This window comes from Leiobunum rupestre, chromosome 2, assembly GCF_980474605.1.
Source record: "Leiobunum rupestre chromosome 2, qqLeiRupe1.1.hap1, whole genome shotgun sequence".
Classification (NCBI taxonomy): Eukaryota; Metazoa; Arthropoda; class Arachnida; order Opiliones; family Sclerosomatidae; genus Leiobunum; species Leiobunum rupestre.
Genome location: NC_143385.1, coordinates 47,258,465 through 47,530,206, shown reverse-complemented (window position 1 = coordinate 47,530,206; position 271,742 = coordinate 47,258,465). Strand labels below are relative to the sequence as shown.

The 271,742-nt window shown below is 36.6% G+C and overlaps 4 protein-coding genes, 2 long non-coding RNA genes and 2 other non-coding genes across 16 annotated transcripts; all 8 read left to right on the top strand.

The window, feature by feature from the left end:
* Positions 1-39,314: 39,314 nt before the first annotated feature.
* Positions 39,315-50,901, top strand: LOC149957676 (monocarboxylate transporter 12-like). 2 transcript variants are annotated; one of them, XM_090165694.1, is made up of 5 exons: positions 39,315-39,398; positions 40,661-40,942; positions 41,736-41,879; positions 47,737-48,699; positions 49,953-50,901. In XM_090165694.1, the coding sequence occupies exons 2-5, from the start codon at positions 40,714-40,716 to the stop codon at positions 50,108-50,110; spliced, it is 1,494 nt and encodes a 497-aa protein (XP_090021820.1). In that variant the 5' UTR covers positions 39,315-39,398; positions 40,661-40,713; the 3' UTR covers positions 50,111-50,901. The 2 variants fall into 2 exon arrangements, with proteins under 2 accessions (XP_090021820.1, XP_090021819.1); XM_090165693.1 differs by lacking the exon at positions 39,315-39,398 and adding an exon at positions 39,884-40,519 and having other exon boundaries at positions 40,610-40,942.
* Positions 50,902-53,499: 2,598 nt separating this feature from the next.
* On the top strand, positions 53,500-54,316 carry LOC149957675 (uncharacterized). 2 transcript variants are annotated; one of them, XR_016478257.1, is made up of 4 exons: positions 53,500-53,709; positions 53,808-53,952; positions 54,018-54,105; positions 54,182-54,316. It is a non-coding gene; the product is annotated as an uncharacterized LOC149957675 (long non-coding RNA). The 2 variants fall into 2 exon arrangements; XR_016478258.1 differs by having other exon boundaries at positions 53,789-53,952.
* A 10,467-nt stretch (positions 54,317-64,783) lies between these two features.
* On the top strand, positions 64,784-65,785 carry LOC149957674 (uncharacterized). Of its 2 annotated transcripts, none has more exons than XR_016478256.1 (5): positions 64,784-64,872; positions 64,953-65,060; positions 65,120-65,237; positions 65,298-65,384; positions 65,442-65,785. It is a non-coding gene; the product is annotated as an uncharacterized LOC149957674 (long non-coding RNA). The 2 variants fall into 2 exon arrangements; XR_016478255.1 differs by having other exon boundaries at positions 64,793-64,872; positions 64,950-65,060; positions 65,442-65,784.
* A 2,318-nt stretch (positions 65,786-68,103) lies between these two features.
* Positions 68,104-68,222, top strand: LOC149957673 (5S ribosomal RNA). The gene has a single exon (XR_016478669.1). It is a non-coding gene; the product is annotated as a 5S ribosomal RNA (ribosomal RNA).
* A 1,143-nt stretch (positions 68,223-69,365) lies between these two features.
* LOC149957672 (5S ribosomal RNA) lies at positions 69,366-69,484 on the top strand. The gene has a single exon (XR_016478658.1). It is a non-coding gene; the product is annotated as a 5S ribosomal RNA (ribosomal RNA).
* A 9,558-nt stretch (positions 69,485-79,042) lies between these two features.
* LOC149957671 (uncharacterized) lies at positions 79,043-227,639 on the top strand. Of its 3 annotated transcripts, none has more exons than XM_090165690.1 (6): positions 79,043-79,510; positions 180,993-181,923; positions 183,155-183,440; positions 215,941-216,065; positions 221,351-221,418; positions 222,738-227,639. In XM_090165690.1, the coding sequence occupies exons 1-6, from the start codon at positions 79,140-79,142 to the stop codon at positions 222,880-222,882; spliced, it is 1,926 nt and encodes a 641-aa protein (XP_090021816.1). In that variant the 5' UTR covers positions 79,043-79,139; the 3' UTR covers positions 222,883-227,639. The 3 variants fall into 3 exon arrangements, with proteins under 3 accessions (XP_090021816.1, XP_090021817.1, XP_090021818.1); XM_090165691.1 differs by lacking the exon at positions 79,043-79,510 and adding an exon at positions 143,579-144,160; XM_090165692.1 differs by lacking the exon at positions 79,043-79,510 and adding an exon at positions 180,410-180,508.
* Positions 227,640-245,129: 17,490 nt separating this feature from the next.
* Positions 245,130-246,244, top strand: Rpi (Ribose-5-phosphate isomerase). The gene has a single exon (XM_090165689.1). It carries the CDS (start codon positions 245,294-245,296, stop codon positions 246,098-246,100), a length of 807 nt encoding a protein of 268 aa, XP_090021815.1. The 5' UTR covers positions 245,130-245,293; the 3' UTR covers positions 246,101-246,244.
* Positions 246,245-246,776: 532 nt separating this feature from the next.
* LOC149957669 (uncharacterized) lies at positions 246,777-270,873 on the top strand. 4 transcript variants are annotated; one of them, XM_090165685.1, is made up of 18 exons: positions 246,777-247,049; positions 247,587-247,718; positions 253,896-253,988; positions 254,592-254,891; positions 256,438-256,593; positions 257,892-258,234; positions 258,839-259,011; positions 260,017-260,152; positions 260,467-260,588; positions 261,137-261,307; positions 261,840-261,969; positions 262,878-268,786; positions 268,851-268,955; positions 269,396-269,484; positions 269,554-269,725; positions 269,800-269,857; positions 269,928-269,982; positions 270,049-270,873. In XM_090165685.1, exons 1-18 carry the CDS (start codon positions 246,984-246,986, stop codon positions 270,149-270,151), a joined length of 8,313 nt encoding a protein of 2,770 aa, XP_090021811.1. In that variant the 5' UTR covers positions 246,777-246,983; the 3' UTR covers positions 270,152-270,873. The 4 variants fall into 4 exon arrangements, with proteins under 4 accessions (XP_090021811.1, XP_090021813.1, XP_090021812.1 ...); XM_090165686.1 differs by having other exon boundaries at positions 246,778-247,049; positions 269,563-269,725; XM_090165687.1 differs by lacking the exon at positions 256,438-256,593.
* The last annotated feature ends 869 nt before the right edge of the window (positions 270,874-271,742 follow it).

Genomic DNA, 271,742 nt, shown 5'->3' with positions numbered 1-271,742 from the left:
TTTCACTTTAAAATTGTTATTTTTAGGTATTTGGGGGATCTATGCGTTTTCTTATCTAGCTAAAATATAAGACACTGCTAGTTATAATTAGAAATCGTTGTTTACGAGGCAAAACTATAGTAATTAATACTACATGAAAGTACACCAGTGGCTTAGACAAGGGGGTTTCCGGGTCCAGACCTCCCTTGGGTCTACCTTGGACTGTAATAAATTTCCACCCCCTTTTCGACCCCCTCTTATCATTCACATAGTTCGGCCCCCCCTTGACGAATTTCTGGCTTCGCCACTGAAGAAAACTGTTTTAGAAGAATTCAAGTGCATCGCATCATGTGCGTTTTACGCAGAAACATTCTTTTGTATTATACGTAGGTAAAAAATAAAGTATGTTTAATAGTATCATTATTTTTAAGGCCCTAGGTAATTGCGTAGTTTGCATTTGCATAAAAGCCGCCACTGGATATTTCTTTGTGTTTTCTTGAACATTGAAATGTTAGATAGCTATACCATGAAATGCATTTAATAAGAATGACTGTGTCTAGTTCCCTCAGGCACACAGGGACGGGGGAAGGAAATACGTCATTGGAGTGTGCTTCAATCGCGTATAATTATTATTATTATAATTATAATTATTATAATAATATAATATATAATATTTATGTAATTATAATATTAATATACTAATATATTAATATAATAATTCTTAATTAACATAGGTAGATGAACACTTCTCTCGTAATAGATTTATTATATACTTCTGGTTATACGTATTGACATAAGTGTGCAGGGGCGGCTACAGAAAAAAACTCAAGGGGGCTCTAAATACAAAATATTAAATTTTCCCATTGAAAATAACATGGGATTTTGACCTCAAATTGATCAAAAGTTGATCCCCTCATATGTAAGAGTGTAATAAAATTATCTCTGCGATGAAATACGAATGGCCGGTTTTCGACTTTCTCGATCAGTTAATACAATCACAAAGGCATACGCCAGGAGGATCTACTTTTCGAATGCCAAATAGATAATTACACTTGAAATGAAGCTATCGCGAACAGATTTTGTTTACTCATTAGCGTAAAATGGATGACACACGTTTTTAGCGGAGTGGTTAATCACTTGTTATTTTTCTGTACACCGATTATATTACGTAAGTGATAACGCGTTTTTTTGGGGACCGATACCAGCAATTAGATTATTCAAGTTTTCAATTTAACTAACAATGTAAGTGGAACGTAGCTTATAAAGTGCTCGATTTTCGTCTGCTTTGTGATTTAGCGTATGCTTAGCAGACGAAACTCCAGCAGTTTACGAATTTCTGCTGTTCACTCCCTCTAGCGGTTGAAATATGTATAAAAATTAAATAAAAAAAAATAATTTAAAAGGTTTGAAAAATTCAGTCTGAATTTCGATATACAGGGTGTCCACTAAAAATGAACCAGGGCGAATATCTCAAAATCTGTTTTAGGTACGGTTTTGAAATTTTCAAGTCATATAAAAGATGTAGGGGGAAACCTACTGCGAAAATGTCGATGACCTTGAACCATGTCTTCAAGGTCATCCAAAAACTAACTCGATAAACGTAAGTGTTAGAAAGTTGGTTCCAATTAAAAAAGTGTTCCACGTGACTTTTTAAGTACAAATAGCTTTGACCTGATCGGATTTGACCAATAGGAAGCCGATAAATGCTAGATTATAAACAAGAAGGTCGTTAAGTTGATAACGTGTCGAAAGCGAGGTTCGGGAGCTGATAACTCTAAAGATACTCGTGTTAGAGTACTAAAATTTGCTACACATCCTCATCAGGATTGAGGGTCTTTAGTTTAAAAATTTCAATGACCTTGAACTATGTCTTTGAGGTCATCCAAAAACTAACGCGAGAACCGTAAGTGTTAGAAAGTTGGTTCCATTTAGAAAAGTGTTCCACGTCACATTGTAGGTCTAATTAGCTTCGATTCGATCGAATTTGACCAATGGGAAGTCGAGGAACTGTTTTACAAAATCACAAAGGTCGTTAAAATGAAAATTGGAAGAAAACGCACATAACTCGAAACCAATTCGTGTTACTTCGAAATTTGCTAGACAAACTCATTATGGTGGGAGTTTTTCAAGTTTGAAAAATTGGATGACCTTGAAGACGTGGTTTAAGGTGTGAAAACATTATCTCGCGATCCATTGGGTTTAGAAACTAGGTGTCAATAGGAAATTTGCGAATCACCACTTTCTCGTCAAAGTTGTTTTGAACCATGTCTTCAAAGACATTCAAAAATGACCTTGAGAAATAACTTGAAACTGAATCAGTTTCAGAACGAAAATACTTTAATCGTTTTTAAATGAAGAAAATAATTGATATTATTTACACGAACTCTTTACAAGAAATGTTCGGGAAATCGAAAAGCGCGCGTCGGTGACACAGAAAAGGAACGTAAAAGCGCGCGCTGCTGAAGACGCAAAAAATTCGTTTTGCACGCTCGGCGCGTTCCAGTTATAAGTGACTTAAGCCTAAATTGCGCGATTTTAAAAGTTAGGATAGTTCGCAAATCGCTCATATGGGGTTAGGGGCGCTGGCGGCAGCCCCTAAAATGGCGGCGAAAATTCAAACCCAAACACCTGGCGTTATTTTTCGTTTCAACGTTTTGGGCCAATAGCTATTTTTTCAAGACAAAAAAAGGTACGTGTTAGTATATCGAACGTCTTGTTAATCTTTTGATACGGAAATAAGGCCATATTTGGAAAAGCTTGGCCGTTCCCCTTTAACGACCTTCTTGTTTTTCATCTAGCATTTACCGGCTTCCTATTGGTCAAATCCGATCAGTTCAAAGCTATTTGTACTTAAAAAGTCACGTGGAACACTTTTCTAATTGGAACCAACTTTCTATCGAGTTAGTTTTTGGATAACCGTGAAGACAAGGTTCAAGGTCATTGACATTTTCGCAGTAGGTTTCCCCCTACATCTTGTATACGACTTGAAAAATTTCAAAATCGTACCTAAAACAGATTTAGAGATATTCGCCCTGGTTAATTTTTTAGTATATAGTATGTAGTTTATTATAATATAAATCATTTTTAGAAATTTTGTTTAATTCAGAGAAAACGGCATGGTATTAGAAGATAAAACTTATTAAAACTAACGAACGACTGAAGAAGAGCCTCGGCTCGAAACGTCTTGTATAAAATAAGTTTTATCTTCTAATACCATGCCGTTTTCTCTGAATTAAACATAATTTCTACTAATATTCACCATGGTAAATAATAAGTTTAATATATAAATCATTTTCTCCTAGAGACTAGAAAAATAAAAAGGTGCCTTAAAAAGTAACTTAAGAAGGCCGTATAACAAAATTGCGCCTATGGCCTCTAAGGAGTATAAACTGCCACTGATTTTTTAACTGAATGACAGTGTAAGTAACATAATAATAATAAGTATGACACTTCATATCGTTTTAATTTACTGACTGAACCTTTTTTCGACACTGACATTCTCGCCCAGCTCCGATTTTGACTTGCAGTTGAGTGGCATAAGTGTATAATATGTTTTCATAAGTGTGATACTTCCTATTCTTCACATGCAAAAGTTTTACTGAGAGCTATTCACGAGACAGACTACATTACTGGCTTCGGCGCCGTTTTGCGTCCGCTTGCTAACGCGTCACCCGTAGCCTTTGACAGCGCCTCGCTAGGGGGATAATTTCTTCTTGTGATGGCTCACTCCGTTATACTAGTTCTCAGTCAAATATTCCCCAAAGTAACAAACTTATGGAAAAATATTATAGTAGGTTATTTCCCATAAGGCATATTTCGATACTAGGGGGCTGTGTTGAGAACAAAAACCTTGATTGCGCAATAGATCTGAAAATCAGTTCGGTTATAATTTTCATTGCGAAACTAAAACAGCACCTCTCTCTTATTGCGCTCATTGAAAACACTAATACAGCGCTCTACTATTTCCACGATCATTGCGAAACGAAAACGGCACCTCTCTCTTATTTCGCTCATTGTAAACACTAGTACAGTGCTCAAATATTTCCACGATCATTGCGAAACGAAAACGGTTCCCCTCTCTTATTATCCTCATTTAAACACTAGTACAGCGCCCAACTATTTCAAAGATCCTTGCGAAACGAAAACGGCACCTCTCTCTTATTGCGCTCATTGTAAACACTAATACAGCGCTCTACTATTTCCAAGATCCTTGCGAAACGAAAACGGCGTCTATCTGTTATTGCGCTCATTGTAAACACTAGTACAGCGCTCTACTATTTCCACGATAATTGCGAAACTAAAACAGCACCTCTCTCTTACTGCGCTCATTGTAAACACTAATACAGCGCTCTACTATTTCCACGATCATTGCGAATGAAGACAGCGCCTCTCTCTTACTGCGCTCATTGTAAGCACTAGTACAGCGCTCTACCATTTCCAAGATCCTTGCGAAACGAAAACGGTGTCTATCTGTTATTGCGCTCATTGTAAACAATAGTACATCGCTCTACTTTTTCCACGATCATTGCGAAACTAAAACAGCACCTCTCTCTTATTGCGCTCATTGTAAACACTAATACAGCGCTCTACTATTTCCACGATCATTGCGAATGAAGACAGCGCCTCTCTCTTATTGCGCTCATTGTAAACACTAATACAGCGCTCTACTATTTCCACGATCATTGCGAAACGAAAACGGTTCCCCTCTCTTATTATCCTCATTTAAACACTAGTACAGCGCTCAACTATTTCAAAGATCCTTGCGAAACGAAAACGGTGTCTATCTTTTATTGCGCTCATTGTAAACACTAGTACAGCACTCTACTATTTCCACGATCATTGCGAAACTAAAACAGCACCTCTCTCTTATTGCGCTCATTGAAAACACTAATACAGCGCTCTACTATTTCCACGATCATTGCGAAACTAAAACGGCGCCTCTCTCTTATTGCGCTCATTGTAAACACTAGTATAGCGCTCTACTATTTCCACGATCATTGCGAAACTAAAACAGCACCTCTCTCTTATTGCGCTCATTGTAAACACTAATACAGCGCTCTACTATTTCCACGATGATTGCGAATGAAGACAGCGCCTCTCTCTTACTGCGCTCATTGTAAGCACTAGTACAGCGCTCTACCATTTCCAAGATCCTTGCGAAACGAAAACGGTGTCTATCTGTTATTGCGCTCATTGTAAACAATAGTACAGCGCTCTACGTTTTCCACGATCATTGCGAAACTAAAACAGCACCTCTCTCTTATTGCGCTCATTGTAAACACTAATACAGCGCTCTACTATTTCCACGATCATTGCGAATGAAGACAGCGCCTCTCTCTTATTGCGCTCATTGTAAACACTAATACAGCGCTCTACTATTTCCACGATCATTGCGAACCTTAGAGAGCGCCTCTCTCTTACTGCGCTCATTGTAAGCACTAGTACAGCGCTCTACTATTTCCAAGATCCTTGCGAAACTAAAACGGCACCTCTCTCTTATTGCGCTCATTGTAAACACTAGTACAGTGCTCAAATATTTCCACGATCATTGCGAAACGAAAACGGTTCCCCTCTCTTATTATCCTCATTTAAACACTAGTACAGCGCCCAACTATTTCAAAGATCCTTGCGAAACGAAAACGGTGTCTATCTTTTATTGCGCTCATTGTAAACACTAATACAGCGCTCTACTATTTCCACGATCATTGCGAAATGGTGTCCCTCTTTTTGAAAAATTCGTACAGGGCTATTTTGCTATCGCGTTTACTGAAGAAATGGAAAAGGTGTTTTCTTTGGCACCTATTGAAAACTCTTGTGCAGATATCTTCGGTTTTCGCGTTCATTGGGAAAACGAAACCGAATCCCTCTATTTTTGCGCTCATTGAAAAAATTACTACAGCTCTATTTTAATTTCGCGTTTATTGGTGAAATGAAATCGGTGTCCCTTACACTTTAAGCTCATTGAAAATCTCGTAAGTGTTAGAAAGTTGGTTCCAATTAAAAAAGTGTTCCACGTGACTTTTTAAGTACAAATAGCTTTGACCTGATCGGATTTGACCAATAGGAAGCCGATAAATGCTAGATTATAAACAAGAAGGTCGTTAAGTTGATAACGTGTCGAAAGCGAGGTTCGGGAGCTGATAACTCTAAAGATACTCGTGTTAGAGTACTAAAATTTGCTACACATCCTCATCAGGATTGAGGGTCTTTAGTTTAAAAATTTCAATGACCTTGAACTATGTCTTTGAGGTCATCCAAAAACTAACGCGAGAACCGTAAGTGTTAGAAAGTTGGTTCCATTTAGAAAAGTGTTCCACGTCACATTGTAGGTCTAATTAGCTTCGATTCGATCGAATTTGACCAATGGGAAGTCGAGGAACTGTTTTACAAAATCACAAAGGTCGTTAAAATGAAAATTGGAAGAAAACGCACATAACTCGAAACCAATTCGTGTTACTTCGAAATTTGCTAGACAAACTCATTATGGTGGGAGTTTTTCAAGTTTGAAAAATTGGATGACCTTGAAGACGTGGTTTAAGGTGTGAAAACATTATCTCGCGATCCATTGGGTTTAGAAACTAGGTGTCAATAGGAAATTTGCGAATCACCACTTTCTCGTCAAAGTTGTTTTGAACCATGTCTTCAAAGACATTCAAAAATGACCTTGAGAAATAACTTGAAACTGAATCAGTTTCAGAACGAAAATACTTTAATCGTTTTTAAATGAAGAAAATAATTGATATTATTTACACGAACTCTTTACAAGAAATGTTCGGGAAATCGAAAAGCGCGCGTCGGTGACACAGAAAAGGAACGTAAAAGCGCGCGCTGCTGAAGACGCAAAAAATTCGTTTTGCACGCTCGGCGCGTTCCAGTTATAAGTGACTTAAGCCTAAATTGCGCGATTTTAAAAGTTAGGATAGTTCGCAAATCGCTCATATGGGGTTAGGGGCGCTGGCGGCAGCCCCTAAAATGGCGGCGAAAATTCAAACCCAAACACCTGGCGTTATTTTTCGTTTCAACGTTTTGGGCCAATAGCTATTTTTTCAAGACAAAAAAAGGTACGTGTTAGTATATCGAACGTCTTGTTAATCTTTTGATACGGAAATAAGGCCATATTTGGAAAAGCTTGGCCGTTCCCCTTTAACGACCTTCTTGTTTTTCATCTAGCATTTACCGGCTTCCTATTGGTCAAATCCGATCAGTTCAAAGCTATTTGTACTTAAAAAGTCACGTGGAACACTTTTCTAATTGGAACCAACTTTCTATCGAGTTAGTTTTTGGATAACCGTGAAGACAAGGTTCAAGGTCATTGACATTTTCGCAGTAGGTTTCCCCCTACATCTTGTATACGACTTGAAAAATTTCAAAATCGTACCTAAAACAGATTTAGAGATATTCGCCCTGGTTAATTTTTTAGTATATAGTATGTAGTTTATTATAATATAAATCATTTTTAGAAATTATGTTTAATTCAGAGAAAACGGCATGGTATTAGAAGATAAAACTTATTAAAACTAACGAACGACTGAAGAAGAGCCTCGGCTCGAAACGTCTTGTATAAAATAAGTTTTATCTTCTAATACCATGCCGTTTTCTCTGAATTAAACATAATTTCTACTAATATTCACCATGGTAAATAATAAGTTTAATATATAAATCATTTTCTCCTAGAGACTAGAAAAATAAAAAGGTGCCTTAAAAAGTAACTTAAGAAGGCCGTATAACAAAATTGCGCCTATGGCCTCTAAGGAGTATAAACTGCCACTGATTTTTTAACTGAATGACAGTGTAAGTAACATAATAATAATAAGTATGACACTTCATATCGTTTTAATTTACTGACTGAACCTTTTTTCGACACTGACATTCTCGCCCAGCTCCGATTTTGACTTGCAGTTGAGTGGCATAAGTGTATAATATGTTTTCATAAGTGTGATACTTCCTATTCTTCACATGCAAAAGTTTTACTGAGAGCTATTCACGAGACAGACTACATTACTGGCTTCGGCGCCGTTTTGCGTCCGCTTGCTAACGCGTCACCCGTAGCCTTTGACAGCGCCTCGCTAGGGGGATAATTTCTTCTTGTGATGGCTCACTCCGTTATACTAGTTCTCAGTCAAATATTCCCCAAAGTAACAAACTTATGGAAAAATATTATAGTAGGTTATTTCCCATAAGGCATATTTCGATACTAGGGGGCTGTGTTGAGAACAAAAACCTTGATTGCGCAATAGATCTGAAAATCAGTTCGGTTATAATTTTTCTTAATTGACATACTTATTGTTATAATGTTACTTATAATGGCAGTAAACAAAAATGATTGCAAAGTGATTACCTTATTTCAGCCACATTACGTCGAGTGGTCGGACTCTTGTTTGTAACAATAGGCTGTTTCTTTTTGCCTGTACTCTTTTTACTTTAAAACGTTTTATTCGCCTGTTCCGGGGATGGAAATTACTCCGTCCCATAAAATATTCGCTTGTTCCGGAGTATTAGGGCTACTCTTTTTACTCCTTCTGAAAAGGGGGTGTAAAGGAGTAAATCGGATTTTGTCGTCTGCTAGACACAATGTATCCGCTAAAAAGACCACAGGCAGTCATTATGAAAAAACGTTTTTACTCCAACTCAAACTATTCGCCACAGAAATTACAGAATCGGAGTAAAATGACGTCATAGCCTTACTATTCTTACCCTACTCCGAAATCCCGGAACAAGCGATAAGAAACCACATATAGTCGAAACAGGCAGTTTGATACTTCAAAGGGTTTTAATAGAAGTTTATGGTAAAACTCAAAACGGCCAAAAGTAACATTTTTGAGTTACGATATTTTGTCTTCGGGGAAGCGATCCGTTGTTTGCAGCAACGGTTCGAACGAGACACACGCTGTTGACCCAGAAATCCAGATTTGTAAGGTATGCAATCGTGCCTCACCTGACGCGAAAACGTAAAAGCCAGCAGTGAGGTACCTGAAAGGATTGCCCTAGTTACATTTCGCATGCCGGATAAATGCTCGAGGTAACCTCGCTCTACGCTTGATTGATTGAGGGATATTTAAGGGCGTAGATCCTTTTTTAAGGCATTGTGAGAAAACAAATAATTTCCACGCTGCAACCAGAAGTTTATTTAGACAGATAGAAAACGTGGTAGAGATTAAATTGTACACAATAAAGGTACCATAGCATATGTAACAAAATGTGTGGTTATAATAGAGTAGTAGCAGTCCGTAGCTTTGGCCATGGCCGCCATTGTGGGCGCGAATTTTTTATGAATAGGAAAGAGCATGGGTGACGTTGTGTGACGTAGCACTGCCATTACTCTATACCCAAGGGGCAGTTCACTTCGAGGATTAAGTTTGTACCCTTGATCGATTAAATCATTATTAAGATAATTAAATGGATTAAATCACGATTACATCAGGATTAAATCATGATTGAGATGATTAAATCACGATTAAGCTGATTAAATAGCGATTACAAAATAAATATATTAGAAAACTTTGTTCGTGAATAAACAAATTAATTTGTTAATAAATCAAGATTAAAAAATTAAATCCGGCTTAAAAAGATTAAGTCAAGATTAAAAAGATTAAAACAGGATTAAAAAGATTAAATCCGGCTTAAAAAGATTAAGTCAAGATTAAAAAGATTAAAACAGGATTAAAAAGATTAAATCAAGATTAAAAATATTAAATCAAGATTAAAAAGATTAAATGAAGATGATTTAAAAGATTAAATGAAGATGATTAAAAAGATTAAATCAAGATTAAAAAGATTAAATCAAGATTAAAAAGATTAAATCAATTTTAAAAAGATTACATCAAGATTAAAAAGATTAAATCAAGATTACAGAGATAAAATCAAGATTAAAAAGATTAAATCAAGATAAAAAGATTAAATCAAGATTAAAAAGATAAAATCAAGATTAAAAAGATTAAATCAAGATTAAAAAGATTAAATCAAGATTAAAAAGATTAAATCAAGATTAAAAAGATTAAATCAAGATTAAAAAGATTAAATTAAGATTAAAAAGATTAAATCAAGATTAAAAAGATTAAATCAAGATTAAAAAGATTAAATCAAGATTAAAAAGATTAAATCAAAATTAAACAGATTAAATGAAGATGATTTAAAAGATTAAATGAAGATGATTAAAAAGATTAAATCAAGATTAAAAAGATTAAATCAATTTTAAAAAGATTACATCAAGATTAAAAAGATTAAATCAAGATTACAGAGATAAAATCAAGATTAAAAAGATTAAATCAAGATAAAAAGATTAAATCAAGATTAAAAAGATTTAATCAAGATTAAAAAGATTAAATCAAGATTAAAAAGATTAAATCAAGATTAAAAAGATTAAATTAAGATTAAAAAGATTAAATCAAGATTAAAAAGATTAAATCAAGATTAAAAAGATTAAATCAAAATTAAACAGATTAAATTAAAATTAAACAGATTACATTAAGATTAAACAGATTAAATCAAGATTAAAAAGATTAAATCAAAATTAAACAGAAGAAATCAAGATTAAAAAGATTAAATCAAGATTAAAAAGATTAAATCAAGATGAAAATTATTAAATCAAGATTAATAAGATAAAAATATCACTTTAAAAAGCAGCTAGGCTAATACCCTTGGCACCACCCTGGGGCCAAGTCATCTAGCGACTTCTACTGTCCTTAATTCAGGTCAACAGCTCCCTATACTCACTATTACCGTTAACCTCTACATCCCCTTTAGATTTAGAACAGAAAGATGTTGGCGTCGATGGTGATGTTGATGAATACACCGCGGCGCTAGCTCCGAATGTGTGCCCGAGAAAAGTTGATTTATACTCAACGGCACTCGATAAAAACTGAATTGAAGTGTCGTTCGCAGGGCCGTCGCGATGTACATTTGGTTGCCTGGAGCGCCAAATTCAAAGGGGCGGCAAAATGATTCTTTATTTTTCAATTTCATATTTTATAATTTTTTAAACGATTTAATTTCAAATCCTATTATACTATTAGCACTCATTATGAACGCGAAGCTCATTAGAAACAGGGAAAAAAAGCGCCTCGCTTTTATGGACAAAAAGTGGCTCAACTCTCTTTCCACGAAGACCACGATCATTGCGAAATGGAAACTGCGCCTCTCTCTTATTGCGCTCATTGTAAACACTAGTATAGCGCTCTACTATTTCCACGATCATTGCGAAACTAAAACAGCACCTCTCTCTTATTGCGCTCATTGTAAACACTAATACAGCGCTCTACTATTTCCACGATCATTGCGAACGAAGACAGCGCCTCTCTCTTACTGCGCTCATTGTAAGCACTAGTACAGCGCTCTACTATTTCCAAGATCCTTGCGAAACGAAAACGGTGTCTATCTGTTATTGCGCTCATTGTAAACACTAGTACAGCACTCTACTATTTCCACGATCATTGCGAAACTAAAACAGCACCTCTCTCTTATTGCGCTCATTGAAAACACTAATACAGCGCTCTACTATTTCCACGATCATTGCGAAACGAAAACGGCACCTCTCTCTTATTTCGCTCATTGTAAACACTAGTACAGTGCTCAAATATTTCCACGATCATTGCGAAACGAAAACGGTTCCCCTCTCTTATTATCCTCATTTAAACACTAGTACAGCGCCCAACTATTTCAAAGATCCTTGCGAAACGAAAACGGCACCTCTCTCTTATTGCGCTCATTGTAAACACTAATACAGCGCTCTACTATTTCCAAGATCCTTGCGAAACGAAAACGGCGTCTATCTGTTATTGCGCTCATTGTAAACACTAGTACAGCGCTCTACTATTTCCACGATAATTGCGAAACTAAAACAGCACCTCTCTCTTACTGCGCTCATTGTAAACACTAATACAGCGCTCTACTATTTCCACGATCATTGCGAATGAAGACAGCGCCTCTCTCTTACTGCGCTCATTGTAAGCACTAGTACAGCGCTCTACCATTTCCAAGATCCTTGCGAAACGAAAACGGTGTCTATCTGTTATTGCGCTCATTGTAAACAATAGTACATCGCTCTACTTTTTCCACGATCATTGCGAAACTAAAACAGCACCTCTCTCTTATTGCGCTCATTGTAAACACTAATACAGCGCTCTACTATTTCCACGATCATTGCGAATGAAGACAGCGCCTCTCTCTTATTGCGCTCATTGTAAACACTAATACAGCGCTCTACTATTTCCACGATCATTGCGAAACGAAAACGGTTCCCCTCTCTTATTATCCTCATTTAAACACTAGTACAGCGCTCAACTATTTCAAAGATCCTTGCGAAACGAAAACGGTGTCTATCTTTTATTGCGCTCATTGTAAACACTAGTACAGCACTCTACTATTTCCACGATCATTGCGAAACTAAAACAGCACCTCTCTCTTATTGCGCTCATTGAAAACACTAATACAGCGCTCTACTATTTCCACGATCATTGCGAAACTAAAACGGCGCCTCTCTCTTATTGCGCTCATTGTAAACACTAGTATAGCGCTCTACTATTTCCACGATCATTGCGAAACTAAAACAGCACCTCTCTCTTATTGCGCTCATTGTAAACACTAATACAGCGCTCTACTATTTCCACGATGATTGCGAATGAAGACAGCGCCTCTCTCTTACTGCGCTCATTGTAAACACTAGTACAGTGCTCAAATATTTCCACGATCATTGCGAAACGAAAACGGTTCCCCTCTCTTATTATCCTCATTTAAACACTAGTACAGCGCCCAACTATTTCAAAGATCCTTGCGAAACGAAAACGGCACCTCTCTCTTATTGCGCTCATTGTAAACACTAATACAGCGCTCTACTATTTCCAAGATCCTTGCGAAACGAAAACGGCGTCTATCTGTTATTGCGCTCATTGTAAACACTAGTACAGCGCTCTACTATTTCCACGATAATTGCGAAACTAAAACAGCACCTCTCTCTTACTGCGCTCATTGTAAACACTAATACAGCGCTCTACTATTTCCACGATCATTGCGAATGAAGACAGCGCCTCTCTCTTACTGCGCTCATTGTAAGCACTAGTACAGCGCTCTACCATTTCCAAGATCCTTGCGAAACGAAAACGGTGTCTATCTGTTATTGCGCTCATTGTAAACAATAGTACATCGCTCTACTTTTTCCACGATCATTGCGAAACTAAAACAGCACCTCTCTCTTATTGCGCTCATTGTAAACACTAATACAGCGCTCTACTATTTCCACGATCATTGCGAATGAAGACAGCGCCTCTCTCTTATTGCGCTCATTGTAAACACTAATACAGCGCTCTACTATTTCCACGATCATTGCGAAACGAAAACGGTTCCCCTCTCTTATTATCCTCATTTAAACACTAGTACAGCGCTCAACTATTTCAAAGATCCTTGCGAAACGAAAACGGTGTCTATCTTTTATTGCGCTCATTGTAAACACTAGTACAGCACTCTACTATTTCCACGATCATTGCGAAACTAAAACAGCACCTCTCTCTTATTGCGCTCATTGAAAACACTAATACAGCGCTCTACTATTTCCACGATCATTGCGAAACTAAAACGGCGCCTCTCTCTTATTGCGCTCATTGTAAACACTAGTATAGCGCTCTACTATTTCCACGATCATTGCGAAACTAAAACAGCACCTCTCTCTTATTGCGCTCATTGTAAACACTAATACAGCGCTCTACTATTTCCACGATGATTGCGAATGAAGACAGCGCCTCTCTCTTACTGCGCTCATTGTAAGCACTAGTACAGCGCTCTACCATTTCCAAGATCCTTGCGAAACGAAAACGGTGTCTATCTGTTATTGCGCTCATTGTAAACAATAGTACAGCGCTCTACGTTTTCCACGATCATTGCGAAACTAAAACAGCACCTCTCTCTTATTGCGCTCATTGTAAACACTAATACAGCGCTCTACTATTTCCACGATCATTGCGAATGAAGACAGCGCCTCTCTCTTATTGCGCTCATTGTAAACACTAATACAGCGCTCTACTATTTCCACGATCATTGCGAACCTTAGAGAGCGCCTCTCTCTTACTGCGCTCATTGTAAGCACTAGTACAGCGCTCTACTATTTCCAAGATCCTTGCGAAACTAAAACGGCACCTCTCTCTTATTGCGCTCATTGTAAACACTAGTACAGTGCTCAAATATTTCCACGATCATTGCGAAACGAAAACGGTTCCCCTCTCTTATTATCCTCATTTAAACACTAGTACAGCGCCCAACTATTTCAAAGATCCTTGCGAAACGAAAACGGTGTCTATCTTTTATTGCGCTCATTGTAAACACTAATACAGCGCTCTACTATTTCCACGATCATTGCGAAATGGTGTCCCTCTTTTTGAAAAATTCGTACAGGGCTATTTTGCTATCGCGTTTACTGAAGAAATGGAAAAGGTGTTTTCTTTGGCACCTATTGAAAACTCTTGTGCAGATATCTTCGGTTTTCGCGTTCATTGGGAAAACGAAACCGAATCCCTCTATTTTTGCGCTCATTGAAAAAATTACTACAGCTCTATTTTAATTTCGCGTTTATTGGTGAAATGAAATCGGTGTCCCTTACACTTTAAGCTCATTGAAAATCTCGTACAGCGCTATTCGGTTTTCACTATCATTAAAGAAGCAAAAGTGTTGTTTCTCGCTTTTCGCTTAATGATAATTTTATCGTTATTTGGCTTAACATTGATTTTTTATTCTAAAGGGGGGACATAGACTAATAGATTTGTATACCCCCGTACCGTAGGTTAATACATACCGGGGGAAAGAGGGGGGCGCAAAACCCTTAACATGGTTAGTGCATAGTGTGTTCTTCACTGTAGTGACCACGATGCGAAATGAAATAGAAACTAAAAGTGGCCGTAAATAGGGGCGCGAAAATGATTTTGCCTGGGCCGCCAAAACACCTCACGATGGCCCTGGTTATTTCGTCTCCCAAAATGAAAAATCGGCGTATTAGGCTCCTAATTGGTCTCCGCGCAACGTCGATTTCTCTTCAATGCAAATCAGTGGCGTTGACCGAAATTCCTCAAGGGGGGGTCGAAGTATGTGAATGTTAAGAGGGGGGTCGAGAAGGGGGTGGAAATTTAGTACAGTCAAAGGTAGACCCAAGGGGGGGGGGTTTGGACACGGAAACCCCATCCTTGTCTACGCCACTGATGCAATTAGATAAAAATGTAATTAAGAAGTTGTTCGATTGGTTTAAGCTTATTCCAGCTAACCATGTTAGTGTCTTATTTCGATAGCCATATCGATTGGAAAAATCAAGGACAAATAAAAACAGGGCACTCAATTGCTCTGAACCCGTTTCAACAAAATTTATAAATGATACATGAATTAATAGAAAATATAGGAAACCAAATGGTGCATGATCAATTTGAGTCATCGGAGGCCCATAAAATTGGGCACATGATGTTTCTGAAACCGTTTGGACAAAATTTATAAATTAATAGATAGAAACAGGAATCCATACTTCTACTTGGAATGCTTATCGCGGCAGATTTCGTCTCAATGTGGCTGACGGTTTTTTTGACGTCACTATGTTTACTTAACAAACAACAACGTGAGAGGGCAGAGGGGAGCGCGTGCAAAGGGGATTTTATCTCTCATAGGCGGGGCCAAAGCCTTCAGAGTGATCTTACCATACGCGATACGCCGGGATAAGCATTCCAAGTAGAGGTATGCATTCCTGATAGAAAATATAGAAAACTCACTAAAGCATATTCAATTTGGGTCATCGGGGCCCATAAAATTGGGCACTTGATTTCTCTGAAACCGTTTGGACAAAGTTTATAAATTAATAGATAGAAAATATAGAAAACTCGCTGGTGCATAATCAATTTGGGGACCAAAAATTGGGCACTTGATTTCTCTGAAACCGTTAAGTCAAGAATGATAAAAAATTATACAATAGTAAGATTTATTTGGGCAATCCGACGCCCATAAAAATGGGGCGTTCCATTTCTGTGAAACAGTTTGGTTCAAATCTGTAAATGATATATGAATCGATTGGAAATATATAAAACTTAAAGGATCCAAATCAATTTCGGCGCCCATCAAATTTGCCATTTAATTTAGTTGAAACCGTTGGGTCAAATATTGTAAGTGATATATGATATAAGGAAATTTAGAGCCCTAGCCCTTTCTAATTTCCTAAATTGTTGTTCTTGACAGGTCAACACGGGTTTATCAAATGTGGATAAAGGGAGAAGGCCAAGAATTTGACCTAGTTCATTTCAAACCATTTGAATAATACAAATAACTTTCTTATTGGAATTCACAACGCTCTGGTACCTGTTGAGTGTAGAATTGTTCCTACAGATAATGTTGTCTCTAGTCCAGTTGCCACTTCAAGTTCTTCAACTGAAGTTCCATTTCCTAACCCTTAGGCATAAAACAATATTGTAGGTATGTCTTATGTCAAAAAACATCATGACTACAAATTACTTAATACCTTTCTCTAGCTTTCAGTTGGATTTTTTCTCTTATTTTATTCATTTTTACATTTTTCTCATTTTTTAACGTTGTAAATTATTTAAAATAAACTTTTCAATACTGCTAATAACTCTCATCCATGTTCTCAATTCTCATCAGCAGCTGTTTGATGTTGTTCTTGGTTTTTTTTTATGCACAAGACGTCTCCATCTATCCACATTTTTATTTTCTCCAAAATTGGCGCCTTTTTTGAAATTATTTATATATTAGAATAAATTACAATTTTGTTTTAAATGCATTTTTATTTTTTTGGTGAAGAACAACAACGATATTATTGAACCATTCATATTCTTTATAACACGAGAGATTAATTAATAGTTTTAAGCTGATTATGAACTTCCAAAAAGAGTCCTGAACTTGGTAAAAAGACTTGTTTCACCACAAATAGAAACTGTGTATTGTAGTTCATATTTTGCAAGAGTAATCAGAGGGTTTCCACATGTTGGGGCTGCCATAACTTTTCTGGGGCCGAGGGCAATAGTTATAATCAGGGGGCCTTTTCCATTGGAATGTTTGTTTATTTGCCCCCAACTCAAGATCATACAACATTTTTCAAGTTTTGTTGATTGGCAATCCCACCCCCCTAAAGCCCTTACAATGTTTTAAATTGTTTATTGGCATCCTCCCTTTAGACACCTCAATGGACTCCTACAGCTGAGGGCCCCCAACCAGTCCCTCGTGGGCCCAGGGGATTTTAACCAAATGCCTAGAAAACTCTGAGAATTGAATTATAGCAATTATGGCTACCTTAGAATGTTGATTAGTGGATATAGAATTTTGAAAATATAGATAAATTTACATATAACTGCTATACCTACCAAAGGTTCACGTGACAAGTTAAAAAGGAGTTACAAAAAAAGGTTAACTCCCAGGGACCAGGAACCTTCTCCAACTCAGTGGTGTTGCCAGGGGGGCGTGGCATAGATGTTACTTGCACCCCCCCCCCCCAAATGTATGGTTGCATGTACAAATGATTATTTTTGTTTTATTTGTTTCCTTGGTTTCACTAGTGACTCTAACATCCACACACATTTGAAACCAGGCAGCCCAGTTGGTTGCGAATAATCATGAAGGGTATATTTAAACTTTCGGTTTAATACTTTACGAAATGGTAACAAGAGGCCAAATTTCTCATTACATTTTTTTTAGGCATTTGGATACTGCAATTAGAATTCTTATTGGCATTCACTGTGCTCTATTACCTGTTGAAAATCTGATTGTTCCTTTATATCTTATTCCTGGTATCACAGCAGTACCCACTACACACTTTGAACTTCCCATTTCTAACTATGAAACATAAAATAAAATCATTGGTTTTGAAAAATAGCATTAATACAAATTATAAATTACCAGACAAATATTTTCCCATATTTTCATATTTGTAATCTACTTATTTTCCTCATTTGGAAACTATTTAATTGATTACCATGTACCTCTTATCAGCTATTGTGTTTTTAACTCTCAATCAGCTGTTTTTTTTACCTAAAGAAGCCTCCATCTACCCAAGGTTTGTAACACATTAGACAAAACAAACTTAAAAAAACTTGGCGCCTTTTTTGAATTAAGAATATTTTAATATCCATTATTCTATAATTAATTGCAGTTTTTTTGGTTTTAAATTAAAAAAATTTATTAGCGAAGAGCAATTATTTTTCATTGTCAATTGAAATTAATCGAGGAATAACATGTTATTGAACCAGTATTAAAATAACAAAGAATAATATCACAAGAGAACAAAATCATTGGAGTTATTAGATAAACAAGAGTTTTTAGCAAATTCTTAACTTCCAAAAAGAGACTCCTTGACCATGAAACATCAGTCCCATGATTACATCACGGGCAAATTTGCTCTATAAGTATGCCCCAAGGTGAAAGTTAATTATGGGCCAGAGTAGTTTCAATTAAAAAAATTACAGGCCGAAAAAATCAAATCAAATCAATTTGTAGAAAACTGATATTATTCTTGATGTAAATTTCTTTGCCTATCCAAGTTTTCTACCAATTGATTTAAAATTTGATTCGCTCGAACCTGTAATTGGGCATAAGTGGTTTCAGGGGGATCCTGGTCGCTTGGGCCATCTTGCTCTTCTACCATTGGCTCGGGCATATGAACACCCTCGTCAAGGTAGAAATTGTACAAGATGGCACAAGCGAATACAAATTTACAAACCTTATCCGGGGCATACAGCAAATTGCCTCCGTAATCACTCAACGCACGCCAAGTAGACTTAAAGAGGCCATTGCACCTTTCAATGCAGCTTCTAGTCTTACAGAGGCGATGGTTGAACCTCTCTTGAGCTTGACCTTCTGGATGTGGTATGGGTCTCATAAGCCAAGGCTCAAAATAACAATGATTAGGAGTGGCAACATAAATTATGAACATTATAGTGCAACACACGGAGGGAAAATGTTGGAAAGACCAAATTATTTTAGAATGTTTTTCACTCAGTTATTTGCCATATGGAAATTTTTCATTCCGACGGTACATAGAGGATGAAACATCTCCCAAAAACTGACTCTATACAACAAATTTTCTCTGGTTTGGTCTTTCCCCCTAGCTCAGGAAAGGGGTGAGGTTAGGTAAGTGCTTTTCCTAAGTCTTAGGAAAATCACTTCCTTCCCAGATACTTTCTTCGACCAATGGCTTTTTGCGTCACTCAAAAATATGCCTAGATAAAATATCAGTTTTGAGTATGAAAGAGTACGATGTAAAAAATGTATTCCAAAAGGTTGTATAAAAAATTAACTTAAGTTTTTGGCCATATAATCAGTGTTAAAGCGTATAATAGTAGTAAAACACAATTGCATAGTGATAATAAATTATTTTCCTACCTGGGAAGCTGCAGATACTGGCCGGCCTCTCAATGTTTCATGGTCAAGGTCGGGCCTTAGCTCTTCCAAAAGTTTAATGAATACCCTTTTTGGAAGTCGATAATTTGCTAAAAACTCTCTGTCTGATAACTCCAAAGGGTCTGGTCTCTCGTGATAAATTCTCTCATTTTCTACTGGTTCAACAACGTTTATTCCTCGATTAATTTCTTCAGCTCTTCGCATCGCGAGCAAAGCGACGCACTCCGCCATTGTTGTTTTCAATATTTCGCGCCGTTTTCGTCTTTACGACACCTCCAGAGCCCTCGTAACTTTACGAGCGAAAGTCACTCGTAAAGTTATGAGCCAATTGTCTCTGCACACCATTTTCGAGAAAAAAATCGTAAGTTCATTGGCCACGCCCCCTTTTTCGTAATTTTACGAGGATTGTAAAGTTACGAGATTTAAAAAACGTCTCTGCACCGGGCCCTTAATCATGATTTGAATGTGTCGCGATTTACAGCAATTGTCCATTGAGAAAGTATTGTAGGTTTCGTTATAAAAAGATTTTAAATAAGAATGAATATTCATCGAAATAATATGATAATTTAATCCTACTTATGGAATGAAACCTTTTCCGGTATTGTTTTACTTGTTATTGCAATGCGTAAAAACACTAAAATTAACCTTTTTTTACCAAATAAAAACAAGATTTTTAGTAGAAAACATTTTTTCTATAACTTTTTAATAAAAAAAATCACCAAAACGAATTATGAAACATGTTAGCTAACATAAAAGTGCTACCCGTTTATCAAATTCACCCCTAAAGTTTTTGCGTCTGATTTTAAACCGGATAAATATTCCTAAGCGTTAGGTACTACATGGCCTAGGCCAAGCGCTCACTACTCCTCGTAACGTCTCTGTCCTGGCTTCCACGAGCCTTTGCTTCGTAACGGAGACAATTCCTTGTGGAAGGCAGGACGGATACGAAACAGAGAGCCAGTGGGCGCCTAGTCCAAAGCGCCACTTAAGTTTAGTGGCGCTTTATAAGTAGGAATAAACTATCATATTATTTCAATGAATATTCATTCTTATTTAAAAATCTTTTTATAACTATAGGCAGGATCGAACATCATCATTCAGAAAATTATTAATTTATATTGCTAGCTCAGACTCCACAAATTAGCGAAGGACAAAAATCTAGAAATGAAGGGTCAAGCCATCAGACTTAAATTGTCAAAGCTAAATTTTTTTCAAGGACAATAGCTACATACCTTTAGTAGAATCATCCTTTTCATCGAAATTCCATTTACTTTTGTTTACAATTTAGAATCTCAGAATATTCCCATAACAAGCCATAACCACAAGTTCCACAACAAACCGGATAGTTACTTAAGCCTTTGACAAAATATCATTTCGCAAATATAATTTTTTGTTTTTAATTATAAGATCATCTGCTGCTTTTTATTTGGGTTTTGAAAGAATTAATTGACTTATTTAAAAATTATAATAAAAATTTACCTTATTTTAAATTCTCACAGCCAAAATATTAGCGAATCACGTCAGAGTACCTAAAAGATTACAAACACGAACATGTGTGACGTGTCACGTGATGATTTTGTATTTTCTCGCCTAATCGACAGGCGTCGCTTAAACGTGGTACCACAGGAATACGGAACAAATACCGGTTGTCTGCTCGTTATCGCTCCCGTATTTAACCCACGTAGAATCTTGGGTCTATTTCTTTATTATGTCTATGGCTATACATTACAACAGGATATTTGTATAGATTAATTCGCCATCTAGTGACACCACGAAATGCATTATGGGTGTTCGCTTTTTAACAGTATTTTCAAGTGTTTTTCGACCTTTAAATTTTGGATTTTCAAATAGTTTGGTGCCTTCATTAGTAAATCCACAATGCATTTCGGGAACTACGTTATCGTGCAATTAGATCAGGGTCAAGTTTCGCGATTGGATAGGCCTCCGTGGAATAACGCAATCATACAACAACTGCCACTTTAGCAGCAGCATGATTGTAATTTTATTTGCCATTATTTGATTCCCAACGTCCTTAATATAGCTGAGTAATGTTTTCAAGCACTTCCGATCCAAACCATCAAAATACATTACTCTTTAAAAACAAACTGTTTTTAAGGCGTTCTAAAAACGTCGTGTCACTCACCCTTTAAACCCACCCCAGGGCGAGATGAGGGTAGTTCAATTGAACTTAAGTGCGGCACGCGTTCCTTGTCAGCACTAATGTATTTTCAGGTGGCTGGCCACGCGCTTTGGAACTCGCAACGGAGGCAGAGACTAGACTGACGGTGGAAAAGCTATCCATCAATCTTCGCTTCCATCAGAACTGTCCATTCTCGCCACGCTCCGCTAAATATCTTTGGCCACATATTTTTAGCCCTCCACTTCAAAAACAACAAAAGACTGAGTTTTCGTATAGTTTAATAAAGCGCTTAAGCCTTTGTCGAAGCGATATTCCTACGCGTTGGAATATCGCGTCGACAAAGGCCTAGCGCGCCCGCGAACAATTTACGTCTCTCTCAATTAACAGATGTTCCGAATCGAAGAAGAGAGCGATCAAAACCGATAAAAAACATATTTCCAGAAAAAAGAACAACATTGAAAAAAGGGAAGGAATGTTATTTTTAGTGATAGTAAGCGGTTCAGGGTGTTTGAAGAAACTTCAAGTGTTTAGCCGTCTTCCGCCGTCTTCGGGACCGTTCGCATCAGCTTTACAAAAGTCCCTCGGAACAAAAGGTATACAGGGTGAGGCAACTTGCATCTCTGTTACGTGTTTGTATTTGAAACTTTTAATTATCAGACTCGAACTTTAAAATATTCTACTTTAGTTTTTATAATCAGACTAGAAGGTTTTTATAAAATTATCAGCTATAATGTTTTTTCTTCAAATTATCAGACTAGAATGTTATTTTTCTTCAAATTATCAGACTAGAATGTTTTTATGAAATTATCAGACTAGAGTGTTTTTATAAAATTATCAGACTATAATGGTTTTCCCAGGCGTCCGGGAGGCAGAGTTTGTGGAAGGCCGTGTGAGGACGACCACTAATCCCCCAACGGGTGGTTGTCATACTTCCGCCACGGGTGTCCCAACCCTATCCCCAATTATCCCCCCGTTGGCGTGGCCGTAACACATATCTCGCACCTGATTAATCAAGTGGACGAGCGGACTGTATTGTCCCACCCGTCACAATGGCTCATAACGAGCAAAAAAAATAATAATAATGGTTTTTTCTCAAATTATCAAACTATAATGTTTTTTTCTTTCAAATTATCAGATTATAATGTTTTTCTTCAAATTATCAGACTATAATGTTTTTTTAATTCTCAGGCTAGAATGTTTTTTTACATTATCAGACTAGAATGTTTTTTTACATTATCAGACTAGAATGTTTTTTACATTATCAGACTAGAGTGTTTTTATAAAATTATCAGACTAGAATATAGTAATGTAAAAAATATCAGACTAGAATATAGTAATGTAAAAAATATCAGACTATAGTTATGTAAAAAATATCAAACAAAAAAACCAATTCTACTAGTATCAGTCTAAAATAAAATAAATGATTTAACACTAGTATCAATTTAAAATAAAAAAAATTTTTAACACTAGTATCAGTTTAAAATATCTGAAATTATACTCAATAGTTAAAAATGGTATCAGACTAAAATATATCAAATTATCAGATTCAAAAGATTTTAATTATATCAGACTAAAATATCTGAATTTATCAGACCCCAAAAGGTTTGGAAGGTATTAGACTAAACTATGTGAAATTATCAGACTTCAAAAATTTTCACAATACATTATATTATCACACTCTAAAGGTAAAATTTGTGAAATTATTTTTAAAATTGTTTTTAACGATATCAGATCATAACCTATAGGCTAAAATATTTCCCTTAAAGAGCTATACTTATTTATCGTATGGCAACACTGTTTTAATTAGCGATAATGACATAATCGAGATGGGCCTCATCTCCCATAAAAAGAAAGCCAACGGAGAATCCATGACGGATATCTGTTGGCGTCCGACCAGAACCAACTCAAATACATCTTCTTGGCGGCGTTATTTTGGGTGACGAGGTTCTCAGTGAATGGGCAAGTGTGAACTCGTCCCAGGGTTGAAAGCTCTTGAGCGGCAAAATGCATTTTCAATGACTTTCAAAGTTACATTGCGACTGAGATGGGCTAACGTTCAAGAGCATTCAGCCGAGTACTCCAGCAAATACTGCGCGAAAACCGCCGTGTTGAGCTTCCTCTCTGTCATACTAAACAAAACAGGAAATATGAATTTGTCTGAACGATGAAGTAATGCACTAAAAGCAGGTAAGCTACATTCAAAAATATTTCTAATAAGTAGTAATAATGTTAATATTGTTCATGTTTGATTGTTGAAGTGGAAACTACTAAATAGATTTGTCAGAATCAGAATCATTTTTATTATTCAGTGAAAAAATAGTGTTACTATAACTATTCCATAAGTGGCCGAATGTTTTATTCGTTATGCCCTCTTTTGGTTGCCGTCGACAACTATAGATAGGCAGCGTATTAGCAGACGATATTAACGTTTGGCAGACAGTAGCAGAAGGATTTGCTATGTAACGCAATAACATGTATTGTGGGCTATTATGGATTAAATAAATTTAACCTATAAAAGCGTAATATTTGCATTTAGGCATTTTGCCCTAATTTGACAATAGCAGACGATAGATCAAATGAGCTACCTCGGAAGAGCGTAGCCGCAACGCCACCTAGACTCGTTTCGGTTGAGAATACTATTCGATAGATAACCAATGTTCGTTAAGTTACCAATGTTCCATACTATTAGATAACCGATGTTCGTTAAGTTACCAATGTTCCATACTATTCGATAGATAACCGATGTTCGTTAAGTTACCAATGCTCAATACTATTAGATAGATAACCGATGTTCGTTAAGTTACCAATGTTCCATACTATTCGATAGATAACCGATGTTCGTTAAGTTACCAATGTTCAATACTATTAGATAGATAATCGATGTTCGTTAAGTTACAAATGTTCAATACTATTAGATAGATAACCGATGTTCGTTAAGTTACCAATGCTCAATACTATTAGATAGATAACCGATGTTCGTTAAGTTACCAATTTTCCATACTATTCGATAGATAACCGATGTTCGTTAAGTTACCAATGCTCAATACTATTAGATAGATAACCGATGTTCGTTAAGTTACCAATGTTCCATACTATTAGATAGATAACCGATGTTCGTTAAGTTACCAATGTTCCATACTATTAGATAGATAACCGATGTTAAAGGGTCACAGGGGTTCCGAGAATTTGCAGCGTGGCCATCTTTGTTTGTGTCAAGAGTTTAAGATGAGTAAAAAAATGAGTTGGGGTTCCGCCAGAATTAGGTGGAAAATTTAGGGTTCCATAGCAAAATAAAATTGGGAACCGCTGCGATAGATAACCGATGTTCGTTAAGTTACCAATGCTCAATACTATTAGATAGATAACCAAATGATGTAAAAACTATTCGACAAACAACCAAATGGTGTAAAAACTATTCAATAAACAACCAAATGATGTAAAAACTATTCGACAAACAACCAAATGGTGTAAAAACTATTCAATAAACAACCAAATGATGTAAAAACTATTCAATAAACAACCAAATGGTGTAAAAACTATTCGATAAGCAACTAAATGGAGTAAAATCTATTCGATATACAATAAAGTGGTATAAAATCTATTCGATAAACAACCAAATGGAATAAAATCTATTCAATGAACAAATAAATGTTTTAAAACCTTTTCGTTAATCAACCAAATGTTGTAAAAACTATTTGAATAACAATAGAATCCTCTATAAACTATTCGATAAGCAACCAAATGTTGTAAAAACTATTCTTTAAACCATAGAATGTTCTTGAAACTATTCGACAAATAACTGAAAGTTATAATATCAGTTGATATATGGTGCCGCAAAATAAATGTTGAACTGACAATTACTCGATAAATAAATTAAATAACTGACTACTACTCGATAAATAATCGAAAACCAATAGGCGAGACTATAAAGTCCAGGGGGGATGAAAAGATGGTAGTCACATGACTTTGTGGAGAACTGCAGCGCCATCTATCCTACGAAATTCGAACTATTATTCATTTTATTTTGCTAATGGCGGTTTAAATTTTCTAAATTATCTAATTATTATTATTATTTAAAACATTTTGTAATAGAAAAGTGTAAGTTAATTAGCTGTCTGCAGTATCTGGAAGGAATAATTTTTTCTTAGCCCTCGCACGGCCAACTATAACCACGAGTTACCGAATCGAAGTTGGCTGTGAAATGGTAGTCACGTGATTTTGTTTTCCCATTTTAACAAGTTGGCTAAGACCAAATTTATTTTATAGTTTCGCCTATTGAGAAGAGAAAGCAGACCAAATATTGGCTATTTCGAAATAGCTCTCTCTAGAACAACAATTAGTGTAGTAAGTGCCATCAGAAGTTTATAAAATATATCTTACGAGAGAAGTATACATTAAAATGAAGCATGTACCATCGTATTCAATATAGGAGTTAATTTATTACGACTCAACATTTACCGTCGGTAAGACGAAATATTTACATTCCATAGGATTATTTACTTATTTATATACAAAATAAAATCACTACATTATGTATTTAATAACATTTGGCAGGACCACGAATAAAATAATAACCATAAGTAACATAATAACCATAAATATGACACCAAGAATGTATTTATTTATATTTAGGAAGAATGATTATGTTGCGACAATCGCCGGGCACGTTGAACGCCTTTCCCCCGTCTCGCGCTGGGGAAAGACAAAACGTCACCGGCGTTTGATTTCCATCGCGTTAGGTGACGTAAATTTTAAGCAGTCAATGAAATACCGGGACTATTCGTTTTATTTTAAGTGGAGGAGCGTACTGGGGGGACCAACGGGTGGATTGAGAGAAAGGCTAAAAACCGTCTCGACATAGACATTCTCCCTAGGTATAAATAAATACATTCTTGATGACACCTATTAGGTGGTTTTCTTCCGCCTGTTCTGGGTTTTTCGAGCAGGTTAAAAAGTGTAGCCATATGACGTCATTTTACCTCAATACTGTCTTGACGAAAAAAACGATTTGGAGTAAGAAGGGAGTAGTTAAAGGTTAAAGGTTATTTATAAAAAGCTTGCCCGTCATGTTTTCGTGAAACGAATTTTAAGCAGACGACAAAGCTAGATACACCTCCTTTCGAGGAGGAGTAAAAAGTGTAACCGTAGAGCTCTGGAACAAGCGAACAAAATTCGGGACAATGTAAATCTTACCCCGAGAACAGGCGAATAAAACGTCTTGGGGTAAAAAGTTTACACTTTTTGTCCCAGGACAAGCGGAAAAAAAACCACCTATTGTTTCAATTTTAATTTTCTAACCGAACTTTTTTTCAACACTGACACTCGCAGCTAGCTCCAACCTGGACTTGCATTCGAACTCAATAGTAAAGTATCGTCGTTGGCAGTACACTGTTAAAAAAAAATTGTTCTTATTTGAACAAATCGCCGTTCAGAAGGTTGTCCCTGTAACAGAACGCTATTTTGTTCTAATATGAACAAAAAATATTCGTTCGATAAAGAACGATGGTTGATGGTTCAATATTGAACTTAGATGTTCTATATTGAACAAACCTTCTTTGTTCAAATTAGAACGTTTAGTCGTTCGCGGTGGAACACTTGGTCGTTCGCCGAGGATCATTTTCTCGTTCGACCTGGAATGCTTTATCGTTATTGCTTTCTAAATTATAGCTCATGTCTCCTGCCGGCAGTTCATCATGCTAAATTAATAAAATAACCTAACATAACCCATTGCCCACCGAATAGGAAAACCAGGCCTATAACTAGATTATTTGAATTTAGATCTAACCTCAAGTTTCCTCAACGAAAACCATCTTATTAAGCTTAAAATATCTACCACGTCAGTGTTAGGCGTAAAGTAAATAAAACCTTTTTCATAGCGCAAAAGATATTACATTATATATCAGCCTGAGGGCCGAGAACTGATAACAATAGATGTAAGAATTTATTTGTATGCTGAAAACGTCAAACCAAATTGCAGTATATTACGAAATATTTTCTGTAAATTTTAATTCTAGAACTTGGGCAATTACATTTCCGAACGAATGTCGTCTACCTTGCCAATCAAATAAAAATATACTTAAAAAAACGGTGCGTATCCTATAAATTTGGACCTTTCACAACCCTTTTTCGTTTTCCACTTCGTTACGACACGGAGGTTATTTATATCGTTATTTGTGTGAAGTTTCTTTTCAATAGGTGGGGTAGTTTCTGAGAAACAGCGTTACAGACCTAACGCCATTTGAGTCGCTAGTGAAGGAGCTACGCTCTAACAATGAAATTGAATCTTCGGTAAATTTCCAAACACCCTGTACATACAACTACAAAAACAACTTCATTACAACATGTTCTTTTTCACCCTGTAAATAAATAACTACGAGTAATAGTTTAATCAACCAGTACACCAACTTAAAACAACATAATAATGTACGAAAAAACTACCTATAACAAAGCGCACTCAAAACCACTCATATATTACTATATGGATGTTATACTTGTTTGTTACTTTTGGCCATACGAAGTTTTTCGCAAAATAGTGTCACACTTATTTATTACTTTCGGTCATACGTTGAAAGTTTCACGCTTATATGTTAGTACATGTACATCAGTGGCGCCGCCAGGATTTTTTCCCTCGTAGGCACTACAATTTGGGGCCCCCTCTTGCCCACCAATTTTTAGTATATTTACTTAAACCATAAGTATCATAATAACCACAAGTATGACACTACCTATTTACCTAATGCAGTTTTTTAATAATGGTCTGTTTCGCCATTGACAACGTAAATTATTACGCGACTAAAGACTTATAACTCTCGGCGAATTTCTCTTAGTCTTTGGAAATCGCTGAGTGATACAGCCAAGGCCCATTAAAAATTGAAATGCTTTCAAAAATGTAAATAACGCTTACTTTGTGAGAAAATATGTATGCATTATTATATCAGAAGATAAAAATAACAATTATAAACATTAAACATTAGCTAGTTATTTTCGCTGGTATGAATAACCATCTGAAACTATACTACTACTATATAACTAACAAAGTTACTTTTTCAACTTCTATACAGGGTGATTCAATCGTCAGGACAGAAATTTATGGTGGTTGTAGGTGATGAGCTGAGAAGTATACAGGTTTTTGTCGCGTTTCTCTGCGACGAGTTTAAAGAGCGCTAGAGGGCTTCAAAGTTTGACCTAGTACCCCCTGGAAGTAGGCTGCTGTAAGCACGAACCCACGAAGCAGGAAAAAAATATTTCAGGGCTAATATAGTTAAAATATCACGCCCCTGAAATAGTTTTTTTCCTGCTTCGTGGGTGCGTGCTTACGGCAGCTTACTTCCAGGGGGTAGTAGACTGTTAACAAATTTTTTAGAGAAAGTGAGTCACCCTTTTTTTCTTTGAAAAAATACACTACATGTCTACATCTCTGCCAGGGACGGTCATTTCAAAATAGTCGTCAAAATATAGCGAAGAGCAGCGCCGGCCCTGGGGTAGAGGAAGCGGAGCGGTCGCTCTAGGCGCCAGGTGGAAAGGGGCGCCAAAATGCCAATTGCGAAAAACAATTCCGAGCGAAAAATTTATGTGAAAGCGTCGACCAAAAGGCGCCGAAAGACGATCTCGCTCTACCCTGATCAAGGTCTAGGGTCGGTGCTGGCGAAGAGAACCATATACAAGCCTTAAATCTAGTCACAAGATAGCTTGTTGTTTTGTTTATTTTTCTCTGTCGCACCTGTGCGATTTCGTGTTTCGTCTAGCCACGCGCGTAACTCCCCCTCAGCGGGAGGAGAAGTGACGGCCACGTAAGGCACCCGTTGCGTTTTTGCTTACGCCAGGGGCGTAGGAACCGGGAGGGGCAGGGGGGGCAATGCCCCTCCCTAGAATTTTGCTGGGAGGGGCAACTAATGTTATTGCCCCCTCCAACCTTTGGTCAGTTGAAATCTTCAAAAGGCTCAAATTATCATTTTAAAAGCATATACAGTTTATAGAACCTCAACTGTGTTTAAATTTCAGTCTTTTCCCGCCAATTTGCATAGTAGTAAAAAGTAAACATGCATTCGTAGAAGCTACACTCCATTAAAAATTAAAAACCATTCTCCAGACAACTTTTCGTTTATCTTTGCCCCCTCCAACTTCTAGAACGTTCCTACGCCCCTGGCTTACGCGCTTACCCCCTGGTATTATAAATGGTTATTATCCTTTTTAAATGGAGTAAATATAAACCCTTAAAATATGTGCATTAGTTGAAAGTCACAAGTTTGAAATTTTTCAGCAATTTCTCTTTTAATTCGGCTACGGAAAATTTACCAAAATGAAAAAAAGGGCCCCCTTTTTTAATAAATTTGGGGCCCCCTCTAATTTTCCACGTAGGCACGTGCCTACTCGTGCCTATGGCTGGCGGCGCCACTGATGTACATGAAGACAATACAAAGAAATCCATATAGGATTGTGTGTAAAACCTGTTCTAAGGGGAACGATCTCCTAGCTATTGGAACGAATCTATTCTATTGTGTATTTTACAAGCCTTCCTCCAGAGGGCGAAAGAGCATTCGTTCTTATTTGAACGAAATAAAATATCTTGAACACACCGTTCTCTGTTACATACCTTTAGAACACTATCGTTCATTTCTGAACAGACTGTTCTAAGTTGAACGTCTTCTGAACGAATTTTTTTAACAGTGTAGTTTTTCTTTATATGATAACATTTTAGACACCAGGGGTCTCTCTGTTGAAATAAACCTAGAATGCTCTGAAAACCAGGTGATAATTGTTGCGAATTGACATACTTATAGAAATTATGTTACTTATGGCAGGATAGATAGATGAATACTTCTCTCGTAAGGTATATTTTATACGCTTCTGGTGCCATTTATTTCGCAAGATTCTCGCTATTTCGTGGCTTCAAAAGCAAATTGCCGCTACTTGATAAAGTAATTTATCCTTAAATTTGTTAAATAGAATTATTTACAATCGGCGAAGTTCTCATTAATTAAGGGCGGCGTTTTCGCTTCTAATTAACACCTCTGCAGTGTTTTGTCTGTCAAAACTCTTACCCCCGAATTAGGCAAGAGCCCGGGCCGGATTTGGGAGGGCTTTCGCCTCCGAATGGGTGCGTAGGGCTTTCACCACCAATTGTCCCTAATTTAGCAGCGCCCAACATAAAAGGAATTGAAGACAGCCTTGTGTCTGACGCGGTGGCCGAGATCAGCGCTTTGCAATACTTCCACGGGAAACTACGACAAATTAAACAATTTAGATTATATACAAGCGAGGGTCTTAATCGTTGCCTGACAATCAATGGATGCTTGAAAGGAATCGTAAAAACTGCGGGTTATCTTTCCATTGTGAATCGGAATTTCAGAAAAAAAGTTTATTTCTAGCTTCAGAATTAATAATGATGGTCCTTCGGGATGGCAGGCAAGTTGGCAACTGTCTGTATTAATTCGGAAAATCACTTCACGAAAACTGCAAGAAATGATCATCAGTGCCGTCTTTCCCATTGGGCAAAAAGGGCACTGCCCTAAGGCTCCAAGATTCTGGAGGGCCCCATTTTTCAAATAGTGAAACGCAAAAGAAATTTTAATAAAAAAATGTTTTTAACATTGCTCGAAAGACCTAAACTTCGAATTTAGTCGCGTCTATAAACAGTTTAAATCTAAAACGAATAAAGACTTTTGGTTGTTGGTATTTTTAAATTCACAATAAGCTTCTTCTTTACTAACCTTTAGTAAGACAAGTGAAACTATTTGAACCGATAGTTGTAGATTAGAGCGACTATGGACTTCGCACTGGAGGTTAGAAACTTGGATGGAGTTACAGGGGCCTCCAATTAGGCAAAGACGGCCCTGATGATCATTTAAACACGCTAACGTAGTGTTGTGTACAATTTTCATTGGACGAGCTGAATGTTTTACGGAAAAGGGGACTACAATTTCGGAATTTTCCCCTTCCGACGGCAGCAGGCGCCAAAGCGTCTAACCAATGAAATTTGTACGTGAAAAAATGCACGATTTTTAACGGGTTGCGTTCTTCTTGGGTAGAATGCTGTGTTTATTGCTAATAGATGGAATAAAATATAATCGGGGCTTGCTCGTAGCGTCGTAGGCGTACGTCGTAGCAAGGATCCTATATGTTAGAAGGATAGGTAGCCCTCCGGCAGCGCCGTCGATATTAAGAGAGCCTCTAAACGTGGGACGTCTTGTTTCTATTCCCTCAAGGACAAATTTTGGTGGTGCTTCCTCCATGTTTTGTCCTTGACGGAATCTAAAGACGGATTCTCTATCGCGCATGACCCACCGACGGCGCTGCCATTTTTCGTCCCGTCGCCTCATATCCTTCTAACATATAGGATCCTTGGTCGTAGCTAAGCCAAGCCTTAAAACAGCCGTCATGACACTATGATACGTCACAGATCACGAGGCAAAACACCCGCGAGAAATACGAGCGTACACGAGTTTAGGTTTGAAATTCGAAAAAAAAATAACTTCTGAAATGGAGCCAGTGTTAATAATAGTTATTTTTATCTTCCGATTCAATAATTCATCATTATTTTCCAAAAGTAAACGCTATTTACACTTTTGAAAGCATTTTAATTTTTAATAGGCCTTGGCTGGTCCGTCGAAAAGGCTGCCGGCCAGGACCGTCGGTGATTTTACAGGCATCCTTCAAATACTAGAAATGGTTCGCGGAGAATTGTCAGTCCGTCGCGTCGGTACGTAATAATTTACGTTGTTATTGGCAAAACAGATTATCATTAAAAAAATGCATTGCGTGTCATACTTACGTTGATTATCTACTTATGGTTTCACGCAAGTGTGTCAGTGTCCCTACTCTAAATTCTTAATGAGAGCCATTTTTAGAATGTCCATAAATGTTTGGTGAACTTCAGACTAAGTCATTAGGCCTCGCGTGCAGGGAACTTATTTAAATAGTTGTAATTAATATCGGTTTTATTTTCGTCATGAAACCCTGATAGTAGGTCTTGAAGGCACGTGTCTAGGGCACCAGAACCCTAGGCAGATTTTAGGTTGACATTGACCTTAAACTTGGCCTTAACCCAAAGGTCGTGAATGTAAAATGCAAGTTATTCCGGCAATGCTACATAATAGACAAACCTACGGATACATCCAATGCACACTTTCTCGGTAATTTACAAAACTCACTTCTCCAAAATCAACTTAAAACCAACGCCACCATACCAATGTCACAATGACTACTAACAACGCGAGGTAACGTGCCCCAAAAATGCCTTGGAATACGTCTTTTTCACGCTGTCAAGTTGACAGCGCGTCCGTAACCGATAAAAATTATCCACGAAGCCCCTGATACCAGCCAACAATATGAAGAAACGTCGTAACAACCATTGTCATACGGGGAAAGTATCAAACGAACCTAGTAGCAGTCGAAAAGGCGAAATATGTTTAGACGCGGGATAAATAAACGAAACGAATTGCTCTACGAAGAGGCTCTCCAGTACGGAAACAGCCTATTTCCAGTGCTCAAAGGTTATTTTGTACACTGTACGTTATAGCTGGAGGGATTTCAATCGACCGTGGTAGCGCCACTAAGGTTTAATACCACTGCGAACCATCATTCGAGCATCAGTTGAAGTCGGGAAGATCCCAGCGAGCCCTTTATTTCGTAAGGCTCAGTTAGGGCGATATGTTTTTTGCCTTTTGAAGCGAGCACCAGGGAAAATTTTCTTTTGTTAGCAAGTGTTGGGTTTGAATTACAAATGTTCAACAGCAGTGGGGGTTTCTTTTTCCTCTGTGTCCGATTCCGACAGCGTTATTTTTTGTTGCAGTCTTAACTTTGGATATTTGGGGAGTTTTCGTGGCGGTTAGTTCTGGGTCGGACTTGGCCGTGAAGAGATTGAATTTCCAAGTATACCGGCGCGTTTGGTGAACGAGATATGGCGTGCTGTGTTTCTGGAGTTTTAAGGTAAAAAGACATTTTCTTTACTTAGTAACTCTTAATGCCTATTCACACTTGCTAATATTTTCCCCCAACTTTGTTGGTGAACGCAGTTTTCGCGAAACAAGTTCAATTTTCATTTACACGGTCCATGAAAAGTTGACGAGATTTTCCGCGTTAGCCGGCGACGTTATTTACTGGTAATTAAATAAATATCTTTTCGACTACAAAATAGATCCATTTACAATAATAAAGGTATATAATATTACTATTGTCATTTAGTTTTGTGGAATCGACAGGATGTGTACGAAAATTATCAAACTTAAATATTTGGAACTAAACCTCGGCCACAAAAACTGGACATTTTTTTGTCCATTCACACGAGGCAACACGGTGTATTTCGTGTTAGTCAGCAATGTTAATAAGCCTTTAATCTTAATTATGGTTTCTATTCCAACAATGAAGCGTAGGTGTTAGTAGATGTAGTTTTTGTAGGACATTTACGCATCAGTATTTCGATTAGTATGACGTTTAACGCTAATGGTTTACGATAGTCTGTCTAACACGCTATTGCAATATCTCTTGGCAAGAGGAGCCGGGTTCGATCCCAGCTTATGGCACTGGGTGAAAACCTGGATTTACTCCCGCGTTGAGTTTGCATGTTTTATCTCCACTGGTTAAACCATGGACTGTATTATAGCTATAATACAGTCCATGGTCCGAGTTTCGCGTCTTTTAGTTTGCTCGAAGACCAATCGGTACGAGCTATTAGTAAGTTTTTAAATTTCTTCAAATTTGTTTAGGGTTTAGCTTTACTATCCCTTTTCATAATGGACTAATCTACTTATTCGCTAATTTTATCATCCTTTACATTCAGTAAAGAAGCGAATGTTTATAATAGTAAATTTTATGTTTCGATTCAATAGTTTATTAGTGACCGAAAACTATCGCAACGCCCCCTTTGGTTCGCCATTGAAAGCTAGATAGGTAGCGGCTAAAGCAGACGCTATTAGATTTTCCTCATCGTTATTCGAAAATTTGACTTTATAAAAAATGATACTTGCATTTTAATATAATTTTTGCATCGTTTGCTTATATTCTGATAAGTTTTAATTTGTCTGTAGCAGACGCTAAATCATAGGTACAACCTCGGAGAAGCTTGCTCCGATGCGCCACCTAGTCTCGTTTCGGTCGCGAATTCTTTATTTTATCAAAGTAAATGTTATTTTTTACTTTTTAAAAGCGTTTGGATTTGGAAATAAGCCTTATCTGATCCGTCAATAAGCATTGGCTGCGGCAATTTTTCGGACAACATTACAAAGACTAGTAATTTCTAGCTAAGAGTTGTCAGTCCTTAGACACGTAAGAATTTATGTGGTCATTGGTGAAACCGATATTTTCATTAAAACATTGACCTTGAGAAAGTAGAATGTGTAATACCATAAGTCTATAATATTGTTCCATAAGTTTGTCACTTTGGGGAATATTTTATTGAGAGCTAATAACGGAGTGACGTCATCACCAGAAGAAAATCGCCTTCTAGCGAGGCACTGACAAAGGCTACGTGTGACGCGTTAGTCAGCGGACGCAAAACGGCGACGAAGCCCGTAATGCAGTCTGTCTTGCGAATAGCTCTCAGTAAAACCTTTGCATGTGAAGAGTATCAAGTGTCACACTTATGAAAAATATTATACACTTACGGTCATACTTATCTTAGTTGATTGTTTTTATGAAGCTTATACATAAATATACTTCAGCCACGTCACTCAATCCCTTGAGTAATGATAACTAAATCAGGAAATAAACTTAAGCCACGTCACTCAATCCCTTGAATAATGATAACTAAATCAGGAAATAAACTTAAGCCACGTCACTCAATCCCTTGAATAATGATAACTAAATCAGGAAATAAACTTAAGCCACGTCACTCAATCCCTTGAATAATAAAAACTAAATCAGGAAATAAACTTAAGCCACGTCACTCAATCCCTTGAATAATGATAACTAAATCTGGAAATAAACTTAAGCCACGTCACTCAATCCCTTGAATAATGATTACTAAATCTGGAAATAAACTTAAGCCACGTCACTCAATCCCTTGAATAATGATTACTAAATCAGGAAATAAACTTAAACCACGTCACTCAATCCCTTGAATAAGGATAACTAAATCAGGAAATAAACTTAAGCCACGTCACTCAATCCCTTGAATAATGATAACTAAATCAGGAAATAAACTTAAGCCACGTCACTCAATCCCTTGAATAATGATAACTAAATCAGGAAATAAACTTAAGCCACGTCACTCAATCCCTTGAATAATGATAACTAAATCAGGAAATAAACTTAAGCCACGTCACTCAATCCCTTGAATAATGATAACTAAATCAGGAAATAAACTTAAGCCACGTCACTCAATCCCTTGAATAATGATAACTAAATCAGGAAATAAACTTAAGCCACGTCACTCAATCCCTTGAATAATGATAACTAAATCAGGAAATAAACTTAAGCCACGTCACTCAATCCCTTGAATAATGATAACTAAATCAGGAAATAAACTTAACCACGTCACTCAATCCCTTGAATAATGATAACTAAATCACGAAATAAACTTAAGCCACGTCACTCAATTCCTTGAATAACGATAACTAAATCAGGAAATAAACTTAAGCCACGTCACTCAATCCCTTGAATAATGATAACTAAATCAGGAAATAAACTTAAGCCACGTCACTCAATCCCTTGAATAATGATAACTAAATCAGGAAATAAACTTAAGCCACGTCACTCAATCCCTTGAATAATGATAACTAAATCAGGAAATAAACTTAAGCCACGTCACTCAATCCCTTGAATAATGATAACTAAATCAGGAAATAAACTTAAGCCACGTCACTCAATCCCTTGAATAATGATAACTAAATCACGAAATAAACTTAAGCCACGTCACTCAATTCCTTGAATAACGATAACTAAATCAGGAAATAAACTTAAGCCACGTCACTCAATCCCTTGAATAATGATAACTAAATCAGGAAATAAACTTAAGCCACGTCACTCAATCCCTTGAATAATGATAATTAAATCAGGAAATAAACTTAAGCCACGTCACTCAATCCCTTGAATAATGATAACTAAATCAGGAAATAAACTTAAGCCACGTCACTCAATCCCTTGAATAATGATAACTAAATCACGAAATAAACTTAAGCCACGTCACTCAATCCCTTGAATAATGATTACTAAATCAGGAAATAAACTTAAACCACGTCACTCAATCCCTTGAATAAGGATAACTAAATCAGGAAATAAACTTAAGCCACGTCACTCAATCCCTTGAATAATGATAACTAAATCAGGAAATAAACTTAGGCCACGTCACTCAATCCCTTGAATAATGATAACTAAATCAGGAAATAAACTTAAGCCACGTCACTCAATCCCTTGAATAATGATAACTAAATCAGGAAATAAACTTAAGCAACGTCACTCAATCCCTTGAATAATGATAACTAAATCACGAAATAAACTTAAGCCACGTCACTCAATCACTTGAATAATGATAACTAAATCAGGAAATAATCATAAGCCACTTTACACAATCACTTGAATAATGAGAACTAAATCAGGAAATAAAATAAAGTCAGGTCACTCAATCCCTTGAATAATGATAACTAAATCAGGAAATAAATCACTTGGAACCAGTCCTTTTTACAATAATGATAATAGATCCGAAACCATCAGAGAAAGTAATAAGGTTGTGCCAAGGGTATTAGAAAATCTCGCGAAATTTTTGGTTTACGAAAATTAAAGGGGGTGGGTGGGGATTTCACCCCATTGCCCCAACCAAATGACGTTCCCGATTATTGCTACGTGATAGCATGGCAACTCAATATATTTCTTAAAAATAAACCCAAAACTTAAATAAATTATAATATTAACGGTTTGAATTTGTTGAAAAGGCTTGAAGAGTTAAACTTACGAATATTATCACCGAACTGATTTTCAGAGCTATTAATAATCAGCTAGGCTAATACCCAACCTCAGGCCCAAGTCATCGAGCGAATTTTAATGCCTTTAATTCAGGTGGCCGGATTACAATGCGTAGGAGGTTGGTGGCAAGCCCTTTCATGCCACAGCTCCCTACACTCACTATTACAGTTAACCAAACAAATTTTTATGGAAGGGGAAACCGAAGAGCTCGGTTGAAAACCCCTTAAACCAGTGGGGAGAGAACTTGCAAACTATACGTGGAAGGAGTTTTTAGCCAGTGCCACAAGCTGGGATTGAACCCGGCTCCTCTTGCAGCGAGGCGAAAGAGTTAATCACTCCGGGATTTGCTTGAAGCATATTTCAATGACTCTGCAAAAACTATCTGATATAAAAGATTTTTATATCATCTTTATATTATCTTAATATTTTAAAGGCAGCCATAAAGAGTCCGTTGTATCTGCACTAAGTCTATAATCCGTTCGATTTCACCAAAATATTTACCGTGTTACCTTTGCTTGGCAATAAAAATAAAATGTTGAGAGATTACTTAACAAAATATCGTAGGTTCATTCAGCTACAACGCCGATGTAACAAACTGGACAAGCCATCATATTCTTTTGAAATCCAAACATTTATTTATTCATAGCATGAGCTTCTTATTTTTAAAACAATATTTTCAAGCAACATAAACTTTAAAAAAAAGTCTGCGCGAATATCCGAATTTATCAAATAATTCGGTCGAATATCGAGACGAATAACAGTCTTGATATTCGTTTCAAGCCTCTTTTGGTATTTGACGGCTAGGAAGGCGGCGTACAATAAAATTCAAATAAAATTATAAAAGAACGTACGTCATTGGTCAGTTGGCTCTCAGCAGATACTTTTTGTGTGTACAGAAAGTTTTGGTTTTTAATTTACGTCATAGGTCACCTATGACGTCATTAAATAATTCAGTTTAGATAATAAATTTAAAAATATTTCGATTATTAGACCTCGACTAATATTCGGGCTATGTTCAACTAATATTTGGGGCATTATTCGACGAATATTCGATAATGTAGTATTTTCGTTAAGCCTAACTATTCGGTATTTGGTTTGAAAACTATCATTCGTCTCGGTATTTGATTAGAAAAAAATTGGGTATACGATATTCGTCTCGATAGGCTAAGTGCAGAAGTATATAAGACCTTTCTTACAAGATAAGTATTGCTAATTTGCTTAGAATGTGTACCCTTGTTGACCTAAAAGTTATAGGTGGTATTCACGAAACGTAAAGACAAGAGGGCGGCCATTGTTCAACGTTAGAAATTTAGCTGGGAAGGGGGATGACACTAGCCTTCGGCGATGCTGATGATGACGTCACGGGAATACTTCCTGTAGATCGGAAAATATAGTTTGTAAATAAGAAAATATAATTTCATTTTACTCATGGAATCTGCATTGAACCTGCGAAGGTAAGGCCTAACGTCTGATAATATTGTGTTTTAAACTATTATTATTATAACGACGTGTAACAATTGGATAGACCCCTCCCTAAAAAAATTACGTACCAAATACTTGAATCACCTGAATATTATTCAATTTAATTCAAAATTAAGTCTATTTATTTATACTTTTATTTCCAGAAACCTAATAATACTATTATAAAAGAGAAAAACAAGTACTAAATTGATACTATTAATAGAAATAATTGATAATTTAGGTGCTGGTGTAAAATTTAAATATATTACGTAATCTGTGATTTATAAATCCATTTTGGTAACCTAATTCGAGTATGGCATTTCCGCCCAGCCAAATAGTATTACATTATAGCTTGAGATATCAAGCTCTGATTTCAAAGTAAAAAACTGCTTTTAAGTGCTCTTAAGTGTCGTGAGATAAGGCATCAGTTTTATCTAATCATTTTATAATAGCTCAGTTTCTCTTTGGGTGAAGTGTTTTAACACTTTTAAATGATCCATTTGTATTTTCGGGACTGTTGGCGCAAAATTAATTGTCGTTTGGACCTGAAGAGTGACAGGTTGTACTGAATACTTTTATTCTTTTATTAAAATTGTTTTCGATCTTTTGAACAACGTCTTACGAATTAACAACTATAATCTAAATAATTTTATGCATAGAGATACTTGTTATTCGCCAACGAAAACTACCGCTACGCCCCCTTTGGTTCGCCATTGAAACCTAGATAGGTAGCGGCTAAAGCAGACGCTATTAGTTTTTTCTCATCGTCATTCGAAAATTTGTCTTTAAAAATAATGATACATGCATTTTAATATAATTTGTGCATCGTTTGCTTATAATTTGATAAGTTTATTTAACATACTTTTAATTTTTCTGTAGCAGACGCTAGATCTTAGGCGCAACCTCGAAGAAGCTAGTGCCGTTACGCCACCTAGACTCATTTCAGTCGCGAATAGGACTGGTGATAGCATAAATTGCTGATGTCTTGTTCAACTTGTTAAAATGTTCCACGCGCTCTTTAATATTTTAGCGTAAAAGGCTCGCGCATTTTTATTATTTTAATGATCTCGCGCGAAATCGCTCGAGCCCGTTTACACTAAAATATAACGACGCGTGTGGAACTTTTTAACAAGTTGAACAAGACATAAATAGAGTTTATGCTAGCGTCTATTGTTATTATCTAATCGAGGGGGAGGGGTTGTTTCGGTCGTGACACAAAAACTACACGGCATTTCTTAGTACGGTATATATGTGATAATAATAATCAGCTAAGCTGGTACCCAGGGCTCAAGTCATCGAGCGACTTTTAATGCCATTAATTCAGCTGGCCGGATTAAACTGCGATGGAGGGTGGTGACAAGCCTTACACTCACTATTACCATTCTAAATATTCTTGGTCATTCCTTTAATTTTTATATATACTGGGAGTTTTGATAGATTTGGAATTTTAACCGGTTTTTGGATTTATTTATTTATTTAGTAAATTTCCCGGTTTTCTTGTCTGGGTTTTGGGTTTTTTTTCCTTGGATTTCGACTATTCGGATTTTTTTCTTTCATAATTATTTGTAGTGATTTCTTGGAAGTCATAATTTTCTGATATGTTCATAGATTTCGTTATTTTTTCGTGGATTTAGTGATTTTGGAATTCATAGTGGGAGTTTTACTTGTTTCGAAGCTTTGGTAACTTTCTGTCACGTTTGATTCTTCGAATCAAACTATACGATAGTTATCGTACAATGTTCCTAAATTAAATAAATGTCTCCGATATAGGTCAAGCTAAACAAAGGAATGAGAAAAATACGTGAAACGTTTTTGTTCCAGAATTATCGATGAGGCAGACTGAGACATTAAGGTGACACCGCATCAGGGACAAAATGGGATCGTACAAGTTCTCGTCGGAAGTGAAGAAGAAGTGCGTCAATGCCCAGGATTCCGGGATCAGTTGGGTTATGGCCGTGGCCTGCCTCTTCATGACCTTCATCGTCATTGGGATCAACCGGGCCAACGGACTCTTGTTCGTCGCCTACTTGAACTATACGCAAAGCTCCAGGCAAGTGGCGTCTTGGCCTTTCAACGTGTCCGGAGCGGCCGTTATCATCGTCGGTAAGCGAACACATTCAACTCTCTCTCTAATTTAAGATTTTCCGTGCAATTGGGCAATGATGGCCTTTAGCAATTGCGCATCGTAGCCAATAGTTTTATTATTGACTATCAAGGCTAATAGTGTCTTTCGTGCAACTGTCCATCAGTGTCAATAGTGTCTTTCGTGCAACTATCCATCAAAGACAATAGTGTCCTTCGTGCAACTGTCCATCAGTGTCAATAGTGTCTTTCGTGCAACTGTCCATCAAAGACAATAGTTGTCTTTCGTGCAATTGTCTATCAAAGTCAATAGTGTCTTTCGTGCAATTGCCCATCAAGGTTAATAGTGTCTTTCGTGCAATTGTCCATCAAGGTCCATAGCTTCATTCGTACAATTTTGAATCAAGGACCATAGCTTTTTGTGTGAAAATTGACCATCAAGGGCAATAGTTTCGTAATATTTTTCATTATGATCAATAGTTTATTTCGTAAATGAATTGCCCAATAATTAGGTCCATATCTTCTTTCATTCACTTGTCCATAAAGGTCAATAGCTTTTTTATTTAATTTGTCATCAATGGTCACTATAGTTTCTCAGTAAAATATTTTCATCGATGAACCTTGCTTTATTTCGTGTAATATTTTCATCGATGAACCTTGCTTTATTTCGTGTAATATGTTCTATCGATGACCATTAGTCTATCAAGTGCAATTTTTCATTGAGAGCATTTTAATTGGAGCTTAGGGCATAAATTAGATTAGTTCTACCAAATCTAACTCATTAATAAATCAATTTCAATATTTTCCGTTGTAGCTCCGATAATCGGTGTACTGTCTACGAAACTCTCTCCGCGCGCCATCTGTCTGGCAGGAGGAATACTAGTGTCCTTCGGGGCCTCCGCCTGTTTCTTCTCAGTGGATCTTTATTACGTCTCGCTGTTCTACGGACTGACCCGAGGTACGTCTCTGCGTTTCTCTCATCAATCAATATTTAGCCATTTCAGATATTTCAAAAAAAGAAATTTCCTACTCGTGGGTGGATGAAACGTTAAATTCGCTTTAACGGTGGTCCCAATTTTGAATGCCCTAGTATAGAGTGTAAGGCACACTCACGTCAACATTTTCAGGCTTTTACGAGGCATTTTTCTAAGCCTTGTCACTTTATACGTTTTAAGCTGAAAACTTTCTTTTATAAGCGTCAATGATATCCTAGAAGTATTTGACGATAACCTCGAGCTATTGTTAAATTTATTTAATTTCCTGGGATAAGGAAGGCGTCATAGAATCTGCGCTGTCAATGCAACCGAAAATTTGGTCCAATTTGGAGTGGACGGAAGTGCCCCTAATTGGATTTGTGTATTGTATCGTACGGCGTCAGATTTTTCCTAGACTTGGATTTCAACTGATCTCGTAACGCATTCCGGGTTTAATTAGCCTTTACAGTTTACATAAAGCGGCCAAACTCAGAAGATAAAGTGTCTGCTCGTGAAGTAGCTCTTTTTTCTACAGATGTCGCTAGCGTCGAAATCGAAACAAGATGCTTAAGCCACATTTTGACGCGGCGTTGATTGGCTAGTACTAAGGTAAAATGGACAAGAGCTTAATTTTTAACAATATATATTATTATATATTCCTATAAAATATATTTTGTCTAATTATAATAATTATAAATGATTCTCTGACGACGTTAATTCGCTATTTTGAATTTTAGCTTCCTTTGCCATTAATAGATGTCACCACGCTCTCCGGTAAAGTCGTTTGTTCGAAGAATCGGATAATAAGGGCCTTATCATAATACAGGTGGCAATGATAGAGCCGACTTTTGCTTTAATAAACTGCTGCATTTTTATTTGTTAAGCATGTGATAAATCACAGAGCATTTGCTGAGTTTATGAGCTTCTCGCGTTGGCTGCTACGTGGCTCGGTATCCACTGAAAAGGCTAATTACATAACATTAAAGTCTATTCAAAAGGCGAGGATTTTTTCGTTTAATTTGATTACCAGGCGTAAACTAACACGTATACTCAGTTGCAGGTTAAGAAAGTCATTTGGCGGAAAGGTACTGGCACTAATTTTTGGTAAATTGGCGGCGGGAATTTCAGAATTTCGAATTTCAGGCATTTCTGGTGAATTCCTAAAGGTTCCTACGCATGTTATATTAATGTAGATTATTATTTTTAAGCTTCATTATAGCGTATTTTTATTACGCTACTAAACAAACATTAAAACACGCGTTTATGTACGTCAACCTGGTAATCTCGGCATTACCCGTTCTATACTTACCCTGGACTCGCCAAACGGAAGTTTATTAGGTATGCCCATGGACTAATTAACAACAGGGACGGTCCGGCCTGGGAAAAAGGTAAAAAGAACAAGCATCGACGCACTCTAGCGGTACTCGCGGGCATAAAAGGAAATGCTTGTATAGGCTGGTGATTCAAAATAACCGGGGGGGGGGGGGGAGAGAAAATAGGGAAAGAAGCTTCCTTGGAATGCTTGGGCCTTGGAATTTAAAAGTTGAACCATGAGATTACCATGCGGTGCTAATATATTAGTCTTTTAAATTAATCGTCGTAAAAATTTAGAACGTCGAGCTTTTCCGATAGTACATATAGTAAAATATTCTGCTTACCGTCTGAAAGCAATTCCCAAATTTGTTACGGTAATTATTATCATCATAATATAATATTATTCATAAATATAAATGATTGTACCAAGGCTTAATAGTTGTTTACCTTTTTTTGATGATGAATAATTTCCGAGATAATTTCGAATCTATCTTAGAATCGGAGGTGGAAAAATATCATTTAACTATACCAATTATACTAAAATAATAACTATAATTATAGTTATTTAACGTGATAACATGGATGGTTATGAGAGACGTTTGGGGTTTCCTTTGTAAACAACAATCTGAAAATTCAAATCCCAACCGCTAAAACCGTTAAAAATCTGTTTCCTGTTTATGACGTTTGAATCACCAGGATAAAAAATATTTGCCAGGCAACGCTGCTGAACGCGTTAACACTTTTTTTTGGGGTCTTTATAGGGAAATGTTATAGATCTGGACCGTCCCTGTTGTTAATTAGTCCATGGTATGCCTCTCTTGAAGGAATAAAAAAATTATTATAACTATTTTTAAATCTTACCTATGTTAATTTGATTAATTCACACTTTGAAATATAACGCAATAGACGGTATTTTCCAAAATAATATAACGCGTGTGGGTATACTTAGAAATTCAACCGTAAACAGGCCAAATTAGAAATTCCCGACTATAGAAAAAATCTTTTATATCAGATAGCTTTTGCAGAGTCATTGAAATATGCTTAATTTGGTCTCAGGGAAATCGCGGTGATCGTGCTAATTCTTCGCGTAAAATCATTTTTAATGGAAATTAATTGCAGTTGCGGAGTGATTAACACTTTCTCCTCGCTGCACGAGGAGCCGGGTTCCATGCCAGCTTGTGGCACTGGCTGAAATTACGGTAATTTACCGCAACACGGTAAATTACGCGCTAAATTACCGCGTAATTTACTGATTTCCTAAATTACGGTAATTTAAGAACTCTGGGTGTCACAAAACACTGCGCCGCCCCGGGGACCCAGCCTTCTTAAGCCGCCACTGGTTCCATAATAACTTGTTAAGATGAACTGTAATTGTAGGTATAGGGAGGCTTGTCACCACCCTCCTACGCGTTGTAACCCGGCCACCTAAATTAAAGACCTTAAGAGTCTCTAATGGACTTGGGTAACCCGGTCACTTGAATTAATGGCTCTAAAAGTAGCTACATGACTTAGGCCTAAGTTGGTGCATTGAGGATTATTAAAACCACAGAAGCTCCGTTTAAATGAAGCCAGCTCCAATACGTATTTGGAAAACAAACATTTAATTTAGAAATTATTTATCGGAGTGGGTGAAACTACGTGTCAGAACCTGCTCAAACTGCATATACCATAAACCACCGGTACCACCCTCGGGTACTTCACATCAAAAGTCCGTTTTGCCTTTTAATTACATAACGTAAACATAGATGGCGATCGTATCTGTGAAAGAAGAAACGTAAAATACGAAGTATCGTTACCAAGTATGTAGGGATACGAATTTCTGAAAACACTCAAACAGATCGATGCAAATGAGAACAAATAAACCACGGTACACTCTTTTACGAATTTTGTGGGAGGGGCTTAATTGATTAATTTGTCATAATTGCCATCTGTGAGTCCATTCGTGTGTAGTTTAAATTTGGGCAATAAGTACCGCTGCCTACCGACCAAGTTGCAAACTCAACGCAGAAGGAGTAGTTCCGAGTTTTCACCCAGTGCCACAACTTGGGAACGAACCCGGCTCCTCTGGCTGCGAGGCGAAAGCGCTAACCACTCCGCCACCCCACCTTAATTAATTGAAAATTAATGGAAAAGGAAGATAAAATTCAAAATAGCGAAACAATATCGTCTTCAGAAAACCATTGTAGAGTATTATAATTAGACAACTTATACTATACTTACACTTGTTAGTGGACTTTAACCTAAATTATATATCCCATATAAAATATATTGTTAACAAGTTTGCAAGCCAAAATATACCTCTCCTCGGAAGAATGGTCCCTAGTGGTATTAATTTCTCGACACGACCCCCAAAGATATCTCCGCAATTCAGAGTTATTTACGAAAAACGTATTCTCGGTTCAAACCCTGCCCGGTATAAAATTTTAATTTTAATTTAAATAATTGAGACGAAACAATCGAGTTTAATTTATTCAGAATATTATAAATTAAGTAGTTACAACAGTGAGTTAGACTTACTAAAACCATGCACAATTGAATTTAACCCTTTTTACAGTACATGTTTATCAGTTGAATATAATACTAAGCAAATTTTAATGAAAGAAATATCTACAGATGGTATTTGTATTTTTCTCGCTTACGAAATACTTGCCGCATCTTTAACGCTCATTTTATTTCAACGCTCATAGACTTCCAGTTGACGTTGTGACACATACCGCATGAAAAAGACCAATGCCGTCCAATTTCCAATATCATATAATGACTCGCACACCCAGGAAATCATTGACTGCGTTAGAAATCGTAGATATCCAAATATCCACACCAAATATATTTACAAGAAGCAAAAACCTTACCATCAACAAAGCACAGAGAGCCACTTGACTAACCGCCAGCTCCTAAAGCAATTAACGTTAAATTATCTCCTTTGAATTAACACAACTATATATAGGTCGTTAAGAATACCCGTAAATAAATAACAAAAAAAACTAACAAAGTGGACCACCCACAGGGTCTACCCTTTAACCCTCTAATCTCTAATGACTGCGCTAAAACAAGATTTAACCTTTAAAATTAGGCCTTCATAAATTCATTAATAAAAAAAGACTTTATTACCTATTATGCTTACGATGCGTGTCTTAATTTCAGTGAACCTAAGCAGCTATCGGTGATTCTGTGGTAGTGCGCTCGACTGCCAAGCCGAATGGCCTGGGTTCGAAACCTGGGTGGCGCATTTGTTTTTAATCAATAGAGAAACGCTAAATTAGAATTTCTTCGATGCAATAATTTCTATTTCAATTCTATTTCAATTAAACCAAAATTTCGTACTCTATTAAATACGCTTCCGATAAAGCTGAAGGTCTAATTTTCAACGAAGCGTAACAAGTGTCGGTGGTTCTGTGGTAGAACGTCCGCCTGTCAAGCAGGAGGTCTCGGGTTCAAATCCCGCCCGATGCGATCGCAAATTGATACTAAGACGAATACCGTGTACAACTGGTGGAAACCCTGCCATTGGACGTTGAGAGGTAGCATTACACTCAGCACTCTGTCCGTCCCAAAGTCATTAAGAAGAAGTTGGAGAGAAAACGCCCATACAAACACAACAGGCTCAACATGCACAACCATCAGAACACAAACTCAACACTCACAACCTACGCATAAACATTACAAAAACGTAATATACCAAACCGTCACGACGATGAGCGAAAAAACACCATCCAAACCAAACCGCATATGAATGCGTTAACGCTCACCGTCACACGGTGGTTTTGCCAACCCTTCGAGAAACTGCGTACGCAGTGATTACACTTTGCACCGAAAATGCCTGACAGCCAGACCCACAGACCCACAGACAGACACGGTGGTTGTATAACCCCTCCTAGGGGACTTTGTCCCCTCTCAGAGGTAAAAATTACTATAATTTAGGTTATTGCCAAATTTACAAACGAGCCAATCAACGCGAGGGGTCCAAATGTAGCGTAAGCATCTTGTTTTGATTTTGACGCTAGCGACATCTGTTGAAAAAAGAGCTACTTCACGTCAAACCGACACTTGCTTTAATGACGTAGGGATGCATACTATCAAAAGTAGCATAAGACCCAAATGAGAGTTTGTAAAAAAGGGAAACGAAGGGGGGGTCGGAAAATGCGTCAACAAAATCGAGGTACTCCAGCGCCGCCGAGTGATGCGTTTTAGAACGTAAATATAGACTAAATATAAAGTTGCTAGTGCTATTCCAACTAGTAGGTTATGTAGTCTATAGTGTGACTAGGTCTCACTAGAAATTTTAATAGGCGCGAAGGTACAGCTGACACACTTTTGGGTCTTATGCTACTTTTGATACTATGCATTTCATCAAGGCTTCAAGCTCTATATAAACAGTAACTTGCAGGTCCTGTCACTCGAAAATATTACTTCTTGGCGATTTCCTTGAAAATGTTTTATTTAAACGTCTTTTGAGTTTATTTTAATTCGGGTAAATACAATAAAACTTATGACAGACCTATAACGCTACTTATCGTAAAATTGCAGGTGCTGGACTTGTCCTAACAACCAACATGATACCGGCCATAATCAACCAAAACTTCAAAGTGCACAGGGCCACCGCTTTCGGCATCGCCACATCGGGGACGGCGCTGGGCACGTTCATCTTCCCGGCCGTGACGCAATTCTGTTTGGAAGAATACGGACTGAAAGGAACTTTTCTCCTTCTCGGCGGGATGGCGCTGCATTCGTGCATCGGCGCCACTATTCTGGGCCTGCGCAGAGAGGATGGCTCTCTACAGCTGATCAACTACAGCCCCAAAGGGACGGATGAAAAACCCAGCTGCGAGTGCGCGGTATCAGCCGATATCTACGGCTTACCCAGTTCAGGCGTGTCGAGTCCGCGACAGAGCCGGGTGCTGCCATCTGGTATCAATTCGGACAACGATTTGAATAAAATGGCGGATAAAAACGCGAACGGTGACGGGAACGTGAATAAAAACCATAACAACGTGGATAATTTTAAGGAAACCTCAAATCTGACTATTATATGTGATATATTAAAATCACCCCATTTTTACTTGTTGTGTTTAACGCAGATATGTTTGATGAACCTTACCGGCACATTCACGCTAGTCATCGTCGACTACGTCATGGATAAAGGCGTGCCCGAAAACTCGGCCTTCTGGATTTTGACCGCGTTTTCGGTTGGGGAGATCTTGGGGAGGTTGGCGTTGGGGTGGATCACCGACAAGAAGCTCTTGAGCCGTCAGATATATTTGGCCATTCAGATGAGCATTGGCGGAATCAGCTTGATACTATTGACGTTCGCGCCGTCGTTCACGCTGCAGCTGGTCGCGACGGTGGTGCAAGGCGTGACGCAAGGGACGCTCATGTCCATCGCCGTCATCCTACTGACGGATTACTTAAAGTTGGAAGCGGTCACGTGGGCTGTTTCCTTGATGCGCGCTGTCAACGGGGTTTTGGTCTTATCCAGAGCGCCCATTATTGGTATGTACCGAGTAAGGGGTCCACGCATAGATATAGGAAACGTATATAAAGGTCTAGATAAAATATTTCAAAGGGAGTGAATACGGAGGTGACAGCTAGCAGAAACGCGTAATTTCTGCAGGCTATCCTTATAACGCGCTATCTATCGGTAAGAAAGCTCGTGCTATCGTCGCGAGAGCCATTGTCGCATGCTTAAAAATTATACTAAAAGTCACCAACAGATGGTGTCTAAAGACTACGGCATGCGGAAAGGTCAAGCGCTTAGTACTAAAATGCAAAGAGAGCTCGCGCTCTTGGTCACGTGCCTTCCTCGGTGTCTGCTAGGTGTCAATTCCGTATTTTATGTTAGGCTTAGATGCCCCGAAATTTATCTAGACCTTTATATACATTTCTTATATCTATGGGTCCACGTCTATTACGGCGTAATAATAATAATCAGCTAGGCTAATCACCCAAGGCACCACCTTAGGCCTTAGTCATCTAGCGACCTTTAAAGCCATTAATTCAGGTGGTCAGGTTACAATGCGTAGGAGGGTGGTGGCAAGCCCTTCATGCCACGCGAGCCAACAGCTCCCTACACTCACAAGTTTTTATAGAAAAAGGAAACCGATTAAATCGGGGGGAAACCCCTTAAACCAGTGGGGAGAGAACTTGCAAACTCAACGCGGAAGGAGTAGCTCTGAGTTTTCACCCCAGTGCCACAAGCTAGGATCGAACCCGGCTCCTTTCGCTGGGTGGCGAAAGTGCTAAAAATGAAATATTTTCTTGACAATGGAATTAATATTGATTTATATTAATGACTTACGTGTTTGTATCAGAGTTGGGTAAAACTCAGTGTGAATTTGAATGAAAGATTTTGACACCACACTGATCATAAATTCATCATTCATCAATCCCATTTTATTTACAAAAATAACATCCGCTAACTCAAGTGATAATAAACTCCTATTTTAATTCTGACGGGTAAAGCAAAATGTAAACTGACCTTCTTGTTTTTATACTCCCCTTTTGACCCCCACTAGTCAGTGACTATTAAAATAAATTAAGGTAGGAGGCTCACTACTCAGACTGACTACAAAAAATACCCTTATGTCCAACCCTAGTTCATAAACTGCTGAATTTTCGTCAGCTAAGTAGACGATTTTCCAATATAAAACACAAAGCATCTGCAGCAATTTATAAGCTTCTCGCGTTGGCCGTTATGTGGCTTTATGTAAACTGAAAAGGCTAATTATGCTTTCTTTCAATTCCAGGCTACTTTCGAGACGAGCACGGTTCCTACGACCAACTGTTCCAGATTATATCGGGCATTTGCTTCTTCATCAGTTTGATCTGGATTATTGACCGTATAGTGCAACGGATGAAAAGTCGACCGGACAAGACGACGCAGCTGGAAATCGACGCTTCTTAACTTGAAACCATTTCAAGTGAATTATTGGTCGAAGGTCATTACTCCTAGTCACACGCGTATTGTGTAAAGACTATAAGCTATAAACCAAATAGAAAATAATTTGGCCACGAATAAACAGGTGGCGCCATGAGACTTCCTAGTCAAGAACTAAGAAACTAAATTGACTGGTAAATTAAGACATAAACTAATGAAAAATATAGTTCTATAGGCGTTGGGTCTATTTGTACATAAATTTTAAAAGGAGGTCATCAGGATAGGAGTATTCAACTTTGAGTGGCTTCTATCACACGATACGTCATCGATAAAATTTTAAAATATTCGTAGCTTATAACGAATCCATTTAGTTTGGACATTGCACGATAGCTGGCGCCATGGTAAAGGGTAGGTTTTAAATTAAATCTTAGCTTCTCTGGAATTTCAACAGATGGCGCTGAGGAAGCTAAGATTTACATTACAGGTTCTTGAACGAGGATACCGCAGCTGAATACTCCTAGCTTGATAAATTCCTGATTACATAAAAAAATAAATAGTTATATATATAAAATAAAAAATTTCAAATTATTTACATAAATGCCTTAAAAATGCATACTTGTCTCAAACAGAGCATAGCGCCGATTTTTCAGAAATCCACGGCGCAGTTCGGGGCTAGAGAAAATATCAGTGACAACGGTGGTTCTAGTGTCAAATCAGTGGCGTAACAAAGTAGGGGTGCCTTTCGTCTTAAGAATAATTTTTTTGCTACGAAAATTGTACTAATGTTTGATAACCAATAAAAAAAGTTTTTTTATTAAGGGCCCTTTTGATATCCTTCGGGGCCCAAACGTTGTCGTTACGCCACTGTGTCACACCAAGGTTTGTAAAATCGTGCATGCAAACCATTTATTTTCGGATACCATTTCGGATCAAAAATAGCCACTATCTTTTTTCAGAGATATATTCAGCCATGGACGCTAATTTTAGAGGGGAAAGTCAAGCTTTAACCAGTTAGATAGCCATATAGCCCATTAAAAACTAAAATTTATGGCGAAACCCGCATCAAAAAATATTGAGTGGTTAATTTTTAATAAAATAGATAAATTTCGGGAAATCGAAAAGCGCGCGTCTGCCGTGACACCTGGTGAGAAGTCGGTGAGACAGAAAAACAACGTAAAAGCGCGCGCTGCTGAAGACGCAAAAAATTGGTTTTGCGTTCCAGTTATAAGAGACTTAAGCCTAAATTGCGCGATTTTAAAAGTTAGGATAGTTCGCAAATCGCTCATACGGGGTTAGGGGAGCTGGCGCCAGCCCCTAAGATGGCGGCGAAAATTCAAACCCAAACACCTGGCGTTATTTTTCGTTTTAACTTTTTGGGCCAAAAGCTATTTTTTCCAGACAAAAAAAGGTACGTGTTAGTATATTAAACGTCTTGTTAATCTTTTGATACGGAAATAAGGCCATATTTATAAAAGCTTGGCCGTTCCCCTTTAAGATTTAAGCTCATTGTCTTAAATAAAGGTATTCTCCCACTTTTTTCAAAGCTCCCTCCAGCTGCCAGGATAAATTCAAATGGAAACTACAGTAAATAAGAAATCGATATATTCACTATTAACAACAACTAACTTTTATTATAAGAATATTACAAATCTACGGGAATCTAGCTCACTGTGCGTGGTTATCAGGTTCCGTTCTGGCAGCTTCGAGCTTAGGAAATATAGCGTCATCTGGCTTAATATCTTTCAACTAAATATGTGAAGAAATAGCAGTCGACTTTAAATTTGATTTCTATGTTTTTAGTTAGAACTTTCAGCTGTTGTGCAGAGATAATTTTGAACGAGCAGACAGCTTTTATATATTCAATTTAAAACTCAGTCGATAGGCGGCGATACTTATGACCAAAATTTAAATTACGCACCATGAATATAATAGTTTAAAAAAAGGAGTTATTTCGTTTAAAAACTAAAGTTACTTTGGAAAAGCTTGGGGAAATAGAGCAGGCATAAAAGGGAAAAAGGTGGTAAAGTTATGAATATTTTTATGGTAATACGTGTCACAGTGCTACATAAACCTAATATGGAACCACATTGAGGAATTTTTTTTCTTGATGTTTTTTACCATTTTTCATTTTTCTCCATAGGGAAAAATGGTAAATCGCGTATATCTCGGGTGGTAAAGGTGGAAAAGTTATGAAATTTTGTATGGTGATACGTGTCATAGTACTACTTAAAACCTGATATGCCATTTTTCCCTATGGAGAAAAAAGAAAAATCGTTAAAAACGTCAAGTAAAAAAAATATCTCGATGTGGTTCCATATCAGGTTTTAAGTAGTACTGTGATTATTAATAACGCAACTTCAACAGCGATCCACCAACATATTTAATTAAAGGCTGGTTTAAAATTGTGGTAACCATTATTATAAACAATTTCTAATGCAAATAGCTTTTTAAAAGCTTTAACGTATAAAAAATGATATTCCTAAAACCACTTGCCAAGTTGTTCTTGGGATTTTTTTTAAACCGGCCTTTAATTAAATATATTTTCAATGTTGTTGGATCGCTGTCGAAGTTGCGTTATTAATAATCGCTTGATGCATTTTAGGTGTTTCCCAATTTCGACGAAAGTTTGTAAACGCGATAACTTCTCAACCGTTGGTTGTAGAGGGAAAAGTTTTCCACTTTCTAAATATGAATCGACCACTGTGAATTCAAAAACGCGCGAGTCAGTGCCGTAGAACCAATATTTAAAAAGTTGTCAAAAATGAGTTTTGACGGTACCCGCCAAAACTATTAATTTTTGGCGGACGAAACCAATAAATAACGAAAGATTGGAAAATAAATAATAGTTGCAATTGGTTTCATCGATCTATCTATTATAGTTTTCTAGCAGAATTAAAAAGAGGGCAAAAATTTCACCTGTCGAAGCGAGGGGTTGGACATTTACTAAAATCCCGTACACTTTGTCTAAAATCGCAAAATCTTTTAACTCTCTCTATGGTAAATTAACATTGAAATCCCAAAATCACTTCAAAAAATAATGATAAAATCGACAAAATCTCTACGAAATCCCGAAATCCCGTACAAAATAATGGCAAGTGTCCGACCCCTCGTGTCGAAGACTTTTTAAACAGAGTGTATTTGTTCTATGGGAATCGACTTTCTACGGATTTATTTCACATTTATTTATGTTGACTTTCTACGGATTTATTTCACATTTATTTATGTTGACTTTCTACGGATTTATTTCACATTTATTTATGTTGACTTTCTACGGATTTATTTCACATTTATCTATGTTGACTTTCTACGGATTTATTTCACATTTATTTATGTTGACTTTCTACGGATTTATTTCACATTTATTTATGTTGACCATAGACATAGGAACTATACTTATACCTAGACAAACTGCTGGATCTACGAAATTGAGGCCAGTTTTGAGCAATGGCGCTTTCTTATGCGTGATATGGACAAAATTACGTGGCGCCGCCTACGGCGTCTACGCGCGGCTAACTATACCTAGGCTATAGCCTTGACTATACTAAAAAAAGTAAGTCAGCTGTAAGATGTAAACAAAGGAAGTATGGAGGAATGTACCAATAAATTTCCAAATTATATAATGAAATGTGAGTAAATATTAATGATATTTATCTGTTAATGTAATACTTATGAATATATTAGTTTCAATATTAATATAAATAATAGCAGAAATACATGATAATAGGAATAAAAATAAACAGTGTCTGAGTATTTGGCTATTGACATTGCAATCAAAGGATGTAAAAGGGAGGTATAATTGTGGAAGGGATTCTACACACACTGATAAAGGATTAAAGAACTCTTATTGCCCTTGAAAAAGTATTAGCTTGGTGAGTCTTTTTCGAATAGCTTCTTTCTTCATTTGATTGTTTATGTCTCTGCTTATTTTCCTCAGCCTTATGTTAACGTATATTTTGATAATCTTTTTCATCAAAACATTAACGTGGTGTTGTGATCCAAGTTCGTCATCAAACATGTGTTCAGTAAGAGTTGGAAAAATATTGTCCGTTACTAACTGGCGCAGAACCAAACATTCTATTTTTAAGTCAATGTTTTTAGCCACAGTTTGAATTGATCCAAAGTATCTCACTGCCTTCTCGGTCAAGCTACAAATCTTGAGAACACTAGCTGTCGGATGACATAATCCACCATTGTCCTTTAAAAGGAGAAGAAGTTTGGTTGGATCCCCCTTTACATAGCTTTGACTTGATAGTGAAGAATGCCTTTCGTCTAAAGCGTGTAAACATGTTTCGAATTTTAAGGCGGAAGTAAATGATTTTGTAGTTCAAACGTTTGAATGTAGATGGCTCTGAATTTCACTCAGTCGGTGAAGGGGGGACCATATTTTTCCCCTTAGTGACTCCTCCCAAATTTGGTTATTGACCAATGCTCTGTAAGCTTACTTGCTATAGGCTTTCGCACAAATCAAAGAAGAAGAAACTACCTCCAACAATAACCTTCAATGACAAAAGAATGTCTTTTTACTGCTGAAAGCTAATAAAAGAAAAAATATACACGTGGAAACGAAGTAACCTTGCACCTTACAACGTTCGAAAGGTTTGAAAAACACATGAATGTTTCTCAAACATTTTCTGTAAACGTTGGATGAATCAAACACAACCACAAAATATTTTATTATTCAAATTCAAATGGAAAGATTTACCACAATAGTTTTAGAATTTAGAAAATATTCCGGTATGGTAGAACTACAAATTCAAAGTTGATGATTATAACACGATAGAGTTGGATTATAAAAATTTGATTCAAGTCAAGGAGGTAGTTTGAATAAAAATGGTATTTGGTTATTATAATAACTGACACCTGTTGGCATCCGTTCGAAGACAATGTTATTACTAATAAACCGTTCGGGATTACGTAACGAGAGCGGAATTATAAAAAATGCTGGTTTCAAGGCGGCGTCCGTTCGAAGACAATGTTATTACTAATAAACAGTTCGGGATAACGTAACGAGAGAGCGGGATTACGTAACGAGAGCGGAATTATAAAAAATGCTGATTTCAAGGCGGCGTCCGTTCGAAGACAATGTTATTACTAATAAACAGTTCGGGATTACGTAACGAGAGAGCGGGATTACGTAACGATAGCTGGAATACGTAACGAGAGAGCGGGATTACGTAACGAGAGCGGAATTATAAAAAATGCTGATTTCAAGGCGGCTTCCGTTCGAAGACAATGTTATTACTAATAAACAGTTCGGGATTACGTAACGAGAGAGCGGGATTACGTAACGATAGCTGGAATACGTAACGAGAGAGCGGGATTACGTAACGAGAGCGGAATTATAAAAAATGCTGATTTCAAGGCGGCGTTAGTTCGAAGACAATGTTATTACTAATAAACAGTTCGGGATTACGTAACGAGAGAGCGGGATTACGTAACGAGAGTGGAATTATAAAAAATGCTGATTTCAAGGCGGCGTTAGTTCGAAGACAATGTTATTACTAATAAACAGTTCGGGATTACGTAACGAGAGAGCGGGATTACGTAACGAGAGCGGAATTATAAAAAATGCTGATTTAAAGTTCGGGAGTAGATATTGAAAGAGCCTACTTGTAATAGAATAGTTGTTGACCGCTGAAATATTGTAAATAGAGAGCAGATTTGTAATAAAATAGTTGAAATTCATGAACGGTTGTAAATCTTATTATAATTTTATAATTATTGGCCAGATTTGGAATTGGGGAGTTTTCTTTTTTTACTAGTTGGTGGAAGCTCTTTGGTGAAATTTGTGGTTTTTCTTTTCTTGGGGGGGTTTTGGGGGATGGTGATTTCCGTATTTTTTGGTTCTCTTATGGGCATTGATCTTGAGTGTCTTGGATCGGCAAGTTCGGGCAGCATGCAAAGTTCAAAGAAATATTTTAATTTTGGAAAAACCTTTTGCCAAAAAGCAGAATCTTTGAAAATTCTTTGGCATTCAAACCCCAAAGGTGTCCATACGATAAAATCGCAATAATTTCTTTGCGTTATATGCAGCTGCCCTTGAATTTGGTAGTAGTAGTCGTGGGTTTTTTTTAGAACCAGAGAGCCATTTACGAGTTTAGAGCAAAAGTTTTTTAATTTCGCTGGGGATTCTAGAGGGTGAATATACCTGGCGGAGAAGGGACATTTGATTTCCAGGATTCCGTCCGAAGCGACTAACCCATCAGGAGAGGCACCTAGGAATCCGTACTCAGTGTCAATAAATAGCCCCGCTTTTTTCACCACGACTCCTTCGACTTCCTTTTCGGCTTTATATTCTTCGAAAGCTTCTGTCTCTTTTTTTTTGCCGTAGGCGCAAGCTATATTTGAAAATCTTTTGGGGTAAAGGAAGTTTTGGACCAGTTTTGCAAACCCGGTTTGGGGTTTGCGTTTCGCTATAACCCCAAAATTTGAAGCGGTTATTCTTTTGGCTCTCTGTAAATGCCACTCTTCGCAATCGGACTGCTCCACGGTTCTTTTCTGGATAGCTTCTTGCTCTGAGAGATCCACCTTCAGCTCCTTCAATACCTCTTCTTTCCTTCTGTTCATTTCTTCAGGATCCATATCTGGCTTGTTGCAATTTTCCCCATAATTAGCCACGTCCCTCTTGTTTTTTTCACTTTTATTTAATTCGTCGAAACGATTGTTGAGACAGGTTTTTTTATATCTTTTTTGGACGGCTGAGTTCAACGCGTGCTTTTTTATGGCTTGGCTCGGTCCAGTTGAGGAAGCACTTGTGCTCTCTCGTTTTTTCACCAGGCCTGGTCATAGCGCAAATACAGCAGTATTTGTTTCGTATGCCAATAAACAAAAGTTTTTTGGTTTTTGCACCGATAATGCATGCCACGCCACTTTTTGCCGAATATCGGTGGCCGTGGCTTCTATGCGACCATCCACCATCAACAATGACGCTTATGAATGGGATGCCACCCTCCACGTCCCCTCTTTCTTCGGCCAGTTCCTTCTCTATTCGCCCTGCCACAGCCATTTCTTCCGCTAAGGACTTCATCCACAACTAAAAATATAAATATAAATTTATAATTTACCCTTTCTTTGGAATGGAAAATTTCAATAAATTAGATGACTTTTAGTTATCACGTACTCTAAATAACTTTATACCAGTTACGTAATTAGCCCGGGCCCCCCTGACCCATGGGGCCACCCCTAATAATTCGATAATATTCGGTTTTGAAACCTGTGATTTTTCGAGGCCCATTTATATAAAGCGAACATTGTTACCCCGAAGCTATAATGAAACTCGACATACAAGCTCATCATATAAAATTCGATGATGTGTGTCCTAATGAACCATTCGCGAAATAAAATCGATATTTTCTCGATACGAAGTCGATTTTATTATAGGCTTATTTTGATTATCTATTTTCCAAATGCCAGGTCGACCGATTCTAGACGTATAAAGAATCCTAACTTTCACAATACGGGGGTCTAAAATTTTTTCATTGAAAGGAAAGAAAAGTTTGGGAATGTCCATTCCAGGAAATAAGTCGCCACGCTTAGTCGTCCAAACCCGAACAATAGGCCTTTACTGTACTTTTAGGTAAAGGTGTTTGTGACGGTTATTTTCGCGCTCATGGATGGAAATACTAATAACCCTTCCGAAACATTTCCAAGGGCAAGGTCGCGCCACGATTCCCCAGCTAGGTGCTTTCAATGAAAGAGATAGAAATTTTGTAAGCCGTGACCTTGGGGGGGGGGGGGGGGAGAAGACAGCGCGGGTAGAACCCCTTTGAATTTTACTTCAGCAAACAGCCCCCTAAGGGCCCTAAATGCATAAAATACTTCATATTGTCAATTTCACTCCCCATCATTAATTATTATTAATAATAATAATACTAATAATAATTAATTTTGACTCGGGACAATTTTGCGTAAAATTTTTATTTTCATTTACCGCGGCACTAAAAAGCGGTTGAATATTGTAAAAGCTACTTACTTCTCCAATTTCTTGTTCCTTTTTCAAATATGTGAGCTTGCACATATTCGGAATGCCAAGGACTGATAAGGCTTCGTCCATATTGGCGAAGCCGCTCCCGATGGAAACAAAGCCCCATACAGCCAGGTGGTTCAATGCTAAGGGCTTTTCTCCCTCCCTTTCACTTTTCCCGTGAATTCTTGGGCGCCCAGCACACGCGCTTCGTATTGGAGCCGACGACACGGTTTTGTTTTTGTGGCACTGTTTACATTTGAAAACCAGTTCGAATTCCAAGCCATTACGGTTTTCTTTTTTGGTATTCAAATCTTCCATTAGCGGCACATTTATGGTCATCTAGCTGGCGCATTTGCTTGACAAACCACTTTATGTCCACTACGCGATTTCCACTTAGGCTCCCGAAATTATCCGTAAAGGGCCGCTCAATAATCAAAGGTGGAAAATTTATTTCGCGCTCTCCATAATTTTTGGCTAGCTGGTCTTCCAACCAACTGTTTGATGATAACAATTGAGTTGTATCGCTGACCAAACTCGAAGTTTCCGAGGTTTTCACTGAAGATGAACGAGTTGACTTCGGCGTTTGATCAAGCATTACGGCTTCCATCGAAGAACCTCTGGAAAATACGTCAAAGGGTTTTTCCTTGGTGTTGAGACCAGCGGCGTTTCAGACAAATTCTCGACTGGAAATCGACCACCGTTTTCCCTCGTAAGTTCTACTTCGGCTGAAGAAAAACTTCCAGATTCTTCATTTATGGCAGAATTACTATAATATATTTTATAATTAGATTTATATTATTAATATTAAATATACAGCCACTAGCTTACCGTTTTGTTTGTCTTCTCATTCTATAATTTTTTTTTCTAGACGGTCCTTTTTTGGACGCGTAACGTTTGGTAGAGCCCATTTCGGATGTTTATATCACGAAAAGAGCTGAAATCGCTTATTTATAAAATCGCAGATCTATATAGATCGAAAAGAAACTCGGTTTGACAACTTAGCATTAGCGTCGTTGGAAACGGAATGAATCTTTTTGAAGATTGGAATGTAAAAAGGAAAAATTTCGCAACTCTCTCCCAAAAGCTCTTTACAGTGTTGTTGGTAACTAATAGGCCTACCCTTTCATCGCGTGTATTCATTTTGAATTCATACTGCGTGGTATGACACAGCCGAAGGCTTCCACCTTTGATAACTCTCTTATTTCTCCTTGAAACTGTCATCGCTTGTTCTCTCCAGTGGCGATAATTTGGCCCGGGGGTCGGGGGTTCATCACAGTGGGTCACCGAAATAGAAAGCGGGCCGGTAGCGAAGTAAAGACCACACCTCTAAAAGGAGTTTTCGTAGAAAAAAGGAAAACTGAGCCAAGGGCGTGAATGGAGACATCTACCGTTTACTCTTCGAATCACTGACCAAAAATGTTTTTATTTATTTTTAAAACAACGGTTAAAGAAGGATTTACGAATTTAAATCCAGCTGTAGCTATGTATTCAACGCGTCGTTTGCAGTTTAAATTGTGAAAATCGATCCACTAGAATTGAAAAATCGATGGAATTACGTTTTAAAAACTACCCTTCAATAAAGTATTTTTAATTAATTAATGGAAGTATGCTTGACCCTCAAATTAAATCAGGCTGTAGCCAAAATTTTCAAGATATTATGCACCAAATTTTGACTTTCTATCTTTAATAGATTTGAAAAATCTATGGAAGTCCCAAGCGTAATATTTTGATAAAATCACTTACTTCCCCCTTAATTCTTTTTGTAATTTCTTTACAACAAAACCAGCCATATAACGGATTATGTTTTCTCGTAAGATGTTGGATGTTGATGTTTCATCAGTAAGAAACATAATAAAGTATTGGAGTTTTAAATCCAATATTAATCAGCAGAGCTACCCTACACTAACTAACTAATGAAACTAGTAAGAAATCATAACGTAGTGATTTAAAAAGACAAACGTTTATTAAGAATGAATACTTTACAAGATGAACGACATATTAGGAGTGACGGTAATAATAAACGCTGTAAGCGAATATATATACACATAAGGTTAAAAAATAGTAAGATAAGATTAGTGATTAAAAATATATCTTATTTACAATAAACATTTTTTTAACCTATTAAAAAAAACTAAACGAGAAAAGCCGATAACGCTTTTTATCTTCAACACTCGCCCTCGTTGACGACTTTCTCGTACTGTCGTAAACTGAGATTCTGACGGTGGCGGGTGAAGACTTCTTTAGGTAGTGGCTTAGTGAAAATGTCGACCAGCTGTTCTTCACTCGGGACATACATAACGTCGATGACGCCCTCTTCGACCAGTTCACGAATGTAGTACTGGCGAATACCGATATGTTTCGTTCGGCGATGAAACTCAGGATTTCTGATGAGTTTAATGGCCCCTGCATTGTCGACTCGGAGTACGGGTACATCATCGTCTACGTTGAGACCCAGGAAAGACTTGATTCGTTCAATCCAGACGACATCTTTCGCCGCTTCAGTGGCAGCTACCAGTTTAGCCTCCGTGGTTGACAAAGCAACAGATTGCTGCTTTCTGCTCGCCCAAGTAACTGGAGTTGAGCCAATTAGGTACACGATCCCAGACGTTGAACGTCTTGTTTTCTCACAACCACCGTAATCAGCGTCGCAGTAGGGGATGGTTGTCATGGAATTCTCGGGCTTGAATAAGAGACCCAGTGACTTGGTCCCTCTGAGATAACGAAAAATTCGTTTAACTCCATTCCAGTCAGCGACCTTTGGATTCGCCATTGCTTGGGACGCTCGATTGACTGCGTATTCGATGTCAGGTCGTGTTCCTGTCGCTGCGTATCTGAGACTTCCAATGGCCGAGGCATATATGGTCGCTGACTCGAAACTCTCCTGGCTTTGGTTGGTCGTCTCTGGACTGCCGATAGGAGTGCTCACTGGTTTACAGTCTTGCATGTTGAACCTTTCAAGAACCTTCTCGATGTAGGCGCTTTGGTGTAAGAATACGGAGCCGTCGCTTAACTGATCGATTTTCAGTCCAAGATACGTTGACGCTTTTCCGGTTATGATTTCGAATTCATCGCTGAAGTCGTGAAGAAAGTCATCAACTGCTTTGGTGGTACTGCCGGCAACCAATCCATCATCGACGTAGAGGATCAAGACCAAGAAAACGTCATTGGTTGAGTAAATATATAGACAGTGATCTCCATCAGCACTCTTGAAGCGATTTGTCAATTCGTTCATTCCAACATCGTGGAGACTGTTTAAGACCGTAGAGACTTTTCTTTAACTTCCAGACTTGTCCACTACTATTGTCGAAACCTTCAGGTTGACGCAGATAAATTTCTTCGGATAGCTTCCCATGAAGGAATGCGGTCTTTACGTCGAATTGCCTGAGGTTGAGATTTTTCTGGGCAACTAGGTTGAGAAAGATTCGTAGTGTCTCGAATCGGGCAACTGGAGCGAAAGTCTCATTGAAGTCCGATTCCCTCTCGTTGCGTAAAACCTTTTGCGACAAGCCGGGCTTTGTGCTTGACGATCGTCCCATCTTCATCATTCTTTGTACGAAAGACCCAACGATTTCCGATTATCTTGCGACCAGGTGGAGGATCAACCATTTCGTAGACGTCGTGTCTTTTCATTGCAGAAAGTTCATCTACCATCGCTTTCTCCCACTCGGCGGATTCGTTGCTTGAACGTGCTTCTCGTGCCGTTTGTAGTAAGATATCGCAGATGAGGAATGCTTTATTTGCTAGCTGGCAGCTCTGACATGGTTGGACTTTCCTTAGTGTTGAACGATCTCTAAGTATTGGACCGCTCTTCTCAGGTTGATTGTCCCGGACATTGTCAGGAAGAGACACTGTTGCCTCATTAGGTGTGATGACCTTATCTTCGGAAAAACCGGCAGCTGTGATGGGCATGTTGGTTGGTACATCTGTAGCTGTGATGGGCTCGTCTTCTGAGAAACTGGTTGCTCTGGTTGGCATGTCTCTCAGTACGTCTATGCAGACCGTATCTTCGGTTGACTGCACGCCCTGGTTACGAACTTCAGGAGAGTAACCCGGCCACCTGAATTAAGGGCTTCAAAAGTCGCATGATGACTTAGGCCTAAGGTGGTGCCTTGGGTATTAGCCTAGCTGATTATTATTATTATTATTATTATTACATTTTGCTCTGGATCAAACTTGACATCTCTTGATCTGAGTACGTTATCGAGCTCCGGAACGTAAATTCGGTAACCGTCAGCGTCATCTTCATAGCCGACGAGGAGACCCTTGTATGCTTTCTTTCCAAGTTAATTCCGTTTCACCTTTGGAACGTGAACGAAGCAATCAGTGCCGAAAACCCTTAGATGCTTGATTGACGGATTTGGCTTTCCCGTCCAAAGTTCGTATGGCGTCTTCCCAGTAATGCATGTTGGAGCCGATCGATTCAGAATATAGACGGCCGTATTCACCGCTTCTGCCCAGAGCTTGGGTGGTAGCTCTGTCCTGGAATGCAACATGGCACGGACTGACTTCATGATTGTGCGGTTCTCTCGTTCAGCGACTCCGTTCTGTTCGGGCGTGTACGGCATGGACGTGCGATGTTTTAGACCTTCTTGAGAGGACCATTGATGGAACTCTGCGTTGACATATTCTGTTCCGTTGTCGGTGATCAGCTCTTGAACTGGGTAATTCCGGGTTCGGCAAAGAGCAAGAAAATCCTTGAAATAGTCGATGACCTCGGATTTCTTCGTAAGGAAGTAGACGGCTCGTATACTGGAATACTCGTCTTTGAACAGGAGGTAATACCTCTTCCCCTTCATGGACGGTGTCGGTGATGGTCCCCAGAGATCGGAGTGAATCCTTTCACCCGGCTTTGTAGCCTCCTCCAAACGAGTACCGAAGCTGTGCCTCGACATTTTTCCATAGATGCATCCTTCGCAAAGCTTGCTTGAGGTTTGGTTTTGGACTTCATATGCAAGTCTTCGCAACGTAGCTTCAACGTGCCGTTTACCCTGATGACCCAGCCTCTCATGCCAGACTTGAAGATCTGGGACTCTGTCATTTCTAGGATCGGCTGCTATGTGAGCGGAACGTTGTGGTTTCTCGACCTTGGCGTCCAAACGGTAAAGATCCTCAACTTTGCCAGGCAAGCAAAGGATTTTCTTCCCTCCAATGTTTTCATAGACCCCGCAAGAGGTTGCTGTGACTAGGAACTCAAGGTTCTTGTTCCTCTTCATGACGCTTTTCAATGAAAAAACGCTACAGGCGAAATCGTTAATGTGCCAGACGTTGTGCACAATTTCGTAATAGCGTTTCTTTCCAATACGGAAAAGAAATTTGATATCTCCTTCCCCATCGGCGGTCATCAGTGTCTTGTTTCCAATCTGGAGAGTTGCTGGAGTGGTGAACTTGCGGAATGTGAGGAAATTCGTGACGTCGTTCGTAATGTGCTGTGATGCACCCGAATCGAAGTACCAGGCTCCTTCAGAAGAAGAGCTGACAACTAAGCCATTAGCTGCAATCATGCCTCCGGCTCTGTCACATGGATTCTCTTGGTTGCTGCTACTTCTGGATTTCCTTTTCAGAGCTCGACAGTCTTCGATGACATGCCTTTTGTTTTTCCTGTTCTTCTCGGTTGAAGTATGGATGTGATGACCCTTACTATTGCGTTTCACCATCAGACCAGAGGAATCTCTGAAGACGTCTTCCTCTCTGGTAGCTCGACCAATTAACAGACGTTCCAATTCGGCGACGGTCTGTTTTTCTGTGGGCATTGTGTCCCAGAGCATGCCGAATTCTCTGAATCCTTCCTGAGGTAAAGACTCGAAAATACAGGCGATGAGAATGCAGTCATCGAAGGATATGTCCTTTTCTGAATGTGCCGTTGAGAGAATATCTGCCCAAAGAGAGCACATCTGGGCAATGTGGGTAGCCATGTCGACATCAGGCGACTTCGTCGTGCGCATTAGCTGCGCCAGGAGCTTTCGCAGACGATTGGACGATTTCTGCTCGAAGATTTCAAGTAGCTTATCCCACATCTCCCTCTGGGTGTCGCAGTTGGCGATCATGTTTTGGACCTTTTTGGACAAGGCTGACCAGATGATGCCACGGACTGTACTGAAAGCCACTCGGTACTTCTTGTTTGAAGTGTATTCAGATCTCTCTGCTACTGTTAATGGTTCCGTTGGTTCAAGCCATTCGCCAGTAAGGATCTCGTATACGTCTCGTACGGTTAGAATGTCGACGATTTGTCTTTTCCAACTCCTCCAATTCTCCGGACCTGATAGTTTCTCGACGTCTTGACGAAAAAGACTATCCATGGTTACTAACGGGAACTGTTGACAGGATACGGATTACGGTGATGGTAACTGAAACCGGGATACAGCAGACTAGATCATCAGCATAGCAGTGGCGCAGTGGAAGCGTGCTGGGCCCATAACCTATTGGAGTTTTAAATCCAATGTTAATCAGCAGAGCTACCCTACACTAACTAACTAACTAATGAAACTAGTAAGAAATCATAACGTAGTGATTTAAAAAGACAAACGTTTATTAAGAATGAATACTTTACAAGATGAACGACATATTAGGAGTGACGGTAATAATAATCGCTGTAAGCGAATATATATATACACATAAGGTTAAAAAATAGTAATATAAGATTAGTGATTAAAAATATATCTTATTTACAATAAACATTTTTTAACCTATTAAAAAAAACTAAACGAGAAAAGCCGATAACGGTTTTTATCTTCAACATAAAGTCATCCATTTCTTCCTCTAGAGATTCTTCTTTAATAACTCTAAGTTCGTTGGTTGGAACTGGCACCATGCACAAATTTGGAACGTGAGTGTTGTCCAAAGCAATTAAGTGGCCACTTTTTTGATTTTCAATTTTAGTAACCAACGTGTTTATGTATGCAGCAGTGAAGTTTCTACAAGTAGGATTGTTGTTCCAACCTCCTCGCTGACGAATTGTGTTAAAAACTTAAAATATAACTCTAAATGGTCCTGCGAAAGTTTTTAAGTTAAAAGGTACCTTAAAAAATAAACAATTGTTTGCAAAATCTGGTATTTAAAAAAATATACTTCAGTGGTCCATCAGGGGGAACAATGTACTTCTCTCCAATGTCCAAAACACTGTGAATTGTGACACCAAAACCAATAATGGCTGTCTTTCTTTGGCTTTAAAAAAATCAAGTTGCCTTCCAGGTCTGTTAAATTGAATAGAAGTTCTTTAGTCTTCATTATGTAACATTTGGTTATTTCAAGGTTGGAAAGCCGAATTGGTGCCTTGTAACCTTTAGCCCATGGATTTCGAGAGTTCAATACCTCAAACAAACTGCAAGGGACAGTGAGGTAAGATACGGTGTCAAAATTGTGGAGAAAAGTTGCTTAAAAATTGTTTTTTTGTAGATACCGATCAATTTTTGATATAAATTTAGATGTTGGCCCGCTTCCTTGAAACACTGGATCACCAGCCTCTTTCAAAAATTCTATGCTTTTTGCCACAGAACTGCTAACTGTTTGTGCGGCCAAGTTGACTTTCATTTTTTGAGTTTTAAACTGTATATGAAATTTTGATAATTTGTTAACCAACGTTAATCCTTCATATTCTTGATACCTCTGAAGGATGGCAATATATGCCCATTCGAATTTCTAAATATTTACATTAAATGTTGTTCAATTTCCTTGATAACTTTTTAAGGTGAATGTTAGATCACTTTTTCCCCTCGCAAAAACCGAAGGAATTGAGTCTTCCTTAAGAATTTTCCGCGTGACATCTTTCGCGTTTTTGCCAATATGATAATCTGATTCTTTAAAGTGTTTTCCACAAACAAAGTGATACTTTCCGGGTATTAAGTTCAATCGATTTATTGCCTTAAGATATTTTGAGCACAAGTTTAAGTTAGATTGAGGTAATCTTTATTGTGAAAAATGGACAATACAAGGTTTTAAACAAAGACCTGAAATTGTTATGATAAAAACAAGAAATACTTGTGAAATGGTATTTTTTCCTTTGGTGACCGACTTTGACGATTGGAAGCCACACAAGTTTGTACCATTTTCAATTGTTTGAAGTTTAAATTTACGTAAAATATTTTATTTCGCGTTGTCTCGGTAAGCAAATATGTTTTTGCGTCCAGCATTAGAATTTTCCGCTTTTTATAGTTTCTCCATTCTCCACCAAACGATTTGGTGGCGCCACGGAATTTTGTCCATATCACACATGAGACGCGCGTGGGACTGAAAACCGAGCACAAAAAGCTAGTGCCTTCAGAATCTTCAATACTCCGTCTAGGTAAAAGTATAGTTCCTATGTCTATGATGTTGACTTTCTACGGATTTATTTCACATTTATTTATGTTGTTAACCAAAATTGTCCATTGCCAATTTTCCTAACCTCCTAAGTGAGAATAAACTTAGTATAGTCAAAAGCCAATCATAAGATCCCCGTAAGTAAAGGTTTAGCATAGAGCCCCATGTTTACGGCATTGTCCACGCGAGTAGAAAATTAACGTACGACGATAAGCTTCGTGCGTCGATTAAATTTTGGTCACAAGTATCGGCGCCCACCGACCGAGTTATAAATTGAATATATGAAAGCTGTCTGCTTGTTCAAAATTATCTTCAAAACGGCTGATAGTTACATTCACAGAGGCGTAGTGAGGGGGGGCATACGCCCCGGGCGCCGACGGTCAGGGGGCGCCAAAGAGGCGCCTAAAGTATTAAAGCGGATATTGGAAACTTGAATTTTTTTTAATATATCAATTAAATTAATATTTATTTTGTTATTGATAATGATTAGGTTTCGTCTAAAAACAAGGAATTTTATGGCGGAAATTGGGGCCGGCGTAGGTGGGGGGGGGGGGGCGCCAATTTTGGAGTTTGACCAAAGCCGTCTGCTATTTCTTCACATATTTAGTTCGCGGATATTAGGGCAGATGGCACTATATTTTCTGAGCTCGAAGCTTATAGGGCAGTAGCGACATCTTCTTTTTAAAAATTTCTGCATTTAAAATATTATCTTACTTGGTGAAGCAGCCACTGTCGGGTTGAGAAATGCCACACAAAACGCGTCTACAATTCTACATGTCGAATTTGGAAAAAAAATACCTTCAGAAACACCACTCTTATTTCTAATAGCCAGTTATAGGCTCTGAAGAATCCTTTCGCAAAGATAAGTGTTAAAGCGATGAAATTGTGAGTAAGCCTTGGCTACGGTGCTAAGGGCTCGCGGCGGAGATTTATACCGCGTGGTTCTTAGTTTCAAAACGTCCGCGCAAGGCTTATGCGCATTCATAATGCATTTCGCGAAATTTATTTCAGAAATGCATAGTTGAGGACGTAGCCACTAGGAGGTGCAGATTTTGAATACCTACCTCTTAATAACGGGTATGTGATCGTAAAAAAATTGGTATAGACCTTTGCTTATTGGGACCTTATGATAGGTTTATGGTATGAATGGTTCGCGTTGTATTCTCGTTCGTCGTGGATTCAGGTACACTAAATTTAACAAAATGAATACTAAAAGTAAAAAATTTGAAATACAAATTATTATATATTTATTGTATTTAAAGAGTTATTTAAACACATTAATTTGTGATCTATGTCTAGCCCTAGCTCTTCACGACCAAGGAGAAAAAAAATGTGCCAATATTTTACGTGAGTTTCATTTGTTAAAGAATGTTATTAAAATTCTACCGCAATATTCGTTAGAAGTTTTGGCACACCACCCGACGGCAACGGCCATATCATATTTGAATCGTTGCTTATATGTTGTTAAACGTTCTTATCGCTTTTTCATTTGTCTGTAGTAGATGCTAGATCATAGGCGCTACTTCGGACATAGTCGCCTCGGAGAGATAAAAACTCCCGGCAAAGGGCGGTACTTAGCGCCATCTTTCGATATTAAATGTAAATTTTTTTTAATTAAAATGTTGTATTTTAAGAATTATTTAGACACATATTGGATTGTGGTGAATTCTGCTAATATTTTAAGTGTGTTGTAATTGTTAACGAAAGTTATTAAAATTCTACCGCAATATTGATAAGAAGTTACGACACACAGCCTGTTGGCAACGGCCATATCACGCTGAATACACCGGTTCTCGTCCGATCACCGAAGTTAAGCAGCGTCGAGCGCGGTCAGTACTTGGGAGGGAGACCACCTGGGAACACCGCGTGCCGTTGGCTCACTTTTTTTTTCGTGTTTTTCATTTTATTTATGATCATATCTTATTTGAGCAGGGAGGACAGATTTGAGAATATAAATTTGTTCATTCACCACCGAAAACTATCGCCTTCGGATCACCATTGAAAGTTTGAAACCAAGGTAGGTAGCGTCATGGAAGTTAATTAGTAGCGTATAAAGCAGACTGTATTAATTTTTCCTCGTCGTTAGACGTAAATTTGACTTTAGAAATAATAATACTTGCATTTTATTATAATATTTGAATCGTTGCTTATATGTTGTTAAACGTTCTTATCACTTTTTCATTTGTCTGTAGTAGACGCTAGATCATAGGCGTTACTTCGGACATAGTCGCCTCAGAGAGATAAAAACTCCCGGCAAAGGGCGGTATTTAGCGCCATCTTTCGATATTAAATGTAAATCTTTTTAATTAAATTGTTGTATTTTAAGAATTATTTAGACACATATTGGATTGTGGTGAATTCTGCTAATATTTTAAGTGTGTTGTAATTGTTAACGAAAGTTATTAAAATTCTACCGCAATATTGATAAGAATTTACGACACACAGCCTGTTCTTATCACTTTTTCATTTGTCTGTAGTAGACGCTAGATCATAGGCGTTACTTCGGACATAGTCGCCTCAGAGAGATAAAAACTCCCGGCAAAGGGCGGTATTTAGCGCCATCTTTCGATATTAAATGTAAATCTTTTTAATTAAATTGTTGTATTTTAAGAATTATTTAGACACATATTGGATTGTGGTGAATTCTGCTAATATTTTAAGTGTGTTGTAATTGTTAACGAAAGTTATTAAAATTCTACCGCAATATTGATAAGAATTTACGACACACAGCCTGTTCTTATCACTTTTTCATTTGTCTGTAGTAGACGCTAGATCATAGGCGTTACTTCGGACATAGTCGCCTCAGAGAGATAAAAACTCCCGGCAAAGGGCGGTATTTAGCGCCATCTTTCGATATTAAATGTAAATCTTTTTAATTAAATTGTTGTATTTTAAGAATTATTTAGACACATATTGGATTGTGGTGAATTCTGCTAATATTTTAAGTGTGTTGTAATTGTTAACGAAAGTTATTAAAATTCTACCGCAATATTGATAAGAATTTACGACACACAGCCTGTTGGCAACGGCCATATCACGCTGAATACACCGGTTCTCGTCCGATCACCGAAGTTAAGCAGCGTCGAGCGCGGTCAGTACTTGGGAGGGAGACCACCTGGGAACACCGCGTGCCGTTGGCTCACTTTTTGTTTCTAATGTACCAACGAATTGCTTCTTATGTCGTGCGTCAGACACATGGTATTATTGTTCTACCCATGATTGCCGAAATATGTATTAGCTGTCGTTGAATTTGCTTTACACGATTTGTAAAATAAGTATAATTTTCGTTGATCGTCCGTTAGCTTTGCCCATAATTTAAATTAAGTGTTTATAGGAACCATTTTTTGATTTGGAAAAATTAGGATAGAGTTTTCAAAAATTAATACTTCTCTTTCCCTCCCCCAGGCTAATTTTACCTCTTTAGGTACTCCCCTGATTTCGAAATAAATTCGGGCGAATTTTAGGTCACGTGACTCAGACCCGCTTCTGAAAACACATTATTATGTTGCTCCACCCCCAAAACTCAAACGATTCTGTTGCCTTAAGTCACCAACAGGAGCTGAAGTAAGGTACAAGAAGCAATTAACAAGTTGCCTGCAGGCATTTTACCCAAGAGTGGTTGACTCTTCCATACATTTTCGTGACCATTGAAACAGTTTTTTCTCTGTAATCATACTTCCCTCCGTTTCAGATTTGGAAATGGTGCTTATGTCTACTACACTTGTACATTCCGAATTTCGGCACAACACACGATACAGCAATTTATTTAGCTCACTCTCAAAAACAATAAATTAATTTTCCTTGGTAATATTTGCACCTTCTAAAGAATTGACGGATTTTGAAATGACGTTTTAGCGCGTGACACTACAGGTACATGTCTCGGGCACACAACCTTCTTTGCGAGCATTTTTGACCATAACATGTAGAGGTATTTTCACGCGCAAAATGAATTTTTAAAAGCTATTTGACGAATCTAATGCGCTGCATACATCTTCTGGTTCATAACAGTAGCGTAGCCAGGATTTGGTTTCGAGGAGGGCACACAATGAAAAAAAGTAAAACAAAAAATTAAAAAATTGTACATACAACCATACGTTTCGGGGGTCACGTCCCCCTGTGCCCCCCCCCCTTGGCTACGCCACTGGTTCATAAAAGGATCATATTTCTGTCTTCGGTGTTACATTAGTAATACTGCGGAGTGGTGATTCACATCCAGAGATTTGATCAGGACTAGAATGGGTATGAAATTTTAGATGAAGAAAAGGCATCATTTCGGCTAATTCAGTTCTAATTGGATTTCCATCAAGTTGCATTTCTACTGAATTACAACTATTCTCAGTTTGTGTGAAAATTGACCTAGCCAAGTTATAACTATAATAAGTTTGTTTAAGAAATTGATATTATTTGAGAATGGTTATTAATATGGTTGGTTTCTTCTTGAACTGAATGTGTACCTAGATGTAGTGTAAGTAATCTGGTAATGCGTCAGCTTTCAAATAATTGAATCCTAATTGTAAGCCCAACAATACTTAATTTTTTTTAAATATGTTATTAATTTCCGCCGTGTCATTTGGCCTTTTTGAAATAAGGAATTAATCGGCATTGGATAACTTATTATTAATGTACACAGAGAACTCCTTGGTCCTTGAAAAAATTGGAAACGAACTGCATTTACCGAACGATAGATGGCGCCAATGGTTTCGTAAAAGTAACGCTTCGGAGAAGAGGAATTCTTTTGCGTAAAGAAACTTTGAAAGTGACACCATAGGCAAACTACTAGACGACACAATCGAGTTCGAAAAAGCTAAAATTATACAAACACATAGTTTGGTCCACACTTTTAAAAAGGACAGAAATTAAATATGTTTAATTGAAGATATTACGATGTGATATTTAATTTAATCGGCGGCGCCCGATGGCGTTTGCCGGCGTAAGGATTCAAATGAGTTTAAGAATATACAAAAATTATTAACTAACGTGCGCATTCTTTATTCTAAAAGAAGTTACCTGTGCCTCTGTTTGAAACTTAAAATTTTAAAATTATGAACTCACGGGGAAAACAGAACAGCTCGTTAGTAAGATACCCTGTGAAAATAACGTCTGCTTCCCTAATTCAATTCATCAGCTTCCAACAGGAAATAGAAATAAGAAATAACGTACATTTTAACTATTTTTAATTGTTAAGATAGTTAAAAGGTACGTTATTTCTATTTCCTTTTGGAAGCTGATGAATAGAATTAGGGAAGCAGACGATATTTTAACAGGGTTTCCATGCACTTATCGCTTTTTAGTTTAATAATCGACGCGCCGCCGGCGAATTTTTTTATCTCGCCGCTATTTTTTTCAATCGAAGTTAGACAACTTTTGCTCTATTTAGTGGACTTTAACCTAAATAATATATCTCTTATAAAATATATTGTTAAAATGACTATAATTTAGGTTATTGCCAAATTTACAAATGAGCCAATCAACGCGAGGGGTACTTTTATGTCCCGTCTTTTGGGTCAAAACGTAGCTTAAGCATCTTGTTTTGATTTCGACGCTAGTGACATCTGTTGAAAAAAGAGGTACTTCACGTCGAGCCGACACTTCCTTTAAGCGCATATTGCACGGTGTTACCACGAAAGCAACACAAAACAGTGCAAACAATAAATTGCAAATATGAACCTTCCAAAGCTTCAATTTCATCCATCATAACCAACCCTTTAATGGGCTAAAAGCGTCTGCTAATTATCTAGTTTTCGATAGCAACCAAAAGATGTCGCGAATTAACGAAGTTTCAAATGCTCTTTCGAAACACTCCAAAAAGATGTAATTTAAATTTTAGTCGAGTTACTTGTTTTTGGCATTAAAGTAGCGAATTTCTGTCCACTATTTTAGTTTTTTTAGGAACGAATTAGTTATTTTTGGGGAAATTTTATTTGTGCTCTCAATTTCCATTCAAGAACTTTGGAGTTTACTATATTTTCCAAAAAAATTTCGAGGGTTATTGGGTTAACGTCTTCAAGAATTTAGAGGAAAATATTTAGTCTTTCCATTCAGACCACAGTATAGTAACACCTATAGAGGGCTTTCAATTTAAAACTCACGACGTCACCAATGTTATTCGCCTAATGAGAAAAACCAGTAACTGTCATGGCGGCCACGGTGAACACTACATCTGTGACGTCACACGTTTTCAAAAATGTATCAAACGAAAGCGCTCTATTGTAGATTTTTAGTTGAAAAATATTCAAAATATCTTGAATAAACTTCAGATGTGAACAAAAAAATCTTAAAGGGGTACTAGTGAACTGAAATTTTTAAAGGGATAGTGATATGTAAAATATTTAGGAAGTATTTTGAAATAAAAAGTTCTATTATTATTAAATTATTTCCAAACAATTTTTTTTTAAGAACTGACTGGCAATTAAAAATAATAATTTCAACATTTTTATCACACCGCGAAGATGCGTTATTATTTGGTTTGATCGAATAAAATCGTCCAGCGTGTCTGTACCCCACTTTCTCACACAGGCTCTTTTCTTTTTTTTAATCGCTGTTTTAAAAAAAACCTGTTCTGGTGGCAAAAAAAAGAACCCATAATTTATCTTTGGTTTTTTCTCTAATTTTTTTCTCGAAAGAAAAAGTGAAAATGTGCGCTAGATGTTTTCAGGGTCAAGTTCACAGACTTTTTTTTTATATTTTTATGTGGGTAATTTTTTTAGGCTAAGTGACAATCAAACCTAGTCTGAGATTTAAAAAATCTTTATTGTACCAGTATTTATACCTCAAATATTTTAAGGAGGTAATGCACCGGGAAGTTATAGATACGCGGGTTTCTCTTAAGAGAGTGCAAGGTTATTATTTTAAGCAGGGGCGCATTGAGCGGCTTGCAGACCTGGCGGCCGTCAATGGCGCCGAATCTCGAAGGGGCCCCAAGCTGGGAAGATTCATAGTTCAAAACTGCGACAACATAAAAAGCTAAAGATGCAATATTTCATATTATTCACGTATTCTACATTTAAACGCAAAGTGTTTACCCAATATCGGGTTTCTCTTAACAGAATATTTGGTTTCTCTTAACAGAGTATTTGGTTTCTCTTAACAGAGTATTTGGTTTCTCTTAACAGAGTATTTGGTTTCTCTTAACAGAGTATTTGGTTTCTCTTAACAGAATATTTGGTTTCTCTGAACAGAGTATTTGGTTTCTCTTAACAGAATATTTGGTTTCTCTTAACAGAGTATTTGGTTTCTCTTAACAGAGTATTTGGTTTCTCTTAACAGAGTATTTGGTTTCTCTTAACAGAGTATTTGGTTTCTCTTAACAGAATATTTGGTTTATCTTAACAGAGTATTTGGTTTCTCTTAACAGAGTATTTGGTTTCTCTTAACAGAATATTTGGTTTATCTTAACAGAATATTTGGTTTCTCTTAACAGAGTATTTGGTTTCTCTTAACAGAGTATTTGGTTTCTCTTAACAGAGTATTTGGTTTCTCTGAACAGAGTATTTGGTTTCTCTTAACAGAATATTTGGTTTCTCTTAACAGAATATTTGGTTTCTCTTAACAGAATATTTGGTTTCTCTTAACAGAATATTTGGTTTCTCTTAACAGAATATTTGGTTTCTCTAAACAGAATATTTGGTTTCTCTTAACAGAATATTTGGTTTCTCTAAACAGAATATTTGGTTTCTCTAAACAGAATATTTGGTTTCTCTTAACAGAATATTTGGTTTCTCTTAACAGAATATTTGGTTTCTCTAAACAGAATGCAAGGGTTTTCCTTTACAGAGAAATAGGTTTTCATTCAACCGGAAGCACAGTTTTCTCTATGCACAATATGTGTTTTGTAACACAGTGCAAATGTTTATCTTAAAACATAAACATTCGTGGTTTTGGTTCACAGACCAGAGCGCTGGTTGTCAAGCAGCTAGTACGCATATATTTGAAGTAAAAAAGACCAATTTCAGTTTTAATTAATAGCTGGCGCCACCTAATGATGAATTTATTTATTAAAGGCGTCTCGTTGAAATTGCCTTTGCCCTTACCGACTGTATTACATTAAATTTAGTTCGCTAGCAATTTTACCTGTACGCATTTCAAAGGAAAATATAATATTGAAATTAATACTTTAATAAAACCTTGGATCTAAGATCAAACTAGGCTTAACGAAATACAAATGGTAAAGCTAATTTTTTTGTAGGATCGTCGTAGTTAAGCGCACTACCATAAGTCTATAACTATTTTCCTTAAGTGTAGGATCGTCGTACCATAAGTCTATAATTATAATCCTTAAGTGTGTCCGTCAGTAGAAACATATGTAACATAATCACTCATAAGTATGCCCTTAAAAGCATTTTCGTTAATGAAACCTTGTTCACGGGATATGACGTAAATTACGTCACTTACAACTCCGTGACGAAATACGCGTCATCAACTTTACTGATGGGAAACGGAAGTTAGTGAGAATTCCTCGCGCGTTACTGGCTTTGCCCATGTCAAGTTTAGCTCGTGCCTCGCGATCACATGATTTCATTTCCATGGTAGCCTTTTCAATAGCGCAAGGATTATAAGCATTTTTGCATTTTTAGGTCCGCTCAATGTATGTTCCGCGTGAAACAAGGTCTCAATGGAAATATTATACAGAGGCATACTTATGAGTAATTATGTTACATATGGTAGAAATAATTAGTGATAACATAAGTAATTTAATCCCAATAAATATGACAATGATAAAAATTATCATCACATAACTGATTTTCGGAATTTATAACACATTCAAGGTTTAGTTCTCAGAATAGAGCCCCCTAGTGTATAAATATGCCCAAAACGAAATATATTACTCGGTTTGGTTGCAAGTCCAAGTTGGAACCGGGCCAGAGTGTCAGTGTTTGAACTTGAACTTGAACTTGTATGTAAAAAGAGTTTGCCCCGAAAATTATTAACGCAATAGGAAGTGTCATGCTTATCGTGATAATGTTACCTACGGTGATAGCTGTATTGGGTGTGATGTAAATTTTACGTCATACCCATCTTTTAAACAAATTAGAACGCGCGGTTCCTAGGCATAGGCGACAACGAGCTGAAGATCACTTAGTCACTCTGTCTGAAGTTGATCTCTATAATTTATCTTTGTACTACCAAAGATTTTCTCATTAACGATCTGAAAGCACTATTTTATTGAAGTCTATTTATTTATATTTAACACGAATTTAAAAATTACTCTAGTCCGTGGTCTAGGGGTCTAATATACTCTTTGCACTACCCCCCAGTTAAGCGACATCTAGCGCAAATTCAAAATGTCAGAAAAAAACTGTTTTCCTTTCACGTCCAGGCGTAGATTTAAGAAAGCTATGGTTGAACAGAGAATATGTGAGCTGTACCCGGTTCGCCTCTTGATTCCCAGAACGTAAACCACGCCCCTTTTTCCTTCGCAACCTTTCCTCTTTCATTGTACACCAGATTTCCGATATTTCTTAAGCATTTCCAGATTTCCAGGATTTTTCAAAATATTTACAGATTTTCAGGATTTTTATTATTATTATTATATTTCCAGATTTAAAGGTTTTCAAAAATATTTCCAGATTTCCAGAAATATCAAAAATATTTCCATTTATTTCTCTAGATTTACAAATTTTTTTTGTATTTCTCGATTTCCATAAATATCTAAAATATTTCCGTTTATTTCTCTAGATTTCCAATATTTCTTTATTTTCTCGAGATTTCTAATGTTTCTTTGGATTTCTAGATTTCCAGAAATATCGAAAATATTTATAATATTTCTCCTGTATTTCTAGGTTTCCGGAAATCACTATTTCGATTTCTCACTATTTGTACACCAGATTTCCTAAGCGACTACCCCCTCGGCCGTGGAATATATTCAAGGAATCATGAAAACTGAGGTTATACTCGCAATGACATGTTCTCTACGAACCCAAATACGTTCTTGGTGGATGAGCTGGCGATATCGTGAAATCGAAAGGAAGCCCTGAGAATGTCTCCGCCGTAATAAGCGCACGACGCCTTTGCCTGGAGCGACCAATTTCTATGGGCCTCCGAACGTTCGTAGTTAAGCAAAATCCTCCTTGGTCGAAGCCAGTGGCGGATACAGAAAAAACCCAAGGGGGGGGGGGGGGGTCAGAAGAAGTGTCTAGTTTCTCAGAATGAAAAATTTCTGAGCTTCTCTATTAGAATTCTGACAAACTAGACGCACCCTTGGTCACTCTCCAGATTTTTCCCGCAATTTTAGGGGGACTACCCGCTGTTATTCGTGCCCATAGTCAGCTACTTTTATTTCCCGAAATTGATTGATTTCCGTACTATAATTCCAAATAAATCATTATCCGTCTGAATCAACTGTGTTCCGTATTTTTGTCCAAAATCAATTTTTTACGTTTTTTTTTTCTGAAATCAATTGATATTTCGCAATATTGATAAAAATGAATTGATTTTTTTTTCTCGAATTATTGGTACTACTGACCAAAATCAAATGATATTTGGTATTCTTGGCTGGAATTAATAATTTTTTTCGATACTATTTACTTTCCGATACTATTGACCGAAATCATTTGTGGTTTTCGATATTGACCAAAATCAATAGATTTTTTCGATACTATTGACCGAAATCAATAGATTTTTTCGATACTATTGACCGAAATCAATTTTTGTTTTCGATACTATTGACCGAAAACAATTTTTGTTTTCGATACTATTGACCAAAATCAATTTTAGTTTTCGATACTTTTGACCAAAATCTGCTTTTGCTTTTGATACTTTTGACCAAAATCAAGAATGTATTGAAGTGACTAAGAATATTGGACTACAGGATTAAATTCGTCCGCTTTCCCATTCAAGTTTGCTATATGGTATGACCAAGAATGTATTGAAGTTACTAAGAATATTGGACTACAGGATTCTGATTCCCATCCTCGCAGCCTTTGTAGCTTAAATTCGTCCGCTTTCCCATTCAAGTTTGCTATATGGTATGACCAAGAATGTATTGAAGTTACTAAGAATATTGGACTACAGGATTCTGATTCCCATCCTCGCAGCCTTTGTAGCTTAAATTCGTCCGCTTTCCCATTCAAGTTTGCTATATGGTATGACCAAGAATGTATTGAAGTTACTAAGAATATTGGACTACAGGATTCTGATTCCCATCCTCGCAGCCTTTGTAGCTTAAATTCGTCCGCTTTCCCATTCAAGTTTGCTATATGGTATGACCAAGAATGTATTGAAGTGACTAAGAATATTGGACTACAGGATTCTGATTCCCATCCTCGCAGCCTTTGTAGCTTAAATTCGTCCGCTTTCCCATTCAAGTTTGCTATATGGTATGACCAAGAATGTATTGAAGTTACTAAGAATATTGGACTACAGGATTCTGATTCCCATCCTCGCAGCCTTTGTAGCTTAAATTCGTCCGCTTTCCCATTCAAGTTTGCTATATGGTATGACCAAGAATGTATTGAAGTTACTAAGAATATTGGACTACAGGATTCTGATTCCCATCCTCGCAGCCTTTGTAGCTTAAATTCGTCCGCTTTCCCATTCAAGTTTGCTATATGGTATGACCAAGAATGTATTGAAGTTACTAAGAATATTGGACTACAGGATTCTGATTCCCATCCTCGCAGCCTTTGTAGCTTAAATTCGTCTGCTTTCCCATTCAAGTTTGCTATATTGTATAACCTTGATTGCGCCTTAAATGCAGACGAACTTTCTCCACAAAAGCTGTGTGGATGGTACCAGGGGTTAATGCTATGCTCAAATATTCTTAGTAACTTCAATACATTCTTGCCAAAATCAATAGATTTTTTCAATACTATTGACCAAAATCAATTTTTGTTTTCGATACTATTGGCCGAAATCAATTTTTTGTTTTCGATACTATTGACCAAAATAAATTTTTGTTTTCGATACTATTGACCAAAATCAATTTTTGTTTTCGATACTATTGGCCGAAATCAGTATTTGGTTTTCGATACTATTGACCAAAATCAATTTTTGTTTTCGATACTATTGGCCGAAATCAATTGTTGTTTTCGATACTATTGACCAAAATCAATTTTTGGTTTTTCGATACTATTGACCAAAATCAATTTTTTGTTTTCGATACTATTGACCAAAATCAATAGATTTTTTAACATCCCTGTTCTGATGTTACATTTAGGTGGCTTCCAAAATGTTTCTCAATGCAGGACGAAAGTCAACAATTTTTTCTCATTTCTACGCTTAAGTTTTAGCTGAGATCAAAACATCCCTTTAGATCAAAACCGCCTTTATTAATATTCAAATATAAACGATCACGGCGTAGCCAGAAGAAAGGCCAATCAATACACCATCCGAAATATAACTCCAGACTGTAGTAGGGTTGGCGGTAGAAGCTGAATAAAAACATTCGACCCGAAATGGATCAAGCGTTCGTCATTAATAAAGAAAAAAAAAGAATAAGAGACCCACAAACGCGTCACGTGCTGTGGCACGTGCGGCGCGTATCACGTCCGTTTCCCGCGTGCGTTTCGTGCCCTCCCCCTCCTTTCTCTCTCGCCCCCCACCCCCTTTCTCTATTCGCGAATGTTTACACGCGTGACGTCACGGACCTTTGACACGAAAAAAGGGGGTCAGCGCGCTGTCTCCCCCCCCCCGGTCGCAGCCAGGATCTTCGGCCGAGAGTCGCGAAGGGTTCCCGGGCTTTCGAGAGCGGCAGCGCCGGCAGAGAGACGGCCCGAGAGAGCGGCAATTTTCCTCCGGTTTTTAGGCCTAGCGGACCCGCGGCCGTGTGGGCCTCACCGCTGATTTTCGCGTCCCAAAATGGCGGCCAGTGGCAGCGCTAAAGATAGCGATATCGTTACCGGCGCTACGTCGGATTTATCCGCCAAGAAGGGATTCGAATTAATAGGAATGGTATGCAAGAACGGCGTCTTCAATACGGCTTTGATTTACGGCGACGTTTCAAACCTGAGGAGCGCTCCGAACGTTTCCAAGTGCGCGAACAAGACGAACAATGTCAATTCCGCGACGACAACGACCGGGACCCCAAGAAGAAACGCCGGTTTGGACACGATAGTGGATGGTGGCAAAAATGTGGCCGGTGTCTCGGCGACCAGTCTGACCCGAAGCGCCATGAACGGGCTGATTAGCGGACGTACCCTCAGATTTGATCGGGCTGGAAGCACCGACAGGTAGGGGAAATTCTTTGTACATTTCATTTATTGATGGTGACAGTGGTTTTTGATGATAGTCCGTTATTAGCCGTATTTGTGTGGCATCATTTGCATGTGGTTGTTTAGTTAAGAGTTCGTTTATTGACGTTTTTTAATCCCATTTTGTAAAGCAATTATGATTTTGATATAACCGCGATTATAATTTAAAACATTTACATTTCTTGATTTGTTATTTCGGCTTCGAGAAATTAAGATTTTGATAAGTCCATTTTATAAGCCTCGATTATAATTTGAAATCATTATTTTGATCAGTCTATTTTATAAGTCGTTTATAATTTGAAATCATGATTTTGATAATTCCATTTTATAAGTCGTTTATAATTTGAAATCATTTACATTTCTTGATTTATAATTTACTTATTGCATGCATCAACACTATAACTATTTTAAATTTAAACTAATTGTTAAGGGAATAATAAGAGTTAGAGTTCAAATAGATAATTTAAAAAAATATATATACATTTAATTCGATAGGTCTTTGACAGATTACACTCTAAACACTATAATGTTATAATAATTGATTCTAGTTGTACCAAAAACATTGCCACATATTATTAGGTTGATTTGGGTGAAATTTAAGAAACAAATTAGCATAATGACCTGTAATGAAACATTCGGAATAAGTTAATATTTTATTCGCGTCCATAAATGCGTGTCATTATCAATTAGATCATTTCGTAATATTCAATATTTAAATTTTCGTAACGTAAAAATAAGTGTGACAGTTATGAAAAACTATCACTGAACTGATTTTCATAGTTATTCAAGGATTAGTGGTCCTAACTACTTGGGTTGATTGCAAGTCCAAATCTGAGCTGGCTTACAGTACCAATGTCGAAAATAGGTTCGGTAAAAAACTATTTTCGTTAAAACAATAGGGACTTGGCAGTACTACGTCACAGTTTTTTTTCAATAGTTTTTATCGTGGGGAGAAAAATGTTACCACAATGGCGGCCATGGTCAAAGCTACGGAGTGCCAAGTCTCTATAGGAAGTGTGTATATTTTGTTACTTATGATAATATAAATTATCCTTAATTATGCTTAAGTTTCTATAAGGAATTTAGAATTGTAAGTTCTTTAGTTGCCTAAGGTGGTTCCTTGGGTATTAGCCTAGCTAGCTGATATAGCAGACGAAATTCCAGAGTATACAATTTTATTTATTTCGCGGTAAGCTTTGCAAAATTAGTTTTTTCTTTGAATAACTTTGGGCTAATTTCGTCTGTATAAATTTGTATGAGAAATCGTTGGTTCCACTGAACTCGTTTGGCATTTCGGGTTTTTACAATCTGTCGCAATGAAAGGTGCGGTTATAATAGTATATTGTTATTAGATATGTGAAAGACCATCAGGAAAATCGTCAGTGTCGTAGCGAAATGGGGTTGAAACTCTACAGAATATATCATCAAATAGAAATTTACATGTTTTCTATGGCGTAATTAGGTTTACTATGATTTCTCACTATTTTCCTGCTATTGCCAATGATGTATCACAATTTTTCAGTGATTTCTATTGATTTCTCACTACTTTTCTATGATTTACATTGATTTCTCACTATTTTTCTATGATTTACATTGATTTATCACTATTTTTCTATGATTTACATTGACTTCTCACCATTTTTCAGTGATTTCTATTGATTTCTTACCATTTTTTTTGAGATTTCTATGTTTTCTCACTATTTTTCTATGATTTTTATTGATTTCTCACTATTTTTCTATGATTTCCATTGATTCATCACCATTTTTCAGTGATTTTTTATTGATTTATCACTATTTTTCTATGATTTCTCGCCATTTTCAGTGATTTCTATGTTTTCTCACTATTTTTCTATGATTTCCATTGACTTCTCACCATTTTTCAGTGATTTACATTGATTTCTCACTATTTTTCAGTGATCTCTATGTTTTCTCACTATTTCTCTATGATTTCCATTGATTCATCACCATTTTTCAGTGATTTCAATTGATTTATCACTATTTTTCTATGGTTTCTCGCCATTTTCAGTGATTTCTATGTTTTCTCACTATTTTTCTATGATTTACATTGACTTCTCACCATTTTTCAGTGATTTCTATTGATTTATCACTATTTTTCTATGATTTCCATTGATTTATCACTATTTTTCTATGATTTCCATTGATTTATCACTATTTTTCTATGGTTTCTCGCCATTTTCAGTGATTTCTATGTTTTCTCACTATTTTTCTATGATTAACATTGACTTCTCACCATTTTTCAGTGATTTCTATTGATTTATCACTATTTTTCTATGGTTTCTCGCCATTTTCAGTGATTTCTATGTTTTCTCACTATTTTTCTATGATTTACATTGACTTCTCACCATTTTTCAGTGATTTCTATTGATTTATCACTATTTTTCTATGATTTCCATTGATTCATCACCATTTTTCAGAGATATCTATTGATTTATCACTATTGTTCAATGATTTCCATTTATTATCACCCTTTTTCTGCGATTTCCATTCAACATTGTTCAATACTAGTTATTCCTAGTGTTTTTATTATGTGAATTCCAGTGATATCTGTACGATTAGTACACTTCTTTTGGTTGAGTGACTTTCACCTCTATGTTACCATTTAAAGCAAATAAATTCAATTAATTTTCTATCTTGGAAAAACTTCCTGTTTCATTTAGTTAATTTCCTAAAGGCTTTTTAATTAAACTAGGAAATGTGACCAGTTTACGCGACAAACTCCTTTAAGTAACTGGTCAAGACCTGAAATTAACCGCTCATTTACCAAATCCACTTAAATTCTTCAGTGTTTTAAACTTAAACACAATATTAATAATAGATACAGTATAATTTGGTACCTAACTTTTTCCAACACTTCATGATTGCAATAATTTATAGATTTTTTATTAGACTTAATTTAGAAATTTCAGTACATTACTAGACTGTTATTAGAATTATTTCAATCATCACAACCTAATTATAATTATAAATAATTATATGTTATATATTATGTATTGTGTTGTATTAAATATATATTAAATCAGGGCCCCCAGAGGTCCTATAATCCCTATAAAATCCTATATTTTCAAAAATGTCCTATAACATCCTATATTTTTAGCCAAATCCCCAAAAAGTCCTATAAAATCCTATAATTTTGATATTTTGCCCATTTCAAATCCTGCCACTCTGTTAAATTGCTAGATTTAGCTATAGGATAAATTCCTATACAAAGTCATTCTAGTCTATACTCTTGTTATTGTTAACATGGTAAGCTACTATAGTATATTTTTGTGATGAAATGGTTCAATAGTTAAAATTTTTAAGTGAAAATCAAAGACTTATTTCTCTAAATATAGATTTTGTTTTTAAATGCAGAAAGTTAGTAAATTAAATAACATATATAGTCCTATAAAATCCTATAATTTTGTAAAATAGACCTATAAAGTCCTATATTTTTAGAAATATGATCCTATTTTGCCTATAAAAAAATTGAAGATTTGAGTGGGGGCCCTGATATTACATATTATTTTATGTTAAATATTATAATTATTATAACAAAAAATTAGAGGTATAATAATAATTATCTAGGATGATAAAATTGGCTAATATGTAGATTAGTCCATTATGAAAAGGGATAATAAAGCTAAACGAATTTGCGTATATAATAATTATCTTGACAAATTTCTCGTATTGGAAGTAATCCAAAGGCTTTTATCTGACGTGGGAATCACACCTGTATTGATCTGATATCATATTCAAATCGAGGAATTTCCAAAACTTGTTCGATACGTGACTAAGCTTTTATTTTCCGCTATTAGTCTAATCAACAAATTTCTAATCCTTTTAATCGGCTCCTTTTACAAGGTTATCTCAATGCAATCTTTTTTTTTATAAAAGAAATCTAAAACCGATGTGAAATCGTGTCAAGTGTTGATTAACATTAATTTAATCATGATTTTATACTTAAATAAAATCTGAAGCTTTGCCTTTACAGAAGTTAAGTTGTGATTAACATTAAGTTAATCATGATTAAATATCGATTAAAATCAAAGCTGAAGTTTTTTAAGTTAATCATGATTAAATATCGATTAAAATCAAAGCTGAAGTTTTTTAAGTTAATCATGATTAAATATCGAAAAAAATCAAAGCTGAAATTTTGTTAAATTAATCGTAATTAAATATCGATAAAAATCAAAGCTGAAGTTTTTAAGTTAATCATGATTAAATATTGATTAAAATCAAAGCTGAAGTTTTGTTAAGTTAATCATGATTAAATATCGATTAAAATCAAAGCTGAAGTTTTTTAAGTTAATCATGATTAAATATCGATTAAAATCAAAGCTGAAATTTTGTTAAATTAATCGTAATTAAATATCGATAAAAATCAAAGCTGAAGTTTTTAAGTTAATCATGATTAAATATTGATTAAAATCAAAGCTGAAGTTTTGTTAAGTTAATCATGATTAAATATCGATTAAAATCAAAGCTGAAGTTTTTTAAGTTAATCATGATTAAATATCGATTAAAATCAAAGCTGAAGTTTTTTAAGTTAATCATGATTAAATATCGATTAAAATCAAAGCTGAAGTTTTTTAAGTTAATCATGATTAAATATCGAAAAAAATCAAAGCTGAAATTTTGTTAAATTAATCGTAATTAAATATCGATAAAAATCAAAGCTGAAGTTTTTTAAGTAAATCATGATTAAATATTGATTAAAATTAAAGCTGAAGTTTGGTTAAATTAATCATGATTAAATATTTATTAAAATCAAAGCTGAAGTTTTGTTAATTTAATCATGATTAAATATTGATTAAAATCAAAGCTGATGTTTGTCTTTTTAAAAATTAAATCATGAAAATCATTAAAATTAGTTTAATGATGATTAAATATTGATTAAATAAAATCTATAGCTTTGCCTCTATAAATATTAAAAACGCTGTAACGGTTTTCATACAAAATCAATAATTAATTTTCTAATGACTAAATAGAACCAATAATTTAAATAATTTAATAATTTAAAGTAACTTATAATGTAGGGGTATTTTCTTTTGCAAAATACCCGTTTTCAAATTTGAATAGAGATATGTATTAGGAAATCTGTGTAAAAAATGATAATTTCCTCAGCCTTGTACCCGCTGCGATGCCAGTCCTCAGTTTTCGCTATTTGGTCGTTGTTGTTTGCGCTTTCTCATGGCCAAAATGTGCTAACTGGAAAAATTGTAGATTTTGACCGATTTAGACTTGCTGCCTGAGAATTTGCGTAGCCAAGGTTCCGCAGTTGATAAAATCATTATTACTTGAAGTGGTGTAGTGCATAAAAACTTATTTTGAATCCTAAGAATTTAATATACTTTAGCAGCCCAATTTTTGAAAATGTGGTAATTAGCAATATCAATTGTCGAGAAATTGAATATCATTCACGGTTAATTGTACGCGCTTAATCACTAATAAATAATCATTAAAATTAATTGGGCCAATTAAATGACTGAAAATCAGGTAATTCGCACATTTTTTATTTTTTTTAAGTTGCCCTAAGTTATTGGATTAACAAAATTCTTTGCAAATTTTTCAAAGCTTTTTTTTATTTATACCGAACTTTTTTGTATTTTATCGGCTATATAAAATTAATATAATCTTAATTAAATTTTATTACTATTTCATATTTAAGTTTACTTAGATAGGCAATGTATTGGAATTGTTTTAGAAATGTAGTTTAAAATCAATTTGATTTGAAATCCCTTAATTTAAATGAAAACTTACCTCCGTTGATTTACAATCCCTTAATTTAAATGAAAATTTACCTCCTTGATATAAAATCCCTTAATTTAAATGAAAATCGAGCACCCTTGATATCAAATCCCTTAGTTTAAATCAAATTGCCTTAATTTAAATCAATTGATTTTGATTTTGCCCAATTTTCAAAAATATGTAAATTCGGAATCTCCATTGATCATCATCGAGTTACTACATTTTATCCCTTAGCTCAACGAGAATTTCTACCCGAAATTTTGTTGTTGTTTGTTTGTTGTTTAGTTGTTTGCCTTCGCGCGCCCTGTTTATCCAGGACAGAATTCCCCCTTTTCGCCCCCCCCATCTCCCACTTTCGCGAGACTGATCCGGAATATCCGGTTTCGACACCCCCCCCCGCACAGAACTCTTCTATTCAGCTCTTTATATCGCACACGGAAGGGGGAAGGCAATTATGGGGGGAGGGTGTGAGGGGGCGTGGCTATTTTGGGAAATAATTTATTTATGATAAAGTGCAGTGTTCTTTCCACCTGCGGAATGTTAATGTCAGACTGATTTATATCGCCTGCAAATGTAGATAAAGTTGATTTCTAGCCGCCTGTGATTTCGTGCGGTTTCTTGGAGTGTACGATGTCAATCAATTTGCTTAGAATCGGAATTCAGGGCTATGAAATTTCCTATAATATTTTAAAAAAAATCGCTGGGAGCCCTGGGAATTTCAAACGACTAATTTTCTTTTTAAATCGCCCATAGACCTTCCTATAAATTCCTAGCTTAACAGGACAAACACTTTCACATAGACAACATAGCAGGACTTACACATTTATTTATTCTTTGGTTTTAAAAATTTTGCTTACGCTCATTCCAATTGGATTGTTAATTTCACAAGCGTCACCCATAAAGTCGATTTTCAAAATATAGACCTAAGGTAGCCTACGTGAAGATAGTATATTTCAAAATATTGTAATTCCTTAACTGAGCTATTTAGAAAATCAATGTGATATAGTTAATTAACTATTTATAATGGTTTGTATAAATCTATAACCGTTAAATGAGTAGGAGTTGTGTTATAGGTCGGATCGATAAAAAGTTTAAAATATTTAAAACCCTTAAAAAGAAATCTATGTTTAATTTTTTTATTTTTCCGATTTGCGGAAAATATTCCACAATTCGGGAAATTTTATTTTTCCGGAAAATTAACAACACTAAGTAGGAGTTTGATCAAAAACCCACTATTTATCCAAACAACTAGGTTGGCAGGTTTGCTAGATAATCCTTTTTTGAGCTTCCCTGGTTCATGAAAACTCGGGCAAAACCTTCCGCCTCTCTAAACACAAAAGTAAATAACCACATAAGTAGTATTTTATAGAATAGTCTATTGGCGAAACTATAAAGTAAATTTGGTCTTAACCAACCCGTTAAAATGGAACAACAAGATCACGTGACTACCATATCGCAGCCAACTTCGATTCGGTAACTCCGGTTCATAGTTGGCCGTGCGACGGTAATGAAAAAAATTATTCCTTCCAGATACTGCAGGTAGCTAATTAATTTACACTTTTCTACTTACAAGATGTTTTAAATAATAATACTATTTAGATAATTTAGATGAATCGATCAAAATTTAAGCCGCCATTAGTAAAAAAAAAATGAATAATTGTTCGTATTTCTTAGGATAGATGGCGCTGCAGTTCTTCACAAAGTCACGCGACTACCATCTTTTCAGCCCCCCTGGACTTTATAGTTTCGCCTATTTGTATTTTTAAAATTAAACGTGGCCTTCTTGTTTAAATGTAGCTTCTACGTCCAGGGCCGTCTTAAGGCATGGGCTAAATGGGCCCCCAGTCAGTTTCGGGGACAAGGAAAGGCCAGCCATACAACCTCTACTCTAGGGATTAGGGTTTAGTTAGTTAAATATTATTTATGCTCATTTAATATTATGTATCTTTTAGTTACGTCCAAAGTAATTTGACTCATCGCTACATCGCGTATCATACGGTACCAACAATTTCTAAAGCCTAACGTCAGTAAAAATCTAATTTTCAGTGGGCCTATGTTATACTTTTGAAATAAAAAGTTTTGGTTTGATTATTAAGTAGTTGAATTTAGATAACGGACATACAAAGGCTGACCGTTTTGGATCGCAAAGGTCTTAAGAAATAATTTAGCCCAGGGCCCCAAAAGGTCTTAAGACGGGCCTGTCTACGTCACAACTTTAACTTTGGTAATATTAGGAGCGCGCGCGCTTAGGGCGCGAGATACCTCGGGATTTCCACGTGCGCGTGCGAACCGCGCGTGTCAAAACTATTCTTATAAAGCTACGATATCGTGACGTAAGAGTAAACTATAAACAAGTTCCGGCAAGCGTAGCTGAATTTATAAAAATAACTATTATCCATGAACTCAGTGGTTTTAAAAAAATATATAAAAAAGTTAAAAACCCATTTAACAAATTTTTAAACTAGCCTTTTCTACTTCATATTTGTGTTGTTTTGATTAATAACTTGATAATTTTCCATTTTTGGTTATAAATAATTATAATTATTATTATAAATAATTATTTTTTTATTAATAAAAAATCATATTTGAAATGTGAGGGGTTTTAGTTTTTAAAAATTGTTTTTCCAAACGCACCCCGGGATTAATCATCATGACAAAAATTAGTTCCACTAAATATTAATTAATATTTATTATTTTATTTTAATTTGTTTGTATTTTAAATATATGTTTTTGTCATTTTATATTCATCCTTGATTTAAAATATAATATGAGACAACCCTGTAGCGTAAACAGTTTTTAAACCTACACGTCTAACCTACGCGTTTGCCTAGCGTGGTCTTAACCACTCTAATTGCAACAGAGAAATAATAATACAAAAATAAAATACTTTTGATGGAACAAAAAGAAGTTCTAATTAGGGCCGTCGTAGAATAAATCTGGCTTCTCGAGTTCGTCGGCAGGGAGCGCTCCGAGCCTACTTTTTATCCCCGTCTCAGTTATATGACTTTTTGCATATTTTCCCTTAGACTTTACCCGAATATGATTCTAGTTCCGAGGGCTGGCTTACCAATGTGGCTTTTCGTGTCTGTCTGCTATTTGCTAAATACTAAATCCTGGGGGGCTGACCATTATCCGTAATCGGTCACAATTATCGGTGTACAAGTCCGTAGCTTTGACTGTACTAAAGTGATTAGTTGATTACGTAATCGATTACCGATTTAGCTCTATAAAAGGCGGTAATCGGTGTGCACAATATAAGGAATAATATAATCAGCTAGGCTAATGCCCAAAGCCGCAGCATAGGTCTAAGTCATCTAGCGACTTTTGAAGCCTTTAATTCAGGTGGCCGGGTTACAATACGTAGGAGGGTGGTGGTAAGCCCTTCATGCCACGCGAGCCAACAGCTCCCTACACTCACTATTACCGTTAACCTCAACAGGTTTTTATGGAAGGGAAACCGAAGAGCCCTTACAGTGGTTAGCCCCTCGCAAAATCCTTATTAATCTTTGAACCATAGGTGGAAACTATTCGCTTGCTTTATACCCAGCACTACCAACTTTTTACGTAAAGACCGTGTAAAAGTCTTGCTCGAAATTGGCCATAATCTGCTTCGACGAGGGGTTCGGACATTCGTAAAAATCCCGTACATTCTAGAGGAAAATGGTTTTAGAAATCTTGATATCAACCCGAAATTTGGGTGAAAATCAGGCCTGAAAAACCAGAAATCAACATAATCGGTTTCGGATTTCGGAAATCACTTTGAGATTCAAAATATCGTACGCCAAATTTGCACATCTGTCTTTTGGTCGCTTGTACCTGAATTAACGGCTTTAAAAGACGCTTGATGACTTAGGCCTAAGGTGGTGCCTTGGGTGACTAGCCTAGCTGATTATTACTAATACGAATTTAGGCATTAAATTGATTAATTCGAGGTGACGACGAGGTGCGTTCATGAGTCACTCAATAATAACGTCGCAGCGGCTGACAGTCGCGTTTATCGACAATGATTATTCAAGGTACTTCCAGGGCCCCCAGAGGTTCTATAATTCCTATAAAATCCTATATTTTCAAAAATGCCCTATAACATCCTATATTTTTAGCAAAAGTCCTATAAAATCCTATAATGTTGATATTTTACCAATTTCAAATCCAGCCACTCAGTTAAATTGCTAGATTTAGCTATAGGATAAATTCCTGTACAAAGTCATTCTAGTCTATACTTTTTTTATTGTTAACATGGTTAGCTACTTGTATATTTTCGTGATAAAATGGTTAAATAGTTTAAATTTTTAAGCGTAATCCGGTGTACAGACTTTCTAAGAGTGGTTAGCCCCTCGTCAAAGACTTATTTCTATAAATATAGATTTTGTTTTTAAATGCATTAAGTTAGTAAATTAAATAGCATATATAGTCCTATAAAGTCCTATATTTTTAGAAAAATAATCCTATTTTTCCTATAAAAAATTGAAGATTTGAGTGGGGGTACTGTACTTCTTTTTCAATATGTTAGCCGCCTTTTATGTTACTGTGAATCAATGTTACTACTAATCGTCACCCGAAAGCAAAATCCACTTTATACAGAAATCTTAAAAAGAGACGTGGATTTGGCTCTCAGGTGACATTTTTATTATTATTTGCTTATGTATTGGCAAGAATGTATTTATTTATACCTAGGGAGAATGTCTATGTCGAGACGGTTTTTAGCCTTTCTCTCATTCCACCCGTTGGTCCCCCCAGTACGCTCCTCCGCTTAAAATAAAACGAATAGTCCCGGTATTTCATTGGCTGCTTAAAATTTACGTCACCTAACGCGATGGAAATCAAACGCCGGTGACGTTTTGTCTTCCCCCCCGCGCGAGACGGGGGAATGGCGTTCAACGTGCCCGGCTATTGTCGCAAAATAATCATTCTTCCTAAATATAAATAAATACATTCTTGGTATTGGTAATTACATTATCGCCCAACTTATGAACTAATTAATTAATGAAGCGATATCTGTCCAATTTATCATAAATTTAATCTAATATTACTTGTAAAATATTTTGTTTTGTGCGACCTAAATAACTAAAATAAACGCTATGATCAAAGTATAGTTTTTTCGCCTCAACAAAATAGATTATTAAATCATATGATTTTTGTTTCCTAAATTTTGTAATAATCCAAGCAACTTAATTATCGTATCTTTTCCTGATTGATTTCAATGTTTCGTAATCTAGAGGCCTAGCATTCAGAAAAAACTATTTACAGAATTTTCAGATCCAGATATTCAGATTTATTCGTAAATTTCTCAAAAAAAAAAACATTGGTTTGTGGATTTTGGAATTTTTGAAAAATGCAGCTGTGTTTTATAATATTAAGTTTTTGTATTTTTTATCAATCCGCGGGATTTCATAAAATTTCTTAATTTATAAAAAAAAATCCAGTTTGAAATCATTGACCGAAATTTTTAGTCAATTTTCAATTTTCTTTGGATTTTTCGGTGAGTGTACCAAATGTTTCTGAAGGTCTTTGATAGTATAAGTATTATATATTTTTTCCAATGTGTGCCCCCCTTACGAGCCAAAATCATGGCAACGCCACTGACAAGGAGACGACTCGAGGTGTAACACACCGATTTTGTTCAAACTCGGGGGTTTGGTAGACCTTTATGTAACTTGAAACACCCTAAAGGGAAATGTCTCCATAGGCAACCGTTTTGCCATGGCAACCAAAAATATTTTTGACAACACAAAATGGAAATTTTCCCATAGAAAATAACATGGGAATCTGACCAATATTAAGGTAAAAAAATTTTAATTTTTGAAAATGCTAAAAATAGAAAATATAAATAAGAAAATAATGAAAAAGTTCGAAGTTGATTAAAATCTTTACAGTGGTACCCTTACATTTGGTCAGATTCCCATGTTATATTCAATAGGAAAATTTCCATTTTGTATTTTCAAAAACATTTTTGGTTGCCATGGCAAAACGGTGGACTATCGAGACGTTTATTCCCATTCGACCGAAATCCCATTCGACCGAAATAATTTTAAAATGTAGCCCAATTGGCGGGGTGATTTGGTATTTTATTTATAAGGTATGTACTATCGAAGATCCATGTTTAGGTTAGGTTAGGTTAGGTTAGAGTTGGTTAAGTTTACTATTTCAGTTTTGGTTCAGTTACTTTTCTTGACTAGGTGAAGATAATTATTATTGATGTATAAATACCCTCCTTTATTAGCTATCCGCTCCATTGCAAACGACTTCAGTAACTAAATTGAAAACATAGCAAAAGCCAATTTATTTAGCAGCGTTCGGTCGAATGGGACACATAAAAACCGCACGTTTCGGCGGAATTCGGTCGAATGGGACACCTCAAAAACCGCCTTCGGTCGAATGGGACTAAAGCTATGGAGACATTTCCCTTTAGGGTGTTTCAAGTTACATGAAGGTCTACCAAACCCCCGAGTTTGAACAAAATCGGTGAGTTACACCTCGGGTCGTCTCTTTGTGAGTATAGGTATTGAATTTAATTGCATTTATTTCGCTTTAAAATTTCGTGGAAAGTTGGCGCTCAAAACGCGACGCGTTCCAAGAACGCGCCTTGAAAACCCCGCCTTGTATTGTATCCACCGATAGCCATTATAATGCTAATTAGTTTCTCAGTATGACGCGAAGCAGATGTGCCAACTGTCTAACTCGTGTCAAATGTAACTACCGCTTCTAATTCGAAATAGTTAAATACAAACTAACATTATGTTAGCAGGCTTCCACCTCGGGGCAACGTATTGCCAAAAATGCACCAATTTCGTTTTCCAGAAGGCAAATCTGATCTGTACAGGGTGCTGGCTAGTGCACACCTCTGAAAACTCCTTTTTTCGCACAATGCCGTAATTTACCAGGGTAACGGTTAATTACGATTTTTTTGTAAAAAATACGAAAATGGTAATTTACCTAGGTAATTTACGCAGTGATTTACCAGGGTAACGGTTAATTAAGATTTTTTTTTAAATACGAAAATGGTAATTACCAGGGTAACGGTTAATTGCGATTTTTTTTTAAATACGAAAATGGTAATTACCAGGGTAATTTACCCAGATAATTTACCGGAGTAATTTACTGAATACTGATATATTAAATTTTTCCTGTTGTGAAGAAAATGAACTGAAAAAAAAGGCTAAAATATGTCAAAATCTACGTTGAAAACCAGTTGAAATCAATGATTTAATTTAAAAAAAGATAAAAATAAGTGTATTTTTTGTATTTCTTTTGGTTTCCTAATAAAATTATCAGCTTCATTATCTTTTTTTTATGTTTTGAATTATTTAGACCATGCCACAAAAGTTTGTGACAAAACGAGATTAATAAACATTTGGGAATTAATTTAGTAAAAGACGGTTCAGTGCACTGTCATACCATTTTATTCTAATTTTTCATGAAAAAAGTTTGAAAAAGCATATCCGAATGTTTCTTTTCATTTTACGCGATACATATTTTCTATCACAAATCGAATATCGTTGTTTTTTATTTGTTTACACTCGTAACCCCCTGCCTAAAGAAAAGGGTATGATCTAGCTTCTGAAGTCTGGCGTACGTGGCGCGGCCAATCAAATTAAATATCATCATTAGTTAATCGAGAACTTTCTAATTTTTAAATGTTGATTTTAAATATTTTTCTATTATCGGTATCGGCCAATATCGGCTTCGTTTATGCCGATATTGTCCGATACCGATATTATAAAAATAGGCCGATATAAAGGTGCATCCCTATCATAAATATAGTTCCCACTCCCTTTAAACCTATCCCTATCATATCAAATGGTGAGATTGTCAATTTGATTAATCAAATAACGAATAATGAAAAGTAAAGATAGCCCTAGGCGAGAGTTCTTCAGCTGGTTCATCGAGAATTTTCTTATTTTTAAATGTTTTTCTGAAAATATTTTTCTAATATCGGCTTTGCTTACCGATATATAATTGCATCCCCTACTGGAAATCAACTTGAAAATCCCGAAAACTGGAAGATAATCACTTCCAAAACCTCGAAATCAGCCTAGGTAACAAAAAATCAAGACGAAAGTCGCGCTTTGAAATCTCAAAATCAATTTCTGATTTCTAAAGTCACTTTGAGGTTGAAAGTCCCGCTCCCAAAATGAACACGCTGTACTTGAATTCACGGAATAAGATTTAGAAAGATCCACACGGCGTTGTTTCGATTCGTTGAGTTTCGTCGTAAGGCGTGTAAAATGTCCGTTCGCGGGAACAACGGAAGTGAGCCACCCTAGGATTATAGTGTTTTTCGTGCTCGTCACACTCGGTTTATCCACCAAGAAGAAACCTGGTTTACTTCGCAGGCCTCCTCTTCATACTTTGTCGCATCTTTCTTACTTCCAATTTTATTATTTTTCTTTGCTTAAAAGAGAAAATTGAAACCCAACTTCGTTGACCGGTCACAGTCAGGGCAAAAAATACCACCTTAAAGCGATTTTCCGAAAAACCAAATTTTAAATTGAACCCGAAATCATTTTTTTGGCAAAATAATTTGAAATAGGAAATTAAATTAGGTTTGGGCAAAAGATTTTGAAGTAGAAATCTATTTTGGGCAAAAGATTTTGAAGTAGAAATCTATTTTGGGCAAAAGATTTTGAAGTAGAAATCTATTTTGGGCAAAAGATTTTGAAGTAGAAATCTATTTTGGGCAAAAGATTTTGAAATAGGAAATAAAATCTATTTTGGGCAAAAGATTTTGTTATAGAAAATGAAATCTAATTTGGGCAAAAGATTTTGTTATAGAAAATGAAATCTAATTTGGGCAAAAGATTTTGTTATAGAAAATGAAATCTAATTTGGGCAAAAAATTTTGTTATAGAAAATGAAATCTAATTTGGGCAAAAGATTTTGTTATAGAAAATGAAATCTATTTTGGGCAAAGGATTTTGTTATAGAAAATGAAATCTAATTTGGGCAAAAGATTTTGTTATAGAAAATGAAATCTATTTTGGGCAAAGGATTTTGTTATAAAAAATGAAATCTATTTTGGGCAAAAGATTTTGTTATAGAAAATGAAATCTAATTTGGGCATAAGATTTTGTTATAGAAAATGAAATCTATTTTGGGCAAAAGATTTTGTTATAGAAAATGAAATCTATTTTGGGCAAAAGATTTTCTTATAGAAAATAAAATCTAATTTGGGCAAAAGATTTTGTTATAGAAAATGAAATCTAATTTGGGCAAAACATTTTGTTATAGAAAATGAAATCTAATTTGGGCAAAAGATTTTGTTATAGAAAATGAAATCTATTTTGGGCAAAAGATTTTGAAATAGGAAATAAAATCTATTTTGGCCAAAAAAAATTTGAAATAGAAAATGGAATTGACATTATACGTTAGTAATAATGATGTAAATTAAATTTTAATTTCGTCAATTTCCAAATACCATTCTGAATGCTTTTTGGACAGGTCAACACATTTAAAAAAAACCATAAACACAGCATAGTTTTTCTGTGGTATATGAAAATGCTAGGCTTAGTTGTCGCTGTGTTTTGTTGGGCTTAGGTTCAATTCAGGGCCGGCGTTAGGGGGGGGGTGGGGGTAAGCGGGGCAAAAGTGCCCCGGGCCCGGGCCTCCGAAAGGGGCACGCCGGAACGGGTGCCTAGCTAAAATTTTCTGACTATTTCCAAAAAACCAAATTTTGGAGTAAAAATTACCTGGGGCCCGAAAATCCTAGCACCGGCCCTGGTTCAATTAAATAATTGTACCGCAATTCTTAAGGCCACACTACGTTTAGTTACACGTGAATACCACTGTAAATAGTTATCAAGAAGAATTCGCAAATTGAAACCCTGTATATATTTTTCCATTTTCAAACACTTCTCGATTCTTTTTATTCGAATTTATTTTATTATTTTTTTATGAAGGTGAAAAGAGGGACATCTTGTTTTTGTATATTTCTTTTATTTGTCTGGCAAAGGTCTTTTGCCTCCGCGAAAATAAATTATCGGGTTTGTTCTTTTGATTTCTTTGGTGGGCAGACAGCCCGGGGAATGTTATTATTGTTGCTGTTCTTCTCCGATACCTGGAATGTAATTCAATAAAGTACTTAATGGCAGACGCGGATATTAATTTACTTCTCTATCAGGATTGCGAGTGTGTAACCGAGTTCGTTAATGATAAAGCACGCTCTGCTACCACATTGTGGGAACGTTTGTTTAGACGCGTTTTTCTGGGAAAATTTACAACGAGTTTTCCAAATCTCGTTTACGCAGTACTTTCACATTGCTCAATAGGCCCATCCCACCGCTTGTCATGGCGGCTAGCGAAAGTGGCGCCATCATTAGATACTTTGCTGAATTAAGAATGTATTTATTTGTATTTAGGGACAATGACCATATTGAGACGAGCCGCGGGCACAGGGTGACCACACTTCCTTTATTTTATCATTTTTCCTTTATTTTATCATTTTTCTTTTATTTTATCATTTTTCCTATATTTTATCATTTTTCCTATATTTTATCATTTTTCCTATATTTTATCATTTTTCCTATATTTTATAATTTTTCCTATATTTTATAATTTTTCCTATATTTTATCAGTTTTCCTTTATTTTATCATTTTTCCTTTTTTTTATCATTTTTCCTTTATTTTATCATTATGGTTAGCACTTTAGCAAAATGAGTCTGGTTCGATCCCAGATTGTGGCACTGGGTGAAAACTCGGAAACACTCCTGCGTTGAATTTACAAGTTCTCTACTACTTATTTAAGTTCTTCGGTTTCCCCTATCATAGAAACATGTTGAAACCTATATTTTTCTGTAATTTCAAATGAAATTTACTTATATTTTTCCCATTAATATTATGTGCTTAGCTTAATTACATTTTTGTCGGACAGGAGAACTTTATGTTAATAAGGTGTCCGTAATGAGTTTAAAATGGTAAATTTTTAAACCAGTGATTTTCAAATGGGACTCCATGGAACCCCAGGGCTCCGTCTAAACATTTTGTACTTTTTTCAAGCGAGGGTTCCACGATAAATTTGAAACTGAAATGGTGACACCGGTTGAGAACCACTGTTTTAAACGAAGACTTTTTCTTCGTTTAAGAACTCAATGAGGATTTGCATGACTGGAAACTAGCCGACCGAATCTCTAATTATTACTTTTTATCAAACTTTAAGTGTTTCAAACAGACGAGAACAAACAAACAAAAATTATTCTTTCGGCGTTTTACGCTAATTAGTTTCAATCACTTCTAAATGAGAGATTGAGTACGGCGTCTTAAAACGCGTACGGAGAACGACTAGATGATGTCTAATTTATCCACACAATAGTCCCGACGATAGTTAGTGAACGCCATTAAAAATAACCAGTTCCCCTGAAAATTGGGGACCCGGGCCCGTTATAGACGACCCTATTAACGCACAGTCCGACGATAGTTGGTGAACGCCATTAAAAATAACCAGGGCCCCTGAAAATTGGGGGCCCGGCCCCGTTATAGACGACCCTATTAACGCACAGTCCGACGATAGTTGGTGAACGCCATTAAAAATAACCAGGGCCCCTGAAAATTGGGGGCCCGGCCCCGTTATAGACGACCCTATTAACGCACAGTCCGACGATAGTTGGTGAACGCCATTAAAAATAACCAGGGCCCCTAGAAATTGGGGCCCGGGCCCGTTATGGACGACCCTATTCACACACAGTCCCGACGATAGTTAGTGAACGCCATTAAAAATAACGAGGGCCCCTGAAAATTGGGGGCCCGGATTATAGCTACAAGTTTCCCCGTTCGCGATTTCGAGGGCTGAATTAACCTCTCTATTGTAAAAAAGTGATTTTAGAAACTTTTTAAAATATTTCAACATTTTCTCACGAGTTACGTTTTCAAAAAGCTATTTTAAAATTTAAATTGGATTTATTTCGTAGTCTGCGGACGAGATGGCGTGGTAAACGCGACGCCAAAATGGCGGCAATAAATTTTCGCGGTCGGGCCGGCCCTAAAGGTATTCACACCTATTAAATATCTCGTTAAAAATTCAAAACAATACGCAATCAATACGAATTATCGAGCGAAACGAAGCGCTGTTTGCTAACGCGGGAGGTTATTCGCCTGTAACCAAATGCGTTCTTTGTTTCAACCCTTTTCCGCCGAAGAACGGAGCTTCGCGGACTAGCACGTAGATGGCACTTCCGTCGTTTATTTACCGACGTTTACACCTCATTTCCAGCAGGTGGCGCTACACGAAATTTCGTTATTATTTTGTTTATCCGTGAAGTTATATCAGTGTGCTGTCTAGTCAGTGTCTCAAAAACACCGACCGAAATGTTTTTTTTCTCATGGCGTCGTCCCCGGGGCGGTCCTCCATCTTAACGCCAAACCGACATATCTCCGTTTGGCTAATTTTATTTTTGTTTTGTTTTATTGGCCCAACAAGCATTGTTTTAAGAGCCCAAGAAAGATGCGTTTAGGGGCCCAACAAGCATTGTTTTAAGAGCCCAAGAAAAATGCTTTTAAGGGCCCAACAAGCATTGTTTTAAGAGCCCAAGAAGGATGCTTTTAGGGGCCCAACAAGCATTGTTTTAAGAGCCCAAGAAGGATGCTTTAGGGGCCCAACAAGCATTGTTTTAAGAGCCCAAGAAAAATGCTTTTAAGGGCCCAACAAGCATTGTTTTAAGAGCCCAAGAAGGATGCTTTAGGGGCCCAACAAGCATTGTTTTAAGAGCCCAAGAAAAATGCTTTTAAGGGCCCAACAAGCATTGTTTTAAGAGCCCAAGAAGGATGCTTTTAGGGGCCCAACAAGTATTGTTTTAAGAGCCCAAGAAGCATGTTTGTTAGGTACCTAAAATCTTGTTTTAAGATCCCCAAGAAGGATGCTTTTAGGGGCCCAACAAGCATTGTTTTAAGAGCCCAAGAAGGATGCTTTTAGGGGCCCAACAAGCATGGTTTTTCGCCTTGCCCTTCACAAGGACCCGCGAGGACATCATTTGCTCTGGGGCCGGAAACTACTATGCTTATGAGTCTCATGACGAACCTCAGACCACTTATAACGTGGATAGTCAATTAATATTTAGGTCAAATATTACATGTTATACGCATTATAACCCGGCCACCTGAATTAAGGGCTTCAAAAGTCACTTGATGACTTAGGCCTAAGGTGGTGTCTTGGGTATGAGCCTAGCTGATTATTATTATAAAGATTGTTATTGTTTAGAACCGAATTTTAAAATAAACGGTGAGTAAAAATGATATTATAATATTCTATATTATCATATTTATATTATATATTATGTATTATTATATTTATATTATATTATATATTATTATATTTATATTTATATTATATATTATTATATTTATATTATTATATTATATTTATATTATGTATTATTATATTTATATTATATAGTATATATTATTATATTTATATTATATAGTATATATTATTATATTTATATTCATATTATAATGTTCTATATATAACGTAACGTAACTTAACGTAAATATAAATAAAATAATAAATTTAATGTAACGTAAATATAAATATAATGTACATTTTATTTATTTTTTATTTTGTTTTATTTATATTTATATTTGTAATAGATAATAATAATATATATATTATATTATTATTATATCGCCCAAAACGATCCAATCTTTTTTTTTCAATAAACGTTGCCTACGTTATTTCCCCTCTAAAGTCGGGGTCTCCGGCTCCGCGCAATCTGGTCTCGATTTGCATATTTCCGAGGCGTGTATTTTCGTCGGAGACTCTGCTTTTCTTTAATTCGCGGAATAATAATTTGAAAAAACAAAAATTGTTATATATAGATTTACTTTTTAATGAGTCGTGGGTTAACAAACTCGGGCGAAATATAGAAAGCTTCGAAGAATAGCCCGGACAGGCAGACGGTCTTAATGGAACTTTGTAATTAATTTAATTAATAGATGACGCTGTAATTTGGGGGAGGCCGCATATTGTGTAACACGCTGAACGAAATGTCGTGGACGGATGATATCGTAGAGGGACTTTGGGATCAATTTCTTTCTGAGTTGGCCAGTAGTGACTCTGCTACGTAGTGGTCACAATTTTTAAAATGGTTGCGAAAGTGCCTTGAAAAGTCTGGGAATTGGAAGTGAGTCCGAAATCAGGGAGGTGTTCCCCCCAATTTTGCTCAAACTCAGGGGGTTAAGTAGACCTTGAAAGCTTCTAAAGGCAAAAGTTGCAATGGCCATTCGTTTTTCCATGGCATCCAAATTTTTTTTAACAACTAAAAACTAAACTATCTCTACGTAAAATAGCATGGGAAAATCATGGATTGTATTTAATTGATTTTATCCGATTTTATCGATTTTATTTGTTTTGCCAAAATTTGAATTTTTTAATTTTTTGAAAATGGCAAGCCGTGATTTTCCTACGCTATTTTGCGTAGGGAAAGTTTTAATTTTAGTTATGAAAAAACATTTTTGGTTGTTATGGCAAAACGAATGGCCATTGCAAATTTTCCATTCGAAAGCTTTCAAGGTACATGCAGGTCTACTTATCCCCCGAGTTTGAAAGCTATCGCGGATAAACACCTCGTGATGTCTCCTTGAGTGTTGGCTCGCGTGGCTTGAAGGGCTTGCTACCACCCTCCTACGCATTGTAACCCGGCCACCTGAATTAAAGGCATTATAAGTTGCTAGCTGACTTGGGCCTGGGGTGGTGCCTAGCTGATTGTTATAATTTTTCTTACCCCGCTCCGAAATCCCAGAATAAACCAAAAGAAACCACTTTTTGAAAATATTTGTTTAATAAATAATTAATAATAAATCAAAAGAGGAATTAATTTAGAAGTTTACACTGGGAACCATATGAGTATACTGGGTGCCATAGGAGTACACTGGAAGCCATATGAGTACACTGGGATCCATAAGAGTACACTGGGATAAATTTGAGTACACTGGGAGCCATTTGAGTACACTGGGAGCCATAAGAGTAAACTGGGAGCCATAGGACAAGCCCAAAGGAAATCGACTTAGCGACGCCACTGTATATCCCGAATGATATTTTAAGTCAGTCCCCTTATAGGTTTCTTCGTCCACTATGCGCCTATGATTTCGTCCGCGGTGACTCGATGCGGTTTGGAAAAAAAAAAGGATTTTTTATGATCATTTGCTTTGTCCATAAAGAGTGGGGGGGGGGGGGGGGCGAAGGCTATTAAGTGGCTGATTAATGTTCGGGCGCGATCGTTGACCTATACCCTTCCGACGAATTTCGGGGACTGCCATATTGTTAGGGTTCTGGAGGACGAAACTCGCGTAAGGATAAATAAATCAGAAACTAATTCTTCATTTACAGTTTGGCTCTTAAGACTAGAAATCCAGAGGCAAAATCAAGAAATCACAAAATAAAAAAAAATCGGGCAAAAGTTGGGGAATTTAAAAATGGGCCTAGAAAGTTAGGGAATCTTAAGAATTTGTAAATATTGAGGGAAGAGTCAGGGAAGTTTAAGAATTTGTAAATATTAAGGGAAAAGTCAGGGAATTTTAAGTGAATATTAAGGGAAAAGTCAGGGAATTTTAAGTGAATATTAAGGGAAAAGTCAGGGAATTTTAAGTGAATATTAAGGGAAAAGTCAGGGAATTTTAAGTGAATATTAAGGGAAAAGTCAGGGAATTTTAAGAATTTGTGAATATTAAGGGAAAAGTCAGGGAATTCAATTTTATCTTGACACTTGTAGTTAATTTTACTCTAGATCTATGGCGAATTATATGATTATCATTTATTTCCTTAAAATTTTGGCTAATTGCAATAACCTTTTTACTGAAATATAAGTCTATTTCAATTTATTAACTTTTTCTGATAAAATTGAAATATAAAATGAAAATTTTGGCCATAAAATGTCAGGGAAAATCTTTTGAAATAGTCAGGAAATTTTAATCTGTAAATTTTGTGGCGATTGAAGTACACAACGGTGACCTTTTACCTTCCCCCTTTTAGAGCCCGGGGCAAAATTCGACTATCAGAGTGACCACACTTCCAATATTTTATAATTTCTCCTATATTACAATTGTCTTCCTATAACTTCTTTATAATTTGTCAATTTTTCCTATTTTTCGCGCTTTGATTTTAGTTCGATAGATGGCGCTCCAAAACAGTCTGCCTTTTACTAAAGCACTAATATCATTGACTTTTACGGCTGACTGGTGTTTTAAAATTAAAATGTAACATTAATACATATATCTAGTCACAAAGTTAATGTGGTTTCATATTAAATGTAATATTACTATTCAACAAAAGTTCCTTTAAAAGCATTCGTTTTATCTTTATTAAAATTATTCCTTTAATTCCCTACAAGTTCACCAGAACGTTCCTATAATTTCCTTTATTTAACTAAAAATTACTTCTATAATTTCCTATTTTTCCTATAAAAATTAGGATGGTTTCCTGCGATCACTGATAGACTACAAGGCCTCCAGAGGTCCTATAATTCTTATAAAATCCTATATTTTCAAAAATGTCCTATAACATTCTATATTTTTAGCAAAATCCCCAAAAAGTCCTATAATTTTGATATTTTACCCATTTCAAATCCCGCCACTCACGACGTCAGTGAAACTGCTAGATTTAGCTATATGATAAATTCCTATACAAAGTCATTCTAGTCTATACTTTTGTTATTGTTAACATGGTTAGCTACTTCTATATTTTCGTGATAAAATGGTTAAATAGTTACTATTTTGTAAGTGGAAATCAAAGATTTATTTCACTAAATATAGATTTAGTTTTTAAATGCATAAAGTTAGTAACTTAGTTACTAAGAAATCCTATAATTTAGAAAAAACGTTGTTTGATATCAAACGGGTATAGAATTTTTTTTAAGTATCTTTATTTTTTATTCTGAAATTTTAATAAATACATTTTATATCCATGAAGTATCAGCTCCTTTGATATTTATTTATTTTTAAAGTTTAAATTTACCATCGATCGAAATTTTAACATTTATAATTTGAAAAAATAGTCCTATATTTTTAGAACTTTAATCCTATTTTTCCTATAAAAAATTTTAAGATTTGAGCCTAAGTCATCGAGCTGAAACAGCTTTTCGACTGAAAATCACAAAAAAGTTTTCTAAAATCAGTAATCAGTCACTTTCTGCTAGTAAAATGAAGTCCTGCAGAATTGGTGGAGCGGCCTGTTCGAATGTACGCATTCCCCGCTCGCCCGGCAGTCTATTTAATTAATACTGTAACAAAAACATGATCAATCTACGAATTAGCCAATTGCGGAAGTTCAGAATTAGTTCGGGCGTTCGTAACAAGGCGGTTTCGAAATCCCTCCTTCTCATAAACCTTCGCAAAAATCATGTTTTCATGATTTCCCTCGCGCGTACAAACGCTCTCCCCTTCAACCCCCGCCCTGGTTTCCGTCCACTAACAAGCGACCGTTGACGCGTTCAGTGGCGCCATCTGTCAAAAATCACCGCAAGCTCACAGCGCCGGGCTGGAAAACGGCTCGTTTATAATTGATACGGTTTCCTGTCGCTAGAGCGCGCGCGTGTTGGGCTAATTCTCTACTTTGACTCCCCTTCCCCCGGCTTTCCCTCCATGCCCGTTCTAATTAAAGGCTGGGTGGCGACATCTATATTCGACAAAACGCCCCGACAGCGACGTGTAAACTAAACCGACACTTTTTATGGCGTCAATCTAACGCGAACCACTTTCAACTTATTGAATTACCATAGGCGGATATTTTGTAACTAGGGTTTCGGTAGTTGTTCCACCGCGGGTTAGTTGGGTTTTTTTTAATAGGGGTTAGGGTTATTTTAGGGGCCGGTCAAAAGGTGACGTTGTTGTCGTTTGATCCAAGCCGCGTTATGACAATCTCAGCGGAAGTTATAAATTTTAGTCGGGTTGGAGACATTCCAACATGCTGTATCTGTCTATTTCACTTGCCTACCTCAGGGTGACCAGACTTCATATATTTCCTATATTTTCCTATATTTTTAATGCCTTCCTATAAATTCCTATATTTTTAATGCCTTTCTATAAATTCCTATATTTTTAATGCCTTCCTATAAATTCCGATATTTTTAATGCCTTCCTATAAATTCCTATATTTTTAATGCCTTCCTATAAATTCCGATATTTTTAATGCCTTCCTATAAATTCCTATATTTTTAATGCCTTCCTATAAATTCCTATATTTTTAATGCCTTCCTATAAATTCCTATATTTTTAATGCCTTCCTATAAATTCCTATATTTTTAATGCCTTCGTATAAATTCCTATATTTTTAATGCCTTCCTATAAATTGCTATATTTTTAATGCCTTCCTATAAAGTCCTATATTTTTAATGCCTTCCTATAAATTCCTATATTTTTAATGCCTTCCTATAAAGTCCTATATTTTTAATGCCTTCCTATAAATTCCTATATTTTTAATGCCTTCCTATAAATTCCTATAATTTCACGGCCTTTTGAAGTGATCCAATAATGCGAGAAACCAGTGTACAAAAAATTCTCAATATTCTAGGTGATTCGAGTCAAAGTAAACATATATGCAATAATTACCTTATTATTTTTCGTAGACTTTCCTATTTAGTGTCCTATATTAGCCTATAATTCGCCTGTTTGATTTCCTATTTAGTGTCCTATATTTTCCTCTAATTCGCCCCTAAAATTTATATTTTTTCTATAAAATTTTCAAGGCCTTTCCCTGGTCACCCTGCTACCTGGACAACTTGATATGTGTTTGTTAGTTTTGGGCTACCGCAAGCGGGCCCCGGTAAAACCATAATTCGGGGCGATTACTGAAGATATGTTTATGGAGATAACTTAAGAGGATGTTTCAAACTGGCCTTATTATTGATTATCCTAGTTGGCCATGTGTGCGAACAGGGCCGTAGATAACGAACCTGGGCCCCGATAAAATCAAAATTCCGGGCCCCTAGAGAGCCGTTACAGAGTTAATACTGATCTTTAATACCTGGAAATATCATGGAATTAGGTGACAGGAAAGTTAGGGAAATTAGAATTTTTTTGTAAAAATTAGGGAAATTTGTTCTTCAGAAAGTTGGCCTTAAAGAGTACAAATTGACATCAATAAGTATTTCTTATGAAAGATTTGACTTTATTACTTATTTTATGTATGGAACCAATTTAATTTGAATATTAATCATGAAATGATTAACTTTCGTGAAATGATTGGATCTGCACCTCTTAATTTTAATTGCCGTCATTTTGCACCTGGAAAAATCAGGGAAATCGATTTTAGTCAAAACATAACCCAAAGAGTCACCTTTATACAAAATAGTGAGTGTAGGCAGCTGTTGGCACGCGTGGCATGAAGGGCTTGCCACCACCCTCCTACACATTGTAACCCGGACACTAGGGATGCACCGATATGGGTACAGCTGATATATCGGATGATATATCGGCCGATATTACCAAAGTTCTCTATCATAACAGTAGTGTATATGATCAAATAATTGTAAAAGACGGTTCAGTGCACTGTCGTACCATTTTATTATAATTTTTTATTAAAAGAAGTTTTGCTAGAGCATATCCGAATATGTTTTTTTTTTCATTTAACGTGGTACATATTTTCTAAAACAAAACGAATATCGTTGTTTTTTATTTGTTTACACTCGTAACCCCCTGTCTAAAGAAAAGGTATGATCTATCTTCTGAAGTCTGGCGTACGTGGCCTGGCCAATCAAATAAAATATTATCATTAGTTAGTTCATCGAGATTTACCTTATTTTTATATGTTTTTCTGAAAATATTTTTAAGCCGATATTGACCGATATTAAATACGCCGATATATCGGTGCATCCCTAGCGACCACCTGTTTAATAATAATACTAATCATCATCCGCTAGGCTAATACCCAAGACACCACCTTAGTCATCAAGCTACTTTTAACAAATCCAGGTATTCTGAATAAACGAAATATGTACAAATATTTATTATACGCACTCTCGGGAATGTTGGCCAAAAAATCGGGCTTTTGGAACAATGTGCCAAGGCACCACCTTAGGCCCAAGTCCTAATAGTACCTTGGATAAATCATGGACTAATTAATGTATACACACCTAATACATTAATTAGTCCATGGATAAATAATAATAGTTCCTATTTGGATATATCACTACATAGCCCCGCGTGCATTTGCTAAGTGTTTGTTACGGGTTCTGCCTTGTAGAAGGCGACGTGTTACGGGAGTTTCGAAAATTCTCCGTTAACTTCGCCGAAGCGGCGTTGTTGACGCAAAAGCCATTTTCTGGTCAGGTTTTTCCCAAGTGACATATCCAGGTAGGAACTACTATTATTAATCCAAGATTCTACGATGCCCAATTTTCTTGAAAACTCTCTGGAAATCACCAGATTTCCAAACGTACCGAACCGCAGCGAGATCGAAACGAGGCCAAACCTTTCCGAGGGTACGTGTGAACGTGGCTTATTTGGCCAACATCTTTGCACACTTTCGGTGCTTTGTTACTTTTGACGACAGCGAAATATTTCCTCTAATACAAGATGTTTAAAGTCGACTCCTCCTGATGAAGGGAGCTACGCGTAATTTCCACTCGGGGGCAGCAGCGTCGTCGCGGGGGGTGGCAAGCGCGTTCACCGGCGCCTCGAGACGGTTCAAGTTCTCGGACACTTTCTCCATCCCTCTAGGTCGGGGGGGGGGGCTAATAGTGTGTTCGTGCCTCCCCCCGGGGTACGAACCATTAATAAACTTTAAAGGAAAGTCAAGACTGCAAACCAGTTTGCGCCATGCCTCGCCGGGAGATGCTGAGAGGGAAACTCGCCTCATTTTCGTCTCACCTCGGGCTTGGGCTTAAGCGTAACTATTGCAATTAGTACGTGTAGATCACGTCGTGGTATTGAGGGCCGTCTAATGTTTAGAAGGAGTAGATTCGAAATCGACCAATCGTCTACTACGATTTGTTTATTACGTAACTCACGCCAATCATCCCTAGTTTATGTTAAACCTGGTGGTAGAAATGTCAAATTTGTTGATCGAAGATTAACATTTGATATTCATACTCGAGCAGGGAATTTTAAAATGGTTACAAAAAGTCAGGGGATTTGAAAATCGTTTAAATAAGTCAAGCAAAAATCTGGGAATTTTAAAATGGTTTAAATAAGTCAGGGAAAAGTCGGGGTATTTGAAAAATGGTCAAAAAAGTCTGGGAAAAGTCAGGAAATTTTAAAATGGTTAAAAAAAGTCAGGGAATTTGAAAATGGTTGAAAAAAGTCAGTGAAAAGTCGTGGAATTTGAAAATCACCCCAAAATTTCAGGTAAATAAATTTTTGAAAGATTTATTAAAAATACATTTTAAATATTTTGCAAGATTTTACCTCAAAATTAGTCAGCGAAAATTTGGAAAAATGGTCAGGGAAAACCTGGAATCGTCGGGGAAATTAATTCCGTAAAACCCTGTTGAGGGGTGGGTGCAAAACGCAGTGTCACCACACCGAATTTATTTCATAAATTTTTCGTATATTTCTTATATCATAATGAGAGTTAAAAAGACTGGGTACGTCATGGAATAAAATTTGTTACTTTATTACCAAGTCAATAAAAACGGGAGCTTTCGGACCGTTGTCCTTCCTTAGCCAAATCGTTACATACTTCTTTTTAACTCTCATTATTAAATTTTAAAACCATGGATCATAATTTAATATCTATAATATTTCTTATATATTCTATTATTCCAATAACTAATAATAATAATAATAAGCTATGCTAATACCCTTGGCACCACCTTAGGCCTAAGTCATCATGCGACTTTTAAAGCCTTTAATTCAGGTGGCCGGTTTACAATGCGTAGGAGGGTGGTGGCAAGCCCTTCATGCCACGCGAGCCAACAGCTCCTTACACTAACTATTACCTTTAACAAATGGCCGTGTTATACCGCGTAGTCGCGTGGTGGTGGTGGTGGTGCTACCAGAGAGACAACAACTCAATACACACTTTATTACCGTTAACCTTCAGAAGTTTCGATGGAAAAGTCGTTGCGGTTGCGTGAAGCGCTTCTTATGAACTTAGGGGCCGCCTTGTTTTTAAAGGGAAAGGGAATTCGGGTTGGAATCTCAGACGTAAACATTTCGTCGCGGAGAGAGATGAGGGGCACTGGGCTGCACCCTGGCGTCTTCTTCTGGCTGGACACGCTTGGCGGATCGCGCGTTTGATTTCCTCTCCGATGAAGATCTTGGTTATTAAACCATCCGACCAGACACGATGCGCCACTGACAACGGAATACCTCCAGAAACGGTTCTCGCGTTCTTAATGTACCGATAATTGTCTACAAATTCCAGCCCCCTACCCCCTGTACCTACGCCTAAAAACTTTATCTAGGCTCAGACCACTGGCCCCGAGCGGCACTCGAAGCCGGCTTTCAATTTAAGGCGGTGTAACGCGATCAATACACCAATACGCGTATAAAAAGGGAGAAGATCCTTTTACAGGGGTACCGCCATTGTGTATACATTTTTAATAATCTACTTTTTGCTAGAGGGCGCCATCAGTTCACAATCAGAAATATCAAAAATTGTAAAACCCGCGAAATTCTAATTTAAATTGTGGTTACAGGGCTGATACTGGGTTACTTTTTTAACTAAAGTTACTTTTTTTAAATCGGTTACTAAAAGTTACTATTTGTCTAATTTGGTTACTAAAAGTTACTATTTGTCTAATTTGGTTACTAAAAGTTACTATTTGTCTAATTTGGTTACTAAAAGTTACTGTTTGAAATTTGTTAGGTTATCTCTACGAAAAACTATTTTACCATATTTAATTTTATCATATTTAATTTTAGTACTGCCCATAGAAATCAAAAATGCCGTCTTTTAACAAAAAGAAAATGGCTGACTTAATACAAAAAAATATAGATAAAAAGAAAAATAATCTAATAACAAATATTTTTAAGAAAAAATAAAAGTACAAATTTACTTAAAAGAGTAAAGTTCCTAATTAGCAAATACTTAATATAGTGCGATTTTTTAAAGCAATAAACTGTGATTTTTACTTCAAATTCGTGTTTTTAAGTTATTTCTTAGTTACTTTTAGGTTACTTTTTGGTTACTATTTTTTAAGAGGTTAGTTACTATTTCCACTAAAATTAGTTATGAATTTGAGTATCAGCCCTGTGGTTATTTAAAAGCTGAAATTTTGAATAATTATATTTTCTAAAATATTTTATGTATATAACATCTAGTGAAAACACTGCCACTTTCGAACAAAATCTTGAAATGTTCGGGCTTTATAAATCCGCAAAGTGATCCAATAATGCAAGAAAGTAGTGTACACAAAATCTCAATATTCTAGGTGATTCGAGTCAAAGTATAAAGATATGCATTAATTAAAGTATTATTTTCCTATTTAGTGTCCTGTATTTTCCTATAATTCACCTCTAAAATTCCTATTTTTCCTATAAAATGTTCATAGCCTTTCCCTGGTCACCCTGCTCCCAACTGGTTTGAGCGGTTTTACCGCGAGTTCTTGCGTTTCTCCTTCCATAAAAACTGGTCGATGTTAACGGCAATAGTGAGTAGCATGAGCTGCTTATCATCGTGTTTTTGGAAAGATATAAGGATTATGTAGACCTTTAATAAAGAGGCAGCTCAGCAATCCTGTAATACCTATAAAATCCTATGTTTGTAACCCTACCCAATATTATCTTTAGTTTCTTGAAATGCCCTATAGAGGAAGTTGGATCTAGTGTAGGTTTCTGAAATACTTATTTATTTAGCTTCATAATTTGTAATGTTCAATTCGATCCCAAAAATCGTTGTATCTGTATATAAAATCAATCAATCAAGTAAATAAATCAAATAAATAAATGAAATAATATAGACAATAGATCGACGAAAGGTCTCCGTAATGTTGTTAATTTTCCGGAAAAATAAAATGCGGAAAAATTTCCAGAAAAAATCGGAAAATTAAAAAATTGAAACATAAATTACTTTTTAAGGGTTTTTAATTTTTTTTAAACTTTTTATCGACATAAAATGTCTAATAACAGTAAATATACTACAAAACATTAATAGTGTCACATTGTTAATCAGTTTAAACTAGTCTAGAGGTTTAGTTTTACTTTCAGATTCGAAAAAAATGAGGCGAAAATGCCGCTTTATTTAAATTTGCAAACAATATTAGACTAATCATGGAATGAAAACTTTTTTTCGGAAAAATTCGGAAACTTTTCCGGGAAAAAGGCCATGGTCCTTTTCGGACTTACAACACTAGTTCTCCGTAATTCTGAATACCTTCTTGGTTAGACCACCAAATATCCTTCAGCGTTAATTAATCCAGCATGTTTTTTTATCGCCGCCGCACCTGTACCATCCGCAACGGAAAATAATGGATTGGTCGTGTATCGTTCAGAGGATATGTCGTATATCAAAACCCTAAAGACATCTCTATTTCCTGATTGAAACTCGAAGGCAGCCAGCTGAAGAACCCTCGCCTAGGGCTATCTTTCATTATTAGTTATTTGATTAATCAAATTGACAATCTCACCATTTTCCCCGAGATAAGCTTAAAGGGAATATAACCTCCCGTATTTGGTGTGGAACACCAACGTTTGCAGCCTTGGCCACTCTTGCCTTTGGCTTTAGAAATGGTTGGCGCAACTGTACAGGGAAATTTGAAAAATTGAAGGGGTCTTGCATAAAGATTGCTTTGAAGGTTATATTCCCTTTAAAGGGAGTGGGAGTTTCTGTATTTATGATAGGGATAGGTTTAAAGGGAGTGTGAACTATAATTATGATAGGGAACGAAGCCGATATTGGCCGATACCGATATTAGAAAAATATTTAAAAATAAGAAAATTCTCGATGAAATAACTAATGATGATATTTAATTTGATTGGCCGCGCCACGTACGCCAGACCTCAGAAGCTAGATCATACCTTTTTAGACAGGGTTACGAGTTTAAACAAATACAAAACAACGATATTCGAATTGCAATAGAAAATATGAATCACGTAAAATGAAAAGAAACATATTCGGATATGCTCCTGCAAACTTTTTTTCATGAAAAATTCGAATAAAATGGTATGACAGTGCACTGAACCCGTCTTTTACAATGATTTAACATATACACTACTGTTATGATAGATAACTTTGTTACTATCGGCCGATATATTTTAAATAAAAAATTAAACGATAAAAAAGATGTCACGGACAATTAAGTAAAAACAAACCCCTCGATGTATTAAAATATATTTTAAATATTTAATTTACATTTGAACCAATTTTCCATCATCGTGTACATTTACTTAATAAACCCAAGAGTAATTTAATCGACAATGAATTTTTCGAGTTAACTGTTTTCGGAAATAAGGTATAAAAAATCAAATGAAACCTAAAAAAAAACAAATAAAAAATCAAATGAAACCTAAAAAAAAACAAATAAAAAATCAAATGAAACCTATAAAAAAAAATCAAATGAAACCTATAAAAAAAATCAAATAAACCTAAAAAAACAAATACAAAATCAAATGAAACCTAAAAAAACAAATACAAAATCAAATGAAACCTAAAAAAACAAATAAAAAATAAAATGAAACCTAAAAAAAACAAATAAAAAATCAAATTAAACCTAAAAAAAACAAATAAAAAATCAAATGAAACCTAAATACAAATAAAAAAATCGAATGAAACCTAAAAACAATGAAAAAATCGAATGAAACCTAAATACAAATAAAAAAATCGAATGAAACCTAAAAACAATGAAAAAATCGAATAAAACCTAAAAAAAATAAAAAAATCGAATGAAACCTAAAAAAACAAATACAAAAATCGAATGAAACCTAAAAAACAAATAAAAAAATCGAATGAAAACCAAAAAAAAAACAAATAAAAAAAATCGAATGAAACCTAAAAACAATTAAAATTATATTTAAAAAAATAGTAATTTTTCGATTTCTTGAAAAGATTAGCAACCCGGTTATCAAAAGCACACGTCCGCCACCATTGTCACCAATAAATGGTTTAATAACATTCTGCATTTTGGGGGAGAAGTGCGGGACTCGGGCGCGAGGGGTCTCTGGGAGCGGCGTGTCGGATTCGCGGCGGGGAAGCGGATGTGGCACGCCCTCTGGCGGCGGGGATCGGCCCTAGCAGGCGACACGGGCAGCTGTGACCCACATTGTCGCGGACTGCGCATCAACCTTGAACGCGCAGAAACGGAATTACTAATCCCGAAATGGAATCTGGCTCTCGTCCATTCACCAAATACCGTGTCGTCTTCATCGTGCCGTACCAAGTACAATTACCACGGATAAAGTTGTTTACGCCAGTTCTGCTCGCCTCAACAGCTCAAATTCGGGTTCTTGATCTTTCTAGTATGTGGGTCGATGGCGAAAGTCAGTCAGTCAGGGTAATTGTCATCCTGTCTTGCAACCGAACTCGCAAGGAGACGACCCGATTTTGTTCAAACTCGGGGTTTTAGTAGACCTCCGTGTTACTTGAAAAACCCTAAATGGTCTCCATAGGCAACCGTTTTGCCATGGCAACCAAAAATGTTTTTTACAACACAAAATGGAAATTTTCCCATTGAATATAACAAAAATCAAAAATAATTTTTATAGAATTTTTGTATTAATACTTTCTAAAATAAAAAAATATTGTTTACAATTTTATTGATAAATTTGCGAAAATAAACAAAATTCGAATATTGTTTTTTTTTTCAAACCATAAAAACCACTCGTTAAAAACCAAATACTCTAGGAGTATAGTCTATCAAATTCAAGCTTACGTAAGGGGCTATTTAAAAATAACTTGTATTTGAAAATCGAAGTTGGGACTTGGGCCTTTATACGCCGTCGAAGTTGACCTCCCATTTTAGAAAAATTCTAAGAAAACTATTATTATTAAACAAACGGTTAAAGATAGAAAATTTATATGGTGTTTTTTGAAATCTACAGTATGTGTTGCACTAAAACGGAATATTTTGCTTAAAAGTATTTGTATATTATATTTTATTCAACGATTCCTTCGGGGGTACCAAAATGAGCTTTATGTCACTTCGAAAAAAGTGACTTTTGTTCATATTGCTCTAGTTTTGCAACCGCTTAATATTTTTTCTAAAACGTAGTATTTGCCCATCAATTTGGCCTTATTTTACGTGGTAAAAATTTCATTTGGATCGGCCGACCCATGGTTGCATGAGTTGTCGATTTGACGTGGAATGACCCAAGGGAATCTGACCAATTTTAAGGGTACCCCCTGTAAAAATTTTAATCAATTTCGAACTTTTTCATTATTTTTTTATTTATATTTTCTATTTTTAGCATTTTCAAAAATTAATTATGATAATTTTTCTTACCATGGGCTAATTGTTGTTAATTAGTCCATGTTCTTACCCTAGTTTGGGTCCAAATGTAGGGTAAGCATCTTGTTTTGATTTCGACGCTAGCGACATCTTTCTGTTGGAAAAAGAGCCACTTCACGTCGAGCCAACACTTATGTTGATGCACTTTGAAAATATAGAAGTTTCATTCATGCGCCATAATATATATATATATATATATATATATATATATATATTTATTTTATTTATTTATATTATTCAACACTGCTATATATATATATACATAGCAATGTTGCAAATAATTTTCTTGAACATATTTTAGCACTAAACATAGTCTATAGAAAAACCTCTTTCGTTAAAAGCATTGGTGGAGGTGGAAGCAAATTTCTCTGTTTTCTGGCGCGCTGCTGAACCAGTCTTAAAGACGACCTTCAGAAAATAATGACGTGTGAACCTTCAATGACCAAAACGCGACAGTTACGAAAGAAAGTGTTTCATTTCCGGGAGGCGATGCTTTATTACGTAGCCACTAATGCGTTACGTCAACAACGAGAAACCTTGAAGAGAATATTTTGGTCGTTTGGCGTCGATCCAGAATATTTATCTTTTCCTTGAAGGGCTTCAATTCACGCTTAATTTCAACGCATAATCCTTTTAATTAGAATCGCGTTCTCCTTTTTAAAATGACGAATGTCAACGGAACAATATCAATGAGAGGTTAAGTCACCTCGAAAACGTGTAGATGAAACTTGTAGGAGTGTATATTTAGCTCTATAGTCTTAGTCGATAGCTACGCCGCAAAATTTTCCGGCCTGCATCTCCATACCGAAAATGGCCGACGATTACGCCGCCGCAAATATGTTACTAAACTGATCGGCGGCGTTTTTGACCGTTATTTTGAATTATCGACTAAGACTATTCTATACACTCCCTACATATTTTACGTACGGGATTCTCAAAGTGATTTCAAAAATCAGAAACTGATTTTGACATTTCAGTGCACAATTTTCGTCTGGCTTCGATCCTATAATTTCTATAAAATCCTATATTTTCAAAAATGTCATATAAGTTATAACATCCTATATTTTTAGCAAAATTCCCAAAATGTCCTATAAAATCCTATAATTTTTATATTTTGCCCATTTCAAATCCCGCCACTGGCCCCACTCACTTGTCAGTTAAATTGCTAGATTTAGCTGTAGATAAATTCCTATACAAATGTCTAGTCTATACTTTTGTTATTGTTAACCTGGTTAGCTACTAGTATTTTCTATGATAAAATGATTAAATAATTTTTATTTTTTAAATGAAAATCAAATTAATATTTCACTAAATAAAGAATTGGTTTTTAAATGCACAAAGTTAGTAAATTAAATGGCATATATAGTCCTATGATATCCTTAAATTTTTAAAAAATAGTCCTATAAAGTAAAGTCCTATATTTTTAGAAATATAATATAATTTTAAGATTTAAGTGGGGGCCCTGTTTCCGGTTTTTTAGGCAGATTTGGAGATTTTGAAACTAATTTTCGCCATGATTTCGGGATTTTAAAGTTTATTTCAAGATTTAAAAGTTTTTTTTTCTCTAGAATGTACGGGATTTGTACGAATGTTGGATCCGTCGCTGCCAAAATTTAATTTTGTTTACATTATGTTAAAATGTCTGTTAAAAAAACTGAAATTTTATGGCATAAAATATTTAAGACATTGAATCGAAACATTTGAAGAAACTCAAAATAACGAGGTTAAGCCACCCGTCGAAAACGTGAAGGTGAACTTGTAGCTGAGTGTAGATTGGTATATTATTGTAACTCTCCAAATCCGTATTTAGAACTGCCCACTATTTTTGGCCCCGAGGATTTATAACTCAAGGGTCATGTAAAGTAGAGTCGGCATATATTTGGATTGAGCTTAACCGATATATTCAATCTATAACATGATTTTACTGATATATTAACTATTATTACATAAGTGTGACACTTGCTATTCTTCACATGCAAACGTTTTACTGACAAGGAGACTACCCGAGGTGTTTATCTCCAATTTAGTTCAAACTCGGGTGGTAAGTAGACCTTCATGTAACTTGAAAATCCCTAAAAGGGTGGACAAGAATGGGCTTTCGTTTTGCCATGGCAACCAAAAATGTTTTTCACAACTTAAAAACGGATTACTCGTATTTACCCAATATATGTATATTTACTCATATTTACCAAAATTGACGTATATTGGACCAAATGTACCAGATTTAGCCATGATCTGAATTATGTATCTAATTGATGAACCGTTTTTATTTTTTTGAAAAATATTGTTAGGGGCCCTTAAAATCTTCGATTTTCCCATGTTAATTTTCATAGAGAAAATCAGTTTTTAAGTTGTGAAAAACATTTTTGGTTGCCATGGCAAAACGAAAGCCCATTCTTGTCCACCCTTTTAGGGATTTTCAAGTTACACGAAGGTCTACTTACCACCCGAGTTTGAACGAAATCGGAGATAACCACCTCGGGTAGTCTTCTAGTGAGAGCTATTCACAAGACAGACTGCATTGCGGGCTTCGTCGTCGTTTTGCGTCCGCCTGCTAACGCGTTACACGTAGCCTTTGACAGCGCATCGCTAGGGGTATATTCTCTTCTTGGGATGACGTAGCTCCGGTACTAGCTCTCAGTAAAATATTCCCCAAAGTAACCAACTTATTGAATAATATTATAGACTTATGATTGTACTGAAAAAACCCCTAAGGCTTTTCCACGGGTGTAAAATTTTCCACGATGTTTCTATAATCATATTTCCGTACAAAAAGCGAAAACGTAAAACTCGAAATTCTCCGCGTGTCCACAAGAGTCTTGGAAATTGTAGTCGAAAAGGCCCGTTTCTCTTCGTGGGAATCCTGGTGGCAACGGAGAGCACTTCTTTCAATGCATCATTCTCGGACAGATCTCTACGAAAAGGGGCCCTTGGGGTCACCGTCGGGGGTCCTTCCAGGGTCACGGTGGGTGGAGACGAACCAGCGGGAGATGGGAAGGACCACGCTAGAGGGCATTGTTCCGCCGCCCCCCCCCTCCCGAAGCCCTACCCGTCCCCAGCGCCCCCTACCCGTTTTATGTTGAAGCCCCGAAATAAAATTTTAACGATTGTTGAATCACGGCCCATACAAAGAAGGGGAATAAATTGAAGGACTGACGCTTGAATTGGTGGGGTTTCACGCTGCCGAATGAGGTTATTTTTTATTCCTGTCAAAGGCGGACGAGCAGTGTTGCCGGTTGGGCCGCTTTCCCCTATCCTAGAGACGCGGTGACGTCAATTTGGAAAACCGATGTCATTGTGTTGATGGATGGATCACGTGCGCGCGGACTTGGACGTGTTTTTTCACTAATGAGGAATTAGAGTTGGCGTTGTGGAAAACGAATGCTAGAATATCGTGTTTTGGATCGGTTCGAAACTTTGCGCTGAAAGCCGGGCTACTGGTTTCTATGGAACACTGTTACCTTCGAACACTCTGCCCTACGTTTCAGAAACGCATTATCTCCAAAAATGGCATTTCGAGATAAATCGTTTTTGGTCATTCTTGTGAAAAAATAACAATACTATAGAGTAATGGCAGTGCTACGTCACACGACGTCACCCATACTTTTTCCTATTCATAAAAAATTCGCGTCCACAATGGCGGCCATGGCCAAAGCTACAGAGTTCTACTACTCTATAGTATTTAGGAAACTAGTTGTTGGGGGGGTTACTTTTAGTCCGCAATCTAAAAATAACAACGACTATCGCCAAAATTAGGTAAACCTCGGAATAATTTTACATGAGTTTTGTACGTTTATATTTGGCTAAAACTCTTGGCAGAAACGCATTATTATTATTATTATTATTATTATTATTATTATTATTATTATTATTATTATTATTATTATTATTACTAAATTTTTATTTTTCTCTTTGGACGTTTTGGTTGTAAGAGAGCCAAGTCATCTTGCGACTTATAGCCCTCGATATATTTAGATTTACATATTGGTAAGTAGAGATTACATTAATTAAATATGTGGTCTAATAATACTGAGTAACGGCCATTCTGACTGTTACCCTGGGGATGCGGCTGAAGAAATTAGAGCAGTCGAAATTATACGATATGAAGACTCTGATTGGTTAATAACGACATAATGCAAATTTCCGACGGTCGTTTACACGTTTCTTTGGAGTATTTTCGAAACTTTTCAATTTTAATGCGTTTTGCATTTTCCCATCTCGGGAACTAGAATAGATAGAAAAAAACGGACTTCAAATTTAGAATCAGCGCCCAAAAATTAGTATGAGGAGCATTCAAACTCAATTAAACCCAATTTCATCATAAATCCATGTAATTTTCTCTTCATAAGAACTCAAAACGCACATTTTCCTGTCATTTTAAAGGCCGACTACATAAATCTTCGGTTTACTCTGTCTTTCACTGGAAGTAGGCTTACTGCAAAACACGTGTGCCATGCAGTCAGCCTACTTCCAGTGAAAGATAGAGTAAACCGAAGATTTATGTAGTCGGCCTTTAATGGAATTTATCCTATATTTTTCCTTTAGTTTGCCAAAAATGTATCCTATAAAATCCTATAAATCGACTACAAATTTCCTATTTTTCCGTAAAAAGTTTTTGAGTTTTCCGTTGTTAAAAGTATCTCAACACTTTCACCATTAAAATTTTTATTTACAAAATGTAAGATATAAATCACGAAAAATGTGCCGTAAAAAATTACCCCGAAATCAATACAAAATAAAAAAAATTGATTTAGAAATCAGAGGAAAAAAATCCAATTCAGTTCACGTTCAGTTGAGACATCAAGAAGAAATGTCCGGGGCTATAATTCCAAACACACGAAATCGCGCCTTTTTCAAATGGGCCTCTGTTCCGCTGTCGAGGGAGGGGACTAAATTTGAAGCTAATTTGCCACGGTGTAAAGCGCGTTCACTACTGAATTTATTTCAACTGGGGGGATTTTAACGTGGCTTCAAATCCCCAACATATTGGTGTTGTTTTCCTAAAACTGACGCCTATCGTACCGAGGCACAGTGGAGTACTTGTGCGATCTGGGCGGACAAATGTTTTTAATTTTAGTCGATTTAGAAAATGTTCTTAGGCTAATTTCTAGTTATAGATCGAATTACAATTTTTAACGGGCAAAGACGACTTTAAAGGGGTAATATTCATCCGAGGTAACGTGGTGATGGCGTTATTTGTTAGTAGATGGCGCTCCGATAGCAGCATGACGTCATAATTTTGATTTTCAACGATTGGTTGAAAGTTTTCAGTTTTTAGTGGAGAACGGTTTTGACGATATTTAAAATACAAAATTATCTTCCCTGATTGGATAGTTTAATATCGTATTATAGTGCCATCTATGACGGAGAGTGTTAACTACTGTTAAAATTAATTGTTAATTTAAATTACAAAAATTATATAATTTAATAATAAGAATTTAAAGTACTATAATTTAGTAATTAATTAATAACTTTTTTTAAAATTTATTTTTCATAAACTTTATAGTGTCGCCATCTACCGCAAACATTATTAAATAGGAAGGTACCTCGGGTGGATTTCGCCCCTATTTGCATATTTCCCTGCAGGCAATATGTGAATGCGTCTATATAAGCGATAAAAAGTATGTTTTCAGATAAGTGTATCTTCGAGAATAGCAAATAGTAGCAGCCAATTTCAAATGGTTCTTGAAGAATAAGACCTGAGCTTACTAACCAACATAAAATGTATCGAAAATATTTCTCCTGTATTTATAGATTTCCGGAAATAATTATTTCGATTTATCACTAATATTTGTACACCAGTGGCGACCCCCTTGGGAAAGGTTTTTTATTAAAACCTCAAAAATCCGATTTTTTCGTTTAAACCAGTTTTTTTGGGTTTAAACTAGGTTATTTTAAACAATGCTTTATTTGACTTTAAACTAAAAATTAATATGAGTAATAAAAAATATGCCTAGAATTAAAGGAAAATATAGGAAAAACCATTAGCAAAAATAAGGATTATTATCGAAAAACAGTAGATAAAATAAAGTGAAATATAGGATGAAGAAGGGCTCACGACGGAGGAATGTTTTCGGGTTATATATTACATGAGAAAATCTAAGGAATTTATAGGAAGGTATTGAAAATATAGGAAATATTGTCACCTTGTAAATGTAGAAAATGTAATCATTTCGGTAAGAAAATGTACAAACATTTTGGAATAATTTTTAATTTAGAAAACCAAATTATTAAAAAAACTATTGGTTTTAAAAAAAATCACTGGGTTTAAACCATGGTTTAATCCAGCCAACTCTGAAAAACAGTCATTCACTAGACATTCTTGGTACAGCAGTAGCTACAATAGGCGCTAGCATATTAAATAGACGCTAGGCATAAACTCTATTTATGTCTTATTCAACTTTTTAAAATGTTCCACGCGCTCTTTAATATTTTATCGTAGAAGGCTCGTACTTTTTTTTATATTTCAGGAAGCACGCGCGAAATCGCTCGAGCCCGTTTACGCTAAAATATCAAGACGCGCGTGGAACCTTATGCCTAGCGTCTATTGCCTTCTCAAAGACCACGTCGATAGTATCAAATTTGTTCGAGGCGTTCCCTAAGCTTAGTATTCGACGTGCTTAGTCTCTTATCTCTGAAGACTGTCCCGCGTCAACGTAAAAGCGGCGATCCACTCTTCTGCGGGGCTGGTTGGAGAACGCCTCGGGAGCAGCGGGGGATGCTTGTCGGAAGCACACGTCGCCGTCCTGTCACCAAACGAACCTCCCTCCGATTTGGGTGAAATGGAAAGGTCCGACATGACTAAAAACCGCTTTTACACTTTCACTGCAGCTACATAGAATACCTTACACAGTGACGGCTGAATTGTGGGGTACATTTTACCCTCCCTCTTATTAATATCAGGGGTACAATACATGCATTTCATAATAATTAGCTAGGATAATACTTTAATAATAAAAATAATCAGTTGGATATTTTTTCCGAATTGACATACTAATTGTTAGGTATCTTTCCATTGCACCGAATCCCATACGACCGAATTCCGCCAATGTTTTTGATGAAATTAGCCCAAAGGCGGGTTTTGTATTTTTCTAATCGACCGACGCAATATTCACAATTGAGCGACCGCAAAAAAAATAGTTTTTCTTTCTACTCCTTTTGATTTTTTATGGAAGCGTTTTAATATATTTTTAAGTCTGTTGTAGGTTAGGTTAGGTAACACTGCATGTTGTTCTGACAGATGCTGAAACGGATAAAACCGAATCCTAAACCCGGAGAAGTGCGGGTTTTTCGGTCTAATGGGACAATCCCGTTAGACCGAATCCTAAATCCGCCAAAGTGCGGCTTTGTCGGTCGAATCGGATTCGGCGCAATGGAACATTTCCAATTGTTATTATGTTACTTATTCTATATATAATTAATTAATGGCTTCAAAAGTCGCTTGATGACTTAGGCCCAAGGTATTAGCCTAGCTGATTATTAGCTATTATATAAACATATATATATCGTAAACCAAATATTTATTATAATTATAAACCCTATATATATCGTAAACCAAATATTTATTATAATTATAAACCCTATATATATCCTAAACCATATATATGTATATATATATCCTAAACCTATATATATATATCCTAAAAACCATATGTATCCTATATATATATATATATATATATATATCCTAAAAACCATATATATCCTATATATATATCCTAAACCTATATATATATATATATATATATATATATATATATATATCCTATATATATATATAGAATAGAATATAATGATTTTTGATTGGATCATAAAACTATAAAATTACACCAGCTAGTTATGATACAATTGCGCATACACCGATTACAATTAAATTAAAGGAATAAATTACGATTGTTTTTCGCAGTTTCGTCGTGACGTAAAACTAAATTCATAAATAAAATATATAAAAAGTTAAATTAAGTTGATATTCACGTATAAACGAAGAAATATCTATAGAAATATATAGACTTTATAGCACCACCTTCAACCCCTTCAAAGATCTATACGATTCTATATAGCTTTTTCATAGGGAATTACCAGATTAGTGACGGATTAACCAAAAGGCTGAGTAATCTTAAAACTAGGAGCCCGGGGTATAGTTAATCCCCTATTGGGTAGAAATGACCCACCGTCATATTTTCGTGTCTTAGTAATATTTGATAGAAAGACCAGCCAATATTAATAATGCAATTTCAAATGAAGTCTACGCTGCACTGCCAGGTCTCAATGTCTTGATAGATATCTGCTTCGATCAGTCCAAGTTCCGTCGCTTGCTCGGAACTACCCTGGAGCGCTCCGAGAGTGTAGGAGAGAAACTCCAATGCCAGCGTTGTGGGCTGGGAAAGATTGGCGGGCGCTAAGGCAGGGAAGAGTCTATTTATTCTTGGGCTGAGCCTTCAGGATGAGATGCAATTTTTAACGTGCGTCGTCCATTCGGCTTAAGACGCCCCGCCTAAATATTTCGAACCCCTATACCTGAACATAAGAATGGTGATGATTTTGGTATGATTGGAAAAATTGGATGTAATGTACAATGAAAACCTGCAAAATCAGGAAATTTCAAAAGTTTTCCAAAAGGTCAGGGAAAAGTCAGGAAATTTCAAAAATTTCCAAAAGGTCAGGGAAAAGTCAGGAAATTTCAAAAGGTTTCCAAAAGGTCAGGGAAAAGTCATAGAATTTGAAAAGGTTTCCAAAAGGTCAGGGAAAAGTCAGGAAATTTCAAAAGGTTTCCAAAAGGTCAGGGAAAAGTCATAGAATTTGAAAATGTTTCCAAAATATCAATGAAAAGTCAAGGAATTTGAAAATGGTACCAAAAAGTAAGGGAATTTTAAAATGACTCCAAAATTAATAAATTTTTTAAAGAAAATATTTTTTAAGATTTTTACCTCAAACCATTCTTTTATTCTACAAAAATGGTCAGGGAAAATTTATCAATTTGGTAAGGGAAAACCAGGAAATTTCAGGGAATTTAATTCCGGAAATTTTGTACGAACCCTGATGTAATGTAATATAACGAAACGTAAAATGTTACGAAGTTCATAAACAATACGTGGTCATTTTATGAATTGCTTTCAGTAAAATAGCACTCGGCCACCCGAATTTTAAGGCATTAAAACTCGCAAGTTGATTTAGACCTATGCTGCGGCCTTGGATAGCCTAGCTGATTATCATTTATAAGCCTAGGTTCCTTATTGTATTGGGAAATCATAGGCTAGTAAATTTTAAAGAAACTAACTTACGATAGAACTTAAAGTTTTCTACAATTTACAAAATAAAACTTTTGTGTTAGGTCTCTTGGCTGAAATGACTATATGGTTATTACTTTACTTAGAATGTCTCCTCTTTATATATGTATCATAGGTAACGTAATAACAATAAGTATGTCAATAGAGTAATATCGGCGTGACGTATGTCGACGTCACACACGCTTTGTCCTATAGATAAATAGCTGCCCTCAAAATGGCGGCCACAGCCCAAAGCTACAAAGCGATACTACTCTATAGAGACTTGGCACTTCGTAGCTTTGGCCATGGCCGCCATTGTGGTCTAATTTTTCTCCCTACGATAAAAACTATTGAAAAAAAAATTGTGACGTAGCACTGCCAAGTCCCAATTCCAGAAAAATTATCACCGAACTGATTGATTGCCCAATCGCAGTGTCTAAATATGCCCAAGGACAGGAATCCATACCTCTACTTGGAAAGCTTATCCTACCGTATCGCGTATGGTAAGATCACTCTGACGGCTTTGGCCCCGCCTACGAGTGAAAAAATCCCTACTGCGCGCGCTCCCCTCTCACGTTGTTGTTTGTTAAGTTAACATAGTGACGTCATAAAAACCGTCGGCCACATCGAGACGAAAATCTGCCGCGATAAGCATTCCAAGTAGAGGTATGGATTCCTGCCTTCAGTTATTTGTTGAATAGTTTCAAGATAATTCTATTGTTTATCGAATAGTTTTTACCAAAGACTATATATACGCTTCGCTTACTAGACAGGCGTGTTCTATGGCTCAACTTGCATACCGATTGTGGCTCCATCTCGAAGCTGGTCAAAATTTTCCCCTAGCTTGAGCTGTATTACTAGTGGCGCCTCTAGCCGCGGGTCCAAATATTACCCCAGCGTTTACAGTGCTACAGAGGTGTTAACAGGTTTTTCCTAGGAACACGCCTGTCTAGTAAGCGAAGCGTATATATAGTCCTTGGTTTTTACAACTTTTACTTGTTCATACTACTCACAAGGAAACTACCCGAGGTGATAATCACCGATTTTGTTCAAACTCGGGTATAATGTACACCTCCATGTAACTTGAAAAACCTGCGAGGGAAAAGTTGCGACGGGCTTTCTTTTTGCCATGGCAAACGAAAACGTTTTTGATAACATGATTTGGAATTTTTCCATTGAAAATAACATTTTAAAAATACATTTAAATTGATTTAAAAGATTAAATGCAATTTGGTCAATTGGGGGACCCTTAAAATCCTTCAGATTCTCATGTTATTATCAATGGAAATAATTCCAAATCATGTTGTCACAAACGTTTTCGGTTGCCATGGCAAAACTTTTCCCTCGCAGGTTTTTCAAGTTACATGGAGGTGTACATTATACCCGACTTGGAACAAAATCGGTGATTATCACCTCGGGTCGTCTCCTTGTCAGTTCAGTCAGTTGCGAGTCCAAATCGGAGCTGGGCGAGAGAGTCAGTATTGAAAAAAGTATTCGTTTGTGAAATGATCGTTGAGACAAAAGCGTCATACTTCTTGGTATTACGTCACTTATGCAATATGCAAACAGTGAACAAACCCCGCCTTAGCAATGAGACAAATCCACCCGACGGAATATTTGAGAATCCCCCCGAGCTGTGGAGTCGCCAGCCATGCAAGAGCCGCAGCTCATCGAATGTATGATCTGGTTGAAATTCCGCGGATCAAATTCCCTCCCCTTATATTGAGTTTGGGACCAGAGGGGAAGCAGACTCCCCTCGGTGTCCCCCCCCCCGGGCCACTTCCAACTGATTGCGGGCGAACCCACGTGATTCCTTTTTCACGCGCGATTTTGCATTTGACATTTCGATCCAGTAACGTGCTTTGCTTTCCCAGATTTTTAGCCCTCACCGGAAAACGTGTCTTCTCAAAAATAGACCATGATGCTGGGCGGTACTCAGAGCCCAGTTGGCTGGTTTTCCCCGAGGGGGTAGTCACTTAAGTAATCAGGTGTACAAATCATAGGTAATCATGGGAATTCACTTAAAATAATCACCGAAAATTGTTGAGAAATCACTGGAAATCACCGATTGATTTACGAAAATCAGTAATCAGATGTGCAAAATAATTACGACGGCAAGAAATCTAGTAATCCGACCCGAAACCTCGGAATTCCGGCAAGAAATCCATAAATCCGACCCGAAATCTCGGAATTCCGGCAAGAAATCCATAAATGCGACCCGAAACCTCGGATTTCCGGCAAGAAATCCATAAATCCGACCCGCAATCTCGGAATTCCGGCAAGAAATCCATAAATCCGACCCGAAATCTCGGAATTCCGGCAAGAAATCCATAAATCCGACCCGAAATCTCGGAATTCCGGCAAGAAATCCATAAATCCGACCCGAAACCTCGGAATTCCGGCAAGGAATCCATAAATCCGACCCGAAATCTCGGAATTCCGGCAAGAAATCCATAAATCCGACCCGAAATCTCGGAATTCCGGCAAGAAATCCATAAATCCGACCCGAAACCTCGGAATTCCGGCAAGAAATCCATAAATCCGACCCGAAATCTCGGAATTCCGGCAAGAAATCCATAAATCCGACCCGAAACCTCGGAATTCCGGCAAGAAATCCATAAATCCGACCCGAAATCTCGGAATTCCGGCAAGAAATCCATAAATCCGACCCGAAATCTCGGAATTCCGGCAAGAAATCCATAAATCCGACCCGAAATCTCGGAATTCCGACAAGAAATCCAGTTAATTTGTTTAAACACAATATAATCAGCTTAATCGTGATTTATTCGACTTAATCGTAGCTAAATTGATTTAATCACGATATAATTTTTTAATATATTTATTTTTTTAATCGTGATTTAATAATCTTAAGCGTTAATTAATCATCTTAATCGTGATTTAATTGGTTTAATCACTAACTCGATTTAATCGGGATTTAATCGTCTTAATCATAGTTTAATCCTGATTTAATCATATTTAATCGAGCAAGGGTACAAACCTAATCATCGAAGTGGGGGATCACCGTGAAGCCATTGGAGGAATGGGGGGGCTGACACAAAAGGGGGTAAGCACCGGCTCTATTTCCCCACGTCACGACGTCAAACGGGCAGATGCCTCCCGCTGACGCTCCCTCTGTGACGTCACCACGCGCCTAAACCGACCAGGTGTTTCCCCCCTTTTGTGTCAGCCCCCATTCTCCCGATGCCATCACGGCGGTAACGCCCCAATGTTGTCTTCCAGCGCGTCTCCTGACATGTATCTCCATGATTACAGTTGCGGCGAGGCAGTCTGGTTGGGGACGGATTTTACGACGGTGTCCCAGCGTCTTCTTTCGCTTTAAAAGTCCTTTTGGCCTGGTCCATCTCCAGGGTGAGCTGATAGCGTGCGCAAAAGGGGGCGTATACCAAAACCAACGCGGATAGCGCTATTAAGTAACCGCATTTTTTTCTTTTTACTGCGGAGTATCGGTCGGGGGTCTTGGAGAGGCTTTTCGGCCTCCTAGATTTTACGACCCGGCTGAGGAAAAAAGACTTATTACCCAGGCTCGTGTATCTAAACTTCGCCGTTGCTTCCACGCCGTTGCATTCTGCCAAAATAATAGAGTTTAGGAAGAGAAATACGACGCCAATCTCGACCTTCTTCCCGGGGATTTGTTAGGCCTAACCTCTCCTAACCGTACGGGTATTTGCTAGTGTTGTAAGTCGCAAAATGACCGAGGCCTTTTTTAAGTATTTTTCCGAAAAAAATTAAAAACGTTTTTATTCCATGATTAGTCTAATCAGGACTGATAGGCCTACTTAGTCACTTTTTTAACTAAAAGTCACTTTTTTTCAAATTAGGTCACTAAAAGTAATTTTTATTCCAATTAGGTCACTAAATGTCATTTTCATTCAAAATAGGTCACTAAAAGTCATTTTTATTCAAATTAGGTCACTAAAAGTCATTTTTATTCAAATTAGGTCACTAAATGTCATTTTTATTCAAATTAGGTCACTAAAAGTCATTTTTATTCAAATTAGGTCACTAAATGTCATTTTTATTCAAATTAGGTCACTAAAAGTCATTTTTATTCAAATTAGGTCACTAAAGTCATTTTTATTCAAATTAGGTAACTAAAAGTATTTTTTATTCAAATTAGTATGAGTGAAATTTCATAGGGAACGTTACTGATAATGTAGCAAAAATGGTTAATTTAACTCGGATATATCATAACTCTATTTTTAAATAGGATATTTTTACTTCAAGGTCGTTTATCTTATTTCTAGCCCTATAATTTAATTACTAATAGGTTTAAGAAAATGTAAGAAAACACTACTTTTAAGAAAAACAAAGTTACTATTACAAAATGCTGGGAGTTTTACTTCAATACACACTTATACACTGTTTATTTTTAGTGACGTTTTGATCACTATTTAGTCACTTTTTGGTCACTATTTTCAAAGTGGCTAGTCACTATTTGCACTGAAATTTAGGCTAACTCTGAGTATCAGCACTGCTAATATATTGTGTCGTTAAAAGGAACCACCTATGGACTGCATTGTAATTTGTAAAGGATGATAAAATTGGCGAATAAGTAGATTAGTCTATTATGAAAAGGGATAAAAAAGCTAAACCCTAAACAAATTTGAAGAAATTTTAAAACTTACCATAAGTTAATGATTAACTTATGAACTTACAAATAGCTCGTATTGTCATTTTTGACGGATCACAATTTTTACCTCTCCGAGGGGACTTTGTACCCTAGGAGGGGTTATACAACCACCGTGTCTGTCTGTCTGTCTGTCTGTGGTTGGGTGGGTGGGTCTGTCTGTCAGGCCTGCGAACGCGTTCGCATTTTCGAGGCAAAGGGTAATCACTGCGTACGCAGTTTCTTAGAATCAGGGAAAAGGTTTTTCCAAAAGCGCCCTCTTTTTGCCATTGGGTGTAATATAATTTTTTAATCGGCCGGGATTCGAACCCGAGCCCTCTTGAATGACAGGTGAGCGTTCTACCGCAGAACCATGGATACAGTTACGCTTAACTGAAAATTAAAAACTCTTCCGAGGAGAGGTATATTTTGGCTTGCCAACTTGTTTTTTATCATTTTGGTATTTGTTTCAAAATCCCAAATCACGCAACCCAAAATGCCAATGGTGGATTCGGTTGAATTGCAACGAAAAAGGTGGTTGTCGCGAGCTTGGTCAGTGCGACTTGCCAGTATAGAATAACCGACCATTTACACCGACCTTAATTAATTTACCGGGTTAACGTTCACTTCTCTACTGTATACATAGGATTCGATTCGTTAGTTTCTCTCCCATCTGATAACGGCAAATTTACGCCCTCACGCGCGCGCCGGCCGGACACCGCCGAACCGCCGGAAGTAGACAAGTCAGCACCGACCACACGTGCTCGCTCCAACCACCCAGCCTCCCAGACGCGGGATTACAGGAGTGCGCCACCACTCCCGGCGAACAACACTAAAATTAGCTTAAGGAATTAATTTCATTTGAAATATCCGCGAATTAGATTGTCAACGGAAAAATACAGGGAAATATCATGGAATTAGATTGTTGACGGAAAAATACAGGGAAATATCATGAAATTAGATTGTCAACGGAAAAATACAGGGAAATATCATGAAATTAGATTGTCAACGGAAAAATACAGGGAAATATCATGGAATTAGATTGTTGACGGAAAAATACAGGGAAATATCATGAAATTAGATTGTCAACGGAAAAATACAGGGAAATATCATGGAATTAGATTGTCAACGGAAAAATACAGGGAAATATCATGGAATTAGATTGTTGACGGAAAAATACAGGGAAATATCATGAAATTAGATTGTCAACGGAAAAATACAGGGAAATATCATGGAATTAGATTGTTGACGGAAAAATACAGGGAAATATCATGAAATTAGATTGTCAACGGAAAAATACAGGGAAATATCATGAAATTAGATTGTCAACGGAAAAATACAGGGAAATATCATGGAATTAGATTGTTGACGGAAAAATACAGGGAAATATCATGAAATTAGATTGTCAACGGAAAAATACAGGGAAATATCATGGAATTAGATTGTCAACGGAAAATACAGGGAAATATCATGGAATTAGATTGTTGACGGAAAAATACAGGGAAATATCATGAAATTAGATTGTCAACGGAAAAATACAGGGAAATATCATGGAATTAGATTGTTGACGGAAAAATACAGGGAAATATCATGAAATTAGATTGTCAACGGAAAAATACAGGGAAATATCATGGAATTAGATTGTCAACGGAAAAATACAGGGAAATATCATGAAATTAGATTTTCAACGGAAAAATACAGGGAAATATCATGAAATTAGATTGTCAACGGAAAAATACAGGGAAATATCATGAAATTAGATTGTCAACGGAAAAATACAGGGAAATATCATGGAATTAGATTGTCAACGGAAAAATACAGGGAAATATCATGAAATTAGATTGTCAACGGAAAAATACAGGGAAATATCATGGAATTAGATTGTCAACGGAAAAATACAGGGAAATATCATGAAATTAGATTGTCAACGGAAAAATACAGGGAAATATCATGAAATTAGATTGTCAACGGAAAAATACAGGGAAATATCATGGAATTAGATTGTTGACGGAAAAATACAGGGAAATATCATGAAATTAGATTGTTGACAGAAAGAAACGGGGAAATATCATGAAATTAGATTGTTGACAGAAAGAAACGGGGAAATATCAGGGAATTAGATTGTCAGCGGAAAGAAGAAGGGAAATATCAGAGAATTAAGTTGTTGGAACTAGGTTGCAACAAGCGCCAAACCAAGCAGCAGGGAAATGCGAACATTAGGGTTGGGTTCGTGTGATAGATAACAAAAAACTTTGTAAACAAATCGTGGTAACCAGCGTAAAAAAGTAATTTTAAACAGTATTTAAAGTCCTGCTGCTTGGTTTTGCGCTGGTTGCAACCTGCTTCTAGGGGCTAGTAGGCCACCCTTGGAAGCTCTCTGGCGCTCTCTTCACTCATCGTAGGAAAATGGGAACAAAACCGGCATACTTCTCAACTCACCCCCTACAACTCCTTAAACATTTTGGCATAACCTTTTGAAACAACCTGTGTAATAACAATACCTTTGATCTTCTTGTTACCAAATTATCAAATGTCAACTTTATTACGACCATAAATACGTACAAGTATAGTGAATCTTTACTCAATGTTTTACCTTGTAAATAATAAAATTAATTAAATCTTTGAAAGTTTTTAACCCTGGATACGACAGAAGTGACATCATGATTCAAAGCAAATAGTTCAGTGACGCGGGATATTATCCAGAACCCGGCCACCTGTTTAAAGGCATTAAAAGTCGCTGTATGTTATTTTTTTATGTCATTTGAAATAACTAAATCGATAAACATCAGGTGCGTGTTTCCATGATAATTGGTTTAACAGCCTTTTTCATAAATATGACGTAGGATTTAATTGATTGCTTTTGCCGATCCTTATTTGTAAATTAACTAAAAGTGAAAGGTCGGTTAACGTTTTATAACTATCTAACCCAACTAAAGTCGCCAATTCCATAATGCGTTGCAAATTAGTAGTTTTTAAAGGCAATAGATGGCGGTCCGTATATTGACCTACTATTCAGTGACACATCTAGTAAATGACAAGATTGGGATATCTGAACCTAGCTGTCTAATAAAGATAACTTGAATTACACACTAGATGGCGTAAGCGATCCGATTCTGACGGTGTCTTCCCGATGTAACAATTTGTAAATGAAGATTGATGATGCGACGCGGAAATTCCCACACGTTTAGATGGAACGACGCATCGTTTGAAGACGCCCGCCGTTTGAAATAGACGGAATTATACACACAGTTTCAAAGGTTACGAGCGACGCCTATCGGGATCTATTATGATGGTCGCGTATCTACGATTCTCCATGGCGAAAATAATTTTAATGACTTTCCTCTGAGATTGCTTGGTTGTCGGTTGACCAACGTTTCCCTGATATTGCTTGGTTGTCCGGTTGACCAACTGTTCCCTGATATTGCTTGGTTGTCGGGTTGACCAACTGTTCCCTGAGATTGCTTGGTTGTCGGTTGACCAACGTTTCCCTGATATTGCTTGGTTGTCCGGTTGACCAACTGTTCCCTGATATTGCTTGGTTGTCGGGTTGACCAACTGTTCCCTGAGATTGCTTGGTTGTCGGATTGACCAACTGTTCCCTGAGATTGCTTGGTTGTCGGTTGACCAACTGTTCCCTGAGATTGCTTGGTTGTCGGTTGACCAACGTTTCCCTGAGATTGCTTGGTTGTCGGATTGACCAACTGTTCCCTGAGATTGCTTGGTTGTCGGTTGACCAACGTTTCCCTGAGATTGCTTGGTTGTCGGTTGACCAACTGTTCCCTGAGATTGCTTGGTTGTCGGTTGACCAACGTTTCCCTGAGATTGCTTGGTTGTCGGGTTGACTAACTGTTCCCTGAGATTTCTTGGTTGTCGGTTGACCAACTGTTCCCTGAGATTGCTTGGTTGTTGGGTTGACCAACTGTTCCCTGAGATTTCTTGGTTGTCGGTTGACCAACTTTTCCCTGAGATTTCTTGGTTGTCGGATGACCAACTTTTCCCTGAGATTTCTTGGTTGTCGGATGACCAACTTTTCCCTGAGATTTCTTGGTTGTCGGTTGACCAACTTTTCTCTGAGATTTCTTGGTTGTCGGTTGACCAACTTTTCCCTGAGATTTCTTGGTTGTCGGATGACCAACTTTTCCCTGAGATTTCTTGGTTGTCGGTTGACCAACTTTTCCCTGAGATTTCTTGGTTGTCGGTTGACCAACTTTTCTCTGAGATTTCTTGGTTGTCGGTTGACCAACTTTTCCCTTCCTTACAAAAGGCGACAGTGCAGGCACTTGGACAATCTCATTTATCCCTCTGTCGGTTCTAATAAATTCCTTTTTATCAGTTTTGCAAAGTAAAATCAATATTTTTCTCCTAATGAAACATTTTTTTAACTAAAACAGTAAGATTTATAATTTTTAAGCCTTATATAAAGAATAACGGAGTTTTTTTAAATCTTTTAAAATCTGTGACACTTTGACACTGGCAGAAGAGTAATTGCTAGTGCACTTCCGGCTGGGATGCCAAAATCCCAGTTCATTTAAAGCAAGTGTCGGCTCGACGTGAAGTGGCTCTGTTTTCAACAGATGTTGCTAGCGTCGAAATCAAAACAAGATGCTTAAGCTACATTTTGACCCAAGAGGCGGGACATAAAAGTACCCCTCGCGTTGATTGGCTCGTTTGAAAATTTGACGATAGCTTCAATTATAGTAATTTTTTACAATTTATCTTATATGGGATATATAATTTAGGTTAAAGTCCTCTAAGTAGAGTATAAGTTGTCTAAGTATAATACTCTACAATGGTTCTCTGACGACATTATTGTTTCGCTATTTTGAATTTTAGCTTCCTTTTCCATTAATAGATGGCACCACGCTCTCCAGTAAAGTCGCGTTTCCGAAGAATCGGATAGATTCATTGCCATCTCTAATAACAAGGGCCTTATCATAATGCAGGTGGCAATGATATAAATACTTAATTTCCATTTTTCACTCTCTTCCAAAATAAAATCCCTTTGAGTTCGGAATATCCCTAAAAATGAAAAAAAAATCATTAAAAGTGGAAGCACTGGGTGCAGTGTTGCCGGACGCCGTAACATTTCCCTTTTTAAATTGGCTCGAAGGTTCTTAATGACGTCAACGAGAAAAACACGGCGTGATAAAAATCGATTCGGGCTACTGTCGCAGACACGGCCGTTCGGTTTGAATTATTTATAAGTCCATTCCCAGACAGTAGCTGCGCCTCAAACACGCGATGTAGAATTCGCACAATGTTGCTAGATATCAAGTTGTGACGTCCACTATAAATCAAAGTCGACGGAAGCAATGATAGAAAGATGTTTCAAGAAACCCACGTGATTGATAGCCGAGATTTTGTTTTCAATCGATAACCGGATCATGCCTATTTTACACCGATATTTCGATTTTACCAGAAGTTAATAATGTATTTCTTACGAGAGAAACGACGATCGAGGCCTTTAAAGCAACTGTCGGCTCTATCATTGCCATCGGTAATATGACAAGGCTTTTGTTTTTAGAGATGGCAATGAGTCTATACGATTCTTCGAAGAAACGACCTTATTGGAGAGCGTGGTGCCATCTATTAATGGGAAAATAAGATAAAATTCAAAATTGCGAAACAAGAAATTCGTCAGAGAACCATTATAGAGTATTATAATTGGACAACTTATGCTCTATTTAGTGGACTTTAACCTAAATTATATATCTCTTGTAAAATATATTATTAAAAATTACTATAATTGAAGATTGTCAAAGGATCCTATATGTTAGAAGGATAGGTAGCCCTCCGGCCAGCCCGTGTGTTCAAAACGCCGGCAGCGCCGCCGATATTAAGAGAGCCTCTAAACTTGGGACGTCTTGTTTCTATTCCCTCAACGACAAATTTTGGCGGCGCTTCCTCCATGTTTTGTCCTTGACGGAATCTAAAGACGGATTCTCTATCGCGCATGACCCACCGACGGCGCTGCCATTTTTCGTCCCTCGCCTCATATCCTTCTAACATATAGGATCCTTGGTCAAATTTACAAACGAGCCAATCAACGCGAAGGTTAGTTTTATGTCCCGCCTTTTGGGTCCAAATGTAGCGTAGGCATCTTGTTTCGATTTCGACGCTAGCGACATCGGTTGATATGTCCTATAAAACCATATATATTTGAGGTAGTATGTGTTTTCATGCACATAATTATTAAGTTGAATTATTTTCAAACGAAAACTATCACAAAATATTTTCTGGGTTTTGCTTCCATATCTTTCAGCAAGTTATGCAAGGACGATTTTTCTATAGCTAATTTCACAAATACAATTTTCAAGTAAGTCTTGTGAGATCTATAGTAACATTAGAAATTTATATTATTATTACGAAAGTCTTAGTGAGAATTTACAATGAAACAAAAAATTCACTCTCCATTATTTTACTTAAAAATACAAATTCCATACAAAATCCGTATCTTGACGTGAAATTTACCATATATCCTTTAGCTAAGAAATTTTAGTCCTAAATCGTCGTTTTTGAGTCCTGTATAATCCTATAATTTGAAAATAAAATCCTATTTTTCCTATAAGGAATTTAATATTTTGGTTGTGTTGCCTGGTATCTTAAAATTTGCTATTTTAATGAATATCAGCCTCTTCTGCGCACGCGCATTGTCATTTTTGACGGATCACAATTTTTTTATCATTTCGTATTTGTTTCAAAATCACGCAACCCTAAATGCCAATGGCGGATTCGATTGAAAGAGACGTATTGCAACGAAAAAGGTGGTTGTCGCGAGCTTGGTCGGCGCGACTTGCCAATATAGAATAACCGACCATTTACACCGACCACAATTAATTTACCGGGTTAACGTTCACTTCTTAGTCTTCTCTACTGTATACATAGGATTCGATTCGTTAGTTTCTCTCCCATCTGATAACGGCAAATTTACGCCCTCACGCGCGCCGGCCGGACAACACCGGACCGACGGAAGTAGACAAGTCGCCACCGACCACACGTTCTCGCTCCAACCACCCAGCCTCCCAGACGCGGGATTACAGGAGTGCGCCACCACTCCCGGCGAAATACGCTAAATTTAGTTTAAGGAATTAATTTTATGTGAAATATCCGCGAATGAGATTGTCAACGGAAAGAAAAAGAGAACTATTTGGAACGAGATTGTCGACGGAAATATCAGGGAAATATCAGCTAATTAGATTGTCAACGGAAAGAAACAGGGAAATATCAGGGAATTTGATAGTCGACGGAAATATCAGGGAATTTGATAGTCGACGGAAATATCAGGGAATTAGCTCATCGGTGGAAAAATCAAGGAAATATTAGGAATTAGATTGTCCACGAAAACAAAACAGGGAATCAGATTTTCGACATTAACAAATCAGGGAAATGTCATTACGAAAAAAAACCTGGAAATATCAGGGAAACGAGGGAATTTGGTTTCCCAATAGTTGTACGAACCCTATACGTAACATAGTCTTCGATAAAACCATTAAATACTGGGACCGTTATTGAATCTGGAAGAAAACGTTGAAATGGAACATTTTATCTCAAATCAGATATTTCAATGAATCATTTTACACATTGGCTACTCAAATTTTGAAGCCGTTACAACAACATACCACCGCTACTGTCTGGTCGGCTTCTACGCCAAATGTTTCGGCTACATTACGGCAGATGGCGTAGAGAAAATTTAATTTAAATAGCTCTAAGATTCGGAACAACTTGCAGGTGGCGTTATCTTTTTAACAGCCAAGTACAAATTATTATTATTTCACACTGCATTACCCATAATTAATGTATGTCTATCTAGGGACATTTTTAGCTCGATGAGTGAGCCCCCCCCCCTTAAAAAAATCAAACCAGCCCGGAATCTCATTGGTTGAAATAAATACTTCTTGGTATTGCGTAATATGAAACGTTGTTAAAAACAGAATTAAACCCTCGACGGTCGTAAAAGTAATTTTAATAAAATTAATTGTTGTATTCATTTTGTTTTCGGGGGCGTGACCATTTTTATTTACGTCGGTCGAGCTGGGTTCTTTGACTCTTCGCAGGTGGATGACTGACTGGAACGGGCCATTTCACTATTTGATATTCGCGGCTCCTCCGAGCACGTCAAGAGTGATTCCTCGAATTGCCATTCGCAAAGGATGCAGTTACGAATTATTGACAGAAACAGCTGTTTGTTTGAAGTAGAAGGGGCTACAAAAAGAACCACGACAGAATTTCTTGTTTTTCCTATTCTTTATCGTAATTTTTTACGGATTCTTATTAATAGATTCTTCAGTTTTTGAATAGATTCTTAATTTTTTTAATAGATTCTTCAGTTTTTGAATAGATTCTTAATTTTTTAAATAGATTCTTATTTTATTTAATAGATTCTTATTTTATTTAATAGATTCTTATTTTATTTAATAGATTCTTATTTTATTTAATAGATTCTTATTTTATTTAATAGATTCTTATTTTATTTAATAGATTCTTATTTTATTTAATAGATTCTTATTTTATTTAATAGATTCTTATTTTATTTAATAGATTCTTATTTTATTTAATAGATTCTTATTTTATTTAATATATTCTTATTTTATTTAATAGTTTCTTATTTTTTAATATTCTTAACTTTATTAAAGTTATTTTTTTTATAAATTAATTTATTAACAGTTCGTTAATTTTTGTACGGATTCTTAATTTTTTTAATAAATTCTCAATTCATTTTAAAAAAACCTATTTTAGAGTCGCTCGATTATTGCCCTCAAATAACGAATTAAAAATATACATCTTTCAGTCATCTAAAGCCATAAATCCGTAATATCTAAGTACCTAACACGGCGTTAAGCTTGTTTTCCACTAGCGCGCGTCATGTTATTTTCTTTACGCGTGTAAAAACGTTTGAATGTTTCAAAGCTGAGAAACGCGCCGTTGCGCGCGCTAGTGGAAAACAAGCTTTACGATTCGCCTATTAATTCGTCTCAATTAGCCTTCTGTTCTAATTCGAGACTGATACGATGCTAATCAGAGTTGATATCACCGCCGACAAGTTTCAATATCTCGGGCAAATTGCGAGAGAGACGCATCATCAAAGATGCTACTTACACCGAACAGATAAGAACCCGGAGGGGGGGATGGCAAAAGTGAGGAATTTTAATCGTCAGATCAACATACTGCGACTTCTCCTGTATATCTTCCTTATCCGCACTTTTTTCCTGTTGTAAATTATAGCGAGGAAGGGTGAGCGGGGAGGGGGGCTAGCGAACGTAGTATGGAACCTACTTTTTCCCACACTAACCAAAAAAAAAAGAAACTTATAACCCCTCCGGTATCATTATCCCCCCTCCCATAGCAGCGAGAGAACGGGAGAAAGGCGCCTAGAAAACATCTGATCCTCGTAACGTCGCTCTTAGGCCTCGGCGGCTCTGGCTAGGCGTCGGGCGCGCTGCTAACTTGACTGGACGATAGACGGCTCTAATCACTCAGTCGAAAGGGGCCAGCTCTCGATCGCGGGGAGGGAGCGGGCGGCGTAATGGCGGCCACGTGACGTTCTCCGCGAGGGCCCCCTCTGGTGGGCGACGCGAAAACGCGAAACGACGCGAAAAGCGAAGCGCGCGCGCGCTCTCTTCTTCCAGCCTCGGGCGCTTCGAAATTTAGGCCTAAAAAGAAACCGTTTTTTTTTGGACTATTTTTTCCCGCCCCGGGATTTTTCTCTTTGTTTTCGGGGCGACCAATGCCCGGCGCTTCTTTAAAAGGGCCTTGCCTTCTTCGTCGTGCTCGTCGTCATTCTACTTTTGTGATTTATGATAGCGGTGCATCAAACAAACGTGCTTGATGTTTTTAGTGAAGTTTAAAAGGTTTTTCTGCCCTTTTTTTCCCTTGGTTTTTATTTTATGCCTTTTCGTGTGTTGGTTTCTATTTTATTTTTATTTTTTGGCCAGTCATCTTTGATTTATTGGCGCTAAATTGGGTAGGTTTTGGAATTTATTTAGTAAGCCTAGGTTTAACAGTTGGGGGAGTTTATAATTTTGAGAAAGAAATTGATATTTTGTTCGTATTTCCTTGGGATTAGCGGTTCATATGAGTGGATTCGAAAATAAAGCCCTTTTGTAGTCTCGTCATGATTCCACTTTACTTGATGAGGTAAACCGATTCAATTTTATGAAGTTGGCTCTACGCTCGATCGTACCATGTCTCTAGCATAGAAATCTCATATGAGATTTCTATGGTCTCTAGTAACCTTGTGATCGTACGAATAGGAGGATTCAAGTAATGGTCGTCGCTAATATAGCCTCTCGTTTTCGCATTATTTTTGCGACGATTAATAAAAAACTTTCAATCAAACATTTGCTTTTTTGTTGTATTTTTGAAAAAGTTTGAGAAAATTTTTGATTTTTAAATACGATTTTAGAAAATAGTCTGACCACTGCCAACTTTGATCTCGCGCTATAGCGGCCAACCCATTCGCCGAAATTCCGTGAGCAAGGATTTTCCCGCTATAACAGGCTATAACAAGCGTGGCGCTGAACTCAGCCATTTTTTTTATATTGGCTTCAATGCAAAAAACTACAATGAAAATATTCCGCTAGGGGCGCTCAAATCATACAGTCTCGTAGGAAACTTCATCGAATGGGTTGGCCGCTGTAGCGCGAACAGCGCGAGATCAAAGTTGGCCGTGGTCTGACGAAAAGAACTTCACCTGACTTTATTTCAATAAATTTTATTTCTATCACGAGTTCAGTTGCATCTCAAAATACGTGATGTCGGGAAAATAACTTCCTACGATAGCAACCTGTCGGAAAAATAACGTATCCTAGTATTTTCTTTTATCTACTTTTCACGAAATTCCTCTCTTAAATTTACTATTGGGGATCGCGTCAACTGTATCTCCCACTTCGTCTAAAAAGCATCCCTCTTCGCGGGTCCCCCGTCACCGAGGCCGGGGTGTTCGCGGGATGATGGGCGGCGGGCTGCTCTAATTTATGACATTAGTAATGTGAACGTGGCACGTCACCTTCTTGGCGCTCTGCCATTGGTCCGTTACATCCCGCATCGCCACACCCTCTGCTATTTTATCGTTCGCTATGATTGGACCTTCGCCGTGTGTGGAGTTTTCTTTGTTAATGCCTTTATTCAACTCGTATTTTCGATGAATGTTCGAATGCAATATTTTAAAGAATTGTCTTTTTTTGGATTTGTCATATATACGGATATAGTCAAAGTTATAATAGGGTTATCTCATTAAATTTAATGTATCAACGTATTTTTTCGAAACGTAGTTGCACCAATCAATATCAAGACCATCGAGAACTGGCTCAGGCCCCGATAAACAATAATTCCGGGCCCTATGAGAGCCGTTATTACGGCTTCGGAGAAAAGGATATTTCGCTTCTCCCGCTACACGGGCCCCGGTATCAGGCCCGACAAGAGGGGGGAAGTCGGTACAAATTACTGAGGGTCTGCGGCAATGGCTGCCTAAGGGCCCGGGTATGAACAAACGAGTTATAATTATTGCGGGTTTCTCTCCGAAAAAGTATATCTATCTCTAGTATTAATGTCTCTCTTTGGGGCCCGGAATTTATATTTTACCGGGGCCCGGGTCCGCTCTCGGTGGCCCTGCCCGGTACTAATATTTTCAGGCCCCAGGACTCCGTTAGGGCCGTTATCACTGGAGATAATTATACGATTTCTGCGAGAAGGATATCTGGCTTTCTGAAACATGGGGGCCCCAAGATTGCACTGTGCCCAGTAATTTTTCCGGCTTTCCCCTCTCTCGAAGCAATATTTTAAATTTTTAATTTGTTAACTAGTCTTATCTTTTAAAACAATTTAGCTTAATGTGGGCTAAAACACTCAGTCGAATTATATCGCTTCATTAGTTCACCCACGCTTACAAATGGGAGTACCCGAGGTGTTTATTGCCGATTTTGTTCAAAGTCGGCTGTAATGTAAACCTACATGATGAGATATGAAATTTCGAAAAAGGAGACGTTGCACTACCCATTCGATTTGCCATGGCAACCGAAAATGTTTTGACCACTTAAAACAAAAAAAATCTCCTTTTAAAAAAGCATGGGATTTTCTCGGTTTCACAGGGTCCTTCCATCGAAATTTAAAATAAAATTAAAATCATGAAATGGTTAATTTGGATCACATCAAGTTTGGGTAAATTGGAACATTTTTGGGGTAAAATTGTAACAATTTTTGGGTAAAATAAGGAAAAAATCTTATTTTTGTTTTAAGTGGTCAAAAACATTTTCGGTTGCCATGGAAAATCGAATGGGTATAGTGCAACGTCTCCTTTTGGGAAATTTCATATCTCATCATATAGGTCTACTGACATTACAGCCGACTTTGAACAAAATCGGCAATAAACACCTCGGGTACTCTCCTTGTTAGTGAATAAAAGTAAACTTAAATTACATGCAGTAGAACTCCCAGAGAGCTCATAAAATTAAGGCAAGACGTTTAGTATTAATTTAATGCTCGTGAAAAAAAATAAGGAATGACCACGAAGTTATTAATTTGGATAAATACGAAAAATAATTTCTCAGAATAATTATAGTTTTTCATTAAAACGTTAAGAACCAAATGTTGGAAAAAGGAAAAATTGGTTCCGCTTGTCTGGTAAAAGTTTAATCGCTTTTTCTTTAGTTTTTCATTCGTAATACGTCCGTATAAATATTCATACAGTCAAGGCTTAATATCTCCCTAGCACGCGATGCTGTCCGGGAAAATCAATAATAGCTAGAGCATTCTCTCCACGATTTCTTGCTTAGGATAAAATAAAATAAAAAATTGGAAAACAATTTTCTGTTTATTTATGCCAATGAATATTTCATTATGGGATATTACCGAATTTTGCATCGGAACTGGCTATTTGCATAAATTGTATATTAAGGTATTTGTAATTTACTGTTTCATTTTATAATGTCCCGCAACTTTCCCTGGACATTAGGGAGTGCTACTACACGAATAAGTTTATGGTGTTGACTATTTCATTTTACGCCCAATACACCGATTCACAAATTACGTACAAGCAGAAGTAAATGAACCTAAGTTATCGAAATAGCGCTCAGAATCGGAGGGCGTTCTCCGAGGGGTCGGACACTTGGCATTATTTTGTACAGGATTTCGGGATTTCGTAGAGATTTTGGCGATTTTTTCATTACATTTTGGGATTTCAATGTTAATTTACCATAGCGAGAGTTAAAAGATTTTGCGATTTTAGACAAAGTGTACGGGATTCTGGTAAATGTCCGACCCCTCGGCGTTATCTTGATGAAAATGATGAGAAAATCGAGTCAAATAAAAGCTAATTTCCATCCCCGTCTTTTGACGCGATAAATTGCGCTTGGGAATTGTGGGTATAGCTATTTCTATGTATAAAAAATGGTTTCATAAAAATAAACACTTCTTTTTTCGGCCTAGGAGCGCGCAAAATTTCAACTTCGAACGTAACTTCATAAGGCAAACGCCTCCAACATGCAGGGCCGTGCAGAGGTATCCTGAGGCCCGGGGCAAACTTACTCGCGGGCCCCTTCGATTTGCACCCCCCCCCCCTTGAGCCCTGAAAACTTCTCCCAAGTGACACTTTCGATTATATTTTAATTTTTTTCAGTGATATTTATGTTACGTCAATTACGATATAAATCGGTACGTGTTTAAGGACTGAGAAATCACGGCAAACAGACTTTCATAAATAGCCAAGGCTTATCGTACATCGAAAGGCTTTCCACCTTGGATTAATAATAGGACTAATAGTTGTCCTATTATTAATCCAAGTTTCCACAATAAAATACCTTTGCCTTTGCAAAAATAATGATCAGAAATAGAAAGTAATTTTTTGTTCGATTTTGAAAATTAAATCTTTTGAGATACTTGATTTTGAAACTAGCATGTTCTATGCAAGCATCGAAATTCCAAAATAAAATGCACGTCAGGGTTGGCAAGAGCCAGCCAGACTGGATTAATCCACCCTGGTTTAAGCCGGATTTAACCACTAAATAAAATCCATGGTTAAAACCACTTTTTTTAATAAAAAAAATTGAGAAATTAATTAGAAACATTGACAAAACTTAACCTTCACTTTTTGTCGCCAGTAATGAGAGCTAACATATAAGCAATTAGGGTATCTTAAAATTAATTTTGCGCGTGAAAATACGCTGCCATGTTAGGGTATAAAAGCGGGTAAATAAGTCTGCTATACCTCACAATGTAAAGGTACTGTCACGCGCAAAAACATAATTTTGAAATCGGGAAATTTGAGCAATGAGGGCTTGATTTAAGCAATTTGATCATTTTTTATTAATATATTTAACCGGTTTAAACCACCGGTTACAGCCGGTTTTAACCATACTGGATTTTTCAATTTTAAAAAAAGCCGGTTTTTTGCCAACCCTGATGCACGTAGAAAATATATGAGAACAAATATATATATTGCCGTCCTTAAAGGGAATATAACCTGCAAAGCAATCTTTATGGAAAACCCCTTCAATTTTTCAAATTTCCATGCAGAGTGGCGCCAAATATTTTTAAAGCCAAAGGCAAGAGCGGCCAGAGCTGCAAACGTTGGTGTTCCACACCAAATACCTGAGGTTATATTCCCTTTAAACAGAAATAAACCTCTAGCCAAAAACGACGTCGGAAAAACGTCTACTCGTGTAGACGTTGCCTACGTTGTACGCGTTCCCCGCTAAACGTTTTTATTGTACGTGCTTAGTCCCTCCATTCTCTATAATTACCGAAATAATTTATTATTACGGTTTTACGTGCTTATTGTTCCACACCATTATTATGTGTGTTTTATTCTGATAAAGATTCATAAAAATAACACCAACTTTGTTTTACACATAGGTATGACACTTCCTTTTTTTCACAACGTTAAGTTCTTTAATGATAGTCTGTTTCGCCAGTGACCATTTATATACAGGGTGTTTCAAAAGGTTATGCAAAAATTTGAAGGAGTTGAAGGGGGCGAGTTGAGAAGTATGCCTGTTTATTTCCCATTTTCCGAGGGGCATGTCTTAATCATAGTAAAATGATTAAATCAGGGTAATCGTGATTAAATCAGGGTAATCAAGATTAAAAAATCTAATCACGATTTAATCATGATCTAATCTTTTTAATAATAACTTAATCATTTAAGCGAGATTTAATTATTCTAATCATGATCTAATATTTTTAATTAGATTTAATCATTTTAATCACGATTTAATCAATATAATCGGTCGAATCGAGAATTTATCATGAAAATCAAAACTAAAGTACGATTTAATCATACTAATCACGATATAATTTTTTTAATCAGGATTTAATCATTTTAAACAGATTTAATCATTTTAATCAGATTTAATCATTTAATCTTGATAAAATCCGATTTAAACATTATAATCATGATCATCTTTTGAGGGGTGCGTCGTTAATCAAGGAAGTGACCTGCCCCTCGCCATTTTCCTACCATGAGTTAAAAGAGCGCCAGAGAGCTTCAAAGTGTGGCGTACTAGCCCCTGGAAGTAGGCTCCAACAAGCGCAAAACCATTAAATAAAACAATTAAATAAAATATAATAATTAAATATTCGTAATAAAATTATTCGTTTCAATTGTATCGTAATTTGAACTTGATTTTATCATTCGAATTTGTCGATACAATGACCTTGATCTGAAAATATCTTGTATAAATCTTTATAAGAAATAACTAATCTTTTTGGGTGTTGAACGTAACAGTTTTGGTATTCCGAAATTAACATATAATTGGGAAAAATTTACAGTAGAACTCGCGATGAAATGATAAGAAAATAATCATTAGCTTAGACTATACTACAAATGAAAAACAAGAAATATAATACACGGAATGAATATAAATTCGTAATAAAAGGTAGATTAAGTGCAAACGTTTCCTAAAATATTTGAAGGTCACATATGTACGTTTGCATATCAAATTTATATTTATGGCTCATTATCAATCAATTTAGATGGGTTTTCACCCGACAAAAGCGTTACGTTATTCACAAAACTTCATATCGTAGAGGTAAATAATAATAATCAGCTAGGCTAATACCCAAGGCACCACCATAGTCCTAAGTCATCAAGCGACTTTTAAAGCCATTAATTCAGGTGGCCGGGTTACAATGCGTAGGAGGGTGGTGGCAAGCCCTGCAAGAAAAGCGAGCCAACAGCTCCCTACACTAACTATTACCGTTAACCTGAATAAGGTAGTTTTTTAAAATATATTTTAAAACTTAGATGGCGCTTTTAATTTAACACTGTAATAATTTAGACCTATTCTTTAAAAATAGTATCCAAAAAGAACCTAGATGGCGTTTTTAATAAACACTATGATAGTTTAGGCTTATGCTTCGAAAAAAAGTATTAATCTTGATGGCGTTTTTAAATAAACACGATGAAAATTTAGGCCTCGGTTTCGAAAAATAAAACTAAAGAACAAACGTAGATGGCGCTTTTAAATCAACCCAATGATAATATAGGCCTAGGCTTCGGAAAAAAATATTATACAAAAACAAAATCGCGCGCACACACCCCAAAAAAAGCGCATACGCGATACAGGCCTTTGAGCGTATAAAAGTGGCCTACGTGACGTCCCTTTGCGAGCGAGGGATCCATTTTGCGTCCAGTTTATCTCGAAAACTCAGGGCGGCCGCTCCAACGCACGGCCCTGCAACAATGTAATGAATGAATCTCATGATACTAGCCACATCGGACGCGGTTATGTAATCGGTAGTGAATTTTTGAAAAAAGGGGGAGGGATGAGAAAATATCTTCAATGTCAATGCCTTTAATTCGACCTTTACGAGAGTAAAAGAGAAGGAAAAAAATAGCATTAAAAACAAGCGAGTCTGGCCAAAAAGAAAAGTAAGTTTATCGAACACACACATACAGCCTCGGAGCCCCAATTTTTTCTCTCTGGCGCGCGCTCCAAGGACGGGAGATTGAGGAGAGAGTTTTCTCGGGTAGATGCTGGGAACACCCCCATCAAACCCATTTCCAGCCCTACTGGCAAATTCACCCCCTTTTCCTTCCCCCCAACATCCCAAACGCCGCGAGCGGACGCGTTTTCCCCCCTCTGCCTTTCCTTCCATCAACTTTCCGTCGATAAGCCTCGGTTCTCATTCCAGCCGCATTTCAGCACCGGGAGGCGCGGCGTTCGGGTCTCCCTGGCTCCGGTACTATTGATATTTCTGTAGGTTAAAACAATCTTCGCTATAATTGTTTTTACACTCCGTAATTTAATTGACAAGATTTAACGTCCCTTAGTTTTCCTCTTTTCGCGAATGTGTCGGAAAGGTCCGCTTTTAGGCCACAATTTGACGCCCGCGGGAGACGACGCGTTCCGGGCACTCCTCGGATGCCACTCTTAAGCCTAACCTTCAAAAAATAAAAATTTTCTTTGTGCAGCTCATCCCTCGTCTTCGCCCTACAGTGTTTTTAGCTTTTCGCGTCCATGGTGTTTCATTACGTTATCTTCTACGATGGTTGCGCGCTAATCGGTGCTTCGACGCTAATATTTTATTGGATAAACTATTTTTAAAAGTTGCGTTTGGATAATACGCTACTACTTCTTCCCAAAATGACCACGATGCTTCGACGGTATTCGGTGCAGTTGGCTGTCTGTTGCGGATTGGATAGCTTAGCCATCGCCAGGAATGTCAACGAAAATGCTCATATCAAAGGGTCAGTCTTTATTTGTTTATTCTTTACTTGGGAAAAATTAAACTTTTCATCTTTCTCGATATATTGGGTATGAAAACAGATAACGGATCAACTCAATACCTATTTATTGATTATTGGAATTTTGACGACACTATGACCTTGGTCTGAAAATATCTTTCTTTGCGCATTGTATAAATCGTTACTCGTGCAGTTACGGCGAAAAAAATGAGTGTAATCCAAAGTAGAAGTTCTTTGGGTGCTCAACGTAACAATTTTGGTTTTAAAATATAATTGGAAATATTTCAAGTAGAACTTGCTATGTAATGATAAAGAAAATCAATATTTTAGACTTTACTACAAATATTGGAGAAAGTAGGGTTGCCACAGTCAGGGAATGTGAAACTGGGTATAAAAATCGGGGAATTTTAACAACTTGTAACTTAGTCAAGGGAAAAGTCAGTGAATTTGAACAATTTGTAAGGTTAGTCAATGGAAAAGTCGGGGAATTTTAAAAACTTGTAACTTAGTCAAGGGAAAAGGCAGTGAATTTTAACAATTTGTAAGTTAGTCAATGGAAAAGTCGGGGAATTTTAACAACTTGTAACTTAGTCAAGGGAAAAGGCAGTGAATTTTAACAATTTGTAAGTTAGTCAATGGAAAAGTCGGGGAATTTTAACAACTTGTAACTTAGTCAAGGGAAAAGGCAGTGAATTTTAACAATTTGTAAGTTAGTCAATGGAAAAGTCGGGGAATTTTAACAACTTGTAACTTAGTCAAGGGAAAAGGCAGTGAATTTTAACAATTTGTAAGTTAGTCAATGGAAAAGTCGGGGAATTTTAACAACTTGTAACTTAGTCAAGGGAAAAGTCAGTGAATTTGAACAATTTGTAAGGTTAGTCAATGGAAAAGTCGGGGAATTTTAAAAACTTGTAACTTAGTCAAGGGAAAAGGCAGTGAATTTTAACAATTTGTAAGTTAGTCAATGGAAAAGTCGGGGAATTTTAACAACTTGTAACTTAGTCAAGGGAAAAGGCAGTGAATTTTAACAATTTGTAAGTTAGTCAATGGAAAAGTCGGGGAATTTTAACAACTTGTAACTTAGTCAAGGGAAAAGGCAGTGAATTTTAACAATTTGTAAGTTAGTCAATGGAAAAGTCGGGGAATTTTATCAACTTGTAAGTTACTCGAGGGAAAGTCAGGGAATTTTATCAACTTGTAAGTTACTCGAATGAAAGTCAGGGAATTTTATCAACTTGTAAGTTACTCAAGGGAAAGTCAGGGAATTTGTATCAACTTGTAAGAACAGTCAATGGAAAAGTCAAGGAATTTAAACAACTTGTAAGTTAGATAATTTAATCTAAAATATAGGCAAAAAATTGCCAAATTTGGCCTTAAAAAAGTCAAGAAAAATCTCTGTAAATGAGCAGGGAAAAAACCAAGAAAAATCTGTGGCAACCCTGCTTACGAAATATTTTGCAAACTCTAAACAAGCAAGGTTAAAAAGAGCGTTTGCTTTATCAGCCACCTTATTCAGTTGATGTCTCGTCTATTTCGTTAGCGTTAAATCAATGGATATAAAGGGCTTACGTTTAATTGCTCGCCAATATATCTAAAATGGCGCAGGGCGAAATTGTTCCCAGTGGGCATCGGTGGAAAGCATCGTGTGGAGCGGTGGCCCGGCGGGCATTTGCCGCGCATAACAGAAATAACTTTGAAATTATTGTTGAACCACTCCTTGCATTTTGGGACGAAAACTAAACGGGTAATTTGGAAATATTTTACGCTGTTTCATTACACTGGTATTCGGGTAATTTCCCGTCATGTTAAATGGTACAATAGTATCGCTCTGTAGCTTTGGGCTATGGCCGCCATTTTTAGGGCAGTTTTTTACCTATAGGAAAAAAAGCATGGGTGACGTCGACATGCGTCATGCCGATATTACTCTATAGTCGGTAAATTCCACGAGTTATGGCCGAAATTTTAACTTTTTGGTTTATATAATCTATTTAGTAAATAGAGTTTTCAATGTTATGGTTTATAATAATAATAATAAATATACGAGATACCTCTTAATATCGCCACCTAGTGGATTCTTTTATGAATTGACGACCGTGGCGTGAATACAATTCCCTATTGCAATGACTATTTGAGGGAGGAGGGAGGTTAAATTGCGATTAATTTAAGTTACTTTTTCATCAGGAAAATGTCTACAAGTTTTCACTAAGTAAATTCAGTTAATTTTTATATTTTATTTTGAGAAAATGAGCCTGTAGTGGTGTAGCCAGACATACTTTGTAAATGCTTTGATGGAGCCCAAGAGGTGGGTGAAAGCTACGCAACTGATGATGACTTTTCATTTAGACTACAACACATTTAAACCGTTGCCTACGTTACTATAAAGGCCCGTGCACGCGAAACCTTTTCAATTTATTTCTGGAATTTCAGTTCGCCAATTCTCGCCACTAGGTTATTGTATCAGGTAACGGCAAAGTTTCAAGTGTCACTACATGCAAAACAAATATGGCGTAGCAAATTGTTGCATTATAAGTAACCTTTAATAAGTTCATAACTTCGTGAAAACCTCTTATTTGGTCTCGGGATTCAGAAGCAAAAAAAAAAACACACAGATCGTCGTGCGGTAATAACGTAGGCAAAATACTATTTTAAATAAAGATAACATTGCGACAAATATTTTAAAACTCAAATAATAAAACCACAATATTATTTACGAAATAAAATCGTCAATATGGATCAAAATTTTATTTGGTTTCCAATAATATAAAATCTTGCAATTTCATTACCAAGCACTCGAGCAACAACTATAAAAAAAATCCAGATCTGAAGTTATAGCTCTCGAGTGTAACAGTCCGTGACGTCGCTTGGGGAACTGTAATTATCCTACGGTAAAGACATGTTATAGCTAAAAAGACGACATTTAACTAGAAAATAGCCAAACTATACGCGCTATTCCAGATGTTCGAGCTCTCTTCGCGAGTCCCGCTTAGTATTTGCCCTTGTCTTTTTTATAGGGCATACGTTAGAAGGTTCCCCGTCTTCCGCCGCTCGAAACGTCTGGCTGACAGCGCATAAACAGCCATTGTACCCTCACCTGCTTCATTTTTTTGGCTCTACCAGAGTTCCACCGAAATTCTCCTCCGAGCCGTCGTGCGTGCGTCCAAGCGCGCGGGGAAAAGTCGAAAAATACCTTCTCGCCGCGATGCAGTGGGGCTGATGGGGAACTGTATTGAATGTTAGTCTGGACTAAAAAGTTTGGACTGAAAACCGCGCGCAATGCTAGACTCCCGTATTAAATTTTTTAGGGACATTGTGTAAGATATTTTTATTGGCCTACCACCGTGTTAAGATATACTATATTGCAGTCGGTGTTGAGATTTTTAAATTGAAAGGTTTGAGAGTGTACACGCAGCTATTTGCATTTAGTTTTCTTATGGTATTTTGAAGTATTTTATTGGCTGATATGGTAAGGCTAGGTAGATGTAATATTTTTCCAAAGGCGATACTTTTACGTATTTCAGTAACGGTGCTGCCACATTTTTAAAACTTGGTGAAAAAGAAGTTAGCACTTTCGCCTCGCAGCCAGAGGAGCCGGGTTCGATCTCGGCTTGTGGCACTGGGTGAAAACTCGAACAACTCCTTCCGCGTTGAGTTTGCAAGTTCGCTCCCTACTTGTTTAAGGGGTTTTCCCCCGAGTCCTTCGGTTCCCCTTCCACAAAACTTGTTAAGGTTAACGGTAATAGTGAGTGTAGGGAGCTGTTGGCTCGCGTGGCTTGAAAGGCTTGCCACCACCCTCCTACGCGTTGTAACCCGGCCACCTGAACTAATGGCTTTAAAAGTCGCTTGATGACTTGAGCCTAAGGTGGTGCCAAGGGTATTAGCCTAGCTGATTATTATTATTATTATTAAATTTATTCTTGAAATTTTTACGAACGTGATCTAAAAAGAATCAAAAGGTTTGTAAACGTTGGAATAAATTTAATTAAAACATAACCAGAATTAAAGAATTTATTTATAAATGAAGTTAAAAAGTCAGGTAATTTTAATCTGAAAATCTTGCAAGTGTGGCTAAATAGTTCTTTTTATAAAATAACCTTGGCCATCTTGTTGAAATGTTGCCTCCCCGCTTCAGCTGTGGATCCGTTTTCTCTCCCACTAAAGAGTTTATGAACTCATTCTTAGGCATTGGCTGAACTATTCCAGGGCAACATTTCAACAAGTTAGGCAAGCGTAAAGACATTTTATAAAATCAACAATTAAACATTTTCTAAAACAACTTAATGTCATAAATATTTATATAATTTAAAAGTGAACGGTTTTAAAATATTAAACAATTTGGGCCCGAAACCCATTGATCACTTGAGCAACTCTTTACTCTGATTTTTAATGAACTATTAACGAACCGTTGCGACTCTTAATTTAAATAGAATCTCACCAAACGGAAAAGAAACCCACAAACGTCCGTTTTCAATTCAATTCTGGATAAATGACGTTTTACAATTCTCCATTTGGGGCTTTCAATTAGCGCGTTAAGAGATGAAAGAGCGCTAATATTTATCCGGACGCAAAAATACGAAAATGAAAAAGCCAAGGCCCGCGTCGGAAATAACGCGTCGCCTTCGAGCGGAAGTGGCGAATACTCGCGAGGAGTCCAAAACGTATATCTAAGGGCGGGGGAGGGAGGTAGAGACGATGACGTCACGCAGAAGGGATAAACGTGATTGGCTGTGACTGGTGAAAAGCAATCTGTCATCGGAGAATCAAATTAGGACTGATTCCATCGCAGTCGTCCCCCCCGCCATCGTTCTAACGCTCAACCCCCACACCTAGCTCTATTTACGTACGCCAATTTTTAAGATGCGTCTAGATTATTATACAAATATCGTCGCCGTTAAAACCAAACCACGTAACTTGAGATACGTGGTTTTGTCAAAAATGACATATTTAGATTCTACACCCCAATTTACGTATATAACATTAAAAACATTAATAGTTTGCAATAGTTCTTTTTATAAACTAACGTGGCCTTCTTGTTGAAATGTTGCTCTTACGTCACAGTCTCTTACTTTCACAAGCCTACTAGCGCGCGCTACAGTCGCGAGGTAATAGGTTTTTTTTAGCGCGCGTGAAAATCGCTCGTGCGCAAAATATACTAATAAAGCTGAGTCTTGTGACGTAAGAGCAACATTTTAACAAGTTGGGCAAGACCACTTTTTATTTTATAAAATCAACTATTGGATTTATTTTTTTAAATCGAGAAAACATTTAGACGTATCTTTGATATTCACAACGCAAAAGCACGTATCTCGCTTATTTTCAGCCAGTGGCGTCACCAGGATTTCAAAACTGGTGGCGCTTAAGCCGTAAGCACTGGCAAGGGCCATCCCATTGAGTGATATGGGGGAAGGGGGGGGGGGGGGCTCCCAAAAAGGTTTGTTAAGTTTAAACATTGAAGCCGGCTAGGAAAAATGAAATTTTTGATGCCCATTTTTATATTCGAAGAAACAAGTAAATTGTAAAAATTCTGAATTGTAGGAGGCGCTTTTCGGAAATTTTACAGGTGGCTCAAGCGCCGCCTAAAACACCCTAGCGACGCCACTGTTTTCAGCTCCTATCTCGCTTCATGACGCGAAACCACGTATCTCTTAAAATTCCCCTTTAGCAAAATATTTTTAAATTAAAATCCTCATAAATTCAATATTGAAACGAAATTATTTAACTATAAAATTAACTCGCGTGTAAAAACCTAACACGCCATTTCACAAGTCCCTGCAAAATTAAAAAATCCATTTTTCTCAAAAAGACCACCAAAAAGATACGTGGTTTTGTTTTAACGGCGACGATATATACTGCCTTGTTTCTAACGCGTTTCAAAGCCAGTTCAAAATGAATCGTTTAGTAACGTTTAAAGATTATTTTGTTCCGTCGGGTATCCCACGTTATCGTAAACATTTGGTTTTGTCGTAATAATTCTGTCAAAAGTGGGAGAGCGGAGGCTTTCCAGAGTTTACAATCATCGTATAAAGTATACGTCAGCGCCCCCAGTGGCAGAATAATTAAGCGTTGGTGTTTCACACCAATTAAAAGCCTTCAACGTTATCACAATTTACTTTTTAATTTTACGCTGTCGTGAGCTAAAATCAATATAGTAATTTAGAAGGATCATTTTCCGTTTTCGTTCGGCGAATTTGATTTGATTATTATAAGGTGTAATAACGTAGACAAAACAATATTCGGCATCAACACCCTTTTAGAGTCTGTGACGTAAGTTGCACCCACCCAAAGTGACGTAATTCTGCGTTTGCGTAATGTTTTCAAAAAGTGGCGCTATTAGTCGAGGGTTTTAGAACAGATTATTTAAAATGAAAAACCTGGAAAAATTCGGGATTTTGATTTTTGAAAATAGGACTAACAAGGAGACATCCCGAAGTGTACCCACCGATTTTGTTCAAACTCGGGGTTTTGGTAGACGTTCATGTAACTTGAAAAATCCTAAAGGGAATTTATTCAATGGGCAACCGTTTTGCCATGGCAACGAAAAATGTTTTTTACAATACAAAATATTAAATTTTCCCATTGAAAATAACATGGGATTTTGACCTCAAATTGATCAAAAGTTGATCAATTTTGATGTTTTTATTGTCAATTTTTATTTATTTTTTCTTTTTTTGGCATTTTCGAAATTGTTCACAGGGGGGGGGGGGGCCCTAGAAATCGGTCAGAATGTTATTTTCAATGGGAAAATTTCCATTGATGTTGTCAAAAACATTTTTCGTTGCCATGGCAAAACGGTTGCCCATTGAATAAATTCCCTTTAGGATTTTTCAAGTTACATGAACGTCTACCAATCCCCCGAGTTTGAACAAAATCGGTGAGTTACACTTCCGGATGTCTCCTTGTAAGAGATTTGTCCGAATTTCATTTGTCCGAATCGAGGCGCATTTGTCCGAATACTCATTTGTCCGAACTGTAAAAATATGGCTCAGATGGCCGAAATACGGTTTCATTTGTCCGAAAATTATTTTGTATAATTTGTTGGCAATTTAACCTTTCTATCCGTTGGTCAAATGTCCGAAATGTCATTTGTCCCAACGTTATACATTGGCTTGTGTCAAATTCGACAGAAGCACATTTAACCGAATCCGTAAAAAATAGAGTCCCAAACGCGCTGTTTTTTTTACCTTAACATGAATAATTGTGGAACTTCAATCTAACCTAAATTCCAATGAAAGCAGACACCCAACCTAACGGAATCAAAATACGAAACACTATTTTTGCGGTGGAAAATCGAACATTAAATTCGTAAAAATGGAACAATTTCGGTTTTCGAGTTCGGACACATGAGTATTCCTACAAACGCGACACTATTCGGACGAATGAAATCCGGACAAATGCTACTACCCCGACTAAGCTTCGAAGTAATTAATTTATTTAAATATAGTTTTAAAAATCGATAAATGGTGTCCCAAAAAGTCCTGGAGAATCTGGAAAAATCTGGGATTTTGAAAATAGCTCTAAAAATCCAAGAATTTCATTTTAATTTACTAAAAACAAGTAAAATTCCGCCACGTTTATCTGGTTATGATCAGGGAAAACCTGGAAAAGTAAGCGAATTAGAATACGAAAAAAGTTACAACCCTGTAAATAAATAACTTGATTTAAATCAACCAACTCTGGTTCTAAACATCCTTAGAAAACGTTCCGTCCAACAGTTCAAAGTGAGTTTGTTGTCGAGTTTAAAACATGGGTTGGCTCATTCGCGGCCATAGCAGGGCACGTATACGACCTGGAAAAGTCAGGGAATTTGAAGATTATTCCAAAAGGTCCAGGGAAAAGTCAGGGAATTTTAAAATTAATCCAAAAGGTCCAGGGAATTTTAAAATTAATCCGAAAGGTCCAGGGAAAAGTCAGGTAATTTTAAAATTAATCCAAAAGGTCCAGGGAAAAGTCAGGGAATTTTAAAATTAATCCAAAAGGTCCAGGGAAAAGTCAGGGAATTTTAAAATTAATCCAAAGGGTCCAGGGAAAAGTCAGGGAATTTGGAAATTATTCCAAAAGGTCCAGGGAAAAGTCAGGGAATTTTAAAATTAATCCGAAAGGTCCAGGGAAAAGTCAGGTAATTTTAAAATTAATCCAAAAGGTTCAGGGAAAAGTCAGGGAATTTTAAAATTAATCCAAAAGGTCCAGAGAAAAGTCAGGGAATTTTAAAATTAATCCAAAAGGTCCAGGGAAAAGTCAGGGAATTTTAAAATTAATCCGAAAGGTCCAGGGAAAAGTCAGGTAATTTTAAAATTAATCCAAAAGGTCCAGGGAAAAGTCAGGGAATTTTAAAATTAATCCAAAGGGTCCAGGGAAAAGTCAGGGAATTTGGAAATTATTCCAAAAGGTCCAGGGAAAAGCCAGGGAATTTGGAAATTATTCCAAAAGGTCCAGGGAAAGGTCAAGGAATTGGAAAAAAGTCCAAAAAAGTTAGGGAATTTTAAAAGGACCCCAAATAAAACAGGCAAATAAATTTTTGAAAAAGGTATTAAAAATACATACTAAATATTTTTAAAGAATATACCTCTACACATATGGTCATGGAAAATTTGGAAATATGATCAGGGAAAACCTGGAAATGTCAGGGAATTTAATTCCGGAAATTTGGTACGAACCCTGCGTAGGCTTAAAATTGAAGCGAGTGGATGAGTCAGTAGCGTTTAATAAGCCCCATCAGCATTCTATCAGGCTGTGTCACACGCAACACGAGGGCCCCTCGCTGCAGCGGGACGAGGGACCAAATATAACTGGCTTCATTTTCGCCGCAGCAACCATCTATCAGAGCCGGATCGATTTTTGACGCTGCCCGGACTCCGAATATTTCGATTTTGTGATGCCTCTCGCATCCCATCCCGTATTTTGTACGGCGAAGTGTAAGCTGGATGAATTAGACTGGATTATGCGCTCTTTCCTTATGTACGTCTTTTCGAATTTTTTTTAGGTGACGGTGGAGACACGCGGTGGTGAATAATTGAACGATTAACACATTTTATACTAATGATTCGACCACATATAATTTGGCTTTTCAGCTAAGCAGACGATTTGCTAATATAAAATACAAAACGTCACGAAAATTCAGAATTTTATTAACTTTGTTTTCGTATTAAAATGGTGGTTAAATAAACCCCTCTCTGACCGTCTTGCCCCCCTGTTGAAAAATGCTGCCAGATCCATGCATAGAAAATTCGTAGCTTTGGCAGTATAAAGATAAACCATAGACAAACCTGTTATATGTCCAGTCGCAGCAGCACAAATTCTATAATCGGCGATGGATGATCATTTATTTAAACACCTATACTATAGAGGCGACGAATCAGTTCCTCCGTGACAGGGACTTCTTGTTTTGTCGTGCCAGTGTGCAGCCGGGTGTTTTCTCGGCCGCATTTGTCCGGGCCGGGTGGGAAGCCCAACACGCGTGCCGCCAGAATTCGACGCCCATTTCGCAACCAGCGACCACCAACTGCCACCTACGTGATCACTTCACCTATTTCTTTTATCTAAAAGAACGCGTCTTTACCTAAAGCAAGGCAGAATAGCGGTCTTATAATTCCAATAAAATCCTAGATTTTTAAACCTATCCTATAATTAATAATTATATTCTTCTTTATTTTCTGGAAATTCCCTATAAAACAAGTGGCCAATCACGTTTCGAGATTCTACTCAGTCAAACAGCCTAGCGGTCTTATAATTCCAATAAAATCCTAGATTTTTAAACCAATCCTTTAAAAATCGTTGTATCTGTAAAATGTTCATTTCGCAATTTTGTTTAACGTATTATTTCGATTATTAACCTGATATTTATATATATTATCCTACATTTGAGAAATTTTAGTTTTGAATAACCAATTTTTGACGTCCTAAAGTGACGAAAATATTCCTTTAAATTGATGAAAATATTCCTATAAAATGAGGAAAATAATCTTATAAATTGACGAAAATAATCCATTAAATTGACGAAAACAATCCTTTAAGTTGACGAAAATTATCCTATAAATTGACGAAAACCATCCTATAAGTTGACGAAAACAATTCTATAAGTTGACGAAAACAATTCTATAAGTTGACGAAAACAATCCTAAAAGTTGACGAAAACAATCCTAAAAGTTGACGAAAACAATCCTAAAAGTTGACGAAAACTATCCTATAAATTGACGAAAATAATCCTATAAAGTAACCAAAATAATTTTATTTTTGCATTGAAATATATTAAATAAAATGATTAAAAGTGGATTCACTTGATTTAAATAAACTAAGTGGATTCTATTGAATTAAATAAAATAAGTGGATTCACTTGATTTAAATAAAATAAGTGGATTCACTTGAATTAAATAAAATAAGTGGATTCACTTGAATTAAATTAAATAAGTGGATTCACTTGATTTAAATAAACTAAGTGGATTCACTTGATTTAAATAAACTAAGTGGATTCACTTGAATTAAATTAAATAAGTGGATTCACTTGATTTAAATAAAATAAGGGGATTCACTTGAATTAAATAAAATAAGTGGATTCACTTGAATTAAATAAAATAAGTGGATTCACTTGAATTAAATAAGTGGATTCACTTGATTTAAATAAACTAAGTGGATTCACTTGAATTAAATAAAATAAGTGGATTCACTTGAATTAAATTAAATAAGTGGATTCACTTGAATTAAATTAAATAAGTGGATTCACTTGAATTAAATTAAATAAGTGGATTCACTTGATTTAATTAAATAAGTGGATTCACTTGAATTAAATTAAATAAGTGGATTCACTTGATTTAAATTAAATAAGTGGATTCACTTGAATTAAATAAAATAAGTGGATTCACTTGAATTAAATAAAATAAGTGGATTCACTTGAATTAAATAAAATAAGTGGATTCACTTGAATTAAATAAAATAAGTGGATTCACTTGATTTAAATACAATAAGTGGATTAACTTGAATTAAATAAAATAAGTGGATTCACTTGATTTAAATTAAATAAGTGGATTCACTTGAATTAAATAAAATAAGTGGATTCACTTGATTTAAATTAAATAAGTGGATTCACTTGATTTAAATTAAATAAGTGGATTCACTTGATTTAAATTAAATAAGTGGATTCACTTGATTTAAATTAAATAAGTGGATTAACTTGAATTAAATAAAATAAGTGGATTCACTTGAATTAAATAAAATAAGTGGATTCACTTGAATTAAATTAAATAAGTGGATTCACTTGATTTAAATAAAATAAGTGGATTCACTTGAATTAAATAAAATAAGTGGATTCACTTGATTTAAATAAAATAAGTGGATTCACTTCATTTAAATTAAATAAGTGGATTCACTTGATTTAAATTAAATAAGTGGATTCACTTTAATTAAATAAAATAAGTAGATTCACTTGAATTAAATTAAATAAGTGGATTCACTTGAATTAAATAAAATAAGTGGATTCACTTGAATTAAATTAAATAAGTGGATTCACTTGATTTAAATAAACTAAGTGGATTCACTTGATTTAAATAAACTAAGTGGATTCACTTGATTTAAATAAACTAAGTGGATTCACTTGAATTAAATTAAATAAGTGGATTCACTTGATTTAAATAAAATAAGGGGATTAACTTGAATTAAATAAAATAAGTGGTTTCACTTGATTTAAATTAAATAAGTGGATTCACTTGATTTAAATTAAATAAGTGGATTCACTTGATTTAAATTAAATGATTCAAAGTGGATTCACTTGATTTAAATTAAATGATTCAAAGTGGATTCACTTGATTTAAATTAAATGATTCAAAGTGGATTCACTTGATTTAAATTAAATGATTCAAAGTGGATTCACTTGATTTAAATGATTCAAAGTGGATTCACTTGATTTAAATAAACTAAGTGGATTCACTTGATTTAAATAAACTAAGTGGATTCACTTGAATTAAATTAAATAAGTGGATTCACTTGATTTAAATAAAATAAGGGGATTAACTTGAATTAAATAAAATAAGTGGTTTCACTTGATTTAAATTAAATAAGTGGATTCACTTGATTTAAATTAAATAAGTGGATTCACTTGATTTAAATTAAATGATTCAAAGTGGATTCACTTGATTTAAATTAAATGATTCAAAGTGGATTCACTTGATTTAAATTAAATGATTCAAAGTGGATTCACTTGATTTAAATTAAATGATTCAAAGTGGATTCACTTGATTTAAATGATTCAAAGTGGATTCACTTGATTTAAATAAAATAAGTGGATTAACTTGATTTAAATTAAATGATTCAAAGTGGATTCACTTGATTTAAATTAAATGATTAACTCGATTTAAATCAATATTTTCGCTTGAAATTTAAATAAATTGGCTCGCTTTAGATTTAAATAAATTGTTTAAATAACCCAACTAAAGGCGCTAAACTAACTTTGTAAAAATGCAGTCTCTATTAAAGTTTGCGTGATATGTCAGTTCAAAATGCAGTAGTGACACATTCCAATTTAACAGCGTATAACACATTCATCAGAAAACATTAAATTTAAATCGACAACCTTACGGTTCAAACTATAAAGGGGCTATTCCATTAAATATGAGAATCGAAGCGTTGGAAGAGTCATGCTTTCAATATAAATCTGACAATTAACTCTCTTCAAATCAGGGGTCGACCGCTCTACCCATTTATCAAACTTTTTTTTACATCATGGGAAGATTTTTTTTTATTCACAGGGCGTCAAACTCACTTGACCACATTTACAAGATATTCGTGTCGTTCTTCGTTACCCTCGTAGTCACTGACAAGTTAGAAAACGGATGTACCATTTTTTCCTTTCACTTATGCAGTTTTTTTTATAACAGTTTTTTTTTCCACCGTTTTTTTTATTTTTGTTTCTAATGGCGAAATTTCTGCAACATTTGTTATGAAGAAGGCTCGATGAACGGATTTTTAAGGTTTTGTAGTTCGTTGGGTTAAATTATAAAGCAGGGTTGCCATACGTCAGGGAAATATGGGAAATCAGGAAAAAGTCAGGGAATTTAAAAATGGGGCCTAAAAAGTCAGGGAATTTTAAGAATTGGAAAAAATTCAGGAAAAAGTCGAGGAATTAAATTTTATTTTGACACTTTATTAAGGTAATTTAACTCTAGATCTATGACAAATTCTATGACTTATTTAATTTAAAGTTTATTATTGCAATAACCTTTTTCCTGAAATGTAACCCCATAAGTAAATTAAGATTATTTAGTAAAAATCAGGTAAATTCCGATTATTTAGTAAAAATTCGGGAAATTATGATTATTTAGTAAAATCATGGAAATTTCGGTTATTAGTAAAAATCAGGGAAATTCCGATTATTGAGTAAAATCATGGAAATTCCGGCTATTAGGAAACATCAGGGAAATATATATATTTTTCTTTATGGCAAGTATTTAAATTAAATCAATAATATTTACAATTAATAAACACTCTAGAAATACCAATTGTCCCCCTGAACTAGTGACGTCTAACTTTTCTAATTATTTAAAAGATACCTGTAGTTTCATTAAATATAAATAAATTTGATTTAAATCATTATGTAAATCAAGATATAACTCACGTTTTTTAATAAAAAGCCTAGATTTAAATCACAAAATGTATTTCAATAAACGTATAAATTATGGCAAAAATAATTCCAATACAAAGCAAATCTGGTCAAATTTAAATAACAAATATTAATTAATTTGATTTTAGATAATATAGCCGAAAGAAACCAAGTATCCATCAATTAAACTAAGAAAGAGCCATAAATTGTTTGCAAATAAAAAAATAAAAATTCAATAAAATTAAATAGATTGAAATAAAAAAAATCAATTGACTTGGGCTTGAATTTTATATAAAAAATAAATCAAATTCCAAAAGGTGCGTATAATTAATAAACTGGAATGAGACCAGTAAACCAGTCTTTAAATCTGGGTTTTAAAAGCCTTCTTATGTTGAATGAATTAATTTTCGAAGATTTCCAAAAGCAGGCAGGATTTACTTTCGAGTGATTTTCGTTACTTTACTGTTAGAAGAAGTGGAAGACTTTTATCTTATCTGATACTTTCGACATTGGATAAATAATAATAAAGAAATTATCTTACGAGTGGATTTCGTTTTGGGGAATATTTTGAATTAAGATAAAAATTGAGAATTCTAAGGCTGCGGTGCATTTTTGAAAACCTGCCAGCCTAACCCGGATGGAATTCCAATCAATTAATTATCGTCGCTTGTAAAATAAATATGTAAATAGTTGGCCTTGATTAATGAACCTCAAATAGAATAGATTCCTCTATATTCCTCTAAAAGAATAGATTACTTAATATTCCTCTAATAGAACAGATTACTTAATATTCCTCTAAAAGAATAGATTACTTAATATTCCTCCAAAAGAATATTTTTACTTAATATTCCTTTAAAAGAATAGATAACTTAATATTCCTCTAAAAGAATAGATAACTTAATATTCCTCTAAAAGAATAGATAACTTAATATTCCTCTAAAAGAATAGATAACTTAATATTCCTCTAAAAGAATAAGATTACTCAATGTTCCTCTAAAAGAACATCGTACCTTTGGCTATGGCCGCCATGTTGGTATGCTTTTTTCCAATTGGATAAATCATGGGTGACGTATTATCTACGTCATTTTTACAAGTTTTATTTATTTGGCTATAGGTTCCAAAACGTATTCGAAATTCCAATCAAATTACCGATTAAATTTTATATTGTTGGTGTCCCTGTTGTTCGGTCATTCGTAAACAATTGTTTACAACTCCTTCAATTGTTTCTTATTTTTTCGACTGATTTCGTCCACAACGCGGTTCGCTTTCCGAGAAAGAAAGTGTGGTAACTCGTATTATATCATTTTTAAATTTAAATCAAATAATCACTTTTTATTTTAAAAAATTATTGCATTCAAAGCTGGTATTTTTCATATAAAAATCTACGAGAGGAAAAATCTTTAATTTTGTATTTTCAAAATATTGAAAATTTTTGAAGAATTTTTCGTATAAAATATGAGAAGAAAATCTTGGTTTTTGTATTTTTAGATATTGCAAATTTTCCAAGAATTTTTCTTATAAAATATGAAAAGGAAAATCTTGGATTTTGTATTTTTAAAACATCTTAGATTTTTTAAGGATTTTTCCCATAAAATCTGAGGGGAAATAAGGATATGAAATTTTAAAGCAAAATTTATTTCATATCCTTTTAATAAATTTTATCGAATATATTAATATTAAGTATTAATATTTAATAATAATAATAGTTCTTTTTATAAACTAACGTGGCCTTCTTGTTTAAATGTTGCTCTTACGTCACAGTCTCTTACTTTCACAAGCTTACTAGCGCGCGCTACAGTCGCGAGGAATATAGGTTTTTTTAGCGCGCGTGCAAATCGCTCGTGCGCAAAATATACTAATAAAGTTGTGTCTTGTGACGTAAGAGCAACATTTTAACAAGTTGGGCAAGACCACTTTTTATTTTATAAAATCAACAATTGACGGCTTTTAAAATTCATTTTGCGCGTGAAAATGCCTCTACATGTTATGGTCAAAAAAGCACGCAAAGAAGGCTGTGTGCCCAAGACATGTACGGGTAGTGTCGCGCGCTAAAACGTCATTTCAAAATCCGTCAATTGAATAATTTGTTGGAGTTACCTTATTTTTACAGTGCGTTAACGTTAAATAAGAAAACTGAAAGCGTCGATCTAGCACGCTTCGTTGCTTGTCCCAATTTGGTTAAATTTAATGTTTGTAAATAAACATTACTAGCATTGTTATTGTATTGTTGTTGATCACGGCGTATGGAAGATTTCGCATTTGACCCAACGAATATTTTTCTATGTTTACTTGCTCCATTTTCCTATTTGTACGAGGGGCAGGTTATTACAGATCATCTAATTATTATATTCTATATTTGGTGTGATAATTATAAGGATTAAGTTATTAAAAACTCAATCGTGATTTAATAATTTTAATCTTGATTTAATAATTTTAAGCGTGGTTCAATAATTTTAATCGCGATTTAATAATTTTAATCGTGGTTTAATAATTTTAATCGCGATTTAATAAATTTAATTGTGATTAAATAGTTTTAGTCGTGCTTTAACCGTGTTATATCAAACTGTATAACTCAAGTAATAACAGGTTAACAAATAATCCATTATTTGAGTACGAAAAATCGCTTATTATTTTAGCTAATAATTTTCTTTTTTTTTTGGTAAAATCAAAGAAAATAATACACTATTATGAACTTATCATAAAACGTGCGGGAATAACGAGTTAATTTTCCATATTAGTCAGTTTTATTTGTAACTGTAACTGATTTTAATGGTGGTTTTAATTGATTTCACTGATGGCTTTAACCGATTTCACTGATGGCTTTAATCGATTTCATTGATGGCTTTAATCGATTTAACTGACGGTTTTAATCTATTTTAATGATAATTTTAATTGAAATTACTAAAAGTAGTAAATAGGAACCGATTTTACTGTAGTTTTTTAATCGCGTTTTTGAAAGTTTAAATAAGTTTTGTGGTCGATTTAATTGATTGACCTGGTTATTTTAAACCGGTTTTCATGAGTATTGAGTTTTATGGCTATTTTAATCGAGTTTATGGCTATTTTAATCGAGTTTGGCTATTTTAATCGAGTTTATGGCTATTTTAATCGAGTTTTATGGCTATTTTAATCGAGTTTATGGCTATTTTAATCGAGTTTGGCTATTTTAATCGAGTTTATGCCTATTTTAATCGAGTTTTATGGCTATTTTAATCGAGTTTTATGGCTATTTTAATCGAGTTTATGGCTATTTTAATCGAGTTTTATGGTTATTTTAATGGGGTTGATTTAATCGATTGTCCGGGTTGATTGGCTATTATCATCGTCTTTTTCTGTTTGGAATGTCAGTCAGGTAGTGGTGAAAACCGTGACTTGGATGCGGTTGCGAAAGTGGGTGTTGACGGGGGTGAGTGTCCTTTCGATGGGCGACTGGTAATTGCGGTTGTTGTGTCTGCGGTGGCTGTCTCGGTCGGTTCCCGTACAGGTGCGTGCATCAAGGACAAATAAGACCATCAGCCCTGATCGTTTTCCAACTCTCTCTACTAATACTAAAGCCAGGGTCACACTAGAGCTTAAAACCGAGTTTAGGTTGGTTTAAATGCCAGTTTTGACGATAGTTCTGGGTTCACACTGGCGAAATCGCTTCACCCCGGTTCGCTTATATCCAAGGCTTATCGTCATTTCAAATTATGACCAGAATTTTTAAAATACTAAAATGTATCCCAAAACAATTAGTTAATCATGTTTACTATACATACAGGAATATTATTTGACATAATTTAGAATTTTGTTCCCATTATTTTTGAAAATACGAGCAATTTACATCTCCGCCTTGTCGTTTTGAAAGCGATTTTAAGCAAACTGACTTGGACGAGTTGCTTCCCGAACCAACACAAAACGATTTTCCACGCTGGTTTCGAAAACTAGTTATCTAAACGAAGTGATTTTAGGGGTAAGTGTGAACCTGGCTTTGGACGAGTTGCTTCCCGAACCAAACACGAATCGATTTCTCACGCTGGTTTTGGAAAATAGTCCTATAAAGTCCTATAATTTTGAAAAATAGTCCTATAAAGTCCTATAATTTTGAAAAATAGTCCTATAATGTCCTATATTTTTGAAAAATAGTTCTATAAAGGGTATATTTTTGAAAAATAGTCCTATAATGTCCTATATTTTTGAAAAATAGTTCTATAAAGGGTATATTTTTGAAAAATAGTCCTATAATGTCCTATATTTTTGAAAAATAGTTCTATAAAGGGTATATTTTTGAAAAATAGTCCTATAATGTCCTATATTTTTGAAAAATAGTTCTATAAAGGGTATATTTTTGAAAAATAGTCCTATAAAGTCCTATATTTTTCCTATACAAAATTGAAGATTTGTCCGAGAATGCTGGCGTCCAAAACCATAGTTATCGATTAACGCTCAAATAGCCACTTTCATTCGCTTTTTTTCTCATTCCCAATTTCGCTGCCAAAATTGGTTTTGCATCAAGCGACGCGTACCGTACGAAATTGCGTCCACCGTGTCTAAATCCTGACTAATATTACCCAATACAGAAACGCATTATCGACTATTTTTGACTTTTTAGTTTGAATGCTCCTCATACTAATTTTTGGGCGCTGATTCTAAATTTGAAGTCAGTTTTTTTTTCTATCTGGTCTAGTTTCCGAGATGTGAAAATGCCAAATCGCATTATGTCAAATTGTTCTGAGATTTACCTAATTTTGGGCGATAATAATAATAATAATCAGCTACGCAAATTCCCAAGGCACCACCTTAGGCCTAAGTCATCGAGCGACTTTTAAAGCCATTAATTCAGGTGGCCGGGTTACAAGGCGTAGGAGGGTGGTGGCAAGCCTTTCATGCCGCTCACTATTACCGTTAACCTCAACAAGTTTTTATAAGAAGGGGAAACCGAAGAGCTCGGGGGAAAACCCCTTAAACCAGTGGGTAGAGAACTTGCAAACTCAACGCGGAAGGAGTGGTTCCGAGTTTTCACCCAGTGCCACAAGCTGGGATCGAACCCGGCTCCTCTGGCTGCGAGGCGAAAGTGCTAGATTGTGAGTTAAAAGAAACCCCCAACAACTAGTTTTCAGTTACCTAAATACTGTAGTATTGTTATTTTACATAATAATTACAGTAATCGATTTATCTCGAAATGCCATTTTGGGAGATAATGCGTTTCTGAACCGTAGGGCAGAAAGAGGAGTGACACTCGCGTTTCGCTCCGCCGTAGCTTCCACCCGCGCTGTCAACTTCCTTTGACTCGACTCGCCCAATGTCTATATTGCGTGCGAGTACCACTTGTAGATTGTATTTGACTTAATGTATTCTAATACGTAAATTTCTCCATTCTCGTAACGCCAATGTCTTTTATTTCTGCAATGTTTCGTTGTTTAAAAAGGAGTTATAACGATATTCTTCCCGCGAGTAAACACGCACCTCGTAACTCCCATTTTAATGATGCCTCGGATATATTTTATTAGCAAAGGCTTAAAGGGGAACGGTCAATCTTTAACCAGTTAGATAGCCCTATAGCCCATTAAAAACTAAAATTTATGGCGCAAACCGCATCAAAAAATATTGAGTGGTTCATTTTTAATAAAATAAAGAAATTTCGGAAAATCCGCCGCGACACCTGGTGAGAAGTCGGTGAGACAGCAAAACAACGTAAAAGTTATAAGAGACCTAAGCCTAAATTGCGCGATTTTACAAGTTAGGATAGTTCGCAAATCGCTCATACGGGGTTAGGGGCGCTGGCGGCAGCCCCTAAAATGGCGGCGAAAATTCAAACCCAAACACCTGGCGTTATTTTTCGTTTCAACTTTTTGGGCCAAAAGCTATTTTTTCAAGATAAAAAAAGATACGTGTTATTATTATTATTTCTTTATTGTGCAATAATTTTAGTTTTACAACAAACAGTAGACAAAAACTGCGCACAGCATATTCCCCCTACCTAAGCAGGGCTTGTATTTAGGGAGAATTTGTGGATCACAGAGTTAGTATATTGAACGTCTTGTTAATCTTTTGATACGGAAATAAGGCCATATTTGGAAGAGTATTTTTATTTTTACGTAAGGATTTGATTTGGATCAGCGGTGGCGTTTGGCGAAAATCACCCGATTAATATTCGGCGACGGCTGCGTGAAAGGCCAAAAATGTATCCCCCCCTTTGAAAAATAAAATAAAATAGAAAATGTTTTTGAAAAACAACAAACATTTTCGGCACGCCGAGAAGTAAATGACTCGGAGGCGGCGCTTCGTGGGCAAAGAAAAATCAGCGGCGGCGTCGTTGGATCGGCGGCGCTAGGCTCTTGTTAGCATTTTCTTAATTTTTTTTAATTAAATGGGATTTTTTTAATTTATTACATTTATTGATTTTTATACAATTATTGACTCTTTTCCTGTATAATTAACTGCTATTTTACTTTTATCAGTTAACTATTCTGGAATTAAATTAAATCCTAATTAAATTTAATTATTACTTAATATTTTAGTTTGCTCTATTTATTTTAATTTTTAAGAACCTATTTTTTGACATTTTATATTCCTTCCTTTGAAATACATTGTGTGATAATAATTTAAATCAAAATATATTTTTTTAAATCTTGATTTAAATTATTATTTAAATCAGTCAACCCTGTTATGGCGAGACGATTTTGTTGCGTTGGCCCCTATCAACCTCATGCTCGAGAAGTAAGCTCCTCCCCCCTAACAACAATCAAATCATCCTGGTATCTCATTGGTTCCTTAAGACTGACGTCATTCGACGCGATTGAAGCGAGCACCGGTGACGTTTTTACTCCCCCCCCCCCCCAAGTGTAAATAAATTCATTATTGGTTTGTTATGAACAAATAATGGATGTTAAATTGAAACAGAACATAATATTGACTTCAAAACGCTCGATTTAGAGGGATACTTATTACTTTTATTAAAAGTGCTCATTTTTTATATTGACTAGACAACTAATGTGGAAATTGCATTTTTCCAGCTCCATTTCAGAAACGCGTGAAACTGGCAAAAAATCACTAGAAATCTTTTGAGAAATGATTAGAAATATTTTGAGAAATGACAGAAATATTTTGAGAAATGACAGAAATATTTTGAGAAATGATTAGAAATATTTTGAGAAATGACAGAAATATTTTGAGAAATCACTAGAAACATTTTGAAAAATAATTAGAAATATTTTAAGAAATCACTAGAAATATTTTGAGAAATCACTAGAAATATTTTGAGAAATCACTAGAAATATTTTAAGAAATCACTAGAAATATTTTAAGAAATCCCTAGAAATATTTTAAGAAATCACTAGAAATATTTTAAGAAATCACTAGAAATATTTTAAGAAATCACTAGAAACATTTTTAGAAATAATTAGAAATATTTTGAGAAATGACTAGAAATATTTTGAGAAATCACTAGAAACATTTTTAGAAATAATTAGAAATATTTTGAGAAATGACTAGAAATATTTTGAGAAATGACTAGAAATATTTTAAGAAATCGCTAGAAATATTTTAAGAAATCACTAGAAACATTTTGAGTAATCCAAAATTTTAGAAAATTAAAAATAGTGTAATTTTTTTCTGAACGGCTCTCCCCCGGGTGTCCTAATAAGCAATTACCAGGTAATTGAAACGATGACAAATTAATATCTATTAAATCATCCCACATCACGTATTATGACTGAAAAAATCTATGTAAAAAATATTGAAAGAGTTTGTAATAATTTTCCGCAATTTCCATCCCCCTTTATCTTTTTGGGGGTGCTCAAAGATATGTGCTAATTCCGTATGCGCCCCCTCTCCCCGTTTTAATCAATACACTGGCACGCCAACACCACCAGCGGCCATCCACCTACTGCCACTGATCAGCGTGTCTGTCTGCAAAGATAATGTCTACGTTGAAACGGTCCACGGCCATCATGGTCTAAAGCCAGGGTCACACTAGAGCTTAAAACCGAGTTTCGGTCGGTTTAAATGCCAGTTTTGACCGCCGACGATAGTTCTGGGTTCACACTGGCGAAATCGCTTCACTCCGGTTCGCTTATAGCCAAGGCTTAATGTCATTTCAAATTATGACCAAAATTTTGAAAATACTAAAATGTATCCCAAAGCAAATTAGTTAATCGTGTTTACTATACATACAGGAATATTATTTGACATGATTTAGAATTTTATTCCCATTATGTTAGAAAATGCGAGCAATTTGACTACCCCGCCTTGTCGTTTTGAAAGCGATTCTAAGCGAACCGACTTGGACGAGTTGCTTCTGGTTTTGAAAACTAGTTATCTAAAACGAAGCGATTTTAGGGGTAAGTGTGAACCTGGCTTAAGAAACCCCAAAACTACGGCAGCCACTCCAAGGTTTAAATAATATTTTGCCGGGCTGCCAACGATCCTATGATTCCCACGTTTATTTTAAAAAATTGTTGGCATTTATTTATAAATATTGTTGACAGTTATTTATAAAAATTGTTGACAGTTATTTATAAAAATTGTTGACATTTATTTAAAAATTGTTGACATTAATTAAAAAAGTTGACATTTATTCATAAAAATTGTTGACATTTATTCATAAAAATTGTTGACATTTATTCATAAAAATTGTTGACTTTTATTCAAAAAAAGTTGACATTTATTTATAAAAATTGTTGACATTTATTCTAAAAAAAAGTTGACATTTATTTATAAAAATTGTTGACATTTATTCTAAAAAAACCTCCGTCCTAAATATTTATAATTTTTACTTGTAAAAGATCCAGCAAATCTGGGAATAAAACCTCTTTATAACAACCTTAGTAAACCATACAGCGACATCTTGTTGTAATATGGGCAATCTTTATAGAGCGCTGCCTCTAGGACGGAGAAGAGAGGGGTGGTCCCCGATCCTCAGAGGCAGGTGCATTGAACGCGCGAAGGCCACATGCAGATATATCTCCGCAGCGTCCCCTATTCCGAGAGAGAGTGTAAAAAAATAGCGTAAAAAGCAACGGCCTTCGACGTCCGCTGACGCGCGAGACTGTCCTCAGCGGGGACAATATCGGGAGTCTCTTCTCTGGTGGGAATTCAGAACTCCGTTCTTTGTTGATACAGGAAATGCCTATTGCTTTCTTTCCAAGCGTCTATTCACTGAAAAAGGGGGAGATTCTTACGTTATTTACATAGCGCTGATGAACTAATTCTAGTCATTATTTGAAGAGTGAATTAGGCTAAAGAATACGTTGTTATCGTTTTTCTAAATAGAAATATAGGTTTTAAAATACTTCGTATGTTACGAACTAAAATACCTGAAAATGGCAGGATGACCACATTTCCTTTATTTTATAATTTTTCCTATACTTCGATTACTTTTCTTTAACTTCCTTTATTTTGTCAATTTTCCTAACGCGTTAGTTAGTTCCATGATTTCCCTATATTTTTCTTTTTTTCGTACTTTGCAATTTTTTATAATTATATATTATGATTAATATTTCTAATATTATATTTATAATCCCTAAAACAACGCAGGGTGACCAGACTTCTTATACTTCCTATATTTTCCTATAATTTCACGATCTTTCGAAAATGAAAAAATCTTTTTTGTCATAGAACATTTAGCCACTTTCGAACAAAATTTTGAAATGTACGAGCTTTGTAAATCCGCTAAGTGATCCAATAATGCAAGAAACCAGTGTACAAAAAATTATCAATATTCTAGGTGATTCGAGTCAAAGTATACCGATATGCAATAATTACCTCATTCTTTTTCCTAGATTTTCCTATTTAGTGTCCTATATCCTATATTTCCCTATAATTCGATTATTTAGTATCCTAAATTTTACTATTATTTGTTTATCTAGTGCCAACCGAATTAAAGGCTTTAAAAGTCGCTCGAAGACTTAGGCCTAAGGTGGTGCCTTGGGTATTAGCCTAGCTGATATATATATATATATATTATTATTATTATTATTATTATTATTATTATTAAATTTAGTTATTAAATATGAATTAAATATAATTCATATTAAATTAAAATGTATACGTTAAAGCTGCATTCACTTTTAGTTTATAAAAACAAAAAAGCGTAAATCGTTAAAAAAAACCATTCAAAATCGGTAAAAATCCAAATGTTTTTTTATAAAAAAAGGTTAAAACAAATCGCCAACCTGGTTCCGTAAATAATGTTCACTGAAGCCCGATCAAATTGGTACAAAAGTCTCGAGCAGCAGCTGGAACCGAAAAAACCCAACCGAAACCTTACACTCTGTTATAAATAGCTTTCAAATTTGCTTCTCCTCGGAGTCCCCTAAATAGGCTTAATGTCCGACCACTACCTGACAATTCCATCCGAATATGACCGCGCCCAATGTACCTAACGCGTACCTTTAATACCGCTATAAAGTCAGCCTCCCCGCGAGGGCCAGGGTAATGAAAGGGGATGCTGCGGGGAAGCCGTACTTCGGACATCCGTTCCCGCGTCAAAGGCTTAAAATTAGATGAGTCACTGCCGGCTTACTCGCTCCACTGTCCCCTGGAGATGGGCTTTCTTTGTTCCACCACCAGGCGGCGCTGCTCTCCAGAGTGACGGCTACTCTTCGGGCAGGGCTGCCAGTGGCGCATTCCCTCCGCCCAATTGGGCTTCTTTTACAAGTACAATGCGGGACAAAAATGCTTCACTGAGAAGCACTTTTTAGGATTTTCAGGCGCGTAGGAACGTTTTGGATTAAGGGGGGTACAGCTGGGATGCTAAATTTGGCGCCCTGTTGAAACCAATTTGGCGCCCCTTTGAAACCAATTTGGAGCCCCTTCTAAAACAATTTGGCGCCCTGTTGAAACCAATTTGGCGCCCCTTCTAAAATAATTTGGTGCCCTGTTGAGACCAATTTGGAGCCCCTTCTAAAATAATTTGGCTCCCTTTTGAAACCAATTTGGCGCCCCTTTTCAATTTCAAGGGGGTACATTGTACCCCTGAACCTTGTTTTGATTTCGACGCTAGCGACATCTGTTGAAAAAAAGAGCTACTTCACTTCGACTCGACACTCGCTTTAAATCCTACAAGTTCTCCCCGTTCACGTTGTCGAGGGATTGCTTTACCTGGTTATGTTTCCATTTCTTTAATATTTTAAAGGACCAGTCACTCGTGATTTTCTTAGCCATTTCCAGTGATTACCTACGATTTCGAAAAGCACTTTGAGGTTCAAAATTGGCAAGTGCAGGGTGACCCAGACTTCCTATATGTTTCTAAATTTTCAATGCCTTCGTATACATTCCTATATTTTCACCTATTTTCCTATAATTTCACGATCTTTCGAAAATGAAAAAATCTTTTTTGTCATAGAACATTTAGCCACTTACGAACAAAATCTTGAAATGTACGAGCTTTGTAAATCCGCTAAGTGATCCAATAATGCGAGAAACCAGTGTACAAAAAATTATCAATATTCTAGGTGATTCGAGTCAAAGTATACCGATATGCAATAATTACCTCATTCTTTTTCCTAGATTTTCCTATTTAGTGTCCTATATCCTATATTTCCCTATAATTCGATTATTTAGTATCCTAAATTTTACTATTATTTGTTTATCTAGTGTCCTATATCATCCTAGAATTTACCTCTTCAGTGTCCTATATTATCCTATAATTCGCCTATTTAGTGTGCTATATTATCCTATAATTCGCCTATTTTATTTCCTATAAGTCGCCTCTAAATTTCCTATTTTCCTCTAAAATTTTCAAAACCTTTCCCTGGTCACCCTGCGAGTGTCCGAGCAACATTTTGGGCGATTTCTATTTCACATTTGGGCTGGAAAGGTCCCTGATACCCAGCTGGCAACACTGCTCGTTCCGTAATGACCATTTTGTCGCCCTTTTTCCGCTGTCACTACAATCTGACGCCTGACTGACATTCGGACGAAATATATTACACCGTAATCCTGGGGGGACTTGGGAAGGTCCCTCGAGGGGATTAGGACTTTTGGGGATGCTGTCAAACGGAGGAAGGGTGTTGTTGGGGTTTGGCCGAATTGACTGTGTTACGCGGGTTTCATTATGCCGTTTTTAATGGGGTGCCATTTGATGAGGTGGGGTACCATTGGCCTTTGAAGGGTTTCGTCCCTTTTATTAAATTGATACCGATTGAATAGGTATAGTTTGCAATTTAGTCGGCCGTGGAGACGTGAAGCGCTAAAATTAGAAAATTATTCAATTTTCGCGGACCATTTATACCCAATGGAACTTGTTACAAACAGCGGATTAGCTTTTGGTGGCGCCATCATTCGACTGTTAATGTAAACTTTAGAGGTGACTTTTAAATATATTTATTCGCCATAATTCCTAAAATATTCAGTATCTTCAGACCATTTATACCAGACGGGACTTGTTACAAACTGCGAATTAAGTTTCGGTAGCGCCATCATTCGACTGTTAATGTAAACTTTCAAGGTGCCTTTTAAATATATTTATTCGCAATAATTCCTAACATATTTAGTATTTAAGCTGAGTATACATTTAATACCTTCAAAGCTCTTCTGAAGTCACAATATTTTGTATATTATTTAATATTTTAAACACTAATTTAAATTTATAGGAACTGAGAATAAATATCGCATCATTCGACTTTTAAAAGAATATCGGCATTTCTACGAGGGAAATATCTAAATGGTAGCATATAATAGCAGACGCTTCTGGCTCTATGTTAAATGAAAAAGGCTAATTGAGTGAAAAAAAACTAATCCATGAAAATAAATAATTTGAAGTCAATGCGATTATGGGAATAATATGCAAAATAAATGTTTCACCAGACGAAATTGTATTTTAAAAACGTACCCGATTATTTGTTTATAAAATACGATGCATAATAATGTATTTACAAGTTACTTTTTCATTAATTGAAGAAATAGTACATTTCGTAAAGCTAATTCTACTTTATTGGCTATGGGGGCGATTGAGTTGCATAGGCGAATACGTTTGGCCTGTTCCCGAACAGTTTTGAGCTACACTTTTCTTAGGATTGAGTGTAAAAGGGTAATGCAGGGCACAGTAGGCTGAAAATATGAAATATGAGTCTAAAAGTTGGAATTTTAAAAATTAGTCTAAAAATCAGGGAATTTATTTTCGGTTGCTTTAGCTTAGTAACCTTTACTAAAATATAGATAAAAAAATACAAAACTTTGGCACAAAATAAGTCAGGGAAAATCTTAAAAGTCGGGGAATTTTAATGTTAAAAAAATGTGGTAACCCTGTGGTAGTGGTGTAGCTCTGGAGAGCGCGTAGGGCAGGCGAATAATACTCACCTCGTGACGAATCACATTGACTAATTGACCGACCTCAAAATTATGATTCTACGCTACCTCTTCATTATGATGTTTAGTAGGCTTTTACCATAAGATGGATACTTTAAATTTAAGATCCACCGATAAATAAGGTCAACTTGTTCCCAGTTTTCAAAACTAAATACCGTTTTTAAACACGTATCCGAGGCATTCATTGGCTACTATCCCTGACGGACCCCCAAAAAAAGTGACCGTTACCAATCCATTCTCCGTCTACTTGTAGAAATACTTTGTTTCGACGACCAACCAGGGTTGGCAAAAAACGGGCTTGTTTAAAGATTTAAAAATCCAGTATGGTTAAAACCGGTGGATTAAACTGGTTAAACCCATTAATAAAAAATACTGAAACTCATTACTTCCAAAATGCTCAAATTGCCCGATTTCAAAATTACGTTTTTTGCGCGTGACAGTACCTTTACATTGTGAGGTATAGCAGACTTATACCCTAACATGGCGGCGTATTTTCACGCGCAAAATGAATTTTAAGATCCCCTAATTTCTTATATCTAGCTCTCATTACTTACGACAAAAAGTGAAAGTTAGGTTTTAGTTTTTTCAGTATTTCTAATTCATTTCTCAATATATTTTTATTAAAAAAAAGTTGTTTTAACCATGGATTTTTTTAAACCAGGGTGGATTAAACCAGTCTGGCAACCCTGCGTCAAACCACAAATTTAGGGGGGGATGAATATCGAATTAAGGGGGTGTAGAAAAACAAATACATAAATTTTTGTCGTGCGATCCTGGCGGCAGTTAACTGGTAGCTCACGCTCGACATTTCCTGTTCGGTATTTCCTCAAAGAGTTCCTTTATTGTTTTCGGGCAAACTTTGCAGAGGGACGCCGGAAACGACCCTTTAATAGATGTGTGTGTGTGTGTGTGTGTGTGTGTGTGAGGGAAAACACTCGGTTGCCCTGTTCTAAGCGTTAAGCCTTTGCCGCGTCGGGGAATAACTGGGAAGTCTATTTTTCCGCTCGACGAACCGTGTCTAAACGCACCCTTTTTATGCGGAATCTCCGATTAATGGATAGATATTTGACATCCATACCATAGAAATCTCATAGGTAACTAGAATGCTGCCGTGTAACTGGCAAATGGGCCAAACGCCGTGGCAGACGATAGCCAGATCTCAGCCAATCAGAGCTCAAAGAGTGGTTCTGCCAAGAATTTAATGTCACCAGAGAGAATGACGTCACCTATCTCCCGCTATAGTAGCGGATCCAAGGAGGATTATTATCCTCCTTGGCGGAACCACTCTACGGCCTCTCATTGGCTGAAGGTTCAAGGCGAACTGGCGTCAAGCTCGGCCGTAGGCGGCAGCATTCTAGTTACCTATGAGATTTCTGTGATCCATACTCGCTAAACGTCGCCCGTTTTGTCGTCCCATGTTACCGCTACAGGGATGCCACGGTACCTGGAAAACCTGAAAACGTCAGGGAATTTGAATATGGGTATAAAAGTCAGGGAATTTTAAAAATTAGTCTAAAAATCAGGGAAAAGTCAGGGAATTTTAAAAATTAATAAAAAAATCAGGGTAATGTCAGGTAATTTAATCAGAAGCATTTAATTTTGGCCGAAAACAGAAAACGTTCATGAAATGATAGGTTAAAAATATCAAACTTTTGTCACAATATAAACCCAGGAAAACTAAAAACAGTCGAGTATTTTAAACCTGAAAAAACCATGGCAAATTATGTCAGTATAATGTGAATTTAGTGCATTGTTAATGCAATTTAAAAAAATCTTGTCATACTTAAATTTTATTATAGACCACACAATTCTCCTTTAAATTTGTGTAAAGATTATTTTTTTTTTAATATAGAAGTGTCTTCCGTGCAAATGGCAACTTTGTTGAACATTCGTAATGATAAATAATTCCGTTTGGGGGTGCTTAGCGTCGCGAAACTCGGAAGAGCAGAGAACAAGCCCATAAATTTGAAATTCTGATTGCAACGCTAATGATTTTAAGTATTAGTTTCGCAATCTGTTTAACATCCCGTCGTTAGTATCAATCAGGCAGGCGATTCGAAATAAAGGTCTAAATCGGGCCTCGGCTCCTTTTGACTCTCCCCTCTCTTGGTTCGTTTACTCTCCGGCGATCGCCGCGCCCCTGGCGGAGAGAGTGAGCGCGAGAAACAGTCGATAAAAGTTAACCGCGAAAATGGTTTCAAAGTAAAAAAAAAAAACAGTCGTGGAGCATTGTCGTGATAAGTCCCATTTTGATCGTATGAGATGAAATATCTTATCAAGAACAAATCGAGGCAACTGAGAACTAATTGGCTTTTTCGATTTACATAGAAGCTTATAAAAGTGGTTCTACGTAAACTGAAAAGGCGAATTACCAATAGGAAATAAAGCGTCTAGAGGAAATAGTGTTACAGGGTTGCCAATATCGGGGAATTTGAAATGGGTCTAAAAGTCAGGAAATTTCAAGAACTAGTGAATTTAATGGAAAACGTTTATAACTAAATATTAGGTAAAAAATGCCTGGCTTGAGGGAAAATCCTTAGAATGGTCGGGAAAAACCTGGGAAAGTCAGGTAATTTTAATCTGGAAAAACGGACAACCCTGTATCAATAGTTTTCCAATTTCACTTAAGCTGCAAATTTAGCTGAAATTAATATCAGAGCGGCATTTAATTTAGTTTTATCGGGGGGATTGTCGAACACTTTTGGAATCGGTGAAATGATCGTTTTGAAATCCGCCATTTTGCGTCAAAGAAACCAGGGTTCGAAAAAATCCGGGTTTTATCCAAAAAGCCCAACCCAGTGGGTTTTTCGTGGGTTTTTTTATTTTATTATACTATTTTCATATTTGTATTACATGATATGTCAAAAAAAACCCCAAATCAAGAGAAATTAGAAATGTCTTATGTCGAGCCCTGCTAAAAAAAATTGTAGCTTTTTGACGCTGTTCGAAAACACTGATGCTACACTTACAATTTGTTAGTGTAGCCAACATTTTCCAATAAAGAGAAAACGCAATTTTTCGACTTAAGACTTTCTTCCTCCGGACTCCGCGAGGAATTGTCTCGGAGGCCAGAGTTCTGGCAGATCGATAAGTGCATTCCTATTTCAATTGAACAGTCCAAGATCGATAGGCCGCCTCCGGAATGACCATTACGCTCTCTGTCTCTGCCGTGTCCCGTCGATGCTGAGTAGAATAGGCGGAAGGACAGATCTCACGAACAAAAGACCTCTGGCCGTTCGAAGTTGAAATGACTTTTCGCTAACAGTTGTTTCATTGTTTTAATACCGCTAATGGACCTCCGAAGGGAATTGGGGAATTTTGGCTTTGCGATGAGCGATTATTGTCTAAGGCCTCGACGCTGATAATCGTTGATGGTCTGCAAGAGCTTTCAACCTGGAATCAACTCATTGTTGAAGCAAATCTTCCTTATCACCGATTCAAATGTCTAGAGGTCGGGAACGGTTAATCAGTATCCATGTTTAAATTGATTTTTTTCGGGAAAAAAATGTAAACAAAGAAATTCACCGATTAATATTTCGGAAAATGTTTAAAAAACATGTATTATTCGTAAAATTTGAGCTTTTTATCGAAAAAAACGTCGTTTTTCCGATTAATTTTACAAATTTATCAAAAAATTAATCGGATAATACAGAAATATAAATTACTTGATCAAAACATTTTACGAATAATTTTGAGAGCTTTATCTATTGAATAAAAGTTAACCATCACCGTCCTCTACAAATGTCGAAATGTTCGTTCGTTTAGTGTGTTAGTTAGATAGACTAACTTTGCACTACACTAACACCTAGGAGCAATAAACACAACACCCCACACAAGGAGAACGCAACCCGTCTAAAGTCGTGGATTTTCTTGTGTACGTTTTTCATTGGCTAGACGCTTTAGCGCTTGCTGCCGTCGGGAGGGGAAAATTCGGAAGTTGTCTCCCCTCCCCGCCCGTAAAACGTTCAGCGTAAAGGCTCATAACGCTCGTCAAATGAAATTCGTACACAACCCTTCGTTAGCGTGTTTAAAGGCTAGCTGCGTTCTCCTTGTGTTTGTTGCTCCTAGCTAACACTATGCAAAAGGTGCTAACTATAGGAGCCGGGTTCGATCCTAGCTATTCCTCCTTCCCCATTGAGCTCATAAGTTATCTCCCTGCTAGTTAGAGGTTTTCCCCTGAGTTCTTCGGTTTCCCCTTCCATAAAAACATGTAGACGTTAACGGTAATAGTGAGTGTAGCGTGGCTTGAAGGGCTGGCCACCACCCTCCTACGCAATTTGACCCGTCAAAAGTTACTAGTTGACTTAGGCCTGTGTGGTTCCACGCGAGCCAACAGCTCACTACTTTCCTCACCCCCTACAACTCCTTAACATTTTTGCATAACCTTTTGAAACACCCTGTATATTCTTAGAAACTATTGGTTGGGTGCCATATCCATGAAAATAATGAAAGTTGGGGCCCCAGGGCACAGCGCCAACCCCTTTTGTGGAGAAACAAGATATAGTTTGAAGGCGTTTTGTTCGTCGACATTCCCATGAACTTCATTTCGCTTATTAGGGGCCTGATTCTCCGAATAGAAATTTTTTACTTTTATTTCAGTCATTCCGGTAAGACAAGTTCAATTCTAGTAAGACGGTATAAAATTTTAATTTCTTGATTGTAGATTCGTTATGGGAACCAATTAATTTTGATAACCCTAAAAAGTTGGAATCTGATTAAAATGCAACATTATCTTTTTCATCGCTAATGGAATTTATGCTCCGAAGAGAAAAAAACAGACGAATTGAGTCCAATTATATTTTACCATAATTCCGTACGTCGCGGGTTCTGTTTCATTCGGAGATTTCGTCGCGTAAATAGTATCTCTGTTCTCATTTTTTATCTGTCTTTCGCGCGGGGAAAGCGGTAAAGATTGGATATTTTTGAGATCGCAATTAGTGAAAACCCACATAATTCCGTACGTCGCGGGTTCTGTTTCATTCGTAGATTTCGTCGCGTAAATAGTATCTCTGTTCTCATTTTTATCTGTCTTTCGCGCGGGGAAAGTGGTTAAGATTGTATATTTTTGAGATCGCAATTAGTGAAAACCCACTTAATTCCGTACGTCGCGGGTTCTGTTTCATTCGTAGATTTCGGCGCGTAAATAGTATCTCTGTTCTATTTTTTTATCTGGTTTTCGCGAGGGGAAAAACGGTAGAGATTGGATAATTTTGAGATGGCTATTAGTAAAATACCACTAAATCTTACGGATTAATTAAAATCAGGTTATGCTGTAGCCACATATACGGCTTCGGTGATCGAACTAACGCAGAAAACTGCAGCCGAAAGAAAAACGTCGTAAAATTGGTCGCATCAGGGCCTCCAGCACGAGCTCACGAAGCTCGCAGCCTAGAGATAAATTATCTCCATCTTACAGGCAGATGGCGCCACAAACGAATCATAAACTCTTCTTGTTCGAGAAATATTTTGTCCCGTGGTGAGCTGTTACGGGTTTAAACTGCCAATTCAATGGTTGTAATAGTTAATAGAAAATTACGGACATAAATTAGAATCTCTATTCATGGTTGCCACACGCCACGGAATTTAACAATAAATCTAAAAAATCGGGGGATTTTAAGAATTTTTAAAAATGTCAGATAATTCAATTTTATCTGAAGGTAATTTTACTCTGACAAATTCTGTGATTATAATTCGGTTCCTTTAAAATTTTCCTAATAATCGTAAAACATAACCTTTAAGTTTTTAAACTTCTGATAAAAGTCAGCGAATTTTAATCTGAAAGTATTGTGGCAACCCTGCGATTTCAGTTTCCAATGGTTTCTAGACAAAATTGAATGAAAATACGTGTGCGTAGTTTTAATTTTTGGGATTAACTTGTTCTAAACGCTAAATACTGGGGTGTGTTAAATTGGCAAAATATTTTTCCATAACTTGACCTTAAATTAAATTCGGAAGGTAAGAATTGTTACCAGTCAGTCTTGGAATAATTTACCGATAGTATGGAAATGGTCGATTTGTGTTTTATTCTCGAGATAAAATCTAACTACCTACAAAATAATATCAGGTTCTTACTATATACCACAATTAAATACGTAATTAGATATGAAAGATCTAAAAACATTTAAAACAAAATGACATCCATTATTAATACGTTTCGAAATGAGCACCGCAAAATCTTAAAACTCGTCGGTGCAGTAAAACCGACAAAGTCCATAATTTATTTCAGACGTAAGCTCTAGTCAAACGTGGTGCATTATGGGAGGTGAACTAACAGCTAAGTAGAAATTATTAAATATCATTGAAAGATCGTAACCAAGTTTGTAGTCGACCATTCCGAAACGTTATATCAGTATTGAAATAAGAGCCATAAATTCCCCGTATCCCATTAGCCCTTTTTTATCAGACTTCATTCGCAACTTCCTAAGCCTAATTTATAATTCGCGACGGCGCCTTCGGTATATCCCCGCGATAATCAAACTAAAAGGACTGCGCGGAAAAAAGATTTATCTAAACGTTTTTACGAAAGGTAAAAAAAGAGCTTTTCAAATGTTAATTAAAGTGAAATTTAGAAGCACGACGCGTTCCGGTGTTCATGACCTTGTTTCCAGCGTCGCTCACGGTGGCGGCATCTATCGGCGGTAGCGGGAAACTCGCGAAATATCGCGGGATTGGATGGAAGAGAGTGAAACGCCGTCGGCAATTCAGGGAGGCGGGAAATGAGGGGTTGAAAGGCGGGGGAAGCTCAGAAAATATTAATTCCTCCACGAAAGAAACGGGGTTTGCAGGGCGGCGATGATACGCGCTGACAATTTCGCTTTTTTTTGTGTTGTCTTCCCCCGGAATTTTCGCGTCGGCAGTTCGGCGCACCCTGCTTCGTTTTTGTTTGCTTCCTAAATCCGCCGTCGCGAAGAGAACCAGGCTGAATTTTTCGACTTTGTCTCGGTTGCGCGGGACTCACGATCGAACCTGTTTTAGTCCTCGGTTGATTGGTGGCTCTTGACTTTGTTTTCCGATATATATTGAACAAAGGAATTCATTATCAAGGACAACAAGGGAGCTTTTGTTTTGTCAACGGGGAGATACAAAGTCTAAACACACTCAATTATTAACTGCGCTGAAAGAGGCGCGTGCCCTAGAGCCTAGCGAGGAGCTTCCAAGTTTGAATGCGCTAATTTTAAAGAACTTTCTAGTATTCTTTTATGTTTTTAATCTACTTTTTTCGAGATGGAAGCGAATAGAGAATTTTACAGGAAAAGTAAAAGTCAGGGAATTTGAAAATTGGCATAAAAAATGGGGGAAATGTCAGGGAATCTGAAAATGGGAATAGAAATTGGGGGAAAGGTCAGGGATTTTAAAAATGGCGCTTTTAAGTGGGGAAAAGGTTAGGGAATTTAAAAATGGCGCTTTTAAGTTCGGAAAAGGTCAGGGAATTTTAAGAATTCATAAAAGGTCAGGGAATTCGATTTTCTCTTAACACTTTTTGAAGGTAATTTCACTTATTTATTTCCTTGAAAGTTTGGCTAATTCTTTCAACATTGCAATAACCTTTTTACTGAACTATAAGTCCATTAAATTTATTAACTTCTGATAAAAGTAAAAAATAAAATAAAAAATTTGGCCTTAAAAAGTCACGGAAAACAGGGGATTTTAATCTGAAAATTTTGAGGCAACCCTATTTTAGCCACACACGAAAATTTAAAATCGGGAACGTATAGAAGTATCAAGAATTGTTTTTGGCAAATAGCTATTAAATATATAAAACCAAGAAAACTAATAAATATTGTCTTCACTTCAATATACAGGGTTGCCACGGTACCTGGAAAACATGGAATAGTCAGGGAATTGGAATATGGGTATAAAAATCAGGGAAATGCGAGCAGGAAAATGTCAGATAATTTAATTTCGGTTGCAAATAGGAAACTTTTACTAAAATATAGGTTAAAAAATACAAATTCTTGGCCAAAATAAGTCAGGGAAAACCTGGAAAAATCAAGGAATTTGATTGTGAAACAACTGTTGCAACCCTGTTTTTTCACAATCAAATTCCCTGACTTTTCCAGCAATTCCACGTTTTCTAGGTACCGTGGCAACCCCGAATGTAGTATTGCCCAGACAAAACCTTTCGTCGTCGCGTATTCTACTACACACAATATTATTATTTATCTTCTAACGCCGCTAAATGGAAGGGCCTCTTATTTAGGTTCTGAAAACTAAATGGCGCTGTAATCGGTTAGCACGGCGACTTTTTCGGTGACGTAACAGCTTCGTAGTTGGGCTATTTGATTCAAAAGGGAATACGAACGAAGTGTTGACGTCACTTTCCTGGTGGGCCATTAGCAGAGGCGCAGTCTGCGAGCCACGAGGGAGACACCAGTATCCACGAGGAGGTGGATCGGATGTCCGCCACACGACGGCATGAGGCAGTCTTCCCGGGTCTCCCCACCAGCGTCGATTCGCGGCTCACGAACAAGTCGCATCCCTTACGGCTATATTCGCCCTCCAAGAGCTACGACAATGGGCCCTAAGCCCTACAGTTCTGGACCAAAGAATTAATCGCCAAAATTATTAAATATAATATTTATATTTCGAGATAAATATCTATCGTCTATCTATACTGCTCGTTTACTTTTAAAAATTATTTTTGGTGTAAAAACATCATATACTAACTTACTAAAACTATTTCAAGTTCAAGTTAATTACAAGTATAAAATACAATTTTTAGCGTTTAGAAGGGCCAAGTCAATAGCCACCTATAGCGGGGGGTAATATGATGTTTAATTAAGTACATTTCCCTGCACATGATAATTTTTACATTTTACAAAATTACATCGGGTGTATTAGAGAAAATCAAGTATTGTTTTGGTAATGTGAGGAAAATATTTTTTGAAAAATGCTCTTAAATATAAATAAAATTACCGTTTCTTAAAAAATCGCAACCCTGTACACATTTAAACCTTTTTAGAACATTCTCGTAATCTGACGTAGACTATGTTATTTCTAAATTGCACAAAATAGTAGCTTATAATATAATTTAAAAAAAAACAATTAAAATTATTTTTGCATTGACATATGCAACAGACTGATAAGAAATTTCAAATTTGACGCAATTATTAATAGTGTGTGTTATGAAATACTACACTCCGCGAATGCTTGGCATGTGTACTTTTTTATATCAAATTGCACGACCGCGTGGAGTCACTAGCTCCTTCGTTTGTTCACAGTGGGGAGGCTTTGCCTTTTTCTTCAATGGAAAAGTTATATTAGTATCGTCTGCACATATTTGATGTCGTTCGTTGGTTTTGCTCTATATCGTTACGATCGAATGTTGCGAAGTATTACGGTTTATAAGCCTTCGTCGTCGGCACATTGTAGTGAGAGCTAGAACTCTTTAACGTGGTACTTCGTTTTTATCATGATTTCTCACGTAAATACTTCAATATTATGCTTTTGGATAATTCCGTCGATGAGCTAGAGTCTGTGTAAGTGTTAATGAAATTAATTTGTTAATTTTATCTTAGTTATAGCGGTTTTATTTTTGATAAAATAGTTAAAATATTTTCGCGCCTTTCTCAAACCTTCATATTGGTTTTTTCTCTCATACATCGTCAGCATTACCGTGTTAGGCCTAGTTTGGTGATCGTCACCGTTTTCTAACAGTTCATAAAACGCGTTTTAATTTTTATTAGATTGCGATAAAATTAAAGAAATATAAATATCATACGGTATTAGAAAATATTGATCGCGACAGTGATATTGGCGCCATCTTGATGATTTTGAGAGGTAAATGATAGATAGGAAAAAAAGTGCCCATCTCTGCTCGCTAGATGTTTTAGCAGGCGCGAAGGTAGAATTGACACACTTTTGGGTCTTATGTCGCTTTTGCTCGCATGTTGTGTATTTGAATTTGTATTACGTACACGATGAATTTTTTTTAACATTTCGTTATTTGATTCTTTTTCGTAGCGTCGCGGTCAGCAGCGGAGGGAGTGACCATGGCGGCAGCGACACGTGCCAGTCGTCGAGCAGCGACACGGCCAGCGTATCGGAGCCCTGCTCGCCGGAAGCCGGACCCGAATCTACCTCGCGGCCAGGAACCCCGCAGCCCATGCCTCCCATCCCCCCCTCGCTGGCCGAAGAGGGCCCCCATCAACACCACCATCGTCACCACACTCGCGTCAGCAGCCACCACAATCGCAGCCTCATCGAACTCGAAGAACGCGTCCAGGACCAGATGTCGGCCATCGGGGACGCCATCTACCGGAGCCTCAGCGAACGGGCCGAAGCCGCCGACAAAGCCCGGGTCGCCGCCTCCTGCGAACAGTCGCGAAAAACCACCAGCGACGTCGCCAAAATCGCGTCGACCACCGCCACGGACGCGGCCAAGGCGGACGCCAAGAACCAGGACGCGAGAGAACCCTTTTGGTGTAGTTCCTCCCAGGACGGTGCCCTTCCCACCGGAAGTAAAACCGGCAGTAGTAACGTCGCCACCGGAAATGACGAAGCGAGATTACCCGAAGCGCCGATGGACGATTCGCGAACGGCCGTCGAAAGGTTTCTGGACGCTGCTAGACCGGAAATAGACAAAGCGGAAGAGAGTGAAAGGAGAACGGAACTGGAAGTGACTGTGACCAAAGAAACGACGAAGAGGAAGTGCGCGGCGGACGCGAGTGAAGTGAAACGCGTCAAGGTTGAGCCCGCCGAAGAGGACGACGAGGCGTCTTGCAGCGCCACCAGGCCGCCCGCCGCCGCCGCCGCCCGCTTGGAGGGCGTTTGCAAATGGCACGCTTGCCAACAGGATGTTCCTAGTGATAGATTGGTGGAGCACATGAAGAGTTGCCACGTGGACAGTCAGATGGAGAACGAGACTTTCGTTTGTCTTTGGGTTGGATGCAAGGTCAGTCGTTACTTACTTTCTCCCTGGTCGCGATGTTGCTTTGAATCGAGGGGTCGGACATTTGGACAAATCACGTACAAAATTTTGAAAAAAATCCAAGAATTTAGTTCCCATAGACTTGGTATTATGTCACAAATCCACAATAAAAAATCGTAGATTTGTAGAAAATCAAAAATCCAGTACACAAAAAGAGTCAAATGTCCGACCCCTCGCTTCTAATAAAGCCACGATCAACAGAGGCAGGAATTTATACCTCTACTTGGAATGCGTGGCTTGAAGGGCTTGCCGCCACCCACGCATTGTAACCCGGTCACTTGAATTAATAGCTTTAAAATTAGCTTGATGACTTGGGTATTAGCCTAGCTGATTATTATTATTATTATTATTATTATGCTTATCCTGGTGTATCGCGTATGGTAAGATCACTATGACGGCTTTGGCCCTGCCTACGAGAAAAAAAATCCCCTTTGCGCGCGCTCCCCTCTCACGTTGTTGTTTGTTAAGTTAACATAGTGACGTCCAAAAAACCGTCAGCCACACTGAGACGAAAATCGGCCGCGATAAGCATTCCAATTAGAGGTATGGATTCCTGACAGAGGCTATACTTGTGACTGCGTGTTCTCTGTTAGCCGGGACACGTTCTTGGGTGTCTCTCGCGAAATGATACGATCAATCTTGGCACTGATATTAAGGGGAAAATTTAAACGACCGGTGAACTTTGACCTTAACTATCGCTGTCATATTTTAAATAGCGATTGATCTGTTCTTTATTTTAATTAAATAGTAAAAATAATTATTATTTCCTCAGTTTGAGATCGAGCTCAATGTCGAATTCGGATCCGAGATTGGGTTCGATGCTCAATGTCGAATTCAGATCCGAGATTGGGTTCGATGCTCAATGTCGAATTCAGATCCGAGATTGGGTTCGATGCTCAATGTCGAATTCAGATCCGAGATTGGGTTCGATGCTCAATGTCGAATTCAGATCCGAGATTGGGTTCGATGCTCAATGTCGAATTCAGATCCGAGATTGGGTTCGATGCTCAATGTCGAATTCAGATCCGAGATTGGGTTCGATGCTCAATGTCGAATTCAGATCCGAGATTGGGTTCGATGCTGAATGTCGAATTCAGATCCGAGATTGGGTTCGATGCTCAATGTCGAGTTCAGATCCGAGATTGAGTTGAGCGTATATTGTGAGAAAAATGTGTTAATCATCGTCCCCGCGTAGGTATACAACCGTCCATCTTGTTCCGTCAGTTGGCTGCAGCGCCACATATTGAGCCACGGCGGAAACAAGCCCTTAAAGTGTATCGTGGAAGGCTGCCAGCACCGTTTCGCCTCTCAGAGTGCCCTCGAGCGGCACGTCAATTCGCACTTCAACTCTGCGCAGTGCAACTCGGCCAGCTTGGCGGGCGGGGCGGGAGCGTCGTGCAAAACCGGAAGGAGCAAAGAAGACACGCCCACCAAACTCATCAAGAAACGAAAACTGCGATACCGGAGGCGTTGTTGGGCCGGTGAGTTTCACTTTCAATTCCTTTTTCAGTTTTGCGCTTCTCTAAACCTACATTTCGACCGCAACTATTGTTATGGCCGAAATGTCGTTGTAGCTAGTTCCAGGGTTGTCTAGAACCAGCCAGACTAGTTTAAACCACCCTAGGTTTAACCATGGTTAAAACCACTTTTTTTATTAAAAAAATATTGAGAAATGAATTAGAAATATTGAAAAAACTAAAACTTAACCTTCACCTTTTGTCGTAAGTAATGAGAGCTAGATAAACAATTCATTTTGCGCCATGTTAGGGTATAAAAGCGGGTAAATAAGGCTGCTATACCTCACAATGTAAAGGTCAGGTCACGCGCAAAAACGTAATTTTGAAATCGGGCAATTTGAGCATTTTCGAAGTAATGAGGGCTAGATATAAGCAATTTGAGCATTTTTATTAATGGTTTTAACCATATTGGATTTTTAAATTTTTGGCCAACCCTGGCTAGTTCACTTAAAATTACTTCATGGCATGGTAAATTTGATGTTTTTCTAAAAACCTATATTGTGGTAAAAATACTCATTTAGTCATATTTACAATATTCCTTTATTAATGGTGATTTTAATGAGTACATGAAATGAGTATATCAGTAGTGTCAGAATGATTTTGGGCAGCTTACAAGTTTTGGATCTTCTAACCCACAAAAGAAGCGAGATTATTTTTCTGTTTCCGGTTGTTAAACATGGGATTGCTAGTATTTAAGGATGCCGAATACCTCAGCAGGGTACATACAGACCCTGGAAACAGAAAAATCAGGGAAGGTTTAATTTTAGAACCTGTATAAAATTCGGGGAATTAATAAAATTTGGGGATTTAATAAATCTAGTACAATAGTTATGAAATTTAATTTTTGCTGCAAATAGAAATAAAATATAGGTAAAAAATGTCGTTTTTAAATTAACTATAGACGTTTTAAATCTAATGGTCCAATAAAAATTGCGCATTTATTACATCATACTCCTTAGTCAATGAACAAAAGTGTCGTAAAATAAATGTCCTAACCAATCAGAAAGAGGTGCTTCTGGTGTGGGATTTGGTCGTCCAATCCGCGGGTTGTCTGGTCGGATGTTCTCCGAGGTAAAAGTTGCTGTTTCGGTTTTCCGTGATTTCGCAGTCGTTGGCCGGGTTCCAGATGCCATTGGGCATGTCGCGGTTGACCACGGAGATGGTGCCGCTGTGGTCGTACGAGCTCATGATCTGCCCGACGCTGTACGACTTGGTTAGGCCTCGTTTCAATCTCTTCCGGTAGAGGGCTTCCGCCGCGACGTACCCGAGCAAAGAGAGCAGCGTGAAGCCGGCCAGGATGATCAGCTTGGGCAGTACGCACAGTTGGCTGTCGTAGCTGTAGCCCACCAAGTAGCCCAACCCTTCGAACATGGACAGGCAGGCGAACGACGCCTCGTTGTCTCCGGCGAAGAACACTCCGTATATAGCTATTGGTCCAAAATAGCTGTGTTATTTTGAGACACTTTGTGGAACCGAATGTATTTATTTGTACTTGGGTAGAATGACACGTCAGGGAATTTTAAGCATTTGTAAAAGGTCAGGGAATTAAATTTTATCTTGGCACTTTCTTAAGGTTATTTTTTAGACCAGATCTATGACAAATTCTATGATTATCATTTATTTCCTTGAAAGTTTTGCTAATATGTTCAACATTGCAATAGCCATTTTACTGAAATATAAGTCCATTTAAATTTATTAATTTCTGATAAAAGTAAAATATAAAATAAATATTTTGACCTTAAAAAGTCAGGGAAAATATCTTGAAATGGTCAGGGAATAGTCAGGGAATTTTAATCTGAAAATGTTGTACCAACCCTGGACGATGTGTTAGCGTGGTTTCCAACCCACCTGACGTCTTCCAACGCGATAGAAGCCCACGCCGGTGACCTTTTTCCTTCCCCCCTCTCATGCCCGGAGTAAATTCAACCATGATGGCCGTTTCAACATAGTCATACTCCCTACAGCAGCGGTTCCCTAAAGGTGTTCCACGGAACCCAGGTCACAGCGCGGCCATCAAGAGTCTTTTAAGATAAGTAAAAGAAATCAATTGGGTTCCCGCCAGAATTAGGTGGATAATTTAGGGTTCCATCAAGAATGTATTTATTTATACTCCGGGAGAATGAATATGTCGAGATTAATTTTAGCGTTTCTCCAATTCCAGCCGTTGGGGCCCCCGGTATGCTCCCCCGCTTTAATAAAATCAAATAATACCGCAATCTCATTGGTTCTTAAAAATTACTTTTTTCGACGCGATTAACGCTGCTGCGAGGACGCAAAAAATAAGACCGCCTCCTTTTTCCTCCCCGCCCCCCCTCCGTAGCGTGACGGGGTTAGGGCCTCAACGTGTCCGTCGATAGTCTCGACATATTCATTCTCCCTGAGTATAAATAAATACATTCTTGGTTCCATAGCAAAACAATTGGGAACCGCTGCCCTGCAGTATTACTAAATACATTCTGGGGTGGAATCCTCGACTAATTGGTCCAAGATGGGAATATGTACAGAGTTTCCCACTCGCACCAAAAACCGTTCAAGACGGAGTTTTAACATTTTCAGAGTATTTTAGTAATTAAGGCCCAATTTATTTATTTATTTTGCTAAACGAAATCGTGAACTTTTAAACTAGGCAATAGTTTCCAAAGCTTAAAAAATTTATAGTTTTATAGAATTCATTTTAAAGAAGTTATACTATACTAATAAAATTCAGTAAAGAAACATTAAAATTGTGCTCACAATTCCGACAATTACAATATAAATATTTTTACTGTTGTATGTAATCTTTTTGAACTTCCGTAATTGGATTTTAACTTATTTAAATGGAAAAATATTTTTTCGACACTAAATATATGGTGTATTTGTAGAGCACCGTTAAAAATTACCATTATCACCAAAAAATTAGTTATCTAAATCTACCCTCAATATTTAAGAATAATCTTGTCATTGCACAAATTCGACACTACGGCAGAAATGCTTCTAAAGCATTTTGAAATGAGTGACACTGACCTTTAACCTGTCCTTGTAAAACCGAGTCGATGAACCCCCAGAATCCAGCTACGATGAAGAGGAAGTACTTGCAATTGTAGGACGGTGTCCAGAAGCCCAAAGCCGCGATGCATCCTCCGAGGACCAGGAGACCAGACACTACGAAGACGAATCTGTCCAGTTTCCGCTCGCCATAACCAAGTACCACCGCGAAAATGGTGCTGGTCACTCCGTAAGTCACCAGCACATATCCAATGTGACTGACACCCCAAGTGCACGAAATATACGCCTGCGAAATGAATAGAAGAAAGTTTGCGTTGGAATATAATCAACCGCTGGCGTTACTACTTTATGTAAAGCCAATACTCTTTTACGGGCCTCCCAAACCGACCGCCATTACATTACAGTCTACGGGGAGGGTGAGGAAAAAACCTAGAGCCGAAATGAACTAGGGCCGAACGAAAATAGCCGAAATGAACGATGGCCGAACGAAACTACTTTTAGCTTACACGAAACGAACTAGCTAAACTTAAACTTTCTAAAACTGATGTCCAAAAGGAAGACTATATTAAAAAATTGATTGCCTAAGTACTTGTTGATGGATAACGCTAAATACCTTAGTGAAATCGCTCATGAGAAAGCAGACGTCCAAGCCGCTCAAGAAGACCAGCGGTCCCAGCAGCAAATGGTACGGGTTCTTGAGGCACTTGCAGGTGGAAAATAGTAGATCTTTCAATTTGGTGTCTTGGAATTTCCGCGGCATTTTCACGGCATCGGCGAAGATCAGCACGAAGAGTCCTGACGCGATGGCGCACGCCACGAACACGGCGCTCAGTTTCTTCATCTGGGCGTCGCTCGGCGTTTGCAGGATGTCCCTCGACCCTGTCGCGTACCAGTCGCAGAAGTTTACGCCACAGATTTCCGAAATGTTCGTGCTGCTAGTTTCTGCAAAGGAAAAAAAAAATATTTATATAACAATATAAAATATACAGGGTGTCTCAATTTGCTCGATCAGGCCATTTTTTTCAAAATGTATTTATGCTAGGGTTCTGAAATTTTCAGGGTTTGTTTGTTAGGTATGGAAGGCTTTGGTTACTAAATTTCAGAAAAATCGAACGATTTTGTGCCGTTTTGGAAAATTTATTTTTTCACCGGTAGGTGTCACGCAAAATGTTTCAATAGAAAAGTTGTAGGGCATAGTCGAAAGTGTAAAAATAATTTTGGTTCGGTTGAAAAAGACCTATTTTTCACTGAGTTTGGAGGTCGGGGGAAAAAACAAGTTGTACTAGCAGGCAATAGCCTTTAACGAATTGTAGGTAACATGCATTTCAGTTATAAGATTTCGAAAAATAAACAAATAATAATTAGCCCAAGTGACAAATATTTTTTAATGACTTCTACAAAATGTTTTCAAAAATGGCACCTTCTGATGCGATGCACAAATATGCACGATGTTGCATATTGCGAAATGCTCCACGAACCATTTCTGGAGTCACTCGGCGACATGCTTCGATGATTCTTTGTCGTAAATCTTCAACGCTCGTCACAGGTGTTTGGTATACGTAGTCCTTTACGAATCCCCAAAGAAAAAAGTCGAGTGGTGTTAGATCAGGGGATCTTGCAGGCCAACGAACAGGACCAGTTCTTCCGATCCATCTTCCAGGAAACTCGTCGTTTAGATATGCAACCACGTCACGATATTGGTGAGGTGGCGCCCCATCTTGCTGGAACCAGATGCGTCTGTACTCGGCCAGAGGAATGTCGTCCAACACGTTGGATATTTCATTTTGAAGGAACTCCAAGTAGTTTTGACCGTTCAGACGATTTGGCAGGAAGAACGGGCCAATAATTCTGTCACCTAACAGACCAGCCCACACATTTAAGCGAAACTGCACTTGGTGGCGGTGAGGAAATCCCCAGTGTGGATTCTCGTAGTCCCACATATTTTGGTTTTGACGGTTGAAAGGCCCATCTCTTCCGAATGAACATTCGTCGGACATCAGTAGTTAATCGTGAAATTCCTGGTGTGCGTCAGCCATGAGGCAAAACCAATTGCAGAAGTCGAGTCGGCGCTGTCTATCACCGTCATGCAGTCCTTGGTGAAGTGTCGCTCGATAAGGATGAAAATGGTGTCTTTTGAGTGTTCTCCAAACGTAGTTTCGATCCAACCCTAAGTCAAAGCTGGCAGTCCTGACGCTCGCTCGAGGATTGGCGATGAAGTAGGTAAGTATGGTGTTTTCCATGTCGATGTCCTGGAGACCACGACCACGAAACCTCGGATTGATATTACCCCAGTTGTCGAAGTCGCGGACCACTCTAAGAACCGTCGTATGACTTGGTCTGCAATTGGGAAATCTTCGTCTAAATAACTGACTTACTAGAGTAGCATTACGACGAGCTTCTCCGTAAAATAATTCTAGCATATGAGCGCGCTGATCTCGAGTGTAAAGAGGCATACTGGACAACAATCGGCCAAGCTGAGATAACGTTTTAACTTTGAAATGTAAACGCTTTTAATACTACTCGGACAATTGATATTTCACGTTAAAAAACAACAAAAGAAAAATAAGCGTAATTTTTGGTCTACAAATCTTTGTTTAATGATCTTACTCGTAACCACGTCGAAATGGAAGACGCGGTCTTTGTCTACTTTGTCTAATTAGGTGTTGAACGTAATAATTTTCTTTAACAATAACTTTTTGCAGATCTGATTATTAACTACATAGCTGAAAGCATAAGTTCCCTAAAATAAATGTACATGTGTGTTGTGATTATGTACGATTGTTTACGTTAAAGGCTATTGCCTGCTAGTACAACATGTTTTTCCCCCGACCTCCAAACTCAGTGAAAAATAGGTCTTTTTCAACCGAACCAAAATTATTTTTACACTTTCGACTATGCCCTACAACTTTTCTATTGAAACATTTTGCGTGACACCTACCGGTGAAAAAATAAATTTTCCAAAACGGCACAAAATCGTTCGATTTTTCTGAAATTTAGTAACCAAAGCCTTCCATACCTAACAAACAAACCCTGAAAATTTCAAAACCCTAGCATAAATACATTTTGAAAAAAATGGCCTGATCGAGCAAATTGAGACACCCTGTATTTTGCTGATGAAATGGCATTCGAAATTGTTTTAACGTTTGGCATTCGATCTGGTTATAGTTATCATGTGGCCCAACTCGGCGTAATAAAGAACGGGACTAAACTTCCTTAGGACGACGTTATATACCACAATGCCACATCATGAAGACTTAGCACTACTTACATAATAGCTAACTATGGCAATATTTACCCGAAATGGTATGAAGAAACTAGGAATATAACTTTTTACCTTATTTTCTATAATGGCAACAAGGCAAATCTAATAATAATAATAATCAGCTAGGCTAATACCCAAGGCACCACCTTAGGCCCAAGTCATCTAGCGACCTTTGAAGCCATTAATTCAGGTGGCCGGGTTACAATGCGTAGGAGGGTAGTGGCAAGCCCTTCATGCCACGCATTCCAAGTAGAGGTATGGATTCCTGCCTCTGTTGATCGTGGCTTTATTAGAAGCGAGGGGTCGGACATTTGACTCTTTGTGTACGGGATTTTTTATTTTCTGCAAATCTATGGGAACTAAATTCTTGGATTTTTTTTTTCAAACTTTTGTACCTTTAAGAATTTTTTAAAGTTGGCGTAGTCTTTACGTATCGCGTGTAGTATCGGTATAATGAATATTTAACGTATTGGCCTATATTTTGAATGCCTTCCTATAATTTCCTTTATTCTTACCTATTTTCCTATATTTTCCTATAATTTCACGGTCTTTTGAAAATGAAAGAACTTTTTTGTACGTGTCATAATATACTGTAAATACTGCCATTTTCGAACCAAATCTTGAAATATACGAGCCTTGTAAATCCGCTAAGTGATCCAATAATGCAAGAAAGCAGTGTACAAAACATTATCAATATTCTAGGTGATTCGAGTCGAAGTATACCGATATGCAATAATTACCTTATTATTTTTCCCATATTTTTCTTAGGCGAATTATAGGAAACTAAATAGGCTATTTTATATTTAGCCTATTTAGATTCCTATATTTTCCGATAATTCGCCTATTTAGTTTCCTATAATTCGCCCCTAAAATTCCTATTTTTCCTATAAATTTTTCAAAGCTTTTCCCTGGTCACCCTGTAAGCATGAAATTACTCGAAGCATTTTCTACCAGAAGTGGTATATTCCTATAATACCATTCTCTTGGAGTCCATTTACGGGGGGCCCCTGGACGCTGGCTGTATAAGAACATTGAACCGGCCATCGTCGGCTTGAGACCCGCGAGGTGGATCAAAGTTGGTGGTAGCACCATGGCGCACACCGTGAAGGTCGCGTACAGGACTGCTTGGGAGACCATACAAGGCCCTCCGTCTATATGCACACTACTTAGCAGGTTCTCCGAGCACCAGAATGCCGAGAATTACAGGATGATTCCTAATCCAAGTACTAAGATAGTTTTGAAAGCCCGAATTTTTGTTCGTAACGGAACTTACTGGGTACGATTTTGTTAACAATGTTTGTTATTATACAATTTTTTTTACCTTCGTATTCACTTATACGGATGTAGTAGAAGCTCTTGACATCTGTTTAAGCATGAAAATTAATACGTATGGAGCCTCGGGTTTTGTGGATAAATGTTTGATCGGTATTACTTGCTGCTCCAAAATTAACCCACCCTTATTATTTATTTTTTCTCTATAACCATACAATTAATCCGTAAATAACCATTTTGGGACATCAACTAAACAGTGTAAACACTGTCGTCATAACCATACCATTAATCCGTAAATAACCATTTTGGGACATCAACTAAACAGTGTAAACACTGTCGTCATAACCATACCATTCATCTGAAAATAACTATTTTGGGACATCAACTAAACTATGTAAACACTGTCGTCATAACCATACCATTAATCCGTAAATAACCATTTTGGGACATCAACTAAACTATGTAAACACTGTCGTCATAACCATACCATTCTTCTGAAAATAACTATTTTGGGACATCAACTAAACTATGTAAACACTGTCGTCATAACCATACCATTAATCCGTAAATAACCATTTTGGGACATCAACTAAACTATGTAAACACTGTCGTCATAACCATACCATTAATCCGTAAATAACCATTTTTGGACATCAACTAAACCATGTAAACACTGTCGTCATAACCATACCATTCATCTGAAAATAACTATTTTGGGACATCAACTAAACTATGTAAACACTGTCGTCATAACCATACCATTAATCCGTAAATAACCATTTTGGGACATCAACTAAACTATGTAAACACTGTCGTCATAACCATACCATTAATCCGTAAATAACCATTTTGGGACATCAACTAAACTATGTAAACACTGTCGTCATAACCATACCATTAATCCGTAAATAACCATTTTTGGACATCAACTAAACCATGTAAACACTGTCGTCATAACCATACCATTCATCTGAAAATAACTATTTTGGGACATCAACTAAACACTGTCGACATAACCATACCATTCTTCTGAAAATAACTATTTTGGGACATCAACTAAACACTGTCGTCACAACCATACCATTGGTCTCCAAATAAGCATTTTCGGGCTTCAACATCTGATAGGAAATGACATTGCCCCAAACATTGCTGGACTGGTAGAAAGTGATTAAAATCCCGGTGAATGCAAACACCGTCGAGTCCAAGTACGTGGCGTGACAACCGACACCGCACCAATTCTGAGCCACCTTCCCGATGTAGGTTAAAGACGCCGACCAGAAGACGCCGCTGGCCAGACCGGTTACCAACGAAGTGGGCATGAACACGGCCCACGTCGGCTTCAAATTGGCCGCGATGTTGACACTGTAGAGCATCATGGCGCAACCCACCGTCGTCTTCAAGCCAATCTTGCTGATCAGGAGCGGTGGCAAAGCGAAAGCCGCGACGGTGAATCCGGCGTACAAGACGGCTTGCGACGTCATTCCCAGACCACCGTCAATACGGACGCTGCTAAGTAGGCTCACCGAACACCAAAAGGCCGAGAATTGCAATGCGCAACCCGAACTAACTACTAGAACGTTCTTAAGGGCCCTTATTTTGGCCTTTAAGGGAACTGCTTTGGCAGACATATTACTCGCGTTACTCTCCTTTTGCGTTTGCGAAGGTTTCAGAAATATGTATCGTGGGTTGCTTTGAATGGTAGCTGTCCGGAGACAGCTTTTTAGTTTTGCAAATCCCAAATGTGCTTTTAGCGTCTACAGCAGTCAAACATGACTCTCATCGAAAATGTCTCCTTTCTGTTTTATATTTGACAGGTTAAGCTACCGCTCTTGAAAACGTGTAGAGGATACTTTGTAGGAATGAGGTCGTCGCTTAAGTTACCTACAATTTACACTACTACAAGTTTCCCTTACACGTTTCCAAGGGCAACGGTAATAGTAATTGTAGGGAGCTGTTGGCACCACCCTCCTACGCATTGTAACCGGGCCACTTGATTTTAAAGGCATTAAAAGTCGCTAGATGACTTGGGCCTTAGATGGGGCCTTGGCTATTAGCATAGCGGATTATTATTTATTATTATTACTCGTGTACAATATTTGGTTCGATTTGAAAAGTTAATCTAATCTGGAAGGTCGTGGAAAACTAACTATATTTTTCCTCGTCAATAATAATAATCCACTAGGCAACAGCGACTCTTAATGCCTTTGAATCAGGTGGCCGGGTTGCAATGCGTAGGAGGGCGGTGGCAAGCCCTTTATGCTACGCGAGCCAACAGCTCCCTACACTCGCTATTACCGCGTGAAGCGGCCTCGCATGCGCTATTTGTAATCAGACCTGTAATAAAATGGCAGCTCTCGCAAATAAGGATATAAACTAGGAGCAACAAACACAAGGAGAACGCAGCTAGCCTTTAAACACTCTAACGAAGGGTTGTGTACGAATTTCATTGGACGAGCGTCACGAGCCTTTACGCTGAACGTTTTACGGGCGGGGGGGAGACAATTTCCGAATTTTCCCTTCCCGACGGCAGCAGGCGCTAAAGCGTCTAGCCAATGAAAAATGTACACAAGAAAATCCACGACTTTTGACGGGTTGCGTTCTCCTTGTGTGGGGTGTTGTGTTTGTTGCTCCTAGATATAAAAGAGTGTATACGGTGAACGTTTGAAATTCAGTCAGGAATTCATAGCTCGACCTTGGAATGCTTATTCACCTACGATAAGATCTCGCTTTGGTTTCAGTCCGTCAAAAACTAGTTACACTTACGTTTTACCCAGTAGCGGCGCTAAGGGTGGGCTGAAGTGGGCTTTAGCCCCCCTGCATTTCTGAGAGGGGCCACTTATTTATATTAAAAGGGCCACATATTTATAATTAAGAGGCCATATTTTTGAATTTATGTATTTTCTTTATCTCTAGAATTTTTTTTATTGCCAAAACAAGTTTTTCTGGAAAAAAAATCTTTCAAAATCAATTCGTTTACTCAAGAAGTTAGTAGACCATAAACAGATAGGGAGCAGAAATTGAAAGAAAGTTGAATGGACAATAGAAAGAAAAGGGGAATTAAGGGAAATACCCCAGGCATGCTCGTGTCCCCTCCAGATCGGATATAAGGTCAGTAGGGGGTCCAGTAAAGGTGACGAGAGCTGCAACAATATAACGACCTTGCTCTTCTCACTTCCTGGAAAATTTTCGGTTTTTTTTTCGGTTTCACCACTTTTGCGAAATATGGTCAATCCAAGGTTTTCGCTAAGGGCCACAAAATTCTTGGGGGCCACAAAATACTGAGCCCACCTGTGAAAAAACCTTAGCGCCGCTACTGGTTTTACCGCCATTAAAATGTAAATCAAAATTTAATTTAGCACACGTGGTCCCTGTTGGTTTTGGAAGTTAGTGTGATTAAGTTCGTGCAAGAGTACACCGAGATTTCATTAAAAGTGCTCGGAAATTACGCTAACAAGCGTAGGCCGAGTTTACGTACTCTCTACGGGAAGCGTGTACATCGATTACGCAAGTTATCAGCCCCTCGATTATCGGATTCGTCTCAATACGCTGCCCTATTCATATTTTCAAGAGTTGCCACACGTTAGGGAAATCAGGAAAACGTTAGGGAAATCAGGAAAACGTCAGGCATTTTAAAATGGGGCTTAAAAAAGTCAGGGAATTTTAAGAATTGGTAAAGGGTCAGGGAATTCGATTTTCTCTTGACACTTTTTGAAGGTAATTTTACTCTAAATCTATGACAAACTCTCTGATTATCATTTATTTCCTTGAAAGTTTGCCTAATTATTTCCACCATGCAATGACCTTTATACTGAAATATAAGTCCATTTAAATGTATTAGCTTCTGATGAAAGTAAAATATAAAATAAACATTTTGGCCTTAAAAAGTCGGAGAAAATCTCTTACAATGGTCAGAGAATTTGAATCTGAAAATTTTGTCGCAACCTTTATAAATTACCGTTGTCCAATGGGTTATCTCCAATCCTCAGTAGTTGAAAAGACGCCACATTCCCCCAGATGTTGCTGGACTGGTAGAAGGTGATGAACAGTCCCGTGAAAGCGAACTTGGTAGAGTCCAGGTGGCCCGGGTCGGCGTAGTCCGTGGCAATGGACATGACGTAGCACGACACGGAAACCCAAAAGATAGTCACCCCCACACCGTTGATGGCGCTAGTAACGCCGTAAACGATCAGAATCGGTTTGAAATTGCCCATCATGGACACGCTGTACATGATTAGGCTGATCACGACGCAGTTTTTGATTCCCACCCATTTCATCAGTAATTGGGGTATCGCCAAGGCGCAAATGACCACGAACACGTTCAATATCACTTGCGTCTTCGATCCGAGCCCGTCCTCGATCCGCACGCTGCTGATTAGGTTCAAGGAACTCATGAACACCGCGTACTGGACCGCAACCGCGACGCTGATCACCAAAAGGTTTTTCACGTTTCTCGTCTTTGAGCGGTCGCGGTACGTTTTGAGATCGGGACTCGCGTCGTAGTTACTCATTTTGATCACTTCTGAATATTTGAGAGTCCAAGATTTCAAATGGTGTTTCACCTAATTCTTATCTATTGTTACACTATTACCTCAAGTGCTACGTTAGTTACACTACCTAATCTAGAATTATATTATTTAGAGTAGTACTATACAATACTCTTATTCTAGTGATATACTGCATTTAATTCTAGTGATATGGTGTATCTTATTCTAGTGTATCATATTCTAGGGCTGTGGGGTATCATATCGAGGGCTATAGGATATTTTAATCTAGGGCTATAGGATATTTTAATCTAGGGCTATAGGATATTTTAATCTAGGGCTATAGGATATTTTAATCTAGGGCTATAGGATATTTTAATCTAGGGCTATAGGATATTTTAATCTAGGGTTACACTACTTACACTAACTCAGCTTACACTGGTGCTCCACTATTTACACTCGCGGTGCAATAAATCTACTTCTACGTTTACATAACTTCAAAGAACGTTACAAATTCGATACTTTCCGCCGTCGATTTGAACCGTGGTTATTTACAACCAAATGTGGTACTGTCTGATTTCGTTGGACTAGTTACGCCAGTTTGTTCGCGTTTTATTCGTTATCGCACTGCAGTATTCCGCTTGTTGGTCTCGCCGTTAACGCACTCGTACTTGTTGTACGTCTACCCGTACCAACGCGTTTATCATACGCGTATACCTTTACCGGCTCGAGTATTTCGCCAAGGACAGTCTTCATATTTTGTAAACAAATCTTATATCGCAAATTGTTTTGTAAATATACTTATATTAATTAAATATTAATGCTATCAATTTGAGCAAGAATTCACTGACTATATAATGTAGCGGCCAATATTGGAAGTGATGGTGTTTAAAACCAAATACCCGTGGTACTAATCTCTTTAAGAGTTGGATAAAGCCACATTTCCTAGGGGCAGTTTTCCTTAAGTTATACGAGTTTTGCCCTAAAACTTTGGATTTCCACCTAAACATGTCCATTTTAAATATAAGTTTCAATATATATTGTTGTGAAATATTCCTTATAATCGTTTTATATTTGGGCGTATTCATTTATCAACCAATATTGTGGGCCTTAGTTTTCGATTATTTCGAATGCGTTTCGAAAACATCTTCGCCGCCGAATTCGCTATATCCCAGATGTCAAATTAAAGTTTGTTTGCATAGTATAGTTCGGCGTTGGTTCACAGTATTAGGTACATTTAACGTTTAGTAGTCCAAGATTCGTATTTTGTTATCTGTCTTAAATATATTCCGATTGGGTGGTAACCAGGCAGTGATATATTTCGAATGGGGTGGTAACCAGGCAGTGATATATTCTGAATGGGGTGGTACCCAGGCAGCTACATATTATGATAAGGGTGGTAACCAGGCAGTGATATCTTCCGATCGGGGTGGTAACTAAGCAGTGATGTCTTCCGATCGGGGTGGTAACTAAGCAGTGATGTCTTCCGATCGGGGTGGTAACTAAGCAGTGATGTCTTCCGATCGGGGTGGTAACTAAGCAGTGATGTCTTCCGATCGGGGTGGTAACTAAGCTGTGATGTCTTCCGATCGGGGTGGTAACTAAGCAGTGATATCTTCCGATCGGGGTGGTAACTAAGCAGTGATATCTTCCGATCGGGGTGGTAACTAAGCAGTGATGTCTTCCGATCGGGGTGGTAACTAAGCTGTGATGTCTTCCGATCGGGGTTTTAACTAAGCTGTGATGTCTTCCGATCGGGGTGGTCACTATGCAGTGATATCTTCCGATTGGGGTGGTAACTTTAGCAGTGATGTCCGATCTTAGGAGTGATATATTCCACTTACGTTAGCTAAACAATGGCAGCAGCCTGTCTGCTACTTGACCGACTAAATTCTTGAAAATAAAAAATATTGTTCACCCACCATTAGTTTCCATCTTGTCGACTTTCAGAATCTCGTAGGAAATGATATTCCCCCAAATATTGCTGGATTGGAAAAAGGTGGCGAATAATCCCATGAAAACGAACTTAGTTTCATTCACATTGCCAAATCGTCCGTAGCGCGTCGCCAGTTCGTTGACGTAGCAACCGACCGACACCCAGTACATGGACGCTGCCAATCCGTTGATGACGCTAGTACCCGCGAAAACGCCGAAAGTCGGCTTGAAATTCCCCACCATGCACAAACTGTACAACAACATCCCGATTCCGACGCAGTTGCGCGCGCCCATAGTTTGAATCAAAATGGTCGCGATGCTGACGTTACCCAGCACGTTGCAGCCGTATAGAATCATTTCCGCGTTGACCCCGAGACCGTCCTGGATTCGGACGCTACTTATTAGGTTGACCGATGACCAAAATACGGAGAATTGAACCGCGGTACACGAACAGACGACCAGCAGGTTTTTGATAATCCTGATTTTGGACGTTCGATCTTCCGTCATGACTGTCTTTTTCTAATGTTCCGAATTGATTTGAGGTACTGTTTTTATAGCGGCAGCTACACATGTTACCGAATGCAAAGTAGATGTCATTTTGTCACTCTTATGACGCGGTTGCTTTTAAATTCCTCAAATTTTGTTTGTGTTATATTAACTATCTTCAATCGTAGTCTTAAAGGGTGGGGGGTAATCTTCGTACGTAGTGTAAAGAGGGGGCAATCTTCGTTCGTAGTGTAAAGAGGGGGTAATCTTCGTACGTAGTGTAAAGAGGGGGCAATCTTCGTACGTAGTGTAAAGAGGGGGCAATCTTCGTACGTAGTGTAAAGAGGGGGCAATCTTCGTACGCAGTGTAAAGAGGGGGCAATCTTCGTACGCAGTGTAAAGAGGGGACAATCTTCGTACGTAGTGTAAAGAGGGGACAATCTTCGTACGTAGTGTAAAGAGGGGACAATCTTCGTACGTAGTGTAAAGAGGGGGCAATCTTCGTACGTAGTGTAAAGAGGGGGCAATCTTCGTACGTAGTGTAAAGAGGGGGCAATCTTCGTACGTAGTGTAAAGAGGGGGCAATCTTCGTACGTAGTGTAAAGAGGGGGCAATCTTCGTACGTAGTGTAAAGAAGGGGGTGATTTAGGAATTAGGGTTAATTCGATTGATTAATAAAAAACATGCACAAATCGGGTAATTCCTTCCGAATTCTTGTCTAGCATCTGAAATATTTATTTGACGGTGGGACGGGCAACAGCTATATGTCAACGCATTTTCAATTTAAAAAAGGCTTCAGATTGCACGATTAATTTATTCCACCGTCTATAAATTATGTTTAACTTTTGAATTAAAAATTAATTATTACGCGTTTCATAGAAAAACATGAGTTGGCTGATTTTGTACCGTTCCAAGCCTATTAGATTTTATCGCAAAACTATACAAAGATGCACCAAAATTGGTGATAACATTGTTAGTAGGATTTAAGTTTACCAGGGTTCGTACACGACCTGGAAAAGGTCAGGGAATTTGAAAATCTTTCCAAAAGGTCAGGGAATTTGAAATTTTTTCCAAAAGGTCAGGGAATTTGAAAATGTTTCCAAAAGGTCAGGGAATTTGAAAATGTTTCCAAAAGGTCAGGGAATTTGAAAATGTTTCCAAAAGGTCAGGGAATTTGAAAATGTTTCCAAAAGGTCAGGGAATTTGAAAATTATTCCAAAATGTCAGGGAAAAGATATGTAATTTTAAAATACCCAAAAAAAGAGATTTTCTCTCAAACCATTCATTTATTCTACAAAAATGGTCACGGAATATTTGGCAATTTGGTCTGGGAAATCCTGGAAATGTCAGGGAATTTTAATTAAATTTGGTACGAACCCTGTTTACGCGATAAAACTGTTTAAACCAATTGGGTTACCACAATTATTGCTTATGAGATCTACTATTTTCCAAAATGGCGTCGTATTTCAACCAGCTAGCCGTCATCAACTTATACAGAAAATATCGACAAAATCGGATAAAATATTGTAACCTCGCTCGCTTCTAGATGGCGTTATATTTTAAAAAGGGAGTGGTTTAAGTAGGAGATCGTGTTTTTGAAAATGGAATGTAGACTACGTTCTTAGTAATCCTAAAGAAGTTATTGGCGTTATAAGCCTTGTTAAAGCTATGATATTTCTATGGCCAATTTTAAATCTGTTTCATCACCGACCACCTACCACAAGAGGGACATGTATCACTGTTAGTAATTTCTATTGATTTATGTCTCGAATGTGATGCAGCTTTTTCAAGAGCGCGCCATCTCACGGCAAGTAGTCAGTTTTAAAGGTACAAAGATGTGATGATCACGCACGACAATAAAAAATGTATTATTTTTATTTCGTAAAAGAATTTTCGAGGTTGATGCCAGTCCTTCTTATGGTAGGTGGTCCGTAGTTCCATGAATTGCTGGTATTAAAACACTTAAAAAACGTACCAATTTCTGAGATAGCAGACGATTTAATCGGTCTATAGTTTACAAACTCCTTCGTAAATCTTGAAATCGTATGTAAAAACCTATTAACCTTGGACCCGATGCCCTTATGAACTTTAAAATCCCCTCTAAAAAAAACAAAGCTTTTTGGATCTTTTTCTGGGCGAAAATAAAACCCTCGAAACTGTAAATCAGCTGGGCCTTGAACCTGCTCAAGTTTTTTAAAGCGCCAGTCCGCTATTATCCCGAGAGACAGAAAAAGGGCCCCTCCAATATAATCGCTTCCACCTTATCGTGTTAGTTCAATCTAAACCTTGACGGCGATAGCGACTTTAGCGAGTCCGTCGCCACCGTAAACGGACGCTTTTTTGCGTTTCGGTCTCTTATACGTATATCCCCCTCTGTTGGCAAAAAAGTGGTATCGTCCTGAGTGGCTGGCGTTGTTGGCTTGCCTCCAACAAGGTCGAAATAGTACGCTGACCCTCTCGTTGTTAGGTGTACACTTTTTATCTTTCTTTTTTTCGCGTCTCCTAGAAGGTTATTATATAATGAAAGTATTTTTTAATGCGAGCGCTGGCTCTTTTTCCTCGTGTTTTATGTACGGTTGATGCGGAAAGTTGTTTGGCTGGGTGAAACAAATAGTGCAGCGGAACTCGCGTGAACATGATAAATTATTTGGGGCACAACTCATTTTCACTTTCGTTTGGTTTTTTTTCTTTCAAGGTTTTATTTTCGTCTCTAAATTTTTTATCTGGAAACAAACCTGTTTTTGTTGGTATTAAACGAATTATAAATTTCGTTACGACGGTCTAGACCGATTAGGGATCGTCTGCTTTTTCGACGTGGTCGCGTTGTATTATGGGATGGTCGCCATAAATGAATAACTCGGAATCCCCGATTTCGTGACAACTCTCGAGATCCGTTTCCTGTCGTGAGACGAACCGGAAACGGTGGTCACGTGAACCTCCTCCCGCGCGGCTGAATGTGTGTGTTATTCGTGGAATTCTTGTGGGTGGTCTCAGACACCGGAATATATTTTTTACTGCCCTTTCGTAGATGTCGTTTCGAAATGTTTCAGCTTCTTAACTATAATTTATGGGGTTTTTATTCCTAAAGCGGAACATTTATTTGGTTTTCTTAAGTGGTTGTTTTGAGGTTAAATTGTCTTAAGTGGTCATTTGGGGTTAGATTGCCAACCATGATCATTTTTGTTGAAATTATCTATTTTTTTAGGCTAATTTTTTTGTAATGACCATTTTAGATAAAATTGTCAATCCTTTATGGCTAGGTTGTCTAATATGGTCATTTTAGTATAAATTGCATACCATGATCATTTTAGTTTAAATTAAGACGGTCATTTTAGATTAGATTGTGTACCGTGATCATTTTAGCTTAAATTGTCTATCATTTGAGGTTTAATTTTCTGTAATGATAATTTAGGATTAGATTGTATACCGTGATCATGTTAGATCAAATTGTCTATTTTTTGAAGCTAGGTGGTCTAATGTGGCCATTTGCGGCTCAAAAGTGATCATTTTAGGTTATTGTCTAAAGTAGTCGTTTTTGGTTAAATGAAGTGGTGCTATACTTCCTATAACAACCTATATTTTGTAAACCTATCGTATATTCTTCTTTAACTTCTTGAAATGCCCCATTAAGTCCTGATTTATTCTTATTTAGCTTCTTGTTGGAAAACCATAGCTACACCCTCTTTTGGTTCCCTCAGCGCCACCTATGTTCGTTTCGGTCGCCAAACTCAATGTATTTGTATACAAATCTTATAGAATTTTCGTAGGCACTACTGCGTTGTTTAATTGGAAATTTGCGCTATAATCTTCTTTAAGAAATTTTGATCCTATATTTTCCTACATCAGGAATTTTGAGTCCTGTATAGTCTTATAAATTGACTAATCCTCTTTGCCGATAATGAATTTTAATGGGCTCCCTGGTATATTGTCTACAGTTATCATTTCAGGTTATATTGCTATATTATCTAAAGGCGTCAGTTTAGCTTAGATGATCTAAAGGCGTCAGTTTAGCTTAGATGATCTAATGGCGTCAGTTTAGCTTAGATGATCTAATGGCGTCAGTTTAGCTTAGATGATCTAATGGCGTCAGTTTAGCTTAGATGATCTAATGGCGTCAGTTTAGCTTAGATGATCTAATGGCGTCAGTTTAGCTTAGATGATCTAATGGCGTCAGTTTAGCTTAGATGATCTAATGGCGTCAGTTTAGCTTAGATGATCTAATGGCGTCAGTTTAGCTTAGATGATCTAATGGCGTCAGTTTAGCTTAGATGATCTAATGGCGTCAGTTTAGCTTAGATGATCTAATGGCGTCAGTTTAGCTTAGATGATCTAAAGGCGTCAGTTTAGCTTAGATGATCTAAAGGAATCAGTAAATTAGTTTAGATGATCTAAAGGAATCGGTAAATTAGTTTAGATGATCTGAAGGAATCGGTAAATTAGTTTAGATGATCTAAAGGAATCGGTAAATTAGTTTAAATGATCTAAAGGAATCGGTAAATTAGTTTAGATGATCTAAAGGAATCGGTAAATTAGTTTAGATGATCTAAAGGAATCGGTAAATTAGTTTAGATGATCAAAAGGAATCGGTAAATTAGTTTAGATGATCTAAAGGAATCGGTAAATTAGTTTAGATGATCTAAAGGAATCGGTAAATTAGTTTAGATGATCTAAAGGAATCGGTAAATTAGTTTAGATGATCTAAAGGAATCGGTAAATTAGTTTAGATGACCTAAAGGAATCGGTAAATTAGTTTAGATGACCTAAAGGAATCGGTAAATTAGTTTAGATGACCTAAAGGAATCGGTAAATTAGTTTAGATGACCTAAAGGAATCGGTAAATTAGTTTAGATGACCTAAAGGAATCGGTAAATTAGTTTAGATGATCTAAAGGAATCGGTAAATTAGTTTAAATGATCTAAAGGAATCGGTAAATTAGTTTAAATGATCTAAAGGAATCGGTAAATTAGTTTAAATGATCTAAAGGAATCGGTAAATTAGTTTAAATGATCTAAAGGAATCGGTAAATTAGTTTAAATGATCTAAAGGAATCGGTAAATTAGTTTAGATGATCTAAAGGAATCGGTAAATTAGTTTAGATGATCTAAAGGAATCAGTAAATTAGTTTAGATGATCTAAAGGAATCAGTAAATTAGTTCAGATTATCGAACGGTATCAATTTAGGCTTCTAAATCAAAGCTTCCAAAACAAATATTTGTATATTTTGGATGATCATTTTTGTGCAACTGTATTTAATTTCGAAATTTGACTTAGTTATTGAACCCGAATTTTTCATCCTGGCCACGCTAAAATGGAAACCGCACTCCGCGACCTTTCCACAATGATTACGCGCTCGTTTCGGGGTGTAGCATTTTTACGTTTTGTAGAATCAGCGTTTTCCATTGAGCAAAGGCTTAAATCAAAGCGTACGGGGAGAGATGGAAAGAGATATTTTTAGCCTTTGCCCATTACGAGCGTAACCTTGTTTCGGCGCTCCGCGAAGAAGAAAACTGCCCTTCGCGAGAAAATCGATTTGGGGGAAGCGAACGCTCCATCCGTGTCGACCCCCCGCGTTTCATCGCCTCTCTCTCTCTCTTTTCGATTTCTTTGACGAAGCTAGCTCTACCTAGCGTTGACGCTGATGGTTACTAACCCCGAAACCGACATTTTGCCCTGTTATTAATGAGAGACTGCGCTTTACGAGCGCGTCAAAGTGTCGCTGTCATTTTGGCCCTGTTTGATGAACGCTGGTTATTTAATAAAGTGGCGAACAACGGCTTGTGACTTATCTATACTCAGTATTCTTTTAAAATTTATGGACGAAAAATATAAACCTTGTAAATGTCATTTGCATTATGTAGTATACACATTTCTCGGACTTCAGCTTAAAGGACCTAACTTGAAATGATCGCTTTAGACGATCTTAACTGAAATGATCGCTTTGGAAAATGACCAATTTAGACGATCTCATCTGAAATGATCGCTTTGGAAAATGACCAATTTAGACGATCTCATCTGAAATGATTGCTTTGGAAAATGACCAATTTAGACGATCTCATCTGAAATGATTGCTTTGGAAAATGACCAATTTAGACGATCTCATCTGAAATGATCGCTTTGGAAAATGACCAATTTAGACGATCTCATCTGAAATGATTGCTTTGGAAAATGACCAATTTAGACGATCTCATCTGAAATGATTGCTTTGGAAAATGACCAATTTAGACGATCTCATCTGAAATGATTGCTTTGGAAAATGACCAATTTAGACGATCTCATCTGAAATGATTGCTTTGGAAAATGACCAATTTAGACGATCTCATCTGAAATGATCGCTTTGGAAAATGACCAATTTAGACGATCTCATCTGAAATGATCGCTTTGGAAAATGACCAATTTAGACGATCTCATCTGAAATGATTGCTTTGGAAAATGACCAATTTAGACGATCTCATCTGAAATGATTGCTTTGGAAAATGACCAATTTAGACGATCTCATCTGAAATGATCGCTTTGGAAAATGACCAATTTAGACGATCTCATCTGAAATGATTGCTTTGGAAAATGACCAATTTAGACGATCTCATCTGAAATGATTGCTTTGGAAAATGACCATTTTAGACGATCTCATCTGAAATGATCGCTTTGGAAAATGACCAATTTAGACGATCTCATCTGAAATGATCGCTTTGGAAAATGACCAATTTAGACGATCTCATCTGAAATGATTGCTTTGGAAAATGACCAATTTAGACGATTCATCTAAAATGACCCCTTTAAAGGGAGTATAACCTCACTTGTTTGGTAGGGTGCGCTTAGATTTTTTAAATTTCGATATTGTTTGCTTGAAAAAGCCAATTAATCTCGAAGTTACGATATTTTGGAATGAAAACTTCAAAATGTCAAAATATCGTAACTGGGCCTTTCCAATAACAAATTGATTTTTAGGTTTTAAGTGATTGTAAATAATCCATTATATTTTTTAAACCTTTTGATTTTTTTTATTTAAAAAGGCTTTAAAAAACTTCAAGGTTAATTTTCAGGAAACTTGACTTTTCAAGTTACGATGAAGTCAAGCAACAAATAAATCATTAAACTATTGACTAGTAGATCAGTCTCATTTCCCATAATTTTTATGAACCTACTGGTATATTTGAGGTTTACTAAATCAAATATAAACCAAACAAATTCGATACGTGCAAAGTTTTTGAATCTAGAATTTCGACTTGGAAATCACGTTTTTGGTAGCGAATCTAAATGGATCTTCGCGTGCAATAAAAATATATCAAAAGAGGGGAATAATCCAACTTTATTCGGCAGCACTAACCTATCTCCGGGGAGGGGGGTGGCGCGGGGAGTAGGCGGCAGCTGCGGGCAAAATCAGCGTCTCTCGAAATGCGATTAGGCCTTGGGGGAGTAAAAAGCTTCTAGCGAAAATTAGTTCTTAAAGATTCAAAGTTGCTTTTTAAGGGGGCTCTTCCCTGCTCTCGCTCGTATATGTCTTTGTGAACGCTGACGCCGCCATTACTTTTATATACTATTACGCGTCTGCCAGATTTAGTTTTGCGGCTTTTGCCGCCTCGAAAGCGATGCTGGAAATGGACCTTTTTACGCGTTTGCCAGATTGGGTTTTGCGGCGCGAAAAGCGGTGCTGGAAATAGCCCGTACTTTGTAGATAACTTTTTTCCACCTAAGCCGACAGCACTAACCTCAGATATGGGCAGCTCTTAATGCTTATGGGCTTTCTCGATAAAAATGATTGGGGGTTGGAGGTGTTTTGTAGATTTGGACATTTCGGTAAGCCGTTTTATTACCGGGAACAAAATTGTGAAAGCCTAAATGTTTAGGGTTTTAGTTACGTTTAAAAGTCAAATCGAAAACTCATCAGCTAAAACTGACGCTACGATATCTAACATAAGTATAAATTTTAAAATTGAATAATAGACAAGATACTTCATGACTAAAATTTTAATATCGTCATTTCAATTTTAAAATTTTACTTAAATAGCCCATGACTTTTAAAAATAAAACTTTTATTATTAAATTTTAAAATTTAACTGATATTATACTATTGGACCGAATCCCATTGAACCGAAAATTATTTTCGTTTATAGCCCAACATGGCGGGATTCAGTTTAATGGGAAATTTAAATCTGGTTCGTTTTCACTTCGGGTAGGTTAGTTTAGGTTGGGTTGGGTTAGGTTAGGTTGGGTTGGGTTGGGTTAGGTTAGATATGGTAGGCAACTATTTCACGTCGGGTCTTATCAAGGTTATTTTCCAAAATTAAACCCGGAAAATATCAAATTTCAAGGGAAAAAGGTCTAAAAATACACGTCGGTACGAAATAATAAATATTTAAGACATAGTTTAGTCCAAATTAGATATACTATCGTCACGTAACCTACGATATATAAATATGTATCACTAACGGTATATTGAATGAAAAACGCGGTTTTCGGTCGATTGGAATTCGGTTAAATGGTACATTCGGACGAATGGGATTTCGGTCCAATGGTCTACAATCATATTATAGCAGAGCCCCCAGAGGTCCTATAATTCCTATAAAATCCTATAATTTCAAAAATGTCCTATAACATCCTATATTTTTAGCAAAATCCCCCAAAAGTCCTATAATATCCTATAATTTTGATATTTCAAATCCAACCACTCGGTTAAATTGCTAGATTTAGCTATAGGATAAATTCCTATACCAAGTCATTCTAGTCTATACTTTGGTTATTGTTAACATGGTTAGCTACTAGTATAATTTTGTTATAAAATGGTTAAATAGTTCATATTTAAGTGAAAATCAAAGATTTATTTCTCTAAATATAGATTTTGTTTTTAAATGCATAAAGTTAGTAAATTAAATAGCATATATAGTCCTATAAAATCCTATAGTCTTGTAAAAATAGTCCTATAAAGTCCTATATTTTTAGAAATATAATCCTATTTTTCCTATAAAAAAATTGAAGATTTGAGTGGAGGCCCTGTTATAGCCATGACGTTTAGAAATAAAAAAATAAAATAAATGATGACTTAAGTATGCCGAAAAAACATTTTCTTTAATGAAACTTGTTCACGGGATATGACGTAAATTACGTCACTTCCAACTGCGTGACGAAAAACGCGCCGTCAACTGCAGTTAGTGAAGCGCTTTAATTATTGCTTTAAGTAGGTATTTTGAATTTATTTAGTTAAAATTGAATTTTAATTCGGATATTTTTTATAACTATTCTAAATTATAATACCCTTTACAAAATGTAACAAGAATAATTCAAATTGGAAATTAAATGAAAAACTATTTTTAATCAAAATCCATATATGGGGATGAAAAATGTCTGCTCCCGGTAGAAAGTTGCGAAGAAATAAATGCGATAGATTGAAACACTTCTAAAACAAGAAAGAATTCGCTCGAAACCAGCTGTAAGCGTAGAGATAAGAATAATCAACTACGATACTTCATTCTATATATGATTTGGTGTGTGTTACTTTGTGGTGGTTGGGAGGGAACGCTCTGAAAATAACTTGAGGGGGAAGGCGAATGGTGGGGGGGGGGGGGGTTGAGATCGATGGCGGCAATATTCCATTGTGTCGCGAAAGCGAGCACCCTTCAAAACCCTAACAGCCGAAATGTCGTAACTGTTCCGAAATCGAAATTTCGAAGTTTTCCTTTTAGATTTCAATAAATGCTTCTGAATCGTGGAATGCTGTATTTTATTGGTGTTAGTACAATCTGAATCGTGGTATGCTGTATTTTATTTGGGCGAGTACAAACTGAATCGTGGTATGCTGTATTTTATTTGGGCGAGTACAAACTGAATCGTGGTATGCTGTATTTTATTTGGGCGAGTACAAACTGAATCGTGGTATGCTGTATTTTATTTGGGCGAGTACAATCTGAATACGTAGTGTCGTCGTGTGATCAGTTGCACCTTAAAGTTTTTGCGTCCTTTACCACGGCGTTAACAAATAAGTCTAAATAGTCGGAAATAGTTCAGGGATTTCTAAGAATTTGTAAAAAGTTAGGAATAATAAATTTATATCTTGATTTTCTTTAGTTCAAACAAATAAAAAAAAATAAAAATTTACAAATAAAAATGGTTTAATTTGGACACCAAAAATGTCAGGGAAAATGGGAGTAAAATCTCTAAAAAGAGTCGGAAAATTGAGAAAAATCAGTTAATTTGGATCTCAAAATATTGTACCAACACCGTGAAAGATCAGTTACTATTTGAAACGATGAACAAATGGAGCTCTAGCATTCGTTTAGTATATTTTATTCAATAATAAATTTCCCGAAATTTAAAATAACCATAATTTTGTATTTTGTTTTAAAAAATTTGCAACAACATTCCCCTAAAAAATATGTGATTGGAGTTACTACGTTAAGTTTTTGAACCAAGCGTTTTGTCACAATTCGTCTACTACCGTCTGGCAAACGGGGGGTGTGGAAGGCGGTGTACGTGATGATTGTATTTTTTGGAATATATTTAAATATATTTCGGGGTTTGTCCTGGCGGCTACGATACGTACAAACTACTTTCTTTGGAGTCATTTGTTGTTCCCCGCGCGCGATACAAATTTATTCGTAATTTATCCGCGCAACGTTAATTAGGACTTGAATGGCAATGACTTTGTGATACGCCGGGGCCACGTGCAATGGTCATGGCGGAGGGAGGAGAGCCCGAACGCAACCCGGTACTGATCTCGCGCTCGTTCGTTGGCATTAGCTTCACGTACCGACTGACAGATGGCGCTGATTAAAGTAATTTGCTTTTTTCTCGTTTAATTGGTTCGCGGTACGGGAATGGAAAGTTGATTGTACATGGTTTTGACCCGCGGACTAATATATTTCGGTTTTGGAAAATCTTTCGGGGAAGATTATTGTACTCGTTTTGAAAAGTCTTAGTGCAGTGGAACTCGTGAGGTATCGTTATAGGATTGTTTTGATAGATACTACCAGGGCTGTAGTAGCCCTGATACTACTAACTTTGAACTTAAGACGATCGCATTTGATCTTAGAACAATATTAGAAACTTGTAAAATACTCTGATAAAAAACATGTCAAATAACCTTATCAGTTTACGTACAGCCACCTAGCGGTCAACGCAAAACAGTAAAATACTCTGATTAAAAACACATCAAATAACGTTTTCAGTTTACGTACAGACGAAAATCTGGCGTTGGTCCCTACGTGGCTCTACGTTAACGTAAAAATGTTAATATCGGAATGGCACGCGCTTTCCTTTGTCTGCATAGCAGCCGTCGTTGCAATTTTAGTTCGAAACAATCTGGCAGCCCTGTCGTTTCCGTTTAAAATCGTGATACATCAAAACCATCCTTCAAACTGTAATATTTCCTGCGCTAATGAATTTCTCGAGTCCGCGAGAAATGTATGGTCCTTGCTTCTTCGATAGCCATCTTGAAACGCAACCCACATTTAAAGTTTTTTGACAAGTCCTCTCACGATTCTTCGCTAGAAAAAAAAACGATTTTTAATAAAACAGGAAGTTAAAGACAGATGATAATTATTTATGACGATGGGAAACTGCCATTCAAAAGATATATTTCCAGATAAAGACATTGTTTTGTCGCGTCGCTTTTAAGCCTTGGTGTTTCGATAAAAAATAGGTTCCTAAGAGACCGAAACCAGATGTAAGACGAGTCGTCGAAATACGCCTAAATTCAACGGCTTTCTATCGCGGGGCGTGTCGCCATTGTTTCGATAAAAAAGGGGTTTTCCACTTTCGCGTATTTGTTAGGCCTTGGAAGTTGGAGAAGCCTCGGCTAAAACCTGTTGATTTTAGATAAGGCAGATGTTTTGTAAACGCCGTTAACTTTGCTTTGTCTTCAAATTACCGTCAGTAAATTGGTTTTTTTTATCTTGTATTAATTTTAGTTTGTCGTTTTAGTATTTCAAGTATAAATTTTTATTGCTATTGAATAGTTTCCGGGCTTTTGAGTAGGGAGCAAATTTTCTCGCCAAATCGTGGATAAATGCCAGTCTATCACTTCGCTAAGTTCGCTTAAAGTTGTAAAATGCAGGGCCCCCAGAGGTCCTATAATTCCTATAAAATCCTATATTTTCAAAAATATCCTATAACATCCTATATTTTTAGTAAAATCCCTAAAAAGTCCTATAAAATCCTATAATTTAGATATTTTGCCCATTTCAAATCCTGCCACTGTTGAATTGCTAGATTTAACTATAGGATAAATTCCTGTACAAAGTCACTCTAGTCAGTGGTTCCCAAAAGGTGTTCCACGGGACCCTGGGGTTCCGTGGAAAGGTCACAGGGCAGGGTTGCCACACGTCAGGGAAATCGGGGAAAAGTCAGGGAATTTAAAATGGGCCTAAAACGTCAGGGAAATGTCAGGGAATTTTAAGAATTGGTAAAAATTCAGGGAAAAGTCAGGGAATTCAATTTTATCTTGACGCTTTTTGAAGGTAATTTAACTCTATAGATCTATGACAAATTCCACGATTATCATTTATTTCCTTGAATGTTTGGCCAATTTTTTCAACATTGCAATAACCTTTTTACTGAAATGTAAGTTCATCTAAATTTATTAACTTCTGATAAAAGTAAAATATAAAAGAAAAATTTTGGCCTTAATAAGTCAGGGAAAATCTCTTAAAATGGTCAGGGAAAACAGGGAATTTGAATCTGAAAATTTTGTGGCAACCCTGCAGGGGTTCCGAGAATTCGCAGCGCGGTCATCTTTGGTCGTTTCAACAGTCTTCTAAGATAAGTAAAAAAAATGAGTTGGGGTTCCGCCAGTATTAGCTGCATAATTTAGGGTTCCATAGCAAAAAGAAATTGGGAACCGCTGCTCTAGTCTATACTTTTGTTATTGTTATCATGGTTAGCTACTAGTATATTTTTGTGATGAAATGGTCGAGCGGAAATGGTTCAATAGTTTCTATTCTTCAAGTGAAAATCAAAAATTTATTTCACTAAATATAGATTTTATTTTTTAAATGCATAAAGTTAGTAAATGAAATAGCATATTTAGTCCTATAAAATCCTATAATTTGAAAAAATAGTCCTATAAAGTAAAGTCCTATATTTTTAGAAATATAATATAATTTTAAGATTTAAGTGGGGGCCCTGAAAATTCAAAAATTCCACTGCGAAGAGATATTAACTATAGATAAAGCCTATTTTCCTGGTGGAACTGTATTGCAAAATCAATATAAAACTGCCTTCGTCCCGAACTACTTTTTTCTTACCAAAAGTCTTTCGAAAAATCCATCGGAACCAGCGTAGATACATGTTTTGAGCGAATAACAGCGAGATAGCTAAATGACTATACTACTTCTCTAGTAGTAATTCTGCTAAATTACTCGCTAACCAATAATATATTACAATTTGGTCAGATGTGTTTCCAAGTTTTCAATTCTGGTATTTCTTGGGCGTATCTTTGACTGTACAAAATGCTTACCCCTTTTAACCTTTACATAGTCTGACACCCCCCTGACCAGTTTCTCTCTACGCCACTGGTTCGAGATAGGGTAGCTATTGTGGTCTTTTGACACCATTTTAGATTTTTCAGTTTCTTGAGTGTAGTTCCATTTTAAAAGATTTGCACATGAGCAGACGGAATAAAAACCGCGTGTTACATTTTTCGCCGATGTATGTCGCCAGTGTTACCCACAATTTATGTAAATATTTCAATGCGGAGTTTAAACCTGTTTAAAGAAACGTAACTCGGCTTGCAATAAAAAAATATTAAATTATTTTTTATATTGAAAAATTAATGAAATAATAATATAAATAAAAATATTATAAATAATTACAAATAATATTATTGTACAACTGTGCCCCTACCGTAGAAATCGGAAAGTGTTTCGATTCTAGGACGATAATATATAATTCAATTTTGAAGGACCAAAGGTAAATACTGATTTAATAATATTGGAACTTCACTCAGGAGGGGAATCGTATGCTTAGTGATCGAATTTTGAGTAAACACACTACACAGAAAGTTTAATCAGAAAGCCATCAGCAGTGGCGCGCAATTTAAGTGTTCCAAGTCCCCCTCTCGTAAATTTGTTAGAGATTCGGGAATTCCAAATTTCCCGTGTTTACCTTTTTTAATGAAACCCCGAATTATTAAACTTATAATTTGTTTTCCTCAACTCGTATTGGTTAGCTTATTTCCTCGTAAGCTTCGGGGTATTATTACTAATCTCGTTCCTAGATGGCGCGTGTCATAAATATTGGATTCCGCGGGAGCTTATAACAACTGAATTTCTCAGAACTTGGGTCCAATATTTATAACTTTCCTCCAATCATGAATAATGCGAAGGATTTGCTACGTACTCCGTGCGCTAATTCAACGAAACAGATTAAATTTATAGAAATATTTCACTAGATGGTAGCACGTTTTATTATCGTTATCTCGGAAGAAGCAGAATATAGTTTTCTTTTTTTTTAACTATTTAAGGCCCTAAAACACGGTGGTGAAATGCCTAGATCCAAACAAGGTATTTTGTAATAAATTAGGGTCCTTGAATATTTTTAAAGGTTGGTTTTCATTAGGGTAAAGCTGGCGAAAAACGACGCAAAAATATATATTAGGCCTAAAGGATATTTTTGGGTCTACGCCGGTCTGAAGTTTTACCCATTGAGTTGGGAATAAATAGAGGTACAAATAAATCTGGCTAGCGCGGGACCAATTTCGTTCAATATGGAGACTTTTTAAACTATATCGTTCAACCGTGGCGGCATCTGTCTCTAGTGGTGGCAACTATATTGCAATTGAATTTTTGCGCGAATCATATAACTTTACAAAATATAGATGGCGCTACCGCCCAATTATAAAGATGAATATCGTACAGTCTTCTCAGAACAGGTCCCGCGTAACCATGGCAACCGAAATGGTAATTGTAATTCTAGCAGTATTATTCCCAATTCAATGGTTTTACCCAGAGTAAAAATCAGCCTTTAGGCTTAACTGGTTTTTGGCGTCCGACGCTTTTACCCCGAGTGAAAATCAGCCTTTATGCTTAACAAATTTTTTGCATTGGACGCTTTTCCCCGAGTGAAAATCAGCCTTTATGCTTAACAGATTTTTTGCATTGGACGCTTTTCCCCGAGTTAAAATCAGCCTTTAGGCCTTACAGATGTTTGCGTCCGACGCTTTTCCTGGAGTGAAAATCAATCTTTCGGCCTATCAGATTTTTGCGTCCGACGCTTTTCCCTCAATGAAAATCAGTTTTTAGGCCTAACCGATTTTTTGCGTCCGACGCTTTTCCCCGGGTAAAATCCGCCTTTAGGCCTAACAGATTTTTACGTCCGACGCTCGCCATCGTGACGTTTTGGCCATAGTGAAAACCAGCTCTTACCGAATTAAGATCGCTAAAAACGAATTCACAGAAAAGGAAACTGTTGAAGAGATAATATAGGCCTCGTATTTGCAGCATCTGGATGCACTATAAGTTGTAAACACGCTCCCGGTTTGGAACAAAGAGGGAGAGGTCTCTCGCGTCCTAGGCATAGAGCTATTTTATTGCTTTCACCGACTGGGCTCGCTGGTGTTCGTTTAACATTCTTCTTCCTCGGCTAATAAATTTCGCGTCCCTTTCGCTGATTGGCTCCGCTCTGGCATCGCGCGCATCAAAGGACTCGCTATCATTCCATTTACGATGACTTTTATTTACCGACGGTGTTTTTACGACGATAGTCTGTGGAAATGGTATGGTATCTTTATGTCTATCGCGCCGTCTCGGCTAACATTCAGTTCGAATGCATCAACAAAGACTAGAGTAAGCCGCTTTCAAACCGTTTTTTTCCTTTAGTTTTCCAATGGAATATTAATCATTAATTTTAAAATTTTGCTAGGTCTTATATTAATCATTTATTTAATAATAATATAATTTAACATATTTGCCGTCAGATAAAATTAGTATACACTTATGGTTATGTGTTAGGAGACGATTTTTCGATCTTGAACATACTGGCTTTAAATAGGATGTTCTGTGTTTTGTATTTTAAACTAAATCCGTATTTGAAAGCGCCATCTAGTTTTCAAAACTTTACAATCATTCAACGCCGTGCGTCTCTACTGTCGGTTAAAACTCAAGCTATACCCACAGCACCCCATGCTATTACAATAGATGTTTCTATAAAAAAAATATAAAATGTTATCATACGACACAAGACAGAGCTTTATTAGTATTCGCGACAGAAACGAGTCTAGATGGCGTAACGGCGCTAGCTGCTCCGAGGTAGAGCCTATGATCTACAGACAAATGAAAAAGTCGTAAGAACGTTTTTTCTGAAATAAACTTATTGAAATATAAGCAAAAGGATTATACTAAAATGCAAGTATCACTATTTATGAACTCAAATTTACGAATAACGACGAGGAAAAACTATTAGCGTCTGCTTTAGCCGCTACCTATCTAGGTTTCAATGGCGAACCAAAGGGGGCGTAGCGATAGTCTTCGGTCGCGAATAATCGTAGCACGCGCACTAGGAAATCCGTAATTCCTCCCTACCCTATCACGCGCTCCTAAACATTGAAACAAGAAAGCCAAGTTAGTTTAAAGAAAGTCCCATTACCATAGTTGCATTTTAAATCGCCGCTATTTGTGACCATAGCACAGGTGCAAGAGGGAAATTTCTTGTTCTTAATGTTTCTCGAAATCTAGAGCCACTTAAAGATGTAGCGAAAATGTTCTTTAAGTGTCGCTAGGCGAAACTCTCCGTAATGACAGCAGGGCTCATCCTCCAACTCGCAGTCGTTTAAATACGTTTCCCCCACGCCGCTCGTAAAATTCCTGCGCCTTCCCTATCCCCGTAAATGAATGGACTCTTCCGAAACTCGTCGATGGCGGTGGGGGGGTTGGTTTACGATTTGCCAAACGTGCACCCCCCCGCTCTCCTCTCTGTGGCAGTCAGCTGCGTCCGTGACGCCGAATGTCGTTTACCGAGTAACCGAGGGCGTTAATCTCTCGTGACGTAATCACAACATTGGGAGAGGGGATTTTCTTTCTCTTCCTTTCGCTCTCTCCAGATTGATTTTTTATTTGACCGAGTGGCGCCATCTAGACAAGATTTATGGAATCTTAATTGGCCTAAATTATATAAAACGTATTTTCATTTTATAGTTTTGATTGCCACGCTTGACGGATTAGGTTAGTCGGCGTGTCTACGCCTTTAGACGCTAGTTGTCTGAATTGTCGACGCCGATATTCTTAATTGCTTTTCAAATAATTATCCATTGCTAATGGGATGTTTGCTTGTTAGTGTAATACGTTTTGCCGAGATAAACCTAGCTTTAAAAATGCAGTAAGCTTCCAACTAAGCTGTACAGTAAGCGATCATTTGATAAAAATTCAAATAGTTACATGTAGTGTAGTCTGAAACTTTATATTTGTTAATATCGCGAGTGCTACTTTACTTATTCAGAGCTAGACTGGAGATTACTCGTCATATAAATTAAATTCTTGCCCTATAATATAAGAGGGTATGACAATGTAAATTTTAATTTTCCAAGTAAAATAATACTTTTTAGTAAAACAAAATATTTTAGTCAAAATAATTAATTAAGAAAAATAGCAATAAAATTAATATTTACTGAAAAGAATAACAATATTAAAGAAAAATATTTATAAACCACATTTTTATTTCAAGTAGGGTCAATGGAGATAAGTGTGATCAAAATATTTTTATTTTGGGAGTTTACTTGAAATTTCTCCTAAACTAAAAATAGCACGCTTTTAAGAATTGGTACCATTAATAAAATCTCTAAATACAAGTAGAATAGTATACCGTTTTTTCAAACTAAAAGTTTTAAAAACTAAATTTTAAATTAAATTAATATTGAAAATAATACAAAATGTGTATGATTAAGTATATTTCAATATCCATTCATCAAATATTTTACTATAATAATAGGGGGTGATCACACTTACTCCCTGACAGGGTTCATACACGACCTGGAAAAGTCAGGGAATTTGAAAATGTTTCCAAAAGGTCAGGGAATTTTAAAATTTCAGTTTCTCAATGCAAGTTTCTTTTTCTTTTTCAGTAAAAACTGAGGATTACTTCGATGCAGGGGTGATGGAACACGTCCGACATAATTTGATGGAAATGGAACGCAAAAGTAGTTTGGACACTATTGGAGCTTCCAGGATAGTCAACTTTCACAGCAACGTACGTTCGACATCGGCTAAATTTTTAATCTCAAATAAAAGGTCAAAAGTGACGTAATTATCCAAAAAGTATGTCCAGTGCCCCCTCATAAAAGGTGTGCTGAATTAGCGGCACTTCTTGGCTAGCGACTTTCTCTCGCTAATAAAACCTATTTCATTGACATATTTTTGGTAATAGTCACTTTTGCAAATATTTATAGACGTCGAGTTTTGAACCTTAACTTCTATTATTTATGAAACTTAACCTTAGATTTGTTACCCTTTAATACTATAATGAAGTTGCAGCTCGTATCACCGTTGAAATTATTCCACAACGAAGCCACTTCATTAATATAACCATGAGTAATGTAAAAATAAGTATGACACGTTACTATTACAAGTGATTTTAATTTATAATTGTTTTCGAACTGATTTTCTCAGTTATTACGCAATCAAGGTTTAGTTTTAGTGTCAAAAATATTCCAAAGCGAAATATACGATGATAAAATTACTTAGTTCAGTTGCAAGTCCCACTTCGGAGCTGGGCGATAGTGTTGGTGTTGAAAAAAGGTTTTATTGTCCAGACAAAATTTTCTAAGCCTACTACTCAGAGCATCCAAAATTATCATTGAAACAATAGTAAGTGTCGTACTTATTATGACGTTACTTATGATATAACTTACCCCTATGTCATAAAACACGCGAAACTAACTAACCCTATCATAAGGTTATCCCTTTAACATGGCGATCTATGTCACTACACCTTTATTTAGGGGTAATAAGTTATATTTTTATTACAAGTTGCAGCTTCAGTTAGCAATTTTTAAAGGAGCTATTAACCTCTTTGACATAAGGAAAAATTATCAAACGTACTTGATAATCTTAAAGGTTTCAAAAATAAAAATTGCTCTTTTTTTCGGTTAAATAATGTCAAATTGGCCTTTTCAGTGTATACAGAGCCACGTATCGGACAACACGAGAAGCTCATAACCCGCGGACGCTTTTGATTTAGCAGATGATGAAGTTCTCGCGTTGTCCGCTACGTGGCCTTATGTAAACTGAAGTAGATAATTATTTAATCGAAACGTAAATTTGGCTATTATATAAACACTGGTTTCGTTTCTGACGTTTTAAATTATATTTATTTGCATTAACAATCTAGTAATCGTTCTACCAAAGATAAAATAGAACTCCGTACTCTAGATTGGAATTTAGAGAGCTTCTCCGATTGACGGTTACATCACGAAGCGATTACCCACTTCGGGCACGTGACCTCCGAGAAATCGTCCTCCGTCGATCGCTGTTAGCCACTATCTATAGTTGGTTACCATGGTAACTAGGGAGCTACATTTTGCGGAGTTTCGGCAGGAAGTGGGTAAACGCTATTGGCAGTGATTTTTAACCTAGGGTACGAGGTTTATATTATCTTTGATTCTATTTACAAAGAAAAAACTACTAGCTTGTCCTTACACGAAAAATATACTTCAAACTACTATGTAGTAGAGGTTTAAAGCCCCTTTAAGAGTGTATGGGTGAATCGAAATTAGGCTTACCAAAGTGCACGAGTAATTGTCACGCATTAACTTTCATAGGTGAAGACTTACAAGATTTGCACAAAACAACCGAATGATATACTTCAAATAGTGCGAAATATTTCAGCTCTGTTATAAGTGATCAATAATAAACTTAAAAGCCTTTTCACACGAGCCAAATATGTGGCAAAATATTGACCAATACGGTTCACAAAACGAGTTGCTCTTTCCACAACTTTAAGTTGACCACGCTTGCTTTCGTTGGCCAAGTTTTGGAGAATGGCTTTTGGGGCCGAGGCTTATCTACAAATATTAAAATCTAATAATTTTCGTACACATCCTTTTGATTAGACCAAACTAAATTATATTATTATTAAATACCTTTATTAATATAAATTTACATATTTTGTTGTAGAAGAGGTATTTTTTTTAAGAATTATGAGTAATTTTCTTCGCGGTTTTCACGCGCGAAATCGAAAGCGCAACGTGCTCATCAACAACAGAGTTTCCAGGTAAAATTGATGGTATACAGCCCAATTGGAAATTAAACTTGCCCTAAAAAACGACTACCATCCAGTGGCGTAGCTGGGGGGGGGGGGGGAGCGGTCCGCCCCGGGTGCCACCCGTTTGGGCGTTATTTGGGGGTGACGTGAAAAAAATAAAAACTTACCCAAACTAGAGTCTAGTAAGTAGCACACCATGATATCCGCCCCGGGTGTCACCCATGCTAGCTATGCCACTGCTACCATCGAAAATGTTTTTTCACAAAGAGCCCAAAATTATAGGCAAATTTTCACGAAATAGTGGAAAAGTTATAGAAATAATAACTATATATATAATCAATAACAAACCAAAACATGTATAATTCTGGTTTTTGTCAGAATTGCGATCTAATTTTAGGGTAGTTTACATATTTATATAATTATTCTCTAGGCAGCCACTATTTGGTGGAAACCACAAAATTCGCCGCCGCCCTACCCTTTTCCCCCCCGCAATGAGCTTTGAAAAGGACCCCAATCGGGCTAAAAAACCGCCCAGTTGGCAATTCTGATCAACAAAGCTGTGCAAAAATGTTGCCTCGTTCATGCTATGGTTTTATGAAACGCTGTTTTAATGGCTTTAATGTTGAAAGTGCTATTTATGATCACTTCTTACGAGACTGTGTTACCTCCCAATTACTCGCAATCACCTAATATGGCAGTATTCAAGTTAATCCTAAGCTCGCTCACGACAGGATGGAAATCTATTTGACAAACTCGATTTACTTACTACAGGGTTGCCACACGTCAGGGAAATCAGGGAAAAGTCAGGGAATTTAAAAATGGGCCTAAAAAGTCAGGGAAATGTCAGGGAATTTTAAGAATTGGTAAAAATTCAGGGAAAAGTCAGGGAATTCAATTTTATCTTGGCACTTTTTGAAGGTAATTTAACTCTAGATATATGACAAATTCTACGATTATCATTTATTTCCTTGAATGTTTGGCTAATTTTTTCAACATTGCAATAACCTTTTTACTGAAATATAAGTCCATCTAAATTTATTAATTTCTGATAAAAGTAAAATATATAAGAATAATTTTGTCCTTAATAAGTTAGGGAAAATCTCTTAAAAAGGTCAGGGAAAAGTCAGGGAATTTTATCTGAAAATTTTGTGGCAACCCTGTACTATCTCTACAGTTATAATAATAAAGGCCCTATAAACCTCGTTGACGCTTGGATTTCGTAGTTCACAAGATAGTCCACAAAACGAACTTAGCGCTGTATGCAACCTCCGGTTTACGAAAGCGAGCCTATTTTTGCTCGAGATCAAAGCCAATTGAAAATTAAAATGCTCTCGTAACTGACGCTAATTTCTGCGAAATTATGACAAATTATGGCATCCAAACGTAAAATTGACTTTTATAAACAATCCAGGGTTATCTGATTGAAATCAATTTATATTTTTTATTAAATCATTGCTTTAAAGCAACAGTCGGCTCTATCATTGCCACCTGTATTATGATAAGGCCCTTGTTATTAGAGATGGCAATGAATCTCCGATTCTTTGAAGAAACGGTTTTTTTAGAGCGTGGTGCCATCTATTAATGAAAAAAGGAAGCTAGAATTGAAAATAGTGAGCCATTGTAGAGTATTATAATTAGACAACTTATACTCTACTTAGTGGACTTTAACCTAAATTATATATCCCATATAAAATATATTGTTAATAATTACTATAATTGAAGCTATCGTCAAATTTACAAACGAGCCAATCAACGCGAGGGGTACTTTTATGTCCCGCCTTTTGGGTCAAAATGTAGCGTAATCATCTTGTTTTGATTTCCACTCTAGCGACATCTGTTGAAAAAAGAGCCACTTCACGTCGAGCTGACACTTGCTTTAATAGCTTATTATACTTAAACGTATTTATGAAAAATTATATAAACAAAATTTAGATTTAAAAAATCGACAACCCTGAAGGTACTTATTTTAAATTTGAAGGACCAAACGCGTTTACACGTTACTTGGTTTTCCTCCAGTCAATAAAGAGAGATAAACTAGTAACTGGTCCTCGGTAGCTGAAACGTAGTGTTTCGTCTATGTAGGCTAGGTTTATGGGAACTTTAATGGTAGAGCAATTTGCTAAGGGTACCATTTGCCCGGTCTTGAAATTAAATGTAGGTACACTTAGCTATGGTAACTGTCGAGTTTTCAACTAGATTTTACCCTTTCAAAGATAGTTTGGCATTCTTTTTAAGCAAGACTGCATTCATAATAAATATGTATAAATATGAGTTTAATTAGCAAAACCAAAAGTTTAGAATTATGTTTCACATAAGTTCCAAATCTTGTCACATTTTTACGCCTAATAATTAGTTAAATTTAATATTTTTGATGGATCAACGAATTTCATCTTCCTGTCACCAGGCTGTAAAGAAGCTAAATACGTTTAAACAAGCCTTAGCACGTGTTTAGTAGACGAATGTTCTGTTTAGTGTCTACTCCGTTTAAGTTGCGTGTTTTTCTCGCTAGAGGCGATTATCATTTTGGATATGACGTCGCTAGTACGTCACTCTACATATAGCTAATTATTTAGACTAACCAGTTTTTTTGGTTTATACAAAGCCACAGCGACCTAAGCTAGAAGTTTAAACTTTCGTCTGCTAAGCATACGCATTGTGTTCAAATACGTCTGTTTAGAAAACGAAAATCCAGCAGTTTTTCAGCTTCTCGCGTTGGTCGCAACGTCGCTGTATGTAAACTAAAAGGGATAACTGACAAGCTTATGGAATGTAATTGTAAACTTATGGTTAAAATCCACTTTTGCGAATGAGGAAGATAACAGTGTTGCCACGGTATCGGGAATTTGATTGTGAAAAAACTGTGGCAACCCTGAATAAAAACTTGTTGATATTAACGGTAATAGTTAGTGTAGGGAGCTGTTGGCTTGCAGGGCGGGCCACCACCTTCCTACGCCTTGTAACCCGGCCACCTGAACTAAAGGCTTTAAAGGTCGCTTGATGACTTAGGCCTAAGGTGGTGCCTTGGGTACTAGCCTAGCTGATTATTATTATTAACGGCCATCTTCCTCATTAAACCAATCGAATTGTTCTTAACAATTATCTAAAATAAATATGAATAATTAATATTTAACATACCTGTGCAGTCTCGCTTTATAAAATACGGTTTTTGAAGCAAGGTATCGAAAGAAACATTATTTGAAAAAAAAATTGTTCATTGTGACACGAAAATGATGAGAATGTGGCAAAATTTAAAACTCGAGCGATTCTTGCAGGTGATAGCGAGGAGAATCGAGGAATCAGGCAAAGTAAAATTGCTTCTGCATTGGACACCGGAAGATGTGTAAGTGTTTGGAATGAATCGCGCCACGTGGCATCTACCTATCTGTCTCTCTCTCCTTTTTCTTTTTCTTTATGGAGTAAAAAATACACTGAGAAAAGACCGACTTTTTGCTACTGTAGTCTTCAGGGCCACCTATTGGCGAGTTTTTGTACCCAGGTTCGTTCACTAGGCTGGTCAGCACATGCATCTTTGTCTTTGAACGTCTTAGAGTAACTGTTCTTGACGGTAAGTCTCTGAAAACCAAGTTTTTCCCGCGATTGAGTTGACCGTTCTCAATAGCGTAATTTCAAACTTGCACTTGCTGTATCGACTTCTGACCTTTTTTTTTTCAATTTTTCGGTCATGAGTGAAAAAAACTTTCACCTTGATGGTATATGGCCGGGTTGATTCTTCGTGGCTAAAATATAATAAGTAATACTTAAATAGCGTTTTAGTTTTACATTTGACTGCTCGAAATTCGCTTACCAGGCCCATGTAGAGACGCAAATTATGTTGTTGCAAGCCCTTCTGACGAATTTTGTCACTCCTTTCGCTGCCATGGGCCCAACGAGACCGCAATAAAACATTGTTTTGGAGATTCTAGCTATTTTATGCTCCGAAAGGACCGAAAGCGTTGGAACACGCGAAAAACTTTTTTCGATCGGAAAAAAAGCGTTAGAACACGCTAAAACCTTTTTCAATCGATAAAAACGGTGGAACAAGCGAAAAGCGTTTTTAGATCGGACTGAAAGCGTTAGAACACGCTAAAACCTTTTTCAATCGGAAAAAAGCGAAAAACGTTTTTAGATCGGACTAAAAGCGTTGGAACACGGCGAAATTTTTTTTCGGTCGGACTAAAAGCGTTGGAACACGCGAGAAACGTTTTGCGGTCGGACTAATAGCGTTGGAACACGCGAGAAACGTTTTGCGGTCGGACTTAAAGCATTGGAACACGCGAAAAACCTGCTCCGATATGTAGAAATTGGCAGATCAGTTTCGAACACTTTAGAACAATAAATGGAACACGCATTTATTGATCAGAGCACGGAAATAGAACGTGAAAAGCTCTCGAAAGCAGTCAAATGGAAAGCGATATAACACTTTTCCCCCAAAAAGTTCCTTTATTTCACATTGGAGTAATATATATATTTTTTAATTTAAATCTTTCAAAACTTAATGACCGTGCATGAAACGTTAGTGTTTAGTTTTTTGGTGTGGGCGACTATTAAATGATGTTATTTAATTTTGGATTGTGTGGGAAATTGGTTTCTTTCCACACGAGGTCTTAGAATTTTAAAATCTAATTGCGTTTCTTCTTTTCTCGGATGATTTTCTGAAAGTTTCCCAGACTCTTGGATCTCGGAGTCTCAACTGGGATCGAACTCGAGTCGAAGTATGCCATTGTCACTGCTGCCCAAGGATACCATATGCAAGTTGGATCCATCACTAGAATCACACTCTCGGGTGAAAAGGAGAAGAAAATGATCTCTACTAAATTTTTATACCGAAAAACTTTATGAATGAGTAAAACAAACTTGGGATATAAATTTGGTTTTAATATCCTTCTTATGTATCTGTGCGTGTATGAATAACACATTATCGCGTGCTATATCAAAAGATTAAACTGATGGCAAACGTAGGAAACATCATTTTTAACTTAAACAAAATATCCACCACCATTTTATCGTTGAAAAATTGTGGTTATCACCGCCATCTAGTGTAAAACGAAACTTTTTAAGTCATTGTCACTTAGTCCGTTTAAAACTTAAATCACATTTTCGATCATCGCCATCTTAATACTGTCTCTATGGACAGTGATTTATCATCGACTGCCATCTTAAGGCATTTCTTTCAATGAAAGAGTGAAAAATAAATCGACAAACGCATCGACAACTAGGAAAAATTTAAAAAACACAGCAATCAAACACGCCATTTTAATTTATTACGCAATTCTTTTCCTAATTATACTTGGAGGGAAAAAAATTAGCCTATGCAAATTTTACTAAAAGGTGCAATGGCTGCCAATTTTTTCGAGTCATTTTAATTTTATATTTTATAAAAGAGTTTCTTTTTTTTTAGTATCGAACATGTTTTTTTTAATGGAATCGACTTTTTTTATTAATATTGCTATATTTTTGGTGGTATCTAAAATAGGCTGCTACTGGTTTGAATTGATGTGTAGATTTTTTTCGTAAGCGCTTAAGTACTAAACTGCAAAACTATCTAGAAAGAAAAGTTATTTTTTTATTTCCATATTTTGATTTTCGTTCAATTTTTGTAATTTATTTAATATCATTCTTGTAAACTGCCATCAGTTCTAAAATCAGTATTTAGAAATTTTGAAATGTTACCTATCGTCATCTAGCAAAATATAAGGTAACATCAAACAATCAAAATTGTTTTTTTAATAGTTCCTAACTATCTTTAACTAAATGATGAAAGGTCGATTCCAACATTAATCTATTGTTCAATGCGATTTTTGTTTAAACTTAAGAATTAATGCAACTTTAGCCGTTAAATAATTTCATTTGGGTTGCCACAAAACTTCATACAATCAGTGCCTTTAACACCATTATTACGAAAGGTGCAAGAACATCATATTTGAAGGGGGGAAAGATGCAAAACCCAAAACTTAAAAACTTTATTTCATTAGTTAAATTATACAAATAGTGCAGGAGCTTCCAGAAGGTGTTGTACTGTATTACAATTTCAAATAAAAATCCTTGTGGTAATATATGAAGCTAATAACACTGCCATTTGCCTTAGCTGTGTTCGTGCGATCATTCTTGTGTGTTCAATTGCTTAAAAACTAATTTTAAATTTCATAAAGAAATTGTTACCTTCTTTGAATTGCAAAACATGTTCCATATTAGACCCAATTTGAATATTAATTTGTGTTCACTTGGAATTTGTATTCAATCTGAATATTATTATTTATTTTAGTCACATATTTATTTGAAAATCATATGAACACAGCTAGAGCACCTTGAAATCTCTTCATTATTATTATTATTATTATTATCAAACTAGGGTAAATGGAACAATATGATTCTGATTTTTGTCAAACTATATTTACAGTATCATACATGGGCTGCAATCAATTTAAATTTAATTCGTGGTATAACGATTTACGTTTAACGCAAAATTGGTTCTTTATTTAATACTTAAGATTAATTAAATTTATTGATTAGCTGGAATAACTATATCATTTATCATCCAACCTGCATTTGTACCAACTAAGCAAAATATGGTCTTTTAGTATTATTTCTCAATTTTTTAAAGTTCTCGGATGGCCAGTATCAACAGTGCCTTTGAAAAAGGATCCATGTGTAATACTAAAATAAGTTTTGACCCACTAGTGCTGTAAAATGTACGAAACCGAATACAATGCAATTATGAAACAAATGCTCATAACTGCCAATAGCTCGTAAATTTTTCAAGAAATGCGTATATGCCAACGGTTTATGAACAATTACAAGGAATCGGACAAAAGACTACTAAAAAGAGACTTTGAAATGAAGAACAAGAATTTACGGAAAAAAGTTTTGAAAAACTAGTCGAAGAATTTTTTGCGCAAATGACTGCGCACTGAAGGGACAATGTTGTGAAATATTAATAACACAATAAAGTATGAAGATGTATAAAATATTGTAGAGGTTTTTGTAAAACTGAATAAAATTAGGTGTTGGTTGGAAGTTAAGCCTTTGTAACTAAATAAGAGCAAATTTAAAGCAATGAGAGTAAATTACTATACGAGTGGAATCATTATTAAATGAAATGTTTGTGCAGATAATTGTTTTTCGTCATTATGGATGTAAAATTACTACCTTTTGCGTTTTAAAAAATACTTTTTCTTTATATTTTTTGATTGGTATAAAATAATTGTTTAACAGCTAAAAACAATGTGTTGTTATTTGTGTAAGCTTTATTGGGAAATATTTAATAACATTGTTTCAAAATTATACCTTTTTAAAAATTGATTTTTATTAAGTTGTCCCCCCCCCCCCCCGATACTTTTTTAAAGTTCTTCAATTTGTCAATACACGGCACAGTGTACAAAATTAAATTCCAAAATTTATTTAATATACGGTGCTGAATGTTCGTTTTTAAAATTACAGACGCCTTACCTATAGGAAACTCTTATACTATCTGTTATGCAACGGTATCAAAGTTTGTAAAAAATCGTATCTTGCATTTGAAGGTACAATTTAAACACCATTTAAAATTTATAAACGCAACGTTCAATGACGTTCAGGTACTAGTGTTACGAATTGGAAATATAAAATGACCCTCTCCCAAAGGAGATTTCGTATTTATTACAAAACTAATTTTAGAAGCGAAAATTATTGATGAGCTATTTGCATTTTTTGCTAAGGCCGAGTATACTTTTGCCACGCAGGCAAGTATTTTTTTTTTCACTCTTATTTAGCTGTGCCGGTTAATGCTAGATCAACTGGTTTTGTGTTTGTGTCAAATTCATATTTTGCTTATATAAAAAGGGTGGGTCTTTAAAGAGTTAATTTAAGATTATTCCAATCGCGGTGGATAAATGGCCCTATATGTAATGGCGTCTGTTCTCATTTAAAATAAAACCTCCAGCTCAAATTGATTATTAAAATTCTTCTCTGGTATCAAATTTCAGTTCTTGTTTTAATTTTTATATGATTCTGGGCAATTTAAATAATTTGAAAATCATCTGTTAGAAGAGTATGAACGATGTGAAACTGAAGATCCATTTCCCAACACAGTACAAAAATTGCAAATATCCGCAAATAACAAAATACAACTTTGGAATTTTTAACTTTTCCGCAATTGAATAGTGTTTAGAATATTACAAATTGTAAAATGAGTGCTGAATAAATAAATTATGCGATAAATGTTTCAGTTAACATGAGCCAGATAATTAAAACTATGCTATTATAATTATTAATTTACTTTGGTGCGATAATTTAATTTTAGTTACAAACTATTTTTCATCCTCAAATACAAGTTGGATTAACAAAGAAATTTACTATTATTTTAGTAACACGAACGTAATACATTGGTCATTCCTGGCTGGCTGGCTAGCCAGACGATTTCACATTCACTTACCAACATTACCCACAGTTTAAACTATTAATTTATAACAATACGGGTTTTTTGATGTAATATATGTTTTTTTTTGGACAATATGCAAATTCCAACCCGACTGTAATAACAAATTAATTTATTTAAAAATAGTTACGTTAATACGCACCTTAATAGTAAGAAATTTTAAGGGACCACAGATTGATTTATTTTTTAGAATTAGAATCTGTTAATATTATAAGTTGTACGTTTCGTGAATTACAAAATAGCCCAGTATAGTTTATAAAGGCAGAGTTGTATATAATTCAAAAAACATAAAATGGCACACAAAACTATTTGCAGATGGTTAAAATTTCATTTACTCGCACTCTATTTTTAGTTGAATCATCTGAGAATGTTTTAGTGTGTCTTGCACAACTGTGGAAAAATATTACTTTTTATAACAGCTATCATAGTATGTAAATAAAAGGCAAATGTAAATAGGCATTTTGTGGTAATACAGTACAAAATGAACATTGAAAAACCCATATTAGTGGCTTACTCGTCTTGTCTTAAACCACAAATAAATGAAGGCCTTCTATGTGTATTATTTTGCGAACGGTATGAAATTTTCATTGTTATTATTTTTCAACCCTTCAAACGTGCCAATTTAAAAAAAAACCTCTAATTTATTTTTGTTCTAAGCAATTAAAATGTGAGTTTACCCGTCTTAAGCAGTTATTTTTTTGTATAAATTTAAAGAAATACAACGGCTCAAAGCCGTGAATTATTCTTAATTTTTTAATTTAAAAGAAGCTCAGAAAATCATCTTCATTTTAGACATTTTCACCAATAACCAAAAAAAAATATTATCTTTGACTTTTACGACTTTTTGTATTTTCAATTTGTGTTGTACATAAAAATCTGTGCTCAGTTTCCTTTATAGTGATTTTTTTTATTATTTTCTATATTTAATCATTCAAATGAATGTAATGTAAGAGCTACTCATATCCCTCGCGATGATTGTTTCTTATGGTGCCACCATTGAAACGTAGCCCAACCCACCCCTGACATATTATTACGAGTGTTAGATATATTTTGTCTTGTTCTTATGTATAATCGGTGTAACTATATTCTTATTTTTGTTTTGCCAATGCATACAGGGAAAGTAATTCCTGTAATGTGTTAACATCATGCCTATTAAAATCTGTTTTTGAAGAGTTACGTTCTTTTATTTATCTGGCTAAATCCGATCGCTACCGTAAATATTATCCTGTTAGACACTCTTTAAGGAATAGGCCTTCTTGTTTTGATGTTGCCGATGCGTCACCAATCAATGACGTTTGATTATGAAAAATCCTAGAGTAAATTTGACGAGGCATCAGAACCGTCCCTTGAGTAGGGCGAGAGGGGCAGGGGCCCAGGGCGCCAAATTTTAAGGGCGCAAAATTAAATTAAATATTGAAAATTTAAAAATTTCTACTACCATTTTGGTTTTTGGCCCATGGTGTCATTTGGACTAGGTACGGCTCTGCGAGGCATTAACCATAGACGAAGAACGGGTAACTGAACCAAAGATAATATAAACCTCGTACCCTAGATTCGAATTCTGATTAACGGTTTTGTAACAAAGCGTTTACCCACTTCCAGCACGTGACCTCCAAAATGTCGGCCTCCATCAAGGTTCCTAGAAAAATCTCTGGGCCTCCCTCCATCGGTCTTATAACGGCCAACTTTCATGATGAGCTGCTTCGGGAACAGCAGCGCTTAATCAAAGTTGGCCGTCATAGGACAATACACCACGAGCTGTTGAAGATTAAGCGATTGCTGTAGTTTATTGTGCGACTGGGTCTGACTGTATTGAGTGGAACAAGAAAATGTATAATTGCTTGGATACCGACATCATAGATCTTAAAACCAAGGGTTTCTCCAAATTTATTGTAATTGAGGATATGAATGCTCACTTGGTAGAGCTTAACGGTAGGGTCTGGGCTAATGGTGAGCTTCTAAGAGACTTTACGGAAAGGCATACTTTCACCATTGGCAATCTTATGAATTGTTGTCAAGGTAAAGTTACTCGGACTGCCAATGAAACCCAAACCACAATTGACTATGTGCTGTTTAATGAAGAACTCTCCCCATTGGTAACGACTTATAGCCACTCTACTCTAGAAGGTTGGGTAACGTGCCTTCGGAGGCCTTAGAGCGAACTATACAATATTTATCCTATTATAATAAGATACTAGTATTTCTTAGATATTCCCACCAACGGAAGAGAATGCAACCAGGCAACCACTGGGGGGGAAACTACAACTGACTAGCAGGCTAGCTGGTAGTTAACCACTCCCATACTGTTATGTTTTGTCTAGTTAAGCCTTAGTTCTGGTAAACTAGCTTAACAATAAACTTATCTAACTCACTCAATAGTTTACTTTCAATTTTATAGGTCTGGAAACTTCTAATTAAATCGACAATCCTTTAAGCATAACAAAGTCTAACTTTATATTTATTTACAAGAACTTTACTTTTAAGTTACATTGCAAAAAAGGTGGCTGATCGGTTCAGTTTCTGGCGCGAGATTAGCGGCAAGGATTAATATATCAAAGAATCTAGAATGTTCTTGTATTCACAAACGTCGCGTCATCTGGTGTTATGTTCTGGAAACATGACACATACTAACTACTGACTCTACAGCTCTGCTTTAATGACTCTTAATGCCCCTAATGCCCCCCCCCTCTCTCTCTCTCTCTCTCTCTCTCTCTCTCTCTCTGCTTCTCTCGTTTTATACTAACTCCCACACTGGCGCCACCATCGGTGCCCTTGGGAGTTAGGCCTGATAAGATAAGGGTTTTGGCCATTTGGCCTACTAACAATATGGCTGCCACTGATCAAGTTGGCTACATTCCCCTCCACTTTGCAAGAAAGGATTTATTTTTTTTAGAATTAAACCACAATATATGGTAAAAATAGTACAAGAAAGTGTGTTAAGTTAAATGTCAAATTCGAGTCCCTTGTCCAAGAATGTACACATCCTTGCTCGGCGCTCACAGCTGGTTTTCTGTCGCAATAACTCGACCTCCAAATCTTTCTGCGACGTAGGGAACCAAAAATCGCGACGAAGGTCGGCTAGCTGACCCCGGTTACGGCAAGCGGCTGCATGACATAAATCGTACAACCGGTGCGTTAGCTTCTTGGGTAACATGACCTTGAAAACCCCAGGAGATGGTTCGCACATCAGGAAACCTTGACGCAATGAAAAGCACTCCATACCTGGGAGTTTTCCGGACTGTCTAGTAACAAGCCGTTCAATGAGGGATTGACACAGCTCATCTTGGCGCTGTAGGTCTCTGAATACAAGAAATGGCAAGATTCAATAACAAAGGTAAATGTCATTAAATTGTCGATACGGAAAGTCAGCAAGTTCATTAAAGTGCAACAGGACTGTGGACAGGAAACGATCAGTCACGATATCTGTAGAGTTAATTCGTAATGGTAAGTCTGGTAACACAACCACACTAGTGTCATCTTGAAGGTGTAATGTATGTTGTTATTGGCTCACAATCTCAACAGCCTACGTTCTCAGATGTCGCTATAATAGTCAAGAGTTCCTTTCCCCTCAAACGGAGGCGAAGAAGCCCGCGGCCGGAGGCCGCCAGTGATCAGAGAGAAAGAGCGACTGAGTAAGAGACGTGAATAACCGTTAATAAAGACTTAAATATAAAGTATAATATGATTAATCATTAGTAGTTAAACAGTTATAATTAGTTATAGACAGGTATATAACATGGTGCCAGAAGTGAGGTAAAATGTGCTAACTACAGTTATACGTTGTTATTTTACACGAGCCTTGTCGCAAGGCTTAAAAAGTTCGTTAAAATTTGAAAGTTGGAGGACGTTTATCCCATTGTTTCATCACCTCTACCGGCAAGTTTTTTTTTCCTTGCTTTCACGCAATTGCTTGTTTTGTTTGGACGATTTACTACACGCCCAGGCTTTTGAACTTTACCAAACCTTCACAATGTCTATTTCTTTCCCAACTCCAAAACCATTTGTTCCGGGTGCTGGTTTGAGTTGGTCTTCTTGGCTGAAACAATACACGATTTATCATAACGCAACTGGGCTATCCTCTAAGCCACTTCCCCAGCAACGGGCCGCTCTGTTGTTATCTATGGGCTCTCTGTCTATTGATATTTATAACTCTTTCAATTTTGAAGAATCTGCCGAGGTCCCTACTTTTGCTGAAGTTACGGCCGAGTTCACGCTATTTCTTTCTACCCGACAGGAGCCTGAAGAGCTATTTGAGCCGTTTTTACTTCGCCTTCGTGACCGGGCTTCCAGGTGTGAGCTGGGTGAACTTACAAACTCTTTCATCAAGGATCAAATTCTCCGGGGAATCGCCAGCTCGGCAACTAAAGAGAAGCTCATTCTCAAAAAGAATCTCACTCTGGATAAAGCTGTCGAAATTTGTAGAGCGGCTGAAAATTCCAAATTGCATATGTCGCAATTATCAGTTTTGTTTGCCCCTGTGGAATCATCGGTCTCGCAGTCTCAACAGCTCCCCCCAGCAGTCTGTACATTGCACCATCAAACTCCTCCGAGTAGTTATTCACCTACTCCACGTTACTATCATGATCCTATTCCACCCAGGTTTCATCAGCGCCAACCTTCCTATCGCCCTGCCCCACGATACCCTACTATTCGATATCCGCCTCCCTCGCCTCGCTACCAAGTGTATCGTGCTCAACGCCCAGCTGCTTCTCCACAATCTCGCCATGATTATACACAGGATCGCCCGCCAAGTAATCAAGTTTCGAAATGCTTTCAATGTGGCGGACCTCAATCTCACCGATACTGCCCTGCAGTCGGAAAGCTGTGTTATAACTGTAATGCTTACGACCACTTCTCACGCTGTTGCCCGTCATAGCCACGGCTTTATCATTTATCTCAAGACTACGCGGAATACAGCCCTGTTCCTACCCCCGGCCTCAACGCATATCATCCTGATCAATATCACGGTTCAGTATCTACAACTAATCCTCACATGTATGGTCTTCCTGCGGCTGCGCACCCGGCACTTCTTCAGTCTGATCCTGCTCTACACAGCGTAATTGCACCAACGACTTCGTCGCTCAGTGGCCAGTCACTCTCCCCTGAATTGTGTCTCCTATCTACAGCGTCTACTTCAATCCGACCGCTCTCTACTGTTACGTGTCAAGACCCCATTTTCGATGATGAAGATACCTTGTTTTTGGGCATGATTCATTCCACAAATAATGTCCACACTTTTCCAACACTGCGGGAATGGACGGTTCAGCTGGTCATCGATAGCATTCCGATTGAATTCAAGATTGACTCTGGGGCTCAAGTAAGTGTTTTACCAGACTATCTTAATCAACAACTTCAGTCGCTACCACATACCCCATTGCAATTGTCGACCACCAAGCTCCAGACTTATTCCGGTGAACAGCTCACTGTAAATGGCACTGTACGACTATGGGTAAAGCATAAAACTCGCCGATTTCACATATTATTCCATGTTGTCCAAACAATGGGTCCTCCCATATTGGGGCTTGCTGACTCAGTGGCTATGGACCTTATCCGGCGAGTCGACGCATTGGGTACTCAACAAATTAAAACACCTGCATCGCCAAATACTTTAAACATTTTATCAGACTATCACGACGTTTTCGAAGGATTAGGGTCCCTTCCGGGAACGTACTCTATCCAGTTAATTGAAGGTGCGGTCCCCACAATTCACGCTCCTCGTCGCATCCCAGCCGCTCTAAAGGACTCGTGTAAAAAGGATATAGAACGCATGGAAAATTTGGGTGTTATACGTAGGGTGATTGAGCCCACGGAATGGTTACACCATATGGTTATTGTTGGTAAGCCGGGTGGCAGTGTGCGTATATGCATTGATCCTACAGTTCTAAACAAATGGATAAAGCGTGAATATTTTTTATTGCCCTCTCCCGAAGAAACGATTGCTCAAATCCCTAAAGCCGCAAAATATACAGTTTTGGACGCCCAATCCGCGTTCTGGCAGGTCTGTATAGACGAGAAGAGCAGCATGAAGTTGGCGGCACACCTTTCGGTCTATTTGTCTACTTACGCCTTCCATATGGCCTAGCAAGTGCACCTGAAGTTTTCCAGCAACGGATGCACTCCATATTTTTAAATATTCCAGTATTTTGATGACTTGTTGTTCTGGGCGAATGACAACCCCAGTCATGATGATACTCTGCGTACAGTCTTACAAACTGCACGTGCGTCATCATTGAAATTTAGTAAAGCAAAAATACAACTCGAACAACCAAAAGTTAAATTTCTCGGGTACTTTATATCTTCAACAGGCATCACGACAAATCCATCCAAGGTCAAAGCTATTCAGGCGGTTCGAACTCCTACCAACAAAAAAGCTCTTCTTTGATTCATGGGTTTGATTACATACGTTGCAAGATTCATCCCCGCTCTCGCTGAAAAAAACTCTTACCTCAGACAGCTTCTAAAAAACAAGTTTGGTGGAGTCCCAGTACCAGGAAATTAAACGATTGGTCTCTGAGGCCCCAGTTCTCCAACAGTTTTCGGCCTCCATTCCAGTAGTGCTCGCTGTTGATGCAACCCAAAGCGCTGTAGGTCCTGTGTTACTGCAGCGTAACTTACCAGTCCAATACGCCTCGGCAGCCATTACGTCCACACAAGCGCAGTACGCCCAAATTGAAAAAGAGATGTTGGTTGTTGTATACGGCTGTGACCGCTATCACTACTATGTTTATGGCAGAGAGTTTACCATCCATACCGATCACAAGCCATTACTTGGCTTAATGCACAAGCCCCTGGACACAGTCACGCCGCGACTTCAACGGATGATAATTAAATTACAAAGATACACGTTCACTTTCATCTACGTCCCGGGAAAAGATCTACTAATTCCAGATCTCCTGAGTAGGGATGTCACTACGTCCGACATCGTCAACACCGAGGATATGGACGCTACGCCGTGCATAATGGCTATTGCGGCGACAGCCACACCGGATCGACTATCCCAATTACAACAAGCTACCAAGGACGATGATGTCTTAAACCTCCTTCGGTCATATATTACACATGGTTGGCCTGCACAATACAAAAGTATCCCTGTCACAATACGCCCTTATGCCAGTTTCTCTGACGAACTTCATATTGTAAATGGATTGCTGTGCAGGGGTAATCGCATTATCATCCCATCAAAGGAACGTCAACAATTGTTATCCACATTACACATCATCCATCAGGGTATAGTGGCTACCAAAGCAAAAGCCCGTGCCGCTATATATTGGCCTGGTATAATGAAAGATATAACCCTCATGATTCAAACATGCTCCATTTGCCAGCGCTATCAAAATTCCAATGCAAAGGAACCGCTCCTCCCACATCCCGTTCCGGATCGTCCATGGCAAGTGCTAGCTATAGATTTTTTATCATTTAAATAACAAAACATACCTGTTGATGATTGATTACTTCAGTAAATACCCTGAAGCGGTCCAAACAACTGCAACATCAGCCACACAATTAATTGCTATATGCAACAGAATTTTCTCATGCCACGGTTATCCTGACGAAATAGTGACAGATAATGGCCCTCCATTTAATTCGAATGAAGTTGCAAAATACAACAAATATTGGAACATCTCACATATCACTACAAGTCCCTATTTCGCACAGTCAAATGGCCAGGCCGAACGCGCCGTCCAAACTGTGAAAAAGGCATTGAAAAAGGCTATAGATTCTGGACAAGACCTTATAATCGCGTACTCCTCGAGCTACGATCTACTCCGCATGACCGCTTACCATCGCCATCAGAACTACTAATGGGCCGAAAATTACGTACAGCCATTCCGTTGTTGAACTCTGAACTTGTCCCACACAATCCGCTCTTATTGGAAGCCCGAGCTCGCATGGCAAACAACAAGGATAATCAAAAATTCTATTTTGACAACCATACCGAACAATTATCGGATTTACAGAAAGGCCAACCTGTCTGGCATAAAACCACCTCCGGATGGTTTCCAGCAATAATTGTTAACAAACTAGCGGAACCAAGATCCTACGAAATTGAAACACCTGAAGCTGTACGATACAGGCGAAATCGATGGCATTTACGGCCTAGAATGGTTCTCCCAACCCAAAAGATCTTACCCCAGGCTGTATCGGTTTCTTCTGAGCGACAACTCTTTGCCAGTGTTGAAACTACCGCCGCACAACAACCTATGACCATAGTCTACCTTGAAGATGAGACGATACCCAGACGTCACAGAATGGATGAAAATGTTTGTGTTCCGGCCCCGATTGCTCATCACCCTATAGAGGCTCCTTACAATCCAGGACCTCCACCAGAACCGATTCCTCAACTGCCAGGCGCACCTCTCGCACATGAGTCGGCCCCATCCAATACATTAACTAGGAGCACTTCCATCGCGATACATACTCCTGCTTCCCTGCAATCCACTGGTCATTCCCGAACATCACGCTCCACAACAGCATACGGAGAAGATCTTCAACAGACCACTCCACTGCGGCTCACTCAGACCGGAAGTTTTATTGTTCCAGTGCACACCACACAATCCAGAAGTATAATGAGTACTCAAACGGGCTCAAAAGATCATAGTGTAACCCATTCGACGCCATTACATTCACAGCCTCGTATTGATTATCGGGTCCGAGCGCCTCGTCCCCAGGAAAACGTCGGATGTTCCACTAACACGGAAACTCTCTCAGATCCTCTCAGATCCAGTTCGGGTCGACCAATTATACGTCCAAAAAAACTATTAGACTAAAAATATTCTTATTTTTTTCATTGTATAAAAAAAAATATATATATTGTTGTTTGTAAAGAAAAAAAAGGGACATGTAATGTATGTTGTTATTGGCTCACGCTCTCAACAGCCTACGTTCTCAGATGTCGCTATAATAGTCAAGAGTTCCTTTCCCCTCAAGCGGAGGCGAAGAAGCCCGCGGCCGGAGGCCGCCAGTGATCAGAGAGAGAGCGACTGAGTAAGAGACGTGAATAACCGTTAATAAAGATTTAAATATAAAGTATACTATGATTAATCATTAGTAGTTAAACAGTTATAATTAGTTATAGACAGGTATATAACAGAAGGGGTACAGTCGCGATGGCTGGAGGCTTTGAAACATTACCAGGAACCACAGAAGCATGTCCTATAGGAGAAACTGATACAGCAGCAACTGACTCCTCTTGTGATGACCCCCCTGGCTTGGAAGAAACTTCAGAACAACGGGATATTTCAGATGCATGTTCATCATGATGCCTTCGTCGTGAAGCGAAATGACTGACTTGAGTCTGCTTGTCTTTGGGTTGGACAAATGAATTACCCGCTTGTACGGCGATATCGGTCAGCTCAGGATACTTCCAAACCAGACCGCTTGATACAGTCTGAGTTGATAAATTTTCGAAATCTAATTCGGTCTGACATGATGATTATCGACTGCTAATGATAACCTCTGTCTGACATGATGAATCTTGACTAGTAGCGATAACGTCTGTCTGACATGCAACGGAAGCAACCGTAGACTGAACCTGGCATGCCACCTCGCAAGTATTGACCAAATTAGAGGAATGAGTGGGATCAAATGACTCTGCGGATGACATTGCGACATCGGTAGTTGAGGGATGACTACACTGAAACGAAACTTGTTGCTTGGACAATACAGAGTTAAATTTATCAAATTCTTTTAGTAAACCAGATAGTAATACTATCAGACTCTCGTCTTTAGAGAACACTGCCTTAGACCGACTAGGTCTGTAATGCGTCCACCTCCTATAGGCATAAATTTATCTCAGCATTCGAGCCACCACGCCCGTAATGCTTCACTCGTTTATTGCCAAATGGCCCGGCATTAGGGCCACCAGCACCGTTATGCTTATTAGGACATCTGTTGGGCTGTTGGCGTAATGACCTTCGGTCGAACACCGCAAACAAATGACGTTTTTCTTCGCTTTATTCAAAGCAAGGGGAACCACATTTTTAACTAACTCATTTCGCTTTTGAACTAAATCATTAATATTTGAGAGCAACGATTCAAAATAAGTGGCACCATGAATATATCTAGCTATGAATATACAATAGCAATAGCCTCTCTAACCTCCCGCTAAAATTTGGGTTGGGCTTATCTAGTCACGTGATCAATCACATCTGCTCCGACCGTGTGAGGAGCATGCCGTCATTTCCTTCAGTCTCCTGATTGGCTGAAAACGCTTCACTGGTCTCGAAAGTGGCCACCCAAATCAAATCGCATGATAGAAGGGCTATATCGTAGGGTTGTATATTCATAGCTAGATATATTCATGGTGCCACAGCTTACCACCATGTTTAAAATTACATACGCGATGTATTTAAGACGATAATATTAATAGACAAATTAAAAATGATTACGCGAAAGAAAAAACAAGTTGGCAAGCCAAATTATACCTCTCCTCGGAGGAGTTTTTAATTTTCAATGAAGCGTAACTGTATCCGTGGATCTGCGGTAGAACGCTCACCTGTCATACAGGAGGGCTCGGGTTCGAATCCCAGCCTAAGAAAATATTATACTACACCCAATGGCAAAAAGAGGGCAGTTTTTGGAAAAACCTTTTCCCTGATTCTAAGAAACTGCGTACGCAGCGATTACACTTTGCTCCGAAAATGCGAACGCGTTCGCAGCTCAGACAGAAAAGACACGGTGGTTGTATAACCCCTCCTAGGGTACAAAGTCCCCTCGGAGAGGTAAAAATATCAAAAGAGATAATTGCGAGGAAAATCCGCCAAGTGAACAAGAAAATTGAAAGAGAAATTCTGCAGGCGAGTAAGGCCCAAGGACGTAAATTCTGGAAATACCTCTCCAGGATACGAAAATCAGCTCCACAAGGTTCCCACTGCACTTCATCCCGGGGTTTTCGATCTAAATCAGGCATCCTACTACTTTCTAGTACTGCTATGTCAAAGCGACTTACTGAGTATATCTGCGACTTAGAAAAAGACTTACTTATGACACCAACATCAGATTATTGTGAAACTAAAGTATTGGATTCTCTCGGTCATATAGATCCAGCGAAATTGGACTCTCAATTCCTAAAGTTCGTACTTGATAATGTTTTAAAGAAGCTAAAAAAGGGCAAGGCAGCTGGTCTGGATGAAATTTATAGTGAAATGCTGATTGCATTGGGTCCTTGTGCGAGGGATGCTATGCTACACATATTTAATGAGGCCAGAGTTAGTGATTTTTTGCCCGATAGCTGGTCGGTATCTCGAGTCTTCTTGATTCACAAAGGGAATGGTAAGCTGGAAGATGATCTTAATTCTTATAGACCCATTGCAGTTATATCGTTAATTTATAAGATCTATGCAATGTTGTGGAAGGAAAGACTTAATGGATATTTGGAATTAAATGGCCTGCTTAACGAGGCGCAGTATGGGTTCAGAAAGGGCCGCAGAATTGCAGATAATATCTTCATTCTTTCCCAACTGATAGAAGTATATAGATCAAGGGGTGAACGGTTATATACTGCTTTCTTAGACTTACAGAAAGCGTATGACAGTGTCCGTCATGACCAACTATGGCAAACCCTCCTGAGCTTTGGTTTCACAAAAAACACAGTTTAACAGTTCCAGAAGTTATATTCTAATAGTTCGTACGTATACACGGCGCAAGGTATTACAACTGACCCAGTCTCAAGTCACATTGGCCTGCGTCAGGGATGCCCGTTATCACCAATCTTCTTTATAGCCTATATTAATGGTCTGGCTAATTCTTTATGTGCTTCTGGACTGGGAGCGGATGTGAAGAATTATGATCTTCACTGGAATGGAAGATTTACAATGGAGTTTATATCTTGTCTGTTCTTCGCAGATGATATTCTGCTTCTAGCTAAATCACCCTCCGATCTACAGCGCTTATTAGACCACTGTACCACTTTTGCATCAGCCAGAGGTCTAATATTTAGCCCAGAGAAGTCAAAATTTCTTATCTTTAAAGGGCCTAAAGATTCACTAGAAAACGTTGGAATATTTATACTTCAGGATAAGGAAATTGAGGTTATATAAGAATACCAGTATCTTTGCGTAACATTTTGCATCAAAGAAAATTACTTGGAGATACAAGAGAAAAACACCATTGAAAAAAAGTACGAACATACGTTTCGGGGGGGCATGTGCCCCCTGTGCCCCCCCTGGCTACGCCACTGATCTCCACTAAATCAATTGGGGCCCTAGACCTTTCCCAAAGACAGGTTGGAAGAGCTGCATTATCAGCTGGACCTTTTACAGCCAATACGGCGATCAAGGGAGAAATGGGCTGGAGTGATATGACAGACCGAGAAGCAGCAAGTAAACTAAAGTATCTCGGCCGCTTGAGATTAATGCCCAACTCAATGCTGACAAATTTGGTTTTTAGATGCCTACGGCAAGAGGGTGTGCAGACTAGTCTTCTAAAGATAATTGACAAATTGGTCAGAACCTATGGGCGTAGCAGTACACGGAACACTGCCTCCACTGAGCAGCAGTGGGCGACTATTGTAGCTTCAGAAGAAGCTAAATCAGCAGGAAATATTTGGAGCAGTGCAGTACACTCTAAAGATAGTCTTTCTTTATATAGACTAAAATTAAAACCCCAACCAGAAGATTTTTACGATGGTACATGGTCAAGTGGTCTTCTTTTTGACGCAATATCAGGTTCTTTACTAACTGGAAAAAGGCAACACCAACTATTTAACACCTCAGCTATATGTGCAAACTTTGTAAGGTACCTCAAGAAGATCTATCCCATGTCCTACTTGTTTGCCCTGCTATGGAGGTTGATGAAGACATATTCATATGGCGCGTCCTTAACCAGAAGACTGAGTTAGCGGACATTCTAGGTTTTAGTAACGATAATTCTGATCTTCCTATGGTTAAATATATTCTGACATTCTGGAAAAAAGAGGTGGATAGAAAACGTCGGGAGTATCACTAGTGAATTAGCAATAGATAAGTCTGCTTGTCATCTATATTAGAGGCCTGCGCCGATCTGGTATGGGTCGGCGGCGGCGTTTGACCCAAAATATACCGGCGGCGGCGGCTTACGCCGGCGTTTGTATAAATTTTAGAGCTATTTCTTGTAGTGACAGTTTAAAAAACACGCGACCAGAAGGGCAAGGGCAAATACCAACTCATACTAGTCCTTCCATGGACTAATTAATGAACTTCGCAAAGGGACGCCCCGGTCCCGAATATTTGCTTCGGGCGATTGTTAAATGTGCGCTCTGGCGGCGGAGTTAGGAACTAACTCACTAATGATAACCGGGGAAGAAGGAAAAGGGGTGAGGGGAGGGAAAATACAAATGTACCTCAGCAACTGGAAAACACGTGGGACTGTCCCAATTTGTAAAACGTTTGTTTTAATGTTTTAAAGTACATTAATTAGTCCATGGTCCTTCCGAGCTAGGCCACTGGCCTGACGTCAAACGACAACCAAAATTATTCGCAGTTATGCCGGGTCGAAATTTGGTTGAAGGCTCGATATTGGCTTTTTATTTTTTGATCGTGCTCTACGATAACGCTCTGCAGTGGCGTAGACAAGGAGGGTTCAATGTCAACTCCCTGGGCCTACCTTGACTATACTAAATTGACACCCCCTTCTCGACACCCCACTTAATATTAACCTTCTTGGACCCCCTTTGGCAAAGTTCTGGCTACGCCACTGACGCTCTGAGCCTTCCAATCAGAAATAAATCCGAGTTACGAATAATATCATTTTTGCTGCCGAAGGTTATCATCGCACGGTGAACATACATATTGCTATTTTGATATGTTATTTTCCATTTAAATATAATTTAAGGTATTATGATGTGATTTTATAAACGTATTGGACGTCTAAAATGCAGTATATCAAATGCTTCATTTATTGAATTTCAAGTAAAAAATTATTATCAGTCTCGGACTGGCCATAGAGGTAACCTGCCCGCGATGGCGTGGATCCCATGGACCGTTCATGAAGTGGGCCTCCGTAAACATGGTAGCGTTATAGTTGTTAAAGCTGGGACCCTTAGTCTCCTAGCAACCAAAAATTATTAGACCCAGTCCGCCATTGATTATTATAATGCAATTTTAGAAAACATATCGATAAACCAAGCAACATTTAAATTTAAAGATAATTAAAATGTGGATAAGCCTTGGTTATATTAGTGACTCTCTATAGCCAAGATAGCAATGCTGGAATCTATTGACGCTAACAATTGTAAGTGAAAATGCTATTAATCTGCGTCGACCGAAATCCGAAAACCAAAATTTGACGTTCGACGTCGTGTTCAAATGTCGTTATTTTCGCGTAAATGAAAACCAAGCTTAATATACCAAAGAAAAAAGTGTATGAAAAAGAAACGGCAGCGCGCCGTTCTTTGTATCAGCGGCGGCGTTTAGCGGCGGCGCAAGCATCTAATCTATATCTCATGCTTCTATCCACTTGTTTCGCCTCCACGATCATAGCCAGATCCATGCCTAATCACAAATGTAATTGTTTATGTATGTGTACATATATGTGTGTATATATTCAATCTGGTAATTATACATATATATATATCATTCAAACTATTAGTCCTAAAGAAAATTTGTTGTTTATGACTTACTAAGTAGGTGTATTACTTATTATCATTTACTTATGCTACTGATTGTGCTCCCACTTTACTGTCGGTGATGCCGCTCCGATTCAAAGGAGTGTACGTTACCTTTAACCTTTAACACAATGACCGATGGACGTCACGTGCCGCCCCTGTAGCACATGAAGTCGTTTTAGGGTCGGGGTACGGTCGAAGAGTGTTGTCGTCTCATAAGATTTTGAAAACTTGTAACGTCACAGCTGTAGTGTTTATAGTGGCCGCCATGACAGTTACCCTTTTTTATCAATAGGCAAATTACAATGGTGACGTCGCAGGGTTTCAGACGACAACACTCTATAGTCGACGACCAAATGCCGACTTAAAAACGTCCGAACGTTTATCGACACTAAAACCGTAAATACATTTTTGGGACTATTTATGGTCGGTATGCCGACCATTATCCGACTTAAAATAGACATATTTAATTATTGGATTCGACATTAACTTTATGAAACAGACCATATGTATTTAGGAAAAGCGGATATTTGAATTATTTTCTGACTATTTGATGATTTTCTGAGATTTTTTTTTCTTCAAACGTATTTGTATTCGAAAAACGCGGGATCTAATAATTAGATCAGTTTTGGGTCGGAAATAAGCATTAATATAAAGTCGGCCCGACGTCGTTTCGCAGTCGGTTCTTAGGCCCCTATACCCTATACGGCGCCCGGGCGCCGAGCCCTAGCTAAGGCGCTAGCTACATAAAACAAGTTCGGCAAGCGAAGCTTATTTTATAGAAAGGTCTATTACGGAAAAGTAAAATGTTTTTATAAAGTGGAACACGTGATGGGACAAAACTATCTTCAAACTTGACTCAACGATTCATTTTTAAAGCGTCAAAATAAATAATATAAATAAATAATAAAAACGATCGACTAGAGTAAAACCGCAAAATGGAATATTCCATAACCATATTACCGCGCTTTTTTGTTTTTAGTCTACTAGTAATTTGAATTTTAGCATCTTGGTCTGCCGTTTTGCGAAAAAACCTAAAAGGAACACACAAAAATTGGCCACCATCTCGATCTCAATCCGTTGATCTGTCGAATTCGCAGATCGGGTTTGGGCGATCTTGGAGCACCGAAAGCAGAAAATGGAACAGGCGTATCTTGGTTGGAGCAGATCCGAGCACGCAAATGAAACATAAAATGTTGATCAGAGCGCTCGAGAGCAGTCAAATAGAAAACGATATGAGGGTCTAAATGGTGTACTGAATAGATTTTAAGTTATTACCTATGGAACAAAATAAAAAGAACCCCATCTATTCATTTTCGCCATTCTCATTAAATATGTCAAAATGTATGGTTTCGTCATAGAAATCTCATAGGTAACTAGAATGCTGCCGCCTACGGCCGAGCTTGTCGCCAGTTCGTTTTGAACCTTCAGCCAATGAGAGGCCGTAGAGTGGTTCCGCCAAGGAGGATAATAATCCTCCTTGGTGACGTCATTCTCTCTGGTGACATTAAATTCTTGGCAGAACCACTCTTTGAGCTCTGATTGGCTGAGATCTGGCTATCGTCTGCCACGGCGTTTGGTCCATTTGCCAGTTACACGGCAGCATTCTAGTTACCTATGAGATTTCTATGGATTTCGTCGATAAAATATCCAACTATTCTACTAAAATCCAAAAGATAGGATAACTGATCCAAAAATGACATAAATCGTCACATTCCCAGGTTTCCCCTTTAACATCTTTTATTTCTCGGGGGCATAGGAATTTTTGAATGGGGGAAGGGCGGAAGTCAATAATTTATCTTTTACGAGATAAGTATCCATCTAGACCTTACAATTAAACATTTAATTCCTTCCGCCTGCTCGTTGAGTTTTCCCCTGATGTGGGCGCGAATTTTACCGCCTAATGTGTACACCGCATCACGTCTAAAAATTTACCGATTCTATTACTTCGCTTAAAGATGTAAATATTAAAATTGCACGGCGTAGATATATTTTCCAATGAATAAAACCTATTTTCCCAATGAATAAAACCTATTTTCCCAATGAATAAAATCTATTTTCCCAATGAATAAAACCTATTCTCCCAATGAATAAAACCTATTTTCCCAATGAATAAAATCTATTTTCCCAATGAATAAAACCTATTATCCCAATGAATAAAACCTATTTTCCCAATGAATTAAACCTATTTTCCCAATGAATAAAACCTATTTTCCCAATGAATAAAACCTATTTTCCCAATGAAATAGTTTTAGAAAATCAATATATAACTGTCTTCACCCACACACTATTTTTTCTTCCCAAAGTTTTTATTGAAAAATCAACCCGAGTCTGCGAAAGTACATGTTTCAAGCAAATAACATTAGCAGGATAGGTAAATGATTACTTTTCTCGTAAGATATACAGGGTGTCGACTAAAAAATGAACCAGGGCGAATATCTCAAAATCTGTTTTAGGTACGAATTTAAAATTTGCATGTCGCATAGAGTGTGCAGGGGGAACGCTACTGCGAAAATTTGGATGACCTTGAACCGTAAGTGTTACAAAGTTGGTTCCAATTAGAAAAGTGTTCCACGTGACGTTTTAAGTACAAATAGGACAAAAAGGAAGCCGATAAATGCTAGATGAAAAACAAGAAGGTCGATAAGTTGATAACGTGTCGAAAGCGAGGTTCGGGAGCTGATAACTCTAAAGATACTCGTGTTAGAGTATGAAATTTGCTACACATCCTCATCAGGATTGAGGGTCTTTAGTTTAAAAATTTCAATGACCTTGAACCATGTCTTCAAGGTCATCCAAAAACTAACGCGGGAACCGTAAGTGTTAGAAAGTTGTGACGGTTACTCATCCCTGTTTAAATTGATTTTTTTCGGGAAAAAAAATTAAACAAAGAAATTTACTGGTTAATATTTCGGAAAATGATTAAAAAACATGTATTATTCGAAATATTTGAGCTTTTTATCGAAAAAAACGTCGTTTTCCGATTAGTCTTACAAATTTATCAAAAAATTAATCGGATAATACAGAAATATAAATTACTTGATCAAAACGTGTTACGAATAATTTTGAGAGCTTTATCTATTGAATAAAAGTTAACCATCCCTGACCTCTAAAAAGTTGGTTCCAATTAGAAAAGTGTTCCACGTCTTCAAGGTCATCCAATTTTACAAACTTGAAAAACTCTCACCATGATAAGTTTGTCTAGCAAATTTCGATGTAACACGAATTGGTTTCGAGTTATGTGCGTTTACTTTCAATTTTCTTTTTAACGACCTTTGTGATTTTGAAAAACAGTTCCTCGACTTCCTATAGGTTAAATTCGATCGAATGAAAGCTAACTAGACCTACAATGTGACGTGAAACACTTTTCTAATTGGAACCAACTTTCTAACACTTACGGTTCCCGCGTTAGTTTTTGGATGACCTTGAAGACATGGTTCAAGGTCATGGAAATTTTTAAACTAAAGACCCTCGATCCTGATGAGGATGTGTAGCAAATTTCAGTACTCTAACACGAGTATCTTTAGAGTTATCAGCTCCCGAACCTCGCTTTCGACACGTTATAATTGGAACCAACTTTGTAGTTAATTGGAACCAACTTTCTAACACTTACGGTTCCCGCGTTAGTTTTTGGATGACCTTGAAGACATGGTTCAAGGTCATCGAAATTTTCGCAGTAGGTTTCCCCCTACATCTTGTAAACGACTTGAAAATTTCAAAATCGTACTTAAAACAGATTTTGAGATATTCGCCCTGGTTCATTTTTAGTGGACACCCTGTATATATATACTTCGGATAGTACAAAATATTACAATTTTCCGAATCTGTTATGATTAGAGGCCGCCAAAGTATTTAAAGCCATTTTTAGGGGGAGACAAATGCATTGATTCCCTTTGTTCCGGGCACCTACGCTTCTAAATATTATTCAAATTCACTAATTTTTATACAAATATTGAACATTTTGAATTTGGCGCCTGTGAATAATACGGTATTGACCGCATTCGGCGCTGCGGTTCTCCTTAAGGACAAGGCCCCCTTTTCGGCGAATCATTGGGAAGATACAAGAACGGGAAGTAAATGAAAGTCTCTACTTAAAAGAGCGCGCACATTGGTGATGTAATAAATTTAAAATTACGAAAGAATACGATAATCACTCAAATTCCGCTGCGAGACAGCAAGTTAAGTATTGCGTATTATTCCAGTACCGGTTTTGACGCCTTTATGCTCAGACATACAGCGTTTCGATTACGAAATCAAATCACCAACAAGGTCCAGATCATGTCGAACGGCAATGAAAATGGATTTTCCGCATCATCTCCAACAGATCCACTGGAAATTGCCAAAAAATATGCCGCGGAAAAAGCGGTAAATTTGCATGTCAAGGATGGTTTTGCTGTTGGCATTGGTAGCGGATCAACGATTGTCTACGCCGTTGAAAGGTTGGCAGTCAGAGTCCGAGATGAAGGTATTCGAGTCGTATGCATTCCAACTTCCTTTCAAGCGAAGCAACTCATAAGGGATTACCAGTTGGAACTATCTGACCTTGAAGAACACCCAGAGTTAGACGTGGTCATTGATGGAGCTGATGAAGTTGATTCTAATCTCGATCTTATCAAGGGTGGTGGAGGCTGCTTAACTCAAGAGAAAATTGTAGCTTCATGCGGTAAAAATTTTGTTGTGATTGCTGATCATAGAAAAGATTCTATTCAATTGGGAGAAAACTGGTTGAAAGGGATTCCAGTTGAAGTTATTCCTATGGCTTATTCACCAGTTATTCGTAGACTCGCAAAGATTGGTGGAAAGCCAAAGCTTCGAATGGGAAAGAATAAAGCGGGACCAGTTGTAACAGACAATGGGAACTTCATCATTGATTGGACTATCAGTGGTTTACATGACTGGGCAAGTATAAATAAGGATGTAAAAATGCTGCCCGGTGTTGTTGAAATCGGCCTATTTATTGGAATGGCACACACTGCTTATTTTGGTCATCCAGATGGTCAGGTCACAGAAAGAACCAAAAAAAACTGAAATTTTTTAGAGAATGCCATAACTGTGTTTATTGTACTACTTTGTTCAAATTGTATTTTTATAACTCTTCTCGAATTTTTCTAACAGATTTTATAATGTACTTAAATAATAAACATTTGCTTTCAAGCATTTTTTATTATTGTAGGTGTTTAGTTCTCCTTATTTGGATTAATGTAAGCATATATGTATTTAAGTTTATATATAAATTGATAATGATAATGTTGTTAGTAGTATGTGGCCTTGACTTCCATATGCCAAAAGTCAAACGACCATTCTATTAAGGTTGAAGCTCCCAAAGTTATTTTTAACCTCCGGAGCCACCGTCTCTTGCAATAAAATACACGTTTCATTCGATTTTGCCAGTCTACAGGATTTCTCGTCTCTTATGGGGTCTTTACCACAGCTTTGCATGTGCACTTGCCAAATTTTTAATAATTTATTTAAATATACCAAATTTTCGTGCTTGTATTACTATAATATAATACAAGAACGTATAATTATTATTGAGAGTACAATATTTCCGATTTAAAATGCACGTGATATCATTGATGTTTAACTGTTTTGGCGGTATTTGCTTTAAATTTGTGCGAATTTATGTGGCAACTCAGAATTAAGATGGCTGCTGTCACGTATACACGTCAACTAAAATACGTAATTTTGCAAAAATAAAATTGACGCGTTGCTTTTCATATCGTTCTAAAAGTATGATGGTTTGTGGTGGAAAAGTAGCATTGTAAATATTCTTTCATATCATAAATGCATTAAGATAATTCCAACGTTCGTCAATCGACATTGGTTTTTGCCAAGGCTTATGTATTGGACTATATAGGAAAACATTTCCACCTATTAAATCATTGGATATAGCTTTAAAAAACTGTAAATAATGTGGAACAGATTAACAAGTTATACTACTGGTTCCCCAGAAGCTGGAGAAGCATCAACCACAGAGGTATTTAAAATCAGAAAGCAAACTTTTAACTAATACTATGTGCAAATGAGGCATATTCCAAAACTATAACTTTTTGTAATTAAGAAAATCAGCCTTAAACTTGTGTAAAATGTTCAACGGTTATAAACATTTTTTACCATTCAATAAACAGTAAGTTACATCACACTGAGTCACTTACAAAATTATATTTAAACTTAATGATTTAAATAATTGATGGTAATTTACTATTAACTATTGGAACACTGATATTGAGCCTGGTTTAATAAAACAAAGCAATTTTTGAAATCGGGGTTTGTGATTATAACTACATAATTTTAAGACCTAACTAAAATGAATTTGATTTGTTTTATGAATGGTTGAAAAGGATATTAGAGTATAGCGGGATTGGGGAAAACAAAAGCTTATTTAAAGTTACAAAGCACTTAAGCAAAACAAGTCACATAACTTTATGGGTTCTGCCATGGATTAATTAATTAGTTATTCTACAGGCAATTGAATAAAATACAAATCCATAATTCAATTTTTTAATTCAAATAGATTAGTGATGCACCGCCTTTACCAGATGATGTACATGATCAAATGGAACAGCAGCAAGTTTTAATTGAGCAACTTAAAAACCTTGTTCGTGATAACGAAACTCAACTTGTAACTAAGGAGAAGATGTTAGAGGTAATGGCGGTGACCTGTTTGTGTTAATAGATTTTATTAAGTTTTTTCCCAAAAAATGGAGCCTTAAAGCATGGACTAATTAATGTATACACAGGGACGGCCCGCAAAACGCCACTCACCCATAAAAGCAGCGACTGGGTCTTGTTAATGCTGTCCCCTCTTTTTCTCCCCTCTTCAGCAAAGTTAGCTGGGTCAAAACGTCATCGACCGGAAAAAAGATGCTGCCCTCTATCTGCAGCTCTCAGACTCTCTCGACGTTGGCGTCTGCTTAAGCTTTATGATTTTTTTCAGTTATATAAATAAGGTGTATGATTCAGGAGCTTAAATTTTTTTAAAGTAGCTTTACAAATTAATTATGAGGAAAAAGCTGTGTGTTTACCCTTCGTGTAATAGCGATTCGAGGTACTATCATAAAGAACACATGAAAGATATATCCTTTATACCTTTCCCAAAGGCTAAAAGATCTTTTGATAAGTGCCAAAAATGGATAAACTGGCTAAATAGAAGTGATTATCCAATAAGTAGAGTTAGCAATGATACCTACTTATGTTCCAAGCATTTTGTGGGTAGTAAAGGGCCAACAACTCAATTTCCGGACCCAATACATAATCAGTCGGTGAGTATCATATTTACTATAATAAATGTTGTACAAAATTAAAAATAACGGGTGTCTTATTTAGGAGTATGTATCGATATTGAAACCTAACGTTAGTACTGAAGAACTTGGTTTAGATAACCATGGAGTTTTAATGGATACAAACAGCGAATTAGATAATCTGCCACTTCCGGAAATGTCTAGATGCAATGAGACACCTGATCCAAGTATTCTAATTCCCACCTCAGAAAGTTCAGTTAGTAGTATTAGTGATGTTTTAAACGTAACAAATTGCAATAATGCGTCTAATGAAACTCATACCAGTGATCTTTCTGCCTTAAATTTACGTGACCTAGTTGAAGGTTTTTCTTTCCCAATTGAGTGGGCAGTAAGTCATATCAACGCGGGCCTGAAACTATATAAATTTAAGGAAGGCACTGATGGTGTTATGTATTGTGTAAAATTGGACGAAAATTTTTCTGCAACCTATGAAGTCCTAGGTAATCGTCTTGAAAATAAAGACACTTATAAGCTTCCTCATACAATCAATTCTAAAGTCACTTTGAAAAATGTTTTGCTTTTGTTTGATGGGTACAAAATTTGTAGCGGCAATACAGATACAGACATGATCCAAATTTTTGAAAATCGACCAGAAAAAAATGGATTTCATAGCATGATTAGTGGAGGTATTCATAGCACAAAATGCGAATTACTGATGGAAGAAAGTGTGCGTAAAAGATGTTTTTTTTGTGCTAAGCAACGACTGAGTTTCCAAGTGACCAAATGTAGGAAGAAAAATAAATTAGAAACAAGTATAACTAGGTATTCAAATCTTAACAAAGGAGAGTTGGCAAATAAATTAAGACAAAGTAAAAATTCAATGATACTGGTAAAAAGAAAACTTAAGAGATTACAAAATAAAATGATGAAACAGATTACCAAAAGGGGAAAAGATATACAAGTGTCAGATAATGATCATCAATACCTACTAAAGATATTAGAAGAAGGAGTTACATCAGAGTATGATAAACTAAATACTGATTTCTCTCGCCTTTTTTTGAGAACACAACTGAAGATGTTGACACAAAAAAATAAAAACCGACGGAGATGGCATCCACTGGTAATCCAGTGGTGTCTGTTTATGTATGCAAAAAGCCCAAGTCTGTATAAATCCCTAAATGAATCTGGTGTCCTAATATTACCATCCAAAAGTACCTTGAAGCGCAACGTTGACAACCGTGGAGCAACTCCAGGTTTTCACGCTGATGTCTTCATTAAAATGAAAAAAGACTTTTCAGGAATCTAAAAAATTTGACCAAGAAGAATATTTTATTATAGTCGCTGATGAAATTAAAGTGGAAGAGGATTTAGTGTACAGGGTAGAGAGTGGAGATATAGTAGGATATACTCATTTAAGCCAAACACAACAGAAGCTATCCGAATTACAGTCAGACCTCTACAAAGAAAAACCCTTGGCAACTCATATTCTTCAGTTCATGCTGCGAGGTGTGACAAATGGATTTCAACGTCCTTTCGCTCACTTTGCGACACAATCTTTATCCGCAGAAACTTTAGACTCTTTGCTATGGGAAGGAGTTCAAAAACTCGAGCTTTCTGGTTTTAAAATTTTGGGGGTTGTGGGAGATGGAGCAGCCATTAACCGAAAGTGCTTTAACATGAATTGTAAGGAATATTCCTATAAGTGCCAAAATCCATTTGATTTGACCCGTGACATATTCTTTATCTGCGATGTGCCTCACTTAATCAAAACTGTCCGCAACTGCCTTGAAAGAAGTAGAGAGATTGGTGGATCAAGGATAATGGAAATAAATAGCGAGAAATTAACTTGGGATATTTTGCAAGACTTGTACAAAAAAGATATGGACCAACCCGGAAATTTGAGGAAATTACATAAACTCACTGCTGATCATGTATATTTAGAGAACCGCATGAAAGTAAAGTTAGCGACACAAATATTAAGTAAATCTGTAGAAAATGCACTTAAGGCTACTTACGGAGAGTAACATAAAGAATTAGCTAAATTTATAGGGATATTCAACAAATGGTTTGATCTGATGAATGTTGGCCATTTGTATGAGGGATACCATACAAGAAACCCTAACTTGAACCCATACAAAAGCAAAAATGATCAAAGACTTCGTGTAAGTTATTACCTTTTAAAATTTCCTGTTACAAAATAAAAAAAATAATGTTGGTAATTACAGTGGCTTCGAGATGATTTTCTTGGCTATCTCAGCAAATGGGAAAACTATGTGAAAGACTTTGATGCAAAGCCCGAACAGAAGAAAAAAATGCTACTAAGTAGAGAAACGCTGTCTGGCCTAAGACAAACCAGTAAGATTTTTTTTTCTATTTTAAATTACCACTAATGGAAATTCCATAATGTATTTTTAATTACTATAGCCCACGCCATGCTGGAAATTATTCCATTTTTATTAAACCAAGGAGTAAAATTTATCTTAACTACAAGGTTCAATCAGGACCCTGTAGAGCAGCTGTTTAGCAAGCACAGGCAAGCCTGTAAAGCTGGTTCAAAACCAACTGTGTATCAGTTTTCTCGTAATGGCTTAAGATTGGAAACGCTCAGGGAAGGAAATGTAATGGTGAAGTCTTGTGGTGGAAATACAGAAACGCCTAAAGGTAAAAAGTTAAAAACAGCTTTTATTTTAAAATAGTGAACTTTAAACCACTTTAAAATGACTTAATTTTCATAAAGTATCACAAATGCAGCTTTAGTTTTGCGCTAATTTCAGTTTTGATAGCAGCTTCAGCTTTAAATCGTGTATTTTCCCTTGTATTGCTTTTTGTTTCCATTCTTTTTTTCCTAGCTTGATATTTAATATTATTTTTTAATTTTTTGGTATGGCCATTGCCAGCAGTGTTGATAATTGTGACTACGATGTTTTGAAAAATAGGCTCTCCTTTTTCTTTGGTCACTTGAGCTTGCTCACATATTTTGGCCCACAGATTTTTCAATTCCTTGTCTTCTTCAATGGAATTCAAGACTTTCACTTTTTTTTTAGTAACGTACATGTCATTATAAAACTTGGAAACGTGCCTAAAAATTTTATCAAATAATAGAAATGCTTCTTTTGTTGCATATTTAAGGCCATTTCTATTTTGTCTATCTATCCAGTCTGTTAATTGTTTATCAACATTTCCCTTGTCCATTTCCCTCAAAATGTGTCCAATCTGATGACTCTCCTTTGATTTGGAAGTTTTGAGAAGTTTATTTATCACAGCGCCACTAACATAGAATAAGACGTCTCTATTCTCTTCAGCTTTGTCTTTTGCTTCCACTTCAATCTTTGAAATCTTTTTTGCGTGAATCATTAAGCTATTAAACAAAGGCCACAGGAAATGCTTAATACTTTTTTCTTTTTCAGAAATACTTAATAAAACCTGAAATAACATTTAAAAAATGTTACTTTTTAAAACTATGGTTGAAATAAATTTATCTCAGTACCTCAGTTGATAAATCTGGTCTGATGATTCCTATTAAACTTGAGAAGAATATGGTTTTATGTTTCTGATAAACCATATCTTCTCTAGTTTCTGTAAAAACTGTTTTGTACATTTCCTTTAATTCGATGTAAATAGGAGAGTCTTCTTTAATAAAATTTGCCCAAGACATAATTTGGACCTGCTTTTCATCATCAACTAATTTTTTTAATTCCTCTAATTCTAGAAGTGCTTCATTCCATGCAGGACCAAATATTTTTTCATACAATATCACTAGGAAATTAAGATTTAAGGGAATCACTTAACTATGAAATAAAATAGAAAAGTGAACTTGGCTACATTAAACAACGCTCATCAGTAATTGATGTTATCATTTCTCCATTGTACAATATGTTGAGTTTCCAAACCAAAAAAATTGTTCAACAAATCGTGAACAAATGCAATTTCTCTCAGATTAGCGTTGTTGTATGTACCCTTAGAAAGCTTACCAGAGACTATTTGGTTTTTAGCAACCTCTTTCTTTTTACAAGGTACTTTCTTCTTTCTAAAAATATTTGTAACAATTGAACCTTTCGCTGGAATACAATTAGAAATATCTTACAGTGTGTGGCTAGCTTGAAGCACATTGATCACATCCTCTTTTGAAAGTAGTGAACTTTGGTTTTTGTTGATTTCCGAATGATATGTCGAGTCTACACAGAGAAATCTTATAATAATGAAGTTAACGAGTTTTAAATAAAAATAAATATATTACCATTTGAAATATCATCTAATACGCAACTCGCAGGGTTATTTTTAAGTGGTGAAATGGAACATAGAGGTTCCTCGAGGATTGTCTCATTTTCACTATCGCTAGCTTCTTCTAAAAGGTTTTCCCAATTTAAATTGTTAAAATCATCATCTACAAAAAATTAAACAATTAGTTAAAATCAGTTCCATCTGATAATTAAATATTGAGGCATAGACTAATTAATGTAGATACAAAAATTGGTACATGCCTTAGTCATGAACTAATAAAGTATTTCTACTTAAATTAGTCCATGATTTCAGCAATATAGTCATATTATTTAATCCAAGATTTAAGATTGATTTCCTTTTTATATTTCTCTAAGCCTTATCCAAAAAATCTGTGACTTACCATTGTCTGAACAATTCAAATCCACTTTTTTTAGTTTTTTAATCTTCTTTTTCTCTGGAGAAATTGAGAACAACGTCTCGAATGTATGGGCCGAAAAATTCATGTCAATCAATTGAATTTTAAATATAAATTCATTAAACAATGAAATATAATAACACGCACGTGGAACAGCTGCAATATCGCCAGCATGGCGAGTGTTTTTTTTTAAGATCCCCCACCTCAGTTTCCATCCCCCTTGACCCATTTTGTCGTTAGTTCGCACAAGCGCCGCTCGAGGGCACATTTAACAATCGCTGGTCGCTAAAATAGCTATGCGGGCCGTCCCTGTGTATACATTAATTAGTCCATGCTTGAAGTATGCAAATAGTAATTTTCGAAAGATATTAGTTAGTGATGTTTGAAATCCATTCTGACCATTTTTATTTGTTTTTCAGACATAATTATTGAACTAGACTGTTATTACATTCTACAGGAGAGGTTTAAATAATGGATTTTAGTAAAACAAATAAAATTCAACTTTGGTTTATTAAAAAAATTTAAACTGTTTAACAAGATTTGTCTTTGGAGGGTATTAGATTCATGCAGTGGAGGCCAAAATAAGATAGAATAGTCTCTGGGTACGTTTAGGTGCTCCAAAAAAAGCCATCGATGCTCATGGGAAAATAAAAAATGTTACTGTAAGAGTTTTTGTATTTCCGTTTTGTCTTCACGATGCCCATCGGAACAACTGCATTTGGTTTTCTTTCACATCAGTTTTTAACATTTTACAGCAACTGCTATATTTTCTTAATTTTTAGGACCCAAAAATTACCAACACTACTACTCTTGTTTTAAATAAATTAAACTAATATATGAATATGAACAATTTTCATTTAAAGGATTTATTATACTTCTGAAAAGCTAAAAAATTTAAGTTAATTAAACTAAAGCATATTAATTTCAGTAACTTTTTTATTTTTAGGAAACTAATGCCAAACTTCAAAAATTCAAACTACAATCAAAAGCCAAAATTGCACAGTTATCAAAACTTAAAGATAAAGCACCCACCGAAAAGGTATAAACTATACATTTGTCACATAAACTGCTCAAAGTTGAAATTTGTAAAAATTGTTGTGTAAAAGACTTAATTTTTTAGAAATTGTTAGTTTTTACTTTTTATTTATGGCTTGGGGATATAATAATAAATAACTTAAAAATAATGGCAACCATAGACACAAAATATCTTTTATATATTGATTGCCAGTTTGTGAATGCACTGGAACTGCATTGATATCCAAATCTAATCAACATATGCTTAGTTTAAGTTATTATTATTTTTTAAAAAAAGCTGCTACTTCATGGCTTTAAAAAAAACTTTTAAAAATAAAAACCATGAAGTAGCAGATCTTTTGTTTATTAGTAAATGCAATAATCTTCATACTTTTTTAACAATGAATTAATTATCATAAACAAAAAGACTTTGGCAACAATCTAATCTCCTTTGCATTGCTATATGCTGTGAACGGCTCTATTGCCTCTTAGGCTAAACCAAGTGCCATATCCACCCAGGCAGGCACGTTGCGTAAAAATATTACATTTCTCCATACTGTGACAAAACAAGTAGTGAATTTATTTGTATATTAAATTTTAGTTCATGAATTGTAAATTTTTGATAAAGGTTGCTGAGGAATCAGATGAATCAACTAATGGTAGTTCTCGAGGATCACCAACTCCGGCTGTATCTGACCAGGGGACGCGAGGAAAGGCCCTTTTGCTCAAGAAACAGTTGCAGGAAAGCAAATTGAAATTTGAGCAGAGAGAAATGGAAAATCTAGAGAGTCAGAAAAATCTTCAAGGTTTAGTGGAAAAGTTGCAATTGGAATTAAACGAACGAAACAAATTAATTGAAAACATCAAAAGTGGGGCGCAAGCAGCAACAGAGTATAAACAGCGAGAAGAAGAATTTACTGCCAATAAAGTAAAGTTTTTGAAATTATTCATAGAAGTTGTGTTTGAGGGTATTTCAATTTGAAGATCAATTTTGTGGTTCCACATTTTGTAAAATTTTGACATTTCCGGCAAGGGTTTGAACTTCCTAAACCTCTAGAGGCTAACTAATGAAGTCATCTTACTTTATTTATGGAATTCGATTGCAAATTGTGAATTATTCAAAACTACCTAACTTTAATTATTTTCCATCAGTGTCAGCATTAGCCTCACATACTTCATAGTGTAAATTTGCCTGCTTTTCAATTACTAAATGTGTAACCATAGATGACAATCATCTGTGATGAAAGATTGTCATGAAAAGTATGCAAGGATGGGTTTGGAATATTTTTAGGTAGCTGAATGCAGAGATAGTCTGTTAAGACCACTCTTAAGCCAAGTCTCAGCTTTGTCCTAAAGTTCTACCCTATTTCAACCCTCCCTAATTAATCATGGGTTAACCCCCTGAAGAGTTTTTAGGTATTCTAATGTTTATATTGTATGAACATTTCTCTCATTTGAGCAAGTACAACCATTTTAATAACATAACAATGAAAAAGAATTCAAAACAGGTGTTAGCAATGTTTGCAGGGTAAAGGTACCATTAGACTACAGTCTATCTGCGCACTTCTATAACCATACGTTTGATATAAGGTATATTACCATACGTTTGATATAAGGGTATATTACCATACGTTTCATATAATAGTTTATTACCATATGTTTGGTATAAGGGTATATGATATAGTAAAATAAAATAGGAATTGTGGTGAGTTAAATAATATATTTCTTCAAATTTTATCATATTTAATAAGAAATATTATAGTTAAAATAGCCCTAGGAACAAATTTTGAGCAAAATATCAACAGCTAAATTAAAAGATTTCTTAACTCTATTTTGGAAACATTTTAATTCGATAAAATTTATTTAACACCATGGATATACAACATTCTGAACCGCAGATTGTCTTTTGCTCATTAATAGGTGGAGCTTATTAATAATCTTAAACTCTGCATTTTGAATTTACCTTTTGATTCGGTATTAAAAGAGTATGTACTGGCACCATAGATTCATAAAAATACCTAAAAGATGAATTTAAGAATGCAGTTTAAAAAAAATATGCACTAAAATGTTTAATAGTTAATCATTAATTTACGTATTTAGATCGCAATAAAGAGCTAGCTAGGATGTGTATGATTTCATCATATGAAACATAGCTTAAAAGTACAATTATCTGCCTCTGCAGTGTACTGTCTCGTGCTATAGGTTGGCTGGCTGGCAGGCTCTAAAAAGTGACATTATTTCCGAATTTGATCTTATTTGCTTCCAAAAACCCATCTCTTGCGTGTTGATAAAAAAAAGCTCTACTTATTGCTTTTATAGAAGGGACCATACTGTTGAATATTCACAATGTTAAATAAATTCGTTTATTATTTGGTTTTCATTATTTTTCAAAAAAAAACCCGAAAGTTTTTATGAACAGTGTTCTTTTGTCCAAACAATAGGGTAAAAAATACCTTGTATGTAAATTTTTTTAGGATGTTTCAGAACTGTATGCGCAAATTGTATATAAAGACAAAAAAATTGTGGACTTAAATGATAAAATTTTGGAGTCTGAAAGGCGGATAATGGACTTGCAAGAAAACTTGAGGGAAAAAGACGAAGTTTTGAGTGCAAGGAATAAAGCCATCCAAGTACGCTATCATGCCTAAGTTATTGGTACGGTAACTAATTTTAACGCTTGTAAGAGTCTTGCTCTAGGACTGGCTTTTTTCTTTTGACATTTTTCAAAGTGGAGTAATACTGCAAAACTATTTAAAATTTTATCTTTTGATTGACAGTAAATGTTACAATATTATCATTTTTACTACGCACATCTTCATTCCATCATCTTTTATAAAACATTTTGGGGTTATTGGCTGCTTTCCAATATAGTGTATTTTTATATTTTGGTTTTAATTTCTAATTGTGACATAAAATTTTGTTTCGTTATGCAACTAAAGATTTTAATTTTCAAGTATAGGTAACTAACATTTTTATTCAGTGAAAAAAGAATTTCTATGCATGGGCCTGAGTTTTCATTCTTGGTTTTATTTCTATTGAAATAATTTTGTCTGGTTGACCAGTGGCAAATAGGGGCTAAAAGTTCGAAATTGCATTAAAAAAAGCGTTACTTAGTTTACACTGAACAACATTTGTTTTAATATTTTACAAAGAATCAAACAGACAGAATCTGACTATCCTTGTATTAAAAAAAGTATACGCCACTTTTGGCCTAATTTGCCACTAAATTCACTTTTGTCCAGGCCGAAATTTTCCACAATTTTCCACGCTATCAGCCAACTGGATCTTTCCACTTCGGAACACTGTTGCTTTGTCTCCTTTTTCACAAGAAATTTTTAATGCTAGCTTTGTTTCCAGCGTATGAGAACGTTTATAGCATCATCCTCCTAGGCCTTGTTACCAAAGCACATGTTATGATAGCTAACAAGTCACTTACGTTTTTGTCCTGAAGAGTTGCCTCGGGAATTTACTTAGCTTACCATCAGTTCATTATTTAAAATTTGTGCCCATTAATGGGATATCATTTAATTACTTTAAAATATGACTCTTGCCTTGTACTTATGTTGAAGTTTGCTATATTTTCAAAATTATGTAATCTGGCCTGTTTAATGTAATTTTAATATCAGTTAGTTAATAGTCAGATTATCTAGCACATTTGATAATTACCTTAGTGATCAAATGTTTTATGTGGAGGTGAATGTATGAAAAAGCTTTAATATCCTAGAAAAAAGGTGCTATAGTGATATGTAACTTCACAATGCAAAAGGTGTAATGATAAATTATCATCATATACTAATCTTAAACCTGATTTGCTTTTGCTGCAATTGAATAACTAGTTAGCATGTTATATTAATTGTTATGGTATAGTTAATTCTTTAAACATTTTCATGATTAAATTTTAAGAAACTTATGTAATTCAATCACGCAGTTAATGTCGGAAGATCTTAGCAAAAAAGGTAAAGTAGCTGTGGACAACCTTGATGAAACAAGAATAGAAATGAGGCAAATGCAAGAAGTTTTTGCCCAAGCGGAGGCACGTTGGAATCAGGAAAAAACTGCGTTGAAGGAAATCATAACCACTGAGAAGGAAAAGTTTACTTTAGAACTTAGTGAGAAAGACGATAAATTTAAACAAGCCATAGAATCCATGAAAACATTGGAACAAGCCAGGTTTGATTTGGCAACTAGAAACGCCGAACTACAGACAAAAATTGTCAAAGTTCAAGAAAGCTTTGAGAAGTGGAAAGAAAGTCATACCAAATCTGTTGAAGGTAAAGTGTTTCTCTGATTAATGACTTTTTAGTAATAAAATATAATCCAAGATTAGTGTAGTTTCAATTAATTGGCCTATTTAACATGTTAGAAAGTGCCAGAGCACTGAACATATCTAATTAAGTCAGAATATTGTTTAACACAAAGCTAGTGAATTTAGTAAGCTTTAGTAGTATACTGGTTAGAGGTTAGAGACAGCTGCGAGCTTTCTCCTGATGGAAAACCAATAAGTACAAAGTTATCATACACACAAATTTAAAGTCCAGTATTTAAGTATTGCTAATACGATTAACAAGAATTTCCATAAAAAATTTCTAACATCAATTAGAATTAAATATAATTTAAAATTAATTGTAACATCAGTTCATTTTGAGAGATAGTATCGTATTTTAAATTTAATTATTTCAACTAAACTGGTAAAGGAAGATGAAATTGCACTGATGTATCATATTAAGGAAGTTGTCAAGCAAGTTTTCTTGTCCCCAACCGAGGGTACATTTGGCATAGCCTCCATCAACCTGTTGGGGCCAGGAAACATCTTGCTTCGCAACCTTCTCTGTCATTCCTAACTGCAAATTTTGATAATGTTATGAAATTTTCTAGCTGAAATGAGCATTTTGAAGACAAATTTGGAAAAGAAAGAATCTGAAATTAAGAAATTAAACGAAAAATTGGAACTAACATCTAGCGATGTTGATAATAAAATTCTAAAAGCTAGAGCTAAAGAAAGGAGCAAGTTAAAAGCTCTGCAGAATGAAATGGATGAATTAAAAAAGGTAACCTTTTCAGTTCATTTATTTAGTTCAAAATCTAGGGTATTTTCCATTTTATGCCATAAATTTGTTCTTACAAAATTATTTCCATGAACTTTACTGATTGTAATATATGGGTATAGGTGTAGATGGTGCCACCTTAAAGAGTGAAGAAGTAGAGTAGCCTAAGGTGGCGCCTTGGGCATTAGCCTAGCTGATTATTATATTATATTAGGTATGGTGGCCTTCGGTAGTGTAACTTATAAAGGCACCATAATTGTTTTTCGATTTATAATGAACAAGTATGGCCCTAAATGAGGGACTGATGCAGTTTTACTGAATGTATGTATTTGATATTCTTCAAACACTTCCCTGCCCATATGTCCTCAAATTCAAAGTCCGGTATAACACACAAAATGGCAAGATTTTGCCAGAAATTCCAACAGTAAACCATTTTCATCCTTTTGGGGTTTATCTCTACTTGGAATGCTTATCGCGGCAGATTTTTGTCTCGATGTGGTTGACTGTTTTTTTGATGTCACTATGTTAACTTAACAAACAACAACTATATGGGAGGGGATTTTTCTCGAAGCCGTCAAAGTGATCTTACCATACGCGATATGGCAGGATAAACATTCCAAGTCTGTATTAAATTGTGTAGGAATTTGGACATATCGAGAGATTTCTGATAACAGTATATGCTAAGGCATCAAAATATATTGTCTTATATGAGTAACTCTAACGCATCTACCTCCCTTAGCATAGTGAGGTCCCCCCCCCCCCCCCCGGATAGGTTCTGTAAGGGCGGGGATGTTTCTTCCCATACGAGGCTGGTAGATTCCTGTCAAGGTGAAAATCATTAAGATTATTACTAATTATGTTTTTGTTGACATCAAATTTACACAATGCGGACATTAAATTCTGATTTCTTTTATTTTCGTTGCAGTTTTTAAGAGTATATTTAATCTAAGATTTGAACTTGTACTACTTCGAATTTTAAAATAATAATAATATTTTTTCCTTCACTAGAATAATTCTAGTACTACAGCTCTCGAAAATGAAGATAAAATTGCTGAATTGGGAAAACATATCGCAGAACTTGAAGAAGAGAAGGGATCGTTGCTGCTTAAAGTAATGGAATTAGAAGAACAGTGCAAATCTGAAGGTAACTTATTTTTGAAAAATCTAGTTTCAGCGAGGATGAATTCAGGTACCGAGAATTTAGGAAGACACCAACCTCGCATACTTCATAGTAAAAGTTGGTCTACTTTCCATTATTTTTTGTTTCACTCTTTCGCACAGACATTTACGATTCGTGATTAAAAAAGCATATTATTTTATGCTACGAAGTATGCGCAGATGGTACCAAAAGTTAATGTTATACTCCCATATTCTGGGCTATCTGAGTGTGCATTCTGGTTTTCATATTCCATGAAATCACATTTTTGAGCCATATACTAAATTCTTAAATTTTCCTAGAAAAATGGACCTTAGAAAGATCTACTATTGAACCAACACCTGCTCTAACGGAAAGTGAAATTGATAAAATTAAATTGGAGAAACAAGAACTTGGAGATAGACTGACTCTTCTTGCAAATGAGGTTTGTGTATTTAATATTAAACAATGCCGAAAAGGTAAAAAATACCAATAACATTTGGGGAAACTAAAATTTATTTATTAGTAATCGTACAGGGTGACATTTGAGTCGAGGTTGGGGAGAGATAAAACCTCGAAAAACGGGTAGGGTTGGGTCAGGTTTTTTTGGAAGTTTTATTATTGAGTGTTTTCTAATTACAAAAGTGACGAGAGTAGTCGCTTCAACGGCCGACTATTTAAAAGTAAAAGTAAAGCCATAAGTGTGACACTTTCTATTCTTCACATGTAAAAATTTTTCTGAGAGCTATTCACAAGACAGACTGCAATACGGGCTTCGTCACCGTTTTGCGTCCACTTGCTCCTGCGTCACATGTAGTCTTTGACAGCGCCTCTATATGGGATATTTTCTTCTTGTGATGACGTCACTCTGTTACTAGTTCCCCGTACGATCACTAGTATTTATTTATTTAAAACCGATAACCGGTATCTGAGCCAATAGGCCTTCAAGGCGAAGGTAACAAGTCAATACAATGGCATAACTATTTATTTTAGAGAGACGAAGCAATGAATGAAATTACAAAGCTAAACAAAGTTAATGAAGAGCTCGATGCGAAACTAAGTTACACGGAAGCTGAATTCTCAAAACATAAGAACTCTGTCAATGAACTTGAATCTAGAATGCTTTCATACGAAGATCACATAAAAATGCTGGAGTTAAACCAAGTAGGTTGTTTTCATGAAACTATATTTATACACTTGGAATGTCTATGGAAGACTATGGTCTTCCTGCTGATTCTTATCGAACTGGGCGTGGTTTGTAACGTAGATTTTAGCTTGAAACGGGATAAGGTAAACTCAATGCATAGTCTAAAAGAAGTTAATTTACCTTCTGTGATCTAAATACATGATTTTACAAGGAACTAGACTAGGAATTTCCTCTAAGAATATGGCAAATTCTGCAAGATATTCAATGTGAGAACTAATCGGGGGGTTTCTTAAATTAATTTTCTAGCTAAGTTCACTTTTCACGTGAGTGTCTTTCATTTTCTTCCCATGGCATGACTTTTTAGTGATGGCCGGCAGCCAATGAATTTGAATGAACACACTACATCTTACATTCGATGTAGTTTAAGCCCTCTCTTTTATGAAGGCGCTTTTAGTGCAGGGTGCACCTCTAGACATTCCTAGTGTACAAGTATATAGTTTCTTTTTTTTTATCTAAGATAATTATTTTGGTTTATAATTAAAATATTAGCAAGCATTAGCAGAGGAGATTGTTGAGAAAGAGAACGTTGTTCAAGAGCTTCAAGTCGCATTGAAAGCTGTACAAGATGACAAAGTTGCCTTAGAAATGAGAGTCATTGAATTTGAAGAGCAGAGAGAAGGTTTGTTATTAAGTTTAGCTTCTTTTAACGGTACCTTCTTAGTTCGCAGTTATATTTATACATTATCATGGTTTTTGGCTATGGGTAATGCGATATCACATTGGTTGAAATTACAGTTTTCAATACCCAAGTTTAAAAACATAACTCTAAAACAAGAAAATTTATTTTGGGTTGATCTTTCTTAATATCATGCAGACGATATTTTTTGATATTTATATTTCTGTAATTATTGTAGTAGAAAATCATGGCGTTTCACATGGAAATTAGATTAAATATTTTGTACAAACAGTTGTAAAAGTACAGCTAAGAGATCAATCTAAATAATTATATGCTGTAAGAAATATATATGTTTTGGTGGTATAATTATATATTGTAAGAAAAAAAACAAGTTTTGTGATGATTATAAGAGATATAGTGATAGTGGAGCAATTAAAACACTGGGTAGTGCTAACGTTTAGTGGCACTGTTTTTGTTGACGTGAAACTAGAAATAATGTATAATCTCACAGTTTTTATGAAGTATATTTATATAAGAACTGTACTGAGATATTAATCAGTGTAAATGCTCATTTTAAAATTCAATTATGTAACTTTGTGGAAGTTAATTGAAAATACATACCATGTCATTTGTAATTTATCTCATATACTGCAAGTCTTAATTAGCTCTTATCTCTCAGGCTTTTAAGACCTGCCAGTGACCGAAATGGACTTATTCACAACCTGGAATGTATTTCCTTTCTGAAAAAGGTGTGCTGTGATATGAGGAAAAACTTTTACGAAACGGAATGTCATTCCAGTCCTTTTCGAGCACTGAGTCTTGCCTATAAATCAGAGATTTCCCATAAGCTCTTAACTTGTTTAGCATTTAAAAACTGTTTTAATTTTTATTAAAACATTTTCCATTTAAAGCTGATGATAAAGAAAAAGAAACGCTTCAAAAAGAAATAAATCGATTAAAACAAAAAATCGAAGATGAAAATGTTCCGGTTTTGGCCATTGAAAAAGAGAAGGAGGCCTTAGAAAAAGAATTGACTGCATTGAAAGTTGTTGAATCGCAGCAAGTAACCCGTTTAAATGAATTCCAAAATAAGATTTCCCAGTTAATATCCGAAACTGAACGATTACAAGACAATAACGCAATTGCTTCTGAAGAAATGGAGAAATTAGAAGAAGAGATCTCTTATAAGTGTTCAGAAATTGATAGCAAAAACGAGTTACTGCAAAGCCAAAGCTACCGGTTAGACGAGATGGATCAAGCTTTGGAGAACAGTGAAGATCATATTCATAAATTAGAATGGAAGTTGGAGGAAAAGTCTAAACTACTTGACGACTTAGCCAACAAAGAAGTGGATTTAGAAAACGAAAAGGCTCAACTTGAAGATGCTTTGAAACAAAGTCAAGTTCAAATTGGAGAATTGAGGGAGACAATTAAGAAAACTGTTGAGTCTATGGAAAATCTCTTACAACAAACGCTAGCGCAAAAAGAACGAGAGTTGGGAGAGTTAAATGAAGTTTTGAAGCAGAAAGAATTTGCTATAGAAAACACAAGATTGGAGAACAAAAAATTGCAGCGTGAATTGGAACATGCCCAAGAAAATCATTCCAGTGAGGGTGCTAAAGTACAAACTAAAATATCCTCCCTTTTGGAACAGATAGCAGAACTTGAAAGTGAATGCTCATCGTTACAAATGTCCCATAACCATTTAATGAAGGATTTTGAAAAATTGACCACTGATAACCAAATGTTAGTGGCTCAACAAGAAAATTACAAAGCATCTTTAAATGAAAAAACAGAAGAAAATGAAAAATTATCCGAAGAAAATGAGCATTTATTAAATAACATAAAGGAGAGAGATGAAAGTAAAGTGCAATATGCGCTAGAGATTGACTCAAAAATACAAGAATGCAATCACTTGGAAAGTCAAATTTCACACTTAAAAGATAAGATTGAAAAACTTTTAGTGGAAAAAATTAGTGAAGTGCAAAAGTTGGAAACTGTTTTATCTGTAAAGGATGGCCAATTAATTTCTTTTGAAAAGGATAAAGAGGATCTTTCTCAGCAGATAGATGAATTCAAAATCCTGTGGCATTCAAAAGAAAAGGAACTGTTTTCAAAAACATCCCAACTTGAAGAAGATAAAGCAAAGCTCATGCAAGAAATTGAAATTAAAGATCAAGAAATGATTGGTATTCGTGACAAGGACTCTCACCTGGAAGGACAGATTTCCCAATTGAATGATGAAAATAGCACTCTACTTGGGGAAATTAGCGTTAAGATAGAAGAACTAAACTCGGTTAGTGCAAAACTGGAACATACAATACAAGAGAATGAAAAACTGAAAAAATCAATTTTGGAAGAAGGTGAAATATTTAATAGGGAAAAGCAAACTGCTTTAGAACTGTCACAACAGATTGAAGAAAGCAAAGTTCTTTGGGAATCAAAAGAAAGGGAATTTTTATCACAAATATCTCAGATGGATAGTGTTAGTAATAAAGTAACAGACTTAGAAGAAAAAGAAAGAACTTTGCAACAGACAGTAGATGAGAAAGTATCAGAATCGGGTGCCTTACAGAGTAACAATGAGCAACTGCAAAATGAAGTTACAGATTTAAGTAACAGAATTATAGCATTATCCGAACAGCAACAAACCAAAGATAAGAAATTGCTTGAGAATCAAAAACAATTTGAAGAGATAAATAATTTGTATATGGAATCACAGCATAATATTCAACATTTAATGGAGAAGAACTCTGAGAATATTACCGTCATTCAGAACTTAAATAAGTTTCTTTTTTGCCTTCAAGACTGTACCTCTACGCATATAAACAATTTAAATGATGTTTTATTATATGAAAAGGAGGTTTCAACCAATATAAATGATTGTGCTCATAATATATGTTCCCCACATTTATCTCCGAATTCAGAATTAAAAGCAAGAACTCTTGCTTTTGAAAATGAAATTGGCATTTTAAACAAGCAAGGTGTTGAAAAATTTAGTTTAGAAACATTGCAAAGTAAAGATATCATTAATACGTTAGATCCACTGCAAATTGAACAGATTGAAAAGCTTGAAAAAGATTTTTCCCAAATTGGTGCACTTAGAAAATCTGTTGCACTCTTCAATTGTAATATCAAACATTTAAGTGATTTAAGTAATTTTGTTAATGAAGAAAATAGCACTTTAAAATCTAAAGTAGATGAGCTCATAACCAAAAAGGAAGAAACAGAAATGAAACTTTTGAAGGAGTGTGAAAATTTAAGTACAAATCTTGATCAGTTGCACAACGAGTACTCCAAATTGCAGTCTGAAAATGATACACTTAAAATTGAAGTTGTACATCTGAAAACTACATTAAATGAACATGAAACAAGTTCCGTCGAAGCATTGAAATTATCTAAAAATGCAAACTCTAGTTTAGAAGAGGAAAAACGTATTTTATTGAATGAAAAACACTCATTAGAAAATAGTGTAGCCACTTTGCAGTCAGCTCTTGAGAATTGTAAGAGCGAAATGTCTTTAGATTTAGCACAACAACATGACCTCCAATTAAAATTACAGCAGGAAGAAGATAAGAATATTGATTTAGACAATCAGTTAAAACAGACAATGGAAAAACTTCAAAGCCATATTGAAAAGGTACTTTATTATGAAACAGAACATCCAATTCTTTGTAAGAAATTAGAAGAACTTCACCAAGCTCATGATAAATTGTGCAATGAAACTGATACTTTAAGAAACTTAAATAAAGATCTTAATAATGCATTAACAAAGGCTGACAGTGAGATATATACATGGGATCAAAAGTGTATAAGCCTTGAAGATAATTTTCGAATGGTAGCTGAAAAGGAAATGATTGCCTCACAAAACTGTGATCAGCTTCAGACTGAACTTAAAGTTAAAACCGGGCAACTTACATTGTTGGAAGAAGTGAAAGTGGCACTTGATGCCCAGCTCAAAGAAACGCTTGATGAGAATTGGTCCCTTAAAGATAGAAATGATAATTTAACATCAAATATTACTAATTTGAAAGAACATTGCTCAATGCTTGAGGGACAGACCCAAGAATTACATTTGGTGAAAGATAACATCGAAGCAAGTTGTAACGATTCTAACCTAAAAATCACCAATATGCAGAAAGAATTTGAAGAGTGTAAAGTTGAATTAACTCTAGTTAAAAAAGCATTAGAAGACTGCACTGAGAGTAAAAACTTAGAAATTGAGTCTCTCCTAAAAGAAAAAGATACCTGCATTTCTCAAATGGAAATATATCGTAACCAGTGTTTGGAACTACAAAATTCTGCAGAAGAAAGTGTTAAAAATTTAAGTATAGAATTAGAAACAAGGCGCATACAAATTCTAAATCTTCAAAGTTCATTATCTGAACTGTCTAGTTATAAAACACAACAACAGCAACGAACTGAAGAATTAGAAAACCTTCACGAGTCAGTTTTTAGTGAAATGGAAAAATTAAAAATTAGGGCCCAAGAAACTGAAATCACCAACGAAAACCTAGAAGGAATTTTGCATTCCAAGACATCGGAACTAGGAGGGTTTTTGGAAAATATGACCAGTTTGCAAAATAATAATGAGAAATTGGAAAATCAAGTTTTGGTACTTTCTCAGGAACTTGGTAAAATACAAAATCTCACTGAAAATATGGAACAGGAACTGCTAGAATCGCAAAAAAGCTTGACTATGAAAGAACTTGAGCTGGAAACCCTGAAAATGGAAATGCAAAAGTTCCAAGAAAACAGCACAGATGCTGATGTTCAGTTTAAAACCTTAATAGCTGAAATTGAAATGAAGGATAGTCAGATAGACAATTTAAACAGTTTAATCAAAGAATTAAATAGTTTTAAAAATAACTATAGCATAATTGAAAATAATCTGGATGAGTTTAAAATTAAAAATGAACATCTTCAACAAGAACTTAATGATATTTTGAAAAGTCAAAACTCTGACTCACATGAAAAATCTGTCATTTTGTCACAGTTGCATGGTGAATTACAAAATGCCACAACAGAGAAAAATCTCTTGGAGAAGGAAAAGAATCGCCTTGAAGAGGAACTTTTAGAATTAAAGAAAGAATTTGATTCTACCAAAGAAAGCGAAAATTCACGAAACACCTACATCAACGAACTCTCATTACAATTAAATGACGCTCTGGTTCAAAGAAATGCTCTACAATCAAAGTACTCGGAACTTGAAGCCATGGTAATCCAAGAAAAAGAGGAGCATTCTATGCATAAGGAGAAGGTGACTTTACTTGGAACAGAATCCACTACGGATTGTTCATCACAGTCAATGAATGAAACATTAATGAAAGAAATTTCAAACCTTAAATCTGAAATAGAAAGGAATAAAGCTAAAATGGGCAAAATGCTTCTGAAACTTAAACAGTTTAAGGAAAAGAATGATAAACTTACTAAACAAGTTACTGAAGCCTCCGAATCTGCTGAGAAATTAATTTCAGAAGTTGAAAGACTTAAACAAGAAAATGCGTCATTTAGCAAAGAAGTTGAAGAGAGTAAAGTTTGGAAGGAGAGGTTTAACAACTTAGAAGTACTTTGTGAAAATCTGAACAAGGAGATGCAAGAATTTACTGATAAAAGAACAGCCGAGATAAATTTAGCCCAAATTGAAAAAGATCAAATAAATATTGAATTACAGAAGTTGTACCAATGTAAATCTGATTTGGAAATGGAATTATCAAATTTGAAATATGAATTAAAAACATCTATTTCTGAGCAAGAGCAACTGAGGAATGAAACTGCTATTTTAAGAGAACAGTCCGAAATGCTTTCAAATGATAATGAAACTTATCAATCTTTAATTGAAAATCTTAAACAGTCAAAGCGTAGTTTAGAAACTGAATCGCAACGGTTGAGAGAATCTTATAGTAAAGATATGAAAGAAAAAGGTAATGAGCTTCAAAACTATTTAAGAGCTATGGAAAATTTAGACCCTGCTTTACTCGAAAAAGATAATATGATTGCAGACCTTAATGAACAGTATAAAATACAAGCTGAAAGTTATAAAAAACTTCAAGACGAGCTTAAATCATTTTCATCGTTGAAGCAACAATTGGAAACTGAGAATAAAAATCTAATACTAAGGTTGAAAGATCAAGCTAGTGGTAGCACTGAATGTGAAAAGCTGAATCAAGAGTTAAAAAATCTGAAGGATCATTATGAGCTGCAATTGGAAGAAGAGCGGTTCAGGAGTAGACAGCAATTCGAGAAAGTTATCCATGTACAAAATGTTGAGTCTGTGCCTCATAAGGATCATTTAGATGTTATTACTGTCAAAGTCACCAATTTGGAGAGGGAAGTTCAAGAATCTAAAAGATATACCGAAGCATTGCTTGCAGAGTTGTCAGACGCGAGACGAGAAAATGAAAATTTAATTATAAACAGAACAAATGTAGAATTAGAGCTGTCTTCCTTAAATGAGAAATTGAACATAAGTAACAATCAACAAAGACAGTTAATACAAGAGCTAAGTTCTTCTAAACAGAGTTTTGAAAGCCAGATGGAAATGGTTCAAAATCTTAAGAGTGAAAATTCTGACTTGAAATTGAAGCTAGAAAACGTGCAAATTCAAAACAAAAATGTACTAAGTCAGATAAATAATTTAGAGAAACTTTATAATGACTTGAGCAAAGAAAAACAGACGCTTGAACAACATTTAAAAAACACAGCCCAAGCTAATCACGAACATCGTAGCAAGCAGTTAGAAGTTGAGCTTCAACAAGCTATGCTAACAATACATCAACAGGGTATTAGGTGTGAAGAGTTAAATATGGAAATAAGCAAGGTAAATGGGAAAATTTATTTTCAACAGTAATTCTTTATATAATCCACCATTATTTTTATTAAAGCTTTTAGAAGAAAATTTAAATGTGCAACAACAACTTCAGCAAAGTCAAAGGTCAAGTGTGTCAAGGATAGAATCGCAATCTAATGATCATTTTGTCAGTGTTGATGTGAGTCAATACATTTCTTTAAACAGGATTAAGTTTTTTTTCTACATTTTCATTCAACTGGTTGAGTCAACTCTAGTTGATTGGTATGATTAAAATTGTATGAATTTGGATGTTAAAGGTAGTAAAAACTAAATAAAAAATCAATGGCAACATGCGCCACGAATTATTTTTCGTGTAATTAGCATCCATCGGCCTTAGCTTCTGTTGAACCCAGTGGAAGAAATGTGAAATTCATTTATCCGCCTTAAATATACTCCCTTTAAAACTTAATTTGACTTGTATTGGAACAATATAAAATGTATATAAGTTAGAAAAAGGGTAATAATTTTGGGGTAAATAAGTTTTGTTAGTTAAAAATCCCAGTACTTCTGCCCATAGGTCTTCCAGTTGAATTGACTCAAAAGGTTATAACTTGCGCATAATACTATTTAAAAACTTAGATGGATCAAGTGTTTGAGGAGCCAAGTCAACCTCATAAGACAGAATCCAAATTTGCAGAAACCAGTCAAATTCTGGAATTACAACGAAGGTAAATTTTTTCCTTCTACTCTGGTATACTGGTTTAGGTTTAAGAATGTAAAAGTTTACAAATTTTAAGAAATTCTAGATTAGAAGAGAATGAAAGCTCAAGACAAGATCTTTTAGTAACAAATGCGTCGTTAGAAAGCAGTTTATCTCGTGAAAGAGAAAGGCGGCAGCTAATTGAGGAAGAGTTAACTATTTCCCAAGCGTGGAATGAAAGAATGGGTTTAAATTCTTCCAAAGATGAGGTTATAATTTTCACAATGATGGTTATATTTAATGCCTTCTTATTTTTATATAACAAAGTAATTTATCATTATAGTATCATTTGCTGCTAGAAGAGGAACCGCAAATGATTCCCGAAACTGATTTTTCAATATGTAAGCTCTATAATTTCCTTCGATAGATTTGTTTGCAATTATTTTTAATTCAATTGGTTTTGTTTTTCAGCCCGTCAAGTGCTAACTAAAGCGTATAGAGCTAAAAGGTGGTTAAATGGTAGAAGGTATGTTTTTTAGAACTCAATTTATAGGCTTAATATAGTCGAGATTTACAATATTTTATCTTTTAGAAACTACATTACAAGAGTCTTGAGAAGAAGCAGCAGAATTCAACTAATCGTTTATGTTTACCTGTTTCTAATTCATCTGTGGCTTTTAACATGCCTTTTTTAGCAGTGCCTTATAAACTAGTTGGGTGGGGATTAAATAAATTGAAATCCGTTCCATATTGAGAACCATATTCCTTAACTCTCTGTTGACCAAGTTTAAACAATTAAGGGCAAAATTTCCATATATTTATACAGAACCTCACGTCCTTGTGGGATTATTGTTAAAGAGAGTATTTATGTAATTTTATTTCGCTATATATTTCTTTTATTGTATTTAATTGCTTGTATTAATGTTTTTAAATAAACTCATTAAATTGATGGTGCTATAATTTGGTAAAATCATAAGTGGCGTAATAACTAGATTTATGGAACTTGGGTAAATGACTCTTTCGGGTGAGTACTTAATCGGATTTAACCCGATTAAGTGTATTAAATCTACAATAATGGCAAGAAAAAACTTCTAGTCTCCCTACAGAAATGCCAGAATCAAGGTGCTAAATTTGAGACCAAAAACAGCAAACGCTCATCAGCAACAGAAGCTAGAGAAAATTGCGAAATGAAATCACTAAAAGCAAGATGTAAGATTCACCTGCGGATGTACCTCTACACAGTTAAATATAAAAATGCTCCATATTATATTACAGAATATTTTAAAATAGTACTCTCTAAAACTAGACAAAATGAAATTGACTTTGCTAATGAAAAATTATCCCTGAGCGAGAAAAGTGTAAAGTCTTCTAAATAGTGTAAAAACTATGGAATCAAAAACGGTTTTTAAATCTAAAATCATTGAAATATTTTAAATTCATCAAATTACCATTGTCTATTAATTTATTCTTACATGTATTAAGTATTAATTAATAATTCGGACCCTATTGAAAACCAGTGTAAAACTTAAAAGGTGTTCCAATAAAAAGCTATTATTATTATTATTATTAAATCGTGTTAATTACGATAAAAATTTAAATCTGATTTAATCTAGATTTAATTTTTTTAATCTGGATTTAATTCCTATAATCTTAATCATGGTTTAATCGATCAAGGGTGCAAACTTTATCATCAAAGTGAATTGCTCTATGGTAAATTTTTAATTACATACTTTTCAAGAACGTAAGAAAATTACTCCCACTGGGTAGCAAATTTGTGAATTAAGGGCTAGTAAAAGTTGAAAATTTCAGAATAAAAACTAACGCTTACTTTTTCAATATAATGTTAAATTTTTAAATCAGAACAATATTGATTAAAAAAACACTCAATTCATCTTTAGAAGTAACTAGCTTTAAAACCCGGCTTCAATGTTAGTTTTCATAAATTAGATCAGATTTGTATGTAAGAAAGGTAAACGCTGTAGCAAGAACGCAACATGCGTAGCAAAAACGTAACACGCGTAGCAACAAGTTGGCCCAGCCGGATAATTAGTTTCACATCGACGCAAAGTATCAAAGTTGAAATAGTTAAGCTACCTTCGATGTCTTACGACGTGCAATTATAAACCAATATAATTAATTTACAACGTCGAAAAATATTCCTATTATAACATATCGAAAGAAGTTATCTAATTCAAACATCCCTTTCATAAACTGCAACCTTGTACCTCTTCGTGGTGGAAGGGAGTAACAGGTGGAGGGGCAACCCTTCATGCTGGCCAACTAAGG

What these genes read in the sequence shown, in the direction of transcription:
- LOC149957676 (XM_090165694.1), top strand. Translation starts at nt 40,714, where the DNA reads ATGGGATCGTACAAGTTCTCGTCGGAAGTGAAGAAGAAGTGCGTCAAT. An exon ending in AGCGGCCGTTATCATCGTCG is followed by an intron (nt 40,943 to 41,735) that starts GTAAGCGAACAC and finishes TTTCCGTTGTAG; the next exon opens with CTCCGATAATCGGTGTACTG. An exon ending in ATCCAGAGCGCCCATTATTG is followed by an intron (nt 48,700 to 49,952) that starts GTATGTACCGAG and finishes TTTCAATTCCAG; the next exon opens with GCTACTTTCGAGACGAGCAC.
- LOC149957671 (XM_090165690.1), top strand. Translation starts at nt 79,140, where the DNA reads ATGGCGGCCAGTGGCAGCGCTAAAGATAGCGATATCGTTACCGGCGCT. An exon ending in CCGGAGGCGTTGTTGGGCCG is followed by an intron (nt 183,441 to 215,940) that starts GTGAGTTTCACT and finishes TTTCTTTTTCAG; the next exon opens with TAAAAACTGAGGATTACTTC. An exon ending in TAGTCAACTTTCACAGCAAC is followed by an intron (nt 216,066 to 221,350) that starts GTACGTTCGACA and finishes CGATTCTTGCAG; the next exon opens with GTGATAGCGAGGAGAATCGA.
- Rpi (XM_090165689.1), top strand. Translation starts at nt 245,294, where the DNA reads ATGCTCAGACATACAGCGTTTCGATTACGAAATCAAATCACCAACAAG.
- LOC149957669 (XM_090165685.1), top strand. Translation starts at nt 246,984, where the DNA reads ATGTGGAACAGATTAACAAGTTATACTACTGGTTCCCCAGAAGCTGGA. An exon ending in TAAATATGGAAATAAGCAAG is followed by an intron (nt 268,787 to 268,850) that starts GTAAATGGGAAA and finishes TTTTTATTAAAG; the next exon opens with CTTTTAGAAGAAAATTTAAA. An exon ending in AGGTGGTTAAATGGTAGAAG is followed by an intron (nt 269,983 to 270,048) that starts GTATGTTTTTTA and finishes TTTATCTTTTAG; the next exon opens with AAACTACATTACAAGAGTCT.